Here is a 283514-nt window from a genome sequence, read left to right as displayed (position 1 = left end):
ACTCTGTTCACAACGTTGACATCAGCACCAAACGGCTCGCACACACAACACCATACACACTGTCTGCCATGTGCCAGGTACATTTGAAACCGGGATTCATCCGTGAAGAGTACACTTCTCCAGTGTGCCAGTGGCCATCGAAGGTAAGCATTTGCCCACTGAAGTGAGTTACAACGCCGAACTGCAGTCGGGTCAAGACCTGGGTGAGGATGACGAGCACGAGATGAGCTTCCCTGAGATGGTTTCTGACAGTTTGTGCAGAAATTCTTCGGGTTGTCTAAACCCACAGTTTCATCAGCTGTCCAGGTGGCTCGTCTCAAACCATCCCGCAGATGAAGAAGCCAGATGTGTAGGTCATGGGCTGGCGTGGTTACACGTGGTCTGCATTTGTGAGGTCAAATTCTCTGAAAAGACAGTGGCTTATGGTAGAGAAATTAACATTAAATTCTCTGGCAACAGCTCTGGTGGACATTCCTGCAGTCAGCATGCCAATTACACACTCCTCAAAACGTGAGACATCTGTAACATTGTGTTGTGTGACAAAACTGCACATTTTAGAGTGCCGTTTTATTGTCCCGAGCACAAGCTGCACCTATCTAATGATCATGCTGTTTAATCCTCAAGAGTCTAGTGACATACCCGTGTGTCAATTTAAGTACCACAATAAAAAAAATCCCTATCAAAACCCGTCAGTTTAAGATAGAGATATCCCCTCCACCCCTACTAACCCCTCCATCCCTACTATGGGGGGGATAATAGGGGTGGAGGGGATATTAGGGGTGGAGGCGATGATAGCAGTAGAGGGGATTTCGCTAGCGTTTTTCATGGGCTGTGTCTCAATCTGCCGCATCCGCCTATGGTGACCTTCCGCATCTGCGGTGGAAGGTGACCAAGCTAGAGCGATGTTTGTCAGACCATGAGACATCCCGAAAATTGGTCTTCTCACGAAAACGTCTGTAGCGTCCCAACAGTTTGGCCTACTGACTAATATGACCCCACGAACATGATGGTGTTCTTCACAAGTGCCACAAGACTCATCTGAAGGTAACCCATACAAATGAATGGAATTATGGAGTTAGTTTTGTGCCAACAAAAATAAGGGGTTAAATATGTATAAAAAAAAAATAATAAAATAAATAACACACATTTCCTGAGCTTTCTTATCCCTCCTAGATATAGGACACACTTCAAAATCTTATTCCTTATGATTTATTTTCTTAAGGGGGGTCTATCTTAAAACAATTCCATATGTTAGCTTAGTACTCCCCCCAACGGCTTAGACTTTGATTATAATCAGCTTCTTGACATATGTCGCCTGTCAGGTGGATGGATTATCATAGCCTACTCACAAACAGGTATGTAAACAAATTTCTGCACAAAATTTTTGTGCATTTGGAACATTTCTGTGATATTTTATTTCAGCTAATGAAACATGAGACCAACGCTTTACATGTTGCTTTGATATTTCTGTTCAGTATATGTCGGGTCTATAAGAAATATATCTATTAAGATCATTGGTCTCTTCACAGTATGCTTAAAGCTACTTTTTCTCTCAGAATGAGCTGGTGTATATGCAATTGATTATTCATTGACATTCATCTTGTACTGCACATTGTTGGTTCAACAAAGATTTAGCCTCATGAGACATTTGAGACATCCAATTGGAGTTCACTAAATGGAATATTAGAAACCAGTACATGGGCGTTTCGTCCTATACCAGAGCTATTCAATCACAACATTGAAGGACCACATCACTGCTGGTTTTATTCTTTCCTTATTACATTTACATTACATTTAAGTCATTTAGCAGACGCTCTTATCCAGAGCGACTTACAAAATGGTGCATTCACCTTATGATATCCAGTGGAACAACCACTTTACAATAGTGCATCTAAATCTTTTAGGGGGGGGGGTTAGAAGGATTACTTTATCCTATCCTAGGTATTCCTTAAAGAGGTGGGGTTTCAGGTGTCTCCGGAAGGTGGTGATTGACTCCGCTGTCCTGGCGTCGTGAGGGAGCTTGTTCCACCATTGGGGTGCCAGAGCAGCGAACAGTTTTGACTGGGCTGAGCGGGAACTGTGCTTCCTCAGAGGTAGGGGGGCCAGCAGGCCAGTGGTGGATGAACGCAGTGCCCTTGTTTGGGTGTAGGGCCTGATCAGAGCCTGAAGGTATGGAGGTGCCATTCCCTTCACAGCTCCGTAGGCAATCACCATGGTCTTGTAGCGGATGCGAGCTTCAACTGGAAGCCAGTGGAGAGAGCGGAGGAGCCTTATGGTTCCACAGTGTGAAATAATGCTGTGTTGATAACCCATCCACTTAACTCGGAAGCCAGCCACACCAATATGTCAGAGGAAACACAGTTCAACTGACTACCGAAGTCAGCCTGCAGGTGCCCGGCCCGTCAAAAGGAGTCGCAAAAGCACGATGAGCCCCCGCCCCCCCCCCCCGGCAAACCCTACCCTAAAAATGCTGGGCCAATTGTGCGAAGTCCCATGTGACTCCCGGTCACAGCCATTTGTGACACAGCCTGGGATCAAACCCAGGCCTGTAGTGATGCCTCAAGAACTTCAATGTGATGCAGTGCCTTAGACCGCTGCTCCATTCAGGAGACAGTTGCTCTTCTGTTTTTTTTCTAGTATTTGCTTGTGTATATCAGCAGGGGGCAATGTTCTCATATAATACAACTGACTCCTGCCATGCCCTGTCAGATAGAGCATGGCAGAGAGTTAGTGTGCAGTGCAGAGTTGACTACCCAGCTAAAAAAGGTCTAGCTTGCAGATGGAAGTATTGTTATTGAGGTGTCAGCAAAATGATATGTCAGTTTGATATTCATTTTATTTCAATCATGTTATCATCAATAATGAATTTGCATATTTGTTGATGATCAATGGCATATTGATCATTAAATATTTACATATCTGTCAGTGCATCTGTAGTTTGAACATACAGTACCTGTCAAAAGTTTGGGCACACCTACTCATTCAAGGGATTTTCTTTATTTTTACTATTTTCTACATTGTATAATAATAGTGAAGACATCACAACTATGAAATAACACATTGGAATCATGTAGTAACCAAAAAAGTGTTGAACAAATCAAAATATATTTTTGATTTTAAATTCTTCAAAGTAGTGACCCTTTGCCTTGATGACAACTTTGCACACTCTTGGCATTCTCTAAACCAGCTTCACCTGGAATGCTTTTCCAACAGTCTTGAAGGAGTTCGCACATATGCTGTGCACTTGTTGGCTGCTTTTCCTTCACTCTGCGGTTGAGGTCAGGTGATTATGGAGGCCAGGTCATCTGATGCAGCACTCCATTAACCTCCTTCTTGGTCAAATAGCCCTTACACAGCCTAGAGATGTGTTGGGTCATTGTCCTGTTGACAAATAAATGACAGTCCCAATAAGTGCAAACCAGATGGGATGGCGTATTGCTGCAGAATGCTGTGGTAGCCATGCTAGTTAAGTGTGCCTTGAATTCTCAATAAATTACTGACAGTGTAACCAGCAAAGCACCCCCACACCATCACACCTCCTCTTCCATTCTTCACTGTTGGAACTACACATGTGGAGATCATCCATTCACCTTCTTGGCGTCTCACAAAGACACGGCAGTCGGAACCAAAAATCTCAAATTTGGACTCATCAGACCAAAGGACAGATTTCCACTGGTTTAATGTCCATTGCTCGTGTTTCTTGACTCAAGCAAGTCTCTTCTTCTTATTGGTGTCCTTTAGTAGTGGTTTCTTTGCAGCAATTCGACCGTGAAGGCCTAATTCACGCTGTCTCCTCTGAACAGTTGATGTCGAGATGTATCTGTTACTTGAACTCTGTGAAGCATTTACTTGAATTCTGTGAATACTTTTTTTGGGCTGCAATCTGAGGAGTAGTTAACTCTAATGAACTTATCCTTGGCAAATGAAAATAAATTCAACGTTTATTTGTCACGTGCGCCGAATACAACAGGTGTAAACCTTACATTGAAATGCTTACTTACAGGCTCTAACCAATAGTGCAAAAAAGGTGTTAGGTGAACAATAGGTAAGTAAAGAAATAAAACAAAAGTAAAAAGACAGGCTATATACAGTAGTGAGGCTATAAAAGTAGCGAGGCTACATACAGACATCGGTTAGTCAGGCTGATTGAGGTAGTATGTACATGTAGATATGGTTAAAGTGACTATGCATACATGATGAACAGAGAGTAGCAGTAGCGTAAAAGAGCGGTTGGCGGGTGGTGGGTGGCGGGACACAATGCAGATAGCCCGGTTAGCCAATGTGCGGGAGCACTGGTTGGTTGGTCCAATTGAGGTAGTATGGACATGACTGTATAGTTAAAGTGACTATGCATATATGATAAACAGAGAGTAGCAGCAGCGTAAAAAGAGGGGTTGTGGGGGGCACACAATGCAAATAGTCCGGTTAGCCATTTGATTACCTGTTCAAGTGTCTTATGGCTTGGGGGTAAAAACTGTTGAGAAGCCTTTTTGTCCTAGACTTGGCACTCCGGTACAGCTTGCCATGCGATAGTAGAGAGAACAGTCTATGTCTGGGGTCGCTGGGGTCTTTGACAATTTTTAGGGCCTTCCTCTGACACCCCCTGGTGTAGAGGTCCTGGATGTCAGGCAGCTTAGCCCCAGTGATGTACTGGGCCATACGCACTACCCTCAGTAGTGCCTTGCGGTCAGAGGCTGAGCAATTGCCGTACCAGGCAGTGATGCAACCAGTCAGGATGCTCTCTATGTTGCAGCTGTAGAATCTTTTGAGGATCTCAGGACCCATGTCAAATCTTTTAAGTTTCCTGAGGGGGAATAGGCTTTGTCATGCCCTTTTCACGACTGTCTTGGTGTGTTTGGACCATTCTAGTTGTTGTTGATGTGGACATCAAGGAACTTGAAGCTCTCAACCTGCTCCGCTACAGCCCCCTTGATGAGAATGGGGGCATGCTCGGTCCTCCTTTTCCTGTAGTCCACAATCATCTCCTTAGTCTTGGTTATGTTGAGGGATAGGTTGTTATTCTGGCACCACCCGGCCAGGTCGCTGACCTCCTCCCTATAGGCTGTCTCGTCGTTGTCGGTGACCAGGCCTACCACTGTTGTGTCGTCTGCAAACTTAATGATGGTGTTGGGGTCGTGCCTGGCCATGCAGTCGTGGGTGAACGGGGAGTACAGGAGGGGACTGAGCACGCACCCCTGTGGAGCTCCAGTGTTGAGGATCAGCGTAGCAGATGTGTTGCTTCCTACCCTCACCATCTGGGGGCGGCCCGTCAGGAAGTCCAGGCTCCAGTTGCAGAGGGAGGTGTTTAGTCCCAGGATCCTTAGCTAAGTGATGAGCTTTGAGGGTACTATGGTGTTGAACACTCAGCTGTAGTCAATGAATAGCATTCTCACATAAGTGTTCCTTTTGTCCAGGTGGGAAAGGGCAGTGTGGAGTGCAATAGAGATTGCATCATCTGTGGATCTGTTTGGGCAGTATGCAAATTGGAGTGGGTCTAGGATTTCTGGGATAATGGTGTTGATGTGAGCCATGACCAACCTTTCAAAGCTTTTCATGGCTACGGACGTGAGTGCTATGGGTCTTTAGTCATTTAGGCAGGTTGCCTTTGTGTTCTTGGGCACAGGGACTATGGTGGTCTGCTTGAAACATGTTGGTATCACAGACTCAATCAGGGACATGTTGAAATGTCAATGAAGACACCTGCCAGTTGATCAGCACATGCCTAGAGCACATGTCCTGGTAGTCCGTCTGGCCCCGCAGCCTTGTGTATGTTGACCTGTTTAAAGGTCTTACTCACGTCGGCTACGGAGAGCGTGATCACACAGTCATCCGGAACAGCTGATGCTCTCATGCATGCCTCAGTGTTGCTTGCCTCGAAGCGAGCATAGAAGTGATTTAGCTCGTCTGGTAGGCTCGTGTCACTGTGCAGCTCGCGGCTGTGCTTCCCTTTGCAGTCTGTAATTGTTTGCAAGCCCTGCCACATAAGATGAGCGTTGGAGCCGGTGTAGTATGATTCAATCTTAGCCGTGTATTGACGCTTTGCCTGTTAGATGGTTTGTCGCAGGGTATAGCAGGATTTCTTGTAAGCTTCCGGGTTAGAGTCCCGCACCTTGAAAGCGGCAGCTCTAACCTTTAGCTCAGTGCGAATGTTGCCTGTTCCATGGCTTCTGGTTGGGCTATGTATGTACAGTCACTGTGGGGACGACGTCCTCAATGCACTTATTGATAAAGCCAGTGACTGATGGGGTGTACTCCTCAATGCCATCGGAAGAATCCCGGAACATGTTCCAGTCTGTGATAGCAAAACAGTCCTGTAGTTTAGCATCTGCTTCATCTGACCACTTTTTTATAGACCAAGTCACTGGTGCTTCCTGCTTTAATTTTTGTTTGTAAGCAGGAATCTGGAGGATTTGAGTTGTGGTCGGATTTACCAAATGGAGGGCAAGGGAGAGCTTTGTACGTGTCTCTGTGTGTGGAGTACAGGTGATCTAGAATGTTTTTCCCTCTGGTTGCACATTTGACATGTTGATAGAAAGTGGTAGAACTGATTTAAGTTTCCCTGCATTAAAGTCTCCGGCCACTAGGAGCGCCGCCTCTGGGTGAGTGGTTTCATATTTGCTTATTTCCTTTACAGCTGACTGAGTAGCTGACTAGCTGAATATTCTTGTCGTCATTCAGCCACGATTCCGTGAAACATAGGATTTTACAGTTTTTGATGTCCCGTTGGTAGGATATTCGTGATCGTACCTCGTCTAATTTATTGTCCAATGATTGCACGTTGGCGAGTAGTATTGACGGTAACGGCAGCTTTCCCAGTCGCCTTCTCCGGGTCCTGACCAGGCTCTTTGTCCTCTGTACCTGTGTCGCTTCCTCTTACAAATAATGGGGATGTCGGCCCTGTGGGGTGTTTGGAGAATGTCTTGTGCGTCGTCCTTGTTGTAGAAAAAATCTTTGTCTAATCCGAGGTGAGTGGTCACTGTCCTGATATGCAGAAGCTTTTTTTGCCATAAGATACGGTTGCAGAAACATTATGTACAAAATAAGTTACAAATAACGCAAAAAAACCCATAATACCACAATTGGTTGGGCGCCCGTAAAACTGCTGCCATTTCTTCCGCCACCATTTTCTGGGTGAACAACAGAGGTAACTCTGAGTCTTCTTTTCCTGTGGCGGTCCTCATGAGAGTCAGATTCATCATAGCGCTTGATGGTTTTTGCGACTGCACTTGAAGAAACTTTTCAAGTTCTTTAAATTTTCCGGAGTGACTGACTTTCATGTCTTAAAGTAATGATGGACTGTCGTTTCTCTTTGCTTATTTGAGCTGTTCTTACCATAAAATGGACTTGGTCTTTTACCAACACTTTTTTGGTTACTACATGATTCCATATGTGTTATTTCATCGTTTTTATGTCTTCACTATTGTGATGTAAACAATGTAAATATATATATATATATATATTCTACAATGTAGAAAATAGTAAAAACAAAGCAAAACCCTTGAATGAGTAGGTGCCCAAACTTTGACTGGTACGGTATATGTACCATGGTCTTCTGATCCTTCTCCTACTTTTTTTTTACGTATCCGTGACCAATTTATTTCAGTTGACTGATTTCCTTATATGAACTGTAACTCAGTAAAATATTTGAAATTGTAGCATGTTGCATTTATATTTTTGTTCAGTATATTTAATTACTACCAATGATATATTGTTTAAAGTTTTGCATATTCAAAGACAGTTAGCATTTCTGGGTATTCACATTACAATCTAGTTATATTTTAGACAAAAAACGTGTGTCCGAGCGAATGTTTCTCATTACCATAGCATTTCTTCAAGTTCCTGTACAAAGTATTTTTTATTATTTATTTATCATTTTTATTTTATTTTACCCTGAACGCATTACTAAGAAGAGAAGATCAAAGATGACTACAAGGTAAGCTAGTGTTTTCGCTTTGTAATACTTGATGTTGAGCAAAATTATTGATTCAACTATTTACAGTATAATAGATTAGAAAGAGCATGAATTGATTATGTAATTTTTTCTGCCATAATGGCTTCTGAAATTTGCTGAGGGCTTCTTATTACCATAATGCCCATTTCTCATCATGCCATATGGTTCTCTGTTACGGTAATTATAAGTTCAGTTACGGTAACGATAAAAACTGTTTCTGGTGCATGTACAATGTAACTCCATCACACCGCTAACCAAACAACAATGCTAGGTGCATGCACACCTGAATTAAAGGGTAACTACACTACAAAATCTTTTTTATTTAATGTATTTGTCCCAGACCTCAAAAATTGTCTCCTGGTGTGGTTTAAGCTTAGCTAGCTCATCTAATGTTGCTGTTTTTCTATTAGAAAGGTGTAACAGTGTGAAAACCTGAAGTAAAAATCTGAACAACCACCACCCCTTCCCCCTTCCACGGCCTTTTCAGTACCACCACTGCTAGAAAAAATATACTGGAGGGGCAACACTGAGTTACCATTTATAATTAGGCTTTTTAAAGGGACATTACACTTAAAAATCTAAAGTTTGTCTGTTTTCAGAACTCAGAAGTGGTCTTCTGTCAACACATTTTCCCATCCTAGACCATCTGTAGATCCAGCTGTTTGCAAACAATCCAAAATGAATGGAAAAAATGACCACCAAATAATTTCCAGATTTGTGGTGCTTATCTTTTACACTAAAAACTGAAGCTCTTGGTGTTATATTAGATTGTAAACTGTCATGTTCAAAGCATATTGATTATATTGTTGTAACGATGGGGAGAGGTTCGTCTGTGATAAAGAAATGCTGTGCTTTTTTAACATCAAACGCAACTAAACAAGTCCTGCATGCTCAGGTTTTGTCGCATCTTGACTATTTTCCAGTTGTATGGTCAGGTGTGGCAAAATAGGACTTAGAAAAGCTGCAGCTGGCCCCCGAACAGAGCAGCACGTCTGGCCCTCAAATGTACACAGAGGGCCAATGTCAATAACATGCAGGTTTGTCTTTCCTGGTTTAAGGTGGAGGAGAGATTGACTGCATCACTGCTGGTCTTTGTTATAAGTATTGACATGCTGAAAGTACCAAATTGTCTGTTCAGCCAGTTAATTATTCATAGTTAAAATTTTTGTTGCTGTTCCTGTCCATTAGTGTTCTGTATTTGATCTGTTCTATGTTTTGTGTGGACCCCAAGAAGAATAGCTGCTGCTTCTTCAACAGCTAATCGGGATCCAAATAAAAATAAATACAATTACTAATTTGGTGTTGAGGCATATAGCACTATGTTATAATTGTTTGCATGCGTAGTGGACTCTTGACATTGTACTACTTTTGAGATCTGAAAACACCTGACAAACTGTGATATAAACTGTTAAAGGGGCGTTACACTCAAAAATAAAAAATTAACTATTGTCAGATTGAATACAAGAAGATGCCGAAACGTTGGTGGTTTACCCATAGACATTACTGGGAGCTTATGCATTGTGTCTGACTATCTATATTTTAGAGCCTACAGCTTACTCATTGTTAATCAGCACCTCTACTAACGTTTTTGGGGTGTGCACCAGCTCATGCTTTATACAAGATAAATGCAGACCCCATGTGATTGATTGTGTAGAGCCAGCTGTATGCCTCAACACCAACAGGAAAAGAGGAACGCCTTATGATTTCCAGGTCTTATTTGGTGCTTATCTTTTCTTATTCATGTGGGGTTTTTGCATATAGGTGTATCTACACAATTAATGCCCTGGGATGTGGACTTAAAGGGATAGTTCACACAAATTACAAAATTACATATCGGTTTCCCTACCCTGTAAGCAGTCTATGAACAACATAAGACAGCAATCGATGCTTGGGTTTTGTTTACCTGGTCACTGTCTCCTTTTTAGTTTTCATAGCACAAAACCAATGTATGTGAATATCCCTGATATTAGCATTTTTCGCTTTTCATTTCCAAATCATCTTCAAGTAGCTTTATTGAGCTATACAGTCAATTGTTGACACCTTTGGGATGATTTGGGCTTGGAATGTGAAAATGCTTATAATGAGGATACCCCCTTGCATTGGTTTTGTGCTATAAAATGCTAAACAAAACCAAAGCATAGAATACGGTCTTACCTTGTCCAATGACTGCTTACTGGTTAAGGAAACAGCTGTACCAATGATGCAATTTGTGTGAACTATCCCCATAAGACTACTTTTCAGGTATCGAAACATCTGACAGACTTAAAATGTTTTGAGTGTAATGCCCATGTAGGTGTTGTGTAGTAATGTAGTAGTCTAATAAACCGAACAATTGAATTAATCTAAACTTCTTGTTGTTAAGATTGGCAGATAAGGAAAGCGGGCTGCATCAGAAGCCAGGGTGGAAAAGCATAGAGAGTAACTGTACAGAAATCCAGAGCTTCTTGAGGAGTACAGAAGAAAGGAAAAGAGGTATATAGAGAAAAGTTGCCAACAAGAGTGTTATTGCTCACTCCCTTGTCCTTACAGAAGTGTTTGGTAACAATGCACAACATTGCTTTTATACCTGTGTTGTAACCATGGCTTTTTTAATAATGTTCATTGGTAACACTGTTTTTCATTGGTAGAAATTTTAGGAGCACCACATACAATTTAGAAGCACCAGAAAAATAGATTTATAAACTGAATGAGATATGGCCTACAATGGGCCAATGTGAATCCTACTTACTTTTGAAGCTCATCTCCTGAAGAAGATAGCCATTTTCCTTTCTTTCTGTGCCACCAAATGTTTGCATATACTGGTACCAAGTTATTAGTAGGGCTGCACGATATGGGCCCAAAATAATCATATTGCGATTTTTCAACCAAAGATTGCGATTTGACTTGCGCTATAGATCAGAACAGGGTGAACTGTTGTAATCATAGAAATATATTGGTTATTCTAATTCTATGGTTGGTGCTGTTTGGCATGACAACAAACGAAAAAGCCAGGTAGGAGTTATAATAGGATAGGAATCAAAGTGTTGGCTGATGTTTCCCAGGGGACCCTAATCACATTTGAATAGCATTTAAACAAAGATTTTAGAGTAGGCTATCTGATTCAGAACATGCCATTGTACAAACAACATGCTGATCTAGATTGTAGCACCACCACTTGTAGCAACCTGTATTAGAGCTAATGTTTGCTTTTCCCTAGCTAGTGCATTTAGCTAAATGGCATTTAGCTAGCCAGCTAGCTAGTTAGCGATTAGCATTATTTTAGGCGTTGGTTGTAACACTGTAAGCCTACACTAGTAGAACTGTAATCATGTTATTGCATTGTAATTGCATGCTAATGGAGTTTAGATGTGTATGTAATTACACAAGAGGAATAGGGAGGAGCTGGGCAGTGGTGGGGAGTTATGATTAATTTGTTGTGATGATTAAAACATTGCTTAATGCTTCAAATTGTTAATATGTTTAAAAAATTTATATTTTTTTGCTCTTGATGAAGCACTGTTTGCTCATTTGCTCATTACCATAATGCAGTCTCTCATCTACTGTAACATGGATCTCATTACCAAAATACAACATCAATGATAAAATATTCCTAGAATAATATTACAGAATTCAAAATATTTGAGCTGTGCATAAAATTATTTGCTCTTTATATTTGTGTACTTTTTAAACAATAATAATAATAATAGTTTAAAACATAAATAATTAACAATCCAGGTTATGAACATGCCACACGTAACAGTAATGAGAACTGATTAAAATGGAAATATATTTAAAATCAAAATGTCATTTTTTTTATCAAATATATATTTTTGTAACTATCCAGTATCTTAGGAATTATTCTTTATTTACTTTTCCACCTTCCTATGTTTTTTTTTTTATGTGTAAAATGTGTAAAAAATAATTAAATCTGAACAGTTAAGATGATTAATTTAACATGGACAAAAATTACAGATGGTATTTAATCCATTACAAAAGATGCAATTTTTCTCTTTGTGTTTTCAAAATGTACCAAGAGTAATATCAAGTGAAGTAAAAGACCATCGATGGAGTGTTAGGAGTAGATGACCACAGTACGGTGACTCTTTCTGTAGACTGCAATTACACTGATACAGCAAAGGTTGGGTAACATCTCAGATGGATGAAAGAGAATAGATTAATACATTTAGTAAATGAAAGAGGGTAGGGAGATCGAGCGAGAGGCATTTGATTCATGGCAAATACATTTATTTAATAAGCCTATCAGCCCCCTGATGTATTGCATTTAAACTTTTATTTGGTGAATAATTTCATAAATTATGCTCTTAATTCATCACTCAGTTAGACATTTAAATATACAAGTCATTTAATACACATAGCGAAGAGCCTGCTGAGAAACAACACCACATTCATTTTGTGTGGTGCTAATTCAAAGGCATGCTTGAGCATCCACAGGTAAAACACACAGAGAGAGTCAAAGACTGAGCATGTGTAATCAGTATAGGGATCAATAGTTCATAGAAATACAGATGTTATTGAGACATCTTCTGCCAAATAATATTTACTTAATAATGTTGACAATAATACATTAATATCAAAATGAATGAATTCTTATGCAATGGTAACAAAAAACTGGACATTAATTCTGACGTTTTAGATGCAATCTGCAAGCCACTGAAAAATAAAAAAGGAGTATTAATACTTGCTATTATGTGCAAGGTTTCTTTTTTTGCTTATAGGTCACGCCTTGTTGAATAGGATTTGTAATTCTATTGTTGTGGTAGAGAAAGAGGCGTCCCTGTTTGGGTCTTCCTGTGTTTGACTGTATTCATGTACTGAGGTTGATCAGGGATTCTCTTTGTATAGGCTTCTCTCCCTGCACAGCTTAACAGGCCAGCCACAAAGAGAGAGAGAGAGAAAGAAAGAAACAAAGAAAGAAAGAGAGAGAGAGAGAGAACCCTTGATGAGGTGCAGAAGAGGGAAACCAGCACATTCATTCGGCTATAACCAACCTTCTTCAAAGCATTCTCAGAGAACTGGATCATATATGCTCCAGCTAGAGGCACAGAAAACAGCCACACTGCACGTTGGGAAAGTGAAATGCCATATTTTGTCATCATATTTTGTGTGTTAGGACTCTAAGGTCTAGTGTTACTCTCAACAATATGAGTGTGAAACTGCGGCAGAGAGCCAATCTAAATAGAAGAATATATCTGCTGCTAATGAGACCAAGAGCAAATGAGAAAGGTATATTTACAGGAGAAAAGGAGGAAGAGAGAGAATTAGGAGTGGATTTATATGTAGCCTCCCACTAAGACAAGCATGTCCTGCTGTGGAGTGCCCTGTAGATGGCAGGGCAGGGGGTGGAGAGAACTGAGGAGTTCCCTGTGGATGGCAGGGCAGGGGACAAGGGATTAGTCTAACATGGGGCTGTTTAGAATGGAAGTGACTGACAGGCAAAGACAAAAAGTTGTAGGGAGAACACATGCAAAATGTCAACTATTGTTGTGATGGCGACAGTGATGTTGATGGATAGAGGGTGATGCTGATGATTGTAGTGAGGGTGAGGGGGATGATGATGATGATGATAGTCTTGGTGGCTGGCTTTATGCTGCTGTAGGCTACTGAAAGTGTGTTCTATTTAACCTGTGTTTGTGTGTCACAGGAAAACATTTATTATGAGAGGCTCCATTCCATATTCTGAAAACAATTGGCTTTGATGTTCAACAGAATAACACTCAAGGCAGTTCAGATGGTTCTTTTAACTCACTAATAAGAGATGATGAAGTTAAGACTTTGCCCTTCTGGGAAATTGCCGCAAAGAAACCTAGCAGCAGCCTCATGCATATTCATGAGCTGTTGATGGTTATCAAGTCATCACAATCAAAACAAACATCCAGGGCCATCGGTATTGGTTTCTAAATTACACCGCACCAGGAAATAGGACCAAAACAGCTCGGCACCAGATGGAATCCTCAAAGCACTGTGAAATTTGACAAGGAAAACCATGTTGTGTTTTTATTGGGGAAACTATCCATTGGTCCGTGTTGATCAGAAAAATATATATTACTGATGAAAACGGACAAAATCTTTGCAGAATGTGTTGTTTAGGGGTTCAAATGTGTGGTTTAGAGATGATAGCAAGTATTTTTTTCTCAGCATGGCAATTTAATTGAATCGAGTTAATGGGATAAGAAACAGAAAAACAACAACTCAAATATCAAGAAAACTGAATATGAAAATTGAAATGACTAAATAGTAATAGCAGTGTATTTCAAGGTTTTGACATGCATCAACATTGGTCTAACTTTGACCAATTGGACTACAAAAGTATGATTTGAAAGGTAATTGTTATTATAATGATTACAGATAATGCCACACATGAACCAGAAACAAGCATAAATGGTTAACTTGCAGTGTACCCCAACATTCTTCCTACTGAACTAGTAGGTGTTTAGATCTAAAGTCCAACTTTCCTAATTGGAGCAATTACTATGCTGAACGGAACACATTTTGGCTGGCTTTGAAACAGGTCCACAGACGTAAAACCATATCCTTATTATCAAATCAAGGTAATAATAGGCTTGATTGATATTGGCAATGCGAATATTAACAATTTTCTGGAAAGTAATGACGATTTGCCTATTTTCCCTCATGGAATATAGGCAATTGAAAGTACAGTTACTTATTGAAAGTACGCTCACTCATTTTGGCCAAGGCCAGTACTGATGTCCGGAAATAGTACAGTGGATAAATAAATAAATAAAATGACTGAAAATCCATTATTTCTATGTGTGGAGGTTTTACAGCAGAATAGCGGTGACGTCATTGTTCCAACATATTGTAAAATCTCCCTCACTATGCCTCTAACAGCTCCTTAAATCGTATCAGTCAGACCATTTAAGTTTTTCCTGCAATCTTCAAACGCTTATCGGGTTGACCACCCTACCAATTACTGCTCAGCCATGCTGCAGGGCCTCATACACCAACACCACACAGAGCACATCGTAGAGTCAGAAATACATTCAGAAATACACACTCCACTCAAAACATACAGTGACAGGTTTTTTACTAACACAGGTCTTAAATGACAGTTCCATTTGGATAACACAAAATGATCATAAATGGACTTCACTGTATGTAATATAATCACGTCACATTGGTCGTTTTTAGTGAAGGGAAGTGGCTCATCCAGGTTAAAGGTATGCTACAGTACATTTTTTACATTTTTACATTTTAGTCATTTAGCAGACGCTCTTATCCAGAGCAACTTACAGTAGTGAATGCATACATTTCATACATTTTTTTTTTTTTTTTTTCCTGTGCTGGCCCCCCGTGGGAATCGAACCCACAACCCTGGTGTTGCAAACACCATGCTCTACCAACTGAGCTACAGGGAAGGCTGAATACAGTAAATGTATTCAACTCATACATTGTCTTCTTATAAAGTCAAAGCTATTTAATCAAGCAAAATATGAAACGGAATGATTCTGCACAGTGTATATAGTGAGTGGGAAGATACTTCTCATGATAAAATGTGCCATTTTCAATTAACCAAAACCACCTGTGAAACAGTCTGTTTGGCTGGATAATGAAACAAATCGCCATGGTGACACAGAGGCAATGAGGATGAAGGAGGAGGATGTGCCCTGTTTCCCTCACTGTCTACCAGTGTGTGTATGTTTCAGTGTGTGGGTTTCAGTGTGTGTACAGTCTCCTCAGTTACCCAGAGGGATTACCAAGGGAGAGGAACACTTATACCATCCAATTTCTGTTTCATAAATTACTGCTTCTTGGGTCATTTCCAGGAGGAAAAATAGACCTGTGACATGTTTAATTCTCCTATAGTACCTTCAGAAATAGAGAATCTCTTCCCAAGCAGGATCCCAGCTCACTTTTGTTTGACATTTTGTAAGAAGAATTACTAGAAAACTTTTAACAACTTCCATTCTGGGCCATTTTCAATCAAACTCACACTGCAGAAAAATTGGATAATTTCCATTTACATCAAAATGTGTTTTGTTTTATTTTAAATTGCCTGAGCTCCACATGTTTGATTGAAACCCAACCTGTAAGCAGCTCAATTAATTAAATCCAACTGCTATTGCAATTTTGACACAGTAGCTCAACCTTCATCACAGAGTGGTTTTGGGTAATATAAAACTCTAACGTGTATATTTCAAATTAGGAAGACTGTTTTTTGCTCATTAAGATGAGTTTTGAAATTAAATTCAAATAAAATAAGTGTCATGAATATTGACTTAGAGGGACATTTCAGAAATGTTCTACTTAATATTCATCAACTCAAGCACCACCCCAACATTAACAAATGGCATGTTTCTACAGTACCAGTCAAAAGTTTAGACACACCTACTCATTCAAAGGTTTTTCTTTATTTTTAATATTTTTTACATTGTAGAATAATAGTGAAGACATCAAAACTATGAAGTAACACATATGGAATAATGTAGTAACCAAGAAAGTATTAAACAAATCAAAATACATTTTAGATTTTAGATTATTCAAAGTAGCCACCCTTTGCCTTAATGACAGATCTGCACACTCTTGGCATTCTCTCAACCAGCTTCACCTGGAATGCTTTTAAACAGTCTTGAAGGAGTTCCCACATATCCTGAGCACTTGTTGGCTGCTTTTCCTTCACTCTGCGGTCCAACTCATCCCAAGCCATCTCAATTTGGTTGAGGTCAGGTGAATGTGGAGGCCAGGTCATCTGATGCAGCACTCCATCACTCTCCTTCTTGGTCAAATAGCCCTTACATAGCCTGGAAGTATGTTGGGTCATTGCCCTGTTGAAAAACAAATGATAGTCCCACTAAGCTTAAACCAGATGGGATGGCATATCGCTGTGGAATGCTGTGCTAGCCATGCTGAATTCAAGTTTGCCTTGAATTCTAAATAAATCACTGACAGTGTCACCAGCAAAGCACCCCCACACCATCACACCATCTCCTCCATGCTTCACAGTGGGAACCACACATGTGGAGATCATCTGTTCACATGCTCTGTGTCTCACAAAGACACGGCTGTCAAATTTGGAATCATTAGACCAAAGGACAGATTTCCACTGGTCTAATGTCCATTGCTCGTGTTTCTTGGCCCAAGCAAATCTCTTCTTATTATTGGTGTTGTTTAGTAGTGGTTTCTTTGCAGCAATTAGATTATGAACAGAACTAAACAGATGATGTTGAGATGTGTCTGTTACTTGAACTCTGTGAAGAATTGATTTGGTCTACAATTTCTGAGGCTGGTAACTAATGAACATATCCTCTACAGCAGAGGTAACTTTGAGTCTTCCTTTCCTCTGGCGGTTCTCATGAGAGGCAGTTTCATCAGAGCACTTGATGGTTTTTGCGACTGCACTTGAAGAAACTTTCAAAGTTCTTGAAATGTTCCTTACTGACTGACCTTCATGTCTTAAATAAATTATGAAGTGTCGTTTCTCTTTGCTTATTTGAACTGTTCTTGCCATAATATGGATTTTTTAATTTATTTTTACCAAATAGGGCTGTCTTCTGTATACCACCCCTACCTTATCACAACACAACTGATTGGCTCAAACACATTAAGAAAGAAAGAAATTACACAAATAAATGTTTAACAAGGAACATCTGTTAATTAATTGAAATGCATTCAAGGTGACTACCTCACGAAGCTGGTTGATAGAATACCAAGAGTGTGCAAAGCTGCCATCAAGGCAAAGGGTGGCTACTTTGAGAATACAAATATATATTATATTATATTATATATATATTTATTTATTTATTTAACACTTTTTTGGTTACTACATGATTCCATTTGTGTTTTTTCATAGTTTTGATGTACTCATTATTATTCTACAATGTAGAAAATAGTAAAAAATAAAGAAAAACCCTTGAATGAGTAGGAGTGGCCAAACGTTTGACTGGTACTGTATGTTCTATGGATAAATAGATAGAGGAAGATACGTTTTTCTAATGACATCAGTGTGCATCAAATAATTGTAACCAATTATGAGTAGGTATTGCCTACTAATTGCTTCCTTGCCTACTAACCAATTAATTGCCTACTAATTGGTTGATGATGTCATTGGAAACACTTCCTCTATCTATTTTGAAATTTCCCTTTAAATATAAAAGCTGTGGATGGATTATTTAATCATTTATATTCACTTGTATCCTTGATTATTCCAGTCACAACACAATATGTTGACTTCAGATTCATCATAACCTAAAGTAAAATATTCAAATAATAACGCAAGTTATTCAATTATAAAATGCCAAATTTTAACTAATTGGGATGTTCTTAGTTGGGATGCTGAAGTTTTTATTGATGCTGAAATGTGATTCCTCTGAATTTGTTAATAACTTTCATATGTCATTGAGCTGTTCTCAGAGTCATGGGACAATTCTCTTTAGCTCCATGCTCGTAGAATTGAGAGCCCAACCTTCTCACATAACATGGTTTATATACGGGATGTGAGGTCACTTTTCCATCGTTGAATGAGACAGTGACTATACCCAAAGGGATTTTTTTTTACTCTGTAGGAAGGCTGCATGGAAAGACAGTCTCTCAGGTGTCATGTCAATCATAGCAGGGATCATGGTCTGACATCCATTTGACATGTGTTTGCATTTTCTCAATTTCCCTCCATTTTAGAGAGCAGATCTACTCTATGATAATGTCCTGGAGTCAAACTCTAATACCCTTGGTGCCCATACATTCATCCCGGGATTCCTCCTGTGAACTACAATTTATATATAGTATGACAGGAAAGTCCTCATTTATTTTTGTCCAATAGCTATGCACAGTTGAAGCACACAAAAATAATAGTATTAATAAATAACTAGCTTCATCAATATTATTTCAGTAATTATAACACCACACTAAGAGTCCAGACTAATTTGTGCAAAACATGTAATTATAGAGGCATTATTTCAGGGTAACTATAAGGGAAAGGATTTATGTCATTACAATGTACCAGGCATCTTAGACTAGTCTGTAGCATAATACCTGGCTAATTTCTAACTAAATCCAAACATATGAGATCAAAAGTGGTAAGTACATCCACAAATGTAACTTATTACTAGCTGTTACAGTAATTACAAAGGTTATTCATCTGCAGTTACTCAGCTATAAGTCAACATAGTTGAACTCCGCTTCCTTTTTGCTAAATATTTAGATCAACAACAAATATTTTATTTTATCCGTTGGTTAGAGAGCCATGTGAAAACTTGGATGTTTCATATTGATATTTCATATGGAATTCTTATTCATATCGAGAGGTTTAAGGTCTGAACCTTGCTTCAGCATACACTCAGTAGATAAATGTGTATCCTTCACATGGGAGAAGCTCTCAATGGTAGGAGTCAAGGTTCATTACTTTTCCATTCCCATACAGTTGTATCCTCTACAGAGGCCAACATATGATATATACCGCACTCTGCTTTGATTCCCTGTAAGTATTGTTGGTAATAATTTATTGCACAGTTTAACTCTTAAAAGGCAGAAAAGAAGGAGACACAACTGTGGTAAGCCAGCCAAAGGAAGGAACACACTATCTGTCTGAAAGTGACACACTAGAGACAATTGAAAACAATTATTTTCTGACAGAACACCATTGGGAATATCAGGCAATATCAAGACCTTTATTTTTGAGACCATATGGTTTTGATATATCATCATAGCTGCAAAATCTTTTTTAAAGGACGTCACGTATGACATTTATATAAAGCAATTATGTTATAATGTACTGTATAAGGAAAAACATGCCATGGATTCAGATTCGTACTGTGCATAGACATCATGACTTTCTTTCTCTGTCTCTGACAATTTCCCTCTAGCAAGCACCTGCCATGAAACAAAAGACAGTATTTCAGTCCGCCAATAACTGCTTCTCTGCATTTACAGTGAGGTCTGAAATTATTGACACCTTTGATAATGGTGAGCAAAAATGACTGTATAAAATAACGAATTATAATACAGCAGCACACAAGTCTAAGATCACCAAGCCTTTGGCTGGAGTGGTGTAAAGTTCTTGGACTCTGGGGCAGTGGAAACGCGTTCTATAGGGGAATTGTATTATTTTATACTAATCCAAGTATAACATTTTTTAAAGGTAGTGGTCAAAATTATTGACACCCCTGTTTTCAATATCTTACCTTGTGAAGATAACGGCACTGAGCCTTTTTCTAAAATGTTTTATGAGTTGGTGAATCCTTCCAGATGATTTGATGTCCTTTGTCTGCGCTTGTGGACTGCCCTTTTCAATTCATAACCCATGTTTTCAATGGGTTTCAAGTCCAGAGACTGAGCTGGCCGTTGCAAAATGTTGATTTTGTTGCCAATTAACATTTTCTTAGTGGATTTTGATGTGTGCTTGGGGTTATTGTCTTGCTGGAAGATTCACTTTTTCTAAAACACCCTGCGGGGCTAATCAGGATGGCCTACTTTTCCTGTCTTCCTTTTTAAGCCCTCCTGATGGATTTTTTTTATTTTATTCTAATCCTATGAATTTTCATGAGGAGTGAGGAGACCGAGACAGGTCTTTAAATTAAGGTGTATTTTGCCAACAATGTGCATATTTTAAAGAACACACACTGAGATTTACGTATACAACCAGTAAGAAGTTGGATGATCTCATGAACAAGCTGGGAAATGTAGATACATTTGTTTTTCAGGGGCAAGTCGAGGACATATTTTGTCATGCTTTTAAATTATTTGGTCTGCGAGGGTGGCAAATCAAACCGATATTATCTATAATCTGAGGGGCACTGATGTCTGTCTTTTAAATCTTGTTGATCTCAATTCTGGAATTCTGTGGAATCCCAATTTTTATGCAATTGTGTCAATAATTGGTAATAATAAGATCCCTGGGAGCTATTGCAACAGTGACCAAACCACAGTAATTGTGACTCAAATCCTTTTTGACACTCATCTTGTGTTTAAGGCCAGTCCCAGAAAGCATATTCCTTGGGTGCATAATTCCCCCTACACTCTGCCAGCACAATGTTCTGTGTCATGCTCATCACGACACAACGCATTTGTCAGACACTCTCCACCTCGTTTCCTCCATCCATCAGCCTGTGTTTGTGTAAACATTCAGAGTGGCCAGGCACATGGAAATACAGCTGTCAATGGACTACAATTACAGTTACAGCGTACACAACAGCAGTTTACACAATGACAACACCACTCAAAACAGAACAAGTTTGCTAAGCCAAGAGAGATAAACTGTTGCCACTGGGAAGTTGGACAGTAAAACGAAAGGAGGATGCCATAACAAGATATCCAATTGACTGACATTAGTGTCAGGTCGTATGTGAAGGCTGTTGGGCACACAGTTAGAGAAATGTCACGTAGTGCACAATACTTTACATGGTTACATGGTGCCAGAACATGTCCAGTACACAAGAGCAGAATTTGTATAATAGCTGCTAGCTCTGGGTGACTGGTGCCCTCACTATAACCATTGATAAATGGCTTCAAATCAAATCAAATTTTATGTCACATGCACCGAATACAACTAGTGTAGACTTCACCGTCAAATTCTGGCTTACGAGCCCTTCCCAAAATGCAGAGGAATAAAATAAAATACACAAGAAAGGAGCTGTATACTGGGAGTACCAGTACCAGACTTGTCCTGGTACTGGTACTCCCAGTAAATAGCTGGGAGTAGCGATAGTTAATTTGGAATTCTATCAAATCCATGTTGACTGAAGGATCAATTATTCTGAAACACAAAATACTGGAAAAAGCCATACTATAGAACTAACTTATCATATAATCATATTTGTATACCTGATGCCAATAGAAATAGACAGACCATCACCAACAGGACAATGTGAGTGTAGATATCATGACCAACTACTGAGCTGCTGTCTTTGGGAATATGCCATAATATGAACGTACAGGGCTGGCGTTATGGGTGGGCCTTAAGGGGCCTGGTCCGCCCTACCGCACCTCCTTGCCCGTCCAAATGAAATATTAATAATGTATTTGACACACTGAGACACACCCATAAAGCTGTCATGAAGGCAAAGGGTATATAAAATATATTTTGATTTGTTCAACACTTTTTTGTTTACTACATGATTCCATATATGTTATTACTCAGTTTGGTGTCTCCACTATTATTTTACAATGTAGAAAATAGGAAAAATAAAGAAAAATACTTGAATGAGTAGGTGTTCTCAAACATTTGACCGGTAGTGTAAGTTAAATGCATTGGATACAAAACAAACACTGGCATATTATAAAGGAGAACATATCCAATGTAATTATATTGATTCATATCAAACAAGAAAATACAGTGCATTCAGAAAGTTTCAGACCCCTTCCTTTTTCCCACATTTTGTTACGTTACAACCTTATTCTGAAATGGTTTAAATCGTTTTTTCCCTCCTCAACCTACATACAATACCCCATAATGACAAAGCAAAAACAGGTTTTTAGACATTTTTTTAAATGTATAAAATATAAAAATAGAAATACCGATTTTACATAAGTATGTAGACCCTTTGCTTTGAGACTCAAAATTGAGCTCAGGTGCATCCTGGAGATGTTTCTACAACCAGATTGGAGTCATCCTGTGGTAAATTCAATTGATTGGACCTGATTTGGAAAGGCACAACTGTCTATATAAGGTCCCACAGTTGACAGTGCATGTCAGAGCAAAAACCAAGTTATGAGGTCAAAGGAATTGTCCGTAGAGCTCCAAGACAGGATTTTTGTGAGACACAGATTTGGGGAAGTGTACCAAGACTCTTCCTAGAGCTGGCCACCCAGCCAAACTGAGCAATCGGGGGAAAGGGACCTTGGTTAGGGAGGTGACCAAGAACCCAATGGTCACTCTGACAGAGCTCCAGAGATCCTCTTTGGAGATGGGAGAACCTTCCAGAAGAACAACCATCGCTGCAGTACTCCACCAATTAGGCCTTTATGGTAGAGTGGCCAGACGGAAGCCACACCTCAATAAAAGGCATATGACAGACGGGTTGGAGTTTGCCAAATGCACCTAAATGACTCTCAGACCATGAGAAACAAGATTCTCTGGTCTGATGAAACCAAGATTGAACTCCCTGCCCTGAATGCCAAGCATCAGGTCTGGAGGAAACCTGAAACCATACCAACGGTGAAGCATGTTGGTGGCAGCATCATGCTGTTGTGATGTTTTTCAGCAGCAAGGACTGGCAGACTAGTCAGGATTGAGGGAAAGATGAACGCAGCAATGTACAGAAAGATTGTTGATGAAAACCTTCTCCAGAGCACTCAGGACCTCAGAGTGGGGAGAAGGTTCACCTTTCAACAGGATAATGACCCTAAGCACACAGCCAAGACAACGTAGGAGTGGGTTCGGGACAAGTCTCTCAATGTCCTTGAGTGGCCCAATCAGAGCCCGGACTTGAACACGATCGAACATCTCTGGAGAGACCTGGAAATAGCTGTGCAGCGACGCTCCAAATCCAACGTGATAGAGCTTGAGAGGATCTGCAGAGAAGAATGGGAGAAACTCCCCAAGAAGGCTCAACGCTTTAATCGCTGCCAAATGTTACAAAATTTGAAAACTGTCAAGGGGTCTGAATATTTTCCGAATGCACTGTATATTCAGTTAAATCAATTCACCATTGTAATATTATGAATGCCTTTCTCTCTCATTGCAGGGGATTAGACAGAGCCTCAAAACCAGAACCCTGGGGAGACATGAACACTTCTCATGTTTAATAAATATGAACACTTTTATTGTTTTTCCTGTATCTGTGCATTAATCCTTAGAACACAGTCCATTGTACAAAATAAGCCAAGTTTCAAGTTTTATTAGTCGTATGTACAGGATACACATAGTCCAACGAAATGCTTACTTACAGGTTCCTTCTCGACAACGCAACAACAATAAGAAATAATTAAAGATAAGAATATGAAAATAAAGTAAATGGCTCAGTAGAATAAACCTTTTACCATCCCCAAGTAAGGGACATCAAGGAGATTAACATTCGAAAGCTTGTTCAGTACATGAGGGCAAACCAGAGTTTTTTTGTACACTGGACAGGAGCTCACAGCTTTTGTTCCAACCAATTACTAACACCTCATTCAACTAATTGTGGTATGTTATGGTATTTGCTGGGCAGGAATAAAAACTTGCACTGAGCAGTACCCTGGGGCAGAAATCACCCACGTCTATTTTATAATAAGCTACAATAAGATGACAATTCTGCATGACAGAGAATAATGTTTGGATCTACTTCTAACATAGTGATGCTGCACACTGCTGAATAAACTCCTGACTAACTCCTGGGATAGGGTGATTTTCCTGGTGGATGGGAGGTTCCCAAGTTCTTTACATCTGTTTGGGTGATGAGGTGGGATGTGCTTCATCCTGAGGAGAATAGAGCAGAAACATAAGGCCACGGGAGGAGAAATTAACCTCACTGCTCAAAAATGAACCATGCGCGCCACAACACTACAGCCAAAATGGAAGCCACTTACAAAAACTACAAATTGTAGCTCATTTTTCAAAAAACAAGCCTGAAACTCTTTCTAAAGACTGTTGACATCTGCTGGAAGCCCTAGGAACTGCGATCTGGGAGGATTTACATTGATTTCCCCATAGACAGGCATTTTAAATGGTGTCACCTCCAAAAACAATAAATCCGGATGGATCCTCCTCGGGTTTTCACTTGCTATATCAGTTCTGTTATACTCACAAACATTATGTTAACAGTTTTGGAAACCTTAGAGAGTTTTCTATCCAATACTAGCAATTATATGCATATCCTAGCTTCTGGGCCTGAGTAACAGTTAGTTTACTTTGGGCACCTCATTCATCCAAACTTCTGAATACTGCCCCCTATCCCTAAGAAGTTAACTACTCATGGTGTGATTGTGATAACATACAGGAATTCAAGTCCTTATGGTCACCTGACCTAGAATACAGTGATTCTTCCTTTAAAAGTTTAGAGCTTATGCTGCAACCGTTTGTGGTAGATGGTGGCATTCTTTCATTGCACCACACTATCACAAGGGGGAGTTAGAATGCTGATCTATCGGTAGTCTAAACTGTGGTACAAATTGACTACCTGTTCGTAAAATTGACAGCTGTGCCATATAGATTGCAAAATAGTTGGGAAGAGATTTTCGATGTACTGATTCCATGGCACATGGTTTATGAATTGACACGTAATTTTCCGTTCCTCCTGAAAGCCCTAATATTAAAAACAGTCAAATTGTAACGGCCGTCGAAGGGAGTAGACCAAGGCGCAGCGGTTTGAGTGCTCATAATTAACTTTATTTAGAACACTAAACAAAACAAGAAAAAACACGACAGCCAAACAGTACTGTCAGGTACACGAAACACTGAACAGAAAATAACCACCCACAAACACAATGAGAAAAAAACCCTACTTAAATATAGTCTCTAATCAGAGGCAACAAGATACAGCTGCCTCCAGTTAGGGACCAATCCCAAACACTTCCAACCTAGACATAGACAACCTAGAATAAACATAGAAATAGACTAACATAGAACATAACCCAAAAACCCCAAAACACACAAAACAAACACCCCCTGCCACGCTCTGACCAAACTACAATAACAAATAACCCCTTTTACTGGTCAGGACGTGACAGTACCCCCCCCCTCCCCAAAGGTGCAGACCCCGAAATGCACCTCAAACAAAAAAAAACACAAAAACAACCCCAAACTTAAAGGGAGGGAAGGGAGGGTGGCCACCGTCAACTACGGCTCCCGTGCTACACCCCCCCCAATCCTCCAAATACAGAGGTGGCTCTGGCTCCGGGCTTAGTCCCCATTCTAACCTGCCCACCCCCGCTGAAGGCTCATGGCTGTAGACCACTGCTGAAGGCTCTGGGCTGAGGTGCGTCGCTGGAGACTCCGGGCTGAGGGGCGTCGCTGCAGGCTCCGGGCTGTGGGCCGTCTCTGCAGGCTCCGGGCTGTGGGCCGTCTCTGCAGGCTCCGGGCTGTGGGCCGTCTCTGCAGGCTCCGGGCTGTGGGCCGTCTCTGCAGGCTCCGGACTGTGGGCCGTCTCTGCAGGCTCCGGGCTGTGGGCCGTCTCTGCAGGCTCCGGGCTGTGGGCCGTCTCTGCAGGCTCCGGACTGTGGGCCGTCTCTGCAGGCTCCGGACTGTGGGCCGTCTCTGCAGGCTCCGGACTGTGGGCCGTCTCTGCAGGCTCCGGACTGTGGGCCGTCTCTGCAGGCTCCGGACTGTGGGCCGTCTCTGCAGGCTCCGGACTGTAGGCCGTTTCGGACTGTAGGACATCGGCGGAAGCACTGGACAGGGAACTGTCGCCGGAAGCTCTGGACGGGGTACTGTCGCCGGAAGCCCTGGACGGGGAACTGTCGCTGGAAGCTCTGGACGGGGACTGCGCACTGAAGGCCTGATGCGTGGGGCTGGCTTAGGAGGCGCCAGACTATTGACATGCACCTCAGGGCTAGTGCGAGGAGCAGGAACAGGACGTACTGGACTGGGCAGGTGCACTAAAGGCCTGATGCGTGGGGCTGGCTTTGGAGGCGCCAGACTATTGACACGCACCTCAGGGCTAGTGCGAGGAGCAGGAACAGGACGTACTGGACTGGGCAGGCGCACTAGAGGAAGAGTACGAGGAGCAGGAACAGGATACACTGGGCCATGAACCCTCACCGGCGGTCTGATGCTTGCAACTTGCATCACCGGTCCTGGCTCGATGCTGGCTCTAGCATGACACCTGTGAGGAGCTTTCATCAACCGCACCGGGCTGTAGCTGCGCACTGGCGATACCGTGCGTATCTCCACATAACATGGTGCTTGCTTAATCCGTCGCTCCCCATAATAAGCACAGGTGCTCCTTCGTGCCCTTTCCGCCAGTACCTCTCTCCGGAATCTCGCGTCAAGCTCCTCGCTTGATTCCTTGACTGGCTCCTTTATGCTCCACAACTCTCTCCTGTACACCCGGGAAGTTAGGTCAGGGCTCCCCCCTGACTTAGCTAAACTCCCCGTATGCCCCCCCAAAACATTTTTGGGGGCTGCCTCCTCTCCTCCTGAAATGGAGGATATAATGCCTCATACCTCCGACGTTCCCTTTTAGCTTCCTCCAGCTCCTCCTTCGGGCGCTTGTACTCCCCAGCCTGGTGCCATGGTCCTTTACCATCCAGGATCTCCTCCCATGTCCAAGACTCCAAGAAGCTCTCCTGCTGCTCCTTCCTCCGCTGCTTGGTCCTACTTTGGTGGGTGGTTCTGTAACGGCCGTCGAAGGGAGTAGGCCAAGGCGCAGCGGTTTGAGTGCTCATAATTAACTTTATTTAGAACACTAAACAAAACAAGAAAAAACACGACAGCCAAACAGTACTGTCAGGTACACGAAACACTGAACAGAAAATAACCACCCACAAACACAATGAGAAAAAAACCCTACTTAAATATAGTCTCTAATCAGAGGCAACGAGATACAGCTGCCTCCAATTAGAGACCAATCCCAAACACTTCCAACCTAGACATAGACAACCTAGAATAAACATAGAAATAGACTAACATAGAACATAACCCAAAAAACCCAAAACACACAAAACAAACACCCCCTGCCACACCCTGACCAAACTACAATAACAAATAACCCCTTTTACTGGTCTGGACGTGACACAAATGCATTTTCTCCGTCGCCCACATGCACTTTAAACATTTGGATAATAAAGCATTTAAAGCATATTGAAGATAGAAGCCGCCTCTTAATGAGTTCCGAGAGCCAATCTGTTATCCAATGATTATTATTGTTATTATTAACTCTGCATTATAATTATATAAAAGCCCCTTAGATATTCTCACAGACCAGAAATAAATCCTAGTGATAATGAATAATCAGATGCGTGTTGCAAGCTAGATTTATTTTTTTGCTTACTATATTAGGTATTGGATCACAAAAAAAGATTACTTTTACATTACCTTGTAGTTTACCAATAAAATGGACTGACGGGGATGTGGACATACTTGGTATACATATCCCGAAATAAATAAATAATCTCACTCCAATAAATGTTAATAGAAAGTTAGCAAAAATAGACAAGATCTTGCTACAGGAAAGGAAAATACCTGTCTATTTGTGGAAAAATCACCATGATTAACTCTTTAGTCATATCACAGTTGACCTATTTGCTTATGGTTTTGCCTACACCTAGCGACCTGATTACATTATATGAGCAAAAAATATTCCATTTTATTTGGAATGGCAAGCCAGACAAAAGTAAGAGGGCCTATTTATAGAATGAATATGAATTCGGAGTGCAGAAATTAGAAATTACTTCATCAATTGGAACCTTTATCAAGTGGAAGGGGTAAAAGTAAGGAACTTGTCTGTCGGCCCTGCATTAAAGACCAAAATTGGTTAAAGAAAATTGTGATAAATAAAAATATATACCAGTTTCATTTAAGGAACAAAGAATTGACAGCTGTGCCATATAGATTGCAAAATAGTTGGGAAAAGATGTACCGATTCCATGGCACGCAATTTTCCATTTATTATAACCTATTGCAGGCCTAAAACCTATGGGTTTAACCTTCTGAATTAATGATTATATTGAAGATAGCCGCCTCTTAATGAATTCCGAGAGCCGATCTGTTTTCCAACGATTATTATTCTTATTGTTCTTATTATTACTAGAGAATGACAGATAATGGGGACTGGTCTTGATAAATCAATGCGATTTTTATTTGGAAATGTCAGGTATATGCTTGTAAAATTCATCAAATCAAATTGTATTGGTCACATACACATGGTTAGCAGATGTTAATGCGAGTGTAGCGAAATGCTTGTGCTTCTAGTTCCGACAATGCAGTAATATGTAACAAGTAATCTAACAAATTCACAACAACTACCTTATATACACAAATGTAAAGGGATGAATAAGAATATGTGCATATAAATGTATGTATGAGCGATGGCCGTGCGACATAGGCAAGATGCAGTAGATGGTATAGAATACAGTATATATATATATATATATATATATATATATATATATATATGAGATGAGTAATGTAGGATATGTAAACATTATTAAAGTGGCGTTATTTAAAGTGACTAGTGATACCTTTATTAAATCCATTTATTAAAGTGGCCAGAGATTTGAGTCTGTATGTTGGCAGCAGCCTCTCTATGTTAGTGATGGCTTTTTAACAGTCTGATGGCCTTGCGATATAAGCTGTTTTTATGTCTCTCGGTCCCAGCTTTTATGCACCTGTACTGACCTCGCCTTCTGGATGATAGTGGGGTGAACAGGCAGTGGCTCGGGTGGTTGTTGTCCTTGATGATCTTTTTGGCCTTCCTGTCATATCAGTGGTGTAGCTGTCCTGGAGGGCAGGTAGTTTGCCCCCGGTGATGCGTTGTGCAGACTGCACTACCCTCTGGAGAGCCTTGCAGTGGAGGGCGGTGCAGTTGCTGTACCAAGCGGTGATACAGCCCAACAGGATGCTCTCGATTGTGCATATGTAGAAGTTTGTGAGTGTTTTAGGTGACAAGCCAAATTTCTTCAGCCTCCTGAGGTTGAAGAGGTGCTGTTGTGCCTTCTTCACCACACTGTCTGTGTGGGTGGACCATTTCAGTTTGTCCGTGATGTGTACGCCGAGGAACTTAAAACTTTCCACCTTCTCCACTACTGTCCCGTCGATGTGGATGTGGGGGTGCTCCCTCTGCTGTTTCCACGATCATCTCCTTTGTTTTGTTGACGTTGAGTGAGTGGCTATTTTCCTGACACCACACACCGAGGGCCCTCACCTCCTCCCTGTAGGCTGTCTCATCGTTGTTGGTAATCAGGCCTACCACTGTAGTGTCGTCTGCAATCTTGATGATTGAGTTGGAGGCGTGCATGGTCCCGCAGTCATGGGTGAACAGGGAGTACAGGAGAGGGCTGAGAAGGCACCCTTGTGGGGCCCCAGTGTTGAGGATCAGCAGGCTGGAGATGTTGTTTCCTACCTTTACCATCTGGGGGCGGCCCGTCAGAAAGTCCAGGACCCAGTTGCACAGGGCGGGGTTGAGACCCAGGGTCCCAAGCTAAATGATGAGTTTGGAGGGCACTATGGTGTTAAATGCTGAGCTATAGTCAATGAATAGCATTCTTACATAGGTATTCCTCTTGTCCAGATGGGATAGGGCAGTGTGCATTGTGATGGCGATTGCATCGTCAGTGGACCTATTGGGGCGGTAAGGAAATTGGAGTGGGTCTAGGGTATCAGGTAGGGTGGAGGTGATATGATTCTTGACTAGTCTTTTAAAGCACTTCATGATGACAGAAGTGAGTGCAACGGGGCGATAGTCATTTAGTTCAGTTACCTTAGCTTTCTTGGGAACAGGAACAATGGTGGCCATCTTGAAGCATCTGGGGACAGCAGACTGGGATAGGGATTGATTGAATATGTCCGTAAACACACCAGCCAGCTGGTCTGCACATGCTCTGAGGACGCGGCTAGGGATGTCTGGGACGGCAGCCTTGCAAGGGTTAACACATTTAAATGTATTACTCATGTTGGCCACGGAGAAGGAGAGCCCACAGGCTTTGGTAGCGGGCCATGTCAGTGGCACTGTATTGTCCTCAAAGTGAGCAAAGAAGTTGTTTAGTTTGTCTGGGAGCAGGACGTCGATATCCGCAACGGGGCTGGTTTTCTTTTTGTAATACGTGATTGACTGTAGACCCTGCCACATACGTCTCATGTTTGAGCCGTTGAATTGCGACTCTACTTTGTCTCTATACTGACGCTTTGCTCATTTGATTGCTTTGCGGAGGGAATAGCTGCACTGTTTGCATTCGGTCATGTTTCCAGTTGCCTTGCCATGATTAAAAGTGGTGGTTCGCGCTTTCAGTTTTACGCGAATGCTGCCATCATTCCACGGTTTCTGGTTAGGAAAGGTTTTAATAGTCACAGTGGGTACAACATCTCCGATGCACTTGCTAATAAACTCGCTGACCGAGTCAGCGTATACATCAATGTTGTTGTCTGAGGCTATCCGGAACATATCCCAGTCCACGTGATCGAAGCAATATCTTGAAGTGTGGAATCCGATTGGTCAGACCAGCGTCGGATAGACCTGAGCACGGCGTTTCCTGTTTCTGTTTCTGAGTCATGGTCAGATTTGCCGAAGGCATGGCGGAGGAGGGCTTTGTATGCATTGCAGAAGTTAGAGTAGCAATGATCCAGAATGCAACCAGCTCGTGTCGTGCTTTTGAGATGCTGATAGAATTTAGGAAGTCTTGTTCTCAGATTAGCTTTGTTAAAATCCCCAGCTACAATAAATGTAGCCTTAGGATGTATGGTTTGCAGTTTACATAGAGTCCAGTGAATTTATTTCAGGGCCGACGAGGTATCTGCTTGGGGGGGATATACACGGCTGTGACTATAATCGAAGAGAATTCTCTTGGAAGATAATGCGTTCGGAATTGGATTGTAAGGAGTTCTAGGTCAGGTGAACAAAAGGACATTAGTTCCTGTATGTTGTTGTGATTACACCATGAGTGGTTAATCATAAGACATACACCCCCACCCTTCCCCCACCCTTCTTCTTGCCAGAGAGATGTTTGTTTCTGTCTCCGTGATGCATGAAGAAACCGGGTGGCTGTACCGACTCTGACAACATATTGCGAGTGAGCCATGTTTCCGTGAAACAGAGAATGTTACAATCTCTGATGTCTCTTTGGAAGGCAACTCGTGCCCTAACTTCGTCCACCTTGTTATCTAGAGATTGGACATTGGCGAGTAATAATTGTTTTGGGTCGGCCTTTGGGATAAGATCCCATGTCCAGGATGGAGGTCCGAACATAGGATCCGCTTCAGGAAAGACGTATTCCTGGTCATAATGTTGGTAAGTTGACATCGCTTTTATATCCAATAGTTCCTCCTGGCTGTATGTAATAACACTTGAGATTTTCTGGGTTAACAATGTAAGAAATAATACATCAAAAAACTAATTGCTGCATAGTTTCCTAAGGACCTGAAGCAAGGCGACCACCTCTGTTGGCACCATGTTACACAAATAAGATTGTGATTGTAAAATGAATCAGCTGATGCATTGGTCCAGAGCCAGGTGTCATTGGCGGAGAGTCAGGCGGAGAATGACGCGTTGAAGAGGGCGAGGAACGAGATGGAGTCACAATCCATGCCAGGCACACCTGTGAGCTCTGGAACTCCACCTGTTTGTGGACTCTGCAAACAATGTGACCTTGATGAAAATACCTGTTTATTTGTGGAAAAATCACCCTGATTAACGCTTTAGTCATATCACAGTTTACCTATTTGCTTATGGTTTTGCCTACACTTAGCGACCTGTTGAAATGATATGAGCAAAAAACCTTATATATTATTTGGAATGGCAAGCCAGACAAAATGAAAAGGGCCTATTGTATCACCCAATGTTCAAGAATGGCCTTTTTCCCTTTATTTTGATTACAACCGCTCACTTTTGGTTATTTGAAAACGAAATAATCTCCAAAATATCGCTCATCTCATATCGCTCATCGGTAGTCTAAACTGTGGCACAAATTGACTATCTGTTTGTAAATGAATGGAGGTGTTTTCATATTGAATAATCAGATGTGTGTTGCACTTTAAACATTTGGATAAAAAAAACATTTAAAGACTGACATTGTGTCACGTCCTGACCATAGTAAGCTGTTATTTTCTATGGTAGAGTAGGTCAGGGCGTGACAGGGGGTTTTCTAGTTTAGTGTTTCTATGTTGTTATGTTCTAGTTTTATATTTCTATGTTGGGTTGTTCTAGTTTTTTATTTCTATGTTGGGCTTTGTTTGGGGTGTTCTCCAATTAGAGGCAGCTGGTCATCGTTATCTCTAATTGGAGGTCATATTTAAGTTGGTGTTTGTCCCACCTAGGTTTGTGGGAGATTATCTTTGAGTCAGTGTATGTTTCACCACTGCATCACGGTTTGTTTTTGTCATTCAGTTTATTTATGTATTGCATAGTTTCACAGTGTAAATAAAATGTGGAACGACACACACGCTGCACTTTGGTCCACTTCTCCTTTCGACAACAGTGACACATTGGTTGATTTTAATACTTCTGACAGCCAAAATTAGAACTCCACCCGTAACTTTTGGACTTTTAAACATTCCCGAAAGGCACGGATTATTATAACCTACTGCAGGCCTAAAACCTAGGGGTGTAAACGTTTCTATGATGGGCTATTTGCAGGACAATAGACACCTATCAAAAGGATAGCTGGGCTAGGTGTGAAAAAAAGTCCCTCCAACTTGCAATGTGTTAAGTACTCTAAAGTTTTACATTTCTAACTCCAAACCTCATGCTACCGCAACATGTCGGATAAAGCATATACTGTACAGTATTTCTTCATCAACATCTTTATGCTTTCTTTATTTTTATTAAATAATGATAAAATACTCTTTCAAGATGCAGATGTTTATTTCAACTATCAGCAGGTTAATAGACTCTTGCCAAGTTTAGGGACATTAAGTACATTAATGGAACAAATTACTATGGGAAGAAATATCACTAAATTACATGGGGACTGGTCTTGATATATCAATCAGATTTTTATTTGGAAATGTTAGGATTATTTTGTTCTTTACTATCACAATGTTAAAAACGTTCAAATGCATTCATGAATTAAATCACTTTAGCTGACATGTTGCGGTTCATCTGATGAATGTGCACATGGGCCTATTTATATAATGAATATGAATTCCGAGGGCAGAAATGATTAAATATTAAAGCATTAGACCTCTCAATAAAGGCATCAGTCATACAAAAATTATACTTAAATCCGAACTGGTTCTCTAGCAAATAAGTAACAATGTCTCACCCCATGTTCAAGTTATGTCACACATGCAGCTAGCACAAATATATGGAAATGTCTGCTCTATACAAAATTACAACCAACTAATTGCAGCATTACCGCAAAAATGGAAGGGGCAAATGGAAGGGGGAAAAAGTAAGAAACTTGTCTGTCGGCCCTGGAGGCATTTTGAAAACGTGCTTGTTTTTCACAAGGGCTATTAGCAGGACAATAGACACGATGTGGTCCCAAAAACTCCTCTCTGACATCTGGTCCAGCATATATCTTGAAGATGTCATTGAATGTCTCACCAGCTTTGATCCATGCCTGGGCCTGCAGCACGCAAATGTCTTTGTCAGACGAATCATTGGGTCGAAACTACAGAACAGTACAAAACAAGAGAACACACATGGTTAATGTTCTGAAAAAAAAGAAGAAAAAAGTGTATATATATATATATATATATATATACACACATATACACATCTATAACATGTCTTACAGAGCCTTTCTATAAGTCCACTCAAATTCCTTCAACTGTCTTCTGACTGCAATTAAAGCAATGTTGATGTTGTGCTGTGATGCCAGCAGATTCCAAATTGCCTTTGCAGATTGCTCATCATCTTCAACCATTAGTGAGTTGATGGCTTGAATGGTCTCGCTGGAAATGGAATACAATGTAAAAATGTGCAGCTTACATTAAAGACCAGCAGTCGATGTATTAAAGCATTATTTTTTGCATTATTAGGCCTACTTTACAGTATTGTAGCCTACTGTACCTGTTACTTTTCCTGGGCTTTCGTGTTCGGCGTAACACAGGCGAATAGCACTGTCCGTGACCATAATCCCCATGGCCACGCACGCCTCCAACTCAATCATCAAGTTTGCACACGACACAACAGTAGTAGGCCTGATTACCAACAATGACGAGACAGTCTAAAGGGAGGAGGTGAGGGCCCTGGCAGAGTGGTACCAGGAAAATACCCTCTCCTTCAACGTCAACAAAACAAAGGAGCTGATCGTGGACTTCAGGAGACAGCAGAGGAAGCACGCCCCTATCCACATCAAGACCACAGGCGAGAAGTTCATCCAGGGACTTGTCTCAAAGCCACTCCTGCGTTGTCTTGGGTATGTGCTTATGGTCGTTGTCCTGTTGGAAGGTGAACCTTCACCCCAGTCTGAGGTCCTGAGCCCCCTGGAGCATGTTTTCATCAAGGATCTCTCTGTACTTTGCTCCGTTCATCTTTGCCTCGATCCTGACTAGTCTCCCAGTCCCTGCTGCTGAAAAACATCCCTACAGCATGATGCTGCCACCACCATGCTTCACTGTAGGGATTGTGCCAGCTTTCCTCCTGAAGTGCCGCTTGGCATTCAGGCCAAATATTTCCATTTTGGTTTCATCAGACCAGAGAATCTTGTTTCTCATGGTCTGAGAGTCTTTAGGTGCATTTTAGCAAACTCTACGCAGGCTGTCATGTGCCTTTTACCGAGGAGTGGCTTCCGTCTGGCCACTCTACCATAAATGCCTGATTGGTGGAGTGCTGCAGAGATGGTGTCCTTCTGGAAGGTTCTCCCATCTTCATAGAGGAATACTAGAGCACTGTCAGAGTGATCATTGGGTTCTTGGTCACCTCCCTGACCAAGGCCCTTCTCCCCCTATTGCTCAGTTTGACCGGGCGCCAGGTCTAGGAAGAGTCTTTGTCATTCAAAACTTCTTCCATTTAAGAATGAGGGAGGCCACTGTATTCTTGGGGACCTTCATCCTTTTTTTGTACCCTTCCCCAGATCTCTGCCTTGACAATTCCTTGGACCTCATGGCTTGGTTTTGCTCTGACATGCGCTGTCATTTGTGGGGCCTTATATAGACAGGTATGTGCCTTTCCAAATCATGTCCAATCATTTGAATTTACCACAGGTTGTGTCACGATCATTGTAAGAACTGGACCAAGGCGCAGCGTGATTAAAAACAATAAAGAACAAACAAAACGTGACGTTCTGGCATGATCACAGGCAACTACACAAAAACAAAACAAGATCCCATAAAACACAGTGGGGAAATGGCTGCCTAAATATGATCCCCAATCAGAGACAACGATAAACAGCTGCCTCTGATTGGGAACCATAACAGGCCAACATAGAAACAAAACAATCTAGATTACCCACCCTAGTCACACCCCAACCTAACCAACATAGAGAATAAAAGGCTATATGCCCCCAAAGGTGCGGACTCTGGCCGCAAAACCTGACTCAATAGGGGAGGGCCTGGGTGCGCATATAGCGTTGGTGGCGGCTCCAGTGCAGGTCATAACCCCCGCCCAGACCCCGGATCCGGCCATGGCGCCGGACTGAACGTTGTGCCTGGACTGGGCACTGGCGCAGAAGAGGGCTCCGGCCATGGAGTTGGGTTGAACGCCGCACCCGGACTGGGCACTGGCGCATCGGAGGGCTCCGGCCTGTGGACCGTCGTAGGAGATTCCGGACTGTGGACCGTCGTAGGAGGTTCCGGACTGTGAACCGTCGCCGGAAGCTCTGGACTGAGAACCGTCGCCGGAAGCTCTGGACTGGGAACCATCGCCGGAAGCTCTGGCCTGGGAACCATCGCCGGAAGCTCTGGACTGGGAACCATCGCCGGAAGCTCTGGACTGGGGACCGGCACAGGTTGCACCGGACTGGTGACACACTCTTCAGGGCGAGTGCGAGGAGCTGGCACAGGACGTACTGGGCTGTGGAAGCGCACTGGAGACCAGGTGCGAAGGGCCGGCACAAATCGTACTGGAACGATGACACACTTAGCACGGCAAGTGCGGGGAGCTGGCACAGGATGTACTAGGCTGTGGAGGCGCACTGGAAACCTGGTGCGTAGAGCCGGCACAAAATGTACCGGAATGATGACACACTTCGCACGGCAAGTGCGGGGAGCTGGCACAGGATGTACTGGGCTGTGGAGGTGCACTGGAGAGCTGATGCGTAAAGCTGGCACACATGGTACCGGACAAATGATACGCTCCTTAATAAGGCGAGTGCGGAGAGCTGGCACAGGACGTACAGGGCTGTGGAGGCATACTGGAGACCTGGTGCGTGGAGCCGGCACAGTTTTTACCAAACTGATAGCACGCTCCTCAGGATGAGTACGGAGAGCTGACTCAGGTGGCATCAAACATATAACACGCTCCTTAGGGCGAATGTCGAGCATCATACACCAACACAACAACTCTCTCCTCCAATTTCTCCATCAACTCACTGACGGTCTCTGACTCTCTCCGTTCACTCTCCTCCAATTTCTCCCTCTTCCCCCAGATTGGCTCTGGTTCGCTCCTCGGCTCCGCCGACCACCCCGTGTGCCCCTCCAATTTTTTGGGGGGGGGGCTGTCCTTTGGGCTTTCCTTGTGGCCGCGAACCCCGGCATCGCCGCTGTCCTCCCTTATCTCCTTGCGTCTGCTTCCGAGGAAGGCTTTTGTGTCCCTCCATGATTTCCTACCATGTCCAGGATGTCTTCTCCTCCTTGATCTCCTCCCAAGCCCAGGATACCTTCTCCTCCTGGGCACGCTGCTTGGTCCTGTCCTGTTGTGGTGGGATCTTCTGTCCCCGCCAGAGCCGTCCCCGATGCTGGCGGATCTGCGGGATGAGCGGGTTCTTCATCCCGCACCAGAGCCGCCAACAATGCTGGCGGATCCGCGAGCTGAGTGGGTACTTCGCCCCGCACCGGAGCCGCGACCGACACTAATCACCCCCCCTACCCTCCCCATTTGGTTTCAGGTTTTGCGGCCGGAGTCTGCACCTTTGGGGGGTGTACTGTGACTAGGGGGTGATCTAGTATATCTATGTCTATGTTGTGTTCTAGTTTCTTTTTCTATGAGGGTGTTTTGTATGATTCCCAATTAGAGGCAGCTCGTAATCGTTGTCTCTAATTGGGGATCATATTTAAGTAGTTATTTTTCCCATCTGTGTTTGTGGGATCTTTTTTGTGTGTAGTTGCCTGTGAGCACTGCATTTGCTTCACGTTTCGTTTGCTGTTTATTGTTTAATGAGCTTCACAAATAAATATGTGGAACCCAGATCACGCTGGGCTTTGGTCCGTCTCTCCACAAAAGCGTGACAGGTGCACTCCAATCCAGTTGTAAAAACATCTCAAGGATGATCAATGGAAACAGGATTCCACCTGAGCTCAATTTCGAGTCTCATAGCAAATGGTCTGTATACTTATATAAATAAGGTATTTCATTTTTTTATTTTTAATAAATGTAAAAAAAGTAAAAAAATCTGTTTTCACTTTGTCATTATGGGGTATTGTGTGTAGATTGCTGAGGATTTTATTTTATATTGAATCCATTTTGAAACAAGGCTGTAACGTAACAAAACATGGAAAAAGTCAAAAGGTCTGAAAACCTTCCGAAGGCACTTACAGCCTTGAGTCTTCTTGGGTATGACACCGCAAGCTTGGCACACCTGTATTTGGGGAGTTTCTCACATTCTTCTCTGTAGATCCTCTCAAGCTGTGTCAGGTTGGATGAGGAGCGTCGCTGTACATCTATTTTCAGGTATCTCCAGAGATGTTTGATTGAGTTCAAGTCCGGGCTCTGGCTGGACATTTAGAGACCTGTCCCGAAGCCACTCCTGTGCTGACTTTGCTGTGTGCTTATGGTCGTTGTCCTGTTGGAAGGTGAACCTTCTCCCCAGTCAGAGGTCCTGAGTGCTCTGGAGCAGTTTTTCATCAAAGATCTCTCTGTTCTTTGATCCGTTCACTTTTCCCTTGATCCTGACTAGTCTCCCAGTCCCTGCCGCTGAAAAACGTCCCCACAGCATGATGCTGCCACCACCATGCTTCACCGTAGGGGTGGTGCCAGGTTTCCTCCAGAAGTGACGCTTGGTATTCAGGTCAAAGAGTTCAATTTTGGTTTCATCAGATCTTGTTTCTCATTGTTTGAGTCATTTAGGTGCCTTTTGGCAAACTCCAAGTGGGCTGTCATGTGCCTTTTACTGAGGTGTGGCTTCCGTCTGGCCACTCTACCTTAAAGGCCTGATTGTTGGTGCTGCAAAGATGGTTGTCCTTCTGGAAGGTTCTCCCATCTCCACAGAGGATCTCTGGAGCTCTGTCAGAGTGACCATTGGTTTCTTGGTCACCTCCCTGACCAAGACCCTTCTCCCCCGATTGCTCAGTTTGGCTGGGCGGCCAACTCTAGTTAGAGTCTTGGTGGTTCCAAACTTCTTCCATTGAAGATTGATGGAGGCCACTCTATTCTTGCACCTTCAATGCTGCAAAAAATGTTGTGGTACCCTTCCCCAGATCTGTGTCTCGACACAATCCTGTCTCGTAGCTCTACGGACAATTCCTTGAACCTCATGGCTTGGTTTTTGCTTTGACATCCGCTGTCAACTGCGAGACCTTATATAGACAGGTGTGCCTTTCCAAATCATGTCCAATCAATTGAATTTACCACAGGTGGACTCCAATCAAGTTGTAGAAACATCTCAAGAATGATCAATGGAAGCAGTTGCACCTGAGCTCAATTTTGAGTTTCATAGCAAAGGGTCTTAATACTTATGTAAATAAGGAAATTCAGTTTTTAATTTGTCATAAATTTGCTAAAATTTCTAAAAATCATTTTGTCCATTTTAGAATAAGGCTGTAACATAACAAAATGTGGAAAAAGGGAAAGGGTCTGAATACTTTCAGAAAGCACTGTAGATACTACTGTACTGATGGAGCTAGCTAAGCATTTCGCTACACCCGCAATAACATCTGCTAAATATGTGTACGGGACCACTAAATTTAGATTTTATGTGCCCATTTGGCAATGTCTGATTTCTGATTGTCTTAACTCACCATATCCACCAAGTCTAACTTCTCAGTAATTGTTTCTTCACCTCACACATTGTAAAATAAGTCTGTTTTTTTTACATCCATTACAAATGATAGCTCTTCTGTATTTGAAATCCTTTTCCAACCCTCGCTGCCTCGATAATAACCCAGCCTTGGTGTGATTGAGCAATATTTCCAGTGGAACTCACTGGCATGCAAAACTCTGTGGGCCCGGAATATTCTAGTTGATGCAAGTTCACTAGCAACAGCTTCAGGCTGGATCCAGTTGATAATTTAACACAAATGTTCCACTTCACTAGCAATAGCTCAAGTTAAGACAGATAGAAAGGGAGGCTGACAGGCAGATAGAGAGATAAAGGTGATTGTAAAGAACCAGAATTTTCATCAAGATATTGTCTACTGTTTTAATTTGTCGGCTTTAGGCCTGTGTATTTTGCTTAGTGAGTTGACAATGTAGACCTACTGCTATGTCTGTGTTGCATACGCTCAGTTCTTTAGCTGCTAATGGATCACGGTGTATCAATGTGTCCATATGGCAGAGGATGGTGCTCTCTCCTTAGATGAATTTTAACTTTTAGATTTTTATCATTTCACTTCAGATGTTTATGATTAACCACGTGACAGTGATTTTGTGAAACAAAAAAGTAATTATTGAAATGAAACTGTTCCACGAAAATACACATATAAAAATAACTTTCACGCAGATCGGTAGAAATGGTCAGATAAATTGTAAGCTTCACCAAACTTGAAACTCACAAGCTACCTATGGCCTTTACTATAACGCAAGCGCATGCAGACATAGGAGGTCCCGTGAAAGAAAAGTGCCCCGCTATGGATATCAGAGTCCCGTCCAACTGAATCGTTTTGGCTCTGGGAAGGTAGTATGAGGGGCAAACTACCTGATAATCCCTAGCACATTAAATCCAAAGTAATACGAAAATAGCCTGCCATAAAAAGTCAGTGGGGAGTCGAGTGGTAAGAGAAAATAAAGTAATAATAAATGGTGGAAGACCTGTACTGGACAGTCAGACAAGAAAACACAACACCTAATCAGATACATGTAATTGAGAATTGAGTCCTGAAATAGAGTGAGCAAATTCCCTGCTTGTTAATGTCACAGAAAAATTATAACAGTGTAATTTGGATTTAAAGACATAATATAGTTCCAGGAGGGTCTGGTCCAGGCTTAACTTTCAATCAGATATGGGGAATATATATATCCTAAGTAAATGTTATGCAGTGCAGTCCAGATTGAACAGCACAAGAGATAACCAAGACAACATATTTTGTAGAGTGGTCACTCTTAGATAGCGTCTAGTAATGGATATTTTTGTTGATTTAAAACATTGACGGACAAAATCAGATATGTTTCCATTCCCAGCAGCATTCCCAAAAAATGTACGAATCTACCAGGGTTCTCAATGTCAGGAGTAAAGTTCATTCTGCTAGAGCACTTCCATTCTTTAAAACAGGTTCAACCTATACAATAATAAACATATTACCTTATTCCTAGCCTATATAAACTCAGCAAAAAAGAAACGTCCTCTCACTGTCAACTGCATGTCTTTTCATCAAACTTAACATGTGTAAATATTTGTATGAACAAAACAAGATTCAACAACTGAGACATAAACTGAACACGTTCCACAGACATGTGACTAACAAAAATGGAATAATGTGTCCCTGAACAAAGGGGGGGGGGGTCAAAATGAAAAGTAACAGTCAGTATGTGGTGTGGCCACCAGCTGCATTAAGTACTGCAGTGCATCTCCTCCTCATGGACTGCACCAGATTTGCCAGTTCTTGCTGTGAGATGTTAACCCACTCTTCCACCAAGGCACCTGCAAGTTCCCAGACATTTCTGGGGGGAATGGCCCTAGCCCTCACCCTCTGATCCAACAGGTCCCAGACGTGCTCAATGGGATTGAGATCTGGGCTCTTCACTGGCCATGGCAGATCACTGACATTCCTGTCTTGCAGGAAATCACGCACAGAACCAGCAGTATGGCTGGTGGCATTGTCATGCTAGAGGGTCATGTTAGGATGAGCCTACAGGAAGGGTACCACATGAGGGAGGAGGATGTCTTCCCTGTAACGCATAGCGTTGAGATTGCCTGCAATGACAACAAGCTCAGTCCGATGATGCTGTGACACACCGCCCCAGACCATGATGCACCCTCCACCTCGGAGGTTTACATACACTTAGGTTGGAGTCATTAAAACTCGTTTTTCAACCATTCCACAATTTTCTTGTTAACAAACTATAGTTTTGGCAAGTCGGTTAGGACATCTACTTTGTACATGACACAAGTCATTTTTCCAACAATTGTTTACAGACAGATTATTTCACTTATAATTCACTGTATCACAATTCCAGTGGGTCAGACGTTTACATACACTAAGTTGACTGTGCCTTTAAACAGCTTGGAAAATTCCAGAAAATGATGTCATGGCTTTTTAGAAGCTTCTGACAGGCTAACTGACATCATTTGAGTCAATTGGAGGTGTACCTGTGGATGTATTTCAAAGCCTACCTTCAAACTCTGCCTCTTTGCTTGACATCATGGTAAAATCAAAATAAATCAGCCAAGACCTCAGAAAAAAATGTGGAGACCTCCACAAGTCTGGTTCATCCTTGGGAGCAATTTCCAAACGCCTGAAGGTAACACGTTCATCTGTACAAACAATAGTACGCAACTATAAACACCACGGGACCACGCAGCCGTCATACCGCTCAGGAAGGAGACACATTCTGATGAACGTACTTTGGTGCGAAAAGTGCAAATCAATCCCAGAAAGACAGCAAAGAACCTTATGAAGATGCTGGAAGAAACAGGTACAAAAGTATCTATATCCACAGTAAAACAAGAGCTATATCGACATAACCTGAAAGGCCTCTCAGCAAGGAAGAAGCCACTGCTCCAAAACTGCCTTAAAAAAAGCCAGACTACAGTTTGCAATGAATCATACTTTTTGGAGAAATGTCCTCTGGTCTGGTGAAACTCAAATAGAACTGTTTGGCCATAATGACCATTGTTATGTTTGGAGAAACAAGGGGGAGGCTTGCAAGCCGAAGAACACCATCCCAACCGTGAAGCACGGGGGTGGCAGCATCATGTTGTGGGGGTGCTTTGCTGCAGGAGGGACTGGTGCACTTCACAAAATAGATGGCATCATGAGGGAGGAAAATTATGTGGATATATTGAAGTAACATCTCAAGACATCGGTCAGGAAGTTGAAGCTTTGTCGCAAATGGGTCTTACAAATGGACAATGGCCCCAAGCACACTTCCAAAGTTGTGTCAAAATGGCTTAAGGACAACAAAGTCAAGGTATTGGTGTGGCCATCACAAAGCCCTGACCTCAATCCTATAGAAAATGTGTGGGCAGAACTGAAAAGCGTGTGCTAGCAAGGAGGCCTACAAACCTGACTCAGTTACACCAGCTCTGTCAGGAGGAATTGGCCAAAATTCACCCAACTTATTGTGGGAAGCTTGTGGAAGGATACCAGAAACATTTGACCCAAGTTAAACAATTTAAAGGCAATGCTACCAAATACTAATTTAGTGTATGTAAACTTCTGACCCACTGGGAATGTGATGAAAGAAACAAAATATGAAATAAATCATTCTCTCTACAATTATTCGGACATTTCACATTCTTAAAATAAAGTCGTGATCCTAACTGACCTAAGACATGGAATTTTTATTCTGATTAAATGTTAGGAATTGTGAAAAAAATAGTTTAAATGTATTTGGCTAAGGTGTATGTAAACTTCCGACTTCAACTGTAGGTATTCCCCTTTTCTAGGTGGGCAGTGTGGAGTGCAATTGAGATTGTGTCAATTGAGATTGTGTCGTCTGCGGATCTGTTGGGACAGTATGAAAATTGGAGTGGCTCCAATGTGTCTAGTATGATGGAGTTGATGTGTGCCATGATCAGCCTTTCAAAGCACTTCATTATTACAGATGTGTGCTAGAGGGCAGTAGTCATTGTGGCAGGAAGTCTTAGAGTTTTTGGGAACAGGAAGGATGGTAGTCAGCTTGAAACATGTGGGGATTACAGACTTGGACAAGGAGAGGTTGAAAATGTCTGAAGACGCCTGCCAGCTGATCAGCACATGCCCTGAGATCATCGGCACGGTCTGTCCTTATACATTCGTATGCCCAAATATGGTAGTAAGTCACACCAAGATACCCAGCTTTCCGCAGACAGATAAGAGCTACCGTTCTCATACCAGACTGAATTGAATAAAAAAATCAAATAGGTTCCCCAAATATGGGGACTTTACATTTAAGAGGTTAAAAATCATTGAATTAGTCTGGTAGAGAGGCAACATTGGGTAGATCACGGCAAGGGCTTCCTTTGTAGTCTGTAATTTACTGTAGCCCCTGTCACTTGTCGAGCATCGGAGCCGGTATATTAGGATTCCACCTTGTTCCGATATTGTCCTTTTGCCTGTTTGATGGCTTTGGGGAAGTCGTAGCAGCACTTCTTGTACGCATTAGTGTCCTCAGCCATAGCCGTTAGCTGTGATAGCCCTGTGAGTGGTAAATCTGTCCCTTAGCTTAGCGCATACCTTGTGTTAATCCAAGGTATTTCATTGGGGAAGCAGCGAACCTTCACTGTGGGGACCATATCAGCGATGCATTTCCTGATGAAGCCAGTGACGGAGGTGCTGCTGCATAGCCTCTGCTTCGATAGTCCTTCGGTAGACCATGGGTACTGGGACTCTGCCGATAGTGTCGAAGAGCTAACCACCTGTCACCGGCATCATCAGGAAATGCATCACTGACGTCATCCCCACAGTGAAGGTTTGCCGCTTCCTCAATCAAAAGCTCTGGATTGGCACCTCACCTCTTTCCTCTGGCCGGCTGGAATCACTGCATATAGTCATCTAACTCTCACCGCTCCTTCTTTCGCGTCCATATCACTGCTTTGAATGAGCTGTACTAGTACTTCTGTCTTCTTACAGTTAAGGGAGAAAGCTTTGCTCAGTCTTTGATGTGGTTGTTGCTCCATTCACCTCCACCCATCCTGTGAAGGGGATGGCTGTCTGATTAACCTTTTTAACTGTCCCAGATCCCAGGATCTCTTCTGTGCTGCACACCGTTGTGTATGGGAGGTGGTCCCTTCTCCATTCCTTGTTGAGGAGACTGACCTGCGACCCTGTATCCCACAATGCTTGAGTCGCAACTTCATTGTAGAAACAGTTCACCATACACTTTTCCCCAATCAGGTTCAGTAGCTTTGAGTGACGCAGCATGGAGAGGTGGCTTACATAGGTGGACCCCTCCAACTTACTCCCTGACCCCCATTGACTCCGCTTTGCTGCCTCACTAGCCTCTAACTCTCTGATTCTATCACACAGAAGCTTATGAACATTGTCACATTGTTCTTGGCTCTGAGATAATACGTTTGGCGGTGACAGTATGGCCTGCTACGTTCACCTGATCAGTTTTTCCTACTGGCTTCCTTTGTGCTCTACAGCCCTTTGAGAAGTACCCAGGTTGTCCACACTTAAAGCAGTGTTCACACCGATTACCTGTATCATTTTCCTGACAGACTCGTCATCCTCTCTTTCCATTCCATCTAGGCTGATGAGCAGGCGCAGTGGGGTTGTGTATACTTTTCTGCATTTCCTCCACTTCCTCCTTCAGTTTCTTCACCATTTCATAAAACTCAGCATCCCTTTGACTAGCTGCTGCTGGTGCTTTACAACTCTTACAACTTGAGAAGGGTGATCTTGGACCCCTAACATTGTCTCTGCGCCGCTGTTACTTTGCTGCTGGATCTGCACCTTAGGTCTGCAGTTCACTCACTTTGGTTACTGTACTGCTTGTGTTCTTTCTCAGATTGCTTCATCTTTCATTCTCACTCACCCTATATTGTCACTGTTCCAGCTCCATACTCTCTGGCCATGTCCAGACTTGACTGTTCATGCAGCTTTAGTATTCTGATTATAGAGTTCTGATCATGGAATTTCGAACACGCCATGCTTCTACGCCTACATTTAAATGTGTCTACCGTGTCCACAGTGTGTCCAGATTCCCGCACTATATTCAAATGCCAGTATGCATTCTACAAATGGTGGAATAGGCAAAATATGATAATAACACAACATCTGATGACAGTAGCTAACTACAGTAGCCAACTAGCCAGCTAACCTCTGTGGCTAGCCAGCAAGCTGGTAAGCAATACTAAAGGGTTTGCAAACAGGTTAGCATAACTTTAGCCAAGCAAAATAATTGTTTGTCTAAATATTAGCTAGCTGGCTAGCATTGATGAGGCCAGCAAACACATTCTTCACACGCTAGGAACATATTTCCTACAACGTTATAATGAAAAGGTGATACGGGGTCCCAAAACCAAAACATAATTTTTCTGGAGACTTGTGGGAGGAGTGCTGATGATGTCGCCCACTGTATGGCTTTCAGTAGCCTGATTGTGTCAATCGAGGTCCGGTTCTATTTTTAGCCGCGTCATCCACACCATGGCACAATGTTTTTCTTGGCAAGCTCGCCAATTTTATTGCACAATGTAATAATGACGACTTTCAAGCATGCAGGAGATTAGAACGTTTACTTTTCTTTTCTGAAATCACAAGACATACATGCACATCAGACATGCTGCCTGTATCACCACTAGGTCTCTTTTACTAATGGTCAATAATCTCTATCCCAAATATGTACATTTTCATTCTCTTAAAGGATATAAACTTATACAAAACACTTCTCTAACATGAACAAACATATCGAAATACTGGTAATATGGACACATTCACATTTCCGTATTTTCTGTTACAGATGACTAATTTCATATCTCATCTAGCCAGTTGGCTAGCTAGGCACTCGGTTAGCATACAACACAGTAGGTATATTTCTCTTGAACTGGCAAACTTTTACACACACCTCATTTATTTCCCTGATACCCTTACTGGTGTATACATTCACTTAACATGTGCAAAATAACATTTTTATGCACTTCGTGACTTTGCTCACCTGAAACCACAACACAACACGACACATCAGACAGACTGTGTCATCAATAGGTCTCGTTCTACTGATGGTCAGTAATCTAAGACCCGTAAGACCTCTGAGATCTCTTAGCTGGTCTAACAGTGCCTGACATTATTAAGTCATTACCACAACAACCATCTCATGTCCTAATATACTAGTCTGCTTTACAGTACCATGTGAATGAGCCCCATGTCTAAAGATAATATGAAAAAGGGGGTCTATTTCTTATGCCTAATGTTACAATAGAGTCCCACACAAAAGCTCCACACCTAAGAATAAAGTACACTGACGCAAACACTCAAAGTCAACTGACAAAATGAAAATGACTGACAGGAAACAGTTGAAAGTGTATGAAAGCCGGCCATGACGTCCCTGAGCAATGATGCTCTTTTCATGCCACACAGTACTTGTCTATCCTTGTTTTTGTGTGCCTTAGAAACACATCAACTGAATATGAATAGCCCTGGTGGGTATTGCTGATGCTTACCCACCAGGACCGATTCAGAGGACACCATAATGAGTATGGGTGCCGCGGCTGCACTGTATCATTCTTTTGAGCTCTTAATTACAACTTGTATAAAAAAGGTGATTTCATAAATATTGTCACATGCACTCTCAGAGGGCACCTTGCTCAGGAGGGGGGATGTGCCTGTCAAGATGTTCACTTCAGGGCATCAGACAGAGTTGCTTTTTTCCACCAATATTGTACATGTTCCCGGGGAATATTTGACAGCCATATTGCTTTTTAAACTGTGGTTACGGTAATTACATAGAGCGGCTTTTCAGGAGAAACTGAGGCCAGCTTTGAATGAACCGATGGAATTTAAATCAGACTCATACCCAACAAGGATATTTCTCTATCATTTCTCCCCCTAAACTCTTTCTCTGACCATCCATTCTCAGAATCTACCACTTCAATGGACCATCCTTTCTCAGAATCTAACAATTCAATGGATACATCATGTAAAAGGCATGAGCTCTTGAATGCAGCCTCATGGACTGTAGCACAGGTATTCCTTATTGTTAATTAAGGGTGTGGCCTCTAGAAAAATGGTTAGCTGTCAGTTCAATCAGGGGATCCGGTTGAGTACCAAAAGAGAGCTCTGAAGGTTTTCCACCACGACGGGTGTAGAACACAGTTGAGTTTGGGGTTTGCTTTTCTGTGTGTGGCCACTGCTCATGCTCTCAAAATGTTGGCACCCGGAGGACACGTTTCCAAAGTGAGCAGGACGATTATGAGTTGGAGTTACGTCGGGATGCCACCGGGCCGCCAGCAAAGTTGGGAGAAGAGGAATATTGGGACAGGGACACAGAAAGGTGGATTTCTGAGGAGGAATGGAGGAGAAAAAAGAGGAAGTAGAGGTCAAAGAGAATGAGGAAAGCCGAGGTTGGATTTGAATTTGAGGAAGATGGCGATAAGAATGGAGATGGGGTGTCGAAGAAGATTGGTTTCAAGTGCAAACAGAGTGGGCTGTGCGCCAGACTGAGTTCTGGAGGTGAAATGGAAGTGAAGTTAGGTGGAAGGTGTGGTGAAGAGCTCAGAACCAGAGCCTGGCATCAAAGGACATGATAAAGAAGAATCTGGTCCAGTAGGAGTTACATTTTTGGAGAAAGTGGATCCTTGCCTTTTGGCGGATTCATTTGTAGTTTCAGGGTGGGTGGGAAAGGAGTTGGGTGCAGTTGAATCAGTGAAGGTAACCTGTAGTGGACTTGAGATATTTGTTTGTGTTTCTTCTGACCAGAGGGAGTGAACGGTCCATGTCACGTAACTTGGGCCATGATCGGTTTCTTGCTATGCTCTTAGGAACAGGGCACTATTGAAAGGAGTGATTTCTGGGGTAGAGTTAAGTGTGGAGGTGAACATTTGAAGTTGAAAATTCGTGGTGTTTGTGATGCCTGCCCTTTGGTGCGACACAGACCCAGTGGCAAGTGTGATGAAACAGGGGAGTCACTGTCAGTTCTTTTGAGTTTTGAGTCAGTCTTTACTATTTTAGGATATATCAGTTATCCTGTTAGAGCTTTTGTGCCGAATCCAATGCGGTGTTTCAGGTGCAACTTTTATGGTCAAGTTGCATTAGCTTGTAGGAGGGAGATTCCAAGATAAGGGAAGTGTGCAGGAGGGCATGGGATAGAGGATTGTGTAGTTTTGGTGGATAAAGTTGTGTGTCAACTGTAGGGGTGCCCATGTTGCTGGGGATCAGAAGTGTCCGGTGTGAGAGAGGCAGGTTGAGGTGGCCAGAGTCAGAGTAGTGCAGAAGATGTCGTATGCTGAAGCAGTAAAGAAAGTAGAGGAGGATGGGTCAAGGGTGAGGGATCCTGAGAGGATCCCTGTGAGTAGTAGATCTGTGCCAGCACAGAGGGATAGGCCAACGAGTGATATATGCTTCAGTATGGTTGGCTTCTTAGCGTTCATAGCAAAGGTTATCAACTGCATCGCACAACTGTATCGCACAAATAACAGAAAATAGATGTTGTGGTGGCACCAGAGAAGTATATGGGTGTATGAGATTTGACTTCAGAAGAGTTACAGGGTGTGTTGAGTGGTGGTGTCTGTCCTCCCAGGCCGTTGGCATTTGCAGGAGCAGATAGGGTCAAGGTAGTGGAATCAGGTAGTGGGTTTTTAATGAGTGTAGGGTTAATTGGAAGGGTGTTATTTATTTTATTTTTTAATTGTAGTTATTTTTTAATTTCTTTTGTATCACATCGTATAATGGATTTATATTATAGTCCAGCAGTAATACAACATATTGGATGCCAACTGCTGTTAAACTCCAAAGAAGAAGTCAGGGGATCCCCTTTGTGTTGGTTGGAGTGCTCTGAGAGGACAGGAGGTGTGATGGGTGTTTTTCACGCTCTGAAAGTAAGTATAATCAATTTAAAAGTAGTTTTATGGCAATGTTCTTAGTCCACCTAGAGCCATTATCCTTCTCCCTGGGCACACCTTCCAGTAAGTGTTGCAACATTACTACGTTTACATGCGCACAGTAACTCATATCCCTCTTAAGGTCTTATTTGGGATAAGCTGTTTACATGCAAATTTGATATCCCACTCACGAGTATCCCTGTAGCCATGAATAAACAGAATATTCCTAATTTAAGTGGATTAAATGGAATTGTAACTGAAATATGGACACTGACATTAGGCCTAAAACTCTCGCATGTAGCGTAATATAATATTAACTCCTGCAGAATTATGCATTTCTTTCAGTAAATTTATACAACAGGAGTGGGGAACAGGAGAAATATGATTTCTTTCTTTCAGTATCTCTTGAGAAAATATGACTGCGCATGTAATGTGTAATCTTTGACACTTACACTAGCAGACAGTATTTCAACCACATTAAATATGCACAAAAGATGAACTGAAGACTTTTTTCTTTTTCTCAGCTTTTCATTTCCTTAAAACCGTTCAAACTGATGACATTTGGACATTTTGCACAGGACCAATCTTTCCACTGTTTTGGAGTTATTGCGTTTTCCCCCAGTCACCAAACAAAACAGACAACTTTACCGGTGTTAACTAGATTAGATTAACTAGAACCTTGTTCTGAACACCTCCAAATCAAAGGTCATGTGGTTTGGTAAGAAGAATACTCCTCTCCCCACAGGTGTGATTACTACCTCTGAGGGTTTAGAGCTTGAGGTAGTCACCTCATACAAGTACTTGGAAAGCACATATCAAAGCTGCAGGCTAAAGTTAAATCTGGACTTGGTTTCCTCTATCATAATCGCTCCTCTTTCACCCCAGCTGCCAAACTAACCATTCTACCCATAGTAGATTACGGAGAAGTAATTTATTGATCGACAGGTAAGGGTGCTCTCGAGCGGCTAGATGTTCTTTACCATTCGGCCATCAGATTTGCCACCAATGCTCCTTATAGGACACATCACTGCACTCTATACTCTTCTGTAAACTGGTCATCTCTGTAAACCTGTCGCAAGACCCACTGGTTGATGCTTATTTAGAAAACCCTCTTAGGCATCACACCCCCCTATCTGAGATATCTACTGCAGCCCTCATCCTCCACATACAACACTCGTTCTGCCAGTCACATTTTGTTAAGGTCCCCAAAGCACACACATCCTTGAGTCACTCATCTTTTCAGCTCGCTGCAGCTAGCGACTTGAACGAGCTGCAACAAACACTCAAACTGGACAGTTTTATCTGAGTCTTCATTCAAAGAATCAATCATGGACACAGCTGTGGCTGCTTTATATGATGTATTGTTGTCTCTACCTTCTTGCCCTTTGTGCTGTTGTCTGTGCCCAACAATGTTAGTACCCTGTTTTGTGCTGCTACCATGTTGTGCTGCTGCCATGTTGTGTTGCTAACATGCTGTCTTGTTATGTGTTGCTGCCATGCTATGTTGTCGTCTTAGGTCTTTCTTTATATAGTGTTGTTTTGTCTCTTTTGTCGTGATGTGTGTTTTGTCCTAGATTTTCATTTAATTTATTAGTATTTTTAATCCCAGCCCCCATCCCCATAGGAGGCCTTTTGCCTTTTGGTAGGCCGTCATTGTAAATAAGAATTTGTTCTTAACTGACATGCCAAGTTGTCACGTCCTGACCATAGTAAGTTGTTATTTTCTATGGTAGAGTGGTCAGGGCGTGACAGGGGTTGTTGATCTGTTTTTGTATGTCTATGTTCAGGTTCTAGTTGTTGTATTTCTATGTGGGTTGTTGTTTGGCATGACCTCCAATTAGAGGCAGCTGGTTGTCGTTGTCTCGAATTGGAGGCCATACTTAAGTTGATGTTTGTCCCACCTGTCCTTGTGGGTGATTATCCTTTGAGTAGTGTGTTTTTTCCCTCTCTGCGTCACAGTTTGTTGTTTTGGTATTTCAAGTTTTCTGTATTTGCATTACGTTTCACGAATATAATAAATATGTGGAACACAAACGCTGCATCTTGGTCCGCTCCTTATCACAGCCGTGACACAAGTTAAATAAAGGATAAATAAAAAAAGAAATAAAAGATTACTAACGCATCCATTCTATTGATGTAAGACATTCTGGGGTGCACTACTCTATTTAGTCTTCTGGGGCAACAAGTTGTGACAGAAGAAAAGATGCATCTAACTATAGTTGACAAAGAACTGGCCTACTAAATGTCGGAAATTATATGGCCTACCAAATGTTGGAAATTATTAGCAGAAACTTAGGGGTGAAAGTAGCCAGTAGGCTATGTGTTCCAGTACGGAATATCAGAAAAATGTATTATTATGGTGGATGGATCAGCACAGGTAGGCTTAGTGATTTATTTGACAATGAGATGAAAACATCATACAACACCCATGATATGCAAAACTGATTTTGCGCAGACCGCGGAAAACAACAGTAAACCGGATAAGATGTTTACATGCCACAGTATCCCGTCGAAGATCAGCATATCCCAGGCATCTAATCCGGGTTTTTCATAACCGGGATACAAGCTTTTTCAGGTCATTGTAAACTGGATATGTTTATGTGCTTCAACACAAAAACAGAATAGTTGAGTATCCAAAATAATAATAGGATATCGGTGTGCATGTAAACATGTTCACTGTCTTGTTTTGATGGAAACAAATGTATATTGGCAGCAACTCTAAACTGAATCACTGTCTGTAGTACAGCATGGAGCTCGTATTGACTATCTGATTATTGTGCATTTCTGAACTACGAGAAGCAGAAAATAAATTGTTACACTATCTTTGTTTTTTATTCTCAGGCTCCACCCTTGATGTACAATAACATGTTTTACCTTGGTATTGTTTAGTTGTATTTAGTTGTTTAGCAGAGGACCTCACCTCTTTAAACCAGGGGGAGTAGATTGGCTACAATCATCCATGGTGCTTACAATCCCTTTTTCCATGACATGAATGTAATTCAGTAAGACCAATGTCCCTATAAGTGGAGAGAAAGCAAAATACAAATAATTAAAGATACATTGATCTCTATGAAATTTAATCTGCATCAAAGCAAATGAGTTATACAGTACATGTTGACTTGGAATATTAAAAACCTTGCCTCGCTGAAAAAGGCATCTGGCTGGAAGGAGATGAAAGAACAGTTTCATATATGTATGTAATGATCATTTGTTCACTGTGCAATTTGAAATGGTATGGGAGCAGAGAAGGAAAGATTGCTAGCCTACTCACACCTGCTGTAGTGAGACTCCCACACACAAATCCTAACCCCTATAATACAGTTTTCTATACAAAAATCACTTACACATAAGTAAAAAGTGTGGCTGGAATCATCATTCGGTAAGTGGTGGTAGTTGTACTAAAGGTAGCAGAAGTAGTAGTGGTGGTAGTTATAATAGATGCAGTGGTATAACATGTTATTGAATGTGAAATAAATGGCTGAAATAAGAGTTGCTGATGCTAGGCTGTCTCCCAGCCCAGGAGAGAAGCCAGGGGATTAGCCTGTAGCAATGCTGCAGTGGGAAGCAAAGGATGGCCTGGGGAGAGGCTGGGACTAACACTATACAACTGGACTCTCTAGGCTGCATCACGCTGCAGTGGTTTAGTACACCATGTGTCACACTGCGATATGTAGGTGTCACAAACAAGAAGTCTGTTCTGCGCACTGTCAAGAAGGCCTTCACATAGAAGAATGAAAGACAGCTGGGAGAGAGTGAGTGGGAGCGATTAAAAAAAGTGAAAGAAAGTACAAAATTCTCAACAGATTTTTAGCGCCTCTTGAGAGAAGGTCAGTAAAGTTGTGAAATTTGCTGGGGTAGAGAATATTTTTTTTTCGTCCTTTTTGTCAGAATTTGAAAGAGTTGGTGGGATAATATAATTGGTTCCAGGAGTGTGAGAGCAGGAGGAGGAGGAAGGGAGTACTTATACATACCCCAACAATCTGACAGTACATACAGAAAAAAGAAATGCAAAATAAACGTAAGTTGACAGGCAAAATGGGGACAGTTAGGCTTAGTGTTATTACCATGACAAAGAGTAAAAGAGTGTTGTGTCTACTCCCTGCATGGAGGGTGAAGGGGTTTAAGGGCAGAGCAGCAGGAGAGGAGGAAATGGGATGCCTGTGTGTGTGTGTGTGTGTGTGTGTGTGTGTGTGTGTGTGTGTGTGTGTGTGTGTGTGTGTGTGTGCGCGTGTCTATTACTTCTTTCACTTAGGATTTACAGTATGTTGCCTGTAAAAACAATTGGGCAATGTTTATATGATCCCTTTTCAAAAAGCTCAGTCTTTACCGCTCTTGTTAGCATGCACCTTTTATATTGCCATTGATTTGACGGCAACTGAGCAGGAGATTAAACTTCGACCCTGTTGTAGCCACCGTTGTCATGGTAACCTGACACAGCAAGCAACATTTATCAAGTTCTAAATTCCTTGATTGGACGGAATGCAATGCACTGCTTTAATTTCTTCACATTCACAACACTAAGTTAGCAGCTCACCATATTTGTAAATAATTACCTTGTAATGTGTTAATTTTCCTCTCATGGTGAATAAAAGTTGGCTACAGTTAAACTCAAAACATTGTCAGATATGTTCTGGTAATTACATGAGCTGGCTAGCCAACTAGATCGCTACAACAGGGTGGACTGGGAGACAAGTGGTTAATTTGAGTCAAGAGATTTGTGATGTTTCTATTGGATAGTTTGAACTGTGAATGCTGTTGCTAATTGTCTGTTGCTTTGATTGTTTTCAGGTGTGCCTGCCCTTGGAAAAAAAGATTGCAGTCAGAGTGCATTATAACTGCAGTATGCTGCAAATACTGCATCCAAAATATATATATTTTTTACTGCAGTAATTTTGCAATGTTACTGCAGTTAGAGTGCAGTATAACTTAGTACACTCAAATCAAATCAAATTGTATTAGTCACATGCGCCAAACACGAGCCCCTAACCGACAATGCAGTTTAAACAAAATTGGATAAGAATAAGAGATAAAGTATAACAAGTAATTAAAGAGCAGCAGTAAAATAACAATTGCGAGACTATATACAGGGGGGTACCGATACAGAGTCAATGTGCGGGGACACCGGTAAGCTGTTTAGAAGCCTCTTGGACCTAGACTTGGCGCTCCGTTACCACAGTCTATGACAAGGGTGGCTGGAGTCTGTGAAAGATTTTAGGGCCTTCCTTTGACACCGCCTGGTATAGAGGTCCTGGATGGCAGGAAGCTTGGCCCCAGTGATGTGATGCAACCAGTCAGGATGCTCTCGATGGTGCAGCTGTAGAACCTTTTGAGGTTCTGAGGATTCATGCCAAATCTTTTCAGTCTCCTGAGGGGGAATAGGTTTTGTCATGTCCTCTTCACAACTGTCGTGGTAGGCTTGGACCACGTTAGTTTGTTGGTGATGTGGACACTGAGGAACTTAAAGCTCTCAACCTGCTCCACTGCAGCCCTGTCGATGAGAATGGGGGCTTGCTCGGTCCTCTTTTTCCTGTAGTCCACGATCATCTCCTTTGTCTTGATCACGTTGAGGGAGAAACAAAGAAAAAACACAATCGGCTGGGGGCACGTAAAACGTCTGCCTTCTTTTCCGGCACCATTAGTAAGACTAATGGCACCGAAGTTATTCTGCAATTACTGCATCTAAAATACCAGTCGACTGCAGTTACAAAACTGAAATCTTTTTTTGTAACGGTGGGGTTTAAAAGGTTTGTGTATTTCCCGTTCTGGAGAATTAAGGGAAAAACAGGGACAGCAGTTGTTGTTTCCAAATCTACATGCTGCGCTTAACAAAGAAGCAAAGTTTGGTGTCTATTGTTTGAACTATTGAATTGTAGTGTATATTGAGTATTTATTGGAAAGGTATGTAGATTTGGTGACCAGCAAATGTAAATAGTTTTAATCTATTTCTCTGTATTCAGGGCCAGTCCGGGCCGCTCTGCCTCCCTAGGCGAGACCAAAACATTGCCACAGTCCGAAAGGCGTCGGCCCATGCTTACTGAGGTATAGCCTACAGTGTCGCCTGAAATTGAATTTTAGGAATGCCCATCTATGTGGTAGGCCCACCATTTGTAAAACATATCATTGCATTGGCTTTATTAGTCATGATTCCTGTGACTAATCAATTTGGTTATTTAAGCTTTAAATATCAGCTACCCAACTTTATCAGGAGGAGTTATCCTTAGACTATTTGCAATGTGTTAACACAGCGGGAAATGCAGAAGTATTTTATTTTTTGCTATGATCAGCTCGTTAAAAATGTATGGATAGAAACTTGAAACCACTGATCATGACAATTTAGCCCAAGGGATGAAACTCCTGGACCCCAGTTGTGAGTAGCCTACAGTAATTGTCCATTTTACTTTGACCTGTCCTGTTTTTAGGATAGGCTATGTTTTCAAAATGGCCAGAAACAAAGTCCTTTCTTCTGAAACTCGTCAGTCTATTCTTGTTCTGAGAAATGAAGGCTATTCCAAGAAACTGAAGATCTTGTACAACGCTGTGTTCTACTCCATTCACAGATCAGAGCAAACTGGCTCTAACCAGAATAGAAAGAGGAGTGGGAGGCCCCGGTGCACAACTGAGCAAGAGGACAAGTACATTAGAGTGTCTTCCCTGATCCAGTATTCAGTTTAGGTCTTTATTGGCTTTTAGTTAGCCAGCAACAAACTAAAGCCGAGTGGTACAGCGGTCTAAGGCACTGCATCACAGTGCTAGAGGCGTCACTACAGACCCGGGTTTGATCCTGGGATGTATCACAACCGGCTGTGGTCAGAAGTCCCATAGAGTGGCGCACAATTGGCCCAGCATCGTCCGAGTTAGTGAGGGTTTGGCCGAGGGAAGGCCGTCATTGTAAATAAGAATTTGTTCCTAACTGACTTGCCTAGTGAAATAAAATAAAAAATAAATAAAAAAAACATTGTCTAGAAAGTTTATTTTATTTTTTGTGCAAAAAATAGCAGTCAATGTTGTTATTTGGACCAGAATGCTGCATGCAGAATAAACTTGTTTATGCTTTTCATAATGACAAGGCCAACAATAGAATGATCATAATGAGTGCCAAGGCCTGTAAGATGAAAGGGGACATTTATACTGTGAGGTTGGCAGGACTTTTAAAGATACCGCAATCATGACTAGGTCAGTTAGCAGAAATGTAAGTATGGTAGAGTGGGCCACCCTTGTTTCTAGGAACCACACACAAAATTTAGAATTTGACCTATATTTAGAAAAGGTCATTTTATGGAGTTTGAAGGAGAAAACCATAGTGAAAAGACAAGTTGGCTCCAAAAAACGGAGTTTCACCAAGTCAAATGAATTTGTTAGAGGTTTCATGATTCTTGTCTCGAAACCAAAGCTGACCATTTCAAGATTGTTTTATACATCATTTGGGGTCTCTATAAGCTTCAATAGGAGGTCTTAAACCTAGCATTGAAATGCATTCTTGTAGCTGTGGGCTAATGTGGTCAATGTTTGCCTTGGGTAAATTGAGCTAATGCAAGGCATTATTGCTGGGATATGCGTTAACAAGGCCTGGCCTATGTTAAAAGTGTTTTAAAAAGTACTAGTGTTAAGCTTGTTTAAAAGATGCTTAAAATTATGAAAATACAAAAGTGTTGAATTGTTTGGGAAATAAAGAAAACATTTTTTAAGGTAGGGGTTAATATTTAATTCAGTACAGAAATTTGTAGGTGGCAGGAATTACCCTGTCCCTGGTCAGCTCTCGACCTTCGCCTCTCCCGAGTTCGTAGGAAGTTGCAGCGATGGGAAAAGACTATAACTACCAATTGGATATCACAAAATTGGGCAGAAAAACTTAACCCATGCCTGGGTCGTGTCAAGATATTTTTTGTGTGACAAGCTATGTCTTCTAAACTGTTTACATGAATTCTGATTATTTCCAAGGATACATCAAGGATACATCCTGAAACATGTACAATAGCAGTCAAAAGCTTGGACACAACTACTCATTCCAGGGTTTTGCTTTATTTTTACTATTTTCTACATTGTAGAATAATAGTGAATACATAAAAACTATTAAATAACACATATGGAATGATGTAGTAACCAAAAAAGTGTTAAACTCAAGGCACACTTAACCAGCATGGCTACCACAGCATTCTGCAGCGATACGCCATCCCATCTGGTTTGCACCTAGTGGGACTATCATTTTCATTTTCAACAGGACACCGACCCAACACACCTCCAGGCTGTGTAAGCGCTATTTGACCAAGAAGGAGAATAATGGAGTGCTGCATCAGATGACCTGGCCTCGACAATCACCCGACCTCAACCCAATTGAGATGGTTTGGGATGAGTTGGACGGTAGAGTGAAGGAAAAGCAGCCAACAAGTGCTCAGCATATGTAGGAACTCCATCAAGACTGTTGGAAAAGCATTCCAGGTGAAACATGTTGAGAGAATGCCAAAAGTGTGCAAATCTGTCATCAAGGCAAAGGGTGGCAACTTTGAAGAATATCAAATATAAAATATATTTTGATTTGTTTAACACTTTTTTGGTTACTACATGTGTTATTTCATAGTTTTGATGTTTCCACTATTATGCTACAATGTAGAAAATAGTAAAAATAAAGAAAAACTCTGGAATGAGTAGGTGTGTCCAAACTTTTGATTGGTACTGTAGATATCTTTGTTAGAAAGAATACTATTTCCCTTGACGGAGTGATGCTGAATGTAAAAAAAAAATCTCAATTTACTCCACTGTCCCCTACGGGCTTTGTTGTCGGCAATACCTTTCAGATTAAGCAGTCTGCAAAAAGTTGTGGCAAAACATATTGGTTTGAAAGGTGTACATGTGTAAGCTTCTCTCCTATCTAGGCCTACAAAGTTTAACTTCTGCATGTAAGTTTGTCCCTTTCAATATCACATGACGTCTGCACTTTGAACACAGACTTAGAAAGCCTCCCGGTGCGCACTGGTTTTAATGACTGATATTAAATGATTAAGTATGTTTGTTATTTCTACATAGAAGACGAAGTGGTGTTAGTCAGCTGGAAGAGAGATTAAAAGCCTGGTCCCACCTAAGGGGCCCTTCAGGCAAAACAAGAGATAAATTACTCTTCTGCAAGGCAATAAGTGATGTCATTCTTGGTTGGAAAATGTTATGAAGAGAACTTGCAATAGACTAGAGTCCTCAAAGTCAACTCAGGACCTCAAAGCCAGTTTCACAGCTTTTTTTTCACCTGGTGGGTACAGTTAAGTATCAGGTAAAACTGAAAACCAGCTGGATCTGGACCCCTGGACTAGAGCATGCCTCACATAGGTAGACCACATACATGAGTATATAGACTAGGGATTCGTGTGCATATGTGTGTACAGTGCACCCTGCCCCTGATTATCAAAGAGCATAGGCCTGCATTTGTTCATTTCTCCCTGTGGTATTATGGTGGTACAGTGCCTTGCAAAAGTATTCATCCCCCTTGGCGTTTTTCCTGTTTTGTTGCGTTACAACCTGTAATTTAAATTGATTTTCATTTGGATTTCAAGTAATGGACATACAAAAAATAGCCCAATTTGGTGAAGTGATATGAAAAATATTAATTGTTTCAAAATGTTTTCTTTTTTTTTTAAATGGAAAAGTGGTGCGTGTATATGTATTCACCCACTTTGATATGAAGCCCCTAAATAAGATCTGGTGCAACCAATTACCTTCAGAAGTCCCATAATTAGTAAACTAAAGTCCACCTGTGTGCAATCTAAGTGTCACATGATCTGTCACATGATCTCAGTATATATATACACCTGCTCTGAAAGGCCCCAGAGTCTGCAACACCACTAAGCAAGGGGCACCACCAAGCAAGCGGCACCATGAAGACCAATGAGATCTTCAAACAAGTCAGGGACAAAGTTGTGGAGATGTACATATCAGAAACTTTGAACATCTCATGGAGCACCATTAAATCCATTATTAAAACATGGAAAGAATATGGCACCACAACAAACCTGCCAAGAGAGGGTCGCCCACCAAAACTCATGGACCAGGCAAGAAAGGCATTAATCAGAGAGGTAACAAAGAGACCAAAGATAACCCTGAAGGAGCTGCAAAGGAGATTGGAGCATCTGTCCATAGGACCACTTTAAGCCATACACTCCACAGAGCTGGGCTTTATGGAAGAGGGGCCAAAAAAAAGCCATTGCTTAAAAATAAAAAATAATACCACATTTGGTCTTCGCCAAAAGGCATGTGGGGGACTCCCCAAACATATGGAAGAAGGTACTCTGGTCAGATGAGACAAAAATGTAGCTTTTTGACCATCATGGAAAACGCTATGTCTGGCGCGAACCCAACACCTCTCATCACTCCGAGAACACCATCCCCACAGTGAAGCATGGTGGTGGCAGCATCATGCTGTGGGGATGTTTTTCATCAGCAGGGACTGGGAAACTTATCATAATTGAAGGAATGATGGATGGCGCTAAAAACAGGGAATTTCTTGAGGGAAACCTGTTTCAGTCTTCCAGAGATTTGAGACTAGGACGGAGGTTCACCTTCCAGGAGGACGATGACCCTAAGCGTACTGCTAAAGCAACACTCGAGTGGTTTAAGGGGAAACATTTAAATGTCTTGGAATGGCCCAGTCAAAGCCCAGACCTCAATCCAATTGAGAATCTGTGGTATGACTTAAAGATTGCTGTACACCAGCGTAACCCATCCAACTTGAATGAGCTGGAGCAGTTTTGCCTTGAAGAATGGGCAAAAATCCCAGTGGCTAGATGTGCTAAGCTTATAGAGACATACCATAAGAGACTTGCAGCTGTAATTGCTGCAAAAGGTGGCTCTACAAAGAATTGACTTTGGTGGTGGTGAATAGTTATGCACGCTCAAGTTTTCATTGTTTGTCTTATTTGTTGTTTGTTTCACAATAAAAAATATTTTGCATCTTCAAAGTGGTAGGCATGTTGTGTAAATCAAATGATACAACCCCCCCAAACAATCTATTTTAATTCCAGGTTGTAAGGCAACAAAAAAGGAAAAATGCCAAGGGGGGGTGAAGACTTTCGCAAGCCACTGTATATCTCCCACCGCATTTAATCATGGAAAGAGGACTGGGAATGTGGCCGAATATGAAGAGTGTAGTTATTCCCTCCGCAAGGCAATCAAACAAGCGAAATGTCGGTTTAGGGACAAAGTGGAGTCGCAATTCAACGGCTCAGACACAAAACGTATATAGCAGGGTCTACAGGCAATCACGGACTACAAAAATAAAACCAGCAACGTCACAGACACCAACGTCTCGCTTCCAGACAAACTAAACACCTTCTTTGCTCGCTTTGAGGATAATACAGTGTCACCATCGCAAGGACAAGGACTCCAGCACCCCCCTCTCCTTCTTCGTGGCCAACGTGAGTAAGACATTTAAACGTGTTAACTCTCGCAAGGCTGCTGACCCAGACGGCATCCCTAGCCGCTTCCTCAGAGCATGCACAGACCAGCTGGCTGGTGTGTTTGCGGACATATTCAATAGCTCCCTATCCCAGTCTGCTGTCCCCACATACTTCAAAATGGCCCCCATTGTTCCTGTACCCAAGAAGGCAAAGATAACTGGACTAAATGACTACCGCCCCGTAGCACGCACTTCTGTCATCATGAAGTACTTTGAGAGACTATTCAAGGATCATATCACCCCCACCTTACCAGCCACCCTAGACCCACTTCAGTGTGCATACCGCCCCAACAAGTCCACAGACGATGCAATCACCATCACACTGCACTCTGCCCTATCCCATCTGGACAAGAGGAATACCTATGTAAGAATGCTGTTCATTAACTACAGCTCAGCATTCAACACTATAGTACCCTCCAAGCTCATCATTAAACTGGAAACCCTGGGTCTCAACCCCGCCCTGTCCAACTGGGTCCTGGACTTTCTGACGGTCCGCCCCCAAGTGGTGAAGGTAGGAAACAACATCTCCACTTCGCCGATCCTCAACACTGGGGCACAACATGGGTGTGTGCTCAACCCCCTCCTGTACTCCCTGTTCAACCATGACTGCGTGGCCATGCACACCTCCAACTCAATCATCAAGTTTGCAGACAACACAACAGTAGTGGGCTTGCCTACCAACAATGACGAGACAGCCTACAGGGAGGAGGTGAGGGCACTCGGAGTGTGGTGTCAGGAAAACAACCTCTCACACAACGTCAACAAAACAACGCAGATGATCGTGGACTTCAGGAAACAGCAGAGGGAGCACCCCCCCATCCACATCAAAGGGACAGTAGTGGAGAAGGTGGAAAGTTTTAAGTTCCTCGGCGTACACATCACGGACAAACTGAAATGGTCCACCCACACAGACAGTGTGGTGAAGAAGGCGCAACAGCGCTTCTTCAACCTCAGGAGGCTGAAGAAATGTGGCTTGTCACCTAAAACCCTGACACAACAGCAACTGCACCGCCCTCCACTGCAAGGCTCTCCAGAGGGTAGTGCAGTCTGCACAACGCATCACCGGGGGCAAACTACTTGCCCTCCAGGACAGCTACACCACCCGATATCACAGGAAGGCCATAAAGATCATCAAGGACAACAACCACCTGAGCCACTCACTGCCTGTTCACCCCACTACCATCCAGAAGGCGAGGTCAGTACAGGTGCATCAAAGCTGGGACCGAGAGACTGAAAAACAGCTTATATCGCAAGGCCATCAGACTGCTAAACAGCAATCACAAACTCAGAGAGGCTGCTGCCTACATAGAGACTCAAATCACTGGCCACTTTAATAAATGGATCACTAGTCACTCTAAACAATGGCACTTTAATAATGTTAACATATCTTACATTTCTCATCTCATATGTATATACTCTACCTTATACCACCTATTGCACCTTGCCTATGCCACTTGGCCATCGCTCATCCATATATTTATATGTACATATTCTTGTTCCATCCCTTTAGATTTGTGTGTATTAGGTAGTTGTTGGGATTTGTTAGATTACTTGTTAGATATTACTGCACTGTCGGGAACTAGAAGCACAAGCATTTCGCTAAACTCGCATTAACATCTGCTAACCATGTGTATGTGACCAATAACATTTGATTTGAATTGGGATTTATTAACAATGCTGTAAGAGCCATTTTGATTTGGAAAGAAATTGAATAGAAATACTTATGTACAGTATATATTGGAAACGTACTGTGCACTTTATTTGTGTGGAATTCCTCTTATTGCTATTGTGACACCTGGTGGCCACCTTTTGGGTTTACCTGCAGGCTAGCATAAGGGGGTTATGGGTAAAGATGACGGTAGAGGTGACTCAGCACATCTGTCACTTGCAGCAGGAACTGCAAGGAAAGATGGCTGAAGCGGATGTTCTGTTTGAAACTGATGGCGCATTGAGTGGAGATGCGTGAGAAGGAATGGATTACAGTGGTGAACAAAAAAGCAAAGGAGAAGTAAAGTGGTGGTGAAATCTAGTAAATCCTAGCATAGTTCTAACAGTTGTTGTCATCTCTGTGAAAATCATAGATGCATTGGATGAGGTGGAGTCAGCGGGAATAACAAGTGGGCTTATTTTGGATTTACGTGTGTCCGTAGAGCAGAAGGAGCATGCTTTGCCCGTCAAAAAGTTATTGGATTGTAATGTGTGTGGATCTTCGAAGCAGGGCACCTATGAAGGGGGTTATCCCTGGCATGGCGCTAGAAGGGAATGCAAAGGATATAACTGAAGAAATAGATGGAGTGGTTGGTGCACGCCGACTGACCTGTATCCATTCTATTGTTCTTTGAAGAAGGGGTCGCTCCCTTCTCACGTATTTTGGGGTTATGTGAGATACCCTGTAAGAGCCTTTGTGCCCAAACCCATGCATTGTGATAAATGCAAAATATTTGGACATCGTATGCCAGCTGAGGTTAAATGCTGCAACTGTGGTGGCGAACATGCGCCCAAATTCCTTAAGTGCCCTGTTGGGGTGAAGGAGACAGTGGCAAGAACAAGCGCTGTCTAGTGCGCCTCCTATCTGGAGGCGGTGAGAAGAGTGTAAGAAGGAAGTAATGTTGAAGAAACAATGGTAGTAGGATTAGAAGCACCAGTGGAAGTTCCATGCCAACAGAGTGATCCTGACATGTCGCATGTTAAAGGGGCAATCAGCAGTTGCTACATCCATTTTTGGAAAATGAATGATATGTACCCATTGATCCTTGAAGAATACAACTTAGAAATGCCTCATGAGCTTAGCCCATAGGAAACCAAAATATAAACATGTTTTACTCCAATGTTTGTAAACAAAGTAGATGAAAACAAATACTCTATAGCCTAAAAACATAGTTAAAACTATCATGGTCAGTCCTTGCATCCATAGCACTGCCTTTGAATTTGAGAGTTGTTACTTTTCTCCATGATGGCAGCCATAGAAGGCAGGTATTCATCAAGTCAAGGTAACAGCAACAGACAGGCTTTCTCCGCTTTCTATGGTGGCCAGGAGATGATTTCAGTCAGAGCCTTACTGAGTACAGGATGACTGTGCATTCCAATCCCCCATCCAGTTGTGCTAGTTATGCCCTGAAGAAGACTGCAGAGGACAACAAGAGCAGCTTCTCAGCTGAGGAAATTGACACCATCAATGACAACTTCTATGTGGATGACTGTTGAAGTCTGTACCAAAAGAAAGGCAAGCCATAGCACTGTATGAAGAACTCAAGGCTGTCTATGCAAAGGGTTGTTTTCTCTTGACGAAATGGATCAGCAAAAGACTAGCTGAGTTGCCCTTGATTCCAGGCAGAAAGAGCCAAGGAGATGAAGGACCTCGACTTGGACAAAGAACACCTATCTTTAGAAGGAGCCCTGGGGGTTTAGTGGTGTGTGGAAGAGAATACACCAAGTTTCAGGTGTCCATGAAGAATCAATCCTTTATCAGGAGAGGTATTCTGTCTACTGTTAGTTGTGTGGAAGATCCACTTGAATTTCTTGCTTAATTCATATTCACTGAAAAACCACATCCTGCAGTAGTTATCCCAGCTCAACCAAGGCAAAGATGGCTGGTAGGGCTACAGCAGATGGCTGGCTTCAGCATCGACAGGTGCATCAAGTCAAAGAACTTTGGAAAGATCAAGTCCACCCTACTGCAACACTTCTGTGATGCAAGTGAAACAGGGTACGGCATCGTAAGCTACTTAAGACTGACAAAGTCTGAAGATCAGGTGCACTTAGCTTTCATAATGGGAAAGGCAAGAGTATCACCATTGAAATGGATGACAATGCAAAGCATGGAACTTGCTGCAGCAGTGCTGAGTGTTGAAAGGATGTCGGCTACAGAGCTACAGCTTCCACTGGAGAAATCTACAATTTGGACAGATGGTGAATCTGTCTTGAAGTACATCAAGAATGAGACCAAAAGATGTCAGACGTTTGTGGCAAACAGGGTAAGCACCATCAGAGAAGCATCATACGTCACGCAGTGGAGACATGTTAACACCAAGGTCAACCCTGCAGACCATGTCTGACAGCTCGACTTTGGGACTATAAGGTTCTGTCTGACATTTTTGTCAAAAATGAGTTGGTCACATAATTGACAGTTAGATGGTTCTACATATGATTGAAGTTCACTAAAAACATTTTTAAAGTACACTTTAAGTGTGAAAAAAATAGAAAGTTCTATCTGCATAAACCCATTTCAATTTAGCACTATAAGAATCTATCTGCAATACAATCACAAGCCTGAACAAATACAGACGGACTGATCAGAACACGCCTTTGCCATCTAAGTATGGTCTAGGCTAGTCTAGTCAGCAGTAATGGCATGCAGGCAAAAAAACAACACTGTCAGAAATCTTAGTAAGATCGTTATTCAGTGATGACAGTAATTCATCTGATGATCATAATACATTTCTTAATGTAATTGATGATGTGTTCTGACTCAATCTTCGTAAAAAAGTGCTATTCAATTTTTCTTAAACTGATCAATGATAAATAAGAAACTTATACCATCTTTGGTAAAGGCAAAACCAAGAAGGCAGAATCCCTTTCCTTAAATGTACCCATAATGGAAAGAAAATAGGTTTTATTAATGTGTATGCTCCAAATGTATACGATCCTACATTTTTTTTGATTCTCTGAACAGCATATTGTTAGAATGAACAGAATTCCAACTGGTTATTGGGACAGACATGAATGCCATTCTGGACATGTGGGACAAATCTAATAAGACCAACTACAATCCACAGGCAGCCGAGGCTTTTCAACATATATTCTCTGATGACAACCTAATTGATGCCTAGTGAGCTCATAACCCTAAAGTAAAAGAGTACACCATCTATTCAAACAGGCACAAAACATTCTCCCAAATCGATTTTGTGCTATTATCTACTCCTCTATTTTCTTTTAATCAAGAAAATAGAAATTCGACACATTGCCAGATACAAATGTCAGAATCTCCTAAAAGAGCCACAAGATGGTGCTTTAATGTTTCCTTACTACAAAATCGTACTCTCTGTGAACAATTTGAAACTGAATTGAATGAATTCATAATGATTAACAAAAATTCAGTCGATGATCTTCTGATTTTATGGGACGCCATTAAAGGTTTTATTAAAAATAATGCAACTGCATTTGCATCTGGGCTGAATAAATCACAATTAAAGAAGATATCAGAAATTTGAAAAGTTGTTAATGACATTAGAGCGACTACTCTACTACCAGGTAGCGACTACTCTCTTCAAAGTCAAGACTGAACCAAATATATTGTTAAGGCAGAGCATAATTTGCCATCCATCGAGTTAGACCATTACCTCCATGGTAATCGACCCAGTCGTCTACTGGCTAACAAGCCTCGCAGTAATGATATTTCAACAATTAAATCTGAATCGAATGAATTACAATCAGAACCCAAATGAATCAACCAAAGATTATCCTGTTTCTATGTAGAATTGTGCAGCTCTGATTGTAAATCCACACCAAGCCAGAACGACTCCTTTAAAAAAAATATGAACTCCTCTTCTTTCAACTCAGGAAGCCGGCTTGTTGGGAGCCCAAATCTCTCTCCATGAACACAAAAGGGCATTGGATAACATGAAAAAAGGCAAATCACCTGGTTGTGACGGTATTCCTTCTGAGATCTAATTAACATTTTGGAACCAATTATGTTCACTTTCATTTGAAATGAGCCGTTCACACAGGTTTCTTTGGAAGGGATTTAACATACAGCACTAATTTATCTTGTATTTATTTTTAAAGGGTAAGGACGCCAGCCAGTGCTCTCACTATCACCCTCTATCTTTGATAAACACAGATATTAAACTATTTTCAAAAATGTTGTCATCCTGTCTCGAAACTCACCCAAATTGGTACATCTGGACCAAAGCGGGTTTGTTAAAAAAATGATTATCCTCAGATAAGCTCTGTCTATTACGTACTTAACATGCTTCATCAGAAACCAAAGCTCTTTGGGCAGTTCTATCTCTGGACACAGAACAAGCTTTTGATAGACAAGAATGGTCATATCTTTGATCAGTTTTGGAACGTATGGGATTCCAATTTCATTATATGATTAAAATACTATACTCCAATTCCTCAGGCATAGTAATAACAGGTAATACCTGCTTTGTTTCATTCAGAAAAACTAAAAGTAGCAGGCAAGGTGATCCCATCTCACCTCTGTAATTTTTGTCACTGGAGCCCCTGACCCTGGCAATTCGACAATCGAAAGAAATTACACCCATATCTCTCAATTCTACATATCACGTCATCTCATTATACACTGACAATATCTTACTTTATTTAGACAATGTATCTCAATCCCTCCCAAAAGCTTTGGAAGATCAGACAAATTCACCTCCATCTCAAGTTATAAAATGCATCTAACCAAATCTGCCCTACTGCCTCTCAAGACCCCGATGGAGGTCTCCATCTATACTTATGGAATCCCACTCGTTTCCCATTTTAAATATCTGGGAATAGAAAAAAACATTGCCGGAAACTTTAACAGAACACTCAAATATAATAAATCTGACCACAGTAGATGGACTAATATCCCAGTTGCTTTAAGGAGCAGAATATCTATTGTCAAATTTAATGTTGCCACGGCTAAATTTCTGTAGTTCAATGCTTCCCATGTCTCCCCCTTCAGGCTATTGGGATAAAATCCATAGTGCAGATAAGAAATGTATATGGCAAGGTAAGCGAGCCCGGATAAAATTAACAAACTTGCAAAGTGGGAAAGACTTAGGAGGACTATCCATACCAAACTTTAAATTGTATTTCCAGGCACTAGAATTTCATCCCACCCTGAATTGGTTTAGACATGATCCTTCCGCCCCCTGGCTAAGTATAGAGAGAAATATGGCGTTTCCTATTACCCTGGAAGATGTGGTCTTCACTGATATATCCCTTAAACAATGTAAACTACGCTTTGGTCCTATTATTGCTCACACAATTTCTATTTGGCGCAAAATTGAAAAAGATTGTAACTGGGAATCAAAATGGCATGCCCATACTCAGTCTCCATACCCTAGCTCAACACCAACAATTTAAAATAAGCTATTAAAATCATTCCAATCCCTATTAAAAGGCAAATACAGTTTAGCGGTATTAAAGGGATGACTTTAGTATGATGCAGATGCCTGGGAGCGGGAGCGAAGGCTATTTGAAGGGCGGCTGGCTGGCTTTATGAGGAGTAGAGATCTGTATATAATGATTTGATTTGATTTGACATGAAACTAGAGTTTTAATCCCGGTGCTGAGCTAGTGCGTATCAAGGAGCACATTTTGGTATGTCACTTTGATTTGGCCTACTATGTCAGCTTTGTTGCTATTGCACTGTGTGAGAAGCCTCTAAATAATATTTAAAAATGGCAGCCTACGGGTACATGTTTTATAAACTTATAATTTGAAATGGATAATGTACCTGTAACTGAGAGCGTACCATGTGGGTGCACAGCCGGGTAATCCTTATTTGAATTAGATTGGAGTGGGTGAGCCATGGAGGTAGCATCAAACTATAGGATGTACTGTAATACTTACTTGGGTACTGCTAGGTGACGCAAACAATAATGTTTCAATCAGAACAGTCAACCAATTACGGTTACCGTCCAACGCGAGACATGTGCTGCTAAAACATTTACAGTCATTGGCCAAGTACTAATCTCAGCAATGGCTGAAGATGGAACGTTACTGTTAAAATAACTGTAATTGCTGTTATAACTGTATATGTGACTGCAAGCTTTGTAAGGCTAACACCTGCAAGACTTCGGTTAGTATGCATGCACTGTGTGCATGTACTTCTGTCTTGTGCACATGCCTTAGGTCATGAGCAAACCAATCTTGATTGCCAAACACAGCCCAGTGGGCACACCACGTCATTTCAATGTGAAGAACTGGGTAATATTTGGTAGATACGTTGATCAATGATATTCCAAAATATTTTCACCCACTCAAAAAGACAATATGTTATCAGTATGCTTTCAACCATCTAAAAGCACATCCAAATTCCAATAAATCTGTCAGATTTTTGGTTTAGTTGTCACCTAAATGTACTGTTGCTGCACTTCCAACCAAATTAAAGCACCAAGTTCAAATGAGAATACAATGTAAGATACTTCATTTATTTATTTATACAACAACATATTGTGTTAGCACTGGCTTCATCTAATAGCACAACCAAATTATCTCGATTGCAGTTGAGGTTACATTAAAGTTATTGTACATGGAGCAAGTGATCAATTCGGTTTGAGATTCTGTGCAGATTATCATAGCAATTGTGAAGAATTCCACAGAACTGCAACCCTGAACATAGATTCTTTCTGTGATTACATAAGAATCCATTTGTTAAAGTAACCTCTAAATGTGGCCATGGATGTTATTCATTTTAAGGTTGAATATCAGTTAAAGAATAGGACTAAATCAAATCAAACTTTAAATGCACTTTAAATAAAGTTTGATTTGATTTAATGCTATTCTTTAACTTAGATTTTTGGTTGAGATCAAGAGGTGAATTGAACATATGTCATATTAACTTTTATTCCATTTGAAATTAACCAAGGCCTAAATAGCATCATTGATGATATTTAATTGATAAAGTATGGTCATATTTCATTTGGAATGACTTCGATAGCAACAGTAAATCTATTAAATGGAGGTCCTCACCAGTCATTCTCACAATAGCACATTGGTTATAGTCAAGTAAAAATACCAAAGCTAAGCAGTGAAGGGTTTGGTTAAACTCTCCAGTAGGAGGTGCTTTCCAGCCTATGGATTTTTCTTATAGTGGATATTATGTTGAATCTCTGATATTGTTTCAAAGTTACAAATTCAAAATATTTCATAAGTTTGTCTACGTCGAAAACTGTGGTGGAAATTTCAACCTCAAAACAACAGTTTAGGTTGACTTTTTTCAAATTCTATATTTTCCAGATTCCACATATTGAAAAATTAGGTTTGAAACAACACTGATTTAACCAGTTTATGACCAGTTGGAGAGACGCGTTTTGAAGTCAGTTTAATAATTCTTTCCTGTGGATATTTTGTCTCAAATTTCAACCATCTGAAGGACCAACCCCACAGACAATAATCTGAAATGTATAGGCTCAGTCTGAAACACAAATAAAAATGCAAAAACAAATCTCTGTTTTGGTACAATGTGTTTGTCCTCCAATAAAAGTAAATGTTCAGTTCAGTCTCAAAATCCAGTAAGAAATCCAGAAGTTAGCAAAAATCCAATAATTCAGCTCTGAGAAATGAAATAAAGCTTGATTTTACAGTTCAGTTGGACAGCTGAGTATCATAATCCAAAAGAAAATAGTCCACTGTGAAAAATCCCCAAAATATATAAGTAGGCCTTTCACAGATTGGTCAAGGATTGGAACCTTTTTTAAAATTGTTGTCTAAAATTACATACCCAAATCTAACTGCCTGTAGCTCAGGACCTGAAGCAAGGATATGCATATTCTTAATACCATTTGAAAGGAAACGCTTTGAAATTTGTGGGAATGTGAAATTAATGTAGGAGAATACTAGACATTAGATCTGGTAAAAGATAATACAAAGAAAAAAACATTAGTTTTTTAATATTTTTTTGTACCATCATCTTTGAAATGCAAGAGAAAGGCCATAATGTATTATTCCAGTTTGTTAATCTAACTGCACTGTCCAATTTACAGCAGCTATTACAGTGGAAGAATACCATGCTATTGTTTGAGGAGAGTGCACAGTTATGAATTTTAAAATGTATCAATAAACCAATTAGGCACATTTGGGTAGACTTGATACAATATTTTGAACAGTAATGCAATGGTTCATTGGATCTGTCTAAAGCTTTGCACATACACTGCTGCCATCTGGTGGCCAAAATCTAAATTGCGCCTAAACTGGAATAATACATTGTGGTCTTTCTCTTGCATTTCAAAGATGAAACATTATTTATTTTTTTAAACGCATGTTTTTTCTTTGTATTATCTTTTACCAGATGAAGGTGTTATATTCTCCTATATTTAATTTCACATTTCCACAAGTTTGAAAATTGAAAAAAAGGGTCCGATCCTTGTAAGAAATGTTTAATTATTTATACTTTTACGTTTACTTTTGATACTTAAGTATATTTGAGTAATTACATATACTTTTGATACTTAAGTATATTTTAAACCAAATACTTTTAGACTTTCACTCAAGTAGAATTTTACTGAGTTACTTTTACTTGAGTCATTTTCTATTAAGGTATCTTTACTTTTACTCAAGTATGACAATTGGGTACTTTTTCCACCACTGCTAACTGCAAGTGTTGCAAAGCAATCACTATTTTGCTTACCCTGCTATTCGGTGGAGAGGGCATGTGGTCCAAGTCTGGGTTTAAGGGTCTCTTTTCCAAACTTAAAAGGATAAACATTCAATACTTTGGCCATGCTGTCAATCCAGCATGACTTCTGCCGCATTCAAAACAACTGGAAACTCGGAACTAGGAAATTTTAGACTTCCCTGAGTTCAAGACAACTGAGAACTCAGACTGGGAAAATACGTCTTGAAGAGTATTCCAAGAACTCGAAATTCCAAGTCGGAAACTTTGGTCTCTTCTACAGCTCCAACCTGAAGATCACTGATGTCATGATTCAATTTAGTTTTTTTCACAGTTCCCAGTTGTCTTCGAAGCACTTTAAATCTGGGGAAATGCCAGACTTTGATGACAAAGTTTCATGACAAAATTTGCCCACAATATGGACTGTCGTGCCACCTTCCTGTTCAAGTGGGAAAAGTACAATGGTGAGTCCATAAATGTTTTGTATGCTGCTGCATAAATTATGTAATATGCCAGGTTCTGACTTGGTGTACAGGGAGAATACTGTAAGAACAGCTCATGTTCTGAATTCTGTTGATGTACATTTCAAAATTGCTGAACAAATAGTTATATGTCCGTCTTAGCTCACGCATTGTCTTAATCAACGGAGTGCCTCTTATCCTCTCATCATTATTCCCTTATGCCATAGTTTGTACATCAGTAGAAACCACATTTGTTTAAGCAAGTCAGCCATATCAGCTATGTTTTTTAAAAAGGCAGTAAATTAGACTGAATGAATTGTTTCGCTGCCAGACAAGACCTCGCTGATAGCCAGGTGTAGCGGTGGTAAGGATTCACTCCATGGTGCTGAAAAGCTCTGCCGTTGGGACAGCCTTATGTAGGCCATAACAGTTTGTGGGTACAATTGTCATGTCATAGCTTGCATTAATTATTATTTTGAGGAAACCAGAATTTAGCTTCTAACATCGTTACAAGTTACTAGGATATTCCTTCTTAATTGGCTCGATAACGTTATGGAAAAAGGGTTTATTGTATAGATATAGCTACTCCTCTCTTGCTGTGAAAAAAAATTGGGCTAGATTTCAGGCCTTTTGGGCTGGTTTTGAGTGGTCATTGGGCTGGACATTTTTGCTTGCCCTGGCAACCCTGGGTGCAGGCAGTAGGGAGGAGGGAGAGAGAGCAGCAACCAAGCCAACTCATAATAGTTACTAAATTCTAGCTGCTAAACCTAGGTTATTTATCATCCAATCCGATCACGTAATACTTCTTTTGACTGCATCAAACCGAGAAGAGAAGCTAGTTATGCTAGCTAGCTACACAATTACAACAACTCCATATTAAATAGCCTACCTGTTTGTGATTGGTTGTTGTGACCAGAGTGCAAATTATACCGTGACAATCAGGGGTCTCTACTTTTTTTTTGTCCCTTCCACACACACACACACACACACACACGCACACACACACGCACACGCACACGCACACGCACACGCACACGCACACGCACACAGACACGCATGCACACACACACAAGCGGTAATAATTGTTGTGCTATTATGTCATTAATTGTGAGACTACATTTATTTTTTTGGTCATTTAGCAGACCCTCACAGGTTAAGTGCCTTGCCCACGGCACATTAAAAAAAATGTATCTGCTTCACCTAGTCGGCCTTTCGGTTACTGGACCAACACTATTAACCACTAGCCTAACTTCTAACTAGATGACAAATTATACTGTTTTGAGATATGTATTCTAAGTGGCACACGTTCTGGCCTGGGTTCCCAATCATAAATGACATGTTAGGCCTACAACGTATTCACGACCAAGATAAACCAATATCATGTGTATTTAAGGATACTCAATATACGGACTTCGGTACAGATCCTGGTAGAGAACACGTTGTAGGTCTAACATCGTTAGTCCTGTTTGAAAAATGTCAGCCTGTTTTGGTGGGAAGGAGTATTGGCCTTCCATGGCGACATTACCATGCGGTAAATTAATTAATAGGCCAATAAGAAAGATCTCCAAACTTCTTTGCCAATAACAGCTAATTTAATTTTTCCCCTCCCCACTCAAACACTCCATGACAGTCATCAAAACTCTTACTTGAGAAATTGCTATTTGTTAAGAAGCTATTTTTGTTTCTATTTGACCATTTTAATTGAAAACAATCCCAGTAAGGTACTAAATTGTTACCCAGAAATTACTTGATATTGACATAAAAATGGCTGCATTGGACCTTTACCTTTTAATTCCATCATTTTCATTCCATCTTCCATCTTCCAACACAAAGCCAGAGCCTAGTACCGCTTTGATAACTTGTGATTGGCCCAAGACAACAACAACAAGCTACAGGTGCCACACTCCTTGGTATTTGGTATTTATTAGGATCCCCATTAGCCACTGTAAAAGCATCAACTACAGTTGAAGTCGGAAGTTGACATACACCTTAGCCAAATACATTTAAACTCAGTTTTTCACAATTCCTGACATTTAATCCTAGTAGAAATTCCCTGTCTTAGGTCAGTTAGGATCACCACTTTATTTTAAGAATGTGAAATGTCAGAATAAGAGTAGAGAGAATGATTTATTTCAGCTTTTATTTCTTTCATCACATTCCCAGTGGGTCAGAAGTTTACATACACTCAATTAGTATTTGGTAGCATTGCCTTTAATTGTTTAACTTTGGTCAAACATTTCAGGTAGCCTTCCACAAGCTTCCCACATAAAGTTGGGTGAATTCTGGCCCATTCCTCCTGACAGAGCTGGTGTAACTGAGTCAGGTTTGTTGGCCTCCTTACTTGCACACGCTTACTCAGTTCTGCCCACAAATGTTCTATAGGATTGAGGTCAGGGCTTTGTGGTGGCCACTCCAATACCTTGACTTTGTTGTACTTAAGCCATTTTGCCACAACTTTGGAAGTATGATTGGGGTCATTGTCCATTTGGAAGACCCATTTGCGATCAAGCTTCAACTTCCTGACTGATGTCTTGAGATGTTGCTTCAATATATCCACATAATTTTCCGTCCTCATGATGCCATCTATTTTGTGAAGTGCACCAGTCACTCCTGCAGCAAAGCACCCCCACAACATGATGCTGCCACCCCCGTGCTTTACGGCTGGGATGGTGTTCTTCAGCTTGCAAGCGTCCCCATTTTTCCTCCAAACATAATGATGGTTATTATGGCCAAACCATTCTATTTTTGTTTCATCAGACCAGAAGACATTTTCTCCAAAAAGTACGATCTTTGTCCCCATGTGCAGTTGCAAACCGTAGTCTGGCTTTTTTATGGCGGTTTTGGAGCAGTGGCTTCTTCCTTGCTGAGCAGTCTTTCAGGTTATGTTGATATAGGACTCGTTTTACTGTGGATATATATATACCTTTGTGCCTGTTTCCTCCAGCATCTTCACAAGGTCCTTTGCCTTTGTTCTGGGATTGATTTGCACTTTTCGCACCAAAGTACGTTCATCTCTAGGAGACAGAACGTGTCTCCTTCCTGAGCGGTATGACGGCTGCGTGGTCCCATGATGTTCATACTTGCGTACTATTGGTTGTACAGATGAACGTGGTACCTTCAGGCATTTGGAAATTGCTCCCAAGGATGAACCAGACTTGTGGAGGTCTACAATTTATTTTCTGAGGTCTTGGCTGATTTCTTTTGATTTTCGCATGATGTCAAGCAAAGAGGCACTGAGTTTGAAGGTAGGCCTTGAAATACATCCACAGGTACACCTCCAATTGACTCAAATGATGTCAATTAGCCTGTCAGAAGCTTCTAAAGCCATGACATTATTTTCTGGAATTTTCCAAGCTGTTTAAAGGCACAGTCAACTTAGTGTATGTAAACGTCTGACCCACTGGACTTGTGATACAGTGAATTATAAGTGAAATAATCTGTCTGTAAACAATTGTTGGAAAAATGACTTGTGTCATGCACAAAGTAGATGTCCTAACTGACTTGCCAAAACTATAGTTTGATAACAAGACATTTGTGGAGTGGTTCAAAAATGATTTTTAATGACTCCAACCTAAGTGTATGTTAACTTCCGACTTCAACTGTATATATTACCATTGGTATATTACCATAAGTATTTATATATTCCTGCTACCAGTCACTTTTCGGCCCTGTTTACATATATTTTCGCCTATCTCGTCTACACTGACACTCTTGCACACTCACACACTCCACTAACACCCACACACTTATACTTACATGCACACACTCACCCACCACTTACAGTATGCTGCTCCAGTACTGTTTACTATTATTATTTATCCTGTTGCCAGTCACTTTCTCCTAACCTCTGCCTACAATGAATGACAATGAATGAATGAATTACATTTTATTTGTGTGTCAAATCGCGAGTTGGCATCCCATCTTTTATGGGATTAATAGACACATAAACAAACATTACAATAATTCACAGTGATAATTGTTCCAGTGTTCTCTGCAGTACGCACCACATTAAGAGTAAAAAGTAAATCAATACATAATAGTAAATAAGAATATTCAAACAATAATTATATCTCTAGAGCAGTACAAATATATATACATACATACACTAAATGTGCAAAAGTATGTGGACACCAATTCAAATTAGTGGATTTAGCTATTTCAGTCACACCCGTTGCTGACAGGTGTATAAAACATTGACAGTAGAATGTCCTTACTGAAAAGCTCAGTGACTTTTAACGTGGCACCGTCATAGGATGCCACCTTTCCAATAAGTCAGTTCGTCAAATTTCTGCCTTGCAAGAGCTGCCCCGGTCGACTGTAACTGCTGTTATTGTGAAGTGGAAACGTTTAAAAGTGTGATGATCGTCGTAATGAAGAGACCAAGGTGCAGCGTGGTGAGTGCTCATGATACATTTATTTTAACTCAGAACACTAAATCAAAACAACAGAACACGACCGTCACGTTCTGCAGGCTAAACTGAGCTGTACAAAAACAAGATCCCACACTGAAGGAGGGAAAAAGGGCTGCCTAAGTATGATTCCCAATCAGAGAAAACGATAGACAGCTGCCTCTGATTAGGAACCATACTCAGCCAATCAAAGAAAAGGACAACATAGAAATATAACACATAGACTGCCCACCCCACACCCTGACCTAACAAAATAGAGAAATAAACCGTCTCTCTCAGGTCAGGGCGTGACAAAAAGCAACAACGGCTTAGCCACGAAGTGGTAGGCAACACAAGCTCACAGAACGGGATCGCTGAGTGCCGAAGCCCGCAGCCTCCAAAAATCAAAAACAAAACAGCTGATAAAACAAAACAAAATTAAAAACACTTAAAAATAATTAAATATGTAGCTACATACAGTGTATTCGAAAAGTATTCAGACCCCTTCCGTTTTACCACATTTTGTTACGCTACAGCCTTGTTCTAAAATGTATTAAATAAAAAATGTTCCTCATCAATCTACACACAATACACCATGATGACGAAGCGGAAACAGGTTTTTAGAATTTTTTGCAAATGTATTAAAAATCAAAAACAGAAAAAAACCTGAAAACTTAAGTATTCAGACCCTTTGCTATGAGACTAGAAATTGAGCACAGGTGCATCCTGTTTCCATTGATTCTCCTTGAGATGTTTCTACAACTTGATTGGAGTCCACCTGTGTCACAACCTGATCTGTTTCACCTGTCTTTGTGCTTGTCTCCACCCCCCTCCAGATGTTGCCCATCTTCCCCATTATCCCCAGTGTATTTATACCTGTGTTCTTTGTTTGTCTTTTGCCATTTCGTTTTGTTCATCAAGCCTCCCAGTGGTTTTCCCCTTGCTCCTGTCTTTTTATAGTTCCTGTTTTCTAGTTTTCCTGGTTTTGACAATTTCTGCCTCTCCTGACCCTGAGCCTGGCTGCCGTTCTGTACCTTGTCACACCACCCTGGATTACTGACCTCTGCCTGCCCTGACACTGAGACTGCCTGCTGTTCTATACCTTATGGACTCTGATCTGGATTACTGACTCTGCCTGTCCTTGACCTGTCGTTTTGCCTGCCCCCTGTTCTAGTAATGCACCTTTGTTACTTCGACACTGTCTGCATTGAGATCATCTGGGTCTTCTCCTGAAATGTGATAACCTGTGGTAAATTCAATTGATTAGACATGATTTGGAAAGGCACACACCTGTCTATATAACGTCCCACAGTTGACAGTGCACATCAGAGCAAAAACAAAGTCATGAGGGTGAAGAAATTGTCCGTAGAACTCCGAGACAGGATTGTGTCGAAGCATCGATCTGGGGAAGGGTACCAAAACATTTCTGCAGCATTGAAGGTCCCCAAGAACACAGTGGCATCCATCATTCCTAAATGGAAGAAGTTTGTAACCAGCAAGACTCTTCCTAGAGCTGGCATCCCGGCCAAACTGAGCAATCGGGGGAGAAGGGCCTTGGTCAGGGAGGTGAATAAGGCTGTAACGTAATTTTTTTTTGAAAAAGTCACGGTGTCTGAAAACTTTCCGAATGCACTGTATCTACAGGAGCTCTCTGCATAGGCTGCTACTTAGGGCACCATGGCAACTATAGAAGTGTGCGATATTTGCATCGAGGCACTCCACATCACTCATGTTTTTAGTGTATAGATTCTATTCATCAAAATTATTTTCACGCAACAAAAAATATAACTGCAAGATATTTATGTGATGCTTGGATTTGTACTACGTCTGTCTTCAATAATAACTATGTTGAGCTATAATGCAATAAGCTGGATAGCTTTCCTCAGAGAAAGCTCAGGAAAATTGAGATAATGTTGTTGGGCTTGGTGATCCTGTCGTATAGCGGGAGCTATAGGCAAGATTAAACACAGCCCCCATGCCATACATTAGAGGATGTCTCTTCATATCAAAATGCCAACGGCGACCCTGACAAACATAGCCTGCCACAAGCCATAGAGCATTCACAGCTGTGTGCCTTTAAGGGGCTATTAATCCCAAGCTATGGCTGCTGAAAGATGAAACGGCTGGCCATAAACCATTGTGACAAACTTGTGCAACGTGAAATGAAAAGGAGCCTGTCGACCTTCGTTAGTCCCGTCTTTTGTTTGAGAGATTTAATTTCCTCTATCATCTAGCTGTATTACATCCCTTCACCACCACCACTCCTCCTCCTACACCACAATTTATTGCAAAGGGTATGAGGACATTTTATGCTCTCAATGATGATTCACTTGACTGTTCATTGAGATCTCTGAAGGACATTACAGGCTGGTATGTATGCCAGAGGAGAAGAGACTGCAAAACAAGCCAAAATGTTCGGTGCAGTTACTGCTGGTGTTGTCAGAAACCAAACTATCGGGCATGATTGTAACTAAAAAATGCACACTAAATGCAATATCTGTATCTATACAGTGCACCTGTGTAGTATCACTGGAATAACTATAGTAACAACATTGTATTAAGATGTGGTTACATTGTACTTGAGTCATTTGTATTTGAGAATTCGGCATAATTCTATTTTTAAACAAGTGGAATAAGGAACAGTCCCTTTTAAATGAATGTATTTAATGTTTTATCAAAAGGAACTCTGTAAATGTATTTCACTAGAATTGTATGTAGATGATCACTCAAAAACATTCAATAATTATTGAATAAATACTTGAAGTTAACAGAAGAAGAGTGGCCTTGAAGATGTTTTCCCCCACTAGTCTGTGAACCATCCTCTAGGTGGCAGTAAAGGCATCACCACACCCTTTCATCTCCTCTCCTGGCTGCTCCAAGGAAGGGAAGGAAGGGAAGGAAGGGAAGGGGGCAAGGTCAGAGGGGATTTAAGCTTGGCTTACCACCACATGTTTCTCTGCTAGCCCAGTCTTGCTTTAAGGCACAGATTATCCCCACACACTGGCTACTGTTACAACAAACCTTTGTGTCTGTGTGGCACAACAGCTCCTTGCTAACACACTGAGATCCGATTGGCCGCCTCGCCGATAATATTTCTATCCTACCTAGTCTTGCATGTTTATGTAACCGCTGCCTTTTTTCCTGATCATCAAACAACATCAACGGAGAGAGAATTAAAAAAGACCAACTTACTCGAAGCTGGATTTAGCGACAAGACGTCGGGCTGGCAGGCATATGGCCGTTCACCTTTTCCAAGGGCCTGGAGTGAGAAAAGATTAAGAATAACCAGAATACGTTTTTATTTTTACATGCACATTCTTTGAGTGCCTAGCCGGTTGCCTATACATATGGCCCATACTGTTTAAATTGAACAATCATATCATAAACATGGCACTGGTCTGGTCTTGTCTCCAAGTGGCTCGGCCAATGAGGTAGGAGAGTAAGAGCATGTAGCCTAATTCTGTTAATGATTTGGCTCTGTGGAAACCCAGGCAGGCAGATATACACTGCATTCGGAAAGTATTCAGACCCCTTGACTTTTTCCACATTTTGCTACATTACAGCCTTATTCTGAAATGGATTAAATTGCTTTTAACAGAACTAAAACAGGTTTTTAGGCATTTTTGCAAATGTATATATATCAGTATTCAGACCCTTTCCTCAGTACTTTGTTGAAGCACCTTTGGCAGCGAATACAGCCTCGAGTCTTCATGGGGATGACCCTACAAGCTTGGTACACCAGTATTTGCGGAGTTTCTCCCATTCTTCTCTGCAGATCCTCTCAAGCTCTGTCAGGTTGGATGGGGAGCGTCATTGCACAACTATTTTCAGGTCTCTCCAGAGATGTTTGATCGAGTTCAATTCCGGGCTTTGTCTGGGCACCTCAAGGACATTCAGAGACTTGTCCCGAAGCCACTCCTTCATTGTCTTGGCTGTGTGCTTTGGGCCGTTGTCCTGTTGAAAGGTGAACCTTCGCCCCAGTCTGAGGTCCTGAGCACTCTGGAGCAGGTTTTTATCAAGGGTCTCTCTGCACTGTGCTCCGTTCATCTTTCCCTCGATCCTGACTAGTCTGCCAGTCTCTGCCACTGAAAAACATCCCCACATCACTGTAGGGATGGTGCCAGGTTTCCTCCAGACGTGACGCTTGGCATTCAGGCCAAAGAGTTCAATCTTAGTTTCATCAGACCAGAGAATCTTGTTTCTCATGGTCTGAGTCCTTTAGGTGCCTTTTGGCAAACTCCAAGCAGGCTGTCATGTGCCTTTTACCGAGAAGTGGCTTTCATCTGGCCACTCTACCATAAAAGCCTGATTGGTGAGTGCTGCAGAGGTGGTCCTTCTGGAAGTTTCTCCCATCCCCACAGAGGAACTGTGCTCTGTCAGAGTGACAATCGGGTTCTTGGTATTTGTATTTGTATTTATTATGGCAGCAGCTACGCTTCCTGGGGTCCAGCAAAATTAAGGCAGTTTATACAATTTAAAAACATTACAATACATTCACAGATTTCACAACACACGGTGTGCCCTCAGGCCCCTACTCCACCACTACCACATATCTACAGTACAAAATCCATGCATACATGTGTGTATAGTGTGTATGTTATCGTGTGTGTGTGTGTATGCATATGTCTTTGCTTATGTTTGTGTTGCTTCACAGTCCCCGCTGTTCCATAAGGTGTATTTCTATCTGTTTTTAAATCAATTTTCACTGCTTGCATCAGTTACTTGATGTGGAACAGAGTTCCATGTAGTCATGCCTCTATGTACTGTAGTACTGTGCGCCTCCCACAGTCTGTTCTGGACTTGCGAACTGTGAAGAGACCTCTTGGCCACCTCCCTGACCAAGGCCCTTCTTCCACGATTGCTCAGTTTGGCTGGGCGCTCAGCCTTAGGAAGAGTCTTGGTGGTTCCAAACTTCTTCCATTTAGGAATAATGGAGGCCACGGTGTTCTTGGGGACCTTCAATGCTGCAGAAATGTTTGATATCCTTCACCAGATCTGCGCCTCGACACAATCCTGTCTTGGAGCTCTAAGGACAATTCCTTTCACCTCTTGGCTTGGTTTTTGCTCTGACATGCACTGTCAACTGTGGGACCTTATATAGACAGGTGTGTGCCTTTCCAAATCATGTCCAATCAATTTAATTTACCACAGGTGGACTCCAGTCAAGTTGTAGAAACATCTCAAGGATGATCAATGGAAACAGGATGTACCTGAGCTCAATTTCGAGTCTCATAGCAAAGGGTCTGAATACTTATGTAAATAAGGTATTTCTGTTTTGCATTTTTTATAAATTAGCAAAAGTGTAAAAAAAAACAGTTTTTGCTTTGTCATTATGGGGTACTGTGTGCAGATTGATGAGGAAAAAAATATTATTTTATCCGTTTTAGAATAAGTCTGTAATGTAACGAAATGTGGTAAAAGGGGTGGGGTCTGAACACTTTCCGAATGCAGTGTACATAGGCTAGGCTCAGGCTGAGAGAGAAAGGTTCTATTGCATGAAAAATCAAGGCCACTTATGTTTCCAGTAGAATGCAGAGGAAGAGAAGGAAGAAAATAAATTACCATGCCTGGCATGGCTTTTTTTTCAACCTTAGACTGCAAATTTGTTTTCTTCTAATTACACTTGACTCGTCTCAGTGTGAATACTACACCACTTATGAATTCATAACTTCTGTTCTTCCTTTGAAAAGCAGCATGGCAGTAAGGAACACTTGAGCAAAGAGTACAAACAAACCGATTTATGAAGGAGTCGGTGTAAATCTTTGTATTAATAGACAACACTTCAGGCAGTTACATTAACTTTGTTGTTTTAAACTAATACTAATCAGTGTTGTCTCTGGAACATGTTCAGGTTAGGCACTGATGTTTTTGTCTTCATTTTCCATTTTCCAATTTCCACTGATACCTTCAGAGCGGATAGACATAATAAGGAAGCTCCAACACAATTGCATATCAACAAATTACAAACATTATCCACATATTAGCCTAGTGGTTAGAGCGTTGTGCCAGTAACCGAAAGGTTGCTAGATTGAATCCCCGAGCTGACAAGGTAAAAATCTGTCGTTCTGCCCCTGAACAAGGCAGTTAATCCCCTGTTCCTAAGCAGTCATTGTAAATAAGAGTTTGTTCATAACTGACTTGCTTAGTTAAATAAGAAATATTTTGGGCCGGTTGACTAGACAGAAAAAAACACCTCTTGGCCTTGCAACAACTCTGCTATTGTTCTATAAGTTGGGTTGATGGCGATAGACAGAGAGAGAAGTCTCGGGAGGGCCCCAAGAGGCCTGGACTGTTAGTCCCATGCATGCAGTTGAACTGGCTTGGGTGGAAGTCATACAGCAGTGGCCTCCATCTGGCATGTTACCCAGAGCACATCCTGTGGGAGCTTTGGAGAGGGCTGCGCGGCCACATCAAACAATGGCTTCTTGTTGTAAACAAAGCCAGGGCAGATTGCCTGGGGCTCTCTCTTTCTCCCTCTCTCCCGGCCCGGATCCAGTCTGCCCACTATAATTCTAGAGTCCACATTTACTGAAATGTTATTCAAATTTTTCACACCTGACTGGGCATACTGGACATTGGGTAAAGTCTCAGCAGTGTTGGAGAGTAGTGAACTACATGTAGTTCAACTAGTAATTTAACTACATTTTGCAGTAGCTTGGGAGTAGTTGAACAAAATTGTAATCTTGGTAGTGTTTCCAGTAGTTAATCACTTTTTTGCCATGTAGCGGTGTAGCTAACCACTGGAACTACACACTACTTTTTTTGTAAAAAGAAAAGAAAATATGGGTGAAGTAGGCAATCGTTTCCTTTCTTTTTCAGCATCAGACCTGCCTGATTCTCACTTGAAACAAAGTTATTGTGTTCAATAGGCTAAATTACCCATTCTGTTAACGTCTGACTTCAGAGTGATCTGAGTGGGCAATTCCACGATAACATACTGACTTTTAAAGTATGCCAAACAAAAACCATTGATTGCAAAGTTAATCAATTTGGTAGCAGAATGACACATTTTAATCACATAAAAAACTAATCGTTATCAGTAAAAACACTAACTAATTGGTATGTCTATCTTTACTTGTTACTTCTGTGAACTTTCATTATTGTCCCTCCTCATGAGGGAAAGACATTTAAAAATATCTAAAAGATATGTTGGGTTTTGGTAACAGAATGACACTACAAAATATTTAAAATACAGTATATGTTGATATTAGTTGGCAGGGGTCTTTAGTTCAACATTATTGATGTATTTCTTTAATACTTTTTCTGCTAGATGTTTTCTAAGACCCATTTTTAATCGATTTGACCAGAAATCAAAGCCTTTGCTTATTTAAAAAAATGTATATATGCCTTAATTTCTCAAAAATAGACTTAGCTGTCATTTGACATTACATTTCTATGATGTTCACATGTAAGCAGAGCTTTTTACCTGGAAATTCCCTCTTGCAATATTTGGACTATGACATTTCAGATTTAGATATGATAATTTATCACAAAATAGTTGGGATATAGTGAACTACTTTTTCAAACTAACTTTAGCTAAGTAAACTATATTTTTCATAAGGTTAGCTTTAGTGTATCTTAACTTCTTCCATAGTGAAGTAATTGATAGCTTGGTTAACTATATTTTCAGTGTAGCTTCCCCAACACTGAGTCTGTGCCAACAGGCACACTGTGTCCTTGAGTTATTTCTGTGGTATTATTACACTCAGTGGTGACGCGTCATTCAGGACAAGTAGGGCCGAGCCAAACCTGTTTTGAGTTGCACCTGTTTAGTTAAAAAAATATATATATACAGTACTAGTCAAAAGTTTGGACACACCTACTCATTAAAGGGGTTCTCTTTATTTGTACTATTTTCTAAATTGTAGAATAATAGTGAAGACATCAAAACTATATAATAACACATATGGACTCATGTAGTAACCAAAAAACTGTTAAACAAATCAACATATATTTTATATTTGAGATTCTTCAAAGTAGGCACCCTATGCCTTGATGACAGCTTTGCACACTCTTGGCATTTGATGGCATGCATACACATTTTTGTCTTTGTTTGCCCCACCAAGAATTACATACTAAATTGCCAGTGATTACACTGCTCCTTTTTACCAGCGACACACTGAAGCCCCGTTTCCATTAGCACTTTGAAGTCAACCCAGGTTGGGCTGGCCTTGGTGGGCTAGCTCAAATTGCGTTTCCTCTGCCTCCAGAAATGAGAAATTATGTCATGTTGCTAGGTAGCCAATATGTGACTGCAGCTGGCTTTGCTAATGTTGCTGGCTAGCTAGCTAGCAATATGTTGGAAAATGTAATTCACCCTTACCATGCTGTAACTAACGTTACCCCATACTCCTGCTAGTGCCAGCCATACTCAAATTTATATATTTAGCTTGCTGACATTAGCTAGCTAGCTAAAGGATCAGCATCATCGCTATCATAACAGGCTAGCTAGCTGGCTTAATTCCTACCTTGCTTGCCATGGTATTTGCTATTAGCTAGCTAGCTAACCAAGCAAATCAGACAACAGGTTTAATATGATGTAGCTGGCTTTCAATATGACATGGCCAGCTAAAATTTCTGCATGTTAGCTAACTAACTCTGATTTGCTAGCTAACATTAGGTAGCTAGCATTCGAGGGCTGACTGTTCTCATAAAAGTTTGTTTAGTGCAAAAATTAATGAAGGATCCAGCTATGCTTGCCCATGTGCTTGCTAACACCAACAAGCCCAGATGAGCTAGCTAAACGTGTCAGCATCCAGCAGTGATCAGCTTGATGGTTGCATAGTAACGGCGTCACCAGCCCGAATTCTAATCGACCTGGCACCAGTTGTGAAACTGGGCTGCGCTAGCCCGGGTTTCCCTCGACCCAGCTCAAATTTGAGAGTTCCATTCGCCAGCTCGAATTTGGCAGCTCGAATTTGGCCCTAATTTTAAGCAGTGGTGTAAAGTACTGAAGTAAAAATACTTTAAATATCTACTTAAGTAGTTTTTTGGGGTATCTGTACTTTACTATTTATATTTTTGACTACTTTTACTTTTGCTTCACTACATTCCTGAAGAAAATACTTTTTACTCCACACATATTCCCTGACACCCAAAAGTACTTGATACATTTTGAATGCTTAGCAGGACTGGAAAATGATCCAATGCATGCACTTACCAAGAGAACATTCCTGGTCATCCATACTGTCTCTGATCTGGCGGACTCAATTAGCACAAATGCTTCGTTTGTAAATTATGTCTGAGTGTCGGAGTGTGCCCTTGGCTATTAATAAACTAAAAAAACAAAAAAATTGTGCCGTCTGGTTTGTTTAATATAAGGCATTTGAAATTATTCATACTTTTGCTTTTGATACTTAAGTATATTTTAGCAATTACATTTGCTTTTGGTGCTTAAGTATATTTAAAACCAAATACTTTTTTACTTTTGCTCAAGTAATATTTTACTCTGTGACTTTCACTTTTACTTGAGTCATTTTATATTAAGATATCTTTACTTTTACTCAAGTATGACTATTGGGTACTTCTTCCACCACTGATTTTAAGTGCCAGTGGAAACAGGGCTTGAGAGCAGTTACATCAACTGTTTTGCAATAAAGCCCGTCTACTCTGAAATGACAGTCGAGGATTTAGACTTCCACTGGCTTAGAATGCTCAGTGTCCACTATGACTAGTATGCTACACTCCACTAGCCATAAAACTAGACGTAATAGCTACCCCAAGGTGTTGCAACAACATTGTCAGTTCATATTGAAAGTCCCTCTTGGGACCAGAACAGGCTTTTGAAACAAACGCTAAACGCTGCAACAAACTGCATCCCGCTGTTTCAGCTCAGTGCCACCAGCATTTCCTGACTCTCATGTGGCTGGGTGGTGGGACTCAAAGGTGACAATGTGATATGTTTTCACAGTATGGCACTCCAGCTTATCCCATGATTAGCGCCACATTGCCGCTAGGAGTGCTGGATGAAGCTCAGCTGGTATACAGTTGGAGGGAGATCAACACTTTAGGAATGATAACGAGAGACTTAAACTCCCAGCTCATTGGGATGTTGTTTCAAGGCAGCAGCTGGTAGGCCTATGTATGCTTAGCCATTATCACCGCTAATGGTTTTGATGGGAAGAGGAAACAGGAGGGCCCATCGCTCTCTACTTGGGGGCCCCGGAATCGCACAGAGTTTATTAAGACTCAGTGTTGTTCCATTATGGGACCTATGTATATTTCACTCCTACTTATTCTGTAATTCTGTGGCGCAACAGCAGACTGCATAATGATTTGGGAAGTTAGTTCATGTTTAGGCATTACTGATAATTGTTTAATTATGGCAAGCTGCATTCTATTGTTCTGTCCAGGGCCTGTGGGTCATGGTGTGCAGAGAGCCAGGGAGTGGTTTTATAGGAGAGGGAAATGGAAAGGTCTGGTTCGCTGCCCCACCAATCCCAGGGGCTTCTGCTCGTTTTTCTTTCCATCATAACCAGTGTATCAGGGGCATTCCCCTTTCCAGGTACTCTATCCGAAAAACTAAAAGAGGTCATAATGCCAGAAACTCTGGAGAAGGCAATGAAGTAGTGGATCCGGTGTGGAGTCCCATTTTTACGCTGCTGCTTCTCTCTGTTTGTTGTCTATGCATAGTCACTTTACCTCTACCTACATGTACATACCTCAATTACCTCGACTAACCTGTGACCCAGCACATTGACTCTGTACCGGTGCCGGTATAGCCTCGCTACAGTTATTTTATTGTTGCTCTTTAATTATTTGTTATTTTTAATTTTCTTCTTTTAAATTTTAAATGTCTTTTTTTTTTTTTACTTCAGTTTATTTGAGTAAATACTTTCTTAACACTTATTTTTCTTAAACTTGCATTGTTGGTTAATGGCTTGTAAGCATTTCACTGTAAGGTGAAATGCCTGTTGTATTCGGCACATATGACAAATACAATTTGATTTGATTTGGTCATACTCTTCTCTCTTTAGAATACGGCATGCTAGAATACAGGATTCAGTGTTCCAAAATCTGCTGTCAGTTGATTGGTTTTTGTATTCCTTCCAGGGAAAGGGGATTAACCAAGATGTCATTTATATTCAGATATATTTTTGCATGAATGAGCTGTAAATGATAATTGACTGAATCATGGCCAAGTATTTTAATATTAACAATTGCAAGATACACACTGCATCAGCTATTTGAGAAGCCACATGCTGTTCTTCTCTTTGTCAGGGGAAGAGGCTATCGTTGACTGGATTTGAATCCATTTGTGAGCACATGTTAAAAGCTTTACATAGGAAACGGGGGGGCTGTGGAGTGTGGAGATTGGGAGCCAGCCTCGAGAGCAGAGGCTAGGAGCTATGTGGCTATGTGGGGCACTGCTGTGTGTCTTTGAGTAAGAGTCTAAATCTGATTTGCCTCAGTACACCTCCAGCTGGGGACTTTGTTAAATCAATGAGCCACCTTTATATGTGCAAGCTGAAGTTAGTGCCTCTGCTACTACTGGTTCTGCTACTGGTAGTGTGCTACTTGTTCTTTCACTTTTACCCAGGGCAATCATTATGAGTGATCGTGGGTTTTGATTGGAAAGTCCCCATGTGTTCATATAGGTAAGCCCATGTCGAGTAAATCCAATGATGTGGTATATTGGGGTTGTGCCGCAGAGCGTCATGGGGGTTCTATGTGTTGAGATGAGCACGTTCCAGATAAATAGTTGAATTAATTCCTGTCTCCCGTCTCATCATTATTGAATTGTTATAAAGACATGGCTATGAAACCCACGAGACATAACAAAAGATTGTCGACGAGTAAGTCTGAACCTACGGGAACTATTCTGTCCGGAGGAAGTCGTTTTTTACAATTTTGAAACAATGTATTGCTAGCAGAGGCAAGTGCATAGTTGAGTTAGCTAAGAAGGAGAGTTACCATCGTCATGGATGGCAGAAAAAGATTCAAGACGGATGTTGGAGCAGAAAAACAACGTGATTAAAAAGGGAGGAATATACAATGAGTAAAGGAAAGGACATTTATTCAACTGTGAAGACAAACTTTGGAAATTAAAAACTGCTAAATTAGCGAATTTAAGGATGAAATGTCAGTGAGTGAAGTGAATGAAGATCCCGTGACTGAGGAAAATATTGCAGTTGTTGAGCAAAATATTGAAGTGAGTGACAATCAGGAGCCTATTGAGAAATGAAAAATGGCTTGGAATTGTTGGAAACATTGAGCAGTTTGATGAAAGTGTTGAGCAGTGGAGCTCATATACAGAGCGGTTTGAATATTTTATTCTCGCAAATTACGTTCATGAAAACAAAGTTGTGCCTACATCTTTTTGTGTAATTGGGCCAAATACATTTTATTTACAACGCAGCCTACTACAGCCAGACAGGCCAGGTAATAAGATGGGGATATTGTGGAAATACTGAAAGGACACTTTTCACCAAAACCACTAGTTACTGCTGAAAGGTTTAGGTTCCACGGAAGAAATAAGATCTGGTCCCCACTAGTTACTGCTGAAAGGGTTAGGTTCCACAGAAGAAATCAAGGAGAGAAAGAATCAGTGACAATGTTTGCTGCTGAATTAAATAAACTATCAGAACACTGTGAGTTTAATGATGTTCTAATTGACACTGTTGGAGACAGACTAGTATGTGGGCTACAGAGTGAAGCTACACAAAAGAGACCATTGACAAAGTAATCTGACCTGGGCAAAGGCTATTGAAGTCAGTGTGTCCAAGGTTCAACAGGAAAAGTGCACAGAGTTGCAACTGAAAATCAGAGACAGGGATATCAAGGCACATGCTTCCTCTGTAGCAAAGTGGGATATCAGGCATCTACGTGCTGGAATAAGGACATGTATTTGTCGGAGAAAAAAGGGCCACATCGAATGAGTCTGCAGAAACAAAAAGAGCTCAGAGAAATTGTTGAAGACTAAAAACAAGAAAGACATTCCTATGGAAGAAAGCGTGACTTTCACACTATTGAGCAAGAGAACACAGAGGTAAGTGACTCATCAGACGAGGAATTCACACTGAATCTAATGACTGTTGCTGGGGGGTGGGGACGCACGGCTACTATGTCTCTCCCTTACTAGAGGGGCAGCCGGTCCATATGGAGATTGACACAGGGGCAGCTGTATCTCTTATGTCAGACACAGTCTACAAAAAGACATTGAAACACCTACCACTTCAGCCAGCGCACATCATGTTCAAGACTTACACAGGTGAATCTGTCGCCGTGAGACATCACTGAGGTCACAGTTCAGTTAAACGGGCAAGCTAAAACGCTGCCACTCTAAGTCGTGAAAGGAGACTATCTATCATTACTGGGACGTTCGTGGCTAGAGAAAATCCCACTGGACTGGTCATCAGTGCGTACAATGACACATGGAGACACAAGCCTACCTGCCATCTAAAATAAACATGGAGAAGTTTTTAATGGAGAGCTGGGTAGAATGAAATACACTACAGTAAAGCTTAGCATTAAGCCAGATGGCAAACCAAAGTTTATGAAAGCCCAATCCGAAACTTATGCTATCAGACCAAAAGTTAAGGCTGACTCGAGTCGATAAGCTTGAATGGGCAAAACCCATCGTACCAGTCCTTTAGAAGTATGGTGGAATCAGGATGCCTGTATGTTGAGACTTTAAAAAGTCACAGTTAACCCTGTGTTTTCCCACTGAGCAGTATCCCCGACCACACATCATTTTGGAACAACATTTTCACGAATTTAGCTGGGGGTCAAAACTTCAGCAAAATCGTCCTCTGCCGGCAGTACTTTCTGAAGGCACTGTAGCATTGTACTCCTGGCAATCCACTCAAGATCTGGTCCATTGTCCTCTGGAACAGCACTGGTGCAGCTCCTTTGACTTTTCATTTACGTGCATCTTCAAGTTTTAGGTTATTGTCCTGCTGAAAGGTGAATTTGTCTCCCAGTGACTGTTGGAAAGCAGGTTTTCCTCTAGGATTTTGCCTGTACTTAGTTATATTCCGTTTCTTTTTATTAAAAAAACTCCCTAGTCCTTGCCGATGACAAGGATACCTAGAACAAGATGCAGCCACCAGATTCAGCAACCACCACAAAGACCACACTTTGTATACAGTGCATAAAGTTAATTTATTTTCCAAATGTTTGCATTTTTACTTTAGTAAAACACAATCCATGTTTTGGCCAATTTTTACTCTGTGCAGAATTCCTTCTTTTCACTCTATCATTTAGGTTAGTATTTTGGAGTAACTACATTGTTGTTGATCCATCCTCAGTTTTCTCCTATCACGTCCTTTAAATTCTGTAACTATTTTAATGTCACATTTTGGCATCATGTTGAAAACCCTGAGCGGTTTCCTTCCTCTCCGGCAACTGAGTTAGGAAGGACGCCTGTATCTTTGTAGTGACTGGGTGTATTGATACACCATCCAAAGTGTGATTAATAACATCACATTGCTCCAAAGGATATTCAATATCAGCTTCTTTTTTTACCCATCTACCAGTAGGTGCCATTCTTTGCGAGTCATTGGAAAACCTCCCTGGTCTTTGTGGTTGAATCTGTGTTCGAAATTCGCTGCTCGACTGAGGAACCTTACAGATAATTATATGTGGGGTACAGAGATGAGGTAGGCATTCAAAAATCATGTTAAACACTATTAAGGAGTCCATGCAGCTTATTATATGACTTGTTAAGCATACTTTTACTCCTGCACCTATTTAGGCTTGCCATAACAAAGGGGTTTAATACTTATTGACTCAAGACATTTCAGCTTTGAATTTTGTATTAATTTGTAAACATTTTGAAAAGGTATTGTGTGTAGGCCAGGCTGTAACACAACAAAATGTGGAAAAAGTCAAATTGTGTGAATACTTTCTTAGGGCACTGTACTTGAATGACATCCTCGTTACTGGAAAGGACGAAGAGGACCATCTCCAGAACTTAGATGCAACATTTCAGAGGTTTAAGGACTACAAACTGCGAGTTCATAAGGAAAAATGTGCATTCCTCCAATCTTTGGTTGAATACCTCGGACGTTCACAAGTCTCCGTCCAAAGTCAAGGCTATTTTGGATGCCCAAGCTCCTCAGAATGGAGCTATCTATGTTCTTTCCTGGGGTTATTGAATTACTACAGATGTTTTATTCCGAGTTTAGCAACTAAACTGAAGCCACTGCATCAGTTGTTTTGTCAGGACAAAAAAACACTCCTGAAATCTGAGGCATTGACTTACTTCGATCCACCATCCAAGTAGCTATGGTGTGGGAGCAGTCGTGTCCCATATCATGCCTTCTTGTGAAGAGAAGCCGATCTCTTTCGTATTGAGGACATTGAACAAAGCAGAAAGTAACAACGCACAGAAATAACAAAAAGCCCTGTTCGTTGTTATTAGAGTTTGTAAGTTTCACCAGTGTCTGTAAGGGAGGAAGTTCACCCTTCTTACAGATCATCGCCCACTGACGAGAATCGTTGGACCGCATACTGGAATTCCATCACTTGAGGCAAGCAGAATACAAAGGTGGGCTTTTGTCAGCACACACCTACGACATCAAGTACTGCAAGTCAGAACTGCACTGCAATATAGATGAACTTTACAGGTTGCCAATACCTGTGGTCAAGCCAGAGTCACACAAAGTGGAGATATTCTACTTCAGACAAGTGTAAAACACACCAATCAATTCAACAAGTGTGGAGAAACACCAGGAATGACCCGATGTTATCTGAAGTGATGGACATTATTAACAAAGGTAAAGCCACAGGAAATGCTCCGGAACCTTATCTTTCCAGGAGAACTGAACTGTCAGTACAGTCCAGTTGTCTGCTGTGGGGGAGGAGAGTTATCATTACGCCCTTGCTGAGAAAACCAGTGTTGCAACAGCTACACTCAGGTCATTGTGGCCTGGATAGAATGGAAGCATTGAGGAGAAAGTGAAAACATGTTCCTCGTAACATGCTTTTCATGCATTGGATTGGTCTGAGGAGGTGTGGCAATGCATACATGTCAACTTCGCAGGTTCATTCGAAGACAGAATGTTTCTCGAGGTCGTGGATGCTCAAACCAAGTGGCCAGAGGTTGCCATCATAGGGTGTTGTACTTCAGAGAAGACCATCGAGAAGCTTGGGAAAGTGTTTATTTAGTAGGTTCAGATTGCTTCTCCAACTCATTAGCGAGAGTGGACAGTAGCTAGTGTCCTGAGAAATGGCGATATTCCTACATGTGGATGGCGTACAACATATCAGGTCCGCACTGTACCATCCATCTACCAACGGGCTGGCGGAGAGGTTCATACAGACCATGAAACATGCCTTAAAAGCTTATTAGAGTCGAGGGACACAGGAACACACCTCATGCAACCACCAAGGCTTCGCCTACATCGCCACTCATGAAGAGAGAGCTAAGCACAAGCTTCCACCTACTCAAACCTCAGAACGCAAAGGACGTGCAACGTCAACTGGAGATTTATGTCAAACGTTGTGAACTGAGAGCAGAGAACAGAGCTTTCAATCATGCCATAAAACTGCTAAAAAGTTAGTCCTGGTAGCTATGTGGTTATTTAACTATCTGCATTGATCCTTTTTGCACTAACTTTTTTTGACTCATCACATACGCTGCTGCTACTGTTTATTATCTGTCACTTTATTCCTATTTATATGTACATATCTACCTCAATTACCTCGTACACCTGCACATCAACTCGGTACTGGTACCCTGTTAATATAGCAAGTTATCATCACTCATTGTGTATTTATTATTACTTTTATTATTATGTGTTTTACTTTTCTATTATTTCTCTATTTTCTTTCTCTCTGCATTGACGGGAAGGGTCCGTCAGCATTTCACTGTTAGTCTACACCTGTTGTTTATGAAGCATGTGACAAATAAAATTGTATTTGAGGGAGAAACTGTCTTAGCTAGGAACTGCCTCAAAGGACCAAAGTGGGTCCTTGCTATGGTCATTGCTCAGACTGGTCCTGTGTCCTACACTGTCCAGACTGCAGAGGAGGTCATCTGGAAAAGGCACACAGATCAGTTACTGTTGAGTAAAGAAATACCGACAGAACCACCAGTCATGAGTGGTCCAGAACTGTTACACCCTGACCCAGTATTGTTCACCTAGGGCCTCACAGTCACCTTCTCAGGACTGTTGTTCATAATGGGGACACTTTATGTAGAAGAGGAGGAGATGTGGCATATTGGGGTTGTGCCAGAGCGTCAGGGGGATCTATGTGTTAAGATGAGCACTTTCCAGATACATAGTTTAACTAATTCCTGTCTCCCATCTCATCATTATTGAATTGTTACAAAGATGTGGTTATTAAACCCATGAGACATAAAACGACACGTTCTATTTCCGGTTCTTACTTTTGGTATTGTCTTGAACAGTATTTTCTGGCTGAATGAATTAACTCCAAATGACATTTTTTTTCCAGGTATCTGTTCCTAAAACAAACAGCATGCATATTATTTTTTCTATTAATCTGCAGTTACTCCAAATAAAGAACAACCCTATCCCTTCACAGCAAGGCTCAGAATACATTCAGCTTTGAATCCCCCTTTAGAATGCTGCCGGCTGCTGCTGGTGGGTTCAAGGAATCCTACATGCTATGCTGCAGCCTTAGACCATTGGTAGGGTAGGAAGTCTCTGAGAGAGAAGAAACAACAATCCTCACTCATTGCTGGTGGCTGTTGCCTTGAACTGCAAAAACATGTCAGTGAACCGAAGCAAGCGCCTCTGAAAAAAAAGTATTTATTCAAATGAAATGAGGTCCGGCAGATGGTGTGAGAGGGGCCATGGGCTTGCGGCAGAAAGCTCCTGCTCTCTACCTCTATGACTCCGCCTACAAAGAAATAAAAAAGTTCAAAGGGAATCAACGATCGTGACGGATCTCATTATCATATTCCAAATGAGGGACTTTTAGAGGCAGAGAGGGGGAAAGAAATATTCCACACAGGAACAAATCAATGTAGGCCTATGCTGTGTACACACAATGCAGCTGGCTGTTTCACCAACACGATGCTTCATTTCCACTACATAGGAAGTAAAGGAAGAAAGCTCAGTTAGGAAAATGCTAGTGTCTCATGAATATATTTGTAATTCAAAATATACAGACATACAGAGAGCTATTCCTTCCATTACATTTTCAATTTGGTCTTCAATAAAGTTGAGTTGCAGAGTATAGCATTGACTTGGTATTGAAGGCCCCAGAGAACAGAAATACATGTCATATTACACAACATACATGGAATGGGTTTCATGTGACAAATAAACTCCATTCATCCATTGTATGAACACAAGTGCATAATGAAGCTGAGAGTTGAGACACATCTCACATACCACGTGCCAGAGCACTGTAAAATAGAGACATGTGCTGGGTGAATCCAGCAGAAAATCCAGGCTTGCCTTGTAAAAGTGCTGAGAGCTCTAAAGCTTCCCTCCAGACGCATAAGACCTCTGCACCTGTCCAGGGGTCATTCATGTGTTGGGCTGAAGCTATTGGCACCCAGAAACATGTGCTGTATTCAACTGATCTGATGCTGTCTGTCTCTCTACCTCTGTTTGGTTTCCCCTTACTTCTCTAATGTTTTTAAAATTCTTCCTACAAGGAGATCTCTTCCTAATCCTCTTGGTCTTCTCCCATGGAGCCTAGCTACAGCACCACCCCTTCTCTGATTTGAAATATTGTACTGAGAAATGGTCTGTTCCCCCAGGCAGGGACTGTATTTCAAAAACTGAAATCTGAGTGAATTTTTCTGAAGTTCCCTGTAGTGCTGTTCTTATGGACCACAACAGGCCACAAATCTGGCAATGGTTGCTGCCTCTCTGAGTACAACTATAGAGGAACATTCTACCCATTAAAATACAAGAGCAATCTGGTTAGGGATGGAATGCAATAAAGTCTAAAAAAGCCAAATTTGACTTTACACAAATGACCTCAAAACATCTAAGAACCTAAAAAGAGATATATGGGAACAACTGGATCAGAGGAAGCATTTATTTATGGAATATGACAGAATAATGCCTTCCATATCCGTTGGAAGGTTTTACACATAATCATAGAAAACATTTCTTTATAATGAAAAATACAAAAATGATTAGCATTTCTTGTGATTATCATACACATAATTGAATGGCAACAGGACAAACTTCCTCGCCAACCATTGGATTATTCCAGAAAAATAGAAAAGATTTGGGAAATAACATATCATTCTAGTTCATTAGTTAATTGTGCATTGAGTACCAACTCTCTTAATTAAATGAATACCCATTTATTTACAAATAATTACAAATGATTAATCTGCTTATTACTAACTAACAGAATGGAATGGAATGTTTCCCTTTTACCCTCTCCATACTCACTTGTCCAATTAACAAAATGTCAAGACTTGAATAGACAATCATGTATTTAAGTCTGTTAAACAGGAACACTTGAATCTGACTTGGCAACAGATTATATCTTTGTTCTACGTAGTATGAAAAATAGCCCTCTGTACATTGAAGAAAAGACCACTATAGAAGAAAAATACCATGGTTGTGAAAAATAGCAACTCCTACTTTCTTGGCAGCAATCCCCCCTTTTTCCTATTATTCATGTTTTTTCAGGATTAATGACCACTGTGTTCTAAAAGAAAGAGAGAGAAGGAAAGAAAGAACAAGAAAGAGAGAGACACTATTATTTTTCCGTTGATCAGAAAAGGGGAATGAGGGAGGAGTTATGGACCTGGAGAGACCAGTTTCAAAACCAGGATGTGAAAAGTCCAGAAAATTATAATACTGGAAGTATTCACTGTTTTAGTATTTTATCCACTATATTTGCTGGAGAGCAGATAAGCTGCTTATGAAGTCAAAACTGGTCCTAGTTTGAGTGTTTTCCAACTGCATCATGATCATGATCCAGGGGGGAATCACTGTGATACTGTGCCACCGACCGACCGAGCTAGCACAGACCTAGACAACAGTTTCATATTCCTGTCAGTTTGTGACTCGTATAGTAATTCTCAACGGAAGTTTTAAGGATTACATTTAAGAGGTGCTTCCCAGGCTTGCCTTGTAAATTCTTCCTTCCCACTTTACAGGAGGTACTCCACAGTGTTCTAGTGGTGTGAAAGGGGAAAGGAAGCTGGGACCACTAATATGTGAGAACAATATTAATTGTGAACAAATGTTTCATTTTGTTGTTATAATAAGGTTGGTAGCAGGACGTGAAAATCATTGTGGAATCACAATGCAATGCTCTCTCGATGTGCTGTCTCGCTAGCTAACTACGCTACATGACCAAATGTATGTGGACACGTGCTCGTCGAACATCTCATTACAAAATCAGTTGCCCCCCCCCTCTTGCTGCTATAACAACCTCCACTCCTCTGGGAAGGCTTTCCACTAGATGTTGGAACATTGCTGCAAGAACATTAGTGAGGTCAGGCACTGATGGTGGCCAATTAGGCCTGGCTCATAGTCGGCGTTCCAATTCATCCCAAAGGTGGTCGATAGGGCTGAGGTCAGGGGCCTAGCCCGAACCATGAAAAACAGCCCCAGGCCATTATTCCTCCTCCACCAAACGTTACAGTTGGCACTATGCATTCGTGAAGGTAGTGTTCTCCTGGTATCCGCCAAACCCAGATTCGTCAGTCGGACTACCAGATGGTGAAGCGTGATTCATTACTCCAGAGAGCGCGTTTCCACTGCTCCAGAGTTCAATGGTGGTGAGCTTTACACCACTCCAGCCGATGCTTGGCATTGTGCATGGTGATCTTAGGCTTGTGTGCGGCTGCTCGGCCATTGAAACCCATTTCATGAATCTCCCGACGAAGAGTTATTGTGCTGACGTTGCTTCCAGAGGCAGTTTGGAACTCTGTAGTGTGTATTGCAACTGAGGACAGACAATTTTTACATGCTACGCACTTCAGCACTCGGCAGTCCCTTTCTGTGAGCTTGTGTGGCCTACCACTTTGCGTCTGAGCCATTGATGCTCCTAGACGTTTCCACTTCACTATAACAGCACTTATAGTTGACCGGGGCAGCTCTAGCAGGGCAGACATTTGACGAACTGACTTGTTAGTAAGGTTGCATCCAATGACGGTGCCACGTTGAAAGTCACTGAGCGCTTCAGTAAGGCCATTTTACTGCCAATGTTTGTTGACGGAGATTGCATGGCTGTGTGCTCGGTTTCATGCACCTGTCAGCAATGGGTGTGGCTGAAATAGCCGAATCCACTAATTTGAAGGGGTGTCCACATACTTTTGGCCAAGTCGTGTAGGTAGCTAGCAAACGTAGCTACACACAATAATACCAAAGGCCAAATCAGCATGTGAAGTAAATAGTTTGCTGTAAAATCGCATAAACAAACTGCGCTAGCAATTTAGGAGTCTACAATCTCACCATGTTCAGCCTGCAGATCGATGTGCCTCACAGAGTGGAGTCTGACATTCGCAACGGACATGCAACGGCACTACCTCAGATACACTTGAAAACATGAAATGACCATGGGAATCGATAGAACAGCGTTCAGAGATGCACAAAAACAATATAACATAATTACAGCAGGCTCTTCCCCTGCACCGACTTGCCAAATCCCTTCTTCATTTTGACTTGTGAACTGGAACAGAATAGAAATGTCAAAGTGACATTGACAAGGCCACTGGGCCTGCTATGGGTAGGTAGAGAGAGAGGGTCCCAGGCCCAGTCAGGCCCACCCTAGCTGGGATGGGTGAGGAGGATGACCACCCTGGGTGACTGGCCCAATTTACGGTTACAGCAGCAGCCTCACCCCCACCAGCTGATTGCAGGGCAGCAGGAGGTGTCGGCGAGTGAGGGTGTCAGACACAGGGAGGGTATGATCCAATGTCACACTGCTCACCTGCTCTCTGCAGGTTTCTGGCAATGCAATGTACAAAGCTTTGTGCTGTACGGCAGGGGCATGTTCAACAATACCTCCCCTGCTGTTATCAAGGGGATCACAGCATGAGGGCAAATGATACAATGTTAACAACAACAACAACAACAACAACAACACAAACAACAACGACAACCTTGACAATACTGATAATTAGGGCTGGTTGATTTTGACCTGACCAGGAAAAACTCAGGACGCAAGATAAATAATAATAATAATAATAAAAAAATGAATAATAACAACAGAGTCTGGGCAATATTTCTGAATTATATTATTATATTTTGTTAGGCCTTCAAAAATGGAGACTAACAAGAAGCACCCATCGAGTCTGAATAAAAGCAATGAAAATGAGAACGAATGAAGCCAAAGATGTGGCATAATCCACAGCAGATAAGGCATTGTGGAGCGGCTCTCCAGTCTCTCTCCAGTTCCTCTGCCTGTACTGTTAACAAGCTTCTTCTGTGACCGGGGGAGAAATCTGCTGTGGATTAAGCTCAAACAAGGTGGGGGTAACCTCCCTCCTTCCCTTGTGCCCTCCCTTATTCCCTTCCTCCCTCCCACTTCGGGGGAGGCACTGGCATGCTGATCTTCACTGGAGGGCCAGGGTAAAAAAAACACTGGGGAGCAAATGGGCCCCCCACCCTTGGCTCACTTTTTAACCAGTCAGGCCTCTGCAGCACAACCCAGTATGCACGCAAGGCAAGCCAAAATAGATAATAAGGAATGTTAGCCTAGAAAATGAAAATCCCCACTACCAAGACCAAGCTGTTCTGGAGCACTGGTCCAGCATTTACATTCCACAGCAACCTGGAGTGATTTATTGCAACAAAAAAAGACAAGTCTTCCAGAAAAGACATTTAGCTACCACAGCTGGTTAACGCCAACTGGTTGTGACTGCTGATGAGTAATGACATCCCTTTGAATTAGAGACTTTGTTCTTGCGTGTCTAAATGATGGATCACTCCTTTGAATAATTTTTCAAGATGTGCTAGATAATCCATTTCATAATTTCTTCCTGCAAGATAAAAAAAAAAAAAAAAAATTATGTGATGTATTTCCTTTCTCCAGTGGGGTCGGTCGGGTGGTGTTATCACATTTCCTGGGCAGTCGGCAGAACTGGAGCAAGTCTCAGTCCACTCCTCCTCAGCGCAACACAGTGTGCTGCTCCCCAACAGTAGACCCAGGGTCCATACAAACCCAATTAAGAATCAATTTCAGCCAGTGTCAGACAGCCTGGCGCCCGGAGAGGGGTAAATGCTTTTGATATGAACATTTTATCGTTGTCTCACAGTCTTCCATTGTCTGAAAGTCTGGCATGTGTAAAGTATCTGTCATGAGGTCTAACGCCTGAGCACTACCGCACTACCACCAAGTCAAACAGCTCAGCCTGCTTCCCTGTCTCCAGTCCACACATGGTATGCATACGAAAGAGAACAGTGAAATCCAACAGTGGAGAAATATTAATATGCTAAGCGATATATCTGATTGAAAGGCATAAAAGGCACACAATAGTCAAGCACAATGAGGTTTTGACAGAATGTTTATTGGTCAATAGCGACCATATTGTTTTAGGTACTAGTCTGGAAAAAAAGTTGCGTTGAGAGACCTTTTTCCATAGATGCCACATATCAAGTTTTATGCAGATCGGTCATTCCGTGCTAGCGTTTTTTAAAAAATCCACAAAATTCAAAATGTCGGAAAATACATAATGGCCGACCTAAAGGGTACCAGAAGTAAATTTACATAGGAGAGGGACCTATGTACTGATTTTCATGACTTTAGGTCGAATGGCGTGAGGGGCGGGACCTTTCAAAGTTTGCATTTTCAATCACTTGTTATAGCGCCACCATCTTGTCAATCAGTGTAATTTTGTGAATGTCGGTACTCTGTGGAAAGACATATCAATCACCCAAGTTTCATCAAAATCAGGCCAGTGCTGTCTGAGATTTTGCGTTTGACGAACGTACGAACATATTAACGGACAGAGACAGATCCACAGCCCCTCCCCGATTGAATTGTGTGGGACAATGAAGAAAACAGCCAGCACTAAACACATGGGGAAATAACTGGGCTGACCAATAAAACCCCACGGACACCTTGGTAAATACTATTGCAGCTTTCATAAATGACAATAAAATTGCTCGCAAGTATATTTGAAGCTTTCACATTTGCCATCTGGGCAATTTTGAAGGCCATATGCGATTAGAATAATAACGGATTGGATTTGTACAGGCTTTTCCAGGAGCTAAAAGTGCTTCATATTGTCAAGGGAGAATCACCTCATCTGCTACCAGTATACAATATGCAATCACATACATGCAATACATGCCTACAGAGTAGTGCTTATATCAACCCATGTTATTCATTTGTCTGTCACTATGAGCCTCCACGCACAGGAAAAGAAAGGAAATGATAATAACATTAGGCCCACACCCAATCACAGTTCTGCGGGTTCCAACAAAGACAACTACAAATAATTACTAAATAACCACGTAGTAACATGTCCATACAATATTGTAACTATAGTAATAACTATGTTATTACGTGGGTAGGCTATAAGGGCAACGTCACATAAAGTGTTACCTAAAAATAGGCATTTGCTGAAGAATAGAGCATTAGATACCTGGCTTTCTACACATATTTCCAATATGTATCAATGTAGCACTTGTTAAGAGAAATTCAAAGACAGAATCTACAGCACACATACCTTGAACTGTATATATAAAAAAGAAAAACTTAGATCTGGGTCTCTGCACACTTCTGACAGGTAGGGGGGAAATGACATATTGATTCCTAGCAGTTGAGATGAGAGCCTGCACTTACAGTACATGACTCCCTACAGAGTTTTGTCATCTGCACTCCTCTGACATCCTCCATTGTACAGTTCTATTTGTGTTTCTATACTGTAGAGGTTGAGAAATATAACGTCTGTCCTTTACAGAAGCGGAGCTCCCGCACAAAAGGAAACATTTACTCAGCCTTCCATAGTAGCTGTAACAGACAGGGCTCAAGGCTGTGCTCACAGGAGAATGAGCGGGAGATGAGAGCCATAATCATATAAAACATAAAAGGTGATAAAGTCAGTGGAGGGCATTGAAGTTGTTAGCGTTGTTATTGATTCAACTATTGGCATTACTTTTAGAAGGCTTAGACATAGAGTAAGTCAAGTAAAAAGACATAGCAACAAGGAGGGGAAAAAATCAAATGCCCATAAATTCTCAAATAATTGTGGTAGGAACGTTACTAACATAATTATATTTGGGGATGTGTAAAAAGTCTCTGCAGAATGATTGAACCAATATTTTTGAAAGAATACAATTATGTATTCATTCCCTCATAAACATTTGCACATGAGGGGTCTCGTGCAAATGGAAGTGCAGGATGAATTTATGGGCTATTTAAGTTATTTCAGTTCGTATGAAATGTTTTAGGTTTCATTACATTCTATAAGGAAAGTATAAAATGACAGAGATACATACATTATGTTTTACAAGCCTTGTATACTTCAGTTGACATTTTTTTTCAGATTTTTTTTCAGAGTCAATTCTCTCACTCTATTTTCATTAAAGGTGCTTATTACCATTTCAAATGACTGAATCGTTTAAGTCATGAGAACATAGTGTGTGCCTCTATGTTTGGTGTTTGGTTTTAGGATTTATTGTTTCTGTGTGTCATGGCTAAAATATATGGTATGCTTCTGAACTCCAGGTGCTAAAATTAGAGACAGTCCCTGAGCCTAGAGCTCCGCCTTGAGTATCAACAGATTCCTTTTTCGGTGGCACGCAAAGATGATCCATTTCCTGGTTCCTAAAAAGTGAAACGTTAATCATGCTATAACAATGCTCTGAGAATTAGCTATGAAAAGTAAAACAAAGGAAAGGGTGCCTTTGACTGTGTGTGTGTGTGCGTGTGAGATAATTACGAATTATCCATATATTTTGTGGAAGCCCATAGTAGCACATGCTAATGCACTGTTGAATGGAACTGTTAGACACAATAAATCAAATTTTTATTTTTTTATTCCTTTCTTTCTCTTTCTTTCACTGGCGCGAGGGGCATCTGTTTCCATTTAGCTGCATATGCTTGGGGAGAAAAAAAATAAAAAAAGAGATCAGACTCACAACAACCGAACCTTGACACCATCGCACTCCCCTGAACCAAGTCACATAACAAAACCTCAAACAAATAAATAAAAAACCTAGCAAGGAAAGTAACATTGCAATGTCTGCAAGTCAATAGTTTACACAGGAAAAAAAAGGTAAACTATTTTCAACTTATTAAAATGTGGTCATAACTGATTTTTTTTGTTATTGATACACATGGCATAGATTATTATATCAACAAAGATCAGGGACATATTCAAGGATCAGAATGTTGATATTTGAAGTACAGCCCAAATGTTTGAAAGATCTCAAATGTTTTCCCAGTTTAGTTGCATTCTCTATAACATTTCACTTACGTCCAAAACATTTTTGGATGACAGAGGGAAGGAAAAGTTCTGTGAGCCAAGGAAGATCTTGAGAGTGGACAAATCTGGGTCCATGTTGCTTGTCAGATGTAATCCGATGTGGAGGCCTGGATTCTTTTTCTATGCTTGATCTAACTTGTGTCATCTGGGCTGCCTGGCTGGCTGCAGTCAGAGGAAGTCCTATGAGAATAGAGGAGGAAGTCTAGACATGGGTTTCAGAAAAGGAGAGTTAGCAGTATAGCTGTGCGCTTTTGAAATACAAAAAAAAAATAGAGTGTTGTAGAGTCGCTTCCTTGCAAGTTCCACAATTCACTTGATCATTTAAATTCAGTCAGATCTAAGATTGAACGTTTGATTTTGAATGTGGAACTTGTTGCCCTGTCTTGTGAATTAGAATTACTTTATCATGAACAAGATGATGAACGTAATCACCACAAAATGTACTGATACAATAACATTTTCCCTAACATTGCCAATCTTGAAAAACTGACAGGCGGTTTCTCTTCTTGCGGTCCAAACTTTGCTTGCCTTTCAGGTGGTTTTATCCTTGAGCTTTATGGGAACATGTTTGGTACCACGTGACAACAATGAGACTAAAAGAGATGCACACAAATATGTTGTGAAATGGAACTGGCCTCGTCTGAACACAGACTGAGAACAGCAGTGAGTGTTTATTGTCTGAATGGAACAAGCATTTATCGAATGCCAGAGCAAATCCCTCAAACCTTCTTTTAGAATATTTGTATTCTTTCAATGTATGTCCTTTTCCCTCTCTCACTTCAGATTGCCTTTGAATGTTTGGGCTTTTGATCATAATGAGTAAAACCACTGAATAATGACTCAAGACATACTTACCACAACACTCTCTTGTACCCTCTTATTAACGGCGTTAAGGTTTGTTGAAACGGTCCACAATCCTGCATGAGGTTTTGACAATAATCTGCACAACACATTTGGGGGGAAAACACATCCATGGGAAGCAAAATCAAAGAAAATATGTAGGGGTGGAGGAATGGGAGACGTCACATGGGACTTTTTTGGGGGGTCTTTATCCGACAGCCCCCCAAAAAGGCAACATAAAAGGTAGTTCTCAAAGACTTAAGCATAGTATCTGAAGACAACCAGTACTGATGCAGAGGCAGCAAAGATTGAACTAATCCTCAGATCATTTAAAAAAACAAAAAAACTGTATAGTATATTTACTTCTTATAGGCTACACAAGTGTTAAAAGGTTATCTCAATGTGCTTTGTTTGTTATACACTTTAGTAGAAGAAAATGTGTACTGTGAAATTGTGAAATGTGTCGTGCAGATGTTTCACTGAAATGCAGTCAAATTATAAATAACCTTGCCTGAGACAACTCAAAATCAAATCAAATCCAATGTTATTTGTCACATGCTTCATAAACAACAGGTGTAGACTAACAGCGATATGCTTATTTACGTGTCCTTCCCAACAATGCAGAGAGAAAGAAAATAGAGAAATAATAGAAGTGTAAAACACGTAATAATACAAGTAATAATAAATACACAATGAGTAATGATAGCTATATATACACTGGGTACCAGTACCAAGTCGATGTGCAGGGGTACGAGGTAATTGAGGTAGATATGTACATATAACTAGGAATAAAGTGACAACAGGATAGATAATAAACAGTAGCAATAGCATACAGTATGTGATGAGTCAAAACAGTTAGTGCAAAAAAGGTCAATGCAGATAGGTAAATAGTTAACTAAATAGCTACATGGACTAACTATTTAGCAGTCTCTTGCTGTCATGGAAATTCTAACCAGAAAGGAGAGAGACTGTTGTTATTCAAACAACCTTTTTTAATTAAGATTTGCAAAAATGAGACCGGTCAAACATCACCTCAATGGTGTATGGTTGAGAGCCCAAAAAAGAGGAGTTGTGTCTCAGTTTATATACATTGCCGGTCAAAAGATTTAGAACATCTACTCATTCATGGGATTTTCTTAAAACCTCTTACATCTAGACGTTCCGCTAGCGGAACACCTGCTCCAATATCCAATGATGGGCGTGGCGCGAAATACAAATTCCTCGAAAATCCGAAAACTTCAATTTTTCAAACATATGACTGTTTTACACCATTTTAAAGACAAGACTATCCTTTATCTAACCACACTGTCCGATTTCAAAAAGGCTTTACAGCGAAAGCAAAACATTAGATTATGTCAGCAGAGTACCCAGACAGAAATAATCAGACACCCATTTTTCAAGCTAGCATGTAATGTCACAAAAAACAAAACCACAACTAAATGCAGCACTAAGCTTTGATGATCTTCATCAGATGACACTCCTAGGACATTATGTTATACAATACATGCATGTTTTGTTCAATCAAGTTCATATTTATATCAAAAACCAGCTTTTTACATTAGCATGTGACGTTCAGAACTAGCATTCCCACCGAACACTTCCGGTGAATTTACTAAATTACTCACGATAAACGTTCACAAAAAACAACAATTATTTTAAGAATTATAGATACAGAACTCCTTTATGCAATCGCGGTGTCCGATTTTAAAATAGCTTTTCGGTGAAAGCACATTTTGCAATATTCTGAGTAGATAGCCCGGCCATCATGGCTAGCTATTTTGACACCCACCAAGTTTGGTACTCACCAAACTCAGATCTACTATAAGAAAAATTGGATTACCTTTGCTGTTCTTCGTCAGAATGCACTCCCAGGACTTTTACTTCAATAACAAATGTTGGTTTGGTTCCAAATAATCCATAGTTATATCCAAATAGCGGCGTTTTGTTGTGCGTTCAAGACACTATCCGAAGGGTAAAGAAGGGTGACGCGCCCGGCGCGTTTCGTGACAAAAAATTTAAAAATATTCCATTACCGTACTTCGAAGCATGTCAAACGCTGTTTAAAATCCATTTTTATGCGATTTTTCTCATAAAAAATCGATAATATTCCGACCGGGAAACCCTGTTTTCGTTCAAAGACTGAAAATAAAAACATGGAGTCGTCTCGTGCACGCGAGCGCCAATCTCATTGTTCTCAGATCGACCACTTACCAAATGCGCTACTGTTTTTCAGCCATGGCCTGCAAAGTCATCATTTAACGTTCTGGCACCTTCTGAGAGCCTATGGGAGCGTTAGAAAATGTCACGTTACAGCAGAGATCCCCTGTTTTGGATAGAGATGATCAAGAAGGCCAAGAAATAGTCAGAGAGGGCGCTTCCTGTTTGGAATCTTCTCAGATTTTGGCCTGCCAAATGAGTTCTGTTATACTCACAGACACCATTCAAACAGTTTTAGAAACTTTGGAGTGTTTTCTATCCAAAGCTAATAATTATATGCATATTCTAGTTTCTGGGCAGGAGTAATAACCAGATGAAATCGGGTACGTTTTTTATCCGGCCGTGAAAATACTGCCCCTATCCATAACAAGTTAATTTTTACTATTTTCTACATTGTGGAATAATAATGAAGATGTCAAAACGATCAAATAACACATATAAATCATGTAGTAACCAAAACCCTTTGCCTTGATGACAGCTTTGCCTACTCTTGGCATTCTCTCAACCAGCTTCATGAGGTAGTCACCTGGAATGCATTTCAATTAACCTGTTGGGGCTTGGGGGCAGTTTTGAGAAATTTTGAAAGAAATATGTGCCCAATATGTGCCCAACTGCCTCCTACACCAACTCAGAAGCTAGGATATGCTTATTATTAACACATTCGGATAGAAAACACTCTGAATTTTCTAAAACAGTTTGAATGGTGTCTGTAAGTATAACAAAACTCATATTGCAGGCAAAAACCTGTGAAAAATAGATTTAAAAAAATGTGAATTTTGTGACTGTACTATTTAGTGTCATTGTTTTATAGATACCATAGTGAGAAAGGATTCATTTCGCAACACCTACGGCTTCCACTAGATGTCAACGATCTTTATAAAGTTGTTTGAAGCGTCTATGATAAACAGAGAGCAAATTAGAATGCAAGGAAGTTGACATGTCGTCACTTAATTTCTTTGCGCCTGCGCATAAATCTGAGAAGCGTGAGTTTGTCATTATTGTTTATCTAGACATAGGATAGGTTGTGTGAAAATATTACTGATGTTTAACGTTAAAAATGGACCAAAAGATTAATGCTAAACAACATTTGACATGTTTGAACGAACGTAAATAGATTATTTACTAGGTTTTTTTAGCTTTTCGGCGTGATTTTACACCCCCGCCCCGCCCCCCCCCACCACGTTTTGTGGGAGCATAATGAACGCTAACTACTTGGTGTTATTTGGACATAAATTATGAACTTTGTCAAAAGAAACCACATTTGTTCCGGACCTGGGATTCCTGGCAGTGCCTTCTGATGGAGATAATCAAAGGTAAGGGGATATTTACAATGTTATTATCGATATTAGATGATGCTAACTGTATAGCATAGCTTATTGTTCTTAGCATAGCACCCCGTTTATTGCAAAATGTGATTTCCCAGTAAAGTTATTTTGAGATCTGGCCATTCGGTAGCAATTACGAGATGATAATATATTATTCTTTGAATGACAATATTATAATTTACCAATGTTTTCGAATAGTAATTTTGTTATGTTCACCGGAAGCATTTCAGAGAAGAAAAAATCTGAATTTCACGCTACTGTAAAATGCTGTTTTTGGATATAAATATGAACTTGATGGAACAAAAAATGCATGTATTGTATAACATAATGTCCTAGGAGTGTCATCTGATGGAGATTGACAAAGGTTAGTGCATAATTCTAGCTGGTTTCTGCTTTTGGTGACGCCTGACCTTGAATTGAAAATGGATGTTTGTACTTTTGTGGCTATGTACTGTCCTAACATAATCTAACTTTATGCTTTTGCCGTAAAGCCTCTTTGAAAATCGAACAATGTGGTTAGATTAAGGAGATGTTTATCTTTTAAATTGTGTAAAATAGTTGATTGTTTGAGAAATTGAAATTATTAGATTTTTGATGTTTTGAATTTCCAGCCTTGTTAGCAATCCCGACTCGGGGTTCATTGCTAACCTGTAGCCCCAAATCGTATAATAAGTTGCATGGACTCATTCTGTGTTCAATAATAGTGGTTAACATTATTTTTGAATGAGTTCCCCATCTCTGTACCCCACACATACAATTAATTGTAAGTTCCCTCAATCGAGTAGTGACTTTCAAGCACAGATTCAACCACAAAAGACCAGGGAAGTTTTTCAATGCCTTGCAAAGAAGGGCACCGACTAGTAGATATGTAAAAAAAAAAAAAAAATCAGACACTGAACATCCCTTAGAGCATGCTGAAATTTTAATTTGGCTTTGGATGGTGTATCAATAAACCCAGTCACTAGAAAGATACAGGCGTCCTTCCTAACTCATTTGCTGGAAAGGAAGGAAACTGTTCAGGGATTTCACCATGAGGCCAATGGTGATTTTAAAACAGTTACAGAGTTTAATAGTTGTGATAAAAGAAAACTGAGGATTGATCAACAACATTGTAGTTACTCCACAACACTAACCTAAATGACAGAGTGAAGAGAAAGAAGCCTGTACAGAATACAAATATTCCAAAACATGCACCCTGTTTGCAACAAAGCACTACACAATACCCCATCCTTAACATATGTGAAATGGCGCGTTTCTATGTTTTGTAGTCAAAAAGAGAGGAAGATAAGTGTTTCCAATTACATCATCAACCAATTAGTAGACAATTAATAACTGGTTAAAAATCACATGATGCACACATTTGCACACATGCACAGTTTGGAAATAAATCTTCCTCTATATTTGTTAATACAAAACATAGACAAGTACCATTTTCACATATGTTGATGTTGGGCTGGTGCTGGAGATGATGAATATGAAGTAGAATGTTTTTACATTTCCCTTTAAGTAATACTGCAAAAAATGTTGGAAACAAACTTTTTTGTCCTGAATATAAAATCCTTATGTTTGTGGAAAATCGAACACAACATATCACTGAGTGCCACTCTTCATATTTTCAAGCATGGTGGTGGTTGCATCATGTTATGGATATGCTTGCCATCAGCAAGGACAAGGGAGTTTTTTGAGGGGATAATAAGAAACGGAATACAGCTATAAGTACAGGCTAAATCCAAGAGGAAAACCTGGTTCTGTCAGCTTTCCAACAAACACTAGGTGACAAATTCACCTTTCAGCAGCATAATAACCTAAAACACAAGGCCAAGTATACAATGGAGTTGCTTACCAAGACAACATTGAATGTTCCTGAGTGGCTGAGTTACAGTTTTGACTTAAATCGTCTTAGAAATCTATGGCTCTCTAACAATGATCAACAATCAATTTGACAGAGCTTGAATAATATTTTAAAGAATAATGGCAAATATTGTACAATCCAGGTGTGCAAAGCTCATAGAGACTTACCCAAGAAGACTCACAGCTGTAATCACCACCAAAGATGCTTCTATAAAGTATTGACTCTGGGGTGTGAATACTTACGTAAATTAGACATTCTCAATACATTTGCCAAAATGTCTAAAAACATGTTTTCACTTTGTCACTATGGCTATTGTGTGTAGATGGGTAATTTTTATTTTATCCATTTTGAAATCAGGCTGTAACACAACAAAATGTGGAATAAGTCAAGAGGTATGAATATTTTCTGAAGGCGCTGTAAGGATTACAGAGGAAGAGGTTAAAATGTCAGTGAAGACACTTGTCAGCTGGTCAGCACATGCTCTGAGTACGCGTCATGGTATTCCGTTTGGCCCTGTGGCCTTGTGAATGTTAACCTGTTTAAAGGTCTTACTCACATCGGCTACTGATCACACAGTCGCCCGGCAACAATCACTGCTCTCATGCATGGTTCAGTGTTGCTTGCCTCGAAGCGAGCATAGAAGGCATTTAGCTCATCTGGTAGGCCCTTTTCACTGGGAAGCTCGTGGCCTGGTTTCCCTTTGTAATCAATGATAGTTTGCAAGCCCTGCCACATCCGATGAGCATCATCTGCATAGTACGATTCGATCTTAGTCCTGTATTGATGCTTTGCCTGTTTAGTGGCTCATTGGAGGTCGAAACAGGATTTCTTATAAGCGTCTGCATTAGTTTCCCACTCCTTGAAAGCAGAAGTTCTAGCCTTTTGCCCAGTGCGGATATTGCCTGTAATCCATGGCTTCTGGTTGGGAAATGTATGTACGTCACTGTGGGGACGACGTCGATGCATTTATTAATGAAGCCGGTGACTGATGTGGTAAACTCCTCAATACCATCGGATGAATCCCAGAACATATTCCAGTCTGTGCTGTGCTACCGAAGTGCCAGCATCGGTTTGTAGTAGGAAAGGAAGGACTGTCTTAGTACTTCAATATGAGATCCTGTTATTGTTGGTTTTTTTCTTTCACCCATTCTAAGGCTTCATTACTCAGAAAAACAGGGAAACTTGACAATCTTGAGAAAGAATCCAGGGTGAGGTGATGCATTTGTATAGGTGGGAGCTTTTCTTCACAGGCTCGCACCCAAAAAAATGTAAACAAAATGGACTGAAACGTCAGCCCCACATTGAGTAAGGGCAACAATGCGAGGCTACAGTGAAATGGCAAGAATAAGCATTTTCTGAGAGCACCATAAGTGTTCTGAAAACACAGGGAAGGGGCTACTTGTGTGTCTTTTGGACATATATGGGATTGACCACAAGCCCCGAAAGAGTAAAACACACAAATATTTCAGGACCTTCGCAGTTCAGTTCAAATAAAGAAGAGTGTTTATACTTTCAGTAGTACTCTATACATAAACATTATTTCTCTAAATAGGAATATGTGCCAGCGGATTACCATCATTACATCTGTTTTCTCTTACTGCACTATTCTTTATTTTGTAAAATTATGCCTCAAAAAACATGAGCTCCTCACTAATCCTCTCACTTTCCACCTGGTGAATATGACCCAAATTCACATTTCCCCTGTGCGGCCAGGAGACCGGCTTTTTATTGAAGCTTACGTGTAACAGAGCCCACTGACCTTGCAATGTACTTTGACTTGGGAGAGAAAAAGAGGGTAAATTCATCTTCATTCAGGACAATAACTTTTCTTCAAACTTCGCTGTTGTGTTTTCTGCCTTTTCTTTTTGCTAGAGTAGGGTACTCATTGTTTAGGGTAATAATGCATCTTTTTCCTGTAACTAGGCAAGTCAGTTAAGAACAAATTCTTATGTACAATGAAACCCGGACGACGCTGGGCCAATTGTGCGCCGCCCTATGGGACTCCCAATCACAGCCGGTTGTGACACAGCCTGTGCCAGAGTGGTGTATGCTGTGTCAAAATGCACTAGTAAGGGAGCCTGTAGTTTTGTTGTTTAATTTCATGTTTTAACAAACACTATTTCTATAAATAGTGGAAAGTAATGGTGCATAAACTGTACAGTATATTAATAATCGGCAGTGTGATACTACGGTCAAAGGGAAACATACCTGGGAATTCTGGGAAACTGAACAAAATTACTATAAATCTGCTGAGTTCAATCCAGCTGACGGATATAATTTCCCCTCCAGTGCATCCATTGTTGTCCATAATGACTACAAGACATATACAGTTCACATTTGATGTTCCCACATAACAAGGTCATAAAACAACAGGGAATTACAATTTCTTGCCTGTAATCCAAAACGACATGTTGTCATCAGAGGACTTGCTCTGGGGGTTATGCATTGCAGTGACTGTGGTCATGTTGATAGCGTATACATACATAGCTGGTAAATGTATATAAACAGGTAGACAAACAGTTCCTATTGGCCTGTGGGTTACTAGAGGGATGCTTTTTGGTTTGTGTTGAAGTTGGATGCGTTTCGATGTGATGGCTTCTTGTGCTTGGCTGGCTTGCTTATGTAACAGAGTTAAGGACCTGCTGTAAGATCACTCCACAGCTAGCTTGAAATGTCGCTGATAGAGCTATCCAATCGGTACCTTTTGTATAGCTCATTTGGTTTGCACGTTGTCAAGAAGGGCAGTCACGTGTGTTGCAGAGGATCACTGGTTTGAGCCCTGTACGGAGACAGGGACAGTGGAGGAAGCTAAACTGTGATGTCGTTTAAACTTATGTTTTTCCATGAGCAGTGGCCCCATACAATCTTATTAAAGGTAGACTCCGCGATATGACGTACATGCAGAAAGTAAACAGCATAGTGGGTCCATTTCTGCAACAACTAAGAGCGTTGAAGTGCGAGGCTCAACTTCGCTGTTTTGGTCCCCTGGTTCCACACTGAAACAGTGTGAAGCAAACCCATACAACATGCATAGATACTGTGTGTGACTGTGTGAGAACCAAGTTTTGCAACTCGCTCATCTCAATATCTGCGGTGCTGCTCGTAACGCCATTTTGCTGAGTCTACCTTTAACTTCCTGGTGTGGCTTTTACACCTTTATCCAGATTACTCATCAGGTCCAGCTGAAATGATAATATAATAACAGAGCTGCATTTTCCCTTTTCCTGTTTTTCTTTAGTAGTGACAACTCCTGTTGTGAGAATGAGTATGAACCTCCTGAGTGCCATAATAATAGCCCACTTTGAAATAAATGACATATTTCACAGACCCATATATTATACACCGTGTTTAGATGAATCTTGAAATCTGTAGGCTATTTGACAGTCCCTGTTATCACTATCAATATCCAGCTACCAGCTCCTGCCTTTAGGGGCCCTATTCTTCATAGACAAATCCTATAGAAAACGGCTGAAAGCACCAGACACCAGTCCCTCCCTGCCTTTTAGCATGATCCGCGCCAGGTTTTAGGGTGGCCCATTGAAAGCCAGCTGTTGCAGAGCGGGGAGCCGGCCCAACGTTTCTCCTCGTATTTTTTGGTTTAGGAGTCCGACTGGCGCTGGCAGAGCGGTGTGTGATTGGAGCAACGCAGAGACTGCCTGGAGCACAAGCCCGACGCACAGACACAGGCCCCCGAACTATAGTCGCATTGTAGACTGTTTCAGCATTGTATTGGCGACTTTCCGAAAGGCTTGACATCGTCGTGGAATACGACTGCATGTTTTATTTTTAGGATATGTGCTGATATGCTTCTCATTCGCCTCTTTTAGGTCTTTTAGGCTACAATAACCGTGCAGTTTTTGAATTCATTGTGTCCAATCGAAGGGAAAATGTGGATGCGTGCGAGGGGGATATGGGAAAAAAACTATTGATTAATAGTTCCGAACAGCATCTCGCTAAGGAACAGTTTGTCCGGTCCTTGGGGACGCATGGACTTGGAGAGAGAGAGATACCTGCCACAAGAAACAACACGATCTGTCCCTCGTAATTGGAGCATGCATCGGAACCACGTACGTCTTTGTGTTGCCCGCTGCGTATTCCGAGCTTGAGGGGGGCCTCTAGCCTGCTGAAGGGGTGACCACTCTCTCCGTGTTCCTTCAATGCCAAACTGAAATATTCGTCAAACACCATTTAGGACTGTTCACCTCAAATGTAAGTATTCAAACATTGGCATAGCATTCCATCGTCGCGTCTGTACACTTGTGAGCCTACTTGTGAGCCAGCCTACTTGTGAGCCTACTTGTGAGACATGTGTGAGTTCTTAGAGGCTAAGTTGAGAAAATAGACACTTCATTCCTTACGATATCGGTGTGGTACAAGTCACTAACTGACATTTTACCGAATTTCACTCCATTTTAAAAACACTTACAGATTGCTTTGTATTGACATCGCTTGAAAATAAACCAGTATCTGTGAAAATGAGGTCTGTCTGCTACTGCATTCTATAACATACCAGCCTAAAGATTGGACATTCTGAGAAAATGAAATAATTGCATTTTACCAGACATCAGTGGTTCTCACATTAAGCGACTCTGGGCCATGGGTTTTTATATATATATGCAAAAAAATGCAAAAAAAGTTGCATGAGGCTTAACCAGATGTGGTTTCTTCAACGGCAATCATTGCTCTGAATTGGATTCAATTCGAACTATTGTGATGAGAAAAAAAATCTAGGCTAGTTATACAATGACATGCAATTAATGAATGGATGGAGAAGAGGGCTACTAACTGAAATCTACTATTATGTGTTTATTATGTCTGTCTCGGAATGAGGGGTTCTCATTCTCTCGGTTTTGATCATCAGAATAGATCTCACCTGTGATGCTGAGGTGTTGGGTGAGTCACTGTAAAAGAGACAGTAGCATAGTCACCTTGGATTTGAAAGAAAATGACAATTTATGTGCATTATGGTGGCTTGGCTATAATTCTTTTTCTAGGTAACACGCTTTCAATTACAGAAGTGCAGTGATACTGTCAAATAAATGTAACATCGCCCATTACATGTAATCCCGTGGACACAACGACCTAAGTCAGGTGCTGTCTTCATCGACCTCTCAATTCCACGGCAGTAACATGAGATAATTTCACTGAACATGTATAATTCACAGATATCTAAGCCAACCATGTGTGATGACACGCACACACACGCCTGTGCCTTATCTTATTGCCCCTGAGAGCTCAGCATCTCAGGGCTTGTAAAGTAAGCATTTCAGTGTAAGGTCTACACCCTGTTGTATGGGACAAAAAAACATTGATTTGATGTGCTGCCGTGAATAGAGAGAGGCCTAGGCTACTGAAGGCATCAAATACAGCATTCATTTAAGGGACAGGTCGAAATTTAGTTGGGGAGGGGAGGGGGGAGCTGGCCCAACTCAAGGTGTCATAAAAAATTGCACCCCCCCCCCCCCCCCACATTACAAATATTTTCACATGACCCTCCCCTTGTACTGTAAAATAAATTGAACACCTTCCCCTCATAGAATGAACTCAAAAATAATGTTTACTACCGCAAATAACAATAACTGTAGCGACCCTGTTATTAAACCTGAATATTGACTTTGCCACATCAGCATGCACGGAGGAGTTCACTCTCCCTGCATGTTTCATCACACTACGATCAGAGCTGGCTGCAGACAATTATCAGCGAGGGGGAAATCAGATTTTCAACATTTTGATGCCATATTTATAATTGTATAGAATATATGCAACACATTTTCCACCAACAGGTTTCTGTGCAAATGCACTACACAATCAAAGTACAAAGCATACCGATTTTGGGCACTTCAATATAATGTTTTACTTGTCCTACACCACAATAAGTAGACTATTCCAATCACGACAAACATCAAATATATCTCTCCCTACCTTGTAGGCTTACCCAGTATCGAAGGCTTAGTTTGACAATCTCTGTGTCATTAAACTTTTTGGTGTTCTGTAACAGATGTCTCTTTCCATTCACCAAATGGCCACTGCACAGTTTGGATTTTTTATTTAATTATTTAACTTTTATTTAACTAAGCAAGTCAGTTAAGTCCCTCTGGGACTCCCAATCACGGCCGGTTGAGGTACAACCTGGAATCGATCCAGGGTCTGTAGTGACGCCTCAAGCACTGAGATGCAGTGCCTTAGACTGCTGCGCCACTCGGGTTGATTTTATTTGTCAGTACTTTTTTTTTTTTATGCACAGTACAAAGATTTTTTTAAGTCATCTGGATTGAACAATAAAGTCAAGGACTTATTTACATTTTTTTTACGTAAATACATATACAATTACAGAGATGCAGACAAAAAAATTCTCAACCTCCAGATGAGTATGAGGGGGCGTTTTAGGGACGATTCTTACAAGCTTGTTTTGGCTGGTCTGTAGCTTATTCTTTAGATGTTTAGGGCTGCTGGTGAACCATGATGTGCAGCATAATCACAGTGACATTGGACTAGCGCACTTGCCAGAGTCTTTAGGCTGTCTATGGGTTGGGTTTCCATCCAGCTGTGTTTCCATCCAATTTTGACAGATTTTAATGTGAATATTCTAAAATCTGCATAGAAACAATATATATATGCGCAAGAAAATAGCCGCTCGGTAGGATAATTGTATTGTCCCTAAACAAGATCAATAGCAGAGCTTTTTAAGCTGAATGTCCCATGTCTTCGCTGTTCTTTCATGCGCAATGATGCACCTGCCCTCTCTGCTGCCTATCAGCGATTCCTATTTGTTCTTGTGGATTCAAATTGAAAATTGATGTGGCTTTTATGTGTGGTATGATTGCTAGTTAGCCTATTGCAAATCTGGACAAATGATCTACCAACCACTATTGTCACTAAGAATGATGGATAGACAGGTAGACTATACTGACCTGTGGTATAGTAAAAGTTAGGGCGTGGAAAAGCGTAGTTTCTAAATGATTAGTCTAATAAACTATATATAACAGAGGTGATGCAGTAGCTTACCTGTAGACACAACACTCAACTCACTACAGGGAGTAAATGTTGTTTGTGTTGGCCCATTCCATTTTCTACACTGGTGATGTGGCCTATTTAACTTAGTCAATTCAGAATGGGGAACGCACTCGAAAATATAAGCATTTTTAACAAGGTTATTTGATAAAATAATGGAATGGCCTATAATTGATGGTAAAATGGAATCCTGTCTAATTTGTTTTCAATACCGGTCTAGAAACCGCAGGAGCTTCGTTTACTCATGTCAGAGTTGGGATGGGGAATTCACTGGGACAAATGTCCCGTTGCCCCCCCCCCCTTCTCCCTACTCCTCCGCTCCCCCGCCCCAGACGCTATCTCTGTAGGTTGGTCCATTTGTCCAGGCCCGGGGTCCCCGGGGGAAGTGCCGTCTCATCTCACATCGGCTCGAGTGCAAATGGCTTCCATGTATGCTACTGTGATTTCTCCTGTTTTTTTCGTAACTATCAATTTACATATCAAAGTGGCTGCATTTCAATGGCGAGAACTTGAGCTACCTTCCCCCAAACAGTTTTGTCCGGAGAGGGGATGGGTGGCGGTGTGCTATAGAATAAGAATGGTGTTGTTTATTGCAGACAACTGGACAACATCAATATTGTGTGTGTGTGTGTGTGTGTGTGTGTGTGTGTGTGTGTGTGTGTGTGTGTGTGTGTGTGTGTGTGTGTGTGTGTGTGTGTGTGTGTGTGTGTGTGTGTGTGTGCGTGTTCTTGTGTTGGATTGCAAATGCATATTTAGTTAGGATTGACAGAGTTGGTAGGCCGCCATAATTCAATCCAAAATCCCCAAAGTAAGTAGCAAAAATAGACGACTACTCGTTGCCGTGTTCACTTGGGGATTTCGGTAGGAGCTTATTTAAATATGTTGACTTGTGATTAATTTTTACAAAAAATGTTAAAACTAGAACATGATTTAAAATTAAATTAATTTAAACCTTTACAGCTCACTTTTAGTTTGCTATTGCCTCACATAATAAAAGTATAAAGGAGGGCTATACTTGGGATAAACACCAGAACCCCTCTCCTCAGCTGTTTTATAAAGATAACTCAAGGTGAAACTACACAATAGGCCTACATGCTTTAAGTGGCATGTTGTGTAATTAGTTTAGTAAAATAATAATATAATAATAATAATTCAAGCTAAAAGGTCAGTAGATTTATATTTCAGGGCTGCTGTGTAACGAAACACAGTTTTTGTTAATTACACGTTTTACTGTAAATCAATACAGATTTCTGGATGCCTCTTCGAGAGCTTTGTGTAAAGCACTGTTTTGAGCAACCAATGGCCTCTAATGTTTCTCTGTTAAAGAGATCATGTTTATTTTCAATGCAATGCAGCTGTTGCTCTTCTGTGGAAGAATGCCTTGCTGAGTGTGGTCTTGCTGTGGTTATTATTTTGAAAATGTTTCTTTAATATCTTATCAAACATTACCTAATAGGGATGTCGAACACAATTAAATTGGGAAGAATCAGCACACACACACACACACACACACACACATAGGCCTCCTCACAAATGGGTAACAATATATGACAGTCAAGAAAGAGGAAAAGCCTCTTCCCCTCCCTCAATCTTTCCATTTTCTTTCTTCCATTTCTTCTGGAATTTACATAGCTCAAACCCATTATTTGCAGCTCAGGTTGCTATAAATCAGGGTGGCCTATAGAGGAAGGAAGGTCCTAAAAATGGACCCAACTCGTGTATCAAATCAAATACACTGTTCTCTCAGCTACCGCAAGGCGAGCGGTGCCGATGCACCAGGTCTGGAACCAACAGGTCCCTGAACAGCTTCTACCTCCAAGCCATAAGACTTGTAAATATATAGTAAGTCTCTGTAGCTATTTTGTTAACTATTTAACTATCTGCATTGACCATTTTCTTGCACTAACTTGTGTGTCTCATCACATATGCTGCTGCTACTCTTTATTATCTGTCACTTTATTCGTAGTTATACTGAACAAAAAACAAACACAACATGCAACGATTTCAAAGATGGGTGGGCCTATGCCTGGCAGCCAGGCCCACCCACTGGGGAGCCAGGCCTCACCAATCAGAATGGCTTTTTCCTCACAATATGGCTTTGTGACAGACAGAAATACCCCGACACACACACAACCTCAGACAAACGTGCAGGTGAAGTAGTCGGATGTGGAGGTCCTGGGCTGGCGTGGTTACGCGTGGTCTGTGGTTGTGAGGCCGGTTGGACATACAGCCAAATTCTCTGAAACCAAGTTGGAAGCAGCTTGTCATAGAGAAATTAACATTCAATTCTCTGGCAACAGCTCTGATGGACATTCCTGCAATCAGCATGACAATTTCATGCTCCCTCAAAACTTGAGACATCTGTGGCATTGTGTTGTGTGGCAAAACTGCACATTTTAAAGTGGCCTTTTATTGTCCCCAGCACAAGGTGCACCTGTTTAATGATCATGCTGTTTAATTAGCTTCTTGATATGCCACACCTGTCAGGTGGATGGATTATCTTGGCAAAGGACAAATGCTCACTAATAGGGATGTAAACAAATTTGTGCACAGCATTTGAGAGAAATAAGCTTTTTGTGCGTATGTAAGATCTTTGAGATTTTTTTATTTCAGCTCATGAAACATGGTACCAACACTTTACATGTACGTTTATATTTTTGTTCAGTGTTTATGTACATACCTACCTCAATTACCTCGTACCCCTGCACATCGACTCGGTACTGGTAACCCGTGTATATAGTCAAGTTGCTCATTGTGTGTTTATTACTTTTATTATTACATGTTTTACTTTTTCTATTATTTCTCTATTTTCTTTCTCTCTGTATTGTTGGGGAGGGCCTGTAAGGAAGCATTTCACTGTTAGTCTACACCTGTTGTTTACGAAGCATGTGACAAATACAGTTTAATTTGATTGATAGGACCTCAATCCGCAGTTGCTACAACCATTTTTTTCACTTATAAATTAATGATATGTACCCATTGATTCATGAAGAATATAATGTATAAATGCCTCATTAACTTAGTTAAATTGTCGTACCCCATCAGTACCCAAAATATAAGCTTGTTTTACTCCAATGTTTGTAAACCAAGGTAAATGTGAAGGAACACTATATACAGTGCCTTCAGAAAGTATTCACACCACTTGACTTTTTACACATTTTGTTGTGTTAGACTGAATTTAAAATGGATTAAATTGAGACTTTGTGTTACTAGCCTACACACAACACCCCATAATATCAAAGTGGAATTATGTTTTTTACATTTTTTTAACAAATTAATTAAAATGAAAAGCTGAAAAGTCTTGAGTCAATAAGTATTCAACCTGTTTGTTATGGCAAGCCTAAATCAGTTCAGGAATAAAAATGTGCTTATCAGGTCACATAATAAGTTGCATGGACTCACTCTGTGTGCAATAATAGTGTCCAACATGATTTTTGAACGACTACTTCATCTCTGTACCCCACATATACAATTATCTATAAAGTCCCTCAGTTGAGCAGTGAATTTCAAACACAGATTCAACCACAAACACCAGAGAGGTTTTCCAATGCCTCGCAAAGAAGGGCGCCTATTAGTAGATGGGTTAAAAAGAAAATGCAGACTTTAAATATCCCTTTGAGCATGGTGAAGTTATTACACTCTGGATGGTGTATCAATACACCCAGTCACTGCAAAGCTGCAGGCTTCCTTCCTAACTCAGTTGCCGGAGATGAAAGAAACCGCTCAGGGATTTCACGAGGCCAATGGTGACTTTTTAAAACAGTTAAAGTTTAATGGCTGTGATAGAAGAACAACAACAACATTGTAGTTAATCCACAATACTCACCTAAATGACAGCCGGAAAAGATGGAAGCCTGTCAGAATCAAAATATGCATAATTTTTGCATTAAGGCACTAAAGTAAAACTGCAAAAAATGTGGCAAAGAAAATGCTTTGTCCTGAATTCAAAGTGTTATGTTTGGGGCAAATCCAACACAATAAACGGAATAGAGCTAAGCACAAAATCCTAGAGGAAAAACAGGTTCGGTCTGCTTTCCAACAGACACTGGGAGACAAATTCCCCTTTCAGCAGGACAATAACCTAAAACACATGGCAAAATATACACTGGAATTGCTTACCAAGATGACATTAAATGTATGGCTGTCTAGCAATGATGAACTACCAACTTGACAGAGCTTGAAGCATATAAAAAAGTATCTTAGAGACTTACAGAGGGATTCAAAACTGTAATTGCTGCCAAAGGTGATTTCTAACAGGTATGAATGCATTCTGAAGACACTGTAGCCTCAACATGGTTAAAACTATACTTTTGATATCATGTATGGTCAGTCCTTGCTTCCAACCTTGCATCCACAGATCTGTCTATGAATTTGAGAGTGGTTAGCTTTTTACAGAAACAGGGGCGGCGATTTCACCTTATTGTTTCAACTGCTGATTGCCAGTTTAATAGTGAAGAAGCCTTGCTGGCTGTTGCTCTGTGTGCCTGTTGATGTGGCTGGTCACAGAGACCCTGGTTAAGTCCCAAATGGCACCATATTCTCTATATAGTGTACTACTTTTGACCAGGGCCTATAGACCTCTGGTCAAAAGTGAACTAAACTCAGCAAAAAAAGAAACGTCCCTTTTTCAGAACCCTGTCTTTCAAAGATAATTAGTAAAAATCCAAATAACTTCACAGATCTTCATTGTAAAGGGTTTGATCAATGAACCATAAACAATTAATGAACATGCACCTGTGGAACGGTTGTTAAGACACTAACAGCGTACAGACAGTAGGCAATTAAGGTCACAGTTATGAAAACTTAGGACACTAAAGAGGCCTTTCTACTGACTTGGAGACAGGACGGACAGACCAAGTGCAGTGGCAGACCACGTCTAACAACACCTGCATAGGATCGGTACATCTGAACATCACACCTGCAGGACAGGTACAGGTCCTCACCAGACATCACCGGCAACAACGTCACCTATGGGCACAAACTCACCGTCGCTGGACCAGACAGGACTGGCAAAAAGTGCTCTTCACTGACGAGTTGCGGTTTTGTCTCACCCGGGGTGATGGTTGGATTCGCGTTTATCGTCGCCTGTACTCTGGAGCGGGATTGATTTGGAGGTGGAGGGTCCGTCGTGGTCTGGGGCGGTGTGTCACAGCATAATCGGACTAAGCTTGTTGTCATTGCAGGCAATCTCAATGCTGTGCGTTACAAGGAAGACATCCTCCTCCCTCATGTGGTACCCTTCCTGCAGGCTCATCCTGACATGACCCTCCAGCATGACAATGCCACCAGCCATACTGCTGGTTCTGTGCGTGATTTCCTGCAAGACAGGAATGTCAGTGTTTTGCCATGGCCAGCAAAGAGCCCGGATCTCAATCCCATTGAGCACATCTGGGACTTGTTGGATCGGAGGGTGAGGGCTGGGGCCATTCTCCTCAGAAATGTCTGGGAACTTTCAGGTTCCTTGGTGGAAGAGTGGGTAACATCTCACAGCAAGAACTGGCAAATCTGGTGCAGTCCATGAGGAGAAGATGCACTGCAGTACTTAATGCAGCTGGTGCCCACGCCAGATACTGACTGCTGATTTTGATTTTGACCCCCCCTTTGTTCAGGGACACATTATTCCATTTCTGTTAGGCATGAGTGATTAATTAGGGCCGATTTCAAGTTTTCATAACAATCGGTAGTCTGCCTTTTTGGTCGCTGATTATGTCCTATTACATTGTATTCCATGAGGAAACTGCGTGGCAGTCTGACCACCTGTTACGTGAGTGCAGCGTCAAAAGGACTTTGTGGCTGCAATGAGCCAAGGTAAATTGCTAGCTAGCATTAAACTTATCTTAAAAAAACAATCAATCTTCACGTAGTTACTAGTTAACAACACATGGTTGATGATCTAACTAGGTTAACTAGCTTGTCCTGCGTTGCATATAGTCAATGCCGTACCTGTTCATTTATCATCAAATCACAGCCTAATTCAACTTCGCGAAAAAAAACACATTCGTTGCACAAATGTACCTAACCATAAACATCAATGCCTTTCTTGAAATCAATACACGGAAGTATATTTTTTTAAACCTGCATATTTAGTTAAAATAAATTCATGTTAGCAGGCAATATTAACTAGGGAAATTGTGTCACTTCTCTTGCGTTCAGTGCAAGCAGAGTCAGGGTATATGCAACAGTTTAGGCTGCCTGGCTCGTTGCGAACTGTGTTTCTTCCTAACAAAGACCGTAATACATTTTCCAGAATTTTACTTAATTTTGCCATAACATTGCACAACCTTCAATGTAACAGCAATATTTAGACTTAAGGTTGCCACCCTTTCGACAAAATACGGAATGGTTCCGTATTTCACTGAAAGAATAAGTGTTTTGTTTTTCGAAATGATAGTTTCCGGATTTGATCATATTAATGACCAAAGGCTCATATTTCTGTGTGTTTATTATATTATAATTAAGTCTATGATTTGATAGAGCAGTCTGACTGAGCGGTGGTAGGCAGCAGGCGGCTCGTAAGCATTCATTCAAACAGCACTTTACTGCGTTTGCGAGCAGCTCTTAGCAATGCTTGAAGCACAGCGCTGTTTGACTTCAAGCCTATCAACTCCCGAGATTAGGCTGGCAATACTAAAGTGCCCATAAGAACATCCAATAGTCAAAGGTATATAAAATACAAATGGTATAGAGAAAAATATTTGACGCGTCATAATTCCTATAATAACTAACCTAAAACTTCTTAACTGGGAATATTGAAGAACTGGGAATATTGAACCACCAGCTTTCATATGTTCTGAGCAAGGAACTTAAACGTTGGCTTTTTTTACATGGCACATATGGCACTTTTACTTTCTTCTCCAACACTGTGTTTTTGCATTATTTAAACCAAATTGAACATGTTTCATTATTTATTTGAGACTAAATAGATTTTATTTATGTATTATATTAAGTTAAAATAAAAGGGTTCATTGTTCATTCAGTATTGTTGTAATTGTCATTATTACAAATATATATAAAAATCGTCCGATTAATCGCTATCGGATTTTTTTGGTCCTCCAATAATCGGTATCGGCGTTGAAAAATCCTTTTCGGTCGACCTCTAGTTTAAATAGGGAATAGCAAGCCATTTGGGACGCAACTCCAGAGGCAGTGGATGTAAATGCCAGGGGTGGCGTGTAAAGCGGTGCGTCTGTTTAGGGGTCAGTGGCCCTGATCATCCTGTCTCCCGGTCGTAAAGTGAACCCAGCACTCCACACACACACACACACACACACACACACACACACACACACACACACACACACACACACACACACACACACACACAGAGAGAGAGACTCACCTGCCATCTTCAATCACAAGGGGCCGGTTTGACAGCTGTCTTGTTATGTTTCTCTGACACACTCACTGTCAAAAGCTAGGAACAAACAGATGGAGACTGAGCAAACGGGAGGAAATGAAGGAGAGAGGGGTGTGAGGAAGAGGAGGAAGATGGGTTTGTTTGATCAGTACTTAGTCTTAATCGCGAATGCCCATCATAGCTTTTTCATCATCTGTCTTCCTCCTTTTTATATCCACTTAGAAAAATGGACTGAGACTGGAACAAATTGCATTGTGTTAGGTTAGCTGACCAATTCGATTTTAACGTATTCCTTTGGTATTTCTATTGAGAACAGGGCATCGGAAAGGGTCAAATCTCCCTCACCACCCTCTGTGCTTTAAATGACAGTTAACTTTCCCCCACTGCTTCTTAAATGGATGTTTAATGATATGTTGAGGCCCTGGAGCTGAGCAATAGAGCAAGTGAGCCCTGGATATGTTCACACCAAACAGCTCCCTCCTTACTTACCCTCCCTAGTCCTTTCAATACGGAAGGCTTTTCCCACTGTTAAGAAAGCAAACCCCCTTGGTGTTGTTGAAGTCCTCATCTTCCAGAGGGGAGCAGAGGGGCTGGTAGTTTTTTGAGTGATGGATGATTTTTGGGTCCGTGTTTAACCCTTTGGAGTGTGTAAAGCTGCCCCAGTGGGATACGTGTCGCCGGGGTGTGATGGATGGGCAGGTGTCCTGAGGCTCCGACTATCAAGAGATTAGCAATGACCTGTGAGTTGCTGGACCACCTTCAGAGATGCTCTTTGATGCTGTACCACCACTGGACTGGACTTTAGAATAAGAAGACACTGCTCTGAGACTTGTCTCAGGGGAATGGACACGTGATGTGCTTTATTTGGCGGTCTGACATACCTTCAGGTCACAGGAAGTGTTGCCCTTATACAGGTCAAGTGGTATGCTTTTGTCTTGGTAGGGTGGATTAGGCTGAGGCAGATCTGAGGCCTGCGACGAATGATGTTTTTTGTTGTTGTTATCAATGATTTCTAGAAATGGCAAGTTTAGAATTTACAGGTCCCACGCAATTGGAGTCATGTTTCCCTTTCCTTTTTGAAGGATTGTTCATTTGATTGAACAGACAGACTTACATAAAACTGGACTTGAAGTGTCTTCTCCCAGGACTCTGCATGATTATCTTTGTTAATTTTGGCCATCGCCGTCGTTCTTTGCCATCACCATCCACACAGGTTTTAACATGCATCATAACTGGAAATTAGTCTAAACATAAATCAAAAATGCATTGATATTGTAATGCGATGCTTACTGGCGACAGAGAAGTCAGGCGCAGGAGAGCGAAAACTGATTTACAACGGTTGTGTTTAATAACCATAAACCACCGTCAACAGAACAATACAATAAATGGGTCAAACAAAACCCGGTAAATACCAGCATACCGTGCACAAGCACTACAACAAACAATTACGGACAAGGACATGGGGGGGGGAACAGAGGGTTAAATACACAACATGTAATTGATGAAATTGGAACCAGGTGTGATGGAAGACGAGACAAAACCAATGAAAAGTGGATCGGCGATGGCTAGAAGGTCGGTGACGTCGACCGCCGAACGCCGCCCGAACAAAGGAGAGGGACCGACTTCGGCGGAAGTCGTGACAGATATGAACATGTATGCGTAAATCATTAGCATAAATTCTCTCATCGCATGAAGGTTTGTTATTTTAATATCTGCATACAAGTAAGACAAAGAATTTGCTTATCTGAGAGCCATTCACACTCCATCAAACCAATGTTATTCCTTTGAATTCATCTCTGGGGCCTGTTCTCATGATAGACACATTGAATTTCTTTGTAAAATTGTTTCAGAGGATTTGAGCAAATAACTGTCGGACTATACTTTTTTAACAGATGCCATGGGCTTTCTGGTCACTGATGACACATCACCATAATCCACATTCAGATATAATTACTTTTGGGGTCTGTTTGAGAATTGTAATTTTTTTGTTATTTTAATTGTTGCGCTTCATTCACACATTGCATAATAAACTCAGCAAGAAAAGAAACCTCTCACTCCTCTCACTGTCAACTGCAATTATTTTCAGCAAACTTAACATGTGTAAATATTTGTATGAACATAAGATTCATCAACTGAGACATAAACTGAACAATTTCCACAGACATGTGACAAACAGAAATTGAATAATGTGTCCCTGAACAAAGGGGGGGTCAAAATCAAAAGCAACAGTCAGTATCTGGTGTGGCCACCAGCTGCATTAAGTACTGCAGTGCATCTCCTCCTCATGGACTGCACCAGATTTGCCAGTTCTTGCTGTGAGATGTTACCCCACTCTTCCACCAAGGCACCTGCAAGTTCCCGGACATTTCTGGGGGGAATGGCCCTAGCCCTCACCCTCCGATTCAACAGGTCCCAGATGTGCTTAAGGGATTGAGATCCGGGCTCTTCGCTGGCCATGGCAGAACACTGACATTCCTGTCTTGCAGGAAATCACGCACAGAACCAGCAGTATGGCTGGTGGCATTGTCATGCTGGAGGGTCATGTCAGGATGAGCTCGCAGGAAGGGTACCACATGAGGGAGGAGGATGTCTTGCCTGTAACGCACAGCGTTGAGATTGCCTGCAATGACAACAAGCTCAGCCCAATGATGCTGTGACGCCGCTCCAGACCATGACGGACCCTCCACCTCCAAATCGATCCCGCTCCAGAGTACAGGCCTCGGTGTAACGCTCATTCTTTTGACGATAAACGTGAATCCAACCATCACCCCTGGTGAGACAAAACCGCGACTCGTCAGTGAAGAGCACTTTTTGCCAGTCCTGTCTGGTCCAGCGATGGTGGGTTTGTGCCCATAGGCGACGTTGTTGCCGGTGATGTCTGGTGAGGACCTGCCTTATAACAGGCCTACAAGCCCTCAGTCCAGCCTCTCTCAGCCTATTGCAGACAGTCTGTGCACTGATGGAGGGATTGTGCGTTCCTGGTGTAACTCGGGCAGTTGTTGTTGCCATCCTGTACCTGTCCCGCAGGTGTGATGTTCGGATGTATCGATCCTGTGCAGGTGTTGTTACACGTGGTCTGCTACTGTGAGGACGATCAGCTGTCCGTCCTGTCTCACTGTAGCGCTGTCTTAGGCGTCTCACAGTACGCACATTGCAATTTATTGCCCTGGCGACATCTGCAGTCCTCATGCCATCATATCGTCTGTAAGCTGTTAGGGTCTTAACGACCGTTCCACAGGTGCATGTTCGTTAGTTGTTTATGGTTCACTGAACAAGCATGGGAATTAGTGTTTAAGCCCTTTATAATGAAGATCTGTGAAGTTATTTGGATTTTTACGAATTATCTTTGAAAGACAGGGTCCTGAAAAGGGGACATTTATTTTTTCGCTGAGTTTATAAGTAGAGAGAACTATTTTTCTATTCCTTGTAGGTGGAGCGGAAGCTTATTTACTATGAGCACATTGTCCAAGTCCCGAACATAAATGTCAAGATATTGCTGGCATTTGACGTGAGGAATTTTTTCCATCAGAAGACTGTTATTGCCAATTTCAAATATAGTTTTTGGGGGTGGAAAACAATGCTTCCATAGACACTGCATCACTATCACCTGTGGTCTTCAGAAACCCCCCTTTCCTCTCCCCACCATGTCTAATGTCCATTTTGCTGTCTGTTTGTGCCACACATGGGGCTCGAAATGGAACCATTATGTTTCCAATGTGAGGGAGCCATTGTCAAAGTCCTTGAACGTTTGATTGGCAGCCCCCTGTCTGTCACCCAATCTGAGATACTATGAGCACCAGGAAATGATGGGAAGGCAACAAATGGAACCGATTATCCAGCTGGCGAGTTCACACTTTTAGTCTTTCATACGGCTCTGTCCATTTTTCTGTCTTTTACACGGCTCTGTCTATCTTGGTCCATGATAGTGGTTGTTAGCCTGCACTGCACTGAACTAGAATGGTCTGATAGACAGCTCTCTCACTTGATATTTATTGAATGAATATTGTTCACTGCCCAGGTTTCCTGTGTTTGTGTTAATCCAATGACACTGTTTTTCAGAGATTTTGCAACCATTACCGCCAACAATCAGATGATATCATCTATCTTATTTTGCGCTGATTATTTGCTGTGGGTTGTTGTGGCCTGACTGGCCTCATAACAAAGAATTCACTCTTAATTCTATGTACTTGTCTCTGCGTCTGCATCTGCATGATGTTTGGAAAGAATAACATCCCAACCCAAATGGCATACTGAACAAACCGAACAAACCAAAGCAATTCTCCCATTCAGAGTCAGAGCCAGACTCCTTCATTCCCCCCCTTTTTCCCTTCCTTGAGTTGTGATGATTTGTTCCATTTCAAAAGCGTCCTGAAGACCGAGCGGCTGCAGGCAGAGAGAGATGAGAGGGAAAATGAAAGAGAGAGGTGGTAGAGAGAGAGAAAGAAAGGGAGGGAGAGAAAGAAAGAGCTAGCGAGAGCAGGGCTCTGTTGTTGATCAGCCAAGCAAATCAGATCTTGATGATATTTGGAGAACAGAGTTGTGATTGCTGATTGCTCTGGCAGTTTTAATTAGAGAGTCGTAAGCAGCCTGTCTTCTCTCTGCTGAACACAGTTAACTATCAAACATACTTAAATGGAACAAATAATTACTTTGTTGATGGTTAGAGTAACAGAAAAAAGTGGAAATGTTTTTTGGCTATAGGCCCTAATTAAATATTTAATTTTATGTGATTGCTAACAGGATTTTGTAAAAGGTTTTGAGTAGATGATGTACTTGATGTACAGTATATGCCATTTACCTCATGGGCATGCCGCATATGATGTGCTGTATCTAACCCTACCCTACCCATCTTAATGAGGGAAATAATGTCATATCAAGAAGAAAAAAACGATGTGAAGAAACATGAAAAGATTTCTTTGAAGTTTAGCATACCATACACCATGCCTATAGGAAACCTGAGCTGAATCTTAAACCCAAACCCTTTCCAACCAATCCTTGCTTGCTATAGATTGAACAAGGCTTATTTTCAGCATGCGGGTTTGTGTCATGCGCTCCTGGACCTTTTGTTAGGACATTTTAATTACAGCCGAGCCTGGGTGTAATTGATCTGGGCTTAAAGGGATTTCTCTTTTCACTGAGAAAGGCCTAGTTGTTAATACAGGCCAGTGAATGCTTCCACCTCCACTTACAGCCTATACTTCAACTGTTATGGTGCAAACAAAGAGACGCACCGCAATAGGCTGATCATTCATTCACTTCCAGTGCCGTTATTTAGTTTAATTTAGTTACTCCTCCAGTGGGTAGCTAGCTTAGCAGTTAAACCAGACTAGAAGGCTGCGCAGCGTATGGCTGGCTAGCACATCAGAGTACATTCACTTTACGTTTGTTTAGTAAGGCAGATTCTGTGCTTGATGTGTAATGAGTAAATTGGCCTCAGAGGAGTAGGTAACCCATCAGAGTACCGTTGGAAGTGAGACTTTGCCTTCGCCCAGTTCATCTCTAACTGCAGCAGTTTCACATCTGTAAAGAATGAGCTTCCTCTTCCTTTGCCACCTGCAGTGTCCTCCTCTTACGTTCCTTCTCTTACGGCGCACTTCTTCGCGGTTTCCGTGTTGTCACCCACCATTTTAAATGTTTCATCAGCCTGTTAGATAATGCTTCCCGATGACGGTGAATTATTGATGGCCTTGTTCCTATGAGTGAGACAGGGCAGGCTTTTAACTCTCTGAGCTGCCTGCCTGCCGCTGCCGACCTGCTGGGTGTCTTCAGAGGTAACTAAGGGACACTATACAAACACCCAAAGGAATGATGTAGGCCTAATGGGGGAGGAGGAGAAAAAAGAAAAATCTGAAGAGGGGGGGCTGAAAATAAAATAAAAAGAGGGCAGGACGTCTTCTGTTCCAGACCCAGTCTTCTATTCCAGTATTGGACTTAGCTACAGAATAAGACAAACTTTGCAGCGAAGAAAAAGCTTTGAATCCACTGCAGGTCTCTTGCTTTGTTTGAAGCATTGAGAAGGACTATAGCTGTTTCTTATTTCTCGATTTTGTCATTCAATTTTTTTGCGATTCAAAAGATTTACATGTGTGAGAAACTCAACTTACAGTAAAAAATATCCATAAGAAAATGGGCTGGTTTAAGTATGACCCAGCGGTCTCTTGTAGGAATCTCTTTGAAAGCGAGAATTACATTATTAGCCAACAGACAACAGAGTAAACAGGTCAAACCAGTTTCTTATTTCCTCTAGGAAATGCATATGTTTTATACAGGAGGGTTCAGGATTGGCAATGAAATACAGCAGCTCTAACTTTTCCCTCCCCCAGTTAACTAGCTAGCTCCAGTGTTACTAGTTTACATTCAATAGATACAGTGAGGGAAAAAAGTATTTGATCGCCTGCTGATTTTGTACGTTTGCCCACTGACAAAGAAATGATCAGTCTATAATTTTAATGGTAGGTTAAAATTGTATAGAAAGACACCTGTATAAAAGACACCTGTCCACAGAAACAATCAATCAATCAGATTCCAAACTCTCCACCATGGCCAAGACCAAAGAGCTCTCCAAGGATGTCAAGGACAAGATTGTAGATCTACACAAGGCTGGAATTGGCTACAAGACCATCGCCAAGCAGCTTGTTGAGAAGGTGACAACAGTTGGTGCGATTATTCGCAAATGGATGAAACACAAAAGAACTGTCAATCTCCCTCGGCCTGGGGCTCCATGCAAGATCTCACCTCGTGGAGTTGCAATGATCATGAGAACAGTGAGGAATCAGCCCAGAACTACAAGGGAGGATCTTGTCAATGATCTCAAGGCAGCTGGGACCATAGTCACCAAGAAAACAATTGGTAACACACTACACCGTGAAGGACTGAAATCCTGCAGCGCCCGCAAGGTCCCCCTGCTCAAGAAAGCACACATACATGCCCGTCTAAAGTTCACCAATAGACATCTGAATGATTCAGAGGACAACTGGGTGAAAGTGTTGTGGTCAGATGAGACCAAAATGGAGCTCTTTGGCATCAACTCAACTCGCCGTGTTTGGAGGAGGAGGAATGCTGCCTATGACCCCAAGAACACCATCCCCACCGTCAAACATGGAAGTGGAAACATTATGCTTTGGGGGTGTTTTTCTGCTAAGGGGACAGGACAACTTCACCGCACCAAAGGGACGATGGACGGGGCCATGTACTGTCAAATCTTCGGTGAGAACCTCCTTCCCTCAGCCAGGGCATTGAAAATGGGTCGTGGATTAGTATTCCAGCATGACAATGACCCAAAACACATGGCCAAGGCAACAAAGGAGTGGCTCAAGAAGAAGCACATTAAGGTCCTGGAGTGGCCTAGCCAGTCTCCAGACCTTAATCCCATAGTACATCTGTGGAGGGAGCTGAAGGTTTGAGTTGCCAAACGTCAGCCTCGAAACTTTAATGACTTGGAGAAGATCTGCAAAGAGGAGTGGGACAAAATCCCTCCTGAGATGTGTGCAAACCTGGTGGCCAACTACAAGAAACGTCTGACCTCTGTGATTGCCAACAAGGGTTTTGCCACCAAGTACTAAGTCATGTTTTGCAGAGGGGTCAATACTTTAGAAAATGTCACGTTACAGCACAGATGCTGTATTTTCGATAGAGATGCTACAGAAGGACGACAAATTGTCAGACAGGGCACTTCCTGTATGGAATCTTCTCAGGTTTTGGCCTGCCATATGAGTTCTGTTATACTCACAGACACCATTCAAACAGTTTTAGAAACGTTAGAGTGTTTTCTATCCACATCTACTAATTATATGCATATTCTAGTTTCTGGGCAGGAGTAGTAACCAGATTAAATCGGGTACGTTTTTATCCGGCCGTGAAAATACTGCCCCCTATCCCAAACAGGTTAAAGGGATATTCAATAAATGCTGGTTCTTTGCGAGTCGTTTGAAACCCTCCCTGGTCTTTGTGATTGAATCTGTGGTTGAAATTCACTGCTTGACTGAGGGACATTACAGGTATATGTTTGGTACAGAGATGAGGTAGTTATTCAAAAATATTTTAAACATTATTATTGCACACAGCGTGAGTCCCTGCAACTTATTATGTGACTTGTTAAGCAAATGTTTACTCCTGAACTTATTTAGGCTTGACATAACAAAGGGGTTGAATACTTATTGACTCAAGATGTTTTTGATTTTGAATTCATTTGTAAAAGATTCAAAAACATAATTCCACTTTGACATTATGGGGTGTGTAATGCCAGTGACACAAATGTAATCCATATTAAATTCAGGCTGTAATGCAACAAAAGGTGGAAAAAGTCAAGGGGTGTGAATACTTTCTGAAGGCACTGTATATTTAACCTTAGTAGGTGTGAAGTTCCTACCATGTTACTTGCAGGGGAATCTATCTGTTCATGTCCTGCAGCCAATGTTCTCACCATCTTTTCACATTTAGTTTGTGTGTGTGTACATGTGCGTTAATGCCCGCATCCGTGCGTATGTGGAGGAGTGCGTGAGTGAGAGAACGAGAACAAGGCGTGGAGGAGGAGTAGAGGAGGAGGGTGTATTTTAGTGTGAGTATATGAAGAACTGACTGATTGAAAAGAAGAGCTCTGTGTGACATTTCAGGGGTTGAGATGCTGCTCCTCTAACTGACCTTCACTGTTTAACTCACTGTGGGAAGGTCAGCCTCTTAATTTCACTACCAGGAGGGAGGGAGGGAGGGAGGGAAAGAGAGAAAGAGAGAAAGCGAGAAAGAGAGATCTAGTATTGGATAATGAAACTGACATTTAAAGGCTTTTTCCACTTTTTGATTCTGATTATTTTGATTCTGATTCTTCCTGGGACAGAGAGAGGGGTGTAGTATTGGTTAAGGAAACCATAGAATTAGAATACTGGAATGAACATTAACTTTCTTATGATGGTCCAAAGGTCAACCATGGTTTGCCAGTGCTGTGATAAGATATTGTGTAAAACAATGAATGTGAAGAATGTGTCTGCACTGTATGTGTGTTAGCTAGCTAGCCAAACAGTTTTGGATGAATGATTCCAAATTAACTACCAATATGCCAACATTCCATTCAAACAATGCAGTCAATCCACAGCCATACACTGGTTCAAATCAGTTGATGATAGCACTTAGACAAGTTGTAAATACAACAAGTACTGAAATTGTATCATATAATAGCACTCAAAGCTTTCCAAGAAAACAAAATCTGAGACATGTGTGGTCTGTTTAAATATATTTTAGGGGCTATTTATACAGAAAATTGGTATATAACCCGTATAAACTGTATTTATAATTATATTATATTTTCGGTTGACTATAATTTCATTACACAATTTCTGATACATCACATGCCTTACTTTTATTTTCCTGCATACGTAAAATCAGGAAATGCATCACCTATGCCTCTTCTGCCATTCATTCCAATTAGACTAGTTTAGAATTTCTCCCTGGCCAAGATGGCTGCCATTTTCACCCCATTATGGAGCTTTGAGGGTTAATGACATATGCCCCTCTAGTAATTTAATAGAATCTCTATGAATGAAACTGACATTTAAAGGCTTTTTCCCCTTCTGATTATTCTTTTTCTTCTTCAAATTCACAGATTACGTTGGGCTCATTAAGCCCCTGTAACCTTTTATAAATGGGTCTGGAGGAGAAGCTAAAGGCTAAAGATGAGGAGGAATATTTTTAACAGGACATTTTTAAATGTAACCTAAGTCGATGTAATGTCAAGACAGGTTCCGAACTTAGTAATTAGGCAATGATCATTCTGATGGGTAAATATTGTAGTAGTGATGGTGGAAATTATGATGATGAGGAATAGTCTTTTTACAGTTCCCACACTTGTTTCTGCTCATTCAGTACAATACAATTCATACTACTCTCTGCCTTTCGTACATCAATTTCCCACTCCTATTACTGCCAATTAATTTTAATTTGTCCACTTTCTGCTAACCACAATATTTGACTTTGCTGTTTTCTAGTCTTTTTCTAAAGGCTACCTCTCTCCTCCCTCTCAATTTTGCCATCCTTCCCTCAATTTCACCATCCTTCTCACCATCCTTCTCACCAATCTTTCTCTCTCACTCTCTCTTTCTCTCTCTGTGCCCGTTGGCACTCTTTATCTATAATTTCAATCTGTTGGCAGAGAGCCTTGAAATTCACCAACCAACTGTCGTCGACCCTACGAATACCATGCAGCTACCTGTTCATGTTTTTCCCCGCTCCCCCCTTCCTGCCCCTGTCCCAAAAATATCTTATCAGCTCCACAGTGCTGAACCCTCCTCCCACCTGACTGTCATGCCTGACGAGCGCCTATCTCCATCACTGGCAGCCATGACAAGTGCTCTGTCTGCACCACTGACAGAGCTAAGGAAGTGACATAATTTCCCTTAGGAGAGGGGGAGGTGTGGGGGAGGGAGGAGCGCAGCCCTAACCCTGACAGACAGGGACAGTTAAGACAAAGTGTTCCTGGGTAGCGTTGGGGTGCATAGAGGACAAATAATTATCTGGGGATCTTTATTTTATCAGTCAGTTCCTGTAGGTCCCAACTAGAACACAAACTAACCTATTGTTGTCACGATACCAGAATTTTGACTTCTATATCGTTACCAGGGTTTAGTATCATGATACTCGATACCAAAATGATAGCACGGCATAATAAAGAAGGCGTATTAGCCAAAGTCACAGAATGGCAGTTGATCCAGATTGATGTTTTGAGTTCAATATCATTACATTTGAAATGTTTGATTTTTGAACGTGCCCATTAATTAAGCAATTATAAAATCATGCAATCACTTTGACTTTTCTAGCAATCTAACTACATAACATAATGGTAATCATTTATTTGAATGGTAAATCTCTTGATAAATTGGGTAAATCAAGATGTAGCCTATAGGCCTATTCACAATACAGGTGAATGCATATTCAGTAGGCGTGTAGGTGTGTGTGTGCATGTGTTGAGTTATTGAGATTGTTTTGGCTAATTCCATGGGGCTACAGATGAAAAACAATTTGTTTTCCTTCCATTTGGGACCGATTCTGCGTTCGGTTAATGATGTTTGTCCCCCATGAGACACTGTAGACGCGGAAGCCTATTTCACTTCCTCAATATCCCCATAATGAATCTAAGATAACTCAAGAAATCTGTAGTTCATTTTGACGTTTTGGCCGAGGATGTTTTAGTTGCACAATTTTATATCTAACTAAGGTTTTTGGTGCAGTATGTTTTCTTATGTAAACAGTCGGAGCTGCAGGGCAGGCCTGTCTCACTGTCAATGCTATTGGATAGAGAGAAATCACCATAGCTCTTCACCCCATGTTAGTGGGCAAATGGACATCATCTAATCAAAACCTAACCCTAATTTTCCATGGTGTTCCAAACTCTGCTTTAGACAAACCTGACTTTAAGACCCAAATGATCCTATTTACACTTTGTAGTGTAACATTTTGACACTAGAATAACTGTTTCGGACTCATACCGATGCCCCATAGCCGTTTTTCAAAGGGATTTGTTGCTTTTTGAAGTCAGTCACTCTTTAAGACTCAGCAGCATACCACCCTGCATCCCACTGCTGGCTTGCCACTGAAGCTAAGCAGGGTTGGTCCTAATCGGTCCCTGGATGAGACTAGATGCTGCTGGAAGTAGTGTTGGAGGGCCAGTAGGAGGCACTCTTTCCTCTGGTCTAAAACCAAAAATATCCCCAATGCCCCAGGGCAGCGATTGGGGACATTGCCCTGTATAGGGTGCCGTCTTTTGGATGGAATGTTAAACTGGTGCCCTGACTTTGGTCACTAAAGATCCCATGGCACTAGGGCCTCCTGAGTGGCGCAGCGGTTTAGGGCACTGCATCGCAGAACCCGGGTTCGATCCCGGGCTGTATCACAACCGGGCGTGATCGGGAGGCCCATAGGGCGGAGCACAATTGGCCCGGCATTGTCTGGGTTAGGGGAGCGTTTGGCCAGGGGGGGGCTTTACTTGGCTCATCGCGCTCTAGCGACTCCTTGTGGGTGCCTGCAGGCTGACCTCGGTTGTCAGGTGAACAGTGTTTCCTCCGACACATCACTTAAGCAGCGCGGTTTGGCGGGTCATGTTTCGGTGGACGCATGACTCAACCTTCCAAACCTTCGCCACCCGAGCCCGTTGGGGAGTTACAGTGACCAGACAAGATCGAAGTTGTGGATTAAAAGGGAGTAGGGGTGTTAACCCTGGTATCCTGGCTTTATTCCCAATCTGGCCCTCATACCATCATGGCCACCTAATCATCCCCAGCTTCCAATTGGCTCATTCATCCTCCTCCACTCCCCTGTAACTATTCACTAGGTCGTTGCTGTAAATGAGAATGTGTTCTCAGCCAATTTACCTGGTAAAATAAGTGTAAAAAAAATATAAGAAAAAAAGACCCATGACTTCACTCAAAGTCAGTTCGAGGTTCGACCAAAGATGATCTTGACTGGGAGAGAAGTGAGGCGGGGGAGACTAAGTGAATTAATTACGTTTTTGGTGACAATCAGCTTTGAAATCAGCAATATTTTGCATTATGGTTTGCATGTTATCACACGAGAAAGTACTGGGTAGTGAATTGTTAATTTCAGCTGTAAGCTAGCAAGCAAAGTTAGCCTACAAAGCTGGAATATTCCGGTGTCTTCTAGCAATGTAAAGTGTTCTAGCCTATAATGGACATTATTCTGCGAACAGTAATTAACAGTTTCAACATTTCTACATGCCGTGTTGCATTAGTCAAGTGTGTTAACTTCTGTGCAGTATAAGTGGTGATGTAGCCCAGACTCCCAGTGAGACTTGATCCTCTCTCAATCAATAGACGACGTGAGACACATTTGAAGTACCGAAAGTAACAACAATTCTAGATCCACACCATTTATCATGTTCTTGTTTATAAAAAGTACCGAAGTTTCAGTATACCTGCAACACTACCCAACCCAAAGCACCTCCTCTCCCACCATCTTCACATGTTGGTATTTTTGTCTTGAATGTAGGCTGTTGTTGTGGGGTGGACAGTTCCCCAAATGAGTTAGTCAGAGAGGGCTAAAGGACCGAAGCATTGTGCCTGTGAGGTCCAGACTGGAACACAGACAGAACACACATGCCCACATCTTTATTTCAACTTAAAGCTTCAAGCTTACACCAGTCCAGGACTACTTACTTGCTCTAGTTATGTCCCAGTCTCACTTGATATGTATATATGCACTCTTTATTTCTCTCCCCTTCCCTGGCACTAACAATTGAACATAAATTAACATTCCTGCGGCTTTATTTTGTCCTTCTCTAAGCCTGTTGAGAATACTGGGGGGGCGAACCCAGCAGGTCAAGCCATACTCACAAGCTGTCAATCATTCCCAGTGACCCTCCCACCCATTTCTTTTTCCTCCCTTCCCTTTCTTCTATCCCTCTCCTCGCTCCCTCGCTCTCTCTCCCATCTATTCAGTTACTACCTTCTTAGAAAACCCTGGACCCCCACTCTCGCTCTCTCTAGACTCTCTCTCTCTCTCGCTCTCTCTCTGGGCTACTCTTTTGCCGGTCGCCTCCAGCTTGAGGCAGCCACAAGCTTTGTCAAAGAAGCTTCACATTCATTCAGCCTGCTGCTGCCCCAAACAGCCTCGTATTTCATGCTAGGACATGTGGCCTGTCTCTTTCCATCCATTTATTCTAATTACATTTTAATTGCTTGCCTTCCCCTTTGAAATGCTTGCTTGTTTTTTTTCTATCATTCCTCTGATAACATGAAACATTTGTTTGCACTGTGGTGTTTTTTCTCGATCCTCCAGACTGATGATACATTTGTCTCCTCGCTCTTCTCGCTGTCTATGGGTGGGGAGAGTAAGAAAAACAGATGTTCTAGATGTTTGCACGTCATTTTTCATCCCCTGTGATGGATTCTGGGTGTCTGGGATGATATACTGTTAATACCGAAGAGATTCATTCCTATAGTTCCTTTATGGGGGAACATTGAGCAAAAAAAAGTACAGATGATGAGTTAATAACTTCTAATGATTCTAGAATATTTCAGGATTATTAAACTGTCAAGCCATAAGTCGGTTAAGGTTAATGTAGCTGGTGACAGTAAGTCATAACTGGGTTTGGTATACAATTATAACTATAGCTACTGCCATGGCGATGATGGTATTAGAAAGAGATGTGATTATTCCTTCCTGGTCGAGTAAGAAGTAACCTCAATAATTCCCTCGCTGCTTGGAGGAGCTGTGCTGTAGATCATTTGTCCACATAAACACACTATCTCCCAGGGGTTAACTATGCCTCACTTACCTCTTTAAGTCATTTTCTGCTTGAGGAAGCCACCCAGCACCTACCACAATCTTCCCTTCCTTCCCCGACGTAAAACTATGATACGTCTGTCAGCACTCGTGGAAACCGTCTTCATGTTAATCGGCTAATCCTTTTATCTCAAGTCTGACCAAATCCAGTCCAGAAACCCCGCCAAACAAAACGGCCGGTTGGGGAGGGGGGGGGGGGTGAGCTCCTCCGCTAGCTTAAGGGAGAAAGGGAACATGTTACTCAGCGGGGCGACGGTGCGGGTGGGTCTGAGTAGTACTGAGCACTGAGCAGGAGGAGAAAGGGGCCCCGGGGCAGGCTGTGCGGGAGGCAGGGAGGGAACCCCAGGCCCTGCAGGCCCCTCGCCCCCTGGTGTCTAGTTGGGATCGGCGGTTGAGCCAGCCCAGCAGGGCAGAGGGGTTAGTGGGTAGGGGGTATTGGGGAGGGGTGTACCCTCTACCCCATAAACCCCCTGTCTCTCCAGTCTCCACCGGTCAACCACCATGCGTCCTCCATTAAAGCCCCCCTTCCTTAAACCCCCTGCCTCCAGGACTCATATTTGCGGATGATAAATGTGTAAAACGCTAGGGGAGGGCGGCACAGTCACGTGTGGCCTTGGTTGGAGGATGGGGGGGGGTATTTGAATGGAAACCATTTTTCTGCTCTCCTGCCTTAAATGCATCTGCAGGGTGACAGGACAGCCCTCACACGTCACTCAGACACCAGAGTACCAGCGATTATTAGCAAGGCTCATGTTGTTTTGGGCCGCTCTGAGACGGAGTAGCGTTTTCACTGCTGCTCCACTGTGTTATCTGATCTGGTGGCCTACTGTGGCTAGATAAGTAATTTCCGGACAAATAATCACATCTCACTCTCTCTATCTCTCTGTCTCTGTGTCTGAAAGCACCACCTATCTTCTAACTGATATATCATCATAGCCTCGTGTGTGTTAGCTTGGCGCCGCACCGTACAACAGTTTGTGGCAGATTTGACCTCAAAGCAAGATAAATTACCCTTGGGTCTGTAGGCTATGTGCACTCTGTTTAGTTAGCCTGTTCAAAACAGGACTCTCCAGTCACCCATAGAGCCATTTTAAAGAATGAATCCATAATGGAGATTTAAATGATGACTCTGTATGCTAATGCATATAGAAGTTCCCAACACAATGTTTTCTGTGTGTGTGCTGCCATAAATATATCTTAGCAGTGCATTAGTGGAGCCCAGAGAGTGATCAGAACCAAGTGTTGCGCCGCTCAAATTTAGGTTCATTATAAAATAATCAAGGTAGTTGATGAGTGTCTCTGGAGAGGAGAACACAGAAACGCAAATGATCCTCTCGTGGCACCTACCACGCTTCAAAGTGTAAAATGCTGCGTACTGTGTTCATGATGACATGTCTATATGGACAAGGTCACATTCTGGAAGTTAAATATAGATAGTACATCTTGAACTAGGTTAAGTCATGTGTTCCGGATAGTAGTCTCTTTGGTGTGTTTGTTTTGTTTTTGTGCAGGTCAAAGTGTGTGTATGTCTATTTGCTTGCGTGTGTTTGTGTGTGTGTTCTTGTTTGCTAACATGTTCACTACCGTTCAAAAGTTTGGGGTCACTTAGAAATGTCCTTGTTTTTGAAAGAAAATCATATTTTTTGGTCCATGTAAAATAACATCAACTTGATCAGAAATACAGTGTAGACATTGTTAATGTTGTAAATGACTATTGTAGCTGGAAACGGCTCATTTTTAATGGAATATCTACATAGGCGTACAGAGCCCATTTATCAGGAACCATCACTCCTGTGTTCCAATGGCACGTTGTGTTAGCTAATCCAAGTTTATCATTTTGAAAGGCTAATTCGATTACAGGCTCAAATTGGCAAGAAACAAATAACTTTCTTCTGAAACTATTCAGTCTATTCTTGTTCTGAGAAATGAAGGCTATTCCATGGAAGAAATTGCCAAGAAACTGAAGATCTCGTACAATGCTGTGTACTACTCCCTTCACAGAACAGCATAAACTGGCTCTAACCAGAATAGAAAGAGGAGTGGGAGGCCCCAGTGCACAACTGAGAAAGAGGACAAGTACATTAGTGTCTAGTTTGACAAACCTATGCCTAACAAGTACTCAACTGGCAGCTTCATTAAATAGCACCCGCAAAACACAAGTCTCAATGTCAACAGGCAACTCCGGGATACTGGCCTTCTAGGCAGAGTTGCAAAGAAAAAGCCATATCTCAGACTGGCCAATAAAAATAAAAGATTAAGATGGGCGAAAGAACACAGACACTGGACAGAGGAACTCTGCCTAGAAGGCCAGAATCCCGGTGTCGCCTCTGGTGTTTTGGGGTTACTATTTAATGAAGCTGCCAGTTGAGGACTTGTGAGGCGTCTGTTTCTCAAACTAGACACTCTAATGTACTTGTCCCCTTGCTCAGTTGTGCACTGGGGCCTCCCACTCCTCTTTCCACTCTGGTTAAAGCCAGTTTGCGATGTTCTGTGAAGGGAGTAGTACACAGCATTGTACGAGATCTTCAGTTTCTTGGCAATTTCTCGAATGGAATAGCCTTAATTTCTCAGAACCAGAATAGACTGACGAGTTTCAGAAAAGTCTTTGTTTCTGGGCATTTTGAGCCTGTAATCGAACCCACAAATGCTGATGCTCTAGTCTAAAGAAGGCCAGTTTTATTGCTTCTGTGATCAGAACAACAGTTTTCAGCTGAGCTAACATAATTGCAAAATTGTTTTCTAATGATCAATTAGCCATTTACAATGATAAACTTGGATTAGCTAACACAATGTGCCATTGGAACACAGGAGTGATGGTTGCTGATAATGGGCCTCTGTACGCCTATGTAGATATTCCATAAAAAATCATAATCATAAAACATTTCCAGCTACAATAGTCATTTACAACATTAACAATGTCTACACTGTATTTCTAATCAATTTGATGTTATTTTAAATGGACAAAAATGTGATTTTCCTTCAAAAACGAGAACATTTTTAAGTGACCCCAAACTTTTGAACGGTAGTGTACATGTGACATGGCCTCCATCCGGCGTATTTGACTTGTATTCTAACAAGTCTCTCTGGTGTGTGGAGGGCGTCTTCTGGGAGTTGAGCCTAACCTTAGCCGAGGCTGTTTGTGGTTCCCTTCAAGATAAGGAAGAAGCAGACAAAAGTACCTCACAAAGAAGCTGTGTCTCTAATGGTGTCCTGTCTGAGTCTGTGTGAGCGCGTTGCCTGAGCAACAGGGTCCTCTCTTGTGGGTATAAGGCAGTAGAGCTCTGGGGAGGAGATCGAGGGAGGCAGGGAGTGGAGGGATAAACGGGGTGAAGGTAGTCAGTGTAAACACTAATTCGCTACATGGAAAAGATGAGCCTATAGCCCAGGGATGAGTGCTCTGTCATCCTCTCTTCTACCCAAGAGTATTTCCTGTCAGAAGCGAATAATAAACACTAATGGTAGTCTTGATAGACTGAATAGCTCCAGTATTTTGTCAAACCTCTCCATTTGCCTGTCTGCATGGACTGAATATCTCACTATCTGACTGGTTTGACTGATGAATGTTTGTGGTCATTTTGGCAGATGCATATATCCGAAGTGACTTACTGTTATCACACATTTTCAGTATACATTTGTCTCGCCATGAATATTCACCATTTGTACTGAGTGTTGAATATTTATGGTAATGCATCGCTCAAACCCATCTTGAAAGATGGCAGCAGTGATGACATAGGCTTTGTGATGATGATGTTGTCTCGATTTGCAGCAGTAGCTTTTTTCCCCCTCCTTTTCACCCCAATCTTCCTCTCTGTATTTTCAGATGAGAAGATGACTGGTGAGGCTTCTCCTAAAACCACAGATCGCTGACTACTCCAAGACTCCTCTGCTTTGTCGATTCTATAACCACAGTTGTTAACTAGAGGGCATCTGGTGACCTCTCCACACCCAGAAACAATGGCTCCTGCAGCGTGGAGGTGTTTAGTTCTCCATTGTCTACTGCTCACCCTAATTCATTTCCATTGTTCAGAAGGTAAGTCCTTACATGTCTGGATTTGACTCCGATACATGGTGTGTGTGTGTGTGTGTGTGTGTGTGTGTGTGTGTGTGTGTGTGTGTGTGTGTGTGTGTGTGTGTGTGTGTGTGTGTGTGTGTTCACTGAATGCGATTGTGTTCCATGAAAGTATGTTTGCAGTCTTCTAATGGGAGTGAAGAGTTGTGTTATATGGTGAATTCACTTCCAAGATATTTTATCGTTGAAGGTTCACAATAGCACAGGGACTCAGTTGTAGATCTGAGTGCAGTGCACCGAGGCTTTTGTAATTCAGAAAAGTCCATTTGTTTTTATATGCAACTTGATAGGATGATTCTGTTCAGTCCTTGCACCTGGAGGCTTCAATCAAAGGAGATGGCATTTTGCCTAACAGAAGAGTTTTTGGAAAGAAGTACTACTGGTTTTGTGTGTGGTTTTTATGCTACCCAAAGGCATCTTGGGATTTTTTTTTCTTTTTCATTCCCATGCCTTACTTTAGATTAGTACGTTTGGCTGTCATTACAAGTTTGTCAAACTATTCTCTCTGATATGTTCCCATCGGATGCATTAATATCGGTTGGTTGGTATTTCTGCTTAATGACAATCATTACATGTCTGTTCGGATTTACTCTCATTGTACTCAAATCACATGCTAGCGTGCCAAACATTGATTACAGCCAAACGTCAAAGCATATCAACTGCTGAGATTTCTTTTGAATTAAATATCTCTTTGTTGTGTTTTTATTTCACACTTTCATAGATTTCAATAGTTTTTTTGGTTTTTATATTTAAATCTGACTGTGAAAGATGATTTGTTAACTAAAAAGAGATGGGAATGGAACAATCGAAGCAGGCACAAGCATTCAGAAGGAGATAGACTCACTTTGTAGATGTATAGCATTTGAAGACGATACTAAATAACTCCAATTTTTTTCCCAAGAAAAAAAAACGACCTCAGAAAAGTTTGAAGAATGGGGCTCTGATTTGAGCTGCGAGATGGTCTGGGCTGAACGGTCCCGGTGATTTTCTTTTCAGGGGAGTTCCTGCTTTGGTATGCAGAAAGTCAAGGTTTTGGGTTTCACTTGATGAAGGCGAGGGCTCTCAGGCCTATGAATGCATATTTGCCCATTTTTATCAAAGAAGGAATGTGTGTGGGTTTTCACATTGAAAACTATGTCGGATCCATCCATACGCCACTCACCTTCACCCTGTGTGTGTTTGTGTGTGTGTGTTTGTGTGTGTGTGTGTGTGTGTGTGTGTGTGTTTTGTGTGCCATTTTTTAAGCATAAATCACATTTCCATGGAATTCCGACCTACAAAAGGCCCCCTCTTAAAAATGACTTGCTCTCTTCAGTGAGGAAGTGATAGTATTATGACGTGGCCATGTACACCCGAAACAAAAACATTCCTTGTGTTTTGAAAATCTTTAATGGGTTATTGAATGCTTATTCTAGGTTTTTGTAACTAGAGGAATGGAGTCAGCGCAAATACTTGTGACTGTCCCCTCATTCCATCGAGTTAATTAACGTTTATGAAAAATGCCATTTGGTGGGTTTTCTAATTAGCATAATAGGGACATCATTGAATGCACATCATTGGAAACCATGGTTCAGTGGATGTGATTTTTATATTCAAATATATCGCTCTGTTTCTCTCTATTTATGCACAATGCTTTCTAAAAGTTCTAGTAATGACTTCCGTTCTCTATTTTTTATTGCTGCTTTTTCAAATTGTTATCTAACTTATATGGCCATATATTGACTAAGTATATCATTCCTGGAGCAGCAAACGGGGTCAGGGATGGTATCATGTTACTCAAGGTTGGTTTTAGACCGCCCAGCCTGTAGATATGAAGATAGACGTTGACAACCAGATTCAGAGCAAGCCAAGCGCCAACCCTACAAAGGTAGGGCCAAGTTCCTCTCACAATGGCAGTTATTATGAACTTCAAAGAAAAGAAGCCAAGATTTGGGGGGGGATTATGTTCTGCGGTTTATTTTGTGTAGATATTGTGTAGACGTTGTTCTGTTGTTAATACCAGGAGTGGAATAGGCCCCTCAACCGAAACATCCAAACATGTATGAAACAGAAAGAAGAAGATAAAGTCGTTTCTCTTCTTTGTCTGTGACATCTCTTTGTGTAGATGGGGATTAAGGATAATTCAGGAAACACTGTTTGTTTTGTTCCCAACAAGTGTTTGGATTGCAGGCAATATACAGTTTCTACACCAGGTTCTGTGTATTTGACAAGCATATTAAACTGAGGTGTCAATGTTTTGTCTATTCAAATACCAGCCTTTGTGAAAAGTGCCTAAGGGTTAAAGCAGACAGTGGTGTAATTATTTTTGACCTAGTTTATTCACATGACCCTTGTACATATTGAGAATTAGAGACTAACTTTTTCAGTCAGTGAAAATTGCCAAAATGTAGGCACTCTTATTCACTCTTAGTAGACATGGAGGGCTTACATTTTTACTTGAAACTATTTGCACATAATTTGATATTTTACATGCATTAGATTGCATTGCTTTCAATAGACGATCTTGCCTAAAAGTTATTATATTATTCTATCAACTCCCATACTTGAGTGATTTTATTCTATCAAGATGGTTATAAGGGTCAACTATAGGTCCCAACTCATCAAAATGATTGGACTCAAGCCATAAGTAAGCCATGGCTGTGAATTGATGGAATGGTCTCCCATGTGCCACACTGGTATTTCCAGTTGTCAGAGTGGAATGAATGGAAAGAAAGCATCGGGCCTCGATTCTCCACACTGGCCTCCAGCCATAAACGTCCAGTCTGTCATCTGACTGATATGCTTGGTTTGGTGTTTTTATAATTCATATCTGAACGGTACGGGTTTATGGCAGGGCTATCATGAATTATCAGTCGAGCCCTGGGAGATTCACAGATGACTGGCGAGACTGCGTGCTGTGAACATGCACACAGAACGCCCTCTGATTTATCCCTTTCCCATGGCACGTTCGGGCCCAAATGGAAGTCTTCCGTGAAACAAGACGGGTTTTATCGTTTGGACTTTCATCTAGCCGTGACCGCATGGGGGGTGTCGCTGAGAGATGGATCTTAACCATCACATTCTCAAATTGTTTATTATACTGCAGTCATCATTAGAATTCAGTCAATATTGGCTACAGCATATATAGCAATCCTTTCCCACACAATCCTTTCCCTCACAATGCTTTCTCGCTATGTCCATCTTTAAGATGAAATGTGTCTTTTTGAATGTAACCTTGCAGAATTTCCCATGAATAGGAGAAACTGGTAAACCTAGATACGATTTGTCCCCAAAATGTTTTATTAAAATGAGAAAAAGCTATATTGAACAGCACAGGATTCAGCATTTCATTCTGCGAAACAAAACACAATATCACCCTTGATGGGGTAATTTAGATTAGCAGTGATTTCCTGAGTGGGTCTTGGGAAACCAAAAGCAGCAACAAGAATGTTCCCATCTGTCCATACGCGCAACTGTGATTTAAGAGTGCAGGCCTTTGGGAGAGGAGAGGCCTAGCTTGCTTTTATTGTGTATTTAGATGTGATTGTAAAACTTCCTGTTATATGGCCCTATGATGAACAGACACTCAATCTATTAGGTTGGGAGCTAAGCCTCCTGACAGGTTGATTTCATTTGCTTAGCATGCCCCTAAATCTTGTTTGCTGGCAGCGACACAACCCAGCTCAATTCACACCCTCAATGTCTCAAGTGGATATAAACACACTGGACCGGATCCCTGCCTCACTTTTTCCACTCAAATGTGAGATCTAGAGTTAAAGTAAATGGAAGTTCCTCAGACTCAAACAACCCAACTCAAATAATGGTGGTGGCAAACTAATATTGTTCCCTGTGGTGTATACAGTGGAGAGGAGTTTCAGTTTAATTGAACACCCCTGCTTAAATGTAAATTCTTAGTCGTTTTTCACAAGTCACGTCCTTCCCAGGGCTTACAAATGTCATGACAAAGTAATGCATTTAATCAAACGTTCATGTGTGTAAAAACACGTAGGCTGTATTTTTTATATTCAGCATTAATCATGTATGAGACTTTAAGAATAAGGAAGATGATTGAAGGTAATAACAATATGTCCGATTTTATTACAGTATAATTTCCAGTTCATATGGTAATATTTACATGGAGATGAATTGAAGCCAAGAGTATGTCACATTGAGTCAACAATATACACAACATATAGCAAATACTAGACAACAAATAAGAACAAAGAAGATTTATTACAGGTGAGACCAAAGGCAAGAATAGTGATGATCAGTGTAAACAATGCAATCTGTCCTATTGCGGCATGACTATTTCTACCTGTGCTATTGAATATTTTAACTTGGCATTGTCAGCAATTTTCTCCTTCATCATGACATAGATTTTATTGTGTCCGGGAGAGTTTAGTTTAAAAAACATCATGTTTTTAAAAGACAATTCTCTTAAGGCGCTTGTTGGATGCTTGTTTGATGGGGATGGCGCCGGAGGGGAAGGCAGCCGTCTTATCGGCTCTTAACTAACCATGCCATTTTGTTAGTTTTTTTGCGTTGTTCGTAACTTGTTTTGTACATAATATTGCTGCTACCGTCTCTTATGACCGAAAAGAGCTTCTGGACATCAAAACTGCGATTGCTCACCTCAAACTTCTTCAATGAGTCAGACGGGAGGGATATAGTACAAACACCCGACCAAGCCCAGATCCCCGTTATTCGCTGGAGAAGGAAACCGAGATTTCATGGAAAGAGATCCGGGTGCCTTGTGAGGATCAGGCGACGAGTGGCTAATCTGCCCTTGCCTTCCGTCCTGCTAGCTAATGTTCAATCGCTGGAAAATAAAAGAGACGAACTGAAAGCACGTTTATCCTACCAACGGGACATTAAAAAACTGTAATATCTTATGTTTCACAGAGTCGTGGCTGAACAACGACATTAAGAACATACAGCTGGCGGGTTATACAGCTCGCGGGTTATATCTGCAGGACAGAACCGCAGCTTCTGGTAAGACACGGGCCGGGGGCCTATGTATTTATGTAAACAACAGCTGGTGCACGATATCTAAGGAAGTCTCGAGATTTTTCTCACCTGAGGTAGAATTATTTAATGATAAGCTGTAGACCACACTATCTACCAAGAGAGTTTTCATCTGTATTGTTCGTAGCTGTCAACATACCACCACAGACCGATGCTGGCACTAAAACCGCCCTCAATGAGTTGTATACCGCCATAAGCAAACAGGAAAGCGCTCATCCAGAGGTGGCGCTCCTAGTGGCCAGGGACTTTAATTCAGGGAAACTTAAACCAGTTCTACCTAATTTATATCTGCATGTTAAATGTGCAACCAGAGGGAAAAAAATTCTAGACCACCTTTACTCCACACACAGAGATGCGTACAAAGCTCTCCCTCGCTCTCCATTTGGCAAATCGGACCATAATTCTACCTTCCTGATTCCTGCTTACAAGCAAAAATTAAAGCAGAAAGCACCAGTGACTCGGTCTATAAAAAAGTGGTCAGATGAAGCAGATGCTAAACTACAGGACTGTTTTGCTAGCACAGACTGGAATATGTTCCGGGATTCTTCTGATGGCATTGGAGGAGTACACCACATCAGTCACTGGCTTCATCAATAAGTGCATCAAGGACGTCGTCCCCTCAGTGACTGTACATACATACCCCAACCAGAAGCCATGGATTACAGGCAACATTCACACTGAGCTAAAGGGAAGAGCAACCGCTTAAAAGAAATCCCGCTATGCCCTCTGACGAACCTCCGATGAACCAAAGCATCAATACAGGACTAAGATCGAATCGTACTACACCGGCTCCAACGCTCGTCGGATGTACGAGGGCCTGCAAACTATTACAGACACAATCCTACTAGACGAGCTAAATAACTTCTATGCTCGCTTCAAGGCAAGTAACACTGAAACATGCATGAGAGTATCAGCTGTTCTGGACGACTGTGTGATCAAGCTCTCCGCAGCCGATGTAAAACCTTTAAACATGTCAACATTCACAAGGCCGCAGGGCCAGACGGATTACCAGGACGTGTACTCCGAGCATGCACTGACCAACTGCCAAGTGTCTTCACTGACATTTTCAACCTCTCCCTGTCTGATTCTGTAATACTAACATGTTTCAAGCGGACTACCATAGTCCCTGTGCCCAAGAACACTAAGGTAACCTGGCTAAATGACTACCGACCCATAGCACTCACGTCTGTAGCCATGAAATGCTTTAAATGGCTGGTCATGGCTCACATAAACACCATCATCCCAGAAACCCTAGACCCACTCCAATTTGCATACTGCACCAACAGATCCACAGATGATGCAATCTCTATTGCACTCCACACTGCCCTTTCACACCTGGACAAAAGCAACACCCATGTGAGAATGCTATTCATTGACTACAGCTCAGTGTTCAACACCATAGTGCCCTCAAAGCTCATCACTAAGCTAAGGACCCTGGGACTAAACAGCTCCCTCTGCAACTGGATCCTGGACTTCCTGACAGGCCGCCCCCAGGTGGTAAGGGTAGGTAACAACACATCCGCCACGCTGATCCTCAACACGGGGGCCCCTCAGGCGTGCGTGCTCAGTACCCTCCTGTACTCCCTGTTAACTCATGACTGCACGGCCAGGCACAACTCCAACACCATCATTAAGTTTGCTGATGACACAACAGTGGTAGGCCTGACCTCCGACAACGATGAGACCGCCAATAGGGAGGTCATAGACCTGACCGTGTGATGCAAGGACAACAACCTCTCCCTCAACATGATCAAGACAAAAGAGATGATTGTGGACAACAGGAAAAGGAGGACAGTGCAAACCCCCATTCTCATCAACGGGGCTGTAGTGGAGCAGGTTGGTAGCTTCTAGTTGCTGATCTATGCATAGTCACTTTAATAACTTTACCTACATGTACATATTAACTCAATTACCTCGACACCAGTGCCCCCGCACATTGACTCTGTACCGGCACCCCCTGTATATAGCCCTGCTATTGTTATTTCAACCCTCTCTTCAAAGGGGGTGACACTCTAGACCCAAACTGTTATAGACCTATATCCATCCTGCCCTGCCTTTCTAAAGTCTTTCGAAAGCGAAGTTAATAAACAGATCACTGACCATTTCAAATCCCAACGTACCTTCTCCGCTGTGCAATCCGGTTTCCGAGCTGGTCACGGGTGCACCTCGGCCACGCTCAAGGTACTAAACGGTATCAATACCGCCATCGATAAAAGACAGTACTGTGCAGCCATTTTCATCGACCTGCCAAGGCTTTCGACTTTGTCAATAACCGTATTCTTATCGGCAGACTCAATGGTTTCTCAACTGACTACCTCGCCTGGTTCACCAACTACTTCTCAGACAGAGTTCAGTGTGTCAAATCGGAGGGCCTGTTGTCCGGACCTCTGGCAGTCTCTATCGGGGTACCACAGGGTTCAATTCTCGGGCTGACTTTTCTCTGTATATATTAACGATGTCGCTCTTGCTGCGGGTGATTCCTCGATCCACCTCTACGCAGACGACACCATTCTGTATACATCTGGCCCTTCCTTGGACACTGTGTTAACTTGTTATGGATAGGGGGCAGTATTTTCACGTCCGGATAAAAAACGTACCCGATTTAATCTGATTATTACTCCTGCCCAGAAACTAGAATATGCATATAATTATTAGCTTTGGATAGAAAATACTCCAAAGTTTCTAAAACTGTTTGAATGGTGTCTGTGAGTATAACAGAACTCATTTGGCAGGCCAAAACCTGAGAAGATTCCAAACAGGAAGCGCCCTCTCTGACTATTTCTTGGCCTTCTTGATCATCTCTATCCAAAACAAGGGATCTCTGCTGTAACGTGACATTTTCTAACGCTCCCATAGGCTCTCAGAAGGCGCCAGAACGTTGAATGATGACTTTGCAGGCCATGGCTGAAAAACAGTAGCGCATTTGGATAGTGGTCGATCTGAGAACAATGAGACTGGGGGCGCGTGCACGAGAAGACTCCATGTTTTTATTTTTTCGTCTTTGAACGAAAACAGGGTTTCCCGGTCGGAATATTATCGCTTTTTTACGAGAAAAATTGCATAAAAATTGATTTTAACCTGTTGGGGCTAGGGGGCAGTATTTTCACGGCTGGATAAAAAAACGTACCCGATTTAATCTGGTTACTAATCCTACCCAGTAACTAGAATATGCATATACTTATTATATATGGATAGAAAACACCCTAAAGTTTCTAAAACTGTTTGAATGGTGTCTGTGAGTATAACAGAACTCATTTGGCAGGCAAAACCCTGAGACATTTTCTGACAGGAAGTGGATACCTGATGTGTTGAATTACCTTTAAGCCTATGCCATTGAAACACACAGGGGCTGATTAATGTTTTGGCACTTCCTATTGCTTCCACTAGATGTCACCAGCCTTTACAAAGTGTTTTGAATCTTCTACTATGAGATCTGACCGAACAAGAGCCTTGGAACGGTGATGGCCGATTAGACTCTGGCGAGCGAGGTCATGTTGGGTACCCTCGTTCCAAAACGTTTTAAAAGAGAATGCATTCGTCCACCTTGAATATTATTCATGTTCTGGTTAAAAAAGGCCCTAATGATTTATGCTATACAACGTTTGACATGTTTGAACGAACGTAAATATATTTTTTCCCCTCGTTCATGACGAGAAGTCAGGCTGGCTTAGATCATGTGCTAACAACACGGAGCTTTTTGGATATAAATGATGAGCTTTTTTGAACAAAACTACATTCGTTATGGACCTGGGATTCCGGGAAGTGACATCTGATGAAGAGAATCAAAGGTAATGGATTATTTACATAGTATTTTTGATTTTAGATCTCTCCAACATGGCCGTTTGTCTGTATAGCAAAGCATATTTTTCTGGGCGCAGTGCTCAGATTATTGCAAAGTGTGATTTCCCAGTAAGGTTATTTTTAAATCTGGCAAGTTGATTGCGTTCAAGAGATGTAAATCTATAATTCTTTAAATGACAATATAATATTTTACCAATGTTTTCTAATTTTAATTATTTAATTTGTGGTGCTGACTTGACTGCCGGTTATTGGAGGGAAACGATTTCTTCAACATCAATGCCATAGTAAAACGCTGTTTTTGGATATAAATATGAACTTGATAGAACTAAAAATGCATGCATTGTCTAACATAATGTCCTAGGAGTGTCATCTGATGGAGATTGTAAAAGGTTAGTGCATCATTTTAGCTGGTTTTATGGTTTTGGTGACCCTGTCTTTGAATTGACAAAACATTACACACAGCTATTGTCAATGTACTCTCCTAACATAATCTAACTTTATGCTTTCGCCGTAAAACCACAAATTAAATAATTAAAATTAGAAAACATTGGTAAAATATTATATTGTCATTTAAAGAATTATAGATTTACATCTCTTGAACGCAATCAACTTGCCAGATTTAAAAATAACCTTACTGGGAAATCACACTTTGCAATAATCTGAGCACTGCGCCCAGAAAAATACGCTTTGCGATACAGACAAACGGCCATGTTGGAGAGATCTAAAATCGAAAATACTATGTAAATAATCCATTACCTTTGATTCTCTTCATCAGATGTCACTTCCAGGAATCCCAGGTCCATAACGAATGTAGTTTTGTTCAAAAAAGCTCATCATTTATGTCCAAAAAGCTCCGTGTTGTTAGCACATGATCTAAGCCCGCCGGACTTCACTTCATGAACGAGGGGAAAAAATATATTTACGTTCGTTCAAACATGTCAAACGTTGTATAGCATAAATCATTAGTGCCTTTTTTAACCAGAACATGAATAATATTCAAGGTGGACGAATGCATTCTCTTTTAAAACGTTTTGGAACGAGGGTACCCAACATGACCTCGCGCGCCAGAGTCTAATCGGCCATCACCGTTCCAAGGCTCTTGTTCGGTCAGATCTCATAGTAGAAGATTCAAAACACTTTGTAAAGGCTGGTGACATCTAGTGGAAGCAATAGGAAGTGCCAAAACATTAATCAGCCCCTGTGTGTTTCAATGGCATTGGCTTAAAGGTAATTCAACACATCAGGTATCCACTTCCTGTCAGAAAATGTCTCAGGGTTTTGCCTGCCAAATGAGTTCTGTTATACTCACAGACACCATTCAAACAGTTTTAGAAACTTTAGGGTGTTTTCTATCCATATATAATAAGTATATGCATATTCTAGTTACTGGGTAGGATTAGTAACCAGATTAAATCGGGTACGTTTTTTTATCCAGCCGTGAAAATACTGCCCCCTAGCTCCAAAAGGTTAAACAGCGTTTGACATGCTTCGAAGTACGGTAATGGAATATTTTGAATTTTTTTGTCACGAAACGCGCCGGGCGTGTCACCCTTCTTTACCCTTCGGATAGTGTTTTGAACGCACGAACAAAACGCCGCTATTTGGCTATAACTATGGATTATTTGGAACCAAACCAACATTTGTTATTGAAGTAGAAGTCCTGGGAGTGCATTCTGATGAAGAACAGCAAAGGTAATCCAATTTTTCTAATAGTAATTCTGAGTTTAGTGAGTCCCAAACTTGGTGGGTGTCAAAATAGCTAGCCCGTGATGCCGGGCTATCTACTCAGAATATTGCAAAATGTGCTTTCACCGAAAAGCTATTTTAAAATCGGACACTGCGATTGCATAAAGGAGTTCTGTATCTATAATTCTTAAAATAATTGTTATGTTTTTTGTGAACGTTTATCGTGAGTAATTTAGTAAATTCACCGGAAGTGTTCGGTGGGAATGCTAGTTCTGAACGTCACATGCTAATGTAAAAAGCTGGTTTTTGATATAAATATGAACTTGATTGAACAAAACATGCATGTATTGTATAACATACTGTCCTAGGAGTGTCATCTGATGAAGATCATCAAAGGTTAGTGCTGCATTTAGCTGTGGTTTTGTTTTTTGTGACATTATATGCTAGCTTGAAAAATGGGTGTCTGATTATTTCTGGCTGGGTACTCTGCTGACATAATCTAATGTTTTGCTTTCGCTGTAAAGCCTTTTTGAAATCGGACAGTGTGGTTAGATAAAGGAGAGTCTTGTCTTTAAAATGGTGTAAAATAGTCATATGTTTGAAAAAATGAAGTTTTCGGATTTTCGAGGACTTTGTATTTCGCGCCTTGCCCATCATTGGCTATTGTAGCAGGTGTTCCGCTAGCGGAACGTCTAGATGTAAGAGTTAACTAACCTCCAAACGAGCTTCAATGCCATACAACACTCCTTCCGTGGCCTCCAACTGCTCTTAAACGCTAGTGAAATAAATGCATGCTTTTCAACCGTTCGCTGCCCGGACCCGCCCGCCCGACTAGCATCACTACCCCGGACGGTTCTAACTTAGAATATGTGGACAACTACAAATACCTAGGTGTCTGGCTAGACTGTAAACTCTCCTTCCAGACTCATATTAAACATCTCCAATCCAAAATTAAATCTAGAATCGGCTTCCTATTTCGCAACAAAGACTCCTTCACTCACGCCGCCAAACACACCCACGTAAAACTGACTATCCTACCGATCCACGACTTCGGCGATGTCATTTACAAAATAGCTTCCAATACTCTGCTCAGCAAACTGGATGCAGTCTATCACAGTACCATCTGTTTTGTTACCAAAGCCCCTTATACCAACCACCACTGCGACCTGTATGCTCTAGTTGGCTGGCCCTCGCTACATATTCGTCGCCAGACCTACTGGCTCCAGGTCACCTATAAGTTGATGCTAGGTAAAGCTCCGCCTTATCTCAGCTCACTGGTCACGATAACAACACCCACCCGTAGCACGCGCTCTAGCAGGTATGTCTCACTGGTCATCCCCAAAGCCAATACGTCCTTTGGCCGCCTTTTCTTCCAGTTCTCTGCTGCCAATGACTGGAACGAATTGCAAAAATCGCTAAAGCTGGAGACTTATATTTCCCCCACTAACTTTAACCTCTATGGGCTAGGTGGGACGAATTCGTCCCACCTACGTAACAGCCACTTGAAGCCTGTGGCGCGATTTTCAAAACCTTAAAAATCCTATGACTTCAATTTCTCAAACATATGACTATTTTACAGCTATTTAAAGACAAGACTCTCGTCAATCTAACCACACTGTCCGATTTCAAAAAGGCTTTACAACGAAAGCAAAACATTAGATTATGTCAGCAGAGTACCAAGCCAGAAATAATCAGACACCCATTTTTCAAGCTAGCATATAATGTCACCAAAACCCAGAAGACAGCTAAATGCAGCACTCACCTTTGATGATCTTCATCAGATGACAACCCTAGGACATTATGTTATACAATACATGCATGTTTTGTTCAATCAAGTTCATATTTATATCAAAAACCAGCTTTTTACATTAGCATGTGACGTTCAGAACTAGCATACCCCCCGCAAACTTCTGGGGAATTCGCTAACATTTTACTAAATTACTCACGATAAACGTTCACAAAAAGCATAATTATTTTAAGAATTATAGATACAGACCTCCTCTATGCACTCGATATGTCCGATTTTAAAATAGCTTTTAGGTGAAAGCACATTTTGCAATATTCTAAGTACATAGCCCAGGCATCACGGGCTAGCTATTTAGACACCCGGCAAGTTTAGCACTCACCATAATCATATTTACTATTATAAAAGTTTGATTACCTTTTGTTGTCTTCGTCAGAATGCACTCCCAGGACTGCTACTTCAATAACAAATGTTGGTTTGGTCCAAAATAATCCATCGTTATATCCGAATAGCGGCGTTTTGTTCGTGCGTTCCAGACACTATCCGAAATGGTAAAGAAGGGTCGCGTGCATGGCGCAATTCGTGACAAAAAAAATTCTAAATATGCCATTACCGTACTTCGAAGCATGTCAACCGCTGTTTAAAATCAATTTTTTACGCCATTTTTCTCATAGAAAAGCGATAATATTCCGACAGGGAATCTCCTTTTCGGCAAACAGAGGAAAACATCACAAAGGCGGGGGCGGTCGGGTCACGCGCCTAAGCCCAGAGTCCCTTGATCGGCCACTTGAGAAAGGCGATAATGTGTTTCAGCCTGGGGCTGGGATGACGACATTCTGTTTTTTCCCGGGCTCTGAGCGCCTATGGACGACGTAGGAAGTGTCACGTTAGAGCAGAGATCCTTAGTAAAAGATAGAGATGGAAAAGAAGTTCAAGAAATTGTCAGACAGGCCACTTCCTGTAAAGGAATCTCTCAGGTTTTGACCTGCCATTTGAGTTCTGTTATACTCACAGACACCATTCAAACAGTTTTAGAAACTTTAGGGTGTTTTCTATCCATATGTAATAAGTATATGCATATTCTAGTTACTGGGTAGGAGTGGTAACCAGATTAAATCGGGTATGTTTTTTATCCAGCCGTGTCAATACTGCCCCCTAGCCCTAACAGGTTAACCTCTTACATCTAGACGTTCCGCTAGCGGAACACCTGCTCCAATATCCAATGATAGGCGTGGCGCGAAATACAAACTCCTCGAAAATCCGAAAACTTCAATTTTTCAAACATATGACTATTTTACACCATTTTAAAGACAAGACTCTCCTTTATCTAACCACACTGTCCAATTTCAAAAAGGCTTTACAGCGAAAGCAAAACATTAGATTATGTCAGCAGAGTACCCAGACATAAATAATCAGACACCCATTTTTCAAGCTAGCATGTAATGTCACAAAAAACAAAACCACAGCTAAATGCAGCACTGACCTTTGATGATCTTCATCAGATGACACTCCTAGGACATTATGTTATACAATACATGCATGTTTTGTTCAATCAAGTTCATATTTATATCAAAAAACAGCTTTTTACATTAGCATGTGACGTTCAGAACTAGCATTCCCACCGAACACTTCCGGTGAATTTACTAAATTACTCACGATAAACGTTCACAAAAAACATAACAATTATTTTAAGAATTATAGATACAGAACTCCTTTATGCAATCGCGGTGTCCGATTTTAAAATAGCTTTTCGGTGAAAGCACATTTTGCAATATTCTGAGTAGATAGCCCGGCCATCATGGCTAGCTATTTTGACACCCACCAAGTTTGGTACTCACCAAACTCAGATTTACTACAAGAAAAATTGGATTACCTTTGCTGTTCTTCGTCAGAATGCACTCCCAGGACTTCTACTTCAATAACAAATGTTGGTTTGGTTCCAAATAATCCATAGTTATATCCAAATAGCGGCGTTTTGTTGTGCGTTCAAGACACTATCCGAAGGGTAACGAAGGGTGACGTGCCCGGCGCATTTCGTGACAAATAAAATTCAAAATATTCCATTACCGTACTTCGAAGCATGTCAAAGGCTGTTTAAAATCAATTTTTATGCGATTTTTCTCGTAAAAAAGCGATAATATTCCAACCGGGAGTCGTTGTTTTCGTTCAAAGACTGAAAATGTAAACATGGAGTCGTCTCGTGCACGCGCGCACCAGTCTCATTGTTCTCAGATCGACCACTTACCAAATGCGCTACTGTTTTTCAGCCATGGCCTGCAAAGTCATCATTCAACGTTCTGGCGCCTTCTGAGAGCCTATGGGAGCGTTAGAAAATGTCACGTTACAGCAGAGATCCCCTGTTTTGGATAGAGATGATCAAGAAGGCCAAGAAATGGTCAGAGAGGGCACTTCCTGTTTGGAATCTTCTCAGGTTTTGGCCTGCCAAATGAGTTCTGTTATACTCACAGACACCATTCAAACAGTTTTAGAAACTTTGGAGTGTTTTCTATCCAAAGCTAATAATTATATGCATATTCTAGTTTCTGGGCAGGAGTAATAATCAGATTAAATCGGGTACATTTTTTATCCGGCCGTGAAAATACTGCCCCCTATCCATAACAAGTTAAACATCAGCTATCTGAGCAGCTAACCGATCGCTGCAGCTGTACATAGCCCATCTGTAAATAGCCCATCCAATCTACCTACCTCATCCCTATATTGTTTTTATTTACTTTTCGGCTCTTTTGCACACCAGTCATTCTACTTGCACCTCATCTGCTCATCTATCACTCCAGTGTTAATTTGCTTAATTGTAATTACATCGCTACTATGGCCTATTTATTGTCTTATCTCCTCAAGCCATTTGCACACACTGTATATAGACTTTCTTTTTTTCCCTATTGTGTTATTGACTGTACACTTGTTTATTCCATGTTTAACTCTGTGTTGTTGTTTGTGTCGCACTGCTTTGCTTTATCTTGGCCAGGTTGCAGTTGTATATGAGAACTTGTCTTCAACTAGCTTACCTGGTTAAATAAAGGTGAAATAAAATAAAAATAAAAAATGTACTGCTGCTCTTTAATCATTTGTTATTCTTATCTCTTACTTTTTTAAAGGTATTTTCTTAAGTCTGCATTGTTGGTTAAGGGCTTGTAAGTAAGCATTTCACTCTAAGGTTGTATTTTTTTTTATTTTATAGGAAGAAAGGGGATCTTGCCTCTATCAAAGGGAAAGTAGGCATATATTGCATCCGTAGTGTCTGTGAAGAAAATTATTGCAATTTAGAGAAGAATTTGTCACTGACGTTCACTTTATACTGCAGGCGATTTTGTAGGAGTTTATAATTCATTTTTTGGCAGCATTGAATATGATATACACCCCAGATGTTAATTATTTTTAAAAATTATATCGGCGGAGGAAAAATTAAAAGGAGTGAAGTCATTCAAATGAATTATGATAGGGTAAGTGTGTGTGTGTGTGTGTGCGTGCGTGCGTGTTTGCTTGCATATTTCTGTCAGTGGTGTATTTGTGTGATAACCTGTGCAGGATAGGTTAGTCTACATACTGATTACTATTCTGTGTGTGTGTGTATTTGCGTCTCATTGGGCTTGGTTTATTTCCATTATGTTTTATTAGCAGCAGCGCTCTTGTTTGTGTACCTCTGTCTGTCTGCTAGGTCTGTATACTCTAGATGGTGAACGAACACCACTCTGTAGCATGTAATAGTAAATCCCCCAAGGCTAGGGAGGCTGTGCCATGGAGCATGACCACATTTTCTTTCCAGGAATTAAATGTCACCTCGGGGTGGGTCACCTGCAAACAAAAGGGCTGCTGGGCGATTTGCAGGTATAAACAGCCCAAGATAAGGAACCCTTCTACTGCTGTGCAGGAAATTGAATAAGTGTGGTTAGAGACGGAATAAAGTCCCCCGAAACAGGGGACTGAGAAACAGAGAGACTGAGAGAGAGGCACAAAGAGCGTTTTTGTTTGCCTGGTACGTTATCAGCATATTCCTCCGTTGAGTGCGCAGGGCTGCCAGCCCGCAATGGCTCCTCATCGAAGTGAAGGAGGGGGGGGCAGGGAACCAGGAAGCTGTCTGTCATCAAGGTCTCCCCATCTGGCCAATCTCTTATCAGTGGCCAGGCTGCTTGTTGCTCGTATTGACCGGTGGAGGAGTGGAGGGGGCAAGGTCATCACAGTCATCACACTCTAGTCAATCAGTGGTCAGTCAGACAGTGTTCCCGAGATAGTCAGGCTGTCGGGTTGGGCTACTGCATTGGAATGTGTCTGGATTCTGTTTGTCTCTCACTTCCTTGACCAAACTCTAAAAGGGTCACCTACAACGACCGTATATGGGATGTTGGAATGTGATTTCTATAAAATGATTATACAACGGGTGGGTCTAATCCTGAATTCTGATTGGTTAAAAGTGCATTCCAGCCGGTGTCTATTGCACAAGTTACCACTGGCTAAATCTATGACATTAAAAGTCCTATTTACTCTGTTCCATCTGACTGCGCATCTCATCAGCCCAGGCAGGGAAGTTAAAAACTTGATCTCCTCTATAAAAAGCATCTAGACATTATCTCACATTTCTTTTAGACAAACATTTAGTTTTCAACAGTGGAGAATTGTATAAACCTTGCTGTCTGTCTCTCAGACATTTGCAACAATGTTTCAATATTCAAATTCAACATCCAACTATCCCATAGTAATGAACGTGTGGGGTTCGGGAGACCAGAGAGAGAGGCAGGCAGCGTTTCTCAGCCTGTCATGAATCAGCTGACATCATTTTATGGATATATACAAAGAAATGTAAATTGAAAAAAGGTAAAATGAAGCGAAGCGCAGCTAGTTTGTAGTCTTTCCAGCTTCAATTTGAAGTTATTGTGTTAGCTGTGTTGTTGCCTAGCTCCTCTGAACAACAGTGTCCTAACGAGAGAGCACATTTTCCATGCCAGGCGAAATCGTGCCTCATTAGCTCCTTGTTTTGGATGTATCCAAATAAATGTCACTAGAAAACAGCTTAAACAAATGCAGCTACTGATGTTATTCTGTCTGCGCTGTTTGACGTGACTGTAAGTTAGCCGTAGTTGGCTTGCTAGCATGCAAGGGATAAGAACGTTGCCAGCCAGTATGGCAATGGAACATTTAGAACGAACGACTGGGTCGCGTCCATAGATACAGAACAAAAAGACTGAACGACTGGGTCTTGTCTCTGGCAACCGAACCAATTGAACGAACGACAAGCCGGCTTGGGTAGCAACCCTAGATTTGTTTCGGGACTATATCTTGTGGAAGGATGAAATGGTATGAATAAATTAATCAAAATAAAGTTTTTAATGAAAATATGTACAGTTGAAGTTGGAAGTTTACATACACCTTAGCCAAATACATTTAAACTCTGTTTTTCACAATTCCTGACATTTAATCCTTGTAAAAATTCCCTGTCTTAGGTCAGTTAGGATCACCACTTTATTTTAAGAATGTGAAATGTCAGAATAATAGTTGAGAGAATGATTCATTTCAGCTTTTATTTCTTTCATTACATTCCCAGTGGGTCAGAAGTTTACATACACTCAATTAGTATTTGGTAGTATTGCCTTTCAATTGTTTCACTTGGGTCAAATGTGTCAGGTAGCCTTCCACAAGCTTCCCACAATAAGTTGGATGAATTTTGGCTCATTCCTCCTGACAGAGCTGGTGTAACTGAATCAGGTTTGTAGGCCTCCTTGCTCGCACACGCCTTTTCAGTTCTGCCCACACATTTTCTATAGGATTGAGGTCAGGGCTTTGTGATGGCCACTCCAACATGTTTACTTTGTTGTCCTTAAGCCATTTTGCCACAACTTTGGAAGTATGCTTGGGGTCATTGTCCATTTGGAAGACCCATTTGCGACCAAGCTTTAACTTCCTGACGGATGTCTTGAGATGTTGCTTCAATATATCCACAGAATGTTCCTTCTTCGTGATGCCATCTATTTTGTGAAGTGCACTAGTCCCTCCTGCAGCAAAGCCTCCCTCTTTTTCCTCCAAACATAACAAGGGTCATTATGGCCAAACAGTTATAGTTTTGTTTCATCACACCAGAGGACATTTCTCCAAAAAGTACAATCTTTGTCCCCATGTGCAGTTGCAAACCGTAGTCTGTTTTGGAGCAGTTTTGGAGCAGTGACTTCTTCCTTGCTGAGCGGCCTTTCAGGTTAAGTCGATGTAGGACTCATTTTACTGTGGATATAGATACCTTTGAATCTGTTTCCTCCAGCATCTTCACAAGGCCCTTTGCTGTTATTCTGGGAATGATTTGCACTTCTCGCACCAAAGTGCGTTCATCTCTAGGAGACAGATCGTGTCTCCTTCCTGAGTGGTGTTTATACTTGCGTACTATTGTTTGTACAGATGAACGTGGTACCTTCAGGCATTTGGAAATGACTCCCAAGGATGAACCAGACTTCTGGACATCTACAATTTATTTTCTGAGGTCTTGGCTGATTTCTTTTGATTTTCCCATGATGTCAAGCAAAGAGTCACTGAGTTTGTAGGTAGGCCTTGAAATACATCCACAGGTACACCTCCAATTGACTCAAATGATGTCAATTAGCCTATCAGAAGCTTCTAAAGCCATGACATCATTTTCTGGAATTTTCCAAGCTGTATAAAGGCACAGTCAACTTAGTGTATATAAACTTCTGACCCACTGGAATTATGATACAGTGAATTATAAGTGAAATAATCTGTCTGTAAACAATTGTTGGAAAAATGACTTGTGTCATGCACAAAGTAGATATCCTAACCGACTTGCCAAAACTATAGTTTGTTAACAAGAAATTTGTGGAGTGGTTGAAAAACGAGTTTTAATGACTCCAACCTAAGTGTATGTAAACTTCTGACTTCAACTGTAAATCATTATTTGAATATGTTGGTAACCCGTTGTATAGAAGTGATAATGCCCTCAAAGCCGGTGTTTGGAGGATATGCCTAACAACACCCGTGCCAATATATTCTCCAAACACCAGCTTCGAGGGCGTTATCACTTAATTGTACTCTTTCAGGAGTTGAATGTAACATGATTGTACTGTATGTCAGGAGTTGAATTGAACCTTCACTGTAATGATATGGTAACACATTAGTATTTGTTATCATTAATATATAGTGTACGGCTTTCACGGCTGTGTTTTGGCATGTATGTGCATGTGGCGTATTTGTGCGAGCGTGTGGGCGCGCGTGCATGAGAGTGTTCCCCTATCATCTGTGTCTTTTCCTTATCCAGCGAGCGATGCACAGAAGTGGGTTAAGTGCCTTGCTCAAGGGCACATCGGCGGATGTTTCACCTAGTTGGCTCTGGGATTCGTACCAGAGACCTTTGGGTTATTGGCCCAACGTTCTTAACCGCTTGGCTACTTGTAGTCCCCCGGTTCTGGTTAGTCCCCAGTCAGCCCTACTGTTCCAGCCTCATTATTAAGAACCGATTTAATCCCTGTTCCAGTCACAGTTCCTCCTGACATACTCTGTCAATGTGCCGTACTGAGGGAGCCTCTTGGGCCGGGCTCAGAACACACAAACACACACACGTACGCACACACGCATGCAGGGCCATGTGATGAGGAGGGGACCCCCCTTAGGGAAGCACCTGACTGGTTCCGGGACTTGAAGCAGAAAGCCCAGCTGGGGTTTAAATGTGAGGGGTTAGGAACGGGGCTTTGGCTTTGAGGACGTTTAAGGATGCAGCACAATCATTCAGGGGAGATAAAGAAACTACGCCCTTGCTACACACAGGGGAGATTTTCCTTCTATATTCTCCTCTTTCTGTGTGTTTCATCAACTCTGTGGAAAAAACATGCAATAATATGCTAGGCCAGCTTGCAGCAGTGAACTAATTATTGATTCTCTCCCTTGTGTATACTGAATAGGTTTTTCATAAACTCTCAACCAAAGCCTTTTGCGATTTTAATGTTTAACGCCTGTGACACATATTTGTGTCTTTGGACGCTGAGACTCTTTGGACGCTGAGACTTCACTTTAAAATGTTTACCAGGCTTCCGGGGTGGGTGGCGCAGTGGTCTAATCTCTGCTGTGCCACCAGAGATTCTAGGTTCGAGCCCAGGCTCTGCCGCGACCGGGAGGCCCATGGGGCAGTGTACAATTGGCCCGGCGTCGTCCGGGTTAGGGAGGGTTTGGCCGGCAGGGATATCCTTGTCTCATCACGCACTAGCGACTCCTGTGGCGGGCCGGGCGCAGTGCACGCTGACCAGGTCGCCAGGTGTACGGTATTTCCTCCGACACATTGGTGCGGCTGGCCTCCGGGTTGGGTGTGCGTTGTGTCAAGAAGCAGTGCGGCTAGGTTGGGTTGTGTTTCGGAGGACGCATGGCTCTCGACCTTCGCCTCTCCTAAGTCCGTACGGGAGTTGCAGCAATGAGACAAGACAGTAGACACTATCAATTGGATACCACGAAATTGGGGAGAAAAAGGGGTAAAAGATTAAAAAAAATAACTAAAATGTATACCAAACAAAAACCATTGATTTCAAAGTTTAACAAACCATAACTCTATGCGCAAGGATTACTTTTAACAATTTCCACTGAACATTTTACAAAAACACGTTTACAGGTAGAACTGTGCAGATAGAAAGTTTGGTAACAGAATAAAACAGAGGGAGATTTTATCGTAATTATGTTACTAAAATGTGCATCATTGCATCTAAATGTTTTGTTTTATTTATTTACTGTGTAAATGTTTTAACGTTGTCATTGTGCATAGAGTTGTATGGTTTGTTAAACTTTGAAATCAATGGTTTTTGTTTGGCAAACTGTTGCAAAATGAAAAATGGGAGTCTCAGCGTTATTCTGTCACTGTGGAATTGTAATTCTGTCACTGTGGAATTTCCTTTACAAAAAAAAAAAAAAACGTTTGATTTGCCAAGCTCTAATAATCCAACAGGCGCTTGGTTTGGATAACGATCGACAAAAGGAGACATTTTTCTAAGACATGTTTTTAACATGGTGTCATCTCTGTCATGAAGAGCTAAATTAATGGCTGACCCTGCGTTGGCCTCAGAGGATTAAATGCGTTAGCTATGTAATGATGTTGCTCCCCGTTCTTAAATGGCTTCCTTTTGATGTCTTAAAGGTCAGAGGTCAGGGCAGTCCCATTGACAGAGAAGATGACCTCAGTTTAAACAGGGCATGTTCGATAGTTAGTTGTAAACAAAGAAATAGAATTTCACCCATCACAGACCCATTGGCTTGATTGGAAATTCCCATTCTTGTAATTCTAGTTATATGGTTATACTCTTTCGCTTTCCCTCATAGCTTGGAAAATCAGATGTCATCGAGGGATGTCTTTAGCTTGAGTTGAGCCTGCTGCTGTCTTTGAAGAACCCAAACAGTCTTTCGCCTAGATGCTACATTGAATTTGTGAACTGTCTGGAACTGTCATGTTTTGCCATTGCTGACTTTGAAGACAACAACAAAATCAGGTTAAGCACTAAAGGGCGCTTGGTGTAAAAAATAAGGACAATAGGAACATCACTCACTCGTGCGTCACTTTTGAAGTGGATTTGAGGTTTAGGTTGGGATTTAAAGGAGGCTTGCAAGTTAGCATGCCTGGAGCACCTGGGCTTGTAAGCAGGAGAGAGAAAATAGGGATGAGGGGAAATGAGGATGAGAAATGCCACATGAGCGTCTGCCGTGACAGGGTCTATCTCAGTCACACACATGTACACACGCCCACACAATATCTCCAATATCTCCAATATTTCCAAGCGCTTAAGAGATGCCACCGGGGGGAGGGGAGGGGGGGGCTGACTCTATCATGCTTTAGTCCCAGTGATATGACAAATCCTTCCCCTTTAGTTCTCCAGAATGAGACACGCATCAACATCCCGTGCATGTAATGCTCTCCTGCTCTCCTGCAATGCCCACCCACTGTTTTCAGAGGGGGAAAAAATATAGAAAACACAGTCTAGGAGATGAATGGCCACGGTCATGAATACCAAGAGTGATTTTTGGAACCTGAAGCACCACCATTGTATTTCAGCCATATTAAAGAGAGAAATTCCTGAGAGCATGGCTTTCACCACAAAATGGACTAAGTGACTTATCCGGTTCTATTTTAGAATGCTTACGGTATATTGGAACCTGGAGGTGTTTGATAGCAGTTATTTGTCTGGGAAAGTAGCGTTTAGCCTTTGGGGTCTGCTTTGCGGTCTTGTTTGACATTGTCTTTAGAAACGATTCCCAGCAAGCTAGAACAGAGACAGAAAGAGAGAGAGGGGGTGAGTGTCATGGGAGATGGTGCCATATGTCCTTGTCGATTGTATTATTGCAGTTTTGGTGGTTGTAATGAAATATGGGCCTGTTGTAGCGGGGTCATGCCTGTACAGAGTATCTCCTGTGCAGATGTTATTTTGCAACTCCCCAAATCTCCTTCCTCATCTCTCAACTCACTCCCATGTGTTTTAATGTGTGTCTTCCTTTTGGATAGCATTTGGGAGATTGTATCACAGATAGCAAATGGCAGACACCAGCAGCTACGCTATTTATTGTATGCTTCCAGACACTAGCAGCTATGCTATTTATTGTATGCTTCCAGACTCTAGCACCTATGTAATTTATTGTATGCTACTGAGGGATATGAAAAGAGACTTGAATGAAATATTTTTTCAAAATATAATACTTTTCTGTCAGCTTAAGAATGTCGTGTTTACAATTTGAGACTAGTATTATTTAATAAAGAAGGGGTTAATTGCAAGTGCCCTTTAGAAGCCACCGTGATTTTCTTCATAAAAGTACTTTATTTCGAAATGAATTCAGCCTATTGTTTTTTTAAATCCTTCCTTGCCCTGCAATCAACAACTTCCATTGAACAGATTAGAAATACTGCAGAGGAGTACAAAGAGAGCAGAATTTGTTTTAAAAAAACCATGTTGCCGCTTTGTTCTCACTTGTTAAGTATTCAAATATGCTTTCGATTTTTTTTTCCTTTTTCTTAATTCCCTTTGGAAAATCGTGACTTCATCTTTGGAAAACATACTGTATGCTCGCTTGCCCTCTACTCTCGCTCCGGATATTAGATTATGGAGGCATCCAGCGCAGTTGGGAGGAATGCTTGACTTTGGAAGATTCCCTCTTTCTTCCCGAGACGTAGGCTACCAGTAATATTGAAGAATAAAACGACCAAAAAAGGCAAACAATTTTGAAGGACTCACGCTGTGTCAGCGGTGGGGCCACTCTTATTCTTCTAAAGGGTTACACCCTGCTTTATCCTGTGGCGAAAGCGTCCCTGTCAAGCCTAGGCCCAGAACAATGGGGGCCAGCCTGGGGGAACAGGTCCATTTGCATGCAGCTGTTTGACGTTTCCACGACCACAAAGACCAATCAAAGAGGCCTTAATGGAGGATGACAAGCGTCAACCAACGCCTAGCTGTGCTCTGTCTGTCTGTCTGTGAAGGCTCTTGCGGCCCTCGCCACTCTGTCTGTACCCCCCCCACCCCTCCAAAACTGGCCCACTTTTTGCCAGACTGATCAAACATTCCGGTACTCTTGCGGCTCCTCAGTCTGAGTCTGAAGTCCTCGTGGAGAGCGGAGGAGGGGAGTTTTGGGGGTTAAAGGTTGTATAGGATAGGCCTCTTAAAGGACAAAACAATCCTGGGAAAATGAGGGGTTAGGATGAGGGGCTAAACATAACTGTGACTGTGTGTCATGGTCTGGTGCTCTGGCCAAAGCCAATAGCTTTATATCAAACCTTAATTGTCTTTTTATTTTTTTTCTCTCTTTTTTTTTTCTCAGGGGTTTAAAAGCATCAGACGATGGCAGTGCGCCACTGGCTGGGCCTGTATTTTTCAGATGCACCCATCTGCGCTGTGGTGCCACTTTCAATTTCAAGGGTGTTGATAGAAAACAAAATATGTATTATGGAAAGGATTGTTGCCAGTGAATTATAGGCTGCGTACCGAAAAAAGGAGAAGAGACTCCACACTTCCATAATACGACACATTGTGAGTCCGTATTGGCCCCCTGTCTGCCTACTCTGTGCTCACTTGAGCTCAAATAGCAGGCTTACCCGTTGGCTGGTCAGGGGGAGGAATCTGAAAAGCCTATTTTCTATCCGTCAGTCAGTCAGTCAGTCACTGACCAGAATGCCTGATAAGGCGTCGCCGTGTCAACAGGGCCAGGAATAGGGGATCACAGCCAATTATGGCACAGAGAAAATGTGTACAGCGGTTTCCATGGCAATTCAATTGCACATTCTATTTAGTATATTATATACTGGCCTGCTGGATGCAGCCGTAGGATTAAGACTGGGGAGTTTATGGAATTTTGGGTAACGATTAATTGTCATGCAAATGACCACAGTTATAGTCATAATTGTATTTTTGTTTGTTTTGAGCTTGTAATGTATCATAATGCATCTTTGAAAAATAGCTACGACCTACCTAATGAATACAACATAGCGTTGGTGACACCCCCATCTAAATAATGTATAGGTTTGGCTGCTTGTAACTGTTGGAAATGAAGCTTCTTCCGACTATACTCGTAAAACGATTGCAACTTTACCCTTTTCATGTAAAAATGAATAATTGCTATTGGGTAAACTATCTACTTGAAAATAAAGTTGAATCCCTCCCCCCTCTTAAAATAAACGTATTAAGGCAATTATGATGATACTTTTTTTTTGTTCACGTTATTGTTAATAATTCTGGACCTTGCGACTAGAAGGTTATATCTGACATTTTGGTCAAAATTGTGTCATTAACATAGTTGCTCTTTAGGTGGTCCTTTACATGTGAGATATGTCAGATAAAAATAAATAGTATAGTTTACTGTAGAATTTTTTTGTAAATTATCTGAATGTTCTATCTGCACAAACACCTTTTCACTTGCTGCCATACGGTTCTATCTGCAGTCTTAATCACACAATGATGGATTGTCAATCAAAATAATTGGATGGAGGGCGATATACTTATTGAGTCATGAAAGAGGAAGACATCACAAAAACAGTTCTGAGATCTGGGACTTATTTAAAAAAAAAACAAAAAAAACATACATTTTGCAGATAGAACCTTGGGACTCCCAAGTCCTTGATTATTCATATCATAGGTTCTGGTCCTCTTTTTCAATTACTTAGATTTTTTTTCTCACAATTTTTCTGAAGAATGGCCATAATGTAAGCTCTCTATGGGCAAAATAAATAAATACAGGTGCCTTAGAGCATGTTTAAGGTCCTTAGAGAGGCATTGCTGTTTTTGACTAGTTCTATAGCGATATGAAAACCTCCATGGAAGGGTTATTTTAAAATTACAAACGTTTTATTGATGACTAGCAAGTAGTTTACATACTTTGGGTGTCAAACACCAGAAAAAGATATCAGTTTACTCATCCACAGCTAAGCTTTAGCAATGCTGCTAGTTATCCATAGGATATAGTGTATTTGTCATTTTCGCTTTAACAAATGTGTGATGGACATGAATTCATATATTTGACGATGTGACTAGAGAGAAGGGTATTCTCTTGATTTAATCATTACATTTTTGTACTTTTCTATTGAAATAATTGTAACATTCTGTGCCAGATTGAATCTTATGGCTGAAGCCAGATTGACATTTCAGAGCCACAAGGTTCTAGCTGCGATTGCACCACCCCCTAAAAAAACAAATTTTCAAATGTCTTAGGATTTCGATGCTCTGCACTTCAGGTACATTTAGGGTGAGGACCAGAATGGGTGATCAAAAGAAGAATTCACTACAAAACAGTTCTGAGATCTGGGATGTGAAAACTTTATTGCTCAATATCTCAGAACTATGCTTTGGGCAATTCATTATCGGTTACGCGATTATATGGTTATTGTGCCAGCCTTATGTAGGATGATTTAATGTTAGTCTGAAGGAGCGATAAAGAGAGAGGTAGCCTTGCTCCGTTCTTTTCTTTTTTTACACACACACACACACACACACACACACACACACACACACACGATGTGCTATAGATTTTCCCTCCTGTTTTCTGAACTGTTCTGAACTGCAGCTGGCTGCCCGACATGCTTGTGTCCTGTGGCAGTTCTTTTCCTACCACTGCAAAGTTGGAACAGAGAAGTCAAACAAAGTTACACAGAGCCATGAGATGAAAGGCTTTTCACACTTCCTCAAGACATTGACATTCATGCACACACAAAAATGTTTCTCCCCCCGCGTAAACCTCTCTGCCCCATTTAACTTTTAATAAAAGTCTCCAACATTCACAGTGATGTTCCAAAAAAAATCTAAGTGGATACATTGTAAATGTATCATACCCGAGTGGCACAGTGGTCTAAGGCACTGCATTTCAGTGCTAAAGGCATCACTACAGACACCCTGGTTCAAATCCAAGCTGTATCACAACCGGCCGGGATTGGGAGTCCCATTGGGCGGAGAACAATTGGCCCAACGTCGTCCGGGTTTGGTCAGTGTAGGCCGTCGTTGTAAATAAAAATCTGGTCTTAACTGACTCGCCTAGTTAAATAAAGCTTAAATAAAAATGATAAATAAAGTACCTGTGTTTTCCATTCTGTTCACATCTGTTCACTTCATTTACACAGGCAGACCAATTATTTTCAGTAATTGGTCTTTTGACAAATCAGATCAGCTCTGAAAAATATCTGATGTGAAAAGAATTAAGCTACCTGTGTAAACGCAGCCAAAGAGTTAAGAATGCTTTGAACGAATGGTTATTGAAAGGACATGATGTGCAGTCTTCAAACAGAAAGAAATTACTTTTTACTTCATTCTATTATTTTCCCCCAAAGGAAAGAAAACAAGATTTGCTCAAAACATTACAACTTTTTTTAAAGGGATTTTTCATGATACGTATCCAATTACCGAGAGGTAAGTGAGTCATTAATGAGATCCATGCTATCTGAAGGGAGTGGAGAGACAAGGCAATTTGTCCTTGTGTGCGCCCATAACAGTCAAGATACTCCCCCTTAATTGATATACTGTTGCCCTATGGCCAGATGGATCTATACTGTACTGGGGAAGAGGAGGCAGGCGAGCCCCAGGCTTAATCAATTGCTAGGCCTCAATTGACAGCAGCTGTGTGTGATCAGACCATACAGTAAACTGTAGTTCCCTGATAGATGGCCTATAACTAACTGTTGGACAGAAGGGAAAGGAGGGAGGGGAAGTTACAGTGAGCTACAGTCCACTCTAAAGGAGAGTTTTTCCATTGAGAAACTTTAAAACCCCATGAAATGTATTCTTTCTTTCTGCTTTCTGTAGCCTCTGCGATAAAGCTGTCACTCCCTCCGTGAGGAATGGCCATGAAACCCATTCATTAGTTTTTGTGGAAGTTGAAGCCGCACGGGGTAGTTACAGTAGTTATAGCAGTTAGTTGAACTACGGCACATACATCTCAACTAAGCAGAATCCACAGACCAATTAGCATACATGTTTATCATCAGTATATTCATGAATGCGCATATATTGTAATCTGAAGTGGACACATAGCATTCTGTTGTAAAAATGGTTCATGCATAAAAAAGCATTTCCCACTGAGAGCTTGTTTGGTGCCTCATGCTTCTAGTCGAGTCTCAGAAATTCTCATCTCTTGGCTTACAGGTGCTTTATATCCACGTTTGTATGCAAACCTTTCTCGACACTCGTCAGTGTTTGTCTGCGACATTTGTGGAACCTACACAGAATACCATTATAATAGAGCAGGGCATGGTACCACTACAGGCTAGAATGACAAGCAAATAGACAGACGTGAGCCGAGGTCGAGGTCTCAGGGTAGTAGGAGTTTCAAGCCGAAATCACTTCAACTTTGAGCCATTCGTTCAAACAATCGCTAATTGCGTCATGCCCTGGCTGTCAAATTGTGTATGGGTGCAATTAGCAGGCGGGGGCAAAGCAAACCTGAGCTGGTTAGTGTTATTACTTGACAATGCAGAGGAGCCAATGGGAGCGCTGAGAAGGTAACAGGCTGAAAAGAGAGACTAATTAGCAGAGTAGTGTAGTGGCAGAAAACACAAATGGCAGCTGAGCTGGCCCCTCAGAGAGGCAGACTGTTGCCGCGGACAACAGTGATTATTGACAGCTCATGCAGTGCAACTGCCTTGCACTTAGTCCTTTAACGGAACACCATTAGCATTTCTGAAAGTTGAGGTGTTTTCTTAGGGATTGGTCTCGAAATAAACTGCATACCTGTTCGTTTTTTTTCTTCTTTCCTTCCTATTTTTCTTTCTTTAATTTATCTATTTCTTTCTTTCTCTCTGCTTTCTTTTAATATCTCTTTTTATGTATTTCCATGGTATTTATGGCTTGACGTTTTATTGCTTTTAGGGAAAAAAGAGAGTAAAAAACAACCTTTTCGATATACTTTGTTGATGGGAGGAACAAAAACTGATCAAAATAGTTAATTTTCCCCAAAGCACAGATATTTTGCTGGTGTTCACATCTGCTGAGCTCCGCATATAGATTTTTCCTCTTCTGTGGATTTTTCCTCTTCAGTGTCTTCTATCATCGACACTGTAAAATGGATTAAATTACATTCCATGCTGCTGCTGGGAGATTCAGGCTCTTTTCTGCCTCTTGCTCTACTGATAGAAAAGCTAAACAAGTGAAACAAAACACAAATGAGGGAGCTTGTACCCCATTGTCGAAACTAACCATTCAAACTTAATCGAACCATGGTCCTGAAGGAGGAATTGAGAGAGAGATTTTGGGTTCTATAGTATTGTGTTTAGGTGTATTTGAATTTGTTTCTTGGGTTGTTACATGGACTTTTATACAATGACTATACAACTTCGTTGTCTTTGCCAGAAACAAAGAGACCTTAGAGAAATTGGTAATTCAATAGAACTGTATTTTTCCTAATCCTTGTTGTACTGTATGTTATAATTCTTCTGTTTTAAACCGTTGTAAACATTGGATGAGTGGTCTGCAGTTACTAATTAAATGGATTGTCTTTTGATGCTCTGCAGTCTGTACTACCTCCTAAGATATCAAATTACTCCATGTTATTGGGTACTTTTGGCTCCTCTTGGCTCCCATTCCTATGAATGCAGTATATTATAGCACTTTACCTAATATCTCTTTTACGTTCTCCCCCCTCTCTCATCTCTCTATCCCTCCCTCCCTTTCGCCCAGGGTTCGGTCGTGCGGCCCTGCCGTTTGGCCTGGTCAGAAGAGAGCTCTCCTGCGAAGGATATGCCATCGATCTCCGCTGCCCCGGTGCTGATGTCATCATGATCGAGACAGCGAACTACGGCCGCACCGACGACAAGATCTGCGACGCAGACCCGTTCCAGATGGAGAACGTCAACTGTTACCTCCCCGACGCCTACAAGATCATATCACAAAGGTAAGAGTCAACTGCTACCCCACCCAAGGCCTACAAGATTGTATCTCAAAGGTAATAGAGCAGGAAGGTCTCGTTACACAATATAACCTGGAGTTAGTTAGGGATGTGTGGTATGTGATTCTAGAGTCCAGTCTAGTGATTCTGGATCCACTATTTTTCTATCGAAACAAAGTGGTTTGGTTTGGGTGGTAACCCTAATATTACTAGACTAGCATTTGTGTTACTTTTTCAACTGACCAAAAACAGACAATTTACCCACACTTCCTTGACTTTTTTAATAATCAGATGTTTTTCTGGGTATTGTTGTGGAACTCTAGACCGTAGAAACTGGACAGGGGGTCATTAGTAGCAACCCTAGACCATATGCTCTATGCATCCCTGCACCAGTACCACTGCAGCTGCTCAACCAGCCAGCCAGCCAGCCAGCCTGTCCGTCTCAAAAGAGTCACATGAACCTCCTTCTTAATCCCTCTGTTTCCAACATTCGTTTTTTGTTCCAACACTCGTACTGCATTGACACAGCCCAGCACCCAGCCCTGTGCAATGCCTCTACCCCCCTCATAATACCATTCATATTAGTAACACTCTCCCAGGACATTTAGCTGCAATACTGCCACTAGGCTGCACGCACCACTTTAAATTGACTGCTATGCCGGGCCCCAGCCCGGAAGTGTGTATTTAAAGGACCCCAGATTAACGTTTCATAAGTCAGCAAGAACCCCGGCTCACCTACCGAAACACGCCGCTACCCTGCCCTGACCTGTGTGCTACTGAGTGTATGTAGTCATCCACCTTAGGAAATAGGTCCTGCCTGCTGCCTTATACATCCACATCCACAAAAATTCCCATGAGCTCTTGAATAGATAATAAAGACGTCCCATATTTAGCTTGTCACGCTACATTTACTGCAGTGTTTGTCTCAGCCGTTGCACACGGACCAGACAGAGACAAAGACAGAGAATGCTCACCGTGTCCCTTGATTTGTCTGTTAGTGCTCACGTGCTGGTTTAGCCGACTTGGGTTCAAATACTGTGTGATATCTTTCAAATGCTTTGAGCATTTCCCCTGGCCTGCTTTGAGGTCCAGATGGGTGGTTTTGCAACAATTCTATTGGTTCTATTGCATCAGACAAGTTCAATCGAGCCCGGATAAAGTGTTTGGAATTATATCAAATAGTATTTTATCCCATGTCTGCATTGTTGCCTAGGCTAGAACCCACTGAACTCCACTTCAAACTAATCTGTTAACAAAGGCTTTAGGAGAGTCAGTGGAGGTGGTAAAGAGCCCAGAGCCCGATCATGCTCTACACCACTAAACCTACTGTAGCTTGTGTGCGTTACTCTAATGTAGTAGATCAGAGGAAATGAGACATGACAATAATGAGTATTGATACAATAACCTGGGGTGGTTCAGGCAGCAGCAGGCCTAAGCCACAGAACAGCCAGCCTGATGATGCGCTAGTCTGATGCCTTGTTATAATGGATGCTGGCTTAAACAATGGAGGTAAACGCACTGCATAAAATGAGAAATAGGCTGGTGGAGGATTTGTCTGTTACCATGGATGTCACTATGGGTTTATATGTTAAATGTTTGTTTGTCGTTTAGCAGACAATCTTATCCAGAGCGACCCCGTGAGAATCAAACCCACAACCCGCCATGCTCTACTGAGCCAAATGGGATAACTGAGCCACACGGGATTACTAAGTATTTAAATCATTTAAAAGACGCCATCAACCCATTGGTCATAAGCAGGAAAACATACAAATATGATTAACACAAAATGATGATAGGTGAAATTATCACTGTTTCAGTGGACAGAAATCAGTGTTAACACATTATGGAGGTAATGAGTCATTTTTCTAGAAATTCACTTCTTTGCTTTCATAAATTCTGGTGTCATTGGAGTAAAAATCACAAGACTGTAGCTAGCTAACAGATTAATTGCAGGGATTTGGAATGAAGGGGAAGTTCTGGAGAGTTTTTCACACCCTTTCCCATGCAGCACTAATCTCTTCCCTCAGAGTAGGACAGGGTAATAGCCCTGGGCTGGGGATAATGCCATTTTTTTCTTCATTATTATTTTCTGACGAAGGGAAGTGGATAAGTGTAGCTCACATAACAGACATCACTGTCTGTCTGCCTCCCGGACAACCTCCTGTAAAGTCATTGTAATAGTGGTGACGATGACGACGATGATCTGCCGGCTTCAATTCTACATTTGATGACGGGGGACAAACAATGGGAAGAAATAGAAGAAAGACTATGATTAGTCTACCGACCGTTACATTAGTTGGAAGTAATTGTCCAATATCTCAATGCAAATCACATACTTATATGCAGGTTGTAATAGGCAGCAAGTGACTGGTTAATGAACACTGCGATTTTACGCATGTGTGTCTTATCTGTACGTAATTGTATTACACGTGGATTTCCTACAAGGTCACTGGGTCACGGGCAAAGTTTTGTAGCAGGTCTGATAACAACCTAATTTGTTCTTGGCTGTCACACTAAAAGCTGTCCTTTTCGGCTTTTGAGGGACAGCTAGGCTCTTTGCTTCGGCGGTGATTCTGTGCGAGATCTGTCCAACTTGCACGACTTTGCATTCGACCTTCTCAAATATTTATCACTAAACCGGTCTGCAAATTGTTAAGTCGCTATTTTTTTTTATATTTTTTTTTTTACTCGTCATGGGATAACTGTTTGCTTCTGCTGTTGCTGCTGCCTTCTCAATCCTTCAGTCTCAAGAGAGCTTGATTGAAGTGGGGACAATTTCATCCTATATTTATACAAAATCAGTTATTCTATTTCCCCCTCCATCTCTCACTCTGTTGCACTCGCAAAACACAAACACGCACAATTGAAACCGTTTTAATTTAAGGGTAGCACATTCAACTTCATAGCCAAGGTCAACTCAAGTTATGAGGCAAATAACTAACTCCCATAGCAAAGGCTCGGGAGCCTCCCATAGCAAATAATGGTGAGCATTCTGTGTTTCGGTTGACCCGCTTGAAACAGCCAATTACCCTGCCTGTTGTGTACAATTGAAATTGTTCTCTGTGTGGGTGAGTGGTCTCAGTGGGTACATGGCTCTGATAAGGTGACATTCTCATCAACATCGCATAATATACTCCAGACCGGTCTTCAGCTCTTCACAGTTCTCCCACTCTTTATTTTTATGTCTGTGTGTGTGCGTCTCTCTGTATATCTATTTACTGTTTCTCTCTTTTATTTATCCCCCCCAAATGATTCTTCTCTTCCTCCCTCAACTTGTTAAGTTGGCGTCGACAGTACAGCATATTGAATCAAGGCCCTACTCTGATGAATAGGATTTTCATATCCTTCACCACAGCAATGCCGCAAACTTGATTTGAATAAGTGTGTGGAGGGAAAAGGGAAGTGGCTATGTATTATTCATGTGTTTCTCTCACCCTAATACCACTCCTGGGATGTTATAGTAGTTTGTGTCATTGCTGAATTGTTTGTGATCCATCTTTTCCCAGGTGCAATAACCGTACCCAGTGTATGGTTGTGACTGGCTCTGATGTGTTCCCTGACCCCTGCCCTGGTACCTACAAGTACCTAGAGGTTCAGTATGAGTGTGTCCCATACAGTAAGTATTCACCCTTTAATTATGCAGTGCTACTTTGATGTTTCTTCAACGTATTGTTAGGTTTATCACAACCATTGCTTATTTAGTGGGATCCTGTTGGGGGGAGTGGGATATGTGTTATCTTGTGTGTAATGTTTGTTTGTAGTCTATTATTAAACGATATACAGTTGATACCAAAAACATATGTAGTATTTACTTAGTTTTCTTTTAAAAATCAGACTCTTGTAACATGCAACCTTTTTTTTCTGTTATGTTTTATTTTCTGAAATAATACTTTTGCTTTACCTCTTCATTTCTCAATCAAATGTTCCTTCCTCTCTTGTGTCTTTTCCAAATTAACCTCTATGCTTTCTCTCCTTCTAAGTTTCAGTCATTCTTGTTCCTCAGTTGTCTCACTAGGATCTTTCCCTGTTCCGTTTGTTGCTGCACTGCTTTAATGAAGGAACTCAATATTGTTCACTTGTAATTGTATTTTTTGGCTCATTTGGGAAATTTCGCCTGTAACATTAGCAACAAGTTATGTTCTGTGGTTGGCCGAAGCAGACTTTGGAATTTAGTTTAGATTTGTGTCTATAAAGTTTTTGTGTAAATAGTGCTCCATTCAATCCTGCCAAAAATAACTATTTTGCTGTTTCTCTAAGAACTTTATCTGATTTTAAACTGAATAGCGATTTCAGAAACGCTACAATGTTTCTTTATGTCAAACAATTCATTTGAAAGTACTGTGGCCTGATTATTACCGATGCGGTCAGTGACCAGGCTAAAACATATTATTTTGATGGCAAGAAAAGCATGGAATCGTGATCGGTTAAACAGTGTTTGACTCCAGCCCTAACCTGTGTGCTTTCATATTATAGGGCATGATAATGTCCTATTTTTCCCCCCAGTATTTTTCTTGTTCCCCCAAAACAGGCATCTCTTGGTCCTCTATCGATCATATCCTCTAACCTTCTCTGCTCGTGTACCTGGTAGTTGACTCACGATAACCTTTCTCTCCCTCTTGCACTCTTTCTTTTTTGCTTTCTTTCTTTTCCAATGCCTAAAATAGAAGTGGAACAAAAAGGTAAATGAGTGGTCCAGTCTTACCCCCCCGTCCCCCCCCCCCAGCCCCCTGTTATGTGGTGTTCAATACAACCCTCCCTCTTGTCTCCTCTCTTCTGATTGCCTCTCTAGTCAAAACACCCGCCCCAAACCCCGATAGGGTGTTGATTGCGACTCTGGGAGACAATTAGAATTTCAAAGGCATTTTTTTTTTTAAAGCAGTCTAGAGGATTGAAAGATATTTCTGGTCCAGACATGAACACATGACATCTTATCAGAACGATCATCACTGACTCATGAGGTGGATTACGTTAGGAATGATATCCCCGCCTACCTACTTAGTATGAGAGTAACTATTTGTTTTTGTTTTTATATAAAGTTTAGTATTGTCTTCTGGCTTAGTCTTGTTCTGCTTGGCAATACCCTTTGATCACACCCATAGCACGTGATGGTCACCTGCCTTTCTCATCTACAACCAATCCATAGGATTCCAATGGGACACTTGCCATGACCTCCCTCACCCATCAAAGGTTTCTTTTTTTTGTCTGTTATGACGTAGAGTTCCAGCCTCTACTGTTGTTGTCCTGTCTTCTCCCAAAGCTCCACCCTCATCATTTTATCCCAGCTTTGCTGCCACCTCCATCCAGAATATGTCATTTGGTCTCTCCACAAGACGTGAAGTCTTATCCCTTATCATTTTGTCTTCTGTGTGCTTTTTCAGTAAGCATGTGCAGTTCGGCCATTTACACAAGTTGTAATTAAAACAAGTTCCAGTATACACTTCAGCCCTAGCTACCTCTCCCATGTCTTGCATTTACAGGTTTTTTTCCTCCTTTTGTTAACTTTTTTTTGTCCCACACAGTTAACGTGTATGGCAGACAGACTCTATAAGGAAGCAAGTCCTTTATTCACTTCTGCACTTTTATTTTTCCCTCTATTCACAAGCAATGGCACTCAGCGCTAGTTCAATGACAGTGCCACACGTCTTTGTCCCACACTCTACTCAGACAGCAGCGAAAACTATACACACTACAATACCTTGAAGAAATATTTGTGTTGATACTCTGCTTATTTTCTTTACTTAAACCCATCTTTCTGTCTCCCTCTCCCTCACTAGTTTTCATTTGTCCCGGGACCCTGATGGAGGTGGGGGAGCCCACGTTTGTGTTTGAGGCAGAGCAACAGGCGGGGTCGTGGTGTAAAGACCCCCTGCAGGCCAGAGACAAGGTGTTCTTCATGCCCTGGACACCGTACCGCACCGACACTCTGATTGAGTACAACTCCCTGGAGGACTTAAAAAATGGCCGCCAGACTACCACCTATAAACTCCCACATCGAGTCGACGGCACCGGCTTCGTGGCCTACGACGGAGCCATCTTCTTCAACAAGGAGCGCACGCGCAACATCGTGAAATTTGATCTCCGCACACGCATCAAGAGCGGTGAAGCCATCGTGGCCAACGCCAACTATCACGACACTTCGCCGTACCGCTGGGGCGGCAAGACGGACATAGACCTCGCCGTCGATGAGCGGGGATTGTGGGTAATCTACGCCACGGAGCAGAACAACGGGCGCATGGTGGTCTCACAGCTCAACCCATACACGCTCCGCTTCGAGGCCACCTGGGAGACGGCGTACGACAAGAGATCCGCCTCCAATGCCTTCATGGTGTGCGGCGTGCTGCACGTGGTGCGGTCCACCTACGAGGAGAACGAGAGCGAGGCGCCCAAGAGCCACATCGACTACATCTACAACACCAAGCTGAGCCAGGGAGAGTACACGGACATCCTGTTCCCCAACCAGTACCAGTACATCGCTGCTGTGGATTACAACCCCAGAGATAACCAGCTGTACGTGTGGAATAACTTTTACATCCTGCGCTACGATCTGGAGTTTGACGCGGAGAAAGACCCTGCTGAAGGTACGTCTCAGTCACGGTGTGGCCTGTTTCAGATGAATCCTGACTTGAGATCTGCATGTGTACATTGAATTTCACAAACTTAGTTTCAATAGATGATTGCTGTAAAGTTACAAACACATATTTCAGTTTAGTATACAGCCCTTTGTGTTGTGTTTGTGTCAGGTGCTGAACATATTCCTGTGTGTGTGTGTAGGGGGGGGGGGGGTGTATATAAGTCTCATGATGACAGATTTGTTTATTTTGAACACAATACAGGTGTGATTCAGAGAATAGTGGGGTTTGGTTAGTCCTTATTAGTAAACAGAAAATTACAGTTATACCTTGGAACGGGGTATAACTCCCTTAGGGGGCTTCGCAGTCTGGCACGAGGCATCCGCTGGAAAGCCTTGCTTCCTTTATTACCATAAGGCAAGCTCAAGCATTCCCTCTCCACTTGGACCCTATCAAATTCTCTAATCTCAGGTCTTATCCCAATCCATTATGAGCAGTGGCCTTGTGAACTTCCCTTTAATGCCCCGGAATGGGATTCTGAAATATTGCACACGGTATGACAGAAGGTTATCCCATCCCCACTTTCCTTGCCTTGCCTTTGGATCCGATTCGGACATCTGTTGCTATGGCTACCCTATCAACCGTGTTGTTGACGGCCCCTCATTTACCCGAGATTGAGACAATCTCCATCATTTTGTGGGGGTTGGTGTTAAAACCCAGAGTTAAGGTACCGTGTGACTAGGTGGCGGTAATGCCGGTAAATCATGGCCCGGATGACAAGGTTGGAATAGTGACTTGAGCGCTGTTGAAGAGAAAAAAAAATAGAAAGGACCATCCGCCGAAATTGATATCTATTAGACGGTGTAGGGTTTTAAATGAATCTGTGAAGTGTCTGAGGAGAGACAGACGTGCGTGTCATCAGACAGGGCTCTTACATCACGCTGTGTGATAATGGGCGTAATTACCTGCCTGTAGCCTCCTTATCCCTAAAAACTAGGCTAAGTCCCCACTAACGCACTGCACTCGACAAGGAACTATCAACTCTATACCATGCTGGCGTGACGTCGGGATGCAGCTTCCTCCTTATCACTGAGAGCTCGGCTAAGTCCCCGCTAACGCACTGTGTAAGTCACCGTGGGGGGGGAACATGCTACCACGCTGACGTCGGGGGGGTTCAAGTTGGAGTAAAACGATATTGAAAACGAAGTGATATTCGGTTAGTGAGGGTCCCAGGCTAGATTAACGTTAAGATTGTGAAATCTGATCCCCGACCTCTTGTGTCCAAGGGCAACGTATCCGCGGACACGCTGACCACCTGTCAACACGTCTGTTTGTTTTCCCTTTGCTCCCTCTACATGTATATCTGCCCAGCAGACAGACAGACAGACAGACAGACAGACAGACAGACAGACAGACAGACAGACAGACAGACAGACAGACAGACAGACAGACAGACAGACAGACGGTGGCCGTGAGCTCTTGACATGAAGGTCAGAGGTTGAGTCTCTCTGTGTGCCCAACCCAACCAAAGCACTCAATTAAGTAGACTGTGTAGAATGGAACAGAATAAATACTAGAACTCTAATGAGCTAGTTCTCCATGGCCGAACTGGCATGTATGCACATGCAAATGGCCCATTTTGGATGCTCAGGTTAAGATGAATGTAAACTACCCTCAATGTCTTATAACAGCCACACGGAAAAAGAGAAGAGGAGTCCGCATGGCAGTGCATTTCCAATCAAGGGGCTTCACAGTGTTCTGTTATCACAGCTAATGCTACAGCAAATGCAAAGACCAGAGAGCCAGACGCACAAACAAACTCGCTGGCTCAGCTGCATGCGATAGACGTAATGATGAGAACAACCACACAGTACCTACACAGTTGTTGATTATTTGACCCTATTTAGTTTAAGACTCCTTGTTCGAGCTACAGTTCTGCTACTGGAATTGAAACGTATATATTTGCATTTATAACTGGCCTCTGCATATCAATAAGTGGTAGTGGTTAGAGCATTAGTGGTTAGAGCATTGGACTAGTAACCGGAAGTTTGTAAGCTCGAATCCCCGAGCTGACAAGGTAAAAATCGGTTGTTCTGCCCCTGAACAAGGCAGTTAACCCACTGTTCCTAGGCCGTCATTGAAAATAAGAGTTTGTTCTTAACTGATTTGCCTAGTTAAATAAAGGTACATTTTTAAAAAGTGTAATTTTATGAAACCATTGAACTGCTCATAGAGGAATGCAGATAGAGAAGCAAGGCTATGCCAGCTGCAAGATTCCACTAGGCTTTTGTGAATGGCACAGGTAGGCACATGAAAGTAAATGGTTCATGTTTAGTACAGAGAGGAATTAAACAACCTGTTCTGCAGAGTGATTGTGTGGTGCTAAAAGAACGACTCTCTCACTGATACCAACAAGCACTTGAGGTGCAGAGAGAGAACTAATTGTGTCCATTAAAGGAAAAATCCACAAATTACTATAATTTACTGTGTTAAATAACACTGTGAACAAGTGTTTCATTTTGTCGTTATAATAAGGTTGATAGCAACATGTGATTGTTGTGGAAGTCAGTTGCAGCTCAAGTCGACTACAAAACCCACAATGCAATGATCTTTCTACGGGCTGGCCGTGTAGCTAGGGGATACCTTGCATTCAACCAAAATGTGTCTTCCGCTTTTAACCCAAGCCCTCTGAATCAGAGAGGTGTGGGAGGCATGTCTTAATCGATGTCATTGGCGCCCGGGGAGCAGTTGTTGGGGGTTAACTACCTTGCTCAAGGGCAGAACGGTAGATTGTTCCATCTTGCTTATTTAAACCAGCGACCTTTCGGTTAATGGCCTATTGCTGTTAACCACTAAGCTACCTGCCGCTCTAGCAAACATAGCTTCACACAATAATACGAAAGTCAATATCAGCATGTGAAGTAGCTAGTTCGCTGTAAAATCGCCTAAACAAACTGCGCTATCAATTTAGTAGTCTACAATCTCACCATGTTCAACCTGCAGATCGATGTGCCTTGCAGAGTGAAGTCTGACATTGGCAACGGCAATGCAATGCACCCTGGACTGAAGAGGCAGACTAATAGGAGAAATATAGTGGACCCTCTGTTAAATTACACATTTATCGAGGTAGGAATATCGCAAAACTATGATCAACGGCTCATTTAAGAGAAGACAACCTCCCACGTAATGACATCGGCCAGTATTGAAATCTGACATGTATGATAGATGTGATAGGTGATTTAAAAGTCATATTCATATTAACTTCTAGTGCAGTGAGAGAAGATTTATTGTAATGCTACATCATACCAGCTGAATTTCTCCCTGCTTGAACAGCAATAGCTCAGATGTACATGAAAACATTAAATTAACCTGGGAATTGATATAACCCAGAGATTAAAAAAAAAACGATATAAAATTCAAAATGGATGTATCTTTCCATATAAACAGTTGAAGTCGGAAGTTTACATTTTTTTTTTTTTTGTAAATGAGAACTTGTTCTCAACTTGCCGACCTGGTTAAATAAAGGTGAAATACAAATAAATAAAAAACATACACCTTAGCCAAATACATTTAAACTCAGTTTTTCACAATTCCTGACATTTCACCCAAGTATAAATTCCCTGCCTTAGGTCAGTTAGGATCACCACTTTATTTTAAGAATGTGAAATGTCAGAATAATAGGAGAGAGAATGATTTATTTCAGGTTAGATTTTTTTCATCACATTCCCAGTGGGTCAGTTTACAGTTTGCATACACTCAAATAGCATTTGGTAGCATTGCCTTTAAATTGTTTAACTTGGGTCAAATGTTTCGGGTAGCCTTCCACAAGCTTCCCACAATGAGTTTTGGCCCATTCCTCCTGACAGAGCTGGTGTAACTGAGTCAGGTTTGTAGGCCTCCTTGCTCACACACACTTTTTCAGTTCTGCCCACAGATTTTCTATAGGATTGAGGTCAGGGCTTTGTGACGATCACTCCAATACCTTGACTTTGTTGTCCTTAAGCCATTTTGCCACAACTTTGGAAGTATGCTTTCTGTTTAAAGGCACAGTCAACTTAGTGTATGTAAACTTCTGACCCACTGGAATTGTGATACAGTGAATTATAAGTGAAATAATCTGTCTGTAAACAATTGTTGGAAAAATGATCTGTATCATGCACAAACTAGATGTCCTAACCGACTTGCCAAAACTATAGTTTGTTAACAAGAAATTTGTGGAATGGTTGAAAAACGAGTTTTAATGACTCCAACCTAAGTGTATGTAAACTTCCGACTTCAACTGTAGACACACCCTAAGTGTTTTAATAAAATCAACTATATGCATTGACCTTGTCTGATGCTTTCAGCACTGTATTTGATGAAATAAGACACAAAAGTAACTTCTATTGGCATTTCCAACTATGTAAAAAATAGCCTACATGAAACCAACAAATAAAAACATTGCAGCCTGCAGGTAGAAAATAAATATCCTATGAATCACATTGGCTATGCATGGCCTGTCTGCAATGAACTTAAAACATTGTATCAACTGTTGTCTTGGGTTTGGCCTGAAGCTTGCTCTAGCAAACTTGCCACATTGTATAGAATATCAATACGGAACTGGTTAGATGACGCGGATGCTAAGCTACAGGACTGTTTTGCTAGCACAGACTGGAATATGTTCTGGGATTCATCCAATGGCATTGAGGAATACACTACCTCAGTCATTGGCTTCATCAATAAGTGCATCGATGACATCGATGTACGTACATATCCTAACCAGAAGCCATGGATTACAGGCAACATCCGCATCGAGCTAAAGGCTAGATCTGCCGCTTTCAAGGAGCGGGAGACTATTCGCTTAGAAGAAATCCCGCTATGCCCTCAGACGAACCATCAAACAAGCAAAGCGTCAATACAGGATTAAATCCTACTACACTGGCTCTGACGCTCGTCAGATGTGGCAGGGCTTGAAAACTATTACGGACTACAATGGGAAACCCAGACGCGAGCTGCCCAGTGACGCGAGCCTACCAGACGAGGTAAATGCCTTTTATGCTTGCTTAGAGGCAAGCACCACTGAAGCATGCACAAGAGCACCAGCTGTTCTGGATGACTGTATGATAACGCTCTCGGTAGCCGATGTGAACAAAACCTTTAAACAGGTCAACATTCACAAAGCCACTGGGTAAGACGGATTTCCAGGACGTGTACTCAAACCATGCGTGGACCAACTGTTAAGTGTCTTCACTGACATTTTCAACCTCTCTCTGACTGAGTCTGTAATACCTACATGTTTCAAGCAGACCACCATAGTCCCTGTGCCCAAGGAAGCGAAGGTAACCTGCCTAAATGATTACTTTCAAAGCATGAAGTGCTTTGAAAGGCTGGTCATGGCTCACATCAACAGCATCCTTCTGGACACCCTAGACCCACTCCAATTCGCATACCGCCCCAACAGATCCACAGATGACGCAATCTCAATCGCACTCCACACGGCCCTTTCTCACCTGGACAAAAGGAACACCTGTGTGAGAATGATGTTTATCGACTACAACTCAGCGTTCAACACCATAGTGCCCACGAAGCTCATCACTAAGCTAAGGACTCTGAGACTAAACACTTCCCTCTGCAACTGGATCCTGGACTTCCTGACGGGCCGCCCCCAGGTGGTAAGAGTAGGCAACAATACGTCTGCCACGCTGATCCTTAACACTGGGGCCCCTCAGGGGTGTGTACTTAGTCCCCTCCTGTATTCCCTATTCACCCACGACTGGGTGGCCAAAGACGACTCCAACACCATCATTAAGTTTGCTGACGACACAACAGTGGTAGGCCTGATCACCGACAACGATGAGACGTCCTATAGGGAGGAGGTTAGAGAACTGGCAGTGTGGTGCCAGGACAACAACCTCTACCTCAATGTGAGACAAAAAAAGCTGATCGTGGACTACAGAAAAAGGCGGGCCGAACAGGCCCCCATTAACATTGACGGGGCTGTAGTGGAGCGGGTCGAGAGTTTCAAGTTTCTTGGTGTCCACATCACCATCGAACCATCATGGTCCAAACATGCCAAGACAGTCGTGAAGAGGGCACGACAAAACCTTTTCCCCCTCAGGAGACTGAAAAGCTTCTACCCCAAGCCATTAGACTGCTGAACAATTCATAAAAATCGTCCCCCCCCCCTCCTTGTACACTGCTGCTACTCGCTGTTTGTTTGTTACCTATGCATAGTCACTTCGCCCCCACCTACATGTAAATGCACTACTGTGATATACATCGTATATGCAAAAGTATGTGGACAGCCCTTCAAATTAGTGGATTTAGCTATTTCAGCCACACCTGTTGCTGAGATTTTTATCCAACATTGGCAGTAGAATGGCCTTACTGAAGAGCTCAGTGACTTTCAACGTGGCACTATCATAGGATGCCACGTTTCCAACAAGTCAGTTTGAACTATTTCTGCCCTGCTAGACCTGCCCGGGTCAACTGTAAGTGCTGTTATTGTGAAGTGGAAACGTCTAAGAGCAACAACGGCTCAGCCGCATAGTGGTAGGCCACGCAAGCTCACAGAACGGGACCGCGTAGCGCGTAAAAATAATCTATTCTCAGTTGCAACACTCACTACCAAGTTCCAAACTACACACTGGAAGCAATGTTAGTCGGGAGCTTCATGAAATGGGTTTCCATGGCCGAGCAGCCGCACACAAGCCTAAGATCACCATGCGCAATGCCAAGCGTTGGCTGGAGTGGTGTAAAGCTTGCCGTCATTGGACTCTGGAGCAGTGGAAATGCGTTCTCTGGAGTGATGAATCACGCTTCACCATCAGGCAGTCCCACGGACAAATCTGGGTTTGGCGGATGCCAGGAGAGTGGAGGCTGTTATAGCAGCAAAGGGGGGAACCAACTGTATATTAATGCCCATGGTTTTGTAATGAGATGTTCGACGAGCAGGTGCCCACATTCTTTTGGTCATGTAGCGTATGTAATGGGGAACTAACAATGAAAGGCAAACAATTCACACGATGAATTATGAAACAATGAATGTGCACAAATTGGCAGGAGGGAGCGTATTATGGAGCGAGATATGCATTGTGCATCTTAGCCACACTCCCCTTCTTCTTAGACTGTGCCATCCCCACGGCCTCCGCAATGGATTAGTCTCAGCCTCCGCAATGGATTAGTTCACTGAGATGGGCGCGAATAAGACAGGTGTCTTTTGCCATTAAAAAAATATAGATATATTTGCTACTGCTCGACCAAACGATTGACCAGTCGACTAATTGGCGTCAGCCCTATTTAAGATTCATGGGGCCCCACGTAAAAGTTGTCAGTTGAACCGAATCACTACGATTCTCTCCTTTACCGAGATCTGTAGTCAGTATATTACCACGACTGTGCCTTCTCCTACTATGCCAACAACCTTTGCATCCACCCTTTTTGAAAAGCTCATCCTGCGGGAGCCAGGTAAAGCCGATTTATATATCTATATTAGGTGTTTTAGGGGATAAGACAGAAACCAAAACAAATGGACCTGAATGTTTCCAAATGTATATTTTGTGTGCATATATAACTGTGTTTGTTACCTGTATAATTCCTCAGATATATTCAAAACTCCAAGGATTCATTTGAATTTGCTACAGGGGTATGAGTTTCAGAACACATACATGTGTTGAAGAGTGAAACTCCTCTAATGCTTTCCGAACACACAAGACACCAGTGATCAAGACGTTAATAGTCCACCTCCTTAGAAGGCTGACTATTTAAGAGATCGTACTGCTCCAACGTGACAATAAAATGTGCCCCTAAGTGCCACCCTTTACAAAATGTGTAGGGACAAACTTGCAAGGGTATTGTCTGAGATTCCTCAAAGACATCGACTCGGGACTTGGTCTAATTAATTCCAAAGGCTAATCAGGGGAGCCAATAATTGCCAGGAGCATTTCAAAGTAATGAGGGGAGAAGGGAGAAAATGTATTTGCCTTCGAGGTAGCATTGATCTGAGGAGTAAAAAAGAGGAGTGTTAAATGAATGCCTTCACAGAGAGGAACAGGGCCAATGGAGAACTGTGGGGTTTAGCCACATGGAGAGATCCAAAAACCCAAGGAGAAGAAAGGCACAGCTGAGTCGCCGACCATGCCACTGCATTCATGGAAAAGGCTAGTTAGTGAGATTATAATCGACTAGATCTCCTTCTGCCTCACAAAACGTGCTGATGTCATAAAGCGCCTCGTCTTGCCTCGCTCTATCGACGTTCTGCTCATTCAATCTGGCTGCTTATAAAACTCAGTTATGCATATTTATTTGAATGCTTTTTAAACTTTGCGTCGACGTGTAGCACGATGAAGAAGCACTTGCTGGGCTCATTAATAAATTGTATCGTGACTGACACACAGTGAGGCTTTTGGGATTGGGCTTTATACTCTTTGAAGCAGAGAAACAAAGGGAATATTTACCAGATCACGTGGGTTGGTCCTTGCCGCTTAGTGGATCAGAAGGAATTAACACATCAGCAAGGAGAGTCATGCAGACCGGAGTCAAGGGTGTGTGTGTGTGTGTGTGTGTGTGTGTGTGTGTGTGTGTGTGTGTGTGTGTGTGTGTGTGTGTGTGTGTGTGTGTGTGTGTGTGTGTGTGTGTGTGTGTGTGTGTGTGTGTGTGTGTGTGTGTGTGTGTGTGTGTGTGTGTGTGTGTGTGTGTGTGTGTGTGTGTCAGAGGTCAAGGTGCCAGGCGGATAGTTGGAACGACTCCATTTGTTCCTCTTGTTGCCATGGCACAAGTCTTCATGAGTCTGACTTCCTGATTGGGGGATTGGAATATGTGACTTAAAGTGGACATTTTAAAGAACTGGAAGAGAGAGTGTTCATAGCTGTACAGTATATTTTGTGCTAGCTACCTTTCTCTCTCAAAGTGGCTCCATGGCCTGGTGTCCCTACCGTAGGTATGAGGTGGCCCCAGTCTTCAGTTTCAGCTCTCGTAAATCAGATCACATTGATCCAAATCCTGTCTGGCTGGCAGTGGCAGGGCTTTTTCTGTCTCTTGATCTTTAAGAACAACTGTCAATAACGCCCACCGCAATGCCACAGCAATGCTTGATGTGGTAATCGCCCTAGTCCAGTAAATACAGGTAATAAGCACACATTAGGAGGAAAACAAACTACGCCTTTTCAGTTATTTACTTCATCCACTGTGTGATTTTTTCTGCCAGAATGACCCATGAGTTATTCCAAATTGTACTAAAGGCAAAGCCAGGAAAAACCTGTCTTCCCAGGGCAGAAAGGGCTATGTGACCTGAGGGTTCACTTAGACCCATTACGGGAGCTACTAGCTACACAGAACTGATGTTCACGTCAGCGCGTCACACAGGCTCAAGCAGAGCAGGATGAGACTGCATAAAAACAAGCGAATGTAATATTCATGTTTTCTGGGTTTTGTTGTTTCTCTCTATCATTAGCTACTGGTCTGGCGTAGGGATCTTCAAAAAAGCAACACCACAGTTGTGGCTCACCAGTATTGCTGTTTACTCCCTTTTTAAGTTTGAGATATTCAGAGAGAGAGGGAGACTGTCTGGCTGACTGGAAATGGCTAAGCTTAAAACGCACAGATGCACACACACACACACACACACACGTTAACACTCGCAGACACACATACATTCTCACACACACACACGCCCACACACTCACTCACCCTCACACCATTCGTTATTCATGGCGTTGCAGTGTAGGCTGGTGGTGCGTTGGTTGTGTCGTGTCCAACAGTTTGGTACAGGCTGTTTTGGCCTCTTATTGCAGTCCTCATAGATGGCCAGATTCACACTTTGAAAAACACTGTGTGAATTAAGAAACACCGCCACAAAGTTTTGGAGGATTCTGACATTTGGAAGTTCATTGAGACTTTGCTTAATTATTGAATCTATTGTGACGCCGATGTAGTGGCACTCAGTATTTGACATTTTCATTCAGTCGATCGACTATTTAATCAACCCTTTCGTTTCAACAATCATTGATTTCAAAACAAACCTTGAATTGTCGTAAAGACCGAAATAGCTACTTTCTGCAGAGAGAGAGAGGAGAGTCACAAGACGTTTGTTTCTTCCGTGCCACAGACACACTGATGGCCCGTTATTATGTTGTTTCCCTGTCAAACTTTCTTAAATAACCTTTTTATGTCGTTTTCTCAATTCTTCAGAGATAATGGCAAACGTGTCCTTTCCAGAGCCATGAGAAATCTGGCTTTTCTGGAGTTGGGACTTGGTCTTCAAACAATAGGGCTAGCTTAGACAAACAGCATACACTAGCTGTGCCTCTGATCATCTTGTTAGTATTTCATTTTTGGAAAGTAAGAAAAGTGCCCTGCGGTGATGTTAAAATATAGAACTCTAACTTCATCTTTATTTATCATTAGTGGAAAGTATTGCTTAACCCTTTCCTCACTCCCTTGAAGTGCCCCATTACTTGCTGCCGATTGTGTATAGTTCATTCTATTTAGTTTTTGCAAGTTCCGACATTTTTTTTGTGGACAGTGTTGCCTAACCCTTTATTTGCTTTCTCAATGGCCCCCATTCCACTGCTGTCGATTCCATTATATCTAGTTCATTCTATTCGGTTTTCAAAAGTTCCCAAAATTCCCGACACCGTGCATTTTTCAGAGTGCTACTCAACCTCTGAGCACCTCATGTTATTTATAACAGACATCACTCAACATATGCCACCCAGAGTGTCCTAGCCGTCTGCCTCCCCACCCAGAGGGACTTTAACTAGCTCTTGAGTGAAATGACAGCTAATTGAGGTGGCCCCTCTCTGGCCTGAGTGCTAGCAGAGGACACACAGCTTTCAACCACCATCTGTGAAATGACTCGTCATAATCAAAAGAAAATGATAGAGTGCGGGAGGGCGGTGGATGGAGACATCAAGAGAAATGTAACAGGAAGATGGTCCTCTTTGACAAGTGGTTTAGATTTGGTATATTTATCTTATTTGTTTATTTATTTATCTGTCGCTGTAGAGAGGAAGCGGCCGCGAGGTCAAGTTCGGGCACTAGTAAACTACAACTAGACCAGAATTCCAGCGCTCATCAGTAGCTATGATAGTCTCCTTCGAATAGTGACTCTGGTATGAGGGTTTTTCTCTCAGTATGGTGTTTTGTAGATTCCCTTTAAGTCTTTATTCTCTCACAGCCTCTTGCCTGTCCACAGGGAGAGAGAACACCACCACACAACCCGCTGCGGCATGAATGTCAAATATTCATAAGAGACCTCCTCTCAACATCTGTTCACACAACAATGAACTGGACATATGTCAGACGCTCATTTGCATCCACGCTCAGTGCTCAGAAACGTGAGTGAGTGAGTAGCTGACCGACAGATGGACGCACAATGAAGGAATGAGTACAGCCCAATTAAACACTGCTCCTGCCAGGGGAGAGAAGGTCATTGAATGAAATGTCATAACACAACAACATTGCAACAAGGCTGGTTGATCCTGGCTGCCATTTTCTTTCATCCGAAATGTGTCGCTGTCTGGGCCACTTTTTTTCCCCTCCCCGTTTTTCTGAGAAGCGCGGCGTCCGGCTAGATTTAATGCTTTGTTGTTTATGCATTCTGAGGTCTTTCTCAAAAACCCTGTCATAAACACAGACAGACACAGACAGGGCTTTGTAATGAACTTCCAGATTTCACTGAAATGGAAACACAAAACAAAGACGACCAGTCTCCTGATGGTCTGATTAGCTCCAGAGCTCAGACTCTAAATGTGGGCATTCTCACCATTCAGGTCGGGAGGAAATGGAGATATGTGTTTGATGATGGGGTGTCAGATAGCATGATATTGCCTTTTCCCTGAAGCACCATGGGCCTCTGAAGACGGCACTGCGGGACTTTCACAGTAGCAGACCTCATTCTGGGAAGCTGCCTCTTATCAGCCCCAGCGATCGTGTGGCCGTGGAAATAATATAAGATCAGTAAGGCAAGAGGCAACCAGTGTAGTCATGCACACAGTCACTGTCTCACATACGCGGGTTGCAAGCATACCCAAGCATGCACAATAAACTGTTTTCTCTGTACTCTTTTTATATCTATTTTCCTATTTGCCTCTTTCATTCAAATATACATCTACTGTACATTCACAGTTCTGTGATCACACAAATGGGTAGAGACTGTAAAAAAGGCTACAGACTACACCTTCTTGGTTACTACACACACCTACACAGATGTTCTTTATAGCTGTGCATTGAATACAGGAGCAGAGCATTATCGCTGAGGTATGGTTTTTGCCCAGAGCATGGCAGTTTAGTTTCCTCACGCCGGCTTTATCAAAGAGAGAGATGAAACGGACAAGAAAAAAGTCAAATGCAGGCAGGCTTTGTCTTCCCTGTTGACATTTAATCAGCCACTCCCAGGACAGCCAGGCAGATGCTGCTACACTACCTGACCTCTCGTTATTTTGGGGATTGGGTAAAGATAAAAATAGCTGAGATAGCGTAGTGCTGGGGTCGCCCCTGGGTGCACGTTTTGGTTTTTGACCCAGCACTACACTTCTGATTCAAATAACCAAAGCTTGATGAGTTTGTTATTTGAATCAATTGTGTAGTTCCGGTGGGGCCCCAGGACCGATTTTTGTGAAACCTTGGTGTAGTGTTTGCAGGTTTCCTCCTCCTAACTTTGTGCTTTCTGTGCTGGAGCAGAAACAGAACAGAGGGAGGTGGAGTAATACCTGAGTGCTGCAGTAGACTCTTTGTCTCCAGGAATGTATAGGCGTCTCCAGTTGATGTGTAGAGTAGAGCAGCCATCCCTTCTAGAGGTCGACCGATTATGATTTTTCAACGCCGATACCGATGCCGATTGTTGGATGGCCAAAAGGGTTGATACCGATTAATCGGCCGATTTTTTTGAATTTTTTTCCCCCCTGTATTTATTTGTAGTAATGACAATTACAACAATACTGAATGAACACTTATTTTAACTAAATATAATACATCAATAAAATCTATTTAGCCTCAAATAAATAATGAAACGTGTTCAATTTGGTTTAAATAATGCAAAAACAAAGTGTTGGAGAAGAAAGTAAAAGTGCAATATGTGCCATGTAAGAAAGCTAACGTTTAAGTGCCTTGCTCAGAACATGAGAACATATGAAAGCTGGTGGTTCCTTTTAACATGAGTCTTCAATATTCCCAGGTAAGAAGTTTTAGGTTGTAGTTATTTTAGGAATTATAGGACTATTTCTCTTTATACGATTTGTATTTCATATACCTTTGACTGTTGGATGTTCTTATAGGCACTTTAGTATTGCCAGGTTAACAGTATAGCTTCCGTCCCTCTCCTCGCTCCTACCTTGGCTCGAACCAGGAACACATCGACAACAGCCACCCTCGAAGCGGTGTTACCCATGCAGAGCAAAGTGAACAACTACTCCAAGTCTCAGAGCGAGTGACGTTTGAAACGCTATTAGCGCACACCCGCTAACTAGCTAGCCATTTCACATCGGTTACACCAGCCTAATCTTGGGAGTTGATAGGCTTGAAGTCATAAACATGCTTGAAGCATTGCGAAGAGCTGCTGGCAAAATGCACGAAAGTGCTGTTTGAATGAATGCTTACGAGCCTGCTGGTGCCTACCACCGCTCAGTCAGACTGCTCTATCAAATCATAAACTTAATTATAATATAATAAACACACAGAAATACGAGCCTTAGGTCATTAATATGGTTGAATCCGGAAACTATCACCTCGAAAACAAAACGTTTTTTTCTTTTAGTGAAATACGGAACCGTTCCGTATTTTATCTAACGGGTGGCATCCCTAAGTCTAAATATTCCTGTTACATTGCACAACCTTCAATGTTATGTCATAATTACGTAATATTCTGGCAACTTAGTTCGCAACGAGCCAGGCGGCCCAAACTGTTGCATATACCCTGACTCTGCGTGCAATGAACGCAAGAGAAGTGACACAATTTCACTTGGTTAATATTGCCTGCTAACCTGGATTTCTTTTAGCTAAATATGCAGGTTTAAAAATATATACTTGTGTATTGATTTTAAGAAAGACATTGATGTTTATGGTTAGGTACACGTTGGAGCAATGACAGTCCTTTTTTGCGAATGCGCACCGCATCGATTATATGCAACGCAGGACAGGCTAGGTAAACTAGTAATATCATCAACCATGTGTAGTTAACTAGTGATTATGATTGATTGATTGATTGTTTTTTACAAGATAAGTTTAATGCTAGCTAGCAACTTACCTTGGCTTCTTACTGCATTTGCGTAACAGGCTGGCTCCTCGTGGAGTACAATGTAAAGCAGGTGGTTAGAGCGTTGGACTAGTTAACCGTAAGGTTGCAAGATTGAATCCCCGAGCTGACTAGGTAAAAATCTGTCGTTCTGCCCCTGAACAAGGCAGTTAACCCACCATTCCTAGGCTGTCATTGAAAATAAGAATGTGTTCTTAACTGACTTGGCTAGTTAAATAAAGGTGTAAAAAAAAAAAATGTAAAAAATCAGTGTCCAAAAATACTGATTACCGATTGTTATGAAAACTTGAAATCGGCCCTAATTAATCGGCCATTCCGATTAATCGCTCGACTTTTAATCCCTTCTAGTGGTGTGGAACTAAAACAGTGAAACTACCTTGAACTTTCCCTGCTGACTGATGTATCTGATGTATGTCTGAAATGTATGAAGGGAGTTCAAGGTAAGGCTGGGTTTTATGAAAGCTATAACCACCACTCTTCTCTCTCATCCTCTCCTAGTGCCAACTACAAAAGATGTCTCCCTCTCATCAGCCCTGCCTGAGACCACCACTCTCATCACCACCACCACGTCCACAGTCAAAGGCCCAGTTAACACCACGATTCCGGCTGACCCCAGGGATGGGAGAGAGAGAGAGGCGGGTAACCCAGCGGAGGACCCCCATGGGACGGCTGACCCCACCGCCCCAGAGATCCCCCCCACCCCCAGGCGCTTCTGTGAGGGAACAACGAAGAGAGGCATTTCCTGGCCCCAGACACACACTGGAGTCACCGTAGAGAGACCCTGCCCCAAAGGAACCAAAGGTACTATCAGGAACTAGGAGGTTGGGGGGGGTGGGGAGGTGTGTGAGGTATGTGTGTGTGTGTGTGTGTGTGTAGTCCTCTGTGTATGAATGTGTTAGTGCTTATTAGTGTGTTTAGACATTGTCTTTCACATAGCCTACCTTACATTGGACAAGGTCCCAAAATGTGATATTCATTACCTACAATATGCTGATAGGGCCAAACAGACAATATAGGAAGATAAAATAAACAGTAAGAGAATGTACAATGTGGTGGCGTAAGGGGATGTATATTATCATTGTTTTTTCAATAATATGGAATGCAGACATGCAGGACATTAAGGCTTACGAAGAATTCAGTAATATATACGGTACAGAGCAGTGGCGGTCAATGCAGTTTAAGATGAGGGGGGATGATTTTCTTTTCATGAGCATAGCCTTATTTCTATTACAGCATATTGGATGACTCTCATTCATATTCCATTCACCCAGTTCAATGTAACAGCGATAGGTTTAGGCTACTACATGATACTGAATGTCCCCTATACCCCACACACTCTTGCATGCATCGAGCTGATATAGGGTGTAATCATTAGCCCAACATCTGCAAATTAGTGTTTCTGTTGGACATATTCAGGTATGTTTATCCCTGTTTTGTTCCATTTGCTTCCGTTTTTAAGATTTTTTTCCCCAACCAAATTGGCAAAATGAATACAATGAGGGAAAAAAGTATTTGATCCCCTGCTGATTTTGTACGTTTGCCCACTGACAAAGAAATGATCAGTCTATAATTTTAATGGTAGGTTTATTTGAACAGTGAGAGACAGAATAACAACAAAAAAATCCAGAAAAACGCATGTCAAAAATGTTATAAAATGATTTGCATTTTAATGAGGGAAATAAGTATTTGACCCCTCTGCAAAACATGACTTAGTACTTGGTGGCAAAACCCTTGTTGGCAATCACAGAGGTCAGACAATTCTTGTAGTTGGCCACCAGGTTTGCACACATCTTAGGAGGGATTTTGTCCCACTCCTCTTTGCAGATCTTCTCCAAGTCATTAAGGTTTCGAGGCTGATGTTTGGCAACTCGAACCTTCAGCTCCCTCCACAGATTTTCTATGGGATTAAGGTCTGGAGACTGGCTAGGCCACTCCAGGACCTTAATGTGCTTCTTCTTGAGCCACTCCTTTGTTGCCTTGGCCGTGTGTTTTGGGTCATTGCCATGCTGGAATACCCATCCACGACCCATTTTCAATGCCCTGGCTGAGGGAAGGAGGTTCTCACCCAAGATTTGACAGTACATGGCCCTGTCCATCATCCCTTTGATGCGGTGAAGTTGTCCTGTCTCCTTAGCAGAAGAACACCCCCAAAGTATAATGTTTCCACCTCCATGTTTGACGGTGGGGACGGTGTTCTTGGGGTCATAGGCAGCATTCCTCCTCCTCCAAATACGGCGAGTTGAGTTGATGCCAAAGAGCTCCATTTTGCTCTCATCTGACCACAACACTTTCACCCAGTTGTCCTCTGAATCATTCAGATGTTCATTGGCAAACTTCAGACGGGCATGTATATGTGCTTTCTTGAGCAGGGGGACCTTGCGGGCGCTGCAGGATTTCAGTCCTTCACGGCATAGTGTGTTACTGTCACGTCCTGACCAGCAGATGGAGCTGGTGTAGTAGTTTGGGGGTCAGGACGTGGCAGTCTGGTGTGTGTCTTGTGACTCCTGGTCAGGAACAGCTGGGAATCGTTGTTCATGATTGGGAGTCACATATGTAGGAGTTGTTTGTCACTGGGGTTTGTGGGTAATTGTTTCTGTTTGAGTATTTTCCTCACAGGACTGTTTGCTGTCGTTTTTTGTTCATTTTGTAGTGTTCTCTTGTTTATTTGAATTAAAACTCTAATGATGAACACATCCTCTGCTGCACCTTGGTTCCCTCAGTCGTTACAGAATTACCCACCAACAAAGGACCAAGCAGCGGAAGAAGGCTGGCGAGGTAAGGGAGACCGGGAGGCACCCCCAAGAATTTTTTAGGGGGGGGCACAAGGGGAGTTTTGCGGGGCAAGAATGGAGCCCCAGGCCAGCTCCCCGCACTAGCATGGAGGTGCGTGTTCGCAATCTGGTACGCCCAGTACCAGCACCACGCACCAGGAGTCTAGTGTGTCAACCCAGCCTCGCCAGTCAACAGTCGTCATCAGAGCTGCCCGCCAGTCAACAGTCGTCGTCAGAGCTGCCCGCCAGTCAACAGTCGTCGTCAGAGCTGCCCGCCAGTCAACAGTCGTCGTCAGAGCTGCCCGCCAGTCAACAGTCGTCGTCAGAGCTGCCCGCCAGTCAACAGTCGTCGTCAGAGCTGCCCGCCAGTCAACAGTCGTCGTCAGAGCTGCCCGCCAGTCAACAGTCGTCGTCAGAGCTGCCCGCCAGTCAACAGTCGTGGTCAGAGCTGCCCGCCAGTCAACAGTCGTGGTCAGAGCTGCCCGCCAGTCAACAGTCGTGGTCAGAGCTGCCCGCCAGTCAACAGTCGTCGTCAGAGCTGCCCGCCAGTCAACAGTCGTCGTCAGAGCTGCCCGCCAGTCAACAGTCGCTCGTCAGAGCTGCCCGCCAGTCAATAGTCGTCGTCAGAGCTGCCCGCCAGTCAACAGTCGCTCGTCAGAGCTGCCCGCCAGTCAACAGTCGTCGTCAGAGCTGCCCGCCAGTCAACAGTCGTCGTCAGAGCTGCCCGCCAGTCAACAGTCGTCGTCAGAGCTGCCCGCCAGTCAACAGTCGTCGTCAGAGCTGCCCGCCAGTCAACAGTCGCCAGAGAGGTCAGACTGCGCTGAACTGCCGGAGTGGCCAGACTGCGCTGAACTGCCGGAGTGGCCAGACTGCGCTGAACTGCCGGAGTGGCCAGACTGCGCTGAACTGCCGGAGTGGCCAGACTGCGCTGAACTGCCGGAGTGGCCAGACTGCGCTGAACTGCCGGAGTGGCCAGACTGCGCTGAACTGCCGGAGTGGCCAGACTGCGCTGAACTGCCGGAGTGGCCAGACTGCCCTGAACTGCCGGAGTGGCCAGACTGCCCTGAACTGCCGGAGTGGCCAGACTGCCCTGAACTGCCGGAGTGGCCAGACTGCCCTGAACTGCCGGAGTGGCCAGACTGCCCTGAACTGCCGGAGTGGCCAGACTGCCCTGAACTGCCGGAGTGGCCAGACTGCCCTGATCTGCCGGAGTGGCCAGACTGCCCTGATCTGCCGGAGTGGCCAGACTGCCCTGAACTGCCGGAGTGGCCAGACTGCCCTGAACTGCCGGAGTGGCCAGACTGCCCTGAACTGCCGGAGTGGCCAGACTGCCCTGAACTGCCGGAGCTGCCAGACTGCCCGGACTGTCCCGAGCTGCCAGACTGCCCGGACTGTCCCGAGCTGCCAGACTGCCCGGACTGTCCCGAGCTGCCAGACTGCCCGGACTGTCCCGAGCTGCCAGACTGCCCGGACTGTCCCGAGCTGCCAGACTGCCCGGACTGTCCCGAGCTGCCAGACTGCCCGGACTGTCCCGAGCTGCCAGACTGCCCGGACTGTCCCGAGCTGCCAGACTGCCCCGACGGTCCCGATCTGCCAGACTGCCCCGACGGCCCCGAGCTGCCAGACTGTCCCGACTGCCTGGAACGGCCAGAGCCTGAGCCGCCTCCAGGATAGGTGGGTTGGGGAGGGAGGGTGTAGCACAGTGCCGTCGTTGACGGCAGCCACCCTCCCTTCCCTCCCTTATTGTTTAGGGTTACTGTTTAAGGGTTTTGTTGGGGATTTTGTTTGTTGGTGGTTTTTTGTTGTTGTGGTTAGGTGCATTCCGGGGTCTGCACCTTGAGGGGGGGGTACTGTCACGTCCTGACCAGCAGATGGAGCTGGTGTAGTAGTTTGGGGGTCAGGACGTGGCAGTCTGGTGTGTGTCTTGTGACTCCTGATCAGGAACAGCTGGGAATCGTTGTTCATGATTGGGAGTCACATATGTAGGAGTTGTTTGTCACTGGGGTTTGTGGGTAATTGTTTCTGTTTGAGTATTTTCCTCACAGGACTGTTTGCTGTCGTTTTTTGTTCATTTTGTAGTGTTCTCTTGTTTATTTGAATTAAAACTCTAATGATGAACACATCCTCTGCTGCACCTTGGTTCCCTCAGTCGTTACAGAATTACCCACCAACAAAGGACCAAGCAGCGGAAGAAGGCTGGCGAGGTAAGGGAGACCGGGAGGCACCCCCAAGAATTTTTTAGGGAGGGGCACAAGGGGAGTTTTGCGGGGCAAGAATGGAGCCCCAGGCCAGCTCCCCGCACTAGCATGGAGGTGCGTGTTCGCAATCTGGTACTGTTTGCTGTCGTTTTTTTGTTCATTTTGTAGTGTTCTCTTGTTTATTTGAATTAAAACTCTAATGATGAACACATCCTCTGCTGCACCTTGGTTCCCTCTTCAAGACAGTCGTTACAGTTACCAATTGTTTTCTTGGTGACTATGGTCCCAGCTGCCTTGAGATCATTGACAAGATCCTCCCGTGTAGTTCTGGGCTGATTCCTCACCGTTCTCATGATCATTGCAACTCCACGAGGTGAGATCTTGCATGGAGCCCCAGGCCGAGGGAGATTGACAGTTCTTCTGTGTTTCTTCCATTTGCGAATAATCACACCAACTGTTGTCACCTTCTCACCAAGCTGCTTGGCGATGGTCTTGTAGGCCATTCCAGCCTTGTGTAGGTCTACAATCTTGTCCCTGACATCCTTGGAGAGCACTTTGGTCTTGGCCATGGTGGAGAGTTTGGAATCTGATTGATTGATTGCTTCTGTGGACAGGTGTCTTTTATACAAGTAACAAACTGAGATTAGGAGCACTCCGTTTAAGAGTGTGCTCCTAATCTCAGCTCGTTACCTGTATAAAAGACACCTGGGAGACAGAAATCTTTCTGATTGAGAGGGGGTCAAATACTTATTTCCCTCATTAAAATGCAAATCAATTTATAACATTTTTGACATGCGTTTTTCTGGATTCTTTTGTTATTCTGTCTCTCACTGTTCATATAAACCTACCATTAAAATTATAGACTGATCATTTCTTTGTCAGTGGGCAAACGTACAAAATCAGCAGGGGATCAAATACTTTTTCCCCTCACTGTACATCCCTGATCACATGTAAACATAGTTCACTTTCATAGCAGCCACATTTTATTCTCTCTCGCATCTATGCGCTCTCCTCCTCTAACCTTTTCCCTTCGCTTGTGGACTTCAATGCACAACACAAGACCAGCTGTATGTGACCAGGCAAAAAAATCTTTACAAGCCAAACCATATCATAACCGCTACACACAGCCTACATCGTTGTCACCATATTAGCTAAAGTAACATCGTAGTCAACAATTAAACTACAATTGTGCAGTGACGTTAGTGTACAGTCAGTAAGCAGTTTAGCACTTACACCGGCAGGCCCTGGTGGTAATAAATGAGTAATACCAAATGCTTACCTTAACTTGGAAGAGTTCCAGTGTTGTGTTGGATAGTCATAGCCAGCTAACAAACATAGCATTCCTCTGTTTGAGCAGGGTGTTTGAGTAGGCTAAACTAGCCAGCTGCATTTGCTAGCTAAGTGAAACTGAAAGGGGAAAAAATGACTCTCTCTCTTGCTTCTCCTTCATTTTGGAAGAAATGAATTTGTTCAAAACTGTTAAAGTATTGTCTTTCTCTCTCTATGAGTCAACTACTCACCACATTTTATGCACTGCAGTGCTAGCTAGCTGTAGGCTATGCTTTCAGTACTAGATTAATTCTCTGATCCTTTGATTGGGTGGACAACATGTCAGTTCATGCTGCAAGAGCTCTGATAGGCTGGAGGACGTCTTCCAGAAGTCATAATTGCTGTGTAAGTCTATGGAAGTGGATGAGAACCATGAGCCTCCTAGGTTTTGTATTGAAGTTGATGTACCCAGAGGAGGACGGAAGCTAGCTGTCCTCTGGCTACACCATGGTATCTACTGTAGGCCTTCATTGCAAAATAGTGTGTTTTTATAAATAATTTGGTGACGTGATTATATTTAGTATCGTTTTATCTAAAAAAGGATAACTTTGTAAATGTTTTCATTTTTATTTATTTTATAAAATTCAATGAGGATGGTCCTCCTCTTCCTCCTCTGAGGAGCCTCCACTAGTACAGAGCATCTAATGGCAACTTTATTAATTGACAACCAGCAATTAGACCAGTGGTCTATTCAATTTTTCAAGATTTTTACATCAACAAATAACCTTACATTTATTTAATTTTCATCTCGTATCAAAATGAAAAGAAAGCATTAAATAAATGTACCTAATACATTTTATTTTTATTTTTTGGGGGGACCTACTGGGGGGGACCTACTGCAGTTCCCCTGTCATAACCCCAACTTTGAATACCACTGAATTAGCCTATAAGAAGACAGACAATGATTCCTACAGTATAAAGATGAACTGTATGAGAATATCTCACTGCTCAGTGTCCACTGTTAGACAGTACAAAGCTGGCAACCTTTCTGGTTCCTACTGGTCAGCCACTTTTTGCATCATTGCTTTTTTGACCACGGCTGACCTCAGTCGTTTGTTTTTCCTGAGAAACATGTTGAGAGGAGGACAGGAATGGTAGGAGGGTGAAGAGTTGGCCTAACCTCTGTTAAATACATTTTGATTTAACCTTTATTTAAACAGGCTATACTCATTGGGATGCAATCTCTTTTGCAAGAGAGAACTGTTCACGATGGCAGTGGTCAGCAACGTTACAAAAATGTACACAAATAAATGCACACATACATTAAAAACAGACAATAGGGTTGTGTAATGGTTGTCTTTGTTGTGTGTTTCTCCAGGCATCGCCTCCTACTTCTGCACGGTGGCAGGGGGGACCTGGAACCCAAAGGGACCTGACCTCAGCAACTGTACCTCCCACTGGGTCACTCAAGTGGCACAAAAGGTTGGTCAACAATGTCCCCCCGATGGCTCTGGTGACAGGGAGGGAAGGAATAAAACACGTCAACTTTCCTCTTCTACTTTATCTGAAAGGGCACGGTGTATCTGTCATTTTATGGCATCTTGTTGGTTTCAACACTAAATAAGGGGCTTGCCCATACATATACTGTATTCCACTGAATGCCTTATAGATGTAAACAAAATACACATTTAATGCACATGTCTTTATATTTTTCTTGCACACTGTGGATTGCTTTCTGTGGGCTATAGCTAGCAGCATTAATATTGATTTGAGTTTAAATCAGTATGTGATACATTACCTGTACATTACCTGACTCTGTGATGCCTATCATCCAAAGATGTTTCACCAATGACCATGAGCCTTTTCCTGCTGTGCTGTTTTCTTCCTTTATCCACATTAAATCAGTATTATAAACTGGGTGGTTCGAGCTCTGAATGCTGATTGGCTGACAGCCGTGGTATATCAGACCGTATACCACGGGTATGACAAAACATTTATTTTTACTGCTGTAATTACTTTGGTAACCAATTTATAATAGCAGTAAGGCACGAGGGTTTGTGGTATATGGCCAATATGCCATGGCTACGGACTGTGTCCAGGCACTCCGCGTTGCGTCGTGCCTAAGAACAGCCCTTAGCCGTGGTATATTGGCCATATACAACACCCCCTCTTGACTTATTGCTTATGTATCCATTGTTAGCACATAGTTAACATACCAGGTACAGTATTTAGTAGGAAACAAGTAATTAAAAGCTTAAACAGGACCTTTAATATTGCATTTTTTCCACCAACTCCAGATCCGTAGTGGGGAGAATGCAGCTAACCTAGCCAATGAGCTGGCCCACCACACGCAGGGTCCAGTGTTCGCCGGTGACATCAGCTCATCAGTGCGTCTCATGGAGCAGCTGGTGGACATCCTGGACGCTCAGCTCCAGGAGCTATGCGAAAAGGACTCAGCTGGGCGTAGCTTCAACAAGGTAATATAAAACAATTTATGTCATTTAGCAGACGATTTGAGTGCATAAATGTGAGTATATGTGACCCCAGGTAGGCTAGTTAGTACGAGAGCCGTACACTGTATAAACGTACGTATATCTCTGGGTGGGTAGTATTTCCTCCTCTCCTGCCCTCCCTTTGCTCCACCTTTGACTCTACATAGGTTAAGCCACTCATTAGCCCTCCCCACACTTCTCCTTCCAGGTGAGGTTAGGGGGAGGAGGGGGAGGAGAGGCCGGCCCAGCCCATATGGGGAGCTGTGGCTGTGGAGAGGGAGGAAGCTCATTCTTCCAGCCCCACCTCTTCTTAGTAATTACTGGGTAAACGCAGCCTTCTCACCTGGCAGCTCTGACTTAGAGCTGATGGATAGCAGCCCCCCGCTAGCCAACACAAAGAATAACTCCTCTCCACCCTCACCAACTTCTAAAACCAAAGTTGCACCCCTGGAGACGGTCATATGGAGAAATGAATTAGTTTTACAGTGCTATTCAGAACCTAAAAGTGAAATGATTTGGACCAAAAGGCACCAGGGTAGTGTTGTCTTTGTTACTTTTGGGTTAGCTAGTCCTAGACTGAATCTTTCTGTCTATGTTCTGGCTGTACTCTCTTAAAACTGCACAGTACTATACTCCTGCAGCCACGATGTAGCTAGCTGTGGGAATAATGAAGCGGTTTCCTTTGACTGAGACGGAGACCATTCAACAAAAGGCTCGACAATAAAACCCAAAGCCGGCATACTGTTATAACCTCAGTGCCCTAGAATCCAAATGACCATCTCCTGCTTTGTTTATTTTTTCAGTGCTTTATAAAGCATTGACGTGTCTTTGGCTATGCCGGATTAAGTGATATGACATGCTATTCTATAAAATCCTTTCTCTGTAATTAATATGACCTGATTAAGCAAATCATGTAAATGTAATTAACTAGAAAGTCGGGGCACCCCGAAAGAGTGTTTATAGAGCTGTTATCTTCCGAATAAACTCTTAAAGACCTAGTAATATTTTACATCAATAGCAGTCAATATTAATCGTCACCTTATTTCAGTCTCATCTGAAAGTTGTAAATTCTTGATTATCTTCACAAACCCTGGCTTACAAGTTGAATCAGCAATACAAACTTTGGTTTAATTATTTATTTACTAAATACCTAAATAATCACACAGAATTACATATACACAGAATGCAAATTATGTCATACAGAAAACGTCCCTGGTGGACGGAGCCGACATGACGGCTGGTTACACAAAGGAAAGGGGGTTGGGTTTGAGTGAAAGAGCGGGAAGACTGAGGAACAAAGGGAGAAGCTATGCTATCGTAAATACAGTATCTTATGCATTCTAAATTACTGCCCATTTGGGAAAGGAAAATGCAATAAATATTTACTCTGAGCTGCGCCTCAATAGGTTGGTTGTAGATGGAAAGCCATGTTGCCCAACAGATATCTTCCTGTCCTCGGAAGAATGTCTCTGGTGGTAAACTGGCTACTTGGCAGTTGTCGTGTTGTTTGTTAGGAGAGATCCTTTGTCCGTCCTTTCCTAGCCCACGTTTACAGTGGCCGCTGCTAACTCAACGGCTAGGAGGTATCACTTCTGTAGTGAATAAGAGTTCAAAGTTCATACCATTCGCAACCAAAGCTCACGCTGAGGTTGGCTTAGTTCTGTAGTTGACATGTTAGTCCTTTTAACGTGGGACCGTCATCCTCACATCCTCGGAACAGCTTATTATCTGAATCCTTCTGACATCGGACCATCGCCCTAATGTACCCGGAACAGCAAGTTATTCGCCCTTTTAACGCAGAGGCTGCAGGCCTTGCGTACTCGGAACAGGTTACATTTTCGTCAAGGGCTTATATAGTGGAGGGAGAGAAGGGTGTGTTTCATAGTTTATAACCCATGTCTCTTCACAGGGGCGGGCCACCGATTGAGCAGAGCTCTAACCTTATGAAAACCCACTTCTCTCATTTGGAAGCTAAAATTACATTTCATCTTTTCAGAAATAGTTTCATATTTAAACATTTAAATTACACACCAATTCCATGTGAATCTGATAACTATAATGTGTAGACTTTCCACGATATAGTTTATGTCATCATATCATTAATAAGAATGTCTCAGATGACAACCGAACTGACATCATATTCATTAAGTACCAACGCATATTTTCAACTGGTTGGATTACCAAAATATGGTTCCTTTCCCCCCACCTTTTGATCTTCCCCGACTCTCTGTGTTTAACAAAGGCTTTTCAAGAGTCCTTCAGTAGAGTCAAGAGAGGAAAAGGAGAAAGGTATTTATGGGGGGGTCATAAACCTTACCCACAGGCCAACGTCATGACAGCATCGTTAACCTCTTGGGGCTAGGTGGGACGCTAGCGTGCCACCCGTGGTGCACTCCATCAACAGCAGGTGCATTTCAAGAGCGGCAAATTTGAATCCAAATAAATGTCAAAATTCAAATTTTTCAAAAATACAACTATTTTACACCATTTGAAAGATAAACATCTCCTTAATCTAACCACGTTTTACGATTTCAAAAAGGTTTTACGGCGAAAGCATAAATTTAGAGTATGTTAGGACAGTACATTTACAAGAGTTGTGTGTAATGTTTTGTCAAGTCAAAGACAGGGTCACCAAAACCATAAAACCAGCTAAAATGATGCACTAACCTTTTACAATCTCCATCAGATGACACTCCTAGGACATTATGTTAGACAATGCATGCATTTTTAGTTCTATCAAGTTCATATTTATATCCAAAAACAGCGTTTTACTATGGCATTGATGTTGAGGAAATCGTTTCCCTCCAATAACCGGCAGTCAAGTCAGCGTCACAAATTAAATAATTAAAATTAGAAAACATTGGTAAAATATTATATTGTCATTTAAAGAATTATAGATTTACATCTCTTGAACTCAATCAACTTGCCAGATTTAAAAATAACCTTACTGGGAAATCACACTTTGCAATAATCTGAGCACTGCGCCCAGAAAAATACGCGTTGCGATACAGACTAGACGTCATGTTGGGGAGATCTAAAATCGAAAATACTATGTAAATAATCCATTACCTTTGATTCTCTTCATCAGATGTCACTTCCAGGTATCACAGGTCCATAACGAATGTAGTTTTGTTCAAAAAAGCTCATCATTTATGTCCAAAAATCTCCGTCTCGTTAGCACATGATGTAAGCCAGCCGGACTTCTCGTCATGAACGAGGGGAAAAAATATATTTCCGTTCGTTCAAACATGTCAAACGTTGTATAGCATAAATCATTAGGGCCTTTTTTAACCAGAACATGAATAATATTCAAGGTGGACGAATGCATACTCTTTTATAACGTATTGGAACGAGGGTACCCAACATGAACTCGCGCCAGGTGTCTAATGGGCCATCATCGTTCCATGGCTCTTGTTCGGTCAGATCTCCCTCCAGAAGACTCAAAACACTTTGTAAAGGCTGGTGACATCTAGTGGAAGCAATAGGAAGTGCCAAAATATTCCTAAGCCCCTGTGTTTTTCAATGGGATAGGTTTAAAGTCAATACAACACATCAGGTATCCACTTCCTGTCAGAAAATGTCTCAGGGTTTTGCCTGCCAAATGAGTTCTGTTATACTCACAGACACCATTCAAACAGTTTTAGAATCTTTAGAGTGTTTTCTATCCATATATAATAAGTATATGCATATTCTAGTTACTGGGTAGGATTAGTAACCAGATTAAATCGGGTACATTTTTTTTATCCAGACGTGCAAATGCTGCCCCCTAGACCCAACAGGTTAATGCAAAGCGTAGGAATTTTATCTCAGCGATTCCCCATCTACAACGCTATGCTGTACAGCTCTGTCTTGGCCGGCCAAGCCCTTGTAGTTATGTAAGCTAGATACATCTTCCGAAATACATTTTAGAATGCTGCATAATATACAGTGAGCTTCTTATTTCATCTACCTAACATGAGGTTTATATATTATCATTTCCATCCTGATTCAAGTGGGGTAAGTGGTGTATTTTAGGATATCTGTATTCTAAAGACATAGACTAACCTCCTTTTCCCTCCAAGCTCTTTGCTTCCTAATAGTATGCCTCTTGTTCTTAATCCTCACTTTGTGTTAAAAAGCTTCAAAAGAGAGAGAGGACTTGCAGGGCATATATGAAGGTACTGTATATCTGCTGGTTCCACATAGACACCTTTGACTCTTAAAGTATCCACAATATGCTCAGTAGCATGAAACATTGGTGTCTGTCTGTCTGTGATTCTCTGCTTGTGCATCTGCCAGCCTGTCTATCTGCCTGTGTGTCTGCTAGCCTGACGGTATGTCCATCTATCTCTCTACCCCTCAACTCACCAGTCTGTCTGGTCTGTCGATCTGCCTGCCTGGTCTGTCTGTCAATATCTCTGCCTGTCTGTCTATAAGTCAATATCTCTCCTATCTCTTATCTCTCTCTATTCCCCTCCCTCTTTGTGCGTTGTATGAGTAATTGCCTTCCCACGGCCGTAATTGTAGCTCCCTGTCAGCCAGAAGTTTGATCAAAGTGGCAGTGTACTCAGTTTTTCACTTGCTTACGCTTTACCATTTCCAGCCTCTCCTTGTTCCTCCTCTCGCTGACAAAAGTGCCAATTTTTGTGTTTGTTTGATGGATTCATTTTCAGTCCCATTAATGTGTTTGTGTTCATACAGGATTTGTTGGGTCTTTTCATTCCTTTCTCTCTCCATGCCATTTTCCTTTCCTCAGAGTTTATAATCTGAGAGCAGGTCCTGTTGAAAGAAGCGGTTCTGGCGTAAACACACAGTGGGCCTGCCTTGCACGAAACAAACCAGCCGTCTCAGACCTCTGTCTCTCTCTTTAGTCTCTATGTTTGACTGGTGGGAGCATTCTTCACCATGAGTTAGGGCTGTTTTTACTGAGGTCTCTTTTACTGTGAGAAATTGGGATACACTGCATGTCACCGTCAACTTGATTTAAGGGTGTCTGTCTTCTTTATTCATCAATAGGCAATGTAAGTGAAGTCAGCACCACCACCACCCAAGCATTTCCAGCTCACTGTAGGGCATCTTGGGTAACACCCTTGTGATTGGTGTGTGGTGGGACCGCCACCCAGGCGAGAATTATATTTATTAAAGAGGACTCAATCAGAACAGAGGTTTTTTTTCTTTCTTCTTAACGCTGCCACAAATTAAAGACATTGATTATTTGTATTTCTTTTTTGTTCCTCATTCTTCATGCCTACAAGGAAGGGGGTACTCACCAGGAGGATGGACCCATTGAGTGTTGATTTGTTTGTCTGGGGTGTAACGGCCCTAGCCCTGAAATCACTACTGCTACTCTGACTCCTTCTATCTCTTCCTATCCTAACCTATCCAACTCTGACTTAGCTCTAGGTAATAATGGTAGCCAGCCATGTGGTTGGTTTACTTGTTGTGGTGATTGGTTAATCATCAGTCTGGTTTGATAGCGAGGGGCTACGGTGTTTATTCGCCCCACTGGTTAATCCAGACAAAAGGGTAATTGTGCCTATGGTCAATTAGTGTGTGTGTGGATGATAATCACAGCTTTGCACTAATTGGTACATTGAGTGACTGTTGTTATTGGCTAATTACCACTATAGTGTAGCCTGGGCCTCTGCTGTGGTTAATGTCACCTGTGGTTAAATTGTCACTGGTTTATCGGGTCATGGGTTGATATGGATTTGTGGGGAAATTATGCTGATGGATATGTTTATCTGTGGGGGTAGCGCTGCTGTGTGGGTATGGATATCAGCTATATGGGAGTCATCAATGGGCTAGCGTTAGTGCTGCTGTGTGAGAATGGATATACAGTGCATTCGCAAAGTATTCAGACCCCCTTTTTCCATATTTTGTTACGTTACAGCCTTATTCTAAAATCGCAACAAAAAATTCTCCCTCATCAATCTAACCACAATGCCCCATAATGACAAAGCAAAAATTGTTTTTTATTTTATTTTAGCAAATGTAAAAAAACTGATATCACTTTTATATAAGTATTCAGCCCCTTTACTCAGTACCTTGTTGAAGCACCTTCGGCAGCAATTACCACCTCGAGGCTTCTTGGGTATGACGCTACAAGCTTGGCACACCTGAATGTGGGGAGTTATTCCCATGCTTCTCTGCAGAGCCTCTCAATCTCTGCCAGGTTGGATGGGAAGCATTGCTGCACAGCTTTTTCAGGTCTCTCCAGAGATGTTTGATCGGATTCAAGTCCGGGCTCTGGCTGGGCCACTCAAGGACATTAAGAGACTTGTCCTGAAGCCACTCCTGCATTGTTTTGGCTGTGTGCTTAGGGTCGTTGTCCTTTTGGAAGGTGAACCTTCGCCCCAGTCTGAGGTCCTGAGCGCTCTGGAGCAGGTTTTTATTAAGGATCTCTCTGTACTGTGCTCTGTTCATCTTTCCCTTGATCCCGACTAGTCTTCCAGTCCCTGCCGCTGAAAAACATCCCCACAGCATGATGCTGCCACCACCATGCTTCACCATAGGGATGGTGCCAGGTTTCCTCCAGACGTCACGCTTGATATTCAGGCGAAAGAGTTCAATCTTGGTTTCATCAGACTAGAGAATCTTGTTTCTCATGGTCTGAGAGTCCTTTGATGCATTTTGGCAAACTCCAAGCAGGCTGTCACGTGCCTTTTACTGAGGAGTGGCTTCCGTCTGGACACTCTACCATCAAGGCCTGATTGGTGGAGTGCTGCAGAGATAGTTGTCCTTCTGGAAGGTTCTCCCGTCTCCACAGAGAAAGTCTAGAACTCAGAGTGACCATCGGGTTATTGTTCACCTTCCTGACCAAGGCCCTTCTCCTCTGATTGTTCAGTTTGGCCGGGCGGCCAGCTCTAGGAAGAGTTTTAGTGGTTCCAAACATCTTCATTTTAAGAATGATGGAGGCCACTTTGTTCTTGGGGACCTTCAATGCTGCATACATGTTTTGGTACCCTTCCCCAGATCTGTGCCTCAACATAATCCTGTCTTGGAGCTCTACAGACAATTCCTTCGACCTCATCGCTTGGTTTTTGCTCTGACATGCACTGTCAACTGTGGGACCTAATATAGACAGGTGTGCATCTTTCCAAATGATGTCCAATTAATTCAATTTAGCGCAGGTGGACTCCAATCAAGTTGTAGAAATATCTCAAGAATTATCAATCAAAACAGGATGCACCTGAGCTAAATTTCAATTGTAAATACAGTACCAGTCAAAAGATTAGAAACACCTATTCATTCAAGGGTTTGTTTTTTCTATTTTCTACATTGTAGAATAATAGTGAAGACATCAAAACTATGAAATAACACAAATGGAACCCAAAAAAGAGTTAACCAATTCTAAATATATTTTAGATTCTTCAAAGTAGCCACCCTTTGCCTTGATGACAGCTTTGCACAGTCTTAGCATTCTCTCAACCAGCTTCACCTGGAATGCTTTTCTAACATTCTTGAAGGAGTTCACACATATGCTGTGCACTTGTTGGCTGCTTCTCCTTCACTCTGCGATCCAACTCATCCCAAACCATCTCAATTGGGTTGAGGTCAGGTGATTGTACAGGCCAGGTCATCTGATGCAGCATTCCATCACTCTCCTTCTTGGTCAAATAGCCCTTACACAGCCTGGAGGTGTGCTGGGCCATTGTCCTGTTGAAAAACAAATGATAGTGCCACTTAGCGCAATCAAAAAGGAATGGCGTATCACTGGAGAATGATGTGGTAGCCATGCTGGTTAAGTGTGCCTTGAATTCAAAATAAATCACTGACAGTGACACCAGCAAAGCACCCCCATACCATCACACCTCCCATTGCTTCATGGTGGGAACCACACATGCGGAGATCATCCGTTCACCTGCTCTGCGTTTCACAAAGACACGGCGGTTGGAACCAAAAATCAAAAATTTGGACTCATCAGACCAAAAAACAGATTTCCACTGGTCTAATGTCCATTGCTTGTGTTTCTTGGCCCAAGCAAGTCTCTTCTTATTATTGTTGTCCTTTAGTAGTGGTTTCTTTCCAGCAATTCGACCATGAAGGCCTGATTCACGCAGTCTCCTCTGAACATTTGATGTTGAGATGTGTCTGTCACTTGAACTCTGAAGCATTTATTTGGGCTGCAATCTGAGGTGCAGTTAACTCTAATGAACATCCTCTGCAGTAGAGGTAACTCTGTGTCTTCCTTTCCTGTGGGGGTCCTCATGAGAGCCAGTTTCATCATAGCGCTTAGTTTTAGTGTCTGCACTTGAAGAAACTTTAAAAGCTCTTGAAATGTTCCGTATTGACTAACCTTCATGTCTTAAAGTAATGATGGACTGTTGTTTCTCTTTGCTTATTTGAGCTGTTCTTGACATAATATGGACTTGATCTTTTACCAAATAGTGTTATCTTCTGTATACCACCCCTACCTTGTCACAACAATTTTTGTTTTAATTTAACTAGGCAAGTCTGTTCAGAACAAATTCTTATTTACAATGACGGCCTACCCCGGCAAAACCCAGACGATGCTGGGCCAATTGTGTGCCACCCTATGGGACTCCCATTCACGGCTGGTTGTGATACAGCCTGGATTCAAACCAGGGACTGTAGTGACGCCTCTTGCACTGAAATGCAAGAGGCAAGACCGCTGCGCCACTCGGGAGCCCTATAACACAACTGATTGTCTCAAATGCATTAAGAAGGAAAGAAATTCCACAAATTAACTTTTAAGAAGGCACACCTGTTAATTGAAATGCATTCCAGGTGACTACCTCATGATGTTGGTTGAGAGAATGCCAAGAATGTGCAAAGCTGTCATCAAGGCAAACTTTGAAGATCTCAAATATAAAATATTTTTGTTTAGCACTTTTTTGCTTACTACATGATTCAATATTGTATTATTATTTCTTAGTTTTTATGTCTTCACTATTATTCTACAATGTCGAAAATAGCAAAAATAAAGACGATCCCTGGGATGAGTAGGTGTGTCCAAACTTTTGACTTGTACTGTATGTGGGGCGGCAGCGTAGCCTAGTGGTTAGAGCATTGGACTAGTAACCGAAAGGTTGCAAAATCGAATCCCCGAGCTGACAAGGTACAAATCTGTCGTTCTGCCCCTGAACAAGGCAGTTAACCCACGGTTCCTAGGCCATCATCGTAAATACGAATTTGTTCTTTTAACTGACTTGCCTAGTTAAATAAATGTGAATATGGTATTTCTGTTTAATAAATGTAGCAAATTTGTCTAAAAAACTGTTTTTGCTTTGTCATTATGGGGTATTGAGTGTAGATTGATAACAAAAAAAGATATTTAATCCATTTTAGAATAAAGATGTAACAAAATGTGGAAAAAGAGAAGGGGTCTGTATACTTTCCAAATGCACTGCAGATAAGCTACATGGGAGTCATCAATGGGGCTAGCGTTAGCGCTGCTGTGTGGATATGATATAGATAAATATGCTAAGGTACATGGAAGTTGTGAACTCTCCTGCACAGGGTCACAGTGACCTCCATTTTGATCAACATTTGATACTTTTTCTCGTGAGGGTTTGGAATGTTTTGCTTACTTACTGCTTATCAGCCAAGCAGGAAATGAAAGGATTGCCATTGAAAACAAGCAGAATTATGCCCTTCTTTACTTTGCCTGCTACCCATGAAACAAATGGATTCATTTTCTTGATAACATTTTCCCCTCTAGGAAGGAAAAGCTGCACATTTCAAGGCCATAATGACCAGATCCTGTTATGGAATATATTTATTGTTAGCGAAGAGGAAAGATAATTGCTCTTTGGGAAAAATAAGATGTTAAAGAACAGGAACTGAGAGAGTACTATTGTGGAATAACTGCTCCATTCATTTGAAAAACATTTGGTTTGTGTTTGAACTTCCCCTCTGGCACAGTTTTGTTATTCAAAAGAAAATAAATGGGTCTAAACCAGGAAAGTGGGGAGACAACATCCTGTAGTTTTTATTCTGTGACCACCATGCCATCTTTAAGTGATGTTTTAATTTGAATGAATCTTCATATCATCTTTTAATTCCAGTGACCGTATTTGTTGAATTTTTTGGTTGTCGCTTGTCCTTACTTGCCATCAGCATCATATGCTTTTCTTGCCCCCTTTCTGCCTGTATGCTGCAGGCATGAGTAGAAGTTATGAGGTATCCATTTTTTTTAAAGCGACAAAGGTCTGACATTTGACTTGTTTCCACGGATACAGGCCATTGTGGATACGGTTGACAACCTCCTGAGGCCGGAAGCCCTGAAGTCCTGGGAAGACATGAATTCCACGGAGCAAACGCACGCCGCCACCATGTTACTGGATACCCTGGAGGAAGGAGCCTTCATCCTTGCCGACAACCTGATTGAGCCCGCTGTAGTCAAAGTGCCTGCAGACAACATAAGTATGTTTTTTTTTTTCTACCCCCCCTGCCCATCACTCATAAAAAGGAAAAACTAGACAGACACGTCTGCCAGTTACAATCCACAGTTTTAATGATTATTTTCCTTTGTATTATCTCCCCCTGTCTTGGAAGAAAATTACTTTGACCTCAGTACTAAAATTGCCTTTTTTTCTACAGTTTGTTATGTTCAAGGAAGTGGAAGTTAACATTCACAACCATTCTGTAGAAACATACTTCTGCTAGACCTCAGGGCTTCTTTTCCATGGGCTTATTCATTCTAGACAAGAACCTGGACAGCTATTCCTCCAGGAGAGAGGCAAAGTGGTTTTTAGAAAGACCAAATTTAGTTGAAGTCACAGTAGGAGGTTTGATGTCTCGCTCAGCGCCAGGCAAGCTAATATGTTCTCACAGGCAGTTTATTAGCAATGTGATCTCATTCATTTAAGTCAGCTTTGTGCAGTGAACTGTCATTTTCCCTACACAAGCCTCTTTGTTGCCATGGTTATGAGTTCCCCGCTGCCTTTTTCTTGCATAGTTAAGTAGGGGCATTGAATTTGTTCTGCAAGATGAACTGTCTGGTCTTCTCATGGAAAATCAATTGAATCATTTGATACAGTACATGACCAAAAGTATGTGGACACCTGCGCATCGAGCATCTCATTCCAAAATCATGATCAGTTGGCGTTCCAATTCATCCCAAAGGTGTTCGATGGGGTTAAGGTCAGGGCTCTGTGCAAGCCAGTCAAGTTTTTCCACACTGATCTCGACAAACCATTTCTGTATGGACCTCGCTTTGTGCACGGGGGCATTGTTATGCTGAAACAGGAAAGGGCCTTCCCCAAACTGTTTCCACAAAGTTGGAAGCACAGAATCGTCTAGAATGTCATTGTATGTTGTAGTGTTAAGATTTCCCTTAGCCTAGTCCGAACCATGAACCACAGCCCCAGACCAATATTCCTCATCCACTAAACTTTACAGTTGGCACTATGCATTGGGGCAAGTAGTGTTCTCCTGGCATTCGCCAAACACAGATTTGTCCGTCGGACTACCAGATGGTGAAGCGTGATTAATCACTCCAGAGAACGCATTTCCACTGCTCCAGTCCAAAGGTGGCGAGCTTTACACCACTCCAATGCTTGGCATTGCGCATGGTGATGTTAGGCTTGTGTGCGGATGCTCGGCCACGGAAACCCATTTTATGAAGCTCCCGACGAACAGTTATTGTGCTGACGTTGCTTTCAGAGGCCGTTTGGAACTTGGTAGTGAGTGTTGCATCCAAGGACAGACAATTTTTACTCGCTACACGCTTCAGCAATCGGCGGTCCCGCTCTGTGGGCTTGTGTGGCCTACCATTTCGAGTCTGAGCCGTTGTTGCACATAGGCGTTTCCACTTCACAATAACAGCACTTACAGTTGACAGGGCAACTCTAGCAGGGCAGAAATTTGACAAACTGACTTGCTGGAAACATGGCATCCTATGACGGTGCCACATTGCAAGTCACTGAGCTCTTCAGTAAGGCCATTCTACTGCCAGTGTTTGTCTATGGAGATAGCATGGCTGTGTGCTCGATTTTATAAACCTGTCAGCAACGGGTGTAGCTGAAATAGCCGACTCCACTCATTTGAAGGGGTGTCCACATACTTTTGTATATATAGTGTATTCTATACGGTAGCTATGTCCTCGAACCCTGCCTTAACCCTTTGTCAGTAAATGGTAATTACAAGCGGATAACAAAAAACAGATGTACTGCAGCCTGCTAATGCAAAATATAATAATTTGCCTATACACGCCATGTATAGTTAATCATTGCAAACAGGCTCTGTTTATGTGCGTTTAGCACACAGGGCCTCAACAACAGATTACATTTTTTTTATTTTTTATAAAATAGTATTTCTACTAGTAGTAATATAGCTAGTAGAACTTTCCCAATCTCCTCTGACAATGCTATGTGAGAACTGAGGCCCCGGGACAGTCTTCTCTGCAGCTCGCCTGATGAGCAGTAGGAGAGAAGCCCAAAAGGATCCTTACTCCTAATTAACATAGTTTCCTGATTCAGGCTGAAACACAAATGGCACCTTGAGGCGAACGTCAAGGGCAGGAGGAGAGAAAAGGGAGGGGTAAGGGGGGGGGGTTTAGGATAGACCGAAAGAGAGAAAGAAGGAAGGAAGCGAAGGAAAGGAGAAAAAATGTCAGAGGGAGAACAATTCCTCATCTCTGTGTGTCAAAAGCGATCTGTGGTGAGGAAGTTGAGGCTGGTTCTGACAGGAGGGAGTGTGCTGATACGTGCGTCCTCCTGACCCCTCCGTAATTTCACACATCAAAGAGAGAGAGAGAGAGAGCCATCCGGCAGCTGGCACAGAACAACGGAGAGGAGAGAGAGGGAGGGATAGAGAGAGCAAGAGAGAGGGCAGGGGGTTTGCTGCAGGAATCTAGCAGGCTTTTCAGAGATTTGCTCACTGGCAAGGCCAGAGTTATCTGAACCCACAGGGGGAAGAAAAAGCCCAATGATATTTTTTATCTTATGAATATTTGACATTCATGCTTCAGCAGGTTGGATGGTGCTATGCTCTCTCTCTTTCTCTCTCTCCATAAGGAGCTCTGTAGGCCAGGGTTACGGGAAGCAGCTCAGATCTTTTTTATAGTAAATAGTGCTGGATGGGATATTGACAATGAGATTGGAATTTCTAGCTGGAACACTTGATCTGGTTCCTCCCTTCTTTCACACTTCGCAACCTTTATGTCGGAGCTCTATTAAAAACGGTGTGTTACTATTGAAACTTGACCTATCAGTTATGTATACCACTACCGTTCCCTTCTTCCCCTCTCCTCCTCTTCCCCCTCTCTCCGTCTCCTCCTGCTCCTCTCCCGCTACCTCCCCCTCTCCTCATCCACTTTTAGTGCTGGATGTGTATGTGCTCAGTACTGATGGCCAGATGCAGGACTTCAGGTTCCCCCAGACCAGCAAGGTTGGAGCCTCCATTCAGCTATCTGCAAACACAGTCAAAGTCAACAGTAAAAACGGTAACAAAGGGGGGAAGAAATGTATGAATAAAATGAATGAATGTGATCATACTGAAGGAGCATTGCCCTGCACTGTGACAGTGGCTGAAGTATAGAAATTAGAAGCAATTTTATACGTTCACAATGCCACCATAAATCTTATTGTAGTGTATTTTTTCCCAGGTGTGGCCAAGCTGGTGTTTGTCCTCTATAAGCACCTGGGCCGGTTCCTCAGTACAGAGAACGCCACGCTCCGAGGAGGAGGAGGACGTAACCTTTCAGACCTGACCGTCAACTCACACATCCTGGCCGCCTCCATCACCAAGGAGTCCAGCCGCGTGTTTGTGTCCGACCCCGTCATCTTCACCCTGGAGCACCTCGACGTGAGTCCCCCTTCCCCTTGGAGAACCCTGGAGCTCTAGAGTCAGGCCGTGGTGTGGTTCAGTGCAGGGGGAAATGGTGGGAAAGAGAAATGGCAGTGTGGTCTTTAGTAGTTGTGGAGGATAAATGCCAGTTTCATAGGATACAGCTAGCGCGGCTGTAAAATATAAGTGCGTGTCAGATTCTGTTAGTTTACATAGAAAAGCTATCGTGTTTGTCATGCTATGATATGTCAATATACTGTAATTGTTTATAATTGCACTTGACACGACAGACAAGGTGGATCCATCCATAGGCCGAAGCAGGCTAACTTGAGTGCTATCTTGTGTATTCCAGTACTTAGCTTTTTGCTACCGTAGTTATTTGCCATGGCAGGCTCGTCTGCCTGCTGTTATTGACCCTTGGTGGAAAATGACATATGCATATAGTATACGTATGTAGGAAGCATATGTACTCTAAAGTAATCTGTTAATTGTTTTAAACAATGCTTATAATGTTGTTTGTGGTATTTAAGAGGTTTCATTGTTTTGTTTTTTTTGCTTATTGAGAACTACTAAAACCCTAACTTTTAGCTAGTTGTTTTAAACAATTGTCACGTGTGTCGTAGGGATTAGACCAAAATGCAGCGGGAATGTGTATACTCATCTTCTTTTATTCGGCAGAAAGAAGGATAACCAAAACAAAACACACGTATACAGAAATAAAGACGATAACAGTCTTGTCAGGTACACAGCTAAACAAGGAACAACTACCCACAAAATCCCATAGAAAAACACCCCTCTTAAATAGGACCTTCAATTAGAAGCAACTAGCAGCAGCTGCTTCCAATTGAAGGTCAACCCAACAAACACCACATAGAAATAGACATACTAGAACATAACCCAACAAACCCCGAAACACTCTAAACAAACACCCCTCTTAAAACAGAACATAGCCCAACAAACCCCGAAACACTCTAAACAAACACACCCCTGCCACGTCCTGACCAAACTACAATAACAAATAACCCCTTATACTGGTCAGGACGTGACAGAACCCCCCCCCCCCCCAAAAGGTGCATACCCCGGATGCACCTTAAACAAAAACAAAAATAAACCCAAAACAAAAATAATCCCAAACTGAAGGGAGGGTGGCCACCGTCACCGACGGTTCTTGTGCTACACCCCCCCCTCCCCAACCTCCTCCTATGGAGGTGGCTCAGGCTCCAGCCTTACTCCCCAACCTAACCAGTCCACCCCCGCTAAATACTTATTACATTTTACCCCTCCCGAAGTCTCTGGGCTATGGCGCATCGCTGAAGACCTCGGGCTGATGTGCGTCACTGGAGACCTCGGGCTGATGCGCGTCGCTGGAGACCTCGGACTGGAGGGTGACTCTGGGAGCTCCAGACTGGAGGGCGACTCTGGCTACGCCGATTCCGGACTGTAGGCCGTCTCTCTCGGTTCCCGGACTGTGGGCCGTCTCAGGACTGTAGGGCGACTCTCTCGTTTCCGGACTGTAGGCCGTCTCTCTCGGTTCCGGACTGTAGGCCGTCTCTCTCGGTTCCGGACTGTGGGCCACTCTCTCGGTTCCGGACTGTGGGCCATCTCTCTCGGTTCCGGACTGTGGGCCGTCTCTCTCGGTTCCGGACAGTGGGCCGTCTCTCTCGGTTCCGGACTGTGGGCCGTCTCTATCAGTTCCGGACTGTGGGCCGTCTCTCTCGGTTCCGGACTGTGGGCCGTCTCTCTCAGTTCCGGACTCTGGGCCGTCTCTACTGGCTCCTGACTGTGGACCGTCTCTGCTGGCTCCGGACTGTGGGCCGTCTCTCTGCGGGGCACTGTCGCCGGAAGCTCTGGACGGGGCACTGTCGCCGGACACTCTGGACGAGGCACTGTCGCCGGACACTCTGGACGAGGCACTGTCGCCGGACACTCTGGACGAGGCACTGTCGCCGGACACTCTGGACGAGGCACTGTCGCCGGACACTCTGAACCGGGCACTGTTGCCGGAAGCTCTGGACGGGGACTGCGCACTGAAGGCCTGATGCATGGGGCTGGCTTAGGAAGCGCCAGACTAGGGACACGCACCACAGGGCTAGTGTGAGGAGCAGGACGAGCTGGACTGTGCTGACGCACTGGAGGCCTGGTGCGTGGGGCTGGTAGTGGAGGTACCAGACTGGAGACATGCACCCCAAGGCTAGTGCGAGGAGGGGGAACAGGACGTACTAGACTGGGCTGACGCACTGGAGGCCTGGTGCGTGGTGCTGGCTTTGGAGGCACCAGTCAAGAGACACGCACCTCAGGGCTAGTGCGAGGAGCAGGAACTGGATACACCGGGCCATGAGTAGGCAGACTGGAGGTCTGGAGCGCGCCTCCTGCACAACCCGTCCTGGCTGGATGGTAATAGTAGCCCTGTACGAGCGGAGTGCTGGCACAGGGCGAACTGAGATCGTGCGCACTTCCGCATACACCGGCGCTCTCCACTCCAAACGCTCCCCATAATAAGCACGGGGAGTTGGCTTAGGGCTTACCCTTGGCCCAGCCAAACTACCCGTGTGCCCCCCCAAAAAATAATTTTGGGGGCTGCTTCTCGCACTTGCCTCTCGGTGCGTATAATGCCTCATAATAGCGCCGCTCCATCTTGGCTGCCTCCAGCTCCTCCTTAGGGCGCCGGTACTCCCCAGCCTGGTGCCAAGGTCCTGCCCCATCCAGAATCTCTTCCCATGTCCATGACTCCACAGAGCTCTGCTGCTGCTCCTTCCTCCACTGCTTGGTCCGTTTGTGGTGGGTAGTTCTGTCACGGGTGTCGTAAGGATTAGACTAAAACGCAGCGGGAATGTGTTGTCGCGTCTTTGGGCACCATTAAACTGAAGACATGTTTATCAAAATAACTCCCTGTTATTATTATTATGCGATTAAACTGATTAATCGTTTAACTGTAATTAACTAGGAGATCGGGGCACCAAGTAAAATATTCAGATTACAAAGTTATAATTTTCCTATTATAACTTTCCTATATTATAACATTATATATTGTATTATAGTATAGGCCGATTATCTTCTGGTTTAAATGGTGTATTTTACCTCGCGTCCAGTCTCATTCCAAACGTCGTAAATTGTTGTATCTGCACGAATCCAGCCTTTACTAAAGGTCATCCATGCATCAATTGTCTTAAAATCATTTATTTACTAAACTAAGTAATTCACAGAAAGTATACAAACAGTGATTATCGTCACAAAGAATTGGTAGAGTAATGTGCCCTAGTGGGCTAAACAGGCATGGCTGGAGTTTTGTTAAACAAAGGGTCATAAAGGGCAGCTGAGAAGACACTACAGAGTTGATAAATATTAACAATTGATATGCTAATCCTTTGCACATGAACGCTCACTCATTCGGGAACAATTGCAATCAATATATATTTACGCTCAGTGTGCCGTCGGGATCCTTGTTGGAGAGTTTTTGTCCTGTTCTCTCTCTCTCTCTCGGTTAGAATGGATCTTTCAAAGCGACATTCATTAATGTCGTTATAGAATGGATGTTTTGTCGGTCTTCGCGTTCAATTATATAATTTACTTAGCTGCAGACTAATAATTAATATCAAAGACTTGTTCTTATTCTGTCGGTATCGATAGTCTAAAAGTTTAACCACGTGGTATAGTTAACTTTCAGTAGAGGAATTGCATGGTCAAACCTTGGCTCTCTCTTCTGAGGTAAGCTGGTCTGAAGAAAGTAACCCTGGGTGGGGGTTTTATTTGGAATGACAGAAAAAGGCTGTCTCATGACGCCAGGTCTTGTCTGTGTCCCTGGGGGGGGCGTGCCGATGACTGATTTAAGCTTTGAACAGAAATACATTCTATCACATTAACATCAGTACATAGCATCTCAACGTATTCCAAATAGGTTTATCCTTATTAATACATTTTATACAACCATTTAGATGCAAGTCCCATAGCTGAGGCAATTATATAAACAGTTTTATGGTAATATGGCTATATTGTCTCTTCTGAGTATCACAAAATTGTACCAAGCGGACCAGTTCGTAGCTGGATTCTTCACCGATCTTTTATACCTTCTCCAGAACATAAATGTTGTTCGGTTCCCCAATTCTGTGAGTTGGAAGAATTTCCTGTGTCTCTCTATGAAACCCCTCTCTGTCTCAACTGTGGCCTGTTAGGCAGGACATTTCCTTTGGAATTTACGACCTTTTTCACAGGGCCTGGGTAGGGAGAGGTAGGTAGGGGGATGGTGCAAGGGGGAGGGGGTCAACTGTGCTCCCTGTTCCCAGAGAGAGGGCAATGTCATGACAGTGTTTACTCATCTTCTTTTTAATAGGCAGAAAGAAGGAAAACCGAAACAAAACACACGTATACAAAAACAACGACGATAACAGTCTTGTCAGGCACACAGCTAAACAAGAAACAACTACCCACATTATCCCATAGAAAAACACCCCTCTTAAATAGGACCTTCAATTAGAAGCAACTAGGAGCAGCTGCTTCCAATTGAAGGTCAACCCAACAAACACCACATAGAAATAGACATACTAGAACATAACCCAACAAACCCCGAAACACTCTAAACAAACACCCCTCTCAAAACAGAACATAGCCCAACAAACCTCGAAACACTCTAAACAAACACACCCCTGCCATGTCCTGACCAAACTACAATAACAAATAACCCCTTATACTGGTCAGGACGTGACAACAATGTTCATGTTTTTGTTATTTTGTTACTTTTCTTTCTGTAGAAGGAGCACTACTACAACCCCAACTGCTCATTCTGGAACTACTCTGAGAGGAGTATGATGGGCTACTGGTCCACTCAGGGCTGTAAGCTCCTGGACACCAACAAAAGCCACACCACCTGTTCCTGTAGTCACCTGACCAACTTCGCCATCCTCATGGCCCATCGAGGAAATGTGGTGAGTGACCTTCTGTGGGTTTTTCTCATGTTGTGTGCTTGGACTCTACTGTATGTATGTATGTATGTATGTATGTATGTATGTATGTATGTATGTATGTATGTATGTATGTATGTATGTATGTATGTATGTATGTATGTATGTATGTTCCCATCTAGGGATGGTGAGTGGGTGGTTCTGATTTAAACTGAATCCCAAATCCATCCCTAGCCAGCCCCTAACCCCCAAGACACTTGTGTAGATTGGAGATGTCTAAGAAATATGGTGGAATTTCCCCAATACTCTGTGGAATTGTAACCATATTGCGGAGACCTATCCAATCCTCTCAGATCTCCATAAGGAGCTAGGGGTTGATTTGGGATTCAAGGACACTCGTAGTGGCTCTGCCCCAATCCCCCCCTCCATTCTATGTATTTTATGTACGTAAATATGGCTAGAGTAAGATAGTCAACTCAGAGGCTGATTAGATTTGAGGTGGGGGGTTGAGGGTTGAAGGAATGGGGGTTGAGGAGAGGAATGCTGTTAATGTATGTGGAGAGAAACAGAAGGAGGCTGTCACTTACTTTGCCGGGAGTAAAAAGCGAGAGATCGCAGACACAAGATAGTGAAAGTTAACTCTGCCATTATTGGAAATAAATTACATTTTACCTATGTTCCGTGACTAATAGCACTCACGCACACGCATATCCTACACGGGGAAACGTACACGGCAACCCGGTTTCGTGCTTCTCTATTTTCCATTTCCACTCGACGACGTGAAGTGGGTGAGATCCATTCGCAAGCAAAATGCAATTACAATCCAATTACATGATAAATATCATGTGCTGTGAGCATCTACCCAATAATAAACGTGGAACATAAGTTTGTGGTGTATATAATAACATGTCCCGACTCATGAACTCTTCCCACGTCTTCCCCTCGCAAATCCCGAACCTTAAAACCCTTCACCACAAGGAAAAACCAGAGCCTGTGGTTTAAGCCATCCCTCAGTCACACCAACCCAAATACTCACCTCAACTACAACTCCTCCTGGCCTGCCCTTAATAAAATTAGTCATGTCACGGAACGGATTACCTCATGTTCAGACCACTATCCCTGAGTGATATTCTGTATGGTGAAGGCTTCTGTTTTTGCATATGGTCTTATAGCCTACATGTCCATATTGTAATGTGTTCATTTTCCTGGGTTGTGACACGCACTGTAATCAACCCTTCACCCAGCGACGAAATAGAGCTTTGTGACAGCGTACTAATGACTTTCTTTACATTGGCCCGGCACATGTACGAGGATCTAAAGACATGTCATCTGTTTCCTACAGTAGATGTTGAGTGATTTCCCTCAGTGAGGCAGGACATCATGTTATGTCAAGGTTCATTGATGGGGACATGAAGTCTGTCATGTTTTAGGTTTTTACGGCAGGTTATTAAGTGTAAACCCTCCCTGCTAGGTTGCTGTGTGTTTCTCATTGGTTAACTAGATGTTGAGTTAAATCCCTGTATAAATCTCTGCTTATGTCATATTAGCTCCAAGTTATTGGGTTTACTTAAGATTATTTAACGCATACATGTTGGGATGGCATTTGTACAAAGGGGCCTGAGCCAGGAAGTTGGTGGCTGTACTGTGCTAGATACTGTTGTCTGTCTTCCTACTCATTGTATTCCCTGACCATCTGAATAAAATAAAAAGGTGATCACAACAAAAAAAAGCTTTTTGGGTCTAACCCCCCCGTGTTTATGTCATGTTAGGTCCTAGATTCGTAAGGTTCTTGGTTCTAACCCTCTCTGTGTCTCTCTGTCCTGTCCACCAGGTGGAGGGGAGCGTCCATGAGTTGCTGCTGACGGTGATAACGCGGATGGGCATTGCTGTGTCTCTGGTGTGTCTGGCCATCAGCCTGTTCACCTTCTGCTTCTTCAGGGGCCTGCAGAGCGACCGCAACACTATCCACAAGAACCTCTGCCTCAACCTCTTTATCGCCGAGCTCGTCTTCCTCGTGGGCATCAACATGACTGAACCCAAGGTAAGGAGTATGGGCCCCCCTCGAGTATCAGAGTGAGCTTAGATGCACAATTATTTTGTTCCCAGGGGAATATGCTCCAGTTATCTTGTCCTACTCTTCCATTGACTCAATGCAGTTTCAATGCCACTGTCCTTTTACCTCTGTTTGTGTAACCTCTAAATGTGTCCCCCTCCCAGCTGGTATGCTCCATCATCGCGGGCGTTCTTCATTTCTTCTTTCTGGCGGCGTTTGCCTGGATGTGCCTGGAGGGCGTGCAGCTCTACCTCATGCTGGTTGAAGTGTTTGAAAGCGAGTTCTCCCGCAGGAAGTACTATTATGTCTCCGGATACCTCTTTCCCGCCGTGGTGGTGGGAATCTCGGCCGCCATCGACTACCACAGCTACGGGACACAGAAGGCGTAAGTAACACCAGATGTCATCTTTAGGCAGGGTCTTTGTGATCTTGCTCGACTCCGAATGCAGTAGTTTATAATATGTTTACGCTAGGGCTGTCAAACGCTAAAAACATTTTATTGAGTTAATCGCAGGATTTGCTGTGATTAATCGTAAATTCAGAATTTGCCTGAATTGAGCTGTAATTTAAAAACATTTTTTACAAATGCATTACAAGATATTGACGTCTTGATTTTGTCCAAAGTAATGGTAAGCAAAATCAAGTAGATTGATAAAGCACCCTTTCTTTAACCTAAATGGCAACTTACTTTGACATCGCATTGTTGTTTTTAGCTGTATAGATGATGTATTTTGGATGTTTTCAGTGTATTTTTAATGCTTTCAGACAACACGATTTAATAAAAAAAAAAAATTAGAAATAGTTAGCTCGAGTTAACTGATTTACTCTGACAGCCCTATTTTACGCACATCCAATAACCTTCAGGTGCAGGGTACGAAAAGTTGAGTCAGAAGAAGACCTTGAAGTGGAAACGTTACACAATAAAACTGTGGGAGCATTCAACAGTATCTATCTTCCTTTCTTTGAGCGGAGAGCATCAGGTCTCCCAGACCAGCCAGCTCCATATCAAGACTCCTTTTCTTCCCCACAGTGCTAATGAGAGCTACATCACAGGCCCTAGTCTCCCTCTCCCTCTGCCTCCTGGCAAATGTATACCCTGTCAGAGAGGAAAGAGAAAAGCTGTGAGCAAAACCACTACATTAATGAATTCTCTGGCTGGTTGGTTGTGCTGGTCTGGTATTTTCTCTGAGCTTTTTTTCTCTCTCGCCTTTGCGTCTTCAAACTTTTATTCTTCAGTGGCCTTTATCCAAGAACAAGCCTTATGATTTGTCGTAAGCCTTCCTTAAATTGGGTGTTTTTTTTTTTACATTTTGTGGCTGTAGTGCAACGGTCCCTGAATTTGAATTAACATATTCTCTGATAATACATACAGTAGTTTCAGCACAACAAATCTTGTTGGAACTATTTGTGACCACGTTTTGACTGTTTAGAGTCTTAACGTATAGCCAGACTGCTCTCTCAATTGTAGACATTGGTAGCCTCTGAAGTCGTGCAGGCAATACCAGTGCTGTTGTATGGCTCGCAGCCAGAATGTGTTCAAGGTCAGGTTGTCTCTTTTCTTTGGTCAAGAAGGTAAATAAATCACTATTTTATTGCTGTAGAAGCTATATAATCATGCCATCTATCTAGTCTAGAAGCCAGGCTGGTTAGTGATCGGTAGGATACGATGTAACAACTGCCGCTGTGTTCTTAGAATGTAATTGCAGAGATGTTACAGTCACAGTTGGAGTGCCAGAATAGCTCATTTGCTCTTGAGGGATGGCTATCACCTGATCACATAACCATGTTCCATTGCAGCTGCTGGCTGAGGGTGGATAACCACTTCATCTGGAGCTTCATAGGACCTGTCACCTTCATTATCATGGTAAGCCACGTTATACTGTGTGTGCGTGCGTGCGTGCGTGCGTGCGTGCGTGCGTTGGAATGTAAATCCGGTATGTGTTTTAATATGTCTATCTATCCAAAAATGTATGTTTTCCTCAAAGAAGTGTGAAGTGGGCAAAAATACGTGGACATTTTTTTTTTCTTCGTTTTTTTTTCTCCTCTGGTCACTTAGCTCTTGCTTTCGCTGATCAATTTGCGTGAAAGGAAAGTGGTCCATTATATCTGACATGAGGACATCAGCAGTCATTCAGCTGTAAAATCCTATGAAATCAGTCTAGTCAAGTGAGCAGCAGTCAACAGCGTAGCAGTTTTTTTTTGGTGGAAAGAGTTGCGCATTGTGGCAGAATTCCTCCCTTTCACACACTCAGTCGAGGAGGAGGAGGATAAGAGACAATCTCAGGCATGAAGGTCATTTGCTCAGTTAGACAAAGAGGGGGTTGAGGGAGATGGGGAGAGACGGATGAACATGGAAGTAATGAGTGGGTGGGCCAGACAGCCATTACCCACAACCCCCTGGCCCTGCCGAGGATCATGACGCATCTGCAGCCAATCCCTGTTCCACGGACATCTCCGTCTTCACCTCTTAATATTTCATGCAGGCTGCATGGAGTTCACACACACATACATTTGTATTATTCACACAGAAGACATGTGTAAATGTGTACGTACTGTGTTTATACAGCACATGCCGTGCATAGATACCCAAGAAAAAGTGTGTTCTGGTTTCTGTAGATAGTGGGATGCGGGGGGGGGGGGGGATTAAGGACATGTACAGTTCGGGGCCTGCCTCTATGCCTGCCTACCTACCTGCCTGCCTGTCTCATCAGATCTGTGTCGACACTGGTGGCTGTTTTAATGCATCTCCAACCACTCGACTCATGCAGACCTAAATCGGCCCTAGTGGCTAGGAGACAAAACTCCACATCTCTCTGATCTAAACCCCCTTATTTGTATTTTCTCCTCTCCCTCTATCCCTCTCTCTGTCTCTGCCCTCTTTCTGCCTTTCTTCCCACGTTATTGGTTTATTTATTTTTAAGGGAAGTACATAGCTACGGCTCTACTGGTCTGGTGTATTCATGTTTTAGAGTGGACAGCTTTCATAAAATTCAGCCCACAAATATATTGTATTTAATAAACTTGGGACCGTATCTCTACTAGAACAGTATTGCTTTGTGTTCTCGCAAACCCAGGAAGTTTTTGTCATTTATTTTCTTTGATAAAGATTGGTCAAGTTTCAGAATAAATAGGCTGGGGGGCAGATTATGGTGAAGATTTTAATAACTAAAAATGTTTTTTTTTTATATAGAAGTATACAAATACTAAATAATATATAGTGAATATTTACTGAATAGTTGTTTTTGGTGAGGTTTTAATGAGGTAGAAACAGAGCCAAATGTAAGCCCCCCCCCCTTACAGAAAAACATCCTGAAGTCATGGAAACCTTTCTGAATGTATAGCTTAGAATATGGAGCTGTTTTTCCTGGCTCTAGACGTTTGTTTAAAAAATATGGCGCTCTGCTCTGTCTTTTCCACCCTCTCTCTGTTCTGTTCTGGCCGTATTAGATTTACATTCTCGCTCGCTCTCTCTTTCTCTCTCGATGAGGAATAACACTCTGCGTTTGGCACCAGCCTGCTTGGCTAAGTAAGGCCTGAGGTTGTGCGTTGCATCAGCCATAGGAGTGGGAAGGGGCTTCCAAGGCACTTTATCATAGCCAATTTTAGTGAAGCTGGAGACCGAAGCTAAGCTACAACCTCTCTATTCTCACTTTTGGGAGGCAGTCTGTTTTACCATTTGCACTGAAGCTTGAAAGTTTCATATCCCTCTTGGTAAGACGTACTAATGTTGACGCTTGCGATTGTGCCAAAATCACTACAGGTTAAGCATAATTACCATGCATGATCTCAGAAAGTCACTAAAACATGCAGGTGACATGCTGCTAGTTACATTTCGGAGAGTTTGTCCTGTTTCTGTGCGCAAATCACCCTTTTTTTTGTGGTTTAAGTTGCCGCGAAATGTAGGCGACATGCGTTGCTGCTCATACCGGTGAAATGAACGCCGTGCTCCAGTGTGACGCGTTAAGCTTGCTGTGCCTCTGTTTTGACAGCTCAATCTCATCATCCTGATAGTGACCATGTACAAGATGGTGAAGCACTCCACTTCCATGAAACCCGACTCGACCCGGCTGGGCGGAATCAGGTGAGGGGGGGGGGTCTCTGGAGGTGATGTGAAAGCTGGTATTACTGGTTGTGTCAGCTCAGTTTTAAGTGAGAAAACAAAGCGTTGTGTGCTGTCCTGTTCCCAGCCATGGCCTTGCATGTGCAATATTAAAGGGTGTGAATTTGGTGGATTTGACCTTAGAATTACATCTCAATAACCCATAACCGGAGTGGACAAATATGTTTATTTCAGATTCTCACGTGTTCCCTTTTTAGTTGGTGTTTATGAGGGCAGTGTTTGCGCTATGCAGGGTTTATATTGCCACTTTTATTTATTCAGAACTGCATCCCTGAACTCTTGTATTAGTTGCTCCTGTGTTGGCATCATTTTCAGGTTCCTCTGGAACCCTAGCTCAAGTATATATGATTTAAGGGTGGGGTGGAGGAACTGGACCTGTGCCCACATCTTTATTCACACATCCACTCAATCCAGCAGATTGGATAAAAGAAAAGTCTCTAGCCAGTTTCTTGTCCTAAAATACTTGTTAAACAATAACTCTGAGACAGAATGACATGTGCCAGTCCTGTGTTGTGTTTGGACTTCTTGTAATAAAATATTTTTTAATTCATTTTGTTTTTCGGCTTTTAATACCAGCAAAATTGTTTAATTGACCTCTGAACCGTGCTACCCTGGTTAAGAATGTAATTTAAAGAGAGCCTGCGTTCAAAGATAGTGGCTAATTCAAACAAATCATTTATTCAAAGGACCCAAAACTCATTAACTGTCATTAATTGGAGTCCACCTCTAATCGACCACTTATTTACTCCCGCAAAGTTAGATTTGGTAACTTTCCACAAGACTTTGAAATGATCAGTTTTCAAATAATGAAAAATGTACACAATGACACAAAAGCACAACTAATCTGTAGCATCTCTCTCTTTAGGTTTGTATTCTCTAATGTCCCTGGATGTTCTTTGAGACTCAAAAGACGTGGTACAATGGTCTCTGGTTTTTCACTAGTCTCCTCTTTTCTCTTTCTTGTCCAGGGTTGCTCACTCTTTTTCTCCTGTGCATCGATGGCTCCCATTGCCAGCCATTGCCAGAGGGAACTTACCATTGGTTATCTGATTTCCTCTAGGCTTTTCCTGGACCTCCTGTGAGAAACCTGCTGTGTTTGCTGTTTCTGTTTAACCAGCCAACCCTGAGGAAGGCCAAGGAAACGTAGTTAGTTAGACTCTCTGTGGAAGTTCTCATTCAAAATCTATATATCAGCTTTTAGGAGTTGTACTCTATATACTGTATAACATGTCCAGAAGAAGAAATAGAGAGAGATAATAGCACAGCCTCCTTCTTTCCCCACAGAACAAATCCATAGGAACCAAATAGAGAGAAACTTCAAATCAATGAAAGATGAAATTAGGGAAGTTATCTAGTTTATTATTAATGATTGTGAACAATTTTGTGTGTGTGTGTGTGTGTTTCAGATCCTGGGTGCTTGGAGCGTTTGCCCTGCTCTTTCTCCTGGGTCTGACCTGGTCGTTTGGCCTGTTCTTCCTCAGCGAATCCTCCGTGGTCATGGCATACCTCTTCACCATCTTCAACACTCTGCAAGGGATGTTCATCTTTATCTTCCACTGCCTCCTCCAGAAAAAGGTAAGGATTTAATACATATGACATATACAAAGATAATGCTACAACATTTTGTACATCAATGTTTGAATATAAGTTTTCCTCACCAGAGGTGGGAAATAACCTTTTTTTTTTATGTCTAGTTTCTCAAAGAAATAAGATAACAGAAGGTATCTTTGTGTACTGAAGTCCAATGCAAAATATATACCTTTCAGTCCGCTGTCTACTGTGTCTTGACATTTAAGACCATCTCTGATAGAAGTAACACCTCTGTGTCATATTTGTCCCCGTGAAAAATCCCCCTCCTTATGGTATTTGAATGTGTCACCGTGGTAGATGTGATAGGGCTATCTCCAAAGACACGCCGTTTGAACGGCTGCTGTCGGCTAGGTGGCATTTGAGAAATATATTTATTTTGGGGCTTTTTGTTGCAGGATAGAGGCAGCCTCCTCTCTTTTTTTCTCTCTGGAGGACCCTGCACTGTTGTGGCGTCTCTTGAGTTCACTGTGTCTCTGTCGCTCTGCCCTGACCTTGTGCCCGCTGCAGGTCCGTAAAGAGTACAGCAAATGCTTCCGTCAGTCCCAGTGCTGCGGAGGTCTGCCTTCTGAAGGGTCCCACAGCTCGGCCAAGACAGCCACGTCTCGATCCACCGCACGCTACTCCTCCGCCACACAGGTACAGTACATACTAGGTACAGTACAGCAGCGGGAAGTTGAATTATATATACCTTTTTTTCTATCCTTTTCTTTCTTTTGAGAGGGAAAGGAGATTTCTTTTCCTGTTTTTTTTTCCCTCCTTCTCCTGCATGCTAGCACGTCGAGGAGCAGCATGAACACTGGAATAAACTTTCTCTCAACCCTTTCTTTCTATTGAGAGCAGTACTGTAGTATACTTCAGTATAGCTTTATAGTCCCAGGGGGAAATTGGTTTGCGGCATAGAAGGGAAAGGCTTTTTTCTTCTGTTGCATGCTAACATAGAGGGGAGAGTGTTAGTGTTGAGTTAAAGGTGGACATTCCAATCCCCTTGTGTGAAATAGCCTTCCTTTCTTTCCCCTGAGAGTGAAAGGGAGCGCCTACGCCTTGTTGTCCTGTTGCATGCTAGCATGTAGAGGTAACACGGAAGGACATCAGTGTTGAAGGTCATTCCAATACACTGTGGCCGCGTCCGAAATGACACTCTATTCCCTACATAGTGCACTACGTTTGTAAAAAAAAAAATAAAAAAAAAAAAGTGAATAGCGTGTCATTTCGGATGCATCCATTTTGTTTCCTGCGTCAGTCTTGGAAGTGGTTCTTGTAATCCATTGTGTTTGCTTGATGCCTCCACAGAGTTGTGCTCTTTTTCTGTTGCATGTAAAGGGAGCTGACATCGGTGGTAAAAGTTATTCTGACACAATGTGTGTGTTGTTCACCTCCTCCACAGAGTCGTATCAGGAGGATGTGGAACGACACGGTGAGGAAGCAGTCCGAATCCTCCTTCATCTCCGGAGACATCAACAGCACCTCCACTCTGAACCAGGGTAAGACACCGTCCCCTCTGTCTCTATTTGCACATGCTGTATTCTCTCTGTTATGCGACCTTGAATAGACAACAAGTGCCAGAATAGATCTGGCAGATGCAGATTTAATTTGTATGCATTTAACTTTTATTTAACCAATCAATGATGGATGATGCTCTACATTCAGAGGCAGCTTTTTGATAAACTGATAATTGTTTACTCAATATGGTCTAGTGCTTGTATACGTCCTGATTTAAATAAACCACGAATAACAAATTCAATAAATTATTTTGAACAAGTAAATAAATACACGCTCCAAATGTTTTTAAATGAGTCAAAGTTCACTTCAAACATGCCTTTTGATGGTCGACCTGCACAACTGCTACTTGTTGGATGGGAGAAGTGTTATGTAGCTATTTAGTCTGGCTTCAAGTGGTAGTGATGAGAAGCTGGTGTCTGCTTGTGTGTTGAACTCTGGGAGACCCTGGCTGGCTACAGGAACTGGCAGGCTGCACTGACTCATCCTCACCCTGACCTGATCCTGCTGATTTTTAGCCATACGACGACGACGGGGCGGGGATACAGAGAGAGAGAGAGAGAGAGAGAGAGATGGGATAAGGAGAGAGAGAGAGATGGGATAAGGAGAGAGATACAGAGAAAAAGCTTGGGAGAGACGGAGGGAGAGACGGAGAGAGACGGGGGAGGGGAGAGAGAGACGGGGGGGGTCACAGTGAGGTTTAACACTACACAGCTCCGTTTTTTTCGACTTCCCTCCTCCTTATCAGTGTGTGCCATCAGCATTACGATAACTCCTAATCGCTCCTGATAAGAGATGAGATATAAGAGATTCGTTTTCAATGACTGGACATTGCTATTAAATATTGTACTTTTATACAACGCATGGGTCTAATCCTGAATGCTGATTGGTTAAAACCGCATTCCAGCCAGTGTCAATACTTATGTATACGTATACTATATACATTTTGGAGCACAGTGATGTCAATAGATACCGATGTGTAGTCCCCACATCATCGGTGTGGTTGTATTGACTATATTATGTCTGCTGACTGCAGAGTGGATACTTGCAATTACTTGTATTATATGGCTACTGTAAAAAAAATACTGAACATTTTGACCATGAATGGTCAATCATACTGAATGATTTGACTCGCACTTTACAACCTACTGTTGTGTTTACTTATTAGTCAAATATTTGTTTAACAGAGAAAGTATTTGGCAATGTTGTGAGTATTGTACTGGAGTTTTTGGCACTATCTGGTGGTAAAGCAAGTGGCTTTGTTCACAACAGACGACCGACGCACTTGTTGCGGATGATATTTATTGCTTGCTGTTCTGTGAAATGAAGTCTGGAGAATGCGGTGTGTAGACATTATTTAAACATCAGCTACTCAACTAACCAGCGCGATGTATTTACTGAAGGAGCACACCGCTGGAACTCCTATACACACCTCCCTTTTTCCTCTGGTCTCTTTTGCCATCTTCTTCTTTTTCCCTTCTTTACTCTCCTGCCTCATCCTTTCTATAATAATATTATGATACTATATAATAATATAATAGCCTTTCTCCTCCCTCGCTCACATCCCCTCTCTCTCTCTCTCTCTCTCTCTCTCTCTCTCTCTCTCTCTCTCTCTCTCTCTTTCTTGCAGGTTTGACTGACAACTACCTCCTAAGTAACCCTCTCTTTTTCTCCTCTCTTCCTCACTCTTCCTGCCTCGTCTTTCTTTCTTTCTTTCCCCCCTCACGCTTTCCTTCTCTCTCACAGGGATGACTGGCAACTACCTCCTAACTAACCCTCTGCTCCGAGCCCACGACCCTAACAACCCCTATAACAACCTGCTGGCTGAGACGGTGGTGTGCAACACCCCCTCCCCTCCAGCCTTTCACTCACCAGGTGCATGGGGACCTCTAACCTTTCAATGTAGATCTGTGTTTGAAATGGCACCTTGACAAATTTGACTCGATTAGTGCACTATATAGGGAATAGGGTGCCATTTGGACAAACATTTGTTTTGTTTTTGTGTGTGTTTGAAACTAATTGAAATAGCGGGACTTTGTGGGGCTGTGGGCCCCTACACAGCATGAATTGTTGAGAAGTCTTACTCTATGTTTTAGAGTTGTCCTTTCTTCTCTCTCCCTTTCTCTCTCTCTCATTACCACGTCTCTTTATTTCATCTTTATGTAGCTAGTATGCAAGCTACGCTTTGTAACACAGCATGAGATAAGGTTGAGAATGGTCAATGCTATCTTATCGAGACTACTCCAACATTCATTTATAGGAAATCGAGATGAATTTATTCAGAGTTTATATATTATATCCTATTATTTACCATTCTCCTCCTTCGCCCTTTGATGATACCTTTTAGAGCAGGTTCAATAGCATTCTTTATTTATTTCTTTACTACAAATCCCAATCCCCATTTATTTGAATGCTGTCATTGTCTGTGTAGCGTGACCCAGATACCCTCTCTGTCAGACTAAAGGAGGAAGCCAAGCAAAGGAACAGAAAAACACGGGAGCACATGACGCAATGCAGGCAGAATTATACCCCTCAGATATGCAGAGGCATTTGATGATGAAAGAGGAGCGGATGGAAGGAAAGGAGGCAGCACCAGGATGAATGTGTGGAGGGAGGAAAGGGGGGGAAGAAGGATACAGGAGAATATACAGAAACTGCAGTCGCTCGCTCTGATTTGGCAGGTCGCCGAGTTCACTCGCTTCACAATGAGAACACTGAGAACACTTTTAAGTCACATTTTCTGCCTTTTTTCCCTGGATGAGGTTGGAAAGAGTTCGGGAACCTAACAAACCGATTGTCACAAAAATCACACAAAATCATTATGATTTAATTACAATCATGATATACCAGTATGATCAAAACACCACAAATGTAAGTGGAACCTACAAATACCCCTGCTATGAAGCAAGCAGACAGTGCTTTTGAGACATCATTTTTTTTCATGATAGGGTAATTACAGTATAAGCTAACTTATTCTAGTTGAGCAGTGGTGAATGAAGTGACTGTCTATTTAAGCGTTTATTGTATGCATCAGTGTCATCATCCCTTAACCTGCCGAGACACATCATCAGTCAGTCCTCCCTACAGGCAGATTTTATTTATTTTACTAGGCAAGTCAGTTTCGAACAAATTCTTATTTTCAGTGACAGCCTAGTGAGTTAACTGCCTTGTTCAGGGGCAGAACGACAGATTTGTACCTTGTCAGCTCAGGGATTCGAACTTGCAACCTTTCAGTTACTAGTCCAACGCTCTAACTACTAGGCTACACTGCCACCCCGATTAGTCATGTGGAAATACACGTGAGACACACAGCCGCGAGGGAGATACTCCACATACTTGCATCCTCAAACATCACAGAAACTATCGTTGGCGACTCACAGTTGAAGAACATGAAAGCACTCAAACATTATTAGTAACTAATTAAAGAACAGGAAAAGTTGAAGAATTGACCTGATAGATGTTGACTGGTTTGGGTGTAACTCTCTAACAGACAGATGTCAAGTGGTGTTATGTGATGATGAATCACCCAAGTGTAAAGTGTTGAAGAGGCTCAAGTTGAAAATGCTGTAGTCGTTATAGATGATCCTCTCCATCCTGAAGTGTATTAATATGAAGGTAATACAGTGCAGATGTTAATTTGATGCAGTAACGGTAAAGAGAACATCTTGGGCAAATCTCCGTTGGAATCTTTCCCAGAATGCAGCTGTCTGGCTCCGGCTGTGTCCAGTTAAATTCTGTTCACATCACGTACCCCCCCTCCCAGTAGACAATACACAGCAAATTGGCCAGTGTTGATTTTACTGTGTACCATTTCTAGTGTTGATTCAGGAGTTAAAGAACAACTGCCCCTAAAAACTGACTTCTCATTCAGAAAACAGGCTGTGGCATCAATACGAGTCAGAAACATTTATTATATTGTCAAAATTGACTACAAAGTGCCAATAGGATACATTTTTGGTCATAAAGGCAATCTAGTCCAAAACAGAGTTTTGTGAGACTTGTAGTTGTGACTGCAGCACAATGTAAATGAAGGTTGGGTTTGTTTCAATCTTGCCCACAGCTGACAGCACAAGTAATCATCAGTTCGTAGTGAAGCAGCACACGACCCTATCTAACTGCCTGTGGTAAATTTGCGTTGACTTTGGATATCCCTATGGGGCTAGTTAGGGACCGTCAGCAAATTACACAATGTATATGGGAAAATATGTTCAAATTCCAATAGCTCCAAAGTTGTAAGATTTAAACCCCTCAAACCAATTATAAATTGTAGAGATAGGCTATCCAAAGTCAAACCAATTCTTAACTAATCCAATCAGTTGGTAAGATTTATTGCACCCGTTACTGAAATGTTTGTTCCAGTTTAAATGGTAGTATTTTCTGTCAAGTTTCCTAACCCGGACAGTCATTCTGAATGCAGGTTGCGGAGAACAAAAATTCCAAGTGTTAAGAATTACAAGTCACAGAATAATGTGACTTGCAGTCCTGATGTTGCCTGTAAACCAGGAGTTTCCTAACACCACTGTGTTAGGGTAAAACTAGGCCATCAAAGTTAAGCCTTATTATATACAGTATGTAATGTATTGTCATAAAGTTGAATTGTAAAATCATTCACCTGGGTGAAAGCCACATTCCTTTAAAAGGAAAGAATTCAACAACCATGTCATTAACAATTTCAATCATGGGGCATAACTCTACAATTCACTCAAAGAAAAGGCACCATGGGAAATATGCAAACTAGGCTTTACACAAGGGATCATCAACTAGATTCACCCGCGGGCCAATTTTTTTCTTGAGCGGATGGCCAGGGTACCAAAACATAATTACAGATCATTTGTAGAATGCAAATTGACCGCAAGAAGCTCAAACGTATATCATATTTGACTAAAACATAGTAATTTCAAACCTTGCTTACATTAGCAAGCCAGGGAATACTTTGGAACAGATGTCCAAAATTAAAATCTCTTGGAGTTTATTTGCTTTAAAGTCTTTTATGTCCAACAATACAAATTAAAATGTGGGGGGGGCAAATAAGGCCTCCAGTTGAGGAACCCGGCTTTCCACCATATTAACCCCAAATGACTTACTGTAACAGTGCTTTTGTTTAACACTAATAGGAGTTAATTCTATTCACTGTGAGTGTTAATTCTCGTTTACATGTGAATAACACTGGCAAGTGTGTTGCATTAACACTCAAAATGTAACACTCTAATCAGAGTACCTTTTACACTCTGTAGAGTGGGACCATATATACTCTAAGATAGTGCTAAAATTAACTCCTTTAAGTGTTGATTTAAAACTGACAGATGTACTGTGTACCTGTCTGCATTCAAATGACTGCCAATACATAAACAAATGCAAAACCTGCAATGGGGCTTTTCACTCTATTTCAGAATTTTTCCATATTCTCCCTTTCTTTGCCCTCACACTTCTCCCCCATCCCTTCCTCTGTGTTCCCACCTTTCACTCTTTTTCAAAATTCTTTGATGTCTGTTTTCACATTCTTTTCTCTCTACCAAAGAGAGAAAAGAGATGCTCCTCATCTCCACGGCAGTGTGTGTCACAGCCCAGCTCCAATTGTATTCCTCCATCTCCCTGTCAGGTCTATTCAGACTCATTTAACTGAAATCTAAAACTTCAATCTCCCTCTTTTTGCGGGGCTTGAAGCAAAGCAGTAACTAATCTGCAAAATACATCTTTGCCTTTTCTTCATCCTCTTCCTTCGCTCATTTAGGCTCATCCTCCTATTCCCCCTCTTCTTCATCTTCTGCCGACTTTCTTCTAGCCAGTCTTTGGTCTTCACAAGAGGTTATCAATGTGATCTATTGTGTACAAAGTATTTCTTTCCCATCTGGGAGAAGTAGATAGATAGAAACCTGTTAAATCAAATCATCCCTCAATCACATTCTAAGCAGAGAGAGAAAGTAATGATATGATAGTGTACCTGCCATTTTAGAGTTTAAGAGGCTGTGATTGCTTGCTGCTGAAACCCCTCCACCTGCCAAGTCCTGGATTCAGTTGTTCACAGGATTTGTTCTCAATAGCTTTCTCAAAAGTTTTCAAATTATTTCAAATTGATCTGTAAATGAGAGTTGTACTCAAATAAATCAGTCACTTTTTGAGGGGACCCAAATCTGAGACCGACCGACTGAATCCAGGCCTGATTTTTGAAGCCTCCTCCTTGTTCCTCTTTTGTGTTATTTGAAGTAATTTTCTATTTTTTTTAAGCCGCAATAAAAAAGCATATGTTTTACTTTTTTTTGTTGCATATCAGCAGTTCTTAGGCAAGATAGCCTGAGCAGACACACTTGATGTGAGTGGTGGTAAAGTGAGTCGTTGCACCGTGTCTGTGTGTCGTGGTGGTGTTGGGGGCTGTGCTTGTGTGGCTCCTGTGGTGAACGAGATGGCCGATGTCTTTGTTCGACATTACTCCTTCTTTCTTTTCTTTTTTAAGGGTGGAATGAATGTTTTAGTCATTGTCACTTTTTTTTTTTACCTCCACCTCCCCCCACAGCGTTTTTCCCTCTCATAACTTCTGTGTTATGATGTTATGTTGATCTTGCTATGTCGTTGTTACCTGGCTAGCTACATTATCTGTGTGTTGTTGCTGGATGTGTAATGTTCCTTTTTTTTGTTGGTTTCTCCTTTCTCATTTGTGAAATATTGTTCAGGATATCTTCTGTATTGTTTGTGATGTTCAGACATGATGATGCTAGATGGAGACACACACACGATAGAAAACGACAGTTAAAGAGATTCAAATTTGAAGTACAGTAAGCGTCAAAGTATTGGGCAAGTGACAATAATGCATTGTAAATAATGTGTTGTGTGATTTTGAAGTCACTTTTATTGTAAATAAGAATAGAACGTTTTTCTAAAGTTGTCTACATTAATGTGGATGCTGCCGTGATTACGGATAGTCCTGTATGAATTATGAATAATGGTGAGAAAGTTAGACGCACAAATATCATACCCCCAAGACATGCTAACTTCTCCCCATTACATTAACAGGGGAGGTTAGCATTTTTTCAAAGTATTATATTTATGCCTCTGTAACTTTCTCACTCATCATTATTCATGATTCATTCAGTACTATCCGTAATCATGGCAGCATCCACATGAATGTAGACGTGTTTCGAAACATATTCTATTCTTAATAAAAGTGACTCCAAAATGACACAATAGATTATTTACCATTCATTTCTATTGGGCACAAAATAATCTGACACACAAGCAAAACAAACAGCCGATGCATTCAACAAGTTTGTAGAGTCACAAGCTTGATGGAGGCATTGCGTGCTACGTATGAATATGGGACCAAATACTACACTTTTGACCACTTTAATACACAAGTGAATTTGTCCCAATACTTTTGGTCCCCTAAAATGGGGGGACTATGTACAACAAGTGCTGTAATTTCTAAACGGTTCACCTGAAATGAATGGAAATACCCTTCAATTAAAGCTGACCTTCTGCACCTTATCCTCATAGTCATTGTATCATTGTAAATTCAAGTGTTCTGGAGTACAGAGCCAAAACAATAAATAATGTCACTGTCCCAATACTTTTGGAACTCACTGTACTTGAACCTCTTTAATTGTATATTTTATGAACATATAAATATTATATAAATCAATGTCAAATATCCAGATAGCAAAGGTTGCAAACACTTAACAGTGAGGTGTCCTGAGCAGTATCAAACTGTATTGTATTGTATTGTATTATTGATTTTGATATTGATTCTTAACTTTAAAACAATGATATCTAATCCAGGTATCGTGCTTCTCGTTGCAGGGCAGCATTCTCTGACCCACAGCAGGGACATCAGTGCCATGGACACCCTACCCCTCAACGGAAACTTTAACAACAGTTACTCCCTGCGTGACCAGGAAGACAACCAGGAAGACGACTATGAGGACATTGTGGGCGTGGTTGGGGGCGTGGTCCACGGCCCGGGGGACCTGGGGGGCCTCAGCCTGGATGACGCCGCCTTCGAGAAGATGATCATCTCTGAGCTGGTGCACAACAACCTGAGGCCCCGCAGGGCCCCCAAGGGCCACAACCCCCATAGGGATAGCAGGGACCAGGCCCCTCTCCAGACCAGGGTGACTGTGGACAGGGATAGGGGTTGTGGGGGTGGAAGCGGCAGCGAAGATGATGCCATAGTGGTGGACCACGCTGAGGCTTCGTCCCCCCAGAGAGGTAGTATAGTCGGGGTAGTAGGTGGAGGTCACCCCACCCTAGAGTTGCTGCTGCATCCCCACCATAAGGAGCCGTTAGAGGCCCCACTCCTGCCCCAGAGGACTCACTCCCTGCTCTACAGCGCCCACAAGGCCCCCAGGAGGGCTGTGGAGGGCCCTGGGTGCCACGGCTCAGAGACAGTGGGGGCAACAGGGGATGGGGATTCCCAGTCACCCAACAACAACAGGGACTCCCTGTACACCAGCATGCCCAACTTGAGAGACTCTCCCTCAGCCTCACCCTACCCCCCCGATGAAGATGATAACCTGTCACCTTCCCCCAGGAGCGAGGGGGAGGACCTGTACCATAAAAGCATGCCTGAGCTGGGCGACGTGCCCCAGCCACTGTCCTACTACCACATAAACCGGGGAACCAGCAATGGGTGCATTGTACCCCCCAGCGCTGAGGACTGTGTACCCGAGGGAGAGGGCCCCCGGGACGGACAGATGCAGCTCATTACCAGCCTCTGAGCAGATGGATGGAGGAAGGAGAGGCGAGGAAGCACTTCTCTCGTGTTTTTGCACAGGTTTGAACATATGTATGTGTGTGGGCTTTGGTTGATGTCAAGACTATTGCCAGCCCTCATCGGTCCTCCCAGTCCTCCATCTCTGCACTCCTAATGACCCGTCAGAGCAGGAAGTGAAATGTTTGTGGGTGGTAGGGAGGAAGGAGATGGATTACTTTTTCACACATAAACTCGGTCACACACACAAACATCCTCTGAATCCGTCTGTCTGTCTGTGGACTTGAACTGCTCTGCTCTGCTGTGGGACTACAGAGAGGTAAATGCACAGACCACTTCAAGTGTCAGAGAGAAGTCTGTCTGGCGCCATTCCTGTCCAGCCTGCATTTGTATTATATTGAAGAAGAAAAAAAACATGGTTTAGAACTCCAGGTTTAGAACTTTTGGAACACTGGTGAAGTGTTCCTGGAGGGGATTCCAGAATGAATGAGGGTGAGTATCTGTTGGGTCCTGGACTCTATAACGTTCTAGAGTCATTTCACTAAATAGTGAGGACTGTCAAACAAAGAACCACTAATTCAGACTCAGGCCTTATATTTTCTCTATTGCACATTTAACTGTTGTCAGAGTAATAGCTAAAGAAAATATATTTTGCTCTACCACAAGTGTAAAAAAAAATATATGAAAAAATGTTATGGCAACCAATTATACAACATTTCAATGTTGAGAAGATTATTCTAAAAACAGGTTGCTCAAATCTGTTTTTTCCCTCTCACTTGACTCATTGTGGTATGTTTGAACATAAAAAAATCAAATAAAAAAGTCATTTAAAAAAAAAAAATCCCGTAAGAAACCATACTCACATCTTTGCTTGTGAAGTGCTTTTTGCTTTCATGAATTAAGAGTTTTGCCAGTAATATTTTGTGTTAACACCATGCCAAGCACAGATTTGGCGTGAATTTGGTCGTTGTGTAATTTATTTTACTTGAAAGAAATTGTCAGGTTTCAAAAAATATGTGTCAACGCGATATTTCAAGTTTTACAAGCATATTTCAGCCTTTGACACTAATTAATTTATTAACAGTTATTGAAAATTTGAAAAAGTAAAAATGGTTGGGAAGTGTGACTTGTTTCAGCACTGTTTAGGTTCATATCGTTTATTTTGTAAGATCCCATTTTCAGCTTATATAAAAAATTCAACTCTTGTTTGATATCAAATAAATGTGAGACTTTTTCTTGTTTTCAAATGTTTGACTATTCTTTCTTTCAAGTCCAGACATGGCTCATGATGATGATAACTGTAAGCTTCTGTTTAGACCTGCAGCCATGGAGAGAAATGGCAAAGGGAGAGTTATCAGATTTATCCTGCTCAATAAATTTCATTCAAGTATTATTGCCTAGTAAGGTCTTGCAGCAAGCAGGTAGGTCCTGGTTCAAACTGGCCACCCAGTTGTTGTTAGTAGACGACGTACGTCTGCTCAGTTCAGTATTTAACTGTGGCATACACTTCATTAGACCATGTGAGATGCCAATTCTCTGTCAGACTTTGGAGGGAGAGAGGGAGAGCGAAGCGGGGCCCAAGGCCAAGGCAGAGCAGAGTTGAGCTGCTAAGTCCACCATGGCTCCCTGCCGCGGTGTTTGAATGTCAGCCTCTGCGTTTACATAGAGCCATCCAGATCCAACAGGCCCGGGGCCGGGAGACATTGAACAGGTCTGTTATATTATATGGAAACTTGGCTTCACGTTCGCTTATAAATCAGATGAAATCCAAAGCTGATGACCAGGACCCATGCATACAGTAGTACAGTCAGGCTCTCTCGGACACGCAGTCCATTTGGACCGTGTCTTGTCTGTAGAGGCAGCTTTATCGTAAACCGTTAAATCCGAGTGGCACACAATCAAATCCCCCTTTCTGACACCAACAACAACACAACCGGGTAGAAGACGTGACGGTGTCATTTTTGTGTCTGAATCCCCCATCTATCTGTGTGTTCCTAGCTCAGGCAAAATAATGATGAATGAAAAATCTGTGCCTCCCTTCTCTCGCAAGGCTTTAGGGGTTGTTTTTTTTTTGCATATATATTGGTTCATTATCTCTAAGTAATCTGTCTGATAAATTAGCTTTCTCACCTTATCACCTTCAAGACAAGTGCTTTGTAATATCAACCAGTATACTGGTGATCATGTTTTTTCCCCATGTTGAGTGGGAGGAAGGCTTTTGAGGGAGCATGGGTAATGCTGTAATATACACTTATGCACGAGGGGGAGGGGTAGGGAGCAGCTCCATGTTCCTTTGGGACACAGTCACATGCCATTGACGAAAGAACAAGGACCCTCAATGATGTCACCATTCACGCTCATAGCCATCAATCATCCCAGCTTTCCAAACCGCGTATTACCTTGGATTAGACTATATAGATCAGTGATGACACACTATTCGTGAAGCAAATGAGAAGTTGTCAAAGTTTGTTAGAGATGAAAGAACTTTACTAATCAACCCATCTTTAATCTATAATCAGACAATCCTGGAGCTTAGTTTCCACAGGGCCCGGTCGCAAATGAAGGCGTAATAAGCCAGAGTCCGAACAGACATGGTGTTTTCATTTGGGTCCGTTTGATGTTGTACCCGCTGGTGATTTGGACATTATTTCATGTCCATCTTCAAAAGACATCAAACAAGATGCTTCATTCAAACTCAGATCACAGACCCTTTATGGTGTGTGTGTGTGTGTGTGTGCATCCTAAACGTGATATAAATGAAAATGAACATTCTGTCTATGCCAACATTTTTTTTTTTTAGGATTTGACCATTTCACTACGGTCTTGCTAGGAGAAAAACACAAAGAAACGGTCATATTAGGATGAAAAGGGCGTTCTTGCGGACAAACGTTTGTTAGAGAGGGATAGCAAACTTTAGCCAAAGCGGGAACTATGCATAATTACATTAGTACAGACACAAGCAGAAGGAGTATTATATTACCTCAGGGCCCCTGTAAATGCACAGCTTACATTCCTCTACATTTCACTCTGCAGCAAAAAGATAAAGAACATCTGAATGTGGCTCTCTGCGTCATTCCATCCCTGCCATCACACTCCTGCTACACCACTGCATTCTGCATGTGGTGTATGCTATATTTATACAACCAAAAATGTAGGCTTCTTTGAATAAAAATAATTGATAGTTAACACAAACAGTAAAACACATGGATATTTCATTTGTTCACCATTTCTGTTGTGGTGATGACTTCAAGGTATATGTATTGTGGGTATTGCAATGTATTTGTAAGTCTTATTTTTATCTGATTGAACAAAAGAAAAATGCATGGTCTGGACAAAACCCGCAGCTCCCACGCTCAGTCTCAATGATTAAGATAAACGGTATTAAGTAACAATAACCTTATTGAATCATACCCAGCCTGTTTCTCTGCCTGGTAACCTAAGAATAATGCTGAGTTATGGGAAGTTAATGTTGTGTCTTTGTGTTATTTAATGTTCCGCTAATGCATAGCTTTTATCAAGTATCTTTTATTCATTTAAATTGTATTTTGCTGCTTCAAGGATACTGTGACCAAAGCTTGACCCTCTAAAACAGAGACAGACAGGAGGTACAGAGACAGAGGAACAGAGACAGATAGAGAAAAACATGAGACGAGGAGAGAGAGAGAGTGAGCAAGGGTAGATAGAACAGGATCATAGACATTTTTTTCCGTGAAAGTTCCCAGAACATTCATTAGGTCGCGGTCCATATTCTCATAACACAAAAACTGTCCATCCGTGCTGATGAGTATAGAATGTTTGTATAAAGCATTTGCCTAATGTTGAAAGAATGTTCCTAGAACACACTAATAGAAACATTGTTGAATCATCCACAAAAAAAACACATTCTTTGTGTTTTGGGAACATATCTTTTGTGTTGATTGTACAATGTTTCTTTTAGGGTTCAAAAAACATTCACCTGATGTTACAAGAATGTTCCCAGAACACATTTCTTCTGTTCTATAAAGGTTCCCAGAGTGTTTCTTTAGGTTGTGGGAACATTATGGGGATATAAACAGGAGATATGTTCGCAAAACACTAAGACTGTCCAGTTATGCTGACATTCAGATAATGTTTGTATCAGGGTGCACAAAACATACCTTTGATGTTGCAAGAATGCTGACAGAACAGCCTTTGAGTTCTTTAACGATTCCCAGAACATTTAATTAGGTTGTGGGGTCAGTGTGGGTACATTACAAGAGAGAGGTTCCCAAAACACAAAATATGCTTGGTTTTGATGACATTCATGTTAGGTTGCAGAGGACATTCTTATAATGTTCTAAGAATGTTGACAGAACACTTGGTCTAAGTTCTTTAAAGGTTCCCAGGACATTTGATAAAGTAATGGGAGTAGTTTGGGATGCTGTAAGAATATTTGTGTGATATTCACATAGGTTGCATATATCATTCCCACAACATTGCACAATGTTCCACAATTTCCAAGTAAGTCTGTTTTATGACGTTCATGTGTGTTTTAGGTTTAACATAATATTTTATTGATGTTCACGCAATATACAGTTTACCTTGTCCTGGAGGTCCTCAGAACATTTAAAAAAAAACATTTAGAAAATGTTATATTTAAGTTGTACCTAATATTAGCACAACATTCTTAGCATGAAAAAGCATAAGAAACAGATTGGAATATATCCATCCCCATTACAAGGAACCCAAACCGGCTGCGCGCGTGCGCCATCATGCGTCATCGTGCAAAAATGTATTTTGTCCCCCCACACCAAACGCGATCACGACCGTCAGATTAAAATATAAAAACAAACTCTGAACCAATTATATTAATTTGGGGACAGGTCTAAAAGCATTAAACATTTATGGAAATTTAGCTAGCTAGCTTGCACTTGCTAGCTAATTTGTCCTATTTAGCTAGCTTGCTGTTGCTAGCTAATTTGTCCTGGGATACAAGCATTGAGTTGTTATTTTACCTGAAATGCACTAGGTCCTCTACTCCGCCAATTAATCCACACAAAAAACGGTCTCCTCCTTCCAGGCTTTTTCTTCTCTGGACTTGCGATTGGCAACTTTCATAAATTAGGTGCATTACCGCCACTGACCTCGTTCGTCTTTCAGTCACCCACTTGGGTATAACCAATGAGGAGATGGCACGTGGGTACATGCTTCTATAAACCAATGAGGAGATGGGAGAGGCAGGATTTGCAGCGCGATCTGCGTCACAAATAGAACTGACTTCTATTTTAGCCCTTGGCAACGCAGACGCTCGTTGGCGCGCGCGAGCAGTGTCGGTGCAATAATTGAATAATATAGATTTCTAAATGTATATTGCAATGCTCACGCGTGCGACGCGAGCGGTGTAGTCAGCCTGTTACACATTTTTACACAATGTGTTATTTTTACCAGTTAGTCTGAATTCTTTATTTCAGACTGGATTTATAAATCTGGACAAAATAAAGACATCCTCTCTTAGTAGATTTGATCTGAACCTCAATTTCACCGTTTTTTTTCTCTCTAAGAAACATAGGTAAAGAATATGCGGGATTGAACCTGCACTATTCAGCTCTGCAGCCAGATCATAAACCCTCTGTGCCACTGTGTAAGGAGGCCTTCAATGGGCGGGTGCCTGCCATCTCTGTCTAGATGGGAGGGCTGAGTATGAGAAAGTGAAACTATGGATGTGTTTGTGTTTATCCTTTGATATACTGGCCAGTGTTATAATCCATATTTCATCAATTTACAGTTATATGCATACTGTCATAGTTGCACCCTGATCCGATAAGCTGCACCTGTGACAGAGGGGAAGTGTATTTATTTGGGTGCTATGGGGTGGGACTTCAAGTCTCCTGGGTTCTGGGCCTGTGAGAACATGTGAGAGGGTGTCTCCATGAGGAGCCCTTCTGTACTGCCATCCGAACCATGATTTGTTTGTTATTTTCAGCCTGAGGGCCATGTAAGAAGCTATATTAAATCTCCCTTTACTTTTCTCATGACACAATGTGGTCCTGAGTTTCATTCAATATGGTCCAGGCAACTGCCATCAGGGGATATCTGTGGTATTGCAGGGGGTTTTCAGTCTAATTATGGTCATTCAGGACACACCATTTCTGAGTTATTAAAGGCCCAGTGCAGTCAAAAACATAATTTCCTGTGTTTTATATACACTGGCCAGTTTATTAGGTACACCCATCTAGTACCTGGTCGGACCTTCTTAGGGACATTCAACAAGGGGTTAGAAACATTCCACAGGGATGTTGGTCTATGCTGACGGTACATTCATGCTGCTAGCAGCCCGTTCCATCTCATCCCAAAGATGCTCTATCGGTTTGAGGTCTGGGGACTTCGTAGGCCGCTCAAGTAAACTGAACTCTCTGTGATGTTCTAGGAAAGGTTTTTCCATTCCTTAATTGTCCAGTGTTGGTGATCGCGTGCCCACTGGAGCCACTGTTTTTAGTGGATAGGAGTTGAACCCGGTGTAGTTGTCTGCTTCAATCCGTGACAAGAATCGTCGAGTTTTGTTTCTTGCTGAGTCTTGCTTGCTGAGCGTTGGGATTTCTTTTTACAAACTGTCTGTTTTTTTACAAAATGCCCCAAGCCTGGATCAGGATTCCGTCATGACACAGATGAGGTACTTCACGGCTGAACTCTACCATTTTCAGTCTGTCCGGTTTAAAGCCCGTTTTCCCTACAGACGCACAGCGACCTGGGGATTGTGCGTCGGGGTGCCTACTGCTATAGGTGCTCACAAAAAAATACAGCGAACTGTACTGCAACATTCACTGGTTCTAGGACAGCTCTTGTCTCCCCAACAAATACAGAAATGAACACCCTGGTGTAAATCTAAGATGCCTTAAAGCTTTTGGTAAAGTGGCTAGCTCTTTGCACCATACCTCCTCCTCTACTACCCAGAACAACCCCACCTCATTTCGTCTCAGAGCTCTGAGGACGTGGACTGTTTCAACATCACACACCATGTACAGTGTCCCACACATGACAAAGGCCATGTTCTGGACCTCTTGTGCTCGACAGGCTTTGCCCCCAACAAACTGTGTAGCCTGGATCTATCCATCTCCGTCCATCTTGCCATCCGTGTATTGTGGCCATCCCCTTAAGTCTGTCAGCACATCAGTCCTAGAAAAAACAAGCTTCAAACACACAACCCTGATCCTCTTCTTTCCTCAGCCGAGGAGCTGGTGTCTCACTATGACACACTCTTCTCCTCCAGCCTTGACTCTGTTGCCCCTCTGAAAACTCGGACTGCCTCCCTCTCCTTATCTGCTCCCTGGTTTACCCCTAAGCTGCGTTCTTTGAAGTCCACTGGTCGACAACAATTAGAGTCGACAAAGGCTCTAATTCAAACCTGGTCTCAGAGTCCACTCAGGGGCCTTCAAGGAGCATGTCAAGGACTATAAGGACTCTCTCTCCCAGGCCAAATCCGTCTACTACGGCAATCCCAGAACACTTTTCTTGACCTTAACATACTATTCAGGCCCCTGATTCCTACCCCCTCACTGGCTCTTTAGAGCTTTGCAATAAGATTCAGGGATTTTTTTCAGCTAACATTTACATCCATCTACCAGCAGCTTCAGCTATTCCCACCCTGCCCCATCCCAGGTTGTGGCTAACACTACCCCCACAGCCCCCAACTGACTGCTGTTTCTCTGCTTTCTCTCCTGTTGATGCAGCCCACATCACAGAGTTGGTCACCAGATCGAAAGTCTCCACCTGTTCACTGGATCCCATGCCCACATCTCTGGTGAAGGCATGCCTACCTTCCCTGTGCCCTCTCGTGGTGGACATTGTGAATTATTCTCTACTGACTGAAACTGTTCCTCCTTCACTAAAAGTGGCTACAGTCACGCCTATCCTAAGAAACAAGGACTGGACCCAGATAACATGAACAACTACCGGCCTATTTCCAACCTCCTGTTCTAAGGTGAGCATAAGCATAGGCCTATATATGAGCCCAAGCCCTAAATAATTAAAATAAGGATTGTGCCAATACACAGCCTACACATATCATGCACTGCAGCAAAACATTTAAAAATATATATATACTTAATATATTTGGTACATCCACTACCGGTCAAAAGTGTAATAACACCTACTTATTAAAGGGTTTTTCTTTATTTTTACTATTTTCTACATTGTAGAATAATAGTGAAGACATCAAAACTATGAAATACCACATGCGGAATCATGTAGTAAACAAAAAAGTGTTAAACAAATAAAAATATATTTGAGATTTGAGATTCTTCAAATAGCCACCGTTTCCCTTGATGACAGATTTTCACACTCTTGGCATTCTCTCAACCAGGAAGTGCATAGGAGATGTTGTACCCACTGTGACTATTAAAAACTACCCTAACCAGAAACCATGGATAGACGGCGGCATTCACGCAAAACTGAAAGCGTGAACCACCGCATTTAACAATAGAAATATGCCCGAATACAAACAGTGTAGTTATTCCATCCGCAAGGCAATTAAACAAGCGAAATGTCAGTATAGAGACAAAGTTGAGTCGCAATTCAACTGCTCAGACACTAGACATATGTGGCAGGGTCTACAGACAATCACAGACTACAAAAAGAAAACCAGCTACGTCACCGACGTCTTGCTTCCAGACAAACTTAACACCTTCTTTACCGCTTTGAGGATAATACAGCGCCACCGATGCGGCCTGCTACCAAGGACTGTGGGCTCTCCTTCTCCGTGGCCAACGTGAGTAAGACATTTAAACGTGTCAACCCTTGCAATGCTGCCGACCCAGACGGCATCCCTAGCCGCATCCTCAGAGCATGCGCAGATCAGCTGGCTGACAATGAGACAGACTATATGGAGGAGGTGAGGACACTCAGAGTGTGGTGTCAGGAAAACAACCTCTCACTTAACGTCAACAAAACAAAGGAGATGGTCGTGGACTTCAGGAAACAGCAGAGGGAGCACCCCCCTATCCACATCGACGGGACAGCAGTGGAGAAGGTGGAAAGTTTTAAGTTCCTTGGCGTACACATCACAAACAACCTTAAATGGTCCACCCACACAGACAGTGTGGTGAAGAAGGCGCAACAGCGCTTCTTCAATCTCAGGAGGCTGAAGAAATTTGGTTTGTCACATAAAACCCTCACAAACTTTTACAGATGCACAATTGAGAGCATCCTGTCGGCTGTATCATCGCCTGATACGACAACTGCACCGCCCACAACCGCAGGGCTCTCCAGAGGGTGGTGCGGTCTGCAGAACGCATCACTGGGGACAAACTACCTGCCCTCCAAGACACCTATAGTGAGGGAAAAAAGTATTTGATCCCCTGCTGATTTTGGATGTTTGCCCACTGACAAAGAAATGATCAGTCTATAATTTTAATGGTTGGTTTATTTGAACAGTGAGAGACAGAATAACAACAAAAAAATCCAGAAAAACGCATGTCAAAAATGTTATAAAATGATTTGCATTTTAATGAGGGAAATAAGTATTTAACCCCTCTGCAAAACATGACTTAGTACTTGGTGGCAAAACCCTTGTTGGCAATCACAGAGGTCAGACGTTTCTTGTAGTTGGCCACCAGGTTTGCACACATCTCAGGAGGGATTTTGTCCCACTCCTCTTTGCAGATCTTCTCCAAGTCATTAAGGTTTCGAGGCTAACGTTTGGCAACTCGAACCTTCAGCTTCCTCCACAGATTTTCTATGGGATTAAGGTCTGGAGACTGGCTAGGCCACTCCAGGACCTTAATGTGCTTCTTCTTGAGCCACTCCTTTGTTGCCTTGTCCGTGTGTTTTGGGTCATTGTCATGCTGGAATACCCATCCACGACCCATTTTCAATGCCCTGGCTGAGGGAAGGAGGTTCTCACCCAAGTTTTGACAGTACATGGCCCCGTCCATCATCCCTTTGATGCGGTGAAGTTGTCCTGTCCCCTTAGCAGAATAACACCCCCAAAGCATAATGTTTCCACCTCTGTGTTTGACGGTGGGGATGGTGTTCTTGGGGTCATATGAGGCATTCCTCCTCCTCCAAACACGGCGAGTTGAGTTGATGCCAAAGAGCTCCATTTTGCTCTCATCTGACCACAACACTTTCACCCAGTTGTCCTCTGAATCATTCAGATGGTCGTTGGCAAACTTCAGACGGGCATGTATATGTGGTTTCTTGAGCAGGGGGACCTTGCGGGTGCTGCAGGATTTCAGTCCTTCACGGCGTAGTGTGTTACCAATTGTTTTCTTGGTGACTATGGTCCCAGCTGCCTTGAGATCATTGACAAGATCCTCCCGTGTAGTTCTGGGCTGATTCCTCACCGTTCTCATGATCATTGCAACTCCACGAGGTGAGATCTTGCATGGAGCCCCAGGCCGAGGGAGATTGACAGTTCTTTTGTGTTTCTTCCATTTGCGAATAATCACACCAACTGTTGTCACCTTCTCACCAAGCTGCTTGGCGATGGTCTTGTAGCCCATTCCAGCCTCGTGTAGGTCTACAATCTTGTCCCTGACATCCTTGGAGAGCTCTTTGGTCTTGGCCATGGTGGAGAGTTTGGAATCTGATTGATTGATTGCTTCTGTGGACAGGTGTCTTTTATACAGGTAACAAGCTGAGATTAGGAGCACTCCCTTTAAGAGTGTGCTCCTAACCTCAGCTCGTTACCTGTATAAAACACACCTGGGAGCCAGAAATCTTTCGGATTGGGACGGGGTCAAGTACCTATTTCCCTCATTAAAATGCAAATCAATTTATAAAATTTTTGACATGCGTTTTTCTCTATATTTTTGTTGTTATTCTGTCTCTCACTGTTCAAATAAACCTACCATTAAAATTATAGACTGATAATTTCTTTGTCAGTGGGCAAACGTACAAAATCAGCAGGGGATCAAATACTTTTTTCCCTCACTGTACAGCACCCGATGTCAATGGAAGGCCAAAAAGATAATCAAGGACAACAACCACCCGAGCCACTGCCTGTTCACCCTGCTATCATCCAGAAGGCGAGGTCAGTACAGGTGCATCAAAGCTGGGACCGAGAGACTGAAAAACTGCTTCTATTTCAAGGCCATCAGACTGTTAAACAGCCATCACTAGCACATAGAGGCTGCTGCCTACATGCAGACTTGAAATCATTGGCCACTTTAATAAATGGATCACTAGTCACTTTAATAACGTCACTTTTTACAAAATATGGCATCCAATACTGGATAAATGGTCTAGTCCCGCTTCATAACTTGGTTGATGATCTGCTGCTGCTCTGTGCTGTACTCCACTCAATATTTATTTTTGGCTTAACTACGCTGCTTGTAATGACTATATGCTGTCTTCTTATACATTTATACATGTACCACCTAATAGGATTTAGTTTTATTTTGTGTATGTGTGAGTTAAGTTTTGTTTTGTCCTCTAAATTGGCCATCCCATTCAACAGTTCAATGAAAGTCAATGTTTGTATCGCTGTCTTTTTTAATTTATTTTTTATTGGAAAAGAATAAACATATTGTAAAAATAATGCCACTTTAATAATGTTTACATATCTTGCATTACTCATCTCAAATGTATGTACTGTATTTTATGCCATCTATTGCATCTTGCCTATGCCGCTCGGTCATTGCGCATCCATATATTTATATGTATACATTCTTATACATTTCCTTTACTTGGATTTGTGTTTATTAGGTAGTTTTTGTAGAATTGTGAGATTACTTGTTAGATATTGCTGCACTGTCGGAACTAGAAGCACATGAATTTCGCTACACTCGCAATAACATCTGCTAACCATGTGTACGTGACCAATAAAATTTGATTTGTTGAGGTAGTCACCTGGAACGCATTTCAATTAACAGGTGTGCCTTCTTAAAAGTTAATTTGTGGAATTTACTTCCTTAATGCATTTGAGCCAATCAGTTGTGTTGTGATCAGGTAGGGCGTATACAAAAGATAGCCCTATTTGGTAAAAGACCAAGTCCATATTATGGCAAGAACAGCTCAAATAAGCAAAGAGAAACGACAGTCCATCATTTCTTTAAGACATGAAGGTCAGTCAATACGGAACACATCAAGAACTTTGAAAGTTCCTTCAAGTACATTCACAAAAACCATCAAGCTCTATGATGAAACTGTCTCTCATGAGAACTGCCACAGCAATGGATGACCCAGACTGCAGAGGATAAGTTCATTATAGTTACCAACCTCAGAAATTGCAGCCCAAATAAATGTTTCACAGAGTTCATGAAACAGACACAGCTCAAACTGTTCAGAGGAGATTGTGTGAATCAGGCCTTCATGGTCGAATTGCTGCAAAGAAACCACTTCTAAGGGACACCAATAAGAAGAACATACTTGCTTGGGCAAAGAAACATGAGCAATGGACATTAGACCGGTTGAAATTTGCCCTTTGGTCTGGAGTCCAAACTGGAGATTTTGGGTTACAACCTCCGTGTCTTTGTGAGACGCGTTTGGCTGAATGGATGATCTCCGCATGTTTATTTCCCACCGTGAAGCATGGAGGAGGAGGTGTTCTGGTGTGGGGGTGCTTTGTTGGTGACACTGTCAGTGTGTTAACCAGCATGGCTACCACAGCATTCTGCAGTGATACGCCATCCCATCTGGTTTATGCTTAGTGGGACTATCATGTGTTTTTCAACAGGACAATGACCCAACACACCTCCAGGCTGTGTAAGGGCTATTTGACCAAGAAGGAGAGTGATGGAGTGCTGCATCAGATGACCTGGCCTCCACAATCACCCGACCTCAACCAATTGAGATGGTTTGGGATGAGTCAGACCGCAGAGTGAAGGAAAAGCAGCCAACAAGTGTTCAGCATATGTGGGAACTCCTTCAAAACTGTTGGAAAAGCATTCCAGGTGAAGCTGGTTGAGAGAATGCCAAGAATGTGCAAAGCTGTCACCAAGGCAAAGGCTGGCTACATTGAGAATCTCAAATCTAAAATATATTTGGATTTGTTTTACACTTTTTGGGTTACTAGATGATTCCATATGTGTTATTTCTTAGTTTTGATGTCTTCACTATTTTTCTACATTGTAGAAAATAGTAAAAATAAAGAAAAACTCTGGAACGAGTATGTGTGTCCAAACTATTGACTGGTACTGTAAATCGTCAAGACTTGAAAATTGCTGTCTAGCAATGATCAACAACCAACTTGACAGTGCTTGAATAATTTAAAAAAGGAATAATCCAGGTGTGCAAAGCTCTTAGAGACCTACCCAGAAAGCCTTACTTTCAAACCCTTTGACTTATTCAAATGTTTGCAGATTTATAGAAAATTAAATACAGAAATATCTGGATTGTACATTGTCATTTTTTTGTTCTTCTAAAAAAAATCTAAAAACATGTTTTCACTTCATCAGTATTGGGTATTGTTTAAAGATCTGTTTAATCCACTTTGAATTCAGGTTGTAACATATCAAAATGTGGAATAAGTCAAGGGGTATGAATACTTTCTGAAGGCACTGTATGTGTGAGCCTGCCTGTGCATTGTGTCATCTGTCACAAACCATCCCAGTTTGAGCACAATACAATTGTAAAAATGTCAGCCCTCAAATGAAACACTTCCACTGACTTAGAAACAGGTCTACAGTTACCTGTCAAACTGATTACTCTGTAAACACTGCACACGGGTGCGTGTTTTCGTTAGGCTCTACGTTTGTGTGTGAGCGTGCGTGCGTGTGTGTGTCCATGTGTCTGTGTTTTTTGGGGCTTTACCCATGCTGTGTGATGGAGGAAATGCATTCCCCTGAGCCAAGGACGTGACAGCACATTACACCTCTTATACTAAAGCTAGTACAGCCACACCAGCAGCCGTCATACAGGCAAGGCCAGCTGTAGAGTATTTATTTTCTGAAATGTGATAACATTTGCCTCCAAACTACAGGTATTTGATGCAACTGTGAAAACGGAGAACAAAACATCGACTCTATTTCTGTTTGAAACGGAGAAGAAAATGTTAAATAAATTGTTGTATTACTAATAAAAGTTTAAATAGTGTGTGATAAAATAAATTGTGGAGCACAACATGATAAACACACTGGCAAAAACATCCAGCTTCTGCTTTAATATGTGGAATATTGTAAGAAAAAAAAGTGTATTTGATAAGAAGAGCCTGGATGATGTGGAGTGACTTCAAACTTATACGAAAAACACATTTGTAGTTTAAATATGACTAATTTCAGTCTCACTTCACAGCACATAAAAAAATGACATCTCGGAGGATATGTGGTTGTCAAACGTATCACTGAGGAGTAAAAGGACCTTTGACATATGAAGGATGCATTTTTACATTTTAGCTGAGTTGCCCACCAAGTTGTCATATGGTTTTATATTTGAGTCAGTTAAAATTGGTTAGTTCATATTTATGATGAAGTTCTATCTAATGGTTATTTATGACTGATTTTCAGGGTTAGGGTTAGAGCTAACCCTAACCAGAGCTAATCCTAACACTAACTAGTGATTCTGATGTAGTAGTCTACAGTGCATTCGGAATCTATTCAGACCCCTTGACTTTTTCCACATTTTGTTACGTTACAACCGTATTCTAAAATCGATTAATAAAATGTTCACCCTCATCAATCTACACACAATACCCCATAATGACAAAGCAAAAACAGGTTTTTAAACTCAGCAAAAAAAGTAACGTCCCTTTTTCAGGACCCTGTCTTTCAAAGATAATTCGTAAAAATCTAAATAACTTCACAGATCTTCATTGTTAAGGGTTTAAACACTGTTTCCCATGCTTGTTCAATGAACCATAAACAATGAATGAACATGCACCTGTGGAACGGTCGTTAAGACACTAACAGCTTACAGACAGTCGGCAATTAAGGTCACAGTTATGAAAACTTAGGACACTAAAGAGGCCTTTCTACTGACTCCGAAAAACACCAAAAGAAAGATGCCCAGGGTCCCTGCTCATCTGCGTGAACATGCCTTAGGCATGCTGCAATGAGACATGAGGACTGCAGATGTGGCCAGGGCAATAAATTGCAATGTCCGTACTGTGAGATGCCTAAGACAGTGCTACAAGGAGACAGGATGGACAGCTGATCGTCCTCGCAATGGCAGACCATGTGTAACAACACCTGTACAGGATCGGTACATCTGAACATCACACCTGCGGGACAGGTACAGGATGGCAACAACAACTGTCCGCGTTACACCAGGAACGCACAATTCCTCCATCAGTGCTCAGACTGTACGCAATAGGCTGAGAGAGGCTGGACTGAGGGCTTGTAGGCCTGTTGTAATGCAGGTCCTCCACAGACATCACCGGCAACAACGTCACCTATGGGCACAAACCCACCATCGCTGGACCTAGACAGGACTGGAAAAAAGTGCTCTTCACTGACGAGTTGCAGTTTTGTCTCACCAGGGGTGATGGTCTGATACGCGTTTATCGTCGAAGGAATGAGCGTTACACCGAGGCCTGTACTCTGGAGCGGGATCGATTTGGAGGTAGTGGGTCCGTCATGGTCTGGGGCGGTGTGTCACAGCATCATCGGACTGAGCTTGTTGTCATAGCAGGCAATATCAACGCTGTGCTTTACAGGGAAGACATCCTCCTCCCTCATGTGGTACCCTTCCTGTAGACTCGTCCTGACATGACCCTCCAGCCTAACAATGCCACCAGCCATACTGCTGGTTCTGTGTGTGATTTCCTGCAAGACAGGAATGTCAGTGTTCTGCCATGGCCAGCGAAGAGACCGGATCTAAATCCAAGTGAGCACTTCTGGGACCTGTTGGATCGGAGGGTGAGGGAGAAGGCCATTCCCCCCAGAAATGTCTGGGAACTTCCTTGTGCCTTGGTGGAGGAGTGGGGTAACATCTCACTGCAAGAATTGGCAAATCTGGTGCAGTCCATGAGGAGCTGATGCACTGCAGTACCTATTGCAGCTGGTGGCCACACCAGATACTGACTGTTACCTTTGATTTTGACCCCCCCCCCCCCCCACCTTTGTTCAGGGACACATTATTACATTTCTGTTAGTCAAATATCTGTGGAACTTGTTCAGTTTATGTCTCAGTTGTTGAATCTTGTTATGTTCATACAAATATTTACACATGTTAATATTGCTGAAAATAAACGCAGTTGACAGTGAGAGGACGTTACTTTTTTTGCTGAGTTTAGAAATAACACATTTACAAAAGTATTCAGTACTTTGTTTAAGCACCTTTGGCAGTGATTACAGCCTCGAGTCTTCTTGGGAATGACGCTACATGCTTGGCACACCTGTATTTGGGGATCTTCTCCCATTCTTCTCTGCAGATCCTCTCAAGCTCTGTCAGGTTGGATGGGGTGCGTCGCTGCACAACTATTTTCAGGTCACTCCAGAGATTTTCGATCGGGTTCAAGTCCGATCGAAAATCGGAACTTTAAGAGTGTGCTCCTAATCTCAGCTTGTTGCCTGTATAAAAGACACCTGGGAGCCAGAAATCTTTCGGATTGAGAGGGGGTCAAATATTTATTTCCCTCATTAAAATGCAAATCAATTTATAACATTTTTGACATGCGTTTTTATGGATTTTTTTGTTGTTATTCTGTCTCTCACTGTTCAAATAAACCTACCATTAAAATTATAGACTGATAATTTCTTTGTCAGTGGGCAAACGTACAAAATCAGCAGGGGATCAAATACTTTTTTCCCTCACTGTACAGCACCCGATGTCAATGGAAGGCCAAAAAGATAGTCAAGGACAACAACCACCCGAGCCATTGCCTGTTCACCCCGCTACCATCCAGAAGGCGAGGTCAGTACAGGTGCATCAAAGCTGGGCCCGAGAGACTGAAAAACAGCTTCTATTTCAAGGCCATCGGACTGTTAAACAGCCATCACTAGCACAGAGAGGCTGCTGCCTACATGCAGACTTGAAATCATTGGCCACTTTAATAAATGGATCACTAGTCACTTTAATAATGTCACTTTTTACAAAATATGGCATCCAATACTGGATAAATGGTCTAGTCCCGCTTCATAACTTGGTTGATGATCTGCTGCTGCTCTGTGCTGTACTCCACTCAATATTTATTTTTGGCTTAACTACACTGCTTGTAATGACTATATGCTGTCTTCTTATACAGTTATACATGTACCACCTAATAGGATTTAGTTTTATTTTGTGTATGTGTGAGTTAAGTTTTGTTTTGTCCTCTAAATTGGCCATCCCATTCAACAGTACAATGAAAGTCAATGTTTGTATCGCTGTCTTTTTAAATGTATTTTTTATTGGAAAAGAATAAACATATTGTAAAAATAATGCCACTTTAATAATGTTTACATATCTTGCGTTACTCATCTCAAATGTATGTACTGTATTTTATGCCATCTATTGCATCTTGCCTATGCCGCTCGGTCATTGCTCATCCATATATTTATATGTATACATTCTTATACCTTTCCTTTACTTAGATTTGTGTTTATTAGGTCGTTTTTGTGGAATTGTGAGATTACTTGTTAGATATTGCTGCACTGTTGGAACTAGAAGCACAATAATTTCGCTACACTCGCAATAACATCTGCTAACCATGTGTACGTGACCAATAAAATTGTATTTGATTTGTTGAGGTAGTCACCTGGAACGCATTTCAATTAACAGGTGTGCCTTCTTAAAAGTTAATTTGTGGAATTTACTTCCTTAATGCATTTGAGCCAATCAGTTGTGTTGTGATCAGGTAGGGGGTATACAAAAGATAGCCCTATTTGGTAAAAGACCAAGTCCATATTATGGCAAGAACAGCTCAAATAAGCAAAGAGAAACGACAGTCCATCATTACTTTAAGACATGAAGGTCAGTCAATACGGAACATTTCAAGAACTTTGAAAGTTTCTTCAAGTACAGTCACAAAAACCATCAAGCTCTATGATGAAACTGTCTCTCATGAGGACCGCCACAGCAATGGATGACCCAGACTGCAGAGGATAAGTTCATTATAGTTACCAGCCTCAGAAATTGCAGCCCAATAAATGTTTCACAGAGTTCATGAAACAGACACAGCTCAAACTGTTCAGAGGAGATTGTGTGAATCAGGCCTTCATGGTCGAATTGCTGCAAAGAAACCACTTCTAAGGGACACCAATAAGAAGAAAATACTTGCTTGGGCAAAGAAACATGAGGAACATGAGCAACTATTTTCAGATCTCTCCAGAGATATTCGATCGGGTTCAAGTCCGGGCTCTGGCTGGGCCACTCAAGGACATTCAGAGACTTGTCCACTCCTGCTTTGTCTTGGCTGTGTTGTCTTGGCTGTGAGCTTATGGTCGTTGTCCTGTTGGAAGGTGAACCTTTGTTCCAGTCTGAGGTCCTGAGCACTCTAAAAACAGGTTTTCATGAAGAATCTCTATGTACTTTGCTCCATTCATCTTTCCTTCAATCCTGACTAGTCTCCCAGTCCCTGCCACTGAAAAACATCCCCACAGCATGATGTTGCCACCACCATGCTTCATCGTAGGAATGGTGCAAGGTTGCTTGGCATTCAGGCCAAAGAGTTAAATCTTGTTCATCAGACCAGAGAATCTTGTCTTTAGGTGCCAATTGGCAAATTCCAAGCAGCAGGCCAATCTACCGTCTGGCCACTCTAACGTAAAGGCATGGTTGGTGGAGTGCTGCAGAGATGGTTGTCCTTCTGGAAGGTTCTCCCATTTCCAGAGAGGAACTCTGGAGCTCTGGCAGGGTGACCTTCAGGTTCTTGGTCACCTCCCTGACCAAGGCCCTTTTTTTAAACCTTTATTTAACTAGGCAAGTCAGTTAAGAACAAATTCTTATTTTCAATGACGGCCTAGGAACAGTGGGTTAACTGCCTTGTTCAGGGGCAGAACGACAGATCTTTACCTTGTCAGCTCGGGAATTAGAACTTGCAACCTTTCGGTTACTAGCCCAATGCTCTAACCACTAGGCTACCCCTTCTCCCCCAAATGCTCAGTTTGGCTGGGCGGCCATCTGTGCCTCGACACAATCCTGTGTCGGAGCTCTACACACAATTCCTTCGACATCATGGCTTGGTTTTTTCTCTGACATGCACTGTCAACTGTGGGACCTTATATAGACAGCTGTGTGCCTTTCCAAGTCATGTCCAGTCAATTGAATTTACCACAGGTGGACTCCAATCAAGTTGTAGAAACATCTCAAGGATGATCAATGGAAACAGGATGCACCTGATCTCAATTTAATTTCTAGTCTCACAGCAAAGGTCTGAATACTTATGTAAGGTATTTCTGTTTTAATTTTTTTATCTACAAAACCTGTTTTCACTTTGTCATCTTGGGGTATTGTGTGTAGATTGATGATTCATAAATAAATAAAAAAAATGTTTGAATAAGGCTGTAAAGTAACAATTTGTGTTAAATGTGAAGGGGTCTGAATACTCTCCGAATGCACTGTATAGTCTCTTTTTGTATCAAATAGTCTTAGATTTTCTGGCTTGTATAGCTCCATATCTGAATATAAGCACAGACCCAGCATTACTGACATGAATTTGACTAACCTTACTACATTTTTTCAGGGCTTGCATTCTCAGGGAAATGAGTGGATCAAAGGAGGAATCTCACAATAACCTCTGGCTTTGTAGCTGTAAAAGTTTATCAAAACAAACATATTCCCTCATGTTACAGAGCTAACAAATAAAGTGACCTGTGTGTGTGTGTGTGTGTGTGTGTGTGTGTGTGTGTGTGTGTGTGTGTGTGTGTGTGTGTGTGTGTGTGTGTGTGTGTGTGTGTGCAGGAGCTTCACCCATTATTTTAGATGGGGCATAAAGATGGAGGCAGGGTGGTTTAGAAGAGCCATAATCATGATGCCTAATTCTATTTAAAAATAAAATAGAAATTCTGCAAAGGTTATCTAGCATACCTCTTTACCTGTTTAATTGTCATTTTGATGAGGGTGTTATTCTGACTGTTGTAAATCACACATCTCAATATACTGCACTAACCTGCCTTGGATATTACATGCAAATTACAACACAGTGCATGGGATCATAACACACATCATCAATGCAGGCACATATCATATGGCATCATAATTAATACACAAATATCATGATATTATCATAAGGTGCCAGATTACATTTACAATTTTTTTTATCCTTCATGTCTAAGCATACCTCTTGAGCTGTCTGTATGCCCCTTACTGGTGGTTATTTTTTTTTAAATAAACTAAATATGCTTCTCTGCATCTCAGATAAAATCTGGGTTAAAGACTGAAAGGAATGTCAGTTTTATTCAGTACATTTAGTAACTGCTTGATTTTCCAACAGGCATGCCAACTAAGATAGTTAAGACAAGCTACTCTAACTTGATTGATAGCCTGAAATGGCTAGGTGGCTAGTTATGAGGTTGGAAGATTGGGAACCTATCTAGCTGGCTCGCTAAAGCCAACTACATCAAATGGCTAGGTGGCTAGTATAACAGAGAAACAACAAAACATTTTTGTTTTATTTATTAATCAAGAAGGAATCAATAAGATACATATCTTGGTCAAATTAATTTACAAACATACCTCCTGCCGAGTGTGTGTGGGGGGGGGACTCTTTGCCTGGTCCAGTCAGTGTGCCCCCTCCACAAAATACAGTGGACACATTTTTTATAAATAATTATGATGATAGCACTGTCTTGCGTCTTTTTTGCTCTTTTCTTAGACTCCACTGGATCAATGAAAAGAGTTCACAGCCCCTTAGCAGCGGGATACCTTTGAGTTATTCTCCACTTTTTACAGGGACTTATTCACAGCTAATTTACTTACAATAGTTTCAACCACGTACTGAGACTGTGCGCCAAAAAATACAGTACAGTACAGTCAAAACCACGTGGAGATAATCGCCAAGCTTGGGAAATCAATGTTCTGGTGAGGAGCTATTGCTTTCCAAGCCTAGGCCGACTCCAAACAATTATCCTTATTCAATCACAAGTGTTTCAAGATCACGGTGGCAGGCTATAAAGGCAGTCACTGTTAAAGCAGTAGGATATGCCACTGTAATTTGACCATGGACTGTATAGCCGACATCAAATGTATTTTATTATACTCTACTGCAGCAGGACAATAAACCTTCATGATATGAACTTAGGAGGATTGGCTTTTGTATGGTACATTATGCTCTACATGCTTCTCTATCTGTGCTATACACTAACAGATACAGTAGAACAACATACGTGTGTATACAAACATACATATAGACGTTAAACGTGTGTATGTCAGCCCACACAATTCACTTTGTTTTGAATATAACTGCTGTGTAATGTGACAACACAGTGTGGTCAAAGTCTTAATAACTTAGTTAAGTCACAATCTGGTTACCTGTAAGGACAAACATAGTTATGTTTTGGGGTTATTACATATGTATTTACTTATTTCGGGATATCTTCTAAACTACCCACAATACGCTATTTCTCAACGTCATATGGAGAATCTACGCTGCTACCGAGTTCGTATGCTAGCTCGGTATCTATCTCAAGCTGGCTAACATTATTCACTAGCCACATAGCATTTAATTACATTTCAGACCAAGTGTTGGCAGTGGTGAGCTACAATCCACCAATCACAGGAAGTGTGACGTAAACAGAAGCAGATGGGGAACGTGTGGCCTGAAAGCGCGAACCACTGCTTTTAATCAGGGCAAGGCGACCGGAAACATGACCGAATACAAACAGTGCAGCTATTCCTTCTGCAAGGCAATCAAACAAGCTAAGCCTCAGTATAGAGACAAAGTAGAGTTGCAATTCAACGGCTCAGACACTAGAGGTATGTGGCAGGGTCTACAGTCAATCCTGGACTACAAAAAGAAAAACAGCCCCGTCGCGGACTTCGATGTCTTGCTCCCAGACAAACGAATACAACTTCTTTGTTCGCTTTGATGACAATACAGTGCCACAGACATGGCCAACAACCAAAACCTGCGGGCTGTCCTTCACCACAGCCAACTTGAGTAAAACATTTAAACGTGTTAACCCTCGCAAGGCTGTCGGCCCATACGGCATCCCTAGCCGCTTCCTCAGAGCATGCGCAGACCAACTGGCTGGTGTGTTTACGGACATATTCAATCAATCCCTATCACAGTCTGCTGTTCCCACATGCATCAAGAGGGCCACCATTGTTCCTGTTCCCAAGAAAGCTAAGGTAACTGAGCTAAACGACTATCGCCCCGTAGCACTCACTTCCGTCATCATGAAGTGCTTTGAGAGACTAGTCAAGGATCATATCACCTCCACCCTACCTGACACCCTAGACCCACTCCAATTTGCTTACTGCCCCAATAGGTCCACAGACGACGCAATCGCAATCACACTGCACACCTGCCCTAACCCATCTGGACAAGAGGAATACCTATGTAAGAATGCTGTTCATTGACTACGGCTCAGCATTTAACACCATAGTGCCCTCCAAACTCGTCATTAAGCTTGAGACCCTGGGTCTCGACTCTGCCCTGCGCAACTGGGCAGTGGACTTTCTGACGGGACGCCCCCAGGTGGTGAGGGTAGGAAACAACATCTCCACCCCGCTGATCCTCAACACTGGGGCCCCACAAGGGTGCGTTCTCAGCCCTCTCCTTTACTCCCTGTTCACGCATGACTGCGTAGCCATGCACGCCTACAACTCAATCATCAAGTTTGCAGACGACACCACAGTGGTAGGCTTGATTACCAACAACGACGAGACGGCCTACAGGGAGAAGGTGAGGGCCCCTCGGAGTGTGGTGTTAGGAAAATAACCTCACACTCAAAGTCAAGAAAACAAAGGAGATGATCGTGGACTTCAGGAAACAGCAGAGGGAGCACCCCCCTATCCACATCAACGGGACAGCAGTGGAGAAGGTAGAAAGTGTTAAGTTCCTCGGCGTACACATCACGGACAAACTGAAATGGTCCACCCACACAGACAGCGTGATGAAGAAGGCGCAACAGCGCCTCTTCAACCTCAGGAGGCTGAAGAAATGTGGCTTGTCACCAAAAACAATCACAAACTTTTACAGATGCACAATCGAGAGCATCCTGTCGGGCTGTATCACCGCCTGGTACGGCAACTGCTCCGCCCACAAGCGTAAGGCTCTCCAGAGGGTAGTGAGGTGTGCACAACGCATCACCGGGGGAAAATTACCTGCCCTCCAAGACACCTACACCACCCGATGTCACAGGAAGGACAAAAAGATCATCAAGGACGACAACCACCCGAGCCACTGCCTGTCCACCCCGCTATCATCCAGAAGGCGAGGTCAGTACAGGTGCATCAAAGCTGGGACCGAGAGACTGAAAAACAGCTTCTATCTCTAGGCCATCAGACTGTTAAACAGCCATCACTAACATTGAGTGGCTGCTGCCAATATACTGACTCAAATCTCTGGCCACTTTAATAATAAAAAATTGGATGTAATAAATGTATCACGCCAGCATGGTGTGGGTTCGATTCCCACGGGGGCCAGTACAAAAAAAAAAAATGTATGAAATGTATGCATTCATTACTGTAAGTCGCTCTGGATAAGAGCGTCTGCTAAATGACTAAAATGTAAAATGTAAATGTATCACGGGTCACTTTAAACAATGCCACTTTATATAATGTTTACATACCCTACATTACTCATCTCATATGTATATACTGTACTCTATACCATCTACTGCATCTTGCCTATGCCGTTTGGCCATCGCATATCCATATATTTATATGTACATATTCTTATTCGTTCTTTTACACTTGTGTGTAAAAGGTAGTTGTTGTGAAATTGTTAGATTAATTGTTAGATATTACTGCATGGTTGGAACTAGAAGCACAAGCATTTCGCTACACTCGCATTAAAATCTGATAACCATGTGTATGTGACAATAAAATTTGATTTGATTTGGCCATGCAGCATGCTTTTTACAGACTTTGTGGCTGTGTTATCTAGTGTGAAAGTATTAGCACGGCAGGCTCTGGTGCCTTTCCGTGGGCTCAAAACGAAAGAGAAAATCATACCTGGGTGCTCTAATTTTGCAGTACCCAGTAGCGGTACGTGGGTAAAAACACTGGGGAAGTCACGCCAGAAAAAAGCCATATTACAACCTAGGTGTTGTGATAATTGCGTTGTTTGCTCTATAACCTGTTAGTTCATATGTCTTGGCACTGTCATACATAGGCCTAACATCGAGACAATAAGACACAGTGGCAAAATAAGTTCAACCACACTTTGTTTCATCACAAAACTGGAGAGCAACCCCTGTCCGGTGAAATTCACAAAGCATATTGCATGTAACAAACAGTTACATGATCTAAAGCATGCTCAAGCAAGTTAATGTTTTCAACATTTTCGTACCACTAAATAACTATTGATTTAGAACCACGGAGAGTTACCGCAAGTTGCAAAGAAAACAGGAGCTGCCTCCACTATTCCAGCACCATTTCAAATTGAACATTTTAACAACATCAAATCACCTATAATTAGTGTAATACAGCGACAACTAAAAGATACCAAAAACGATTTAGTCCAATCAGAGTAAGCTAAATATGATGTGAACGTCCATGGTTCTGATTTGTGTGTGTGTGTGCTGCTGATTCACCATACTTGTAGAGACACGCCGATGCCATCCTCCTCTCTTTCATGTTGACGAAACAGTCTATGACTCTGTCATACAGTACACGCTTTTAGTTTTTGTTGAGCTAGGCTACCTGGCGAAAATGCTTGCTAACTAGCCTAACTTCCTTTCATGGGCAACATTACCCTTCTGCGTCTATCTACATATTGAACATCCATCCTCTCAGGCTAGGGGCAAAATGTGTGAATTTACAATTGAAGTCGGAAATTTACATACACTTAGGTTGGAGTCATTAAACTAGTTTTTCAACCACTCCACAAATTTCTTGTTAACAAACTATAGTTTTGGCAAGTCGGTTAGGACATCTACTTAGTGCATGACACAAGTAATTTTTCCAACAATTGTTTACAGACAGATTATTTCACTTAAAATTCACTGTATCACAATTCCAGTGGGTCAGACATTTACATACACAAAGTTGACTGTGCCTTTAAACAGCTTGGAAAATTCAAGAAAATGATGTCATGGCTTTAGAAGCTTCTGATAGGCTAATTGACATCATTTGAGTCAATTGGAGGTGTATCTGTGGATGTATTTCAAGGCCTACCTTCAAACTCAGTGCCTCTTCGCTTGACACCATGGAAAATCAACAGAAATCAGCTAAGACCTCAGAAAATAAATTGTAGACCTCCACAAGTCTGGTTCATCCTTGGGAGCAATTTCCAAATGCCTGAAGGTACCACATTCATCTGTACAAACAATGGTACGCAAGTATAAACACCATGGGACCACGCAGCCATCATACCGCTCAGGAAGAAGATGTGTTCTGTCTCCTAGAGATGAACGTACTTTGGTGCGAAAAGTGCAAATCAATCCCAGAACAACAGCAAAGGACCTTGTGAAGATGCTGGAGGAAACAGGAACAAAAGTATCTATATCCACAGTATATACGAGTCTATATATCAACATAACCTGAAAGGCTGCTCAGCTAGGAAGAAGCCACCGCTCCAAAACCACCATAAGAAGCCAGACTATGGTTTGCAACTGCACATGGGGACAAAGATCGTACTTTTTGGAGAAATGTCCTCTGGTCTGATTTACCATAATTTTGTTTTGCCATAATGACCATCATTATGTTTGGAGGAAAAAGGGGGAGGCTTGCAAGCCGAAGAACACCATCCCAACCGTGAAGCACGGGGGTGGCAGCATCATGTTGTGGGGGTGCTTTGCTGCAGGAGGGACTGGTACACTTCACAAAATAGATGGCATCATGAAGAAGGAAAATGATGTGGATATATTGAAGCACCATCTCAAGACATCAGTCAGGAAGTTAAAGCTTGGTCGCAAATGGGTATTCCAAATGGACAATGACCCCAATCATACTTGCATAGTTGTGGCAAAATGGCTTAAGGACAACAAAGTCAAGGTATTGGAGTGGCCATCACAAAGCCCTGACCTCAATCCTATAGAAGATTTGTGGGCAGAACTGAAAAAGCGTGTGCGAGCAAGGAGGCCTACAAACCCGACTCAATTACACCAGCTCTGTCAGGAGGAATTGGCCAAAATTCACCCAACTTATTGTGGGAAGCTTGTGGAAGGCTACCCGAAACGTTTGACCCAAGTTAAACAATTTAAAGGCAGTGCTACCAAATACTAATTGAGTGTATGTAAACTTCTGACCCACTGGGAATGTGATGAAAGAAATAAAAGCTGAAATAAATCATTCTCTCTGCTATTATTCTGACATTTCACATTCTTAAATACAGTGGGGATCCTAACTGACCTAAGACAGGGACTTTTTACTGTGATTAAATGTCAGGAATTGTGAAAACCTGAGTTTAAATGTATTTGGCTAAGGTGTATGTAAACTTCCAACTTCAACTGTATGGTTGGATCAGAATCACCATTATAATCATTGGCCAGTACGGAGAATGAACCCTTTCCTGCAGTGGGCTAAATCAGGTTAACACAGCCAGTGAAATATCAGGGCGGCAAATTCAAAAACAACAAAATGTCATAATTCAACTTTCTCAAACATACAACTATTTTACACCATTTTAAAGATACACTTCTCCTTGATGTAACCACATTGTCCGATTTCAAAAAGGCTTTACAGCGAAAGCAAAACATTAGATTATGTTAGGAGAGTACATAGACAAAAATAATCACACAGCCATTTTCCAAGCAAGGACATGTGTCAATAAAACCCAAAACACAGCTAAATGAAGCACTAACCTTTGACGATCTTCATCAGATGACACTCCTAGGACATTATGTTACACAATACATGTATGTTTTGTTCGATAAAGTTCATATTTATATCCAAAAACAGCATTTTACATTGGCGCGTGATGTTCAGAAAATGTATTCCCACCAAAACGTCCGGTGAATGTGCACATCAATTTACAAAAATACTCATCATAAACGTTGAGAAAATATATAACAATTATTTTAAGAATTATAGATAGTCTATTCCTGGATGCAACCGCTTTGTCAGATTTTAAAATAGCTTTACGGAGAAAGCACATTTTTCAATATTCTTAGTACATAGCTCAGCCATCACAGTGAGCTATTCAGACACCCGCCAAGTTCGGGGCAACCTAAACTCAGAATTAGTATTAGAAATATTCTCTTACCTTTGCTGATCTTCATCAGAATGCACTCCCAGGACTGCTACTTCCACAATAAATGTTGTTTTTGTTCGAAATAATCCATATTTATGTACAAATACCTCAGTTTTGTTCGTGCGTACAGATCACTTACCCAAAGGCATAACGCGCGAGTGCGGAACGAGATACGAAAAGTCAAAATGTTCCATAACCGTACTTAGAAGCATGTGAAACGCTGTTTAAAATCAATCTTTATGGTATTTTTAATGTAAAATTGCAATAATATTCCAACCGGACAATAGCATATTCATTCAAGAAGAAAAAGAAGGAACGGCGTGACTGCGCATGTCCAATCCCTTTGTTGCCAGGCAGACCACTCAGTAACTGAGCTCCTATACTCTACCCAGTGACAGGAGAAGGCTCAAACCACTTTCTGAAGGCTTTAGACAGCCAATGGAAGCCTTAGGAAGTGCAACGTCACCCCACAGACACTGTAGCTTCGATAGAGAATCAAAAGAACTACAATTCTCAGACTTTCCACTTCCTGCTTAGATTTTTCTCAGGTTTTTGCTTGTCATATGAGTTCTGTTATACTCACAGACACCATTCAAACAGTTTTAGAAACTTCAGAGTGTTTTCTATCCGAATCTACTAATATGCATATTCTAGTTTCTGGGCCAGAGTAGTAACCTGTTTAAATTGGGTACGTTTTTCATCCGGCCGTGAAAATACTGCCCCCTAGCCCAGACAGGTTAATTCCAAAACCAACGGTATCAAGAAAATAACAACTTGGGTACAAAACCCGACATGCACCAGTCCACATGTGCACAAGCACTTACAAACAAACAATACCACATAAAGACATGGGGGGAACAGAGGGTTAAATACACAACACGTAATGAGGGAATGAAAACCAGGTGTGTGGGAAAACAAGACAAAACAAATGAAAAATGAAAAATGGATCGGCGATGGTTAGAAGACCGGTGACGTCAACCGCCGAACATCGCCCGAACAAGGAGAGGAACCGACTTTGGCAGAAGTCGTGACGAGGCCACTAGTCATTTGACTGCAGGAAAGAGCTATGTAAAACCACAAGTCCAAATACCTATCTCCATCCATGGCTTATTTAGGAAAGGGACAATTTTAGCTAGCTAGCTAGCGACCAGAGGACAACGACATGAGATGCAGCAATCATCTTTTTCTGTAAATTCCATTTAGCTTTTGATGTGATGTGATTGGTGTGAAACCAAAACCAAACTGGCTTCCCTTGACATTTTTGGTGCGCCAGGACCATTCACAGTCGAGCTAACTCAGTTTAGCTCAATGCCTATTGGCTATTATTTTATCATTTTTTAAACAAGGGAGGCTAAATGTTTGAGGGCTTCCTTTGCATTCAATGCTATGGGCATCAATAATGCCACACTCTTTTTGACCAGACAGCATCAGATAGATGGGCTACACATACAGAGACAGAGGGGTGCTGTTTCGCTTGCTGGTATCCTTTCTCAGGTGAGATACATTCAGCCTCTTGCAAATTTTAGGACTATAATGAAATGCAGAGACAATAAAGATTAATTATTTTACATGTTTTTGTCTTTTTTCCTTCAAATTCTTTGGAGGGAAGCATAGCTTCCCTTGGTATCCATGAATACACGCCACTGGTAGTACCTCATCTGTTGTCCTTTTGTTTTGTACATTTTTCGGTATATTCTTCGTGAAGTAGGCTACGGGAGTTTTGTAATTTTTTCCACCTTGACGGACATCTGGAATCTATCTATTTGGGATTTTCGCCTCCCCCTGGCGTGGGTAGCTGACTCAGCCTGCACGCTTTTAAAAGTTTTAACATTGGCTGGACCCCAGCCATTAATCTGTAATTCTCTGCTATCTCTTTGCTTTGATCTTGGATTATGTTTTAGTTATGTTGTCTTAGTTGTGTTCTAGCTGGCCTCCAGTAGTTGGACTCTAGCTTGCCAACCGTAACTGTGGTGGTTGATTAGGGTGTCCAGGCTAATAGCTAGTTGGCTAAATAGCTGACGTTAGCTGGCTGACTAAGCTTGTTGACAAAGATAATTGCATATAGCTACAATTCTTTGATAACTGGTTAGATGTCAAAATGTATTTCCCAAACTTTGGTTTACTTTAATGTAGCTGTATCTAGGTGTTGATCGCAACTGGCTGACTCATGTACTGCTAACTTAATGTTAGCAGGGTGGTAGGGTTAACGTTAGCAGGCTAGTAGGGCTAACGTTAGCAGGCTAGTTGGCTATCAACCTTGCAAGTTGATTTGTAACAATAAATTCATAATGTATTTGCTTGTACGTTGGCTGACTATTAAATTGAAACCAGTTGTAATGAGTACAAACTATTGAAGGTATTTCAGTTGGAGTTTACATTATAGGGAATAGGCTGGCTTGCCGGGTCCTCCATGTTACATCACCCACCCAGAAAAACATTTTCTAACTTTGGCATTCTTCGGAATTCTGATCGGTTTTATGTAATAACTTCAACAATAGGTGTAACTTTGCATTAGGACTTTTGCTGGGTATACTAATGCAAATTCATATGTTACATGTGGTTACATTTATGCTACCCTTTAAGAGGTTCAGCTTGTCTCTGACCTTGAGTGGAGCCTCTCCCATGAACCAGAGGGCGAAGGAGGGAGGAGGAAGAAAATATGTTGATTGAACTGCATTAGTTATTTTCTTGTTACGTTACCTGGCAACAGGTGATGGCAGACAAACAGTCACGGCAGAGAGTCAGTCAGTGTCATCAAGGCCAATAGTCAAAAGTCTTTGTCAAACTGCAACCATGTTGTTGATTCTAGTATAATTTACCTGATTCTGCTTGAAATATATGGTTCTCCTTTCTCCTGGCCTTTAGGGGGTTATTGTTGAAATTATTGTCTGTAAGAAGATTGCTGTCGCCCTGTTAACAGTCACAGTTTAGAAGTGTAGATACTACAGCAGCCAGTGATGTAGTGTTTTCAGACAGTGTTTACAGTGGTAGAAATGTAAGTATATTTGAGATTATTTCAACTGTGAAATTTAGAATAGCACTGTTGAGAGCTTTAGGGAAAACATTTACATATCAATGACCGTGTTTTGGCACTTTAAAACATTATGAATTAATGAAATTAATGAATTAATACATGTTTTGTGTCAAATTGCCAGTTAGCAACCCCATCCCTTACAAGGATTAATTGACACATACCACAATGATTCACAGTGATAATTGTTCTATGCAGTGCGCACCGTATAAAGAATGAAAATAAAAACATACATAAAAGTAGATAAGGTTATCCAAGCAATAATAATAAACCTAGAGCAGTAAAAATAATACAAATAAATACAGAAAAATTAAACGGAAGGCATTTGTATTTATTATGGATCCCTATTAGCTGCTGCCAAGGAACCATTACCACATATCAACAGTACAAAATCCATGTGTACTGTACATGTGTGTATAGTGCGTATGTTATCGTGTGTGTGTGTGTGTGTGTGTGTGTGTCACGGTTGTTGTATGAGAAAAATACAAGCTCTCTATGGTCTGGACGTGATAGTACACCCCCCCCAAAGGTGCGGACTCCGGCCGCAAAACCTGAAACCAAAAGGGAGGGTTGGGGTGTGTGGAGGTGTCTAGTGTTGGTGGCGGCTTTGGTGCAGGACGAAGAACCTTCTCATCCCGCCTCCTGCATCGGAGGCGGTTCTGGTGCGGGATAAAGAACCCTCTCATCCTGCAAACCCGCCATCATAGGAGGTGGCTCTGGTGCAGGATGAAGAACTCTCTCATCCTGCGAACCCGCCAGCATCGCTGGTGGTTCCGGACCTCCGACCGTCGCTGGAGGCTCTGGACCGCGGGCCTTCTCAGGAGGCTCCGGACCGCGGGCCTTCTCAGGAGGCTCCGGACCGCGGGCCTTCTCAAGAGGCTCCGGACCGCGGGCCTTCTCAAGAGGTTCCGGACCGCGGGCCTTCTCAGGAGGCTCCGGACCGCGGGCCTTCTCAGGAGGCTCCGGACTGTGGGCCTTCTCAAGAGGCTCCGGACCGCGAACCATCTCAGGAGGTTCCGGACCGTGGACCGTCATTGGAGGTTCCAGACTGTGGACCGTCGTTGGAGGTTCCGGACTGTGAAACGTCGCCGGAAGCTCTGGACTGGGAACTGTTGCCGGAAGCTCTGGACTGGGGACTGTCGCCGGACTAGGCAGGCGCACTGGAGGCCTAGTGCGTGGAGCCGGGACAGGTGGCATCGGACTAGTGACACACACATCAGGGAGAGTGCGAGGAGCAGGCACAGGACGTACTGGGCTGTGGAGGCGCACCGGAGACCTGGTGCGCAGAACCGGTGCAGGATATACTGGACCGTGAAGGCCCACTGGAGGTCTGGAGCGTAGAGCTGGCACAACCCGTCCTGGCTGAATGCTCACTTTAGCCCAGCAAGTGCGGGGTGCTGGCACAGGACGCACTGGGCTGTGAAGGCGCACTGGCGACACAGTGCGTAGAGCTGGTGCAGGATATCCTGGACCGAGGAGACGCACCGGAGACCAGGAGCGCTGAGCCAGGCACAACCCGTCCTGGCTGAATGCTCACTTTAGCCCGGCAAATGCAGGGCGCAGGCACAGTGCGCACCGGGCTATGAATGCGCACTGGAGATACGTCACCGCATAACAAGGTGCCTGACTGGTCACACGCTCCCCACGGTAAGCATGGGGAGTTGGCTCAGTCTCAACCCTGACTCCGCCAATCTCCCCATGTGCCGTGCCCCCCCCCCCCACCCAATTTTTGGGGGGAGCTGCCTCTCGGGCTTCCGTTGTTGCCGTGCTAGTTTCTCGTAGCGTCGCCGTTCTGCTCTCGCTGCTTCTCTCTCCTCCTTCAGATGGCGATACTCCCCGGCCTGCCTCCAGGGTCCTTTCCAGTCTAGGATTTCCTCCCAGGTCCATTCCTCCTGACCACGCTGCTTGGTCCTTTTGTGGTGGGAGATTCTGTCACGGTTGTTGTATGAATGAGACAAAAGCGCAGCGTGCGTATCATTCCACATATTTATTTATCTGTGAAACTATGCAAGACATACAATAAACTATAAACAAAGAAACAACAAACAGTGACGAAGAGGTGCAACATACACTAACTCAAAATAATCTCCCACAAACACTAGTGGGAAAAACAACAACTTAAATATGATCCCCAATTAGAGACAACGATGACCGGCTGATTCTAATTGGGAATCATACAAAAACCCCAACCTAGAAAAAAAAACCTAGAACACAACATAGAAAATTTAAACTAGACAAAAAACCCAACATTGAAAAAAGAAACTAGAACCAAACATAGAAATAAATAAATTAGACAAAACCCCCCAGTCACGCCCTGACCTACTCTACCATAGAAAAATACAAGCTCTCTATGGTCAGGACGTGACAGTGTGTATGCATGTGCCTGTGCCTGTGTTTGTGTTGCTTCACAGTCTCCACTGTTCCATAAGGTGTATTTTTATCTGTTTCTTAAATCTAATTTTACTGTTTGCATGAGTTACTTGATATGGAATAGAGTTCCATATAGTCATGGCTCTATGTAGTACTGTGCACCTCTCATAGTCTGTTCTGGACTTGGGGACTGTGAAGAGACCTCTTGTGGCATGTGTTGTGGGGTATGCATGTGTGTCCGAGCTGTGCGCCAGTAGTTCAAACAGACAGCTCGGTGCATTCAACATGTCAATACCTCATAAATACAAATAGTGATGAAGTCAATCTCTCCTCCACTTTGAGCCAGGAGAGATTGACATGCATATTGTTAATATTAGCTCTCTGTGTACATTCAAGGGCCAGCCATGCTGCTCTGTTCTGAGCCAATTGTAATTTACCTAAGTTCCTTAAGGGGGCACCTGACCACACGACTGAACAGTACTCTAGGTGCGACAAAACGTGTGCCTGTAGAACCTGCCTTGTTGATAGCGCTGTTAAGAAGGTAGAGTAGCGCTTTATTATGGACATACTTCTCCCCATCTTAGCTACTGTTGAATCAATATCTTTTGACCATGACAGTTTACAATCCAGGGTTACTTCAAGCAGTTTGGTCACCTCAACTTGCTCAATTTCCACATTATTTATTACAAGATTTAGTTGAGGTTTAGGGTTCAGTGAATGATTTGTCCCAAATACATTGATTTTAGTTTTTGAAATATTTATGACTAACGTATTGCTTGCCACCCACTCTGAAACTAACTGCAACTCTTTGTTAAGTGTTGCAGTCATTTCAGTCACTGTAGTAGCTGACATGTATAGTGTTGAGTCATCTGCATACATAGACACACTGGCTCTACTCAAAGCCATTGGCAAGTCATTTGTAAAGATTGAAAAAGTAACGGGCCTAGACAGCTGCCCTGGGGAATTCCTGATTCTACCAGGATTATGTTGGAGTGGCTTCCATTAAAGAACACCCTCAGTGTTCTGTTAGACAGGTAACTCTTTATCTACAATATAGTAAGAGCTGTAAAGCCATAAAACATACGTTTTTCCAGCAGCAGACTATGATCGATAATGTCAAAGGCCGTACTTAAGTCTAACAAAAACAAAGAGAAGATTCAAGTGTGAGAGATATAGGCCTACACACAATCTATATACACTAGCGGTCAAAAGTTTTAGAACACCTACTCATTCAATGATTTTTCTTTATTTTTACTATTTTCTACATTGTAGAATAATAGTGAAGACATCAAATATATGAAATAACACCCCATGGAATAATGTAGTAACCAAAAAAGTGTTAAACAAATCAAAATATATTTTCTATTTGAGATTCTTCAAAGTAGCCACCCTTTGCCTTGATGACAGCTTTGCACAATCTTGGTATTCTCTCAACCAGCTTCATGAGGTAGTCACCTGGAATGCATTTCAATTAACAGGTGTGCCTTGTTAAAACTTAATTTGTGGAATTTCTTTCCTTCTTAATGCGTTTGAGCCAATCAGTTGTGTTGTGACAAGGTAGGGGGGTATACAGAAGATAGCCCTATTTGGTAAAAGACCAAGTCCATATTATTGCAAGAACAGCTCAAATAAGCAAAGAGAAACGACAGTCCATTATTACTTTAAGACATGAAGGTCAGTCAATAGAGAACATTTCAAGAAATTGGAATGCTTCTTCAAGTGCAGTCATAAAAACCATTCAGCTCTATGATGAAACTGGCTCTCATGAGCACCACCACAGGGATGGAAGACTCAGAGTTACCTCTGCTGAAGATACGTTCATAAGAGTTACCAGTCTCAGAAATTGCAGCCCAAATAAATGCTTCACCGAGTTCAAGTAACAGACACATCTCAACATCAACTGTTCAGAGGAGACTGTGTGAATCAGGCCTTTATGATTGAATTGCTGCAAAGAACCCACTACTAAAGGACACCAATAAGAAGAGACTTGCTCGGGCCAATAAACACAAGCAATGGACATTAGACCGGTGGAATTTTGTCCTTTGGTCTGGAGTCCAAATTGTAGATTTTTGGTTGCAACCGCCATGTCTTTGTGAGATGCGGTGTGGGTGAACGGATGATCTCCGCATGTGTATATCCCACCGTAAAGCATGGAGGAGAAGGTGTTATGGTGTGGGGGTGCTATGCTGGTGACACTGTCTGTGATTTATTTAGAATTCAAGGCACACTTAACCAGCATGGCTACCACAGCATTCTGCAGTGATACGCCATCCCATCTGGTTTGGGCTTAGTGGGACTATCATTTGTTTTTCAACAGGACAATGACCCAGCACACCTTCAAGCTGTGTAAGGGTTATTTGACCAAGAAGGAGAGTGATGGAGTGCTGCATCAGATGACCTGGCCTCCACAATCCTCCGACCTCACCCAAATTGAGATGGTTTGGGATGAGTCGGACCGCAGAGTGAAGGAAAAGCAGCCAACAAGTGCTCAGCATATGTGGGAACTCCTTCAAGGCTGTTGGAAAAGCATTTCAGGTAAAGCTGGTTGAGAGAATGCCAAGAGTGTGCAAAGCTGTCATCAAGGCAAAGGGTGGCTATTTATTTCACAGTTTTGATGTCTTCACTCTTATTCTACAATGTAGAAAATAGTAAAATTTAAAAACAAAACTTGAATGAGTAGGTCTTCTAAAACTTTTGACCGGTAGTGAATTACGTGCCTTTTGCTATATATCTGGAGCTAAATATTTGTATAATTTAATTATAAGTCACCCTTTTCATTTAATTCCAGGCTTCATAAATAAATTCTGCTCACTGAAAAACACAATGGCCCTAACAAGTTTCTCCTCATCGCTAAGCCACATAATGCCAGGGTCTACTTGATCTGGTGGGATTTCTGGAATAAGGACAATCCTATATTGTGAATCCAATGAAACCTTATGAAACCAAAGGCTTTACTTTAACATCTATTGTTTTTCCCTTATGGAATTCATACCTAACACAATGTGGATATTTATTTTTCATTGAAAATGACAGCTGGTACCATGATAATGCCCCCTGTTTCATGCACAGAACAGACAGAAAAACATTTAGAATTTTGCATTGTGATGCATTGATGTATCACTGCCTTTGTGCAGGATATTGGTCAAGTCATATTCCCGTGGCAACTACTCGCCATAAAAAAAAAATGGGGGAAGAAAAAATGGAGGCAGGAAACAGCAGGGGAGGTGTAGATACGTGCTATTTTCTTTAGGAGAGTCAGTGTGAACTCCAGTAATCTGTTTTTCTTGTGTAAGAATAGAAGGAAGAAAAACACTCCGCAAAACAGTTAGCACTTGCTCTATTATACCCACTGTACACTCTACAAACATTCCTCAACTTTCCTCAACTTATATCTCCTTATAACCAAGCAAACTCCTAGACTATGCTTTGATAAAACTGTTGACAGCCCCTCACTTTGTGTATATAAATGTTAAGTGCATTTGTGTGAACCTTTTCCATAATACAGTCACCTTCATTTTACAGAATAAGACGTGGCTTTTAATGTTACATTGTTATCCCCACAATGCTTTTTTTTAAAGTGTTCTTTTTGTTAGTCAGTGTCTCCTACAGGGCAGAAATGTATTGATTCAAGGCTGTGCGTGGTATTAACATTGCAATATGTATTGAAAAACAGGCCTGAATAGCCCTTAATGACATTCATTCCCATCTTAAAATGAAAAGCTGTTCTTTGAGTGCATCATTCCAAGCTGTAGTCTACATTCAATAGGTAGTCAGGGTTCTTCATCCATATAAGAGGGAGCTGTGTTATTGTGGCCGTGATAGTGTAGAGGTAGACTAGCCGTGTTTCAGTGCTCTCAGAGCAATACGCTTTATCGTTCCAGTATCTGTCATAGGCTACCAAACACAACATGACCAGATGTAACATCTAGCACTAAAACCGCGGCTGCTTGATCATCCTTATCAGTCTAGTACACAGTGGTCCTGTAGCAGATAATCTGTCTGGGTCAGGGGAAATTACAGCACATATGTTTAGTATAATACTGTACACTCATTATATAATACAATATCGCATAGAATTACAATGACTTATCTTCATGATGACTCACATCAACTAATAACAGAAAACAAACATGTTTGAAACATGTTGAATTTTTCATTCCGCAGTATGCAACTATGGATTCACATGGAAAATTATAACATGAAGTTTAGTGGCTTCCTATTTATTTAATTGAAGTATCCAAATCAAATCAAATCAAATGTATTTATAAAGCCCTTCTTACATCAGCTGATATCTCAAAGTGCTGTACAGAAACCCAGCCTAAAACCCCAAACAGCAAGCAATGCAGGTGTAGAAGCACGGTGGCTAGGAAAAACTCCTTAGAAAGGCCAGAACCTAGGAAGAAACCTAGAGAGGAACCAGGCTATGAGGGGTGGCCAGTCCTCTTCTGGCTGTGCCATATCCAATATTTCTAGGTTGTAACTATTTTGCATAAGTGAATAAAAAACATGACTTGTATTTTTATGTGATATATGACTATTTGTGATCTATTAGTGTCGATCTATGTACACCTAAAAAATTACACATATGAAAAAAAGAGAATAGAGCAACAGGATTGTCCTTGACCCCACTTGATGCTCAAAGAGCATTTCATGTTTTCCCGGGTGACTTTTAGGGTTTACCGGAGTTTAATGTGCCATTTAAGAATGGCAGCTGGAAAAGTGAACAGGAACATGTTTAACGACCTCACAAGAGCCCCTAAAGCTGGGACCGTCTCTGAGTCTCTGACCACCTCATGCAAACACACACACACACACACACACACACACACACACACACACACACACACACCCTTCTTCTTAACCCCCTGAATATTCCCAGTGCTTGCCGTAGACTAGTCGTTTATTGTTCATTTGTCGTACATTGTGTCTCGTTAATTATTGATCGAGGCAACGTTTAAAAAACGTAAATTAGATCATAATAGAAGGGCTTGAGTCAGGGGATTACTCTGTGAAAAGTTGTGCTCCAGCAACATAGTGTCCAGTAGTTGAGGACAGCAATGGGTAAGATGTGGCCCTTTTCTACAGTATTGTAGTATCAATGATGAAAATACAGTACATCAATTGTCCTACATGTTTTGGGCATAGGCCTATATATTTTGCACAGGAAGAGCACATCTTAAAGGAGTTGTCATAAGTATTCCGAGAAGATTCATTTTGTCATAAAGAGGACATACAGCTCTGCTCTACGAGTCTGCTCTCTGCAGATGTGTGCAGGTCTGTAAAATGTGTGTCTGTTGAGGATGTTGTCCTAGTTGTCCTTGAGATACACGCAGACATATTCACTCCCACACACACATACTTTACATACTATACACTATAGATCCTCTCGCCCAGACACACTCAGTAAACAACATATAGAGACACACACAGACACACGCACGCACGAACCCACACACACACAAACGAACATAGACAAACACACACAAACACTTTTGGGACTGTGTGTGTGTGTGTGTGTGTGTGTGTGTGTGTGTGTGTGTGTGTGTGTGTGTGTGTGTGTGTGTGTGTGTGTGTGTGTGTCTGTCTGTCTGTCTGTCTGTCTGTCTGTCTGTCTGTCTGTCTGTCTGTCTGTCTGTCTGTCTGTCTGTCTGTCTGTCTGTCTGTCTGTCTGTCTGTCTGTCTGTCTGTCTGTCTGTCTGTCTGTCTGTCTGTCTGTCTGTCTGTCTGTCTGTCTGTCTGTCTGTCTGTCTGTCTGTCTGTGTTTTCGCGTGCGTGCGTCTGTGTTATTGCGTCTGTGTTCATGTGTGTGTGAGTCATCAAAGCTGACAGCTGGGTAAGTGACACAACCCGGGGCCCTACCATCCAGATTAGACTGCGGCCCCGGGGGCCGCATATTGTCTAATAAGTTTAGCATTAATTGCTTCCCTTGGGGACGTTTAATCTTGAATTAATGAGTTAGCAGGGAACCTGAACACTGGATTAGCTGGGAGGAGCAGAGGAACATTTTCTGTGACACATAACTCCTGCTCGTAGCATGATAGGACTTGTTTTTGACTGTCAGCACTGCAGATGCAAACTTAAAATGTCAAAGTGTTAAACTTGCCATGAATGTGACAGTAACTTACAGGCAGCAAATTGGCAAGTAAGTTACTTTATTTCATATTGTAGTACACCTATTATAATCTTAATACAGAATCAAAGCAAGTACTGTGTAATGACACATATACTGTATAATTTCCAGAAATAACGTTGCATGGAATTTTTTAAGCTCTATCAACTTTAAATTACAAGCTATCGTAATTTACACCAAATTTACTTTGACTAAGTTAAGTCAACTTTACAGTTTGTCAGTAAAACCTACAATTTATAGTTTGATCAATTTAGGTTTCAGTAGAGATAACTAGCCTCCATTTCCAAATTACTCCTTATTTTCAATTAATACAACTTACTATCAAGTTAAGTAGACTATATACACAACAAGTGTACAAAACATTAGGAACACCTGCTCTTTCCATGACATAGACTGATCAGGTGAATCCAGGTGAAAGCTATGATCCCTTACTGATGTCACTTGTCAAATCCACTTAATCAGTGTAGGATTAAGGGAGGAGACAAGTTAAAGAAGGATTTTTAAGCCTTGAGACAATTGAGACATGGATTGTGTATGTGTGCCATTCAGATGGTGAATAGGCAAGACAAAAGATTTTAGTGCCTTTGAACGAGGTATGTTTGCAGGTGCCAGGCGCATCGGCTTAAGTGTGTCAAGAACTGCAACGCTGCTGGGTTTTTCACGTTCAACAGTTTCCCGTGTGTATCAAGAATGTTCCACCACCCAGTTGACACAACTGTGGAAGGCATTGAAGTCGACATGGTCCAGCATCCCTGTGGATCGCTTTTGACACCTTGTAGAGTCAATGCCCTGACAAATTGAGGCTGTTCTGAAGGGAAAAGGGAATGCAACTAAATAGGAAGGTGTTCCTAATGTTTTGTACACTAAACAAACCTAAACAGTAAAATAAATCATGTATTTTTTTTACAGTAACTTACTGGCAGCTAGTTACCTGTAAGTTACTGTAAAAAAAGAAATATATTTTTTATAGTGTAACAATGATATAATGAACACTTCAGTAGGGACCTTTATGCTCCCATCTGTCTCTTGCTCGTGTAAGCTTTTTCACCAGTTTCAAAACTGGCAGTGATGTCAACCAACCAACATAACACTAACTTTAATGACATTCTCAGTACTGTTACAGAAACGTTTTACTTGTAACTTTTTATGCACTGACTAATTGAAGTCTCTGGATAAAAGCGTGAGCTAAATTACCAACATGTAAATGTAACAATTAACGATTGCAAACCATTCTGGGTATTATTCAAATAAGCTCTGACCCCCAAAAATAAGTTGAAGTCATCTGAACTTGACATTTTTAGGCAATACAGCTGTTATGTTGCTTCAGTAGATTTGACTTTTTTGGTTGTGAATTTCTAAATTGAGTAAACACATTGATCTTTGTTGATTCAACTTAATTATACAAATAGACAATTAGACAAGTTGAAGTCATCTTAACTTGACATGTTTAGTCAATACAGCTGTTATGTTGCTTCAGTAGATTGTTGTTGTGAATGTATAAGTTGAGTAAACATGTAGTTCTTAGGTGATTCAACTTGATTTCATAAGTTAAGACAATTTGATAAGTTCTGGTTATATAAACTTGATGTTGTTTTGTCAACACAACTGTTTCAGTTGTTTTGACTTTACGGTTGTGAATTTCTAATTTGATAAACACATCGTTTTTTGGTAACTTGACTTGATTTAATACATTTTGAGTGAGTTGAAGTCAACTCAACGTAAAAATAATTGTCAACTCAACAAATTTTGCAAATGTAGCTTACTTGGCTACATAAAATGAATACTTTTGACTGAATCTCCATATATATTTTTTTTACAGTGCAGTATGATGCTTTCACAATATGTTACTGTTGATAATACTCCAAATGACCATATACATTCGTTTTCCGTTGCAGTGTAGTACTCAGCCATCATGTCAACAATGTTTGGTCACTAAATCATCAGAGTTACATAGGCTAATGGAATCTTGTATGTCTTGTATGGACATTTGTAAGGGGTAAAAATCTTACAGAATCAATAACTCAAGTGTTCCTCCTCTTTAACGTTTATTGTTCTGCTTGTCCGTTTGCCATTACACGCACACACATGCACACACGCAAGCAAGGACACACACACACACACACACACACACACACACACACACACACACACACACACACACACACACACACACACACACACACACACACACACACACACTAGACAAAACGCCCTGCTGACTTTGAAGCCCTGCGACCGTCTTGTCCATCCTTTCAAAGAACTGTCCAGAGCGGCGAAAAAGCCCGGCCATCAGCTCTCCTCTCAGAACCTGTCCATCACTGTCAATGTAGATCAGTGGTGCAGAACTCTGCCTGTCTCTCCTACAGTGCTAGTCCCTGCCTGCCCGACTGGACTTGTGCAGTCCAGCCCTCATATCGCTGTCAGGAGGCAATGCCTGACACCCTGCTGCTGCAGCTGATTCCAGTTTGTATCCATGGATCGATGCCAATGATCTGCCATTGTCTGTGGTAGTGTGCTGGGAGTGCAGTACTAGGAAGAAAAAGTGGAAGAAAGTGGAGAATGGGGTGGTGCAGCACTCGAGGTATGTGTCATAATGCGTGTATGATGGCAAGCTATCATAATCTTGATATCATATGCAGGCTATCATGGCTTTCATAACAGACAATGACAGATGACGTGACAGTATACATGAATACCATTCCCTCTGAGAGAGACGGGGGGACGTGAGTCACACACACAATAAGCAGTGAGGCTCTTGACTTCTCCCAGTTGAATGAGCAGGACAGAGAACCATACATGATTCTATTCTATGATTCTATGATTCCGCCTGTACTGACTGAGCATAGAGGGGCCCACTGCTGTTGCACCACATGTGCGAATTCCATCGTTATAGCAGGGGTTTCCAGAGAACTCTTCCAGAGAGCTTTCAAACAAACCACAACAGGCGGCAATCCCAACTTCTCAACCTCCCACTGAGAGAGCCGGGGACAGCCAGTGGAGAACTGAGAGCTGGGATTGGAATTTAATTATAGCCTGAAAGCCCTCTCTCTCCTTCGCTCCGAGTCCAATATGGGAGAGAAGGATGAGGGATAGACTAGACCTGGGGGCTGCCTCTGTTTGTGTGACGGATACGAAGGCCGGGGGAAACCACTCAAAACAGACCACTGAGACGCTCAGCCTGCTAAATGGTGTTTGAAAACCTTGACAGACTGACAACCTGCTTGACAGGCAGACAGACTGACTCATTCAATGCAGTCCAGATTTATTTCATTAACTCGTTCAATCATATTCCAAACGAGTGCAAAAATTCACTCTCTCGATTTCTTAGTTATAACAGTCTGTTCAGTAGCTTGAGTAGTAACATGAGTTTGATTCTGGAATATGTTCGGCACTATAGAAATAGCCTGCCTACATGATATGGCATTATTCTATCATTATGTTAGATTCTTTGCTTTTTAACTGATAAGAAAATGCACATGGATTCCCCAGAACTGTCTGGGAAGTAGCGTGAGTTTGATGGTGCATTCTGGAAGATGTATAGAACACTTGCCTGTATTGTATAGCAAAAAAATATTCAATCACCATGTTAGATTTAGTGCATTTTAACTAATCAGAAAATGCACAAAATGGACCCTCTTCTTTCCTATGAGTTTTTACCATGAGTTGGAGTGCTTGACTGAAAGATATATACTCGGCAGGAATTGTGTGGGAATAGATGATGATGGCGTTATTCCATCACCATATTAGATTCAGTGCTTTTTAACTGATAAGAAAAATTCACAAAGATCGTGATAAACGACTGTCAGCCATAGTGTGCGAGCCGAAGGAGTAAATTGTTATCTCCTCAGATTAACTACCGTATAGATTTACTGGACTATTTATCAGTTTTTCTCTGCTGAAATACATCACTGAGGGACCTGAGATTTGTGGCGAAAAATCAATCTGTCTTTTTCCACATTGCTGACCATAAACGCAATTCCCTGGTGTCCCCTCTCCAGGAACAGGGATGGACTATTACAGGGGAACCTATGGCCTTATGATTGGATTCAAAGCTGCTCTGGCTGACACATCAAGGGAGGTTCTGCACAGCATATTGGGCCAGACTGGCAGCAGAGCATGGAATCTGGAAAGTGAGTTAAAAGTCAAAGTCATGGGCCTGCTCCCAATCCATTGTGTACAGAGCTAGGGCAGGGCAGCTGACTGACTTGACTGAGGATGAAAACCAGACTGGGCTCTCTGTGGTCCCATATGGCTGCTGAAGAGAGAATCCAATCTGTTGGACTGCTGGCTCTTCACCGTTGCATCACTCTTCTCATAGGGGATACAGGAAGCGTCTGCAGAGTTCCCCTCCAAAGATAGACGTGATAGGAACATCGAAGGGCATACATTTAGAATGTTGAGGGTTGGGCGGTGTTGTTGTTACTGACAGAGGAAGAGAGCTGCTTCTGAATGACTTTCAGGCTTTGGTTCTGTATGGGGCTCCTTTCAAGGAGGGTGGTGCGCTTTCAAGGAAGGCGGGGTGGTGGGTCACCCGCTAGCACACAAATCTAGATGGAGGTCACTGCCAAAGAATTCCAAAATCCCGATCTGCTGGCCGACAGGAAGGCTGCAAAACTTTCCCCGTGTAAATAATGTCAGCAAATCACCCCCCTGCACAACGCTTTTATAAAAATCTGGATGTGTTTAGACCAAGACAGCCATGAGAATATGAACTGCATGTCTTTTTCTGTTATGGTTCTTTAAATCTCCTCAGCACCGTTAAAACAAAATACCAGAGTCTGTTCTGTCAGGTACAAGGCAAACAATGGGCATAGAGGATGACGTCCACTGGAGGGTGGGGACTAACCTGTCAAGCCTTGATTGGATTGGCATCAAGCGTCATGCTAATATAACTTTCCAAACCGTTTACCTAACAAATTGTGAACATAATTTCCAAATTCTCAGACCTCCATCTATGGATTTGGACAGTGCTGTGGTGTTGAACTTTCCACCTCGATTCTTCACTGTCAAACATACCGGAGCCTAGCCAGTAGACTTGATGAATAGGTTTTAATGCTTCGCAGCGTGGGTTCTATGGTCGGATTTGCATGGGCCAGTGGCCCAGTGCCACGGACCACAACTAGCTGGGAACCCAGTATAGAAGGCTGTTGGCTGAGAAGGTCAATGTAAATTCCAAGGTGGATTCTCTTCTTCGCCAATCCCAAAATGAAACTTTCTTTGCTGTACTGAGAGATGGCTGCGAAAATACCTGTAATTGATTAATGTTGCTGACATGTATAGTCTCCCAGTGTTAAAGACGACTTCACCTGTTTTCTATTCATTTGTGTAATCACACTCCTCCAAGTGTCACATTCCACCCCGTTTTCAGTTTCGGCTCAATTCCACCATTCCTCATATCCAATTTTATGACACATGCAATCTCTTTCTTTTGAGCATGATTACTTTTTTTCCCCAGGAAAGGTGTTATCCACCAGATGTTTCATCTTCACTCCTTTCACATCGCCGTTTTGGTTTTGAGATTTTGAGATGTAGCTTCTAAAGATGTTGTCAGAGTGTAGCAATGTAAAGTGATGTTGGGGATAATGCGGAGGTGTTCAGAACCAGGAGAACGTTCCACATAAGACTGGCTACCAGAACGGCCACTGTCTTTGCCTTTTAGTCCTACTACAATATGGCTGCTTCTACATCTGCAACTCTATAGAACTGGAATTGTTTTGTACTGTAACCAAATTACAAGCCAATGTAATAGACCAACATGGGTGGCCCTTTTTCCACCTCCTGGGTCTTGATTTAGTGTTCAAAAGAAGCATGAGTTATTGTGTGTATTGTGTATCCAAACTCCTCCTCCTCCCCCACTTCTGCCTCCTCCGTCTCTACAAGTCTCTGTGTCCAAATAACTGAACTGATACCCCCTATAAATAACTTACAGTATAAAAGACAACACTAGTAAAACATTGGAATATAAAACAATGAGATTAGTGTTTAAGAGTGAATACATGACACTACATTGTAGCTCTTTCAAATAGATTAAATCATTTAATTTCACCATGATATTTTTGGCATATCATTAACATCCTGCTCAAATATTGTTGAGGAATCTTAAGTCATACAATACAGTCTTGTTTGACCTAATTATACAAATGGCTTTCAGTATGTTTGCAAAACATTATGGCAACACACCAAGTTCACGTACATAGTTCTCGTTTTTTTTTCTTGATGAAAATACCCTGTGAGTTCAGCTCTAAACAAAGTGCAAACTAAGGGGGCCAGTACACAGATGACATGTAGGGGCTGTGACATGTCATCATGAATGCTAGTATTTAACCCGGCACTCATTGCGACTGACTGGGCCGGCCTGGACTGCTGTGGCAGTCGCTAAGTTTAATTAACTATCTGGAAACTATTTCAGCCCTGCCAAGTTTCTGTCACTTCAGGTATGTCTCCATTTAACGCTGTCTTCCATTCTATGTATAGTGGGCTGGCATGGAGTCAGAATGCTTTTCCGCTGTGAGTAATTATAACGACAGACCGTGCCAGGGATGTAATAACAAGGCAAGGTGAAAAAATAAGGAGATTTCTCTTAGCTAGTTCTTGGAAACATTGTATGTTTTTGGCACTTAAACTGTGCCATGACAAGCACTGTCAACAAGGGCATCCATGTGCTGGAGGCTACAACTGGGTCACGCCTTCTTATTCTGTAGCCTGTGAGGATAGGCTATACAATTCTCCCACTTCTTCAACCTACATTAGTTCCAGTTAAAATGTTATCAGTATTTGTCAGACCCATTGGTTCAAATATTATAATTTTTCCAAACACTTTGGGCATTAGATTGAGCCTTGCCAGATGGGCTCAGGTTTGAACATTTGGGACTATTCCATTGGTTCAATTGCACCAGATAAGCTCAATCAAGCACACATCAAGTATTCCAAAAGAGAAAAAATACTATTTGAACCCAGGTTTTATATTTGTTGACATTATCACCAGGCTCTGTAAGCACAGCTTTCCAATTTCATCACCTTCTTCAAGAGTATAAATAATATTTCTGTTGCCATGTTTTCATTGTTACCAATTCTTTATCTCCAGAAAAACTGTGCCACACCACAAAGACATTGACTGTGCTTTACTGTGGCTTCCTGCCTTCCTTTACAGACCTTCTTCTTCGTTTGTCTTATTAGCATAATCAAACATTTATGTTTGAAATACAACTGTCATATCGCTGTTATGTATTGTTCATGCGTGCCATGTGTAGATGTTATCACATCTGTTGAGGCACTGTAATTTTGCGGCATAATTCATTGGGGACATCAAAAGCTTTTGTTCTCTATGTTAAACAGGGCAATGTTCCTCTCCACAGCCGTTTCATATCCAACTCTGTTAATTGGCACTTCAGGATGGATACAGGAAATATGCCACCAGCCGACACAATGCATGGAGATGTCATATTGTCCAATTCATCAAGAAATATACATGTATGTAAATATTACATTTTTTTATTGCCTAACTTCATCTTGATAAAGTTCAATGCAAAAACATGTTTTCATAGTGATATTAAATAGTGGTGTAATGTTTATTTCACTATATTTACATATTGTGTTTAAATTAGGTATCAATTATTATTTCATCTTTAATTTGTGGTTAATAACATTTGAACAGATGAGAGATACAAAGTATATTGAAAGCAGGTGCTTCCACACAGGTGTGGTTCCTGAGTTAATTAAGCAATTAACATCCCATCGTGCTTAGGGTCACGTATAAAAATGTTGGGCAGGCCTAGTTGCCTATTATATTGGCTACCATGACTATGCTCCCATAGGATGACAATGCTCCCAACCACAGGGCACGAGTGGTCACTGAATGGTTTGAAAAGCATGA

At 42.1% G+C, this 283514-nt stretch overlaps 1 protein-coding gene across 12 annotated transcripts; it reads left to right on the top strand.

The window, feature by feature from the left end:
• Positions 1-112163: 112163 nt before the first annotated feature.
• LOC106599757 (adhesion G protein-coupled receptor L2) lies at positions 112164-238245 on the top strand. Of its 12 annotated transcripts, none has more exons than XM_014191061.2 (23): positions 112166-112802; positions 141068-141277; positions 170672-170885; positions 174386-174495; positions 176654-177457; positions 192177-192479; positions 199295-199398; positions 200214-200393; positions 204527-204565; positions 210593-210776; positions 213676-213798; positions 213961-214160; positions 218888-219061; positions 220869-221078; positions 221255-221475; positions 222888-222954; positions 225080-225171; positions 226617-226785; positions 227308-227436; positions 228185-228281; positions 230044-230172; positions 234569-234607; positions 236089-236299. In XM_014191061.2, the coding sequence occupies exons 2-22, from the start codon at positions 141202-141204 to the stop codon at positions 234604-234606; spliced, it is 3663 nt and encodes a 1220-aa protein (XP_014046536.1). In that variant the 5' UTR covers positions 112166-112802; positions 141068-141201; the 3' UTR covers position 234607; positions 236089-236299. The 12 variants fall into 12 exon arrangements, 10 of the variants coding, with proteins under 10 accessions (XP_014046530.1, XP_014046532.1, XP_014046536.1 ...); XR_006769103.1 differs by having other exon boundaries at positions 112167-112802; positions 227308-227452; positions 236089-236251; XM_014191055.2 differs by lacking the exon at positions 234569-234607 and having other exon boundaries at positions 112164-112802; positions 236089-238245.
• Positions 238246-283514: the final 45269 nt, after the last annotated feature.

Source organism: Salmo salar, chromosome ssa03 (genome assembly GCF_905237065.1).
Source record: "Salmo salar chromosome ssa03, Ssal_v3.1, whole genome shotgun sequence".
NCBI lineage: Eukaryota > Metazoa > Chordata > Actinopteri > Salmoniformes > Salmonidae > Salmo > Salmo salar.
This window is presented reverse-complemented; position numbering and strand designations above follow the sequence as displayed.

Coding starts and splice junctions, on each gene's coding strand:
- LOC106599757 (XM_014191055.2), top strand. CDS start 141,202: ATGGCTCCTGCAGCGTGGAGGTGTTTAGTTCTCCATTGTCTACTGCTC. Junction 177,458..192,176: donor GGAGAAAGACCCTGCTGAAG/GTACGTCTCAGT, acceptor ATCCTCTCCTAG/TGCCAACTACAAAAGATGTC. Junction 200,394..204,526: donor CTGGGCGTAGCTTCAACAAG/GTAATATAAAAC, acceptor TGTGTTAAAAAG/CTTCAAAAGAGAGAGAGGAC.